Source organism: Onychomys torridus, chromosome 18, assembly GCF_903995425.1.
Source record: "Onychomys torridus chromosome 18, mOncTor1.1, whole genome shotgun sequence".
Taxonomy (NCBI): Eukaryota; Metazoa; Chordata; class Mammalia; order Rodentia; family Cricetidae; genus Onychomys; species Onychomys torridus.
The window spans coordinates 58,745,634-58,975,046 of NC_050460.1; the positions used below are offsets into that span (position 1 = coordinate 58,745,634).

The 229,413-nt window shown below is 46.9% G+C and overlaps 3 protein-coding genes across 11 annotated transcripts; 2 read left to right on the top strand and 1 right to left on the bottom strand.

The window, feature by feature from the left end:
- The first annotated feature begins 9,441 nt into the window (after positions 1-9,441).
- Positions 9,442-22,273, top strand: Pofut2 (protein O-fucosyltransferase 2). 4 transcript variants are annotated; one of them, XR_004943106.1, is made up of 10 exons: positions 9,442-9,592; positions 10,725-10,975; positions 12,521-12,665; positions 13,505-13,615; positions 16,786-16,852; positions 17,708-17,833; positions 19,379-19,559; positions 19,697-19,820; positions 20,316-20,466; positions 21,197-21,256. XR_004943106.1 is itself a non-coding variant. In XM_036168247.1 (9 exons), the coding sequence occupies exons 1-9, from the start codon at positions 9,462-9,464 to the stop codon at positions 21,348-21,350; spliced, it is 1,290 nt and encodes a 429-aa protein (XP_036024140.1). In that variant the 5' UTR covers positions 9,442-9,461; the 3' UTR covers positions 21,351-22,273. The 4 variants fall into 4 exon arrangements, 2 of the variants coding, with proteins under 2 accessions (XP_036024140.1, XP_036024142.1); XR_004943107.1 differs by lacking the exon at positions 21,197-21,256 and adding an exon at positions 20,575-21,190; XM_036168247.1 differs by lacking the exon at positions 20,316-20,466 and having other exon boundaries at positions 21,197-22,273.
- A 26,636-nt stretch (positions 22,274-48,909) lies between these two features.
- Positions 48,910-175,546, bottom strand: Adarb1 (adenosine deaminase RNA specific B1). Of its 6 annotated transcripts, none has more exons than XM_036167137.1 (11): positions 175,354-175,546; positions 115,195-115,383; positions 88,309-88,379; positions 83,950-84,884; positions 79,276-79,390; positions 76,174-76,342; positions 75,150-75,328; positions 74,055-74,223; positions 62,294-62,475; positions 50,460-50,638; positions 48,910-49,577 (listed from the first exon to the last, which is right to left on the bottom strand). In XM_036167137.1, the coding sequence occupies exons 3-11, from the start codon at positions 88,334-88,336 to the stop codon at positions 49,398-49,400; spliced, it is 2,136 nt and encodes a 711-aa protein (XP_036023030.1). In that variant the 5' UTR covers positions 88,337-88,379; positions 115,195-115,383; positions 175,354-175,546; the 3' UTR covers positions 48,910-49,397. The 6 variants fall into 6 exon arrangements, with proteins under 6 accessions (XP_036023030.1, XP_036023028.1, XP_036023031.1 ...); XM_036167135.1 differs by having other exon boundaries at positions 88,309-88,383; XM_036167138.1 differs by lacking the exon at positions 115,195-115,383 and having other exon boundaries at positions 88,309-88,383.
- LOC118569425 (protein transport protein sec31-like) lies at positions 174,170-175,742 on the top strand. The gene is made up of 3 exons (XM_036167170.1): positions 174,170-174,386; positions 174,633-174,748; positions 175,011-175,742. Exons 1-3 carry the CDS (start codon positions 174,170-174,172, stop codon positions 175,740-175,742), a joined length of 1,065 nt encoding a protein of 354 aa, XP_036023063.1.
- The last annotated feature ends 53,671 nt before the right edge of the window (positions 175,743-229,413 follow it).

Consider the following 229,413-nt stretch of genomic DNA (forward strand, 5'->3'; position numbering starts at 1 on the left):
CCTCTGCGAGGGCCCTGGGCAGCTGCATCGATAGCTCAGCCCTGGAGGAGCCACATCCTCTTGAACAGCAGGGACCAGAGCCGCTGGCTCAGTCTAGCACTCAGGGAAAGATTAAACTTGTTTTGTAGTTTCACATATCAGGGAAAGTTGAGTAAAGATGATAACAACAAAACAGAAACAGGAAAGCTCTCTGTCTATGTCAGGGGTGCCAAGAAAATCACCAGGGCTTCAACTGTTAGAGGGGTGCCAGGTTGTGAGGTTTTCCGTGTGACATACCTAACTCCTAGGAATAATCTCTGTTATGGAGACAACGTAACCATGACATGGGCAGATCCAGGATGAAAATATGAACCATGGCCAAAGACCTAAGTTAAGGGCAAGATGGAGCCCCTTCTGAAGACTCCATAGCATCTCGAAGCCAACATCCAAGTCGTCCCCAAAGGTCAGCACAGTACTAACAACTCCTGGGAAGACAGCTTCTGAAACGCCATAACTGGTTCTAGATGGGAGGAGAAGGTGGGAGGTCTGCAGGGAAGGCTTAAAGGGCAGAAGGGACTTGCTGTGCAATTGCTGTCCTGTGTTACCATGCAGGAGACCACAGAGGCCAGACACAGAACCCAGGGGACCCCACTGTGTGCTGAAGATGGCATGTGGTGGCACCATGAAATGGAGTCAGAAGGACAGGGAAGTGGAAGTGGATTTCCTGAGATGGCTGCTTCTTGATCCTAGAACTCATTTGAAGGAAAACCATCAGGAAGGCATGGGGGGTGGGTGTCTAAACAGGGCCAACAGGGGGAAGGGGAGGACCCAGGGGTCCTATAAAACACCCACGCCAAGGACTGTTTAATACACACCCAGCCTTAGATGTCTCCCATCCCGAATCTATGAAGTGGTTACTCTTCCCTTCTCTGTGAGTTGTCTTTTCCAGTTGTTTAGCTCTTTGTTCATGAGAGGCACTGTGGATGGGGTTGGGGATTTAGCTCATTGGTAGAGCTCTTGCCTAGCAAGCGCAAGGCCCTGGGTTAGGTCCTCAGCACCGACCAAAAAAAAAAGGCACTGTGGGGGTGGCGGAGCAAAGCTATGGCTCAGTGGGTAGGGTGCCTGCCTAGCATGCACAAAACCCTGGGTTCAATCTCTGGGTGTGGTGGCATGTCCCCGTAACCCCAGCACTTCAGAGTTGGGGTGGGAGGATCAGACATTCAAGGTCACCCTCAGCTACATAAGGAGTTGGAGGCCAGCTTGGGATACATGAGACACTATCTGAAGCAAACAAACAAGTTTTCCAATAAATGTTGTGACACTGGCTGTACTTGGAAAGAGAACATAAAACCCACTTCACACAGCCCCAAGAGTAAATGAAGGGCATTTCCTGGCCTGTGGGAATCTCTAAGACACATAACACACACACACACACACACACACAGACACACAGACACACACACACACACACACACACACACACACACACACACGTCTACATTCTGGGTGGGATGAAGCTCCTGCTGAGGCCCAAAGCTGGCCATGTTTAGGAGATCCAGGGAACACAGGGGCGTACCCATCCTTTCCATCGCTTACACTTGTGCTGGTCCAGAATCAGCAGAGGACATCAAGGCAGGACCATGTGGTACGGAGTGGTATCCGAGCCAACCCCTGCCGTGGGTCAGACTGCAGACAAGCTTATGGTTTCAAAACCAGGTGGACAGCTCACCTCTGGACACCAGTGCTTACAGACCCACCCTGCACCGTGAGCATCCACTGTATCAGTCCTGCGGCTCCTACAGAGGGCTCCACAGCATCTGCCCACAGACCAGACAAATACCGCATTTCTCCATCCGCAGTCTGTTTCATGTTCAGCTCCGTGAAGTAGGGAGGTTGTTGCTTAGAGGATACTAAGATCCTAGCTACACCCTGGACAATGGCAGAGTCCAGCCCTTCAGAGTTCCCAGCCATGCATGCATTCTAAGTTAGCTACAGCCTGTGAAAGTTTGAGTGTCGGTTCTGGAACTCTGGGGACAGTGGGGCATGGATGTCTTCCTATGTTTGTGTTCCCCTGTGCTAGTCTTCAAGCTACCTCTAACGCCCACCCCCTCCCTAGATCTTTTAGAGAGGAACTCAGCATGTCGCTGCAGGCTCTGCAGTTTTTGCTAGACCTGCTTGCAGCCCCCAGCCATGGAGCCCCTGGGTTGCATGCAACTGTGATCCTACAGTGGAACTGGAGGTTCCTTATGAATCAGAAAAGCTCTGCTGTGCCTCATTCTAAGGGAAGCCAGGCCTCCACCCAGCCTGCCTGTCTGCATCTCCCTACATTGCCATCGAGGGGGAGAAGACCGTCCTTGAGCCCGGTCCTCCAAGCACAGCAGCCAGCTTGTTTAAATAAGGCAACTTACGCACTTGGTGACATTTGCCAATGTTTGGAACCCAGAGATAGGCCCGTGGGGTGGATTCTCACAGCCCTGAGCAACTCCAGTCTTCCTCAGGAAAATGTTCTCTAGCCCACTAGCTCCTGGAGACTACCCACAGGAAGGCTAGATTTCCTCTGTGGGGAACATGGTCCCATAGCTTTCTCCAGCTGGCCTGAGGCAGAGGCCTTCAGGATAAGGGGGAGCCTCAAGTGCAGGGGAACCCCTGGGTCCATGGCATAACTGTTAATAATAGTCCAGCTCTTGAGGGCCTACCCTGAAGCATAGGATCTACATTCCATGCTGCACTTTGACCCCTCCCCCACTCCAAGGGAACCCCCATGCATGGTCACACCTTGAGCATCTGGTGGCATGGTTTCACAGGTACCTCCCCAGCTACACAGCACACTGGGCCATCTCTGAGGGCTCTCTTGGCAGGCAGTCCCAAGCTCCTTTGAGAAACCCTTCTGAGCATGGCTTGTAGCCATAGATACAAAACCCGGAACTCCCTGCCCTGCTAGTGACTCACAAAGCAGTCACCTCCCAGAACATTTCCAGCGACAAAGCCAGGATTTTATTACCCTGTAGTTATGATGAGTGAGGGGGTGGAATTCCACACGAAGGCCCCAAACCTCAACCCGTGGATCCTGGTAACTGACTTGATAAACAGAAAAAGCAGGGCTGGTATGTGCGTGTCTATGCCCCCAGACACCAGTTCCCAGCATCTGGACTCTTGGTCTGTGGCCAGCCCATCGCTCCCATCACCAAGCTCCCTTTACTGGCTGGGGGAAGCTTCCCTGTCTTCCATGGGCAGCAGCTCAACCTTTGACCTACTTCATAACTGTGGTGTGGTCTCTAAAAGTATTACAACGAAGTTCCTAAGATGCCTTCCCCACCCCTCTGCCCTTACCTTCTTGTGGTTGGCCCTGGGTGGCTACTAATTTGGCCCCTACTGCATACCTCTCATATAGTTCCTCTTGGGTGTCTGTGCACATGGCTTCAACATGGTAACAACTGCAGGGCTATCTCCAAGCACAGCAGGCAGGCAGCCTCTTTCTGTGGAGTCCCATGTCCCCACCTCCACCCCCACCCCTGCACTGTGGTATCCCAGCTTCCACAGGGGACTGTTCCAAAGGAGCATCTCATTGCTGCCGGGGGCAGCAAGCCCAGGACCTGTTCCTATGTATTCCCCACCTAGAGGCTCTGTTCACTCAGGGGTGGGGTAATGGGGTGCTTATACTGACCTTTGTGATGTCTGTGGGAGACAGATGAAGTCTGGAGTCCCAAGGGACGTGTGAAACTTTGGGCATTTCTAAGTGCGGCCCTGTGACCTACAAAATGTACTTGCCTAGGCTGAGGGCCAAGTGGGGCGTCCCTCCCTCTCTGGTGAGGCTCTTAGTCCTGTCGTTATGGGGAGCCTGAGAGGTCAGGCGCCAGCTGCATGAAGGACCAAGGTCTGCTCTTAGGTTCTCTGGGGACAAGGCTGGGTGGCCTGGACCCCTTTTATTGAGTTCTGGACTCAGCCCTGGTCTGACCACCCACTCTTTCCACTGTGCCGGAGGGGCCCACAAGTATTTCCCAACTCCCCTTGAATAGCAGCAGAAGCTTCTAGAGAAGAGCTCTCTTGCCCTCTTGTGGTTGCATCGCTGAGGTGAGGTACAGCAATATTTCAATGGGCTCCCCGCTCTCCAGGCATCAAGAAGACAGAGATAAAAGGAAGCTGTTTCCAGCTAGTCCTTCCTGGGGCAGTCTCTCTCTCTCTCTCTCTCTCTCTCTCTCTCTCTCTCTCTCTCTCTCTCTCTCTCATTTATTTTTTATGTATACAGTGTTCTGTTTGCATGTGTCCCTGCAGGCCAGAAGAGGAAGCCAGATCTCATTACAGATGGTTGTGAGCCACCCTGTGGTTGCTGGGAATTGAACTCAGGACCTCTAGAAGGACAGCCAGTGCTCTTAGACTCTGAGCCATCTCTCTAGTCCCCCTTTTTTTTCTTTCTTTTTTTTTTTTTTTGTTAGGTGGATTTCCTTTTGTTTGAGACAGGGTCTCATGTATCCCAGGCTGGCCTGTAATTCATTATACAGCCAAGGGTGATCTTGAACTTCTGATCCTCCTGCCTCAATCTCTAAAGCGCTAGGGTTACATACATGCTCCACCACACCCTGTCGTGTACAGCCCTGGGATGGAACCCAGACCTCAAGGGTGTTTGGTTGAGCTTTATCTCTAGTCCCCCCACAATGGGGGTAAGGACTAGGCACTAAACCATCAAGGTTCACATATGAAAATAGCTAGTTTGCGGAGTGAATGTGGATGCCCTTCCTCACCCAGCCTTCATCTAAGGCACTGAGCATGTGTGTGTGTGTGTGGGGGGGGGATACAAATGCAGAGAAGGAAACGGTACAAATGGGGCTGACAAACAGACAGGTGCTGTGTAAGTATCCTATAAAGGGTCATGGGCCATGTCTTGGAATTAATACTGCTGTGATCAAACACCATGACCAAAAGTAACTTGGGAGGAAAGGATTTATTTGGCTTACACCTCCATATCACTATTTATCACTGAAGGAAGTCAGGACAGGAACTCAAACAGGGCAGGAACCTGGAGGCAGGAGCTGATGCAGAGGCCATGGAGGGGTGCTGTTTACTGGCTTGTTCTCCATGGCTTGCTCAGCCTGCTTTCTTTTTTTGTTTTGTTTTTTGTTTTGTTTTGTTTTAAGACAGGCTTTCTCTGGGTAGCTTTGGAGCCTGTCCTGGAACTCACTCTGTAGACCAGGCTGACCTCAAACTCAGAGATCTGCCTGCCTCTGCCTCCTGAGTGCTGGGATTAAAGGTGTGTACCACCATCACCTGGCTCAGCTTGCTTCTTATAGAACCCAGGACCACTAGCCCAGGGATGGCACCACCTACAACGGGCTGGGCCCTACTCCATCAACCACTAAGTAATGAAACGCTCTACTAGCCAGCACAGGCAGAATGGCTCAGGGCTCTCTGAGGTCCTTCCTTGGCTCACTGGCCTGCCCCCAGCATCGGGATGATTTCTCCTTTCTTATAAGTTTTTTTGTTTTTCTGTTTCTAACCATGTCCCTAGCACAATCCTTTGCCCTGGGACACAGCAGTTTGCAATGGGGTGACCTCAGATTCATGGCCTGGGATTAAGCAAACTGAAAATGCTTTTTCTTTTCCTTATCTTTTTCAAAAGCCTAAGCGTGCCTTCTCTAAGACCCTAGGCTCCCTGCCCCCCCTTTCTCCAGCCCCCAACCCCCTTTCCAGCATGCAGCTGCTTGCCAATCTCCAGAGCAGACGGCACAGCTTCCTTTCTTCTTCTTCCCCATCTCCCTCCTCTGGGCAGCAGCCAAGATTTTAAGCTTACCTACCCTATTATTTTTCTCTCAAACCCCAATAAAAAACATTCTCAATCTTCTTCCAGGTCCATTTTAAAACTTGTATTCGAGAGACTAAGAACTCAAAAGGGGACCTCAGTTTCCCCTCAACACCTGGGCTTTGTGTCTTAATGAAAACTCAAATTTCTCAAGGGCATAATAATCCAGGGGGCACAATAATGAACTCCCCAAGGCCAGAGAGGCTGGGAGCACAAAGAATGAGAGGAAATGGAGGCACACACCAACATGGAGAGTCTCTACACACCTCCTCTGTTCTGGGAAGACACAGCACAGGGACATGGAGGACCCCTGAATGGGAAGGCAAGGCCAGGCCATCTGTCCCAGAATCATGGGACTTTGGAATGGACTCGGGCCTGCTGGTGGTGATGTAGGGCCCATGGCCACCAGGCTGTAGGCACAGGGCTATTTTTCACAAGGGGTCCCCAGAGCCACCTACTGTAAGGATGAAGAGTCCACTGTAAACGGGAACAAGTCTGTGGGACGGATCCCCACATCCCGCTTACCTACCATGCTCAGCCGGGCTCTGAGTCCTGGTCTGGGGGCACTTTTGTGGCTCTCAAGAAAGACTTGCTTCCATGTGGGTCATTCCCAACACACCAGTGCCAGGTGGCAGGAAAGTGCATCCCCCAGCACCCACTCAGATTATTAGAGCAGCTGTCTGCCCTCAGAATCAGCTGCCCCTCTGAAGTGAGCAGGCCCAGGCAGGGAAACCTTGATGTGGAGCTATTACTGGTAGCTGGGTATTTCCAGGTTCTTGGCCTCTGAGTCTAAGAATTGAAATAAAAGCCCACTTCAGTTTACAAAAATAACAAGAAAAGCATTAAAGCAAAATGACGTCTGTGCATTCAAATCCAGTTCAGGCCAGACGGGTCCTCTTAACGTCCTCACACAATGGGGAAACATAAAAGAATGAGTCTGTGTGGGGCTGATGGCTTCACAGTGTTTGATTCCATGACTATCATGGCAGGGGAGCTTGGCAGCAGGCTGGAGGGCATGGTGCGGGAGCAGTTGAAAGCTAGGCTCTCAAACCTCAAAGCCCGCCCCCAGTGACACGCCTTCTTCAACAAGGCCACACCTCCTAATCCTTCACAGTTCCACCAACTGTGGACCAAGGATTAAAATATAATGAACCCGTGGGGTCCATTCTCCTTCAAACCACCACAATTAGAAACTGTGGGAGGGGGTCGTCATTGAGAGAAACATCCCATCGTTCAGAGGGGGATGCATGTGTAGCCAGATGCCTGTGGAGGTCTGCGGTTGCTAGGTGCGTTGTATGGACAGTATATACAGGTAAAGGAGGTAGGCTGCCAAGTGCATTGTTACAAGAGATGGGGCGTGCATAACCCCAACAAAGCACCAAGTATTTACTGTCCTATGTTACCAAACTATTTCCTATGCTCGCCTGTCTCCGACCCGCTTTTGAAGCTGTGTGAACGAGTCTATCTATGGCAAATAATCTCCCCATAGTGCTTAAATGTCCTGTTTCTCAACCCATTGCACAAGGGTCTTGCATTCTGTCTGGGAGAGAACTACTAGTTCTTAAAGGGTTGACAAGAGGTAGCCCACCCACAGAGGAGGTACAGCTTGGGGTCCTACCACTAGCCTCAGCAATCTAGCAGTGTGAAGGGCCATGCTGGAGAGTCCTGGGGTGCCAGGAATCCCAGTCATGTGGGGCATTTACCCACCAACCCCACAGCTCCCCAGAGTTTTCTTGAGTGTGAGCAGCAGGGAATATTAGAAAGATTTAGATTGTGGAGATGAACAGATAGAAATAAAGGATAGGAGGGCCTGGAACCTATTCCAACAGGCCCTGTCTCTGCCCCAGGGTATTTATAAAGATGCCAAGGGGGTGGAGCAAAAGACCTCCTCCCCCAGCACAGCCAAGTGCAGACATCTCAGACACCTGCACTCAGGCCTGTGGTCCTAATCATCTTCTATGCAGACCTGCTGGGTAAAGCCACCAGGAACCAGAAAACGGGCTCCCACACAGTCAGGTCTATAACTGCTTTTCAACATAGTCTAAGGCAGAAGCTCATGGTAACTGGGGAGGCTGCCATGGCCTTTCACAAGGGTACACGTGTCCATGTTTCCTAGGTAAATGCAAGGATGGATGGATGGGTAGACTGCTGGTGTAGTCTTAGCTTCGTGAAAAAGCTGTAGGACGCCAGGCGCCTCCTTCTCCCTGTGTCCTGACCCAGAAGCACAGATGCCCCTGACCACTACGGACGGGCCAGCTGCAGCAGCTTTCTCTGCCAGCTTAGACCCAAGCTACAGAGCCCAAAACACGGAAAGAAACTTGCTCTGTTCCACAAGAACTCCACAGCCACACTCTCCCCCACCCCCAGGAAGCACCAGGGAGACCATCCTATACACCACCTTCTCTGCCTTGGGAGTTTGTGCTGCAGATTACTGAATGGATGACCCCACTGAATGCTCAGAACTCACCACTTGGCATTCCCTCTTGGGATGCTCTGGGGAATTTCCTCCCACCCCTGGACTACCTCCCCTACTACAGCTTTTAGGGCAACTCCAGCCAGGGTCAGCCAGGACAGAAACTGTCAAGCTGATTCCAGAGTGGAATGCCACTTTCCACTCTTATTAGCAGTATGTGGGAATCCGTTGTCCCACACTTCACAAGCTCATCATGTTGTCATCCCAGCATTTTAATATCACGTCTCCAAGCCCTATGGATAGGAGACAGCCTTCCCCGTGTCCATCCATCATATGTATACTTTTTTTTTTTGCATTGCATCACTTACATCTTCTTGAAGTACTCCTGATACTTTAAAGATCTTTCTACGACTGGACACAAGTCCTCTGTTAGGTAATTATTATATTCTGAATGCTTTCTCTCAGTTTCTGTCTTTTCATTTCCCTACTCCTGACTTTCAAAGACTAGGTTTTACTTTTTGATGAAGCTCAGCTTATCACCCTTGGTTCTAGATACTTCCACGGGGATGCAGCTTAAACATCAAAGCCACAGAGTCACTCAATGACCAACCAGGCATTTCCAGGAAAGCTCAGAGCTGTCACCTCACTGCGTCCATCATTCCTGGTCCTCTGACCCCAAAGCTGCTCCACGCGCCCAGCACTAGAGGGCTCCGCGGAATGGAGACCACCCTCAGGTCTGGCGTCCGTCTCCTTTCCTGGAGGCCAGTGCTCGGTCCTCCTTCTTGCTTCGGAAGATCGCTCACCTAGCGTCCTGCATAACCAGTGCCTATGGGCAGTTCTGCCCACACCCCGTTCTAAGGGACCGTACAACACTCAGCGACCAGAATGCCTGGCATCGTGCATCTCATAGATACCGGGTGAGACCCAGGCAAGCTCTCCCTGCTCTTGGACCATCCTGCGCACCGCACAATGCTGACCCTGCAACTCGGCCGCGGTGCAGCTCAGCGAACGCGGGAAGACGGCGGCCAAGGACGGCGCTGGCAGCCGCACTCCGCTGGGGCCCCGCCCCTCCCCAGACCTCACCCTCCCAGACACGCCCACATCCTACCCACCCACCCCAGGACGACGTGAGGCGCGTGCGCTTGGCGGGCCTTGCCGCGTTGCCGTAGCTACTGGAGACGCGCTCCGCGGGACAGACAGGCGCGCTTCCGGATCTGGGGGGGGGGGCTGGGGGCGGGGAAGTACGGTAGCCGGAAGTGCGTGGCCGCCGGGGCCATGGCGGCGCTCAGCGTCGTCTGCTTGCTGCTGGCAGTGGGATTCTGGCAGCCGATCTCGGCTTCAGGAGAGGAGTTCTGGCCTGGCCAGTCGGCGGCGGACATCCTGTCGGGGGCGGCGTCCCGCAGACGGTAAGCGTGGCCACGCCATGCCGGGCCGGGCATCTGGGACAGGGTCAGCAGTAGGGCGGGGGCAGCGGGGCCGGGCCTGCGCACGCAGACTGTGTAAGTGAAGCTCGTTTGGCGAAGGTCGCCCTGCCTTTGGTAAGGGTCTGAGCTGGCCGTCTGCTTCCGAGAGATCTCTACCAGAAGGTCCAGGAGCCTAGGTGGAGTCCGGCTCTGGTCACGCTGGCTGGCCCAGGGTCGGCTCAGGCGTCCTGCTCCGAGGCCCATCTTGAGCGCCAGCGGTAGGACAGAAGTTACTGTCGTCTTCCTCCGCGGCTGGTATTTCCCAAACTAGAGTAACCCAGGACGGGTCCGGTTCAAGCAAAGCCAGTGACGGTGTGCGTAAAGCCTGCCCGGTATTGAATCTTGCTTTGGCGAGGGTCTAAAGTTTTAGAACCTACATTGCTATTTGACTTTCTCAAGTGTCATTAATGTACTGGGGAGTTTTTCCACCGGCCAGCCAAGCCTGTGATTATCACAGTGGGCTTAATGCAAAAACACCTGGAGAACCCAGGTATGGCCAGACCCAAAATAGATTTTCAAAAATTAAAAGCATTACCTACCATCCTCTTCACTGTTTTTATGGTGAAGATGCTCATTCTTCACTTAAAATAATCTTTGATAACATAATGAGATTGTTGCTCTTTTCTAGTGAATGGATACTTCTAGCCTTAGCTTCCTCACAGGAGCTGTCAGTAGGTCTAATTCGTAAACCAGACATGTCCAACCTGTATCCACTGGCCACACACATATCAGGATAGCTATGAATGCAGCCCACCATATTTATTGATGACAACATCATGCCTCACTGTCAGAGGTTTGGCATCCCTGGATAAACACAGCCCTTTGTGGGCCTCAGTAATTGTTCAGAGTATGAAGGGGCCTTTGGACTAGACAGCCTGGAAATGGCTATGGTACTGATTCTCAGGCTTGGCCTCTGAGGTTCCACTGACATTGAGAATTGTCACACAGCGCTGTCTGCTGTTTGCACTCATGAGCTCTGCAGGTCATTGCCACATGGTAACTACCCTCTCTGCAAGCTGGGAATGGGTGCTCTGTGAAGGGTCCTCATAAAGCCTGTGTCTTGCTCCCTGTTCAGGTACCTTCTGTATGATGTCAACCCCCCAGAAGGCTTCAATCTCCGCAGGGATGTCTATATCCGGGTTGCATCCTTGCTGAAGACGCTGCTGAAGACTGAGGAGTGGGTGCTTGTCCTGCCCCCATGGGGCCGGCTGTACCACTGGCAAAGCCCTGACATCCATCAGGTCCGGATTCCCTGGTCCGAGTTTTTTGATCTTCCGAGTCTCAATAAAAACATCCCCGTCATTGAGTATGAGCAGTTCATTGCAGGTGAGGCCGGGCATCGAGCTGGGAGGCTTTCCTGATGTAGACGTCCGGCGTCCTGGCCCAGCCTGGCTGGCACTTTCCACTTAGCCCTGCTGTAGCGCTTGCTTCCGTGGTGTCTCCAGGGAAGCAGGGCTGAACAGCCATGGCAGGTGGGGTCAGAGTGCTAATGAGAAAGCAAAGGCCATCTTAGCTGAGAGATGCAAACCTGTGTGGATTGCACCACGCTGGTGAGGGATCTGTGAAGAGGCCTCCTGCTTGACTTCACCCTGCTTCCACTTGGTGAGAGGCATCAAGCTTTCCTGGGTGCAGAGGTGTTTAGAGTTGACTGTGGCTTTGGTGGGAAGACAGATCCTTTCTTCTGCTGCACTGGCTGGTACCAGTGGTGTACATCAGATCCTTCCTCCTCCATGACCTCTGCCCCCTGCTCAGAACTGCTGCCTCAGGAGGATGTATTTCCAGGACGTGGTTCTCTATCCAGATCTCATCACCACCAAACGTGCTCTGCATTGTAGTCAGTCCTGGGAACATGGGAACGCAAGTATTTTTTCTTTTTCATTCAGGCTGAAGATGCAAAGTCAGTAAATGAATGCTTAGAACATCCCTTTTCCTAGCCCAGCTCCCAAACTTGTTTGTGGGTCCTGGAAAACAAGAGCTGGGATTGGCTTTTTAGGGTGCCAGACTCACCTAAGATAGCCTGACCTTTGCCTGAGTCTCAGTCTCGGGTGCCCAGAGAAGCTGCCCAGGCCTCTCTGTGGGGCAAGGGCAGTGATTTCTCACTGTAGGAAAGGTATAGTCGGGGCCCCTGCCATTTAGTATGGCATCTAGAGGCATAGGGCTGATTCTCCTCGCTGCCACCAAACCTCCGTCCTTCCAGCTGGACTAGGCCTGGGGAAGCCCACGGAAGATGGTGCCTGTGCCGTGGGTGTGGGACTACCGGGATAAAGCTGTGCTAGGACCAGCCCAGCGCCTGATGCATGATTGGTGTGAGGGGAGCTGCTCATCTTGGGCCTCAGGTCCATCAGCCATATGCAGGCCTCATGCAGTGTGAACCTGAAGACATAGAGATTGATTTTTTTTTTTTTTTTTTGCCACTTGGCGTAACTGGGGTCATCTTCCAGACACCCTCTCTTTGATACTTTGGGTATGGCAGGTGGTTCTGGCGGTAGTAACAGGTAAGGGGAACACAAACCTTCCTGGGACTCCTCTCGCTGGGCATTAATGGTGAAGTAGACGGGATGATGGGACATGCTGGGGGTCTTGAGGCTGGGGACAAGTTTTGGAGGGGAACTTAACAGTGCAATGCAGCAACAGGAGAAGGGGTGAAGGTCGGCCTGCTCCAGTGTGTTAGGGGACAGTGGGGGAAAAGCAGGTGACAGAGAAGCCAAATAGACCTCAGTGCGTTCCCTTCTGTCCCCCCTAGGCCACATGCTCATGCCATTGATTCTGCTGGCCTCTTTGGAAATCCCGAAAGCCATCCATGTGTGGTGCACAGCTGTACATGCAACTGTGGTCCCTGTCATGTGGCATGTCCTCTGGGGTCTCTTTCAGAGTCTGGCGGGCCCTTTATCGACCAGGTGTATGTCCTGCAAGGTTACGCTGAGGGCTGGAAGGAGGGCACCTGGGAAGAGAAGGTGGATGAGCGGCCCTGCATCGACCCTCTGCTGTATTCACAGGACAAGCATGAGTATTACAGGTAGTGCCGTGGTCCAGGCCCCACATGGTTCACAGAGACTGTCCCAAGGGGCCGCCCCCGAGCCCTGGTACATTCTGGTGTAGCTCACCTCATAGGGTCTTTAAAGAGCCTCACTAAGACACTCTTACTTTCTTACTTTACTTTTTGTGGTCTGGGGATTGAACCTAGGATCCTGTGCATGCTAAGCGGGCCCTCCACCATTTGAGCTACATCTCTCCAGTTCTTCTGTGTTCAAAGATAGCTCTTGCCAGGCAGTGGTGGCAGAGGCAGGTGGATCTCTGTGAGTCTACAGAGCTAGTCTAGGACAGGCTCCAAGGCTACAGAGAAACCCTGTCTCGAAAAACCAAAAAATAAAGATAGCTCTCACTGTGTATCTCAGTGTGGCCTCTGACTTAAAATCTTCCCGTATTAGCCTCCGAAGCACAGCGTATAGTCATGTACCATGCCCAGCTACCCTCACCTTTTATGTACACTTGAGCTTGGCATGGGAATGGTGGTCTTAGCCCCAAAGCCCCGACTGTCACTTAGCACCCTCCATGTGTGATGTTCGAGAGTCCATTTGGAAGGGGAGTTATTTGGAGAACATGGCTGTCTGGCTGAGCCATGGCTTCTGTTACCTCCTCCTCCACTGCCCATCTCCCGTCAATGACTGGGAAATGTTGAGTTCTGTGGGTTTTCTCATAGTTCTTACAAGAACCTGGTTGTCCATAGTGCTCGCCTGAGAGCCGCAGAGCGAGGGGGTGGCGTCAGCAGGACTGTGCTCCTGCATGTGCGCGCCCCTCATCTGGTCCTGGGGGAGAGCACGCAGGCTGACAGACGGGCTGGGCTCTGTTTTCCAGAGGCTGGTTTTGGGGCTATGAGGAAACGCGGGGTCTGAATGTCTCCTGCCTGTCCGTCCAGGGCTCAGCTTCCATTGTAGCGCCTGTGCTTTTAAAGAACACGTCTGCTCGGTAAGTGCCCGGGCCCTCCACTGTGACGGCTCTGTACGTCACCATCCTGATACCTCACCCAGCCCTTCCCTGCCCTCCAGCGGTCTGTGGGGTGCCCACCTCCACAGCCATGGGACTAGGCTGCAGGAGACTGTGTGTTCTGGAAGAAGAACCCTAGAGAGAATCCAGCCCGGGGTTGTCTGCTGTGCTCTGGCCCTCTGGTGTGAGAATGGTCTGTACTCTGCTGAACTTCTTGCTCAGTAAAGCCACTTGGCCTTTACACTGTCATCCATCCCCTGTGCCCTGAGTGGCAGCTGTGGACGTGGGAGGCAGGACACACTCGTGGCTTCCCTTTGCAATTCCTCTTTGGGCAGCCATGAGGATCCTAGGCTGGCTGGGAGTGTGCACGGGTGTGTGTGTGTGTGTGTGTGTGTGTGTGTGTGTGTGTGTGTGTGTCCAGGTAGCATGAACAGTTGCGGGGATCCCGGCCGTGGCTGGAAGGTGGCGTCTTCTGGGCTTGAGCCGGGGCTTCGGAAGTCTTGCCTCATACTGTCTTAGTCCTTACTCTCCTGAGGGTTGGGGGTCATAAAGCACACCCTGTTTCTGGAATCAGGAGGTTGCAGTAGGTGAGGGCAGCTGCTCCTCCTCCCCTTGGTAACAGGCATAAGGAAGGGGTTTACCCAGGAATGGGGGGGGGGGCAGGCATGAGTCTGTGAGGAAGTGCCTGAGTGCCACATTCCAAGAACAGTCTTAAGCCCTGTCTGCCCCTTCAGTTCCTTCAGTGTCTCCAGCAGCTAGCTCTAAGCATAGTGCTAGTCAGGGCACTCTAGGCCTTAGGCTCCGTGTCCCCTCCAAGGTTTCTGGAGCCATTGGCCATGATTCTGCCCACAGAGTCCACTTGCTTAGCCTTGGCCTGGTCGGAGCGGCCAGCTGCCGTGGGCCTGGACACTGCAGCTTCCCTGCCACCGTTGAGCATGTTGTGACTGGCTCTGGTCCCATGCAGAAGCAGATGATGTGGTGGAGGGACCTGGCCCTCGTTTCATGGCTGCTGGGGTTCAGCATTAATGCTGTCTCAAGACCAGGCCTTAGTATTCCAGTGCCTGGATTTACAAACAAAACCCAACAGCCTGTTCCTGTGAGGTACATGATGGTAGGGTCAGTTTCTCCTCTCATGTTGAGGGCCTAGAATGGAGCTGAGTCTGGCAGGGACTGAGAATAGACGGGCTGTGATTCAGGAGCAGAGGGAGGGGTGCTGTGTGGGCAGAGGAGGTGAGACACCATCGCCCTCTTGGATCTTGGGGTGGGGATAGCTGCTAAGCAAGGTATGGAAAATACTAGCCAATTACATTATTAGGAAATCTACAAGTCCGGCCAGTGTCTGTTAAAAACTGAGGAGTTGGACTATAGAGAAGGCGAGGCGGCAGCACATTTGATCAGGATGAGACTGTCCACAGTAGCGACACTGCTTCTAAATCAGCAGGGAAATGAGCACAGGCAGCTTTGGGCAGAACAGGTATGCCCCACCCCCCGGTCTCCACCACAGGAGGCAAGTAGCTGACCAGCACTGCCCTGGGCAGGAGAATCAGGTCACACTGCAGAGGGCTTGGCTTAAGCTTGTAGATCACAGATCTGTGGCACAGCAAAGCCATCTATCCATCCTCTTCAGCAACACTGTCCGTCCTTACACCTGCCAGAGGCCTCCATGGCAACCCCAAGCCAACACCCTTCAGTGATGGACAGCTTAAAGGGATGTGCTCAAGCCCAAACACTGCTCAGCTAAGACCCTCTATGCTGCTCATTCAGCAACAAAGTATCATCAGGCTGTGAGACATTAGGCCCCATGTGTGCGGGGCTCAGTGCCAGGCATGTGCCAGGAGGTAGGCAGGAACGTATGTTGGGCATTGATGCTAACCAGGCCTCTTGGGAAGTCCCTGGGGATGTAGGGGGCCCAGTGCCCTTTTGACCAGTTTGTCTAATTGTACTTGTGACGGCACACATATCACTGTCTATTTTATGATCAGAGAACAGTGTTGTGTGGAAGTCAGAGGCAGCTACTGACTTTCCCATTTCGCTTTAGGAATGCCCTTCCGCCAGACTCCTCTTTGCACGTGTGGCTACGTCTTAAACACAGGTGGATGCCCTCTAGGCATTCTCCACATGGCTCCTTGTTCATGCCCTCACTTAGCTGAGCACCTTGGGCATTGTTGGGACGCATGGCCATCCCCACAGTTTTAGCCTCTGCACCAATCAAAGTGAGCTCATGGAATCAGCTCATCTGGGGGTTTGCTGGTTCTAGGTCTAAGTTGCTACAAACTGGAGCATTTTTGTAGAGAGTCCTTTGTGCACACATTGCTGAAGTAGAAATGTAGGCTTGTGCCCAGAACTGAAATGGCCGTGGTGGGTGCACTTTTCATGGGGGTCATCTGAGCCATTGGTATAAAGCTGCTGCCCATGCAAAGCCCCAGACTCTGTAACCTGGGAGAGTTAAGGAGAAAGAGTCTGTTGTCTGCTCGTTTCTGACTGGGGATCCTTTGAAATTAGTCTGTGAAGCCCCAAGTTTAATATTTTACCCTTATCTTTTCTGTAAAATTGATATGTTTGCACACAGGTAAATGCATCAGCCTATGTGGAAAGGCTTCTGGGTTTCTGCTCCACCCTGTGTCATCTCAGTGTCCTTAAGTCCTCTGGGTTCCACTGTGAGTTTCAGTTTCCATGTCCCCTTAGAGCTGAAATCTGTGGTGAGTGGAAAGGCTTTGGTGACAGGCAGGCTCACTTCCTCAGTCCCCGGTCCTGTCGGGAAGATGGCAGTGTGAGCTTGAGACATGGAAACCCCCAGCATGGCCCTCTTCCTTGAGTGAGGTGATTTCCTTTGTAACAGGAGTGAGTATGTCCTCGTGCCTTGTGGAACCCCCAGCCACGTGCCTTGCTCCCCTGCGTGATAGGTGACAGATCCTTGGCACACTCACCGGACTCTGGCAGCGTGTTCATTTAGTGCACTGCTGGGTTTTCTGCTAATGTCCTCTCCCCCGCTCACAGCGCTGCAAGGACTTGCTGGATACTCCCATTTAGGGTCTCCAACAGACTTTCACTGTTGGGGCCCAAGGCTTTCCCATTCTTGGAAAGTGCAAATATAAACATTTTAACTCTTAGACTGGTTGAAGCCTTTTTTTTTTTCCCTTATTTAAATGCAGGTCTGTGATGCTGGACCGAGCTGAAAACCTGCTTCATGACCACTATGGAGGCAGAGAGTACTGGGATGTGAGTACCTCACAGTGGCCTCTGCGTATGTTCATGTTTTGAAAACTTAACATTCAACAGCAACTTTCACCCTTGCTGACTGAAACCCTGGGCTGTGAAATCATGGCTGTGAAGCAGGGAACTGTCTGCTTTTACTGCAGAGCCTGCTGTGGTACTGAGTGATTCAAGGATGGGGTGAGCCTTGGGTGCTCTGCTGGACAATGCTCCATGCTGTAAACATAGCGGTCTTGCCGTGGGTAGCATGCAGCCCTTGACTTGTCCTTTCTGCACCTGTTTGTGGCTACACTTGTGCCATTTCTCACACTTTGTGCTGTGAGTCCCAACACCACGAACCATTTCTGCTTGGAGGGAACACTGGCTGACCTGAGCAGGTGTCAGGCTGGGAACAGCAACCCTGCCCCTAAAAGCATCTGGTTTGCAACAGAGACACGGTCATCCAGTTTGGTTCAGATTAGAAAAAATGAAGCATGAATCAGGCAAAATATAAAGCCAGGAGCTGGGCAGACACGGAGGCCATGAGGCTGCATGGCATTGCTGGCCAAGGGCAGATGGTGCAGGCCAGTCTTGCAGCCTAGACAGGCCTGGCTCTGGGGCTGCCTGGGGGAGGGGGCCCCTCCCTGAAGTGGCCCTACATGGGCCTGTCCCCATCTCTGTGGGTGACACCACTGCTGTGTGAGTGCTTAGGGATTAACTAGAGGCCCTGAGTTGGCACAGAAGGCCCCAGCTAGGAGGGTGGAGGAGCCTGGCCAGTGGCAGGCAGCCTGCGGAGAGGAGGGGCAGGTGCTGGATAGTGAAGTTGTGACTGCTCATTCATCCGAAGGCCTCGTGACACTCAGCTCAGCCCTGTTCGTGCAGACCCGGCGCAGCATGGTATTTGCAAAGCACTTGCGGGCTGTGGGAGACGAGTTCAGGAGCCAGCACCTCAACTCCACCGATGCCGCTGATAGGATGGCCCCGGAGGAAGACTGGACGCGGATGAAGGTAGCTGTGCTGCTCTTGGCTGGGAAGGAGCTAGGGATGGGCTCAGCTCTTAAGCTAGCATGTCTGTCCTCTGGCTATTTTATTCCAGACATGAGTGACACCCATTATCTGACCTTCAGGAGAGCTACGGGGCAAGCCCCTCTGAATCCTTGTCTTGGTGCAGAGTTATGGACAGGACTTACACAGATTCTCTTTATTGAAGTGGGAACATTATTGTTAACATAAAATAGGAGATATATGTGTGTGTGTGTGTGTGTATTTATTTATTTATTTATTTATTTATTTGTTTGTTTTGGGTAAAATCTGCAGATTCTTGCCAGCATGGTGGTACATACCTATGACCCCAGTCTTCAGAGGTGGAAGCAGGAAGGCGAGACTGGGCTAAGTAGAGAGACCTTGTCTCAAATAAAAATATTACAAAAAAAAAGGGAAAGAAGGAAGTGGCAGGGGGCACCCTAAGGAGAAGTAGGCATTGAAAGATGAGTCATCAGCATTGTCTGTGGCCTCCACACAGCAGAAAGGAAGCAGGCCAGCCCGCCTGTCCCAGAGCTCCTGTAGTTGGTTGGTTTTGCTCTCTTGGTGCTTTTGGGGGGGCCTGCCACCCAGCTCCCAATTAAATCGCACACTGAAGCTTATTCTTAATTATAAATGCCCGGCCTTAGCTTGGCTTGTTTGTAGCCAGTTTTTCTTAACTTTAAATGATCCCATTTGTCTTTTTGCCTCTGGGCTTTTTCCTTTTCTTACTTCTGTATATCTGACTTTCACTCTTACTCCGTGGCTGGCTGAGTGGCTGGCGGTGCGGCTCTGCAGCTGTGCGGCTCTGCAGCTGTGCGGCTCTGCAGCTGTGCGACTGGCCCCTAGCATCCTCTTCTTGTTTTCTTGTTCGTTCTTCTTTTCTTGTTCCTAGATCCTCATCTTCTTCTAGATTTCTCCTTTTATTCTCTCTGCCTGCCAGCCCCGCCTATCCTTTCTCCCGCCTCGCTATTAGCTGTTCAGCGCTTTATTAGACTATCAGATGTTTCAGACAGGCGAAGTAACACAGCTTCACAGTTAAACAAATGCAACAGAAAAGAATGCAACACATCTTAGCATCATTAGAAAAATGTTCCACAGCACAAACTTAACACGTCTTAAAATAATATTCTACAACAAGCTCCTTCAGTCCTTTGGTCCTGTGTTGCCCTTTCCTTGCTGTATGTGTCCTTTCCCCTCAACGCTGCGTTTCCTGTGTCATCTTTCCTTTTGACTGGCATGGTTGGCACCTCCTCTGTTTGGCCTGTGGGTGGTCTTGCCTAGAAGAAAGTATTAAATAGCTTTTTTTCCCCATTTTTTCCTGGTAGTTCATTTATGGTCTTTATTTGGCTCAAATAAAGCATTTGTGATGATTGATTCCTTCGTGGTCTTACCGAGACATCCATTTCCACCAGGAGATTCTGTGTGAGACTCAGGCTGGAGGGTTACTTTCGAGGACACGTTTGTCCCTTTGCTTCCCAAGACACCAGGCGAACTCTCCTCATCTTTTGCCCACATCCCTGCCTTTCGTAGGTCAAACTGGGCTCGGCGCTGGGCGGCCCCTACCTCGGAGTCCACCTGAGAAGAAAGGACTTCATCTGGGGCCACAGGGAGGACGTGCCCAGCCTGGAGGGGGCCGTGAAGAAGATCCGCAGCCTCATGAAGACTCACCGGCTGGACAAGGTGTTCGTGGCCACAGATGCCATCAGGAAGGGTAGGCAGTTCTCAGCCTATGCTTCGCTAGGCCTCTTACCGCCGGTTGGATGCTGGGCAGGTGTAGGCAGTCGTGATGACCCTCCGCAGTGCACCTGTTCATCGTGGGGGGTCAGCAGCCTCTCCTTTGCCTCGCAGAGCAGGAAGAACTGAGGAAGCTACTTCCAGAAATGGTGAGGTTTGAGCCCACTTGGGAAGAGCTGGAGCTGTACAAGGATGGGGGCGTGGCCATCATTGATCAGTGGATCTGCGCGCATGCCAGGTGCCTGTCCAGCTTGCCAGGGGGTGGGATGGAGGGGGGGTGTTGGCTCCTTTCAGAGTTCCTGTTGCCCCGGTACTTAGCAGTTGAGCAGGTAGCTGCGGCCATCCACCTTCTCTGGCCCCATTTTGCTTCATTCCTCTCTAAACTGTCACACCCAGCCCAGTGTCTCCTTGGCTCTGTGGGTCTGGACTCTTCAGGTCTTTCCCGCACACATGCTCCATGGAGTGTACCCAGACCTCTTCTGCTCCTGTCTGCCCGAGGGATGTACCCTGCCCAGGCTGCTTGGCCTCCTTGGCATGTTTGTGCTGCTGAAGCCACACAGGGCTGCCTGCAGCCAAAGGCCTCTGTCTCAGCACTCTGGGAGACCGTGAGGGCTGCTGGCCCTGCAGCCCTCCTCTGTACGTCAGCTGCGGGCCCCTCCGGGTGGGCCCAGGTTAGAATGCCCAAGTAGAATGGGAATCAAGGCAGAATGTGTGCCTTTCCTTGTGGCTCCAGATGCGGAGGTGCTCGGAGTGTGCACACTTAGTGCTAGAAGGCTAGGTGCCCATCTTGCCCTGCTGCTTTTCTCTCCGTGACCACTGCTTTTCTGCTGTGTACTGGCCTCTGCGGTTCCCGCTGACACCATCCCAGCACCAGGGGTAGGCAGGTGAGGGCCTCATTCTTGATCTCTGTGGGTCTGGCTGCTCTCCTGCAGGCATGATTTGTGCAGTGTGCATGATGGAGAGCCAGGCCATTCTGTCTCTTTCCCTATTAGTGCTCTCTGAGGAGGCTCTGAGCTTGCCCTTTCTCTCTGCCTGGGGTTCTTCCAAGGATCCACTAGACACAAGCTGTGTCTCAGGAACTGACTACAATTCCCAGCTCAGAAGGTGCTTCATACAGCTGATTGTCATCAGCACAGCGCACCCGATACTTGCCTCCACAGGTGGGGTGCACCTAAGGCCCCAGAGTTCCAGGATAGTCATGTAATGTAGCATTCTAGAACTTCTCTTGGATCAGTTGGTCACTAGGTGCCATCAGAGGACCAGGGTACAGGAGTCAGGGCTGGCGGCATCTCTTTGTCACCCCAGGAACCTGAAGGACCCTGGAAAAGGGGCTCCCTTAGCTATGACAGCTTGTATGTAGATAGTCCCTGCCACTGCCAGTGTATCAAGATGGACACAGAGTCCTTGGTGTTTGTTGTGTAGCAAGGTGGAGGTCTCTATCTGTAGTGGAGAGATGCATGGGTGTCTGCAAGGCGGAGTGGGTGCTGAAGCATGGGATGACCCATGCAGGCGCATGCATGTGTGTGTGTGTGTGTGTGTGTGTGTGTGTGTGTGTGTGTGTGTGTGACTAATAAATCCATTGCTGGTCCCAGGTAACCTCTCATTACTCTGCAGGTTTTTTATTGGCACCTCAGTCTCCACATTTTCTTTTCGGATTCATGAAGAGAGAGAGATTTTAGGGTTGGACCCCAAGACAACATACAACCGGTTTTGTGGAGACCAGGAGAAAGCCTGTGAGCAGCCCACACACTGGAAGATTGCATACTGAGGACCACCTATCCACCACCTGCCAGTCACTCGGTCACAGGGTCCCAGAGGCGGCCTCCACTTGGGTGGCAACACATCTAAAGCCTGTGTGTTCCTTTGTGTTCACGGGCCGACATCTACCTGTGTAGGCTCCGCCCCCTTCAGGATTCACAATTGTGTCTTCTTTCAGGACTTGAGAACCCGTGTCCCCATCACAGATGTCCCATGTGTGCTAGTCCAGAAATGTGAGGGACATTTGTCAGCCCTGACAGGCCTTTCAGCCACTTTCCCGAGCAAGTTGAGGATGGCCAGTGAGTGGCAAACACCCTCAGGTGTGGATGCTGGCACCTGAGATGTTGGTGTAACTGTCTACTGAGGTTGACTCACACATGTCCAGTGTGAGCAGATGCCAGATTTTGCCTCACCCTCCATCTGCCTGGTGCCCCAGCTAACTTCCTCCTGCGGTGGACAGCTTGGGCACCGTTCTCACCAGCACGCTGGGACCCTGAGGACAGCCCTTGAGTGCCAGTGACTCCCTCACCTCACATGGGTCCACAGGCTCGCTGCACCCAGCTGAGACCCAGAATTGAGAAGTGACAGAAATGACCTTCAAAAGGCCACATCTGAGACACACACTGCTTTGTGAAACCCTTTCCTAGGCCTCATGCTGCAGCATAGGAGGTGGGTCAGTACAGCCTTGACCAGGGCACCCTCGGGTCCTCGACCTGGTACTCATCAGTACACCCCCTCCCCCAGTGCTGTGCACTGAGCAGCCCCCCCTCGGCTACTGCCCAGGTCTCCTTCCCAAGCACTGAGGTAGACCCTGAGCACAGACAAGGTCTTGTGGCTCACTCGGCTGACCAGGTAGAATCACATATTTATTCTTTTCCATTTGTACTTCCAAGTGTATTAATAAAATACTTTTTCAAGAAAGCTATAATCACAGAAATAGTGCCTTTTAAGTACTTTGCTTCCTTAGGTCAGGAGCTGCACCATGTAGACTACAACTGTGCCTTTTGGGAGAATGAGGTCTTGCCCACCTGGCAGTGTGCAGTGTAGACCCTTGTTGGATCTGCAGAAGACAAACAAGCCAGGTGTGACAGGACAGAGCAGTGTGTCCTGGTACCTGGGGTTTGGATCTGGCCATGGGGACCTTGTCACTGTTCACCACAATCTGGTTCTCTTTATTGGACTGTTTGATAGGACTGTTGGGGGGAAGCATTCTCCAACTATAGAAAATCTGGAGATCCAATCTTCTGGACCCCAGGGAGGTGGCAGTACAGCCTTTGTGGGGTTCCTGCTGTCTGAAGGGGTGGCTGGTTCCTCTGCCGGGGCCTTCGTGGGGTTCCTGCTGTCTGAAGGGGTGGCTGGTTTGCCTTTGTGGGGTTCCTGCTGTCTGAAGGGGTGGCTGGTTCCTCTGCCAGGGCCTTTGTGGGGTTCCTGCTGTCTGAAGGGGTGGCTGGTTCCTCTGCTGGAAATAGGCAGCAACAAGGGACACCTGTCCCAGGACAGAGGCTCTTGCTCCACAGTGACAGCCAGTGACCAGAACCTAGGGGCACAAGCTGGGGCAATGGGATGATGTGCCAGGCCATCTCTGGAGGGTGGTGTAAGGACCAGGTACCATGTATCAAGGACATGCCATGCAGCTCTGATGGAGAGCAACTAAGAGGCTTGCATGAAACATGGCTGTGTCCGTTGATGTAAGCAAAGAACAATGGAATTGGTCACTCTCTGAGCCAGGGGACATGGCAGCATCTCTGGGCAAAGCTGGATAGCCTTGAGGTCCTGAAGCAGTCTACTGGCAGCCGGACTGGTTGCTGTGATAGTTGTCACAGGAGTAGTGGCCAGCCTGCAGCTCAGTTCTATACAAAGGTAGGTTGCAGTTCACCCTGAACTGGGACGGCCCTCAATGAGCAAATTCAACCGAAGCCCGGGGAGCTGGCTTTGTCCAGGAGAAGCCAGGCCACCGCTGGGAGCTGATAGGGTCATTTGGGTCAGTGTTGTTTTACTGGGGTTGGGGATGCTAACAATTGCAACTCTGGCATGAATTACAGCTGCTGCTTGTGCCAAGGGACGTGCCACAGCCCTCCTCTCCCCCTTCTGCCACACTGCCACGGTGCCCCTTTTGTCAGGGATTTCTTAACAGTGGGCAGGAGAGCCTGACCTCCACACTGGTACAGATGACCCTAACAAGGCAGGCATGGCTGGTGTCCTCGTCACCATCATCACATGGGCTGGACACACAGACATGTCCTGCTGGGCACTAGTCTGGGCTCAGCCCTCAAATTTTATGCAACTAACTTCCTGTGTGTATTTTTCGGTGAACCAGCTATGAGCTTACAACCCGCCCATCGTCCACTTTTGTCTGCTCTGATGTAGGAATATGAACAGCAGCCCCACTGGCCTGAGCTGTTACCTCTATCAGTCAGGTTAGGGGGTCCTTTGTGGACTCTGGCTTCTGAATCTGTACTGTGTCTGGAAGCCTTTGCCCTAAGATGCCTGTCACCTGATGGCAGTCTCCAGGCACTGACCACATAGCCAGCATTTGATGACCCAGGCCCTGCCATCTCAGAGTTCACTGCCAGGAGGGAAAATAAGGATCCTAGTGCACTGTATCCCACATGCAGCAGGGAGGCAAGGCTTCCTGCCCCAAATAAAAAGGGCAATGCTGAGGATGAGTTGGACCTTGGAGGCTGAGTTCTACTTATAAGTTACAATTTGGGAGAAAGACCAGTGGTCAGAAAGAACAACAGGACCATATGGTCTTTGGTGTCACCTGTAGCCACACTTGGGGTCTGCCCAGAACAGTAGGACATTGCAGAACAACGGAGGTACCCACAATGCACCGGTACCAGCAGTACCATGCAAGCAGGCATCACAGCATAAACCAGCCCACTTGGGGTCTCAGTGCAGAGACCATGCAGATGACAAGTGGCCATCCCTGGTGAAACCACAGGGCCATTTGTTCCGAGGCAGCAGCTAATTGGGACACCCGAGGCTATAAATCAGACACACCACTGCCCAGAGCATCTGGGACTGAGGCTCCATAGCCTCTGAGGAGTTGTGCTCAATCATTTTGAGCAGAGGTTTATTTAGCTCGCAGCTTTGGAAATGTCACTGTGCCAGCTCCATGGGGTCTTACCTTGGCTGCAATAGGAAGATCATGCTACCACACAGAGGCTGGGAGCTGGGAGGGACTGAGCTATGGCTCTTAGGCTCCTCTCAGAGGGTGACAGAGGCTCCTCCAGAGCCACATAACCCTTCTGTGAACAGCACTGAAACCAGAGGACCTCCCAGGTGGACCTAAGTCTAAATATTCCACCACTTCCCCTGGCACTGCCAACTTCACAGGAAAGAGCACTGGGAGTGAGTGCATACCCAGCCACAGCAAAAGCTAAATGTCACACTGTCCTCAGATCCACAACAGACAGCAAGCTAAGCCCTCCACAGAACCCCTGCCCTCATGGTTCTGGAAGGAGACATGTCAAGACCTTGGGGGGGTGGTGTCTTTGATCCACTTGGACTTGAGTTTTGTGCATGGTGACAGATATGGATCTATTTGTAATCTTTTACATATTGACATCCAGTTATGCCAGCACCATTTGTTGAAGATGCTTTCTTTTTTCCATTGTATAGTTTTGGCTTCTTTGTCAAAAATCAGGTGTTCATATGTGCGTGGATTAATGTCAGGGTCTTCAATTAGATTCCATTGGTCTGTATATCAGTTTTTTATACCAGTACCAGGCTGTTTTTATTACTATAGCTCTATAGTAGAGCTTGAGGTCAGGGATGGTGATGCCTCCAGAGGTTGCTTTATTATACAGGGTTCTTTTAGCTATCCTGGGTCTTTTGTTTTTCCATATGAAGTTGAGTGTTGTTCTTTCCAAGTCTGTGAAGAATTGTGTTGTTATTTTGATGGGGATTGCATTGAATCTGTAGATTGCTTTTGATAAGATCGCCATTTTTACTATGTTAATCCTACCTATCCATGAGCATAGGAGATCCTTCCATTTTCTGATATCTTCTTCAGTTTCTTTCTTTATAGATTTAAAGTTCTTATCCAAAAGGTCCTTCATTTGTTTAGTTAGTGTTATCCCAAGGTATTTTATATTATTTGTGGCTATTGTAAAGGGTGATGTTTCTCTGACTTTTATCATTTGTGTATAGGAGGGCTACTGATTTTTCTGAATTGATCTTGTATCCTGCCTCTTTACTGAAGGAGTTTATCAGCTGTAGGAGTTCCCTGGTAGAATTTTTGGGGTCACTTATGTATACTACCATATCATCTGCAAATAGTCAAAGTTTGACTTCTTCCTTTCCAATTTGTATCCCTTTGATCTCCTTTTGTTGTCTTATTGCTCTAGCTAGAACTTCAACATAAATCCAGTTACACTGAACTTGATAGAAGAGAGAGTAGGAAGTAGTCTTGAATGCATTGGCACCAGAGATCACTTCCTAAATATAACACCAGCAGCACAAACACTGAGAATAACAATTAATAAATAGAACCTCCTGAAACTGAGAAGCTTTTGTAGAGCAAAAGACACAATCAATAAGATAAAAAGACAACCTACAGAATGGGAAAAGATCTTCACCAACCCCACATCTGACAGAGGACTGATCTCCAAAGTATATAAAGAACTCAAGAAACTAGACATCAAAATTCTGAACAATCTAATTGAAAAATAGGCTAAAGAGCTAAACAGAGAATTCTCAAAAGAAGAATCCCAAATGGCTGAAAGACATTTAAAGAAGTGCTCAATATCCTTGGTCATCAGAGAAATGCAAATCAAAACGACTCTGAGATACCTTACACCTGTCAGAATGGCTATGATCAAATACACTAGTGACAGTCAATGTTGGAGAGGATGCGGAGCAAAGGGAACACTCCTCCACTGTTGGTAGGAATGCAAACTTGTACAAACACTGTGGAAACCAGTGTGGCGGTTTCTCAGAAAATTGGGAATCTATCTACCTCGAGACCCAGCCATACCACTCTTGGGCATAAACCCAAGGAATGCTCAGTCATACCACAAAGATACATGCTCAACTATGTTCATAGCAGCACTATGTGTAATAGCCAGAACCTAGAAACAATCTAGATGCCCGTCAACTGAATAATGGATTAAGAAAATGTGGTACATATACACAATGGAGTATTACTCAGCAGAGAAAAACAATGACAGCATGAAATTTGCAGGCAAATGGATGGAACTAGAAAATATCATCCTGAGTGAGGTAACCCAAACCCAGAAGGACAAACAAGGTATATACTCACTCATAAGTGGATACTAGATATAAAGCAAAGAACAATCAGACTGCAACCCACAGAACCAGGGAGGCTACACAGCAGGGGGACTCTAGGTTGACTGTGGCTGATCATAAGTTTTAGTTTTTACTCAATCACTGGGCAAGCTTTAGTGAAACATTTCACTATTAGGATAAGAATTTGTGCTGTATCAAGCTGATAATAGAAAAAATAAATTAATTTAAAAAAAACCTCAGAGGTTGTGTCCATCCTCTACTTGGGTCATCCATTCCTCATCAGGGGCTTATGTAGGGATCCTTGCTGCCTGCTTGTAAAGTAGGACTTGGCAGGGAAGGGACCATAGTGTACTCAGTCACAGAACCAAGACAAGCCCCGGAACAACAGGAAACCAATAGGGACTCTAGAGGGACAAACACACGTGACAGATGACAGATAAAAGCCTCAAACAAAAATTACACCTGGAACTGGAACTCCAGGATCATGGAACACAGTACCATCCCCTCAAGCAGTCCTTGGCTTGTAGCTGGCATCTTCTCGCTACCCCCACAGAGCCATCCCTTTGTCCAGCCTCCTTCATGAGGACATAGTCATGTTGGATTTGGCTTGCCCTGGTGACCTCAGTTTACCTTAGTCACCTCTGTAACAGCCCCATTTCCAAACAGATTCATGTTCAGATGTCCTGGGGGTTAAGGCTGAGTTCAGCAGTAGAGTTTGAAAAACCACTGAGCCCCAATCCCTCACATTGCCTACACAACACTCCGGACTCCAGAAGTCAGGGCTGACCCCAGATAGCTTACTCCATCTTGCCCTGGAGAACAGAGTAGCCAGTCCACTGGACCTGGAGCCTGCATGATGGGGAGAGTCATTGGTGTAGTTTGGTCAGGTCATGTACGGCAAGTCTGTGATAGGATATGTACCAAAGTGGAACAAAGAGATGTTTCTGAGACCTGCTGTCCAGGGCTGGGCTGGATAAGTAGGGCGGCTGCTCTCACTCCCCATCTACCCTCTGTGGGGTCCACTGGGAGGGCAGGTGTCTGTGGGGAAAGCTGAACAGGTTTGACCCTGGCTGGACTGAAGCCTGCTGCTCTCCAGAAGTAAGCCAAGGCAGTCTGAATTCAATGACCTGGTTGCTAGCTTCAGGGAGAAGTGGAGTGAGACAAAATGGGCAGGAAACACATTTGGGGACCGTATTGAATCACACCTTGGTTGGTTCCAGTACCATCTGTCTCTGCTGTGCGGCCATTACTTCTTGCTGCCACATCAGCTAACTAATGGAGGCTGGAGGCTGCAATAAATGGCCTGTGACAAATTCAACCCCTGGCTCTAAAGAAAGGCCTTTTCAGGACAAAGAAGGGCTCACTTATCTTGTAGATGGCTGACCTCATGCTCCACAGAGGGCAGGGCTGCAGGAAACATGGCACTATCAGCTCTCCCCACCTCAAAAGGAACACAAGAGCCCTGCAAACACTTGGGATCTGGGGGCAGCAGCACCTCCAATCCATCACTTCTAGAACTTTATTTTATTTTATTTTTATGTTTTTATTATTTGGGAATCTAACATCATGTGCCCCAATGGTACTCACCTCCTAATCTTCTCATGGCTGCCCCTTTCCTCTGTGACACTGCCCCCACTGCAAAAAAATCAAGTCCATTTTGTGTTGTCCATATATTCACTGGAGCATGGTCAAATTCCTAGTGGCTAGCCCCAAAAGTGAGGATGAGTCTTTCTCCACCTACATCCACACCAGAAGCCATCAGCTGAGAAAAGCCGTTTGGTGGACAGGGCTGGACAGGCTAGCTTTCCCGCACCCATGCCACTCCCTGCTCTGTGGTGCTGTGGCCCAGTGAGGGGCAGAGTCAGCTCTCCTGTGAGAGATGGGGCTAGCTCTCTGCACCCACGGACATTAACTTGGCTTCAGGTGGCAGTCCCGATCACAGGCATCTGCATGGGTTTGGGCAGTAACATGGGCTGCAGACATTGACAAGGCCCTTGGCTGTATCAGGACCACTGACCCACTCGTGGTCTTCAGTGGCTGCATGGACCATGAGCCTCAACATGGTGTCTGGTGGTTACACATGTCACGCACATCAGCATGGCTCCCCAAGGAAGCAAAGTCTGAGGACATCACCCGGGCATCGGGTACAGACTGCATATGTCCATATGGATCACAGGCTTCATCAAGGACTGGGGCAGCAACATGGACCACTAACACCAACATGGCTTCCGATGGTATCACAGACCATGGTGGTCTTTCAAGGGGGTCCAATCTAGAAGGAGAACCATTCCTCATCTTGGGCCTCCATCACTGCCCAGAGGATCCCAACGTCCAGGTTCGGGGGCTGTGTCTGCATAAGCTCCTGGCTGTTGTACACCATCCTTACTGGGCAGTGACAGCATGTAAACCCCACCTTCTCCCTCCCCTGTCACTGCCAACACGTCTCCAGTTCCCCCTCTCTCCCTAGTACAACACGCCACTCTGCTTTTCTCTTTCCCACCTCCCCAGCACATATTTGTTCATTTTATAGCGGCGCCTGCCTGCCTGCCCTGAGCTGTGGGGCCAGGGTGGCGCTTTGGTGGCTTCCAGCAGCCTCGGGGCACAGACACCTGCCTGTTCTTGAGAAAGGCAAGCAGGTTTGTAGAGGAAGCCCCAAACAAGGCCACGGACCTTCAGAAAAAGACACCCACATCCATCCTGTAGGAGTGGCAGGTTTGGGATGGGTCGGAGGGGGATGTACCACCCTCTCTGACCCTCCATGGCCTCAGTGAATGACAAGGATGAACAAACACACGCAGGTGGCTTTATTGCCTGAGTGGAGGGTAATGAGGCTGAGAGAGACAGAAATCTGGTGGAGATGCAGGCTGGGGAGCAGCAGATGCTTCTGTCATCAGGTCCAGGGCTGTGGAAGGTCCAGTCCAGGGACACAGCAGGAACTCTAACCAAGTCCCCAGGGGCACACAGCTATAGATCCAGATAGCTAAAAAGAGCGAGCCAGGCCACATGTCCTGTGTCATGAACATTGAGTAGGAAATGAACTGCAAAGGGTCTGGAAGTTCCAGTGACTAAACTGTGGAGTTGGGGATGCCATGGAGCTGGGGCTCCCCACAGGGACCTCCATACCTGGGAACCCCCAGGAGGGCCAGAAGGATTCCCTGCAGCAGGGACTATGAAAAAAGGCTCCACAAACAGGCAGGGTAGGTCCCTCATAGGATCCCGGGCTTTGCAAGTCCCCGAAGAGTGCCAGGGGACAAAGTCAATCTGTGTGTGGCAGACCTCTAGAGAACAGTGAATGGGGAAAACTTGGGGCACAGAAAAGGGACAGGTTACTTAGGGTGTGAACCCCACCTCTGGGCCGAGGGACGAAAAGAGAGAGACTTGCTTGCAATTCCCCTCTCCTTTGGTGCTAGACAAGCACTCTACCACTGAACTGAATCCCCTCTGGGAGAACTTCCAACCACAGGGCATTTTGAAGTAGAATAAAAAATGCTCCCATCTGCCCCTCCTCCCCAAATCAATAAATTCCCAAGTGGACTGCCTCAGGTCATGGCAGAAAAAACACAAATTTTGTGGAGGAATCCACTCTCATATGCCTTACAGAACCCACTTTTGTGAACCCAATTCCATCCAGATCAGGGGGCTGCATGTGTGGGACTCAGTAGAAGAACAGCACACCCACAGCACCGCAGAAAGTGAGTGATGGCAACAGACCTAAAGGGACCTTGATGGCCATGTTTACAGAAGTAACGGAGGGTACTGCAGCAGGCAACCCCTAGAATGGAAAATCTAATGGGACATGAGCAATTCAAATAATCAAACAGAAAATTCAGCACCTAAGGATAGCTGGTGAGCTGAGGATGCCACAGGGCACATCCCAGAAAGCCAAAGACAGAGAGGCAAGAGAGGCCAGAGCATGCAGGCCGATGCTATCTAATGAACTACTAGAGAGGACAGACTGTAGGAAAGTTCTGTTCAAGAGATGCTGGGTGGAAACTTTCTAGACACTACTCTTCATGTCCAGAAGGCTGAGGAATCCCAAGAAGTGAGATGTGACTCAGCCCTAGATGACGCAGGGAAGTAAGCTGGGGGGTGGGAGGGGAGAGGACAAAGGTGACCAGAGCCACAGAGAAGCAGACCAGTGACTTCTTGATACCACAGGGCAGGGCCCAGAGCATGGACGGTCTCCAGACCATTCTACCACGGCTGTAACTGTCAGCCTGGCTTTGTGTCTCCAGCATCACCATCCTTCATGGATAACAGCAGAGAGATTCCTCTAGACAGGGAACCCACAAGATGTTTACCAGGAGCAGACCTGATGGACTTAGGATGCAGGATAATCACGGAACTATGGTGAAAACAGCAGGGCTGAGTAGTGAATGGCACACACAGCACCCAGCCGTGAGCTTTCTCTTCCAGTCCACACTCATCTGTTTCCCGTGAGAAAAAGGAAACTTTTTAACTTGCCTGAGGTGTCTCAGGAGGTGGTTTTAGTTGAACTTTTTTTTCTTCCTCTTCTTCTTTTGAGAAAGGGTATTGCTATGTAGTCACGACTGGCCTGGTCTGGAACCCTGGAACTCCCTATGTAGACCAGGCAGGCTGGCCTCAAACTCACAGAACTCCACCTCTCTCTGCCTCCCGAGTGCAGGGATTAAAGATGTCTGCCACCATGCCTGGCTGGCTGATGAACTGTTGATGGTCTAAAAGTCTTGATTGCTTTGGAACTACCTATGGCACAACCCCGTGCTTGAGAGTTGCTTTAGAGGTCACTAGTTTTTGGAAAAGCATAGCAAAAATCATTAAAGATGTATATGTTCCGTGACCCAACGATCCTCTCCCTGGGACTTCAGCCTGGCTTGTATGCTAACTAAAAAAATTATACAGGGTATTGCCACTGCTCTTAATTGCCCACCATAACCAGATGGTGAGACCCTATCCCTGAAGACAACACTCATCTCGGATGCAAGGCATAGTGAGATCAACCTCTACTTATTGGCTATGAGGCCTGCTCCACAGGAGAGATGTCATGCCTGGTTCTGGGTCAAAAGCCTGTGACAAGAGAGATCTTACATTCTGGAGGAAAATCTCTTATTGCTATGTTAATCACTGTTATTGTTATGTTAAATGGTCGTACTATCAAACTGCTTTCTGAATACTTATGCCCATAGACTTGGGTTGCTTTCAGCTTTAGTCAGAAAGGTTTTTTTTGTTTTGTTTTGTTTTGTTTTTTAAATTTATTTATTTTTAATTTATTTGCATTGGTGCTTTGCCTGCATGTATGTCTGTGTGAGGGTGTCAGAGACAGTTGTGAGCTGCCATGTGGGAGCTGGGAATTGAACCCAGGTCCTCTAGGAAGAGCAGCCAATGCTCTTAACCGCTGAGCCCATCTCTCCAGCCCCCGTCAGAAAGGTTTCTAAAAAGAAGTAGCTAGTGCAGAGACTTCTATCTAGTCCAAGTGCCAAGTATGAGTAACTGAATGCCCATCTGTGTATAATGCACCGGTATTAAACTAGCCCGTCAAAGGCTGAGAGAGCACGGCTGAGGAGTGGGTGGAGCGTAAATGCCGACAGGTGAAGAGGCAAGTGAAATGAAGACCTCTGGACATGACTGGCTGCTGCGCACATCAACTCACAGCCGCCATGGCTACTGGCACAAGACGGAGCCAGTCAGACTTACAACACAAGTGGGGGCGGGGCCTTTAGCAGTTGATGGTTGCAGAAGGGGGTCGGAGAGCATCTCTCCTACAGGAATGTGGCTGCTGAGACGTTCCCGTGGCCCAGTGGCTGGACTCAGCCATGTACCCGAGGATAAAACTAACTGGACCCGGGGTTATTAACAACAACAATAACAATAACAAAATGGGGACCTGAAGTTGGGGGGATGACATGAAGGGCATCAGGAGGAGGAGTTGTAGGAAGGTCAGGGTGGATGGATATGATCAAAATGCATTGTATGAAATTCTCAAGGAATAAATAAGTATCATTGAAAAAATCTCAACTAGAAGGAAATCACCACAAAGAAGCTATTAACGTGTGATATTTAAAAACTGACCGCAGGGGCAATTATGGAAAGGTGTTTTGGCAAGCTACTGGACTTGTTCTTTTTTCTTTTTCAGACAGACTCATTCTATAGACACCAAGTTAGCCTCGAATTTGTGGTGATCCTCCTGCGGTAGCCTCCCAAGTGCTGGAGTTATGGGTGTGCAACACCACCACATCTATAGCTTAAATTACTGTGCTTCTCATCATAAGACAATAAGCAGTATTGGAAAGCATGATTAAAAGACTGAAATTGGGTTATAAAACAGCAGCCCCTTATTTTTAAAAGATACTTTATTAGTGTGTGTGTGTGTGTGTGTGTGTGTGTGTGTGTGTGTGTGTGTGACAGAGAGAGAGAGACAGAGACAGAGACAGAGAGAGACAGAGAGAGAATGTACTAGTACCCGTAGAGTCTAGACAAAGGCATCAGGTCCCTGGAGACAGAATTACAGGCGGTTCATGATGTAGGAGCTGGGACTAGGGTTTTTGCAAGAACATCTCCAGCCCTTGCTCCCTATTTTTAAGATTGTTGCAGGCACAAGGGTCCTTGCTGAATAACTCAAGCCATTTTTTAAAAAAAGACTAATCAACCCTGAAAAAAGAGGACAGTGTCTCAGGACTCAGATTTGAAACAAGTGGCAGAATAGACCGGAATAAAGAGAATGGAAACTCTCCATTGTTTCCAAAGGGGTCACAGTTTCCACCTGGTGCCCTAGATGGGGCAGACAGGGCCACAACCAACCAGCGCTCTATTTCTCAGTACCCTGGGCCTTCAAAAGCCTTCACTCTCGCCTCACTGGAAGATAGCCTCGAGTTGTCTACTATCTCCTTGTGATGAATCTACAATAAAACCCTCTCTTTACCAAAACCTGGGGTCCAGATACTGGTTTCCACATGTGCCAGGCAGTGGCCTTGCTTGGCATCATCATGAGGCACATGGAAAGGTATTTGGCTTGAAGGGGAATCATAGCACTATGATTCAATATGAGGTAAGTAGAAAGAGGACAGTGTTAGCCTTATGCCTGAAACCTGAGTGGAGACAGAAGGATCAGGGGTTCCAGGTTACCCTAGGCTACATAGCAACTTCAAGGCCAGCTTGGCTACAAAAGGCCCTATTTCAGTAATCCCCAAGCCAAAAGAACAGCCAAGAGATCTGCAGAGTTCCAGCTGGGAGATGTGGATGCTCAAGCTTGTTTTTTGTTTTTTTGTTTTTTTTTCCCAGCATTTCTGGCTTATTTTAAGAACCTTGCTGCTTTCTTGTAAATGCACTGGAGTTGTCACTGGCCAGGGTATACCAAGATGCAGGTAAACTGAAGGGGCCCATCCCTGGACTGGCCACCTTTCCCATGCAGTCAGAGGACACTGACCCCCACAGGGGCATTGACAAGATCATCATGCACAGGTGTGCATGGAGGTTAGACCTTCCCCCCGGACAAGAGAACAGAAGTGGGTTCTGGACAGGTGAGGGGCTGTGTCTCCTTTAAGCAGAGCGGAAAGGTGAATGGCTGCCAGCAACACCATTCCTAAAAGCACCTCAGGGAAGAGGCAGCACTCTGCTGCAGGGAGGCTTGTCCACCCCATTACCCTCACCGGCCATTAGTGAGAAGTGGGGCTCGACTGCACATTCAGGTTTCTGTAAATAACATGTGTCTGTTCTCAGCACTCCCCTGCCATGAACCCATGGAGGGTTGGCAGCATGCTGCAGTCACTGACTCTTCCCGTCAGCGCTGAGCTCTGCTGCTGCTGCTGCTGCTGCTGCTGCTGAGGGCTGGGTGTTCAAGTTCACTTCTGCCTCCTGACCTGCCATCCTCAAAAATGCCTGTTCCCAGAAATCAAGGGTCAGCTGGTGACAGGTCAGTGGTTTGAGAAGCGTCAGGGTTTTGTTTTTGTTTTTTTGAGACAAGGTTTCTCTGTGTAGTTTTGGTGCCTGTCCTGGATCTCGTTCTGTAGACCAGGCTGGGCTTGAACTCACAGAGATACACCTGCCTTTGCCTCCCAATTGCTGGGATTAAAGGTGTGCGCCACTCGGCAAGTCACATCAGGAGGTCACCTGGCCCCACGGGGCAGAGCTTTCTAGTGCCAAGGAAGGGGACAAACTGATGTCACAGCCCAGAGTAACACCTTGTAAGGGACTTCTCAGAGCCTCAGGCATTATGAAAGAACACAATGGGCTAGTCATAGTCTTCCCCCTCCCCCGCAAGCTCAGTGTTCCTGCTCCTTACAGATTCAGCAAGAGCCACACACTGAGGAGTCCCTGCCTGAAGTACCTTGAAAGAACTACATGAATTTTCACAACAGGGAAGGAGGAATGTGAGGACACAGGTGAGAGATATCTGGGAGCCTCTTGTGGAGGCTGAGATAGGACCTGGGCATCGACCCATGCAGGGGAGAGTCAGAGGTGAGGTGAGGGGTTGGTGACACTGGCTTGGGGACAGACCTGGCCTGCTGCCCCTAGGATGCACTTACCATCCAACATAGATTGAAGCGTGGGTCCCAAGGCCCTACCCAGGAACTCAGTCCTCCCCGGCACTAAAGATCTGCACCCCTGTATCAGATGGCTTTGTCCTGGGTTGTCGAGGGCTGGGGCTCGGGGTAGAGGATGGTGCGGGAAAGAGTTACAGAGAATGTGACTAGAGTGGTTCACACCCATCTAAACCTAACACCTTAACTGTCATCCAGGTGTATACCAACACGGACACCCTTTTACAGCAGCAGAGGCCACAGCACCCTCTGGCCACTGGCCACCTCCCAGCCACTGTTGTTGGTTGTTTTCTTACTCTTTGTCACTTTGGGGGCCCGCCACCTAGTTCCCAAATAAATCACACTTGGAGGCTTATTCTTAATTATGAATGCCTGGCCTTAGCTTGGCTTGCTTCTTGCCAGCTTTTCTTCTTTTTTTTTTCCTTTCTTTTTTTTTTCTCTTTAAGATTTATTTATTTATTATGTATACAGCATGTATGACTGCAGGCCAGAAGAGGGCACCAGATCTCATTACAGATGGTTGGGAGCCACCATGTGGGTGCTGAGAATTGAACTTAGGACCTCTATTAACCTCTGAGCCATCTCTCCAGCCCCGCCAGCTTTTCTTAACTTGAATTAACCCGTCTACCTTTTGCCTCTGGGCTCTCACCTTTCTCTATTTTTGTATGCCTTTCTTTCTCTGTTGCTGGTTGTGTAGCCGGGTGGCTGGTCCCTGGTGTCCTCCTCCTTCTCTTGCTCCTAGACCTCTCCTCTCCCAGATTTCTTCTTCTATTCATTCTCTCTGCCTGCCAGCCCCGCCGATCCTTTCTCCTGCCTTGCCATTGGCTGTTCAGTTCTTTATTAGACCATCAGGTGTTTTAGACAGACACAGGACCACAGCTTCACAGAGTTCAACAAATGCAGCATAAACAAAAGTAATACACCTTAAAATAATATTCTACAACAATCCACATCTGCACAAAGCTTGTCTGCCTATCTCCATGGTTCCCTAGCTTGGCTGTGCTGTGGACCACTTGGTCTGGGAGGTCAGGCACCCCTCCTGGATGTCTGGCCCAGAGTGCTGTTGAAGAGCCAGGGCTGCCAGGCGGTGGTGGTAGCACTCGGGAGGCAGAGCCAGGCGGATCTCTGTGAGTTCCAGGCCAGCCTGGTCTACAGAGCGAGATCCAGGACAGGCACCAAAACTACAAACAAAAACAAACAAGCAAACAAAAACGAGCCAGGGCTGCAGCTGGGGCAGCTGACTCCCTGAAGGGCAAACTTGACCAACGTGAAGTACCCAGGCTCCCTCCTGTCTCCCTCAGCTCCTCAGAGAGCCGTTTCTCCTTACAGCCTGTCCGGAGAGGACAGGTGGAGGGAAAGCTGAGGACAGGCCTGCTAAAGCCACTGTTACTAAGGTCTTCTGAGAAGGGACAATGATGGCATTGCACTGCAGGGAAAACTGCTGTATCATTCAAAACAACTTTGCAGTGAGGCCCTAGGAATGAGGCTCGCTACATGAACTATAAATAGGTAAAGTCCTTACTGAGCTATGATGACCCAAGCGTGATCCCCAAACCCACATTAAAGCAGGGGAAAAAACAACTCCTCAAAGTTGTCTTCTGACCCCCACATGTACATGCTGTGGTGTGTGTCCTGATCTCTCTCTCTCTCTCTCTCTCTCTCTCTCTCTCTCTCTCTCTCTCTCTCTCTCTCTCACACACACACACACACACACACACACACACTACAATTTGAAAAGTAGAAAAATGATTTTGTAAAAAAAAAAAACTTTACAAGATTTAGAGACAGAATTTAGGCTACTCATACCCTAGAGATGTTTTTAGTGTCTAGCTGCGGTGCCTGTCACCTGGGATGGTATCCATTCTATCTGGTGTACAATTGATGTCTATTAAAAGATTTACAAATGAGACTCTGTGCCAAGTGCACATACATGCTGAACTCCAAAGAGTTTATAATTAAGTATTGAGACATTATTAGAATCTTGAAATTTAAAAAAAACTAATTTAATTTTTCTTTTCTTTATCTTCAATAGGCCTTAAATAGGTAAAAAGAAGTAAGAATTGGGGGCTGGAGAAAAGTCTCAGTGGTTAAGAGCACTGGCTGCTCTTCCTGAGGTCCTGAGTTCAATTCCCAGCAACCACATGGTGGCTCCCAACCATCTGTAATGAGATCTGGTGCCCTCTTCTGGCCTGCAGACAGAACATTGTATATATAATAAATAAGTCTAAAAAAGACAGATTAAAAAAAAAAAGTAACAATTGATTTTAAAAAGTGCTAATAGCATAGCTTATGATTCCCAGGTTATCATTCCTTATCAGCCTAAGGATTATACTTTTGTTATAACTAAAGATATAAACAAGTTATGTGTTCTAAACCATCACCTACTTATAAATCATAGGACAAAAGATATATATGTTTTAAGCTGGTTATAACAAAAAGTTACTTACAGGATTTTCTAAGATCAAAATTTAGTACACAAGTCTTCTCTTCATAAAAATGTGTAGGAGCGTTTTGGCTACATGTGTGGTGGTATTGTGTTCCCCAAAATATTGTGCACACTAATAAACTTATCTGGGTCAGAGAACAGGATGGCCACAATATTAAACACAAGGATAGGCAGTGGTATCGCATGCCTTTAATCCTAGCATTCCAGAGGCAGAGATCTACCTGGATCTCTGTGTGTTCAAGGATACAGCCAAGCATGGTGACTCACGCCTTTAATCCCAGGAAGTGATGGCACAAAGCAGAAAGATATATAAGGAGTGGAGACCAGAAACTAGCAGCATTTGGCTGGTTAAGCTTTTAGGCTTTGAGCAGCACAATTCAGCTGAGATTCATTTGGATGAGGACTCAGAAGCTTGCAGTCTGAGGAAACAAGACCTGAGGAACTGGCAAGGTGAGGTAGCTGTGGCTTGTTCTGTGTCTCTGATCTTCCAGCATTCACCCCAATACCAGGCCTCAGGTTTGGTTTTATTAATAGGACCTTCTAAGATTCTTGCTACATACATGTGTGTATGTACACCACATATGAACCTGATATCTACATAGGCCAGAAGACGGTGTCTGATTCCCCTGGATGTGGGTGCTAGGAACTGAACCTGGGTCCTCTGCAGGAGCACAAGTGTCCCCAATTGCTGAGCCATCTCTTCAGCCTATCTACAATTTTTGTTGCTCAAATTTGGCAGAGAGATTATATTTTTTACACCACCTTTCTTCCTATGTAGCATCAGACCAGCACAGGTCATGTCATCTCCTCGCCACAGAGTAAGGAATCAATAAAATGCTGTCAGGGAAAAAGTGCAAGATCTGAACACCCTATCAAAATCAATCATGGAGGTTCTTGTACATGTTACTATCTGTCCACTAGGTGGAGCCGTTGCTCACCTTTCTCCCTGGATCTGCATTTGTGTTCTGCTCTTGGTCTTAGGAGGCCCAGGAATGTGGTTCCTCTTTTAAACTCATGCTCTTAGACTCCACACATCAATCAAGTGATAGACAACTAGGAGACAGTGTCCCAAAGCACTGGATAAGAAGGGGGACTGATGGGGGCCCAGGGTTTAGAATCTCAATAGGAGACTGCACCTTGGGAATGAAGAGGGCAGCCCTGGCCCCTAGAGACTTGTCTCCAGGTTTGGCAATATGGTCTCATGACTGACTGTTCACATGCAAGCTTTCTGGCCTTTGTTTCATCTGAAGTTCTAATATTGCTATGGGTAAGGCAGAAACAAACTGGGAATTCCATCTCTGAGTTTTGTTGCAAAACTAAATAAATTCACCTTTCCATATACATATATGTTGCTTTTGCTTGCTCTGGCCAGCACTACCATGCCATGTCCAGGGGTTGAAGTAACAGTTTCATGCCCTATTGTGTGCTTTGCCTCGTCATCCCGCCCTCTCTCCACGTCTGGGCTCCCACAGATCTTTTCGCTCTTTCTATAGCTTCACCTCTCCCGAAATATCATAGTTATGTAGCATGCAGCCTTTTGAGATCTGCCTGTCACGGCTCTCCCTCCCTCGCCTTCCCAGGGCTGGACAGCATGTGTCTCTTCAGCACTAATTCATGTCCTTTCCTGGATGCGCTGGTTTAGTCACCCATTTGTCTACTTTAGGGCTTGTTGGCTCCTTCAGTTTGGGCCAATTATAAATACAGCTGCTATTGCTACCAGGATCTACCATTGACACTGCTACCCAAAGCCAAGGAGACAGTAACTATGAGAGGAAGTCAATTCGAGGCCAGTGAGAGGACATGAGGAAAACCAACTTTCCCTCCCAAGTCTCCACCTGAGGGGCAATGCTCAGGTCTCTCCTTCCACCATGTGGGTTCCAGGGATCAAACTCGGGTCTGAAGTCATCCCCAAATCACGGTCTAGGACTGTCTCCTAGGGGTTTGATCGTTTCCCATTTTACACTTAGTAACTTTTGTGATGGGGTTATGGTATGTCTAGATTCAGTTTTATATGTAGGTGTCCAGTTGCTTCAGCAACTAAACAATCTTAGTAAATAAGAAACACAGCGTCAAATACAGAGGTAATAGCCTAAGAGATCAGAGAACTAGCAAAGAGCCTCGATTACCTTACCTTACCACCTGGCCACTGTTGCTTCCCCAGAGAGAGCTTCTTTCTATCTAACCTGTGTTTTTATTATCTTTCTGTTCTGTTTTCTCATTGGCTCTAAGCCCAGCCAGGTCTCTATGGTTGGTACTGGGATTAAAGGCATGTGTCACCACGCTTGGCTGAGTCCTTGACCACACAGAGACTCTGCCTGCCATGTGATCAGATTAAGGGTATGGGCTACCACTGCCTGACTTCTGTTTCTGGCTCGCTGACCTCTGATCTCCAGGCAACTTTATTTATAACATACAAATAAAATATCACATTTCAGCACAAATAAAGTATCACCACACTCCAGCTCTCCTCCTAGCTATGCAGTGGTTTTCCTTGGAGGACCCCCCTTCTCAAATTCTCGGGAGTTTCCAGGGTGGAGAGGCCCTGGATGTGAGGGACTGGCAGGGAAGGCGGGCACACAGCCACTCAGCATGTTTCTCTGCTCTTCAGATGCTGCTGTTTCTTTCATTGAGACAGGAAGAGACCACCACAAGTCAGCTCTGGCCCTTTAACCTGTTATCCAGCTAAAAGCATACATTAGACAGCCTTGTCATCAAACACCAGATCAGGCTCCAAGGCTGGATGTCCATGGTCCAGACCCTTAGGACTAATACTACCTATAATCAGTGGGGTTCAAGATGACCACAGAGATGGCAAAGTCAACAGAGTTGTTACTCTAGAACAAAAGTCACTGAGCCCCCTGGCTTCACCTGCTCATAGGGGACCTAAGATTTTGGAGGTCACGTGGCTGAACCATGCACGATGTGCTTCCCACTAGTTCCGATAACACCTTGACATGGGTTAGAGTAACAGTTGCTTAAGTTCTCTGTGGAAAGTTGAAGGCTGCTTTTGCAAAAACAAAAAACCACACACACACACACACACACACACACACACACACACACACACACGACTACTTAAAGCTATCTGATGGGTGAGTATGATAGAAAAAAAGGCACAATGTGTCTGTCCTCTGCTTTTGATTCAGGCCAGTCTCTATTCAGTTTTGCATGTAAACTTGTCACTTGAGTGCTCTGCTGAGGACTAACACACCATGAGCTTGTCCTGTTGCCGGTTAAAACGAATGTTTCTTCTGTCCTGCCACATACTTTCTTTGCAACTCCAGCATCCACAGTCCCTCTCCCTTATCCTAAGACCCAGACAAAAAAATGAAGCCAGAACGGTTCTGAAGATGATAAAGCCAGCTGTAACTCAGATTCCCAAGCAAAAGTGACTGCGTACAAGAAAGACATCTTTTGAAACCATGCCCATGGACGATTGCCAAAAACCCTAGTCCACTCCAGATGATCTGTTGAATGGAATGGCCTGATCACATCTCAGATCATTAGCCCTCTGCTCTCAATCTGAAGCTCCACCCCACTCCACCATTATTAATATTGCCTGTCTTGTTCATTATGTGGCTTGGTCTCATTTCTATAGTTTCCACATCACAAGGTCCCACTGTGTTCTATCAACTTCTTTCCAGTCCAGATCCTACCCAGTCATGAGTACAAATTCCACCCTGACCCCAGATAAGTAAGAGTTAGCTGCCTGGTCTTTATTCTGTCTTGTAGACAGTTCACTCTGATTGGGTAGCAAAGATTTCCACCTTGATTCTTTGACCAAAGCCCTTCTATGGTCCATCTTCCCTCTGAGAGACAGACATAGTACCGGTCCTTTCTCACTAAACTGTTCCAGTGCTCTGAAGTCCTGCTCTTCAAGAGCCTCACAATCTTTCGGCTACATTCCTGGGCAAAAGCCTGACATGGGCTCCCAGGCCATCGGGATGGCCAGGTGAGAGAGCCTGCTAAGGGGCTGGGAGCACTCTGTGGTCTCTCACGGTGGCTACCAGAGACAGTAAGTGCAAAGCTGAAAGTAACAACAAAAAACCACAACAGCAAAGTTCTAATATGGGGCTCTGATGATCATGAGTATCTGGGCCACCCTCCTTGTCACTAGACATCAGCTCTGTCTACAGCTTCCGTGGAAGCACAGATAGACAGGTAGTTCCAAAGAAATTCCCTTCCCTTCCGTTCACAGGAGGCAGGTGATGGGAGCTGCTAGGCATGTGCAGCATAGTCTCAAATAGGCTGCCCATCTGCTCAGAGAAAGATGAAGGGCTAAGTGACAGGGCTGAGGGTGCCCTGCCTGGCAGGTGACAATATTCAGCTGACAGCATTTCAGCTCTCTAACAGCGAAATACCAGGAAATCTGACATGTGCAAGGAAAAGACAGCTTTCAACTATATCATTTTAATGGTTTCCTGAAAAAAGAAAATTACTGCCCAGGATTAGTTTGAAGTGATGTTTAGAGGAAAGTTCTAGAATGTGCAACAACGCACTATAAGGAATGTTTTCCCTCTTGCAAAAGGCAAATCCATGTCTGGAATGGATTCCCTATCTCACTGGGACACCCAGGCACCCACATTAAGCTGATTCATTCAGGTGAAAACAAACAACAAACAAAAACAAGTTTGAAGGCTGCCCTCATCTGACTTTGCTTAAAAACATCCCATCTCCACGTAAGCTCCTGCATCCTCATTCTCTTGCTCAACTTCTCTGTTTTGTTTTTACTGAGGAGAAACTCATGTCCTGCACTTTAAGGAGATGGACGTGGAGGAACGACAGGATGTATTCACGGCAGAGGGTCTCTGGCTTCAGAAGATAAGGGCTGCAGCTCAGCAGACACTCAGCAATGACGCGCTGGTTCAGGGTGCGCTTTGGGGTCTTTAGAGCAGTAGGATTTGCTGGAAATCTACCTGTGGGGCGACCCCCCACCCACACTGGGGAGGTCCTGGGCAGGCTCAGGACTGGCTCACAGGCAGGGACTTTGGTCTTGTCCATTATCCCTCAACACTTACATTTCTCTTTTAAATGTCTGTTATAGCGACTCCACATCGTCCCAGCCCTCCCCTCCTGTGCAGCCCTGCTCTAGCACACACACCTCTCCTTGAGGCCCTCCCACGTCCTGACACCTCCCCCCAGGTTTCCAGCCTTTGGACCACTGCTCTGGCTCTCCCTGCATCTGGTTCTGACTTAGGAAACAGCTCCAGACATCTGTGAGGTATGAGTGACTAAGGTCTGCTGAGATCTGATTTAGGATGCATGTCACCCGACTCCACCCTCCACTTAGCAGAACAAGCTCTTGGCTGTCTTTCTGGAATGGATTTCTCATCTCAACAGAGAATTTGACCCCATATAATGTTCTTTTTCTCCTCAAAGCAGTGATCAATCATACTAATTTCCCTACTACAAAACAACTTCTTATGAATGAAAACTTAAATTTACTCTGGCCAAAGGTCTTGTTAATAATATCCTGGAGTTACGTGATTTCCACACATCAAAGATTTTAAAAAACACATGTAGTGAGGTGGTAACTTAATCTCAGTTACCCAGTACCTCCCAACGGGTTAATCAGGGCTTTCCACTGACATCCAAGGATCAGGAGGCCTCCTGTTCCACTGGGGCAGGGTTTAGCCTCAGTGATATTTGAGTTTTGTCATTGTGGCTATGCTAGAAAACTGAAGGAATTTTAAAAAATCATTGCAACAATCTTGACTGTATTCTGAATTTCTAAGTAATATTCCCCAAATCCAGTGGTTTAAACATTTAAAAGTTGTGAGAACGGTTTAATACTTCATCAGCTGTCAAGTCAATGAGGTTTTTATTCAAGTGTTTTAAAGAAAAGGATTAGAAACCACTTGGCTTGCAGAAGAATCTCACTCTGTCGTCCTGAGTCATGGTGTTTATGACACAACTTATCAAGGGACTGCCATTTATCCGTGAGTCTTTGTCACCCTGTTAAGCCTAGTATGTTCAGAAGGGGTCTGGGACACTGGGACCCCTTCACATTGATAAAATGATTTCTCTACACCAACACTTTAAATGTACTTTCATTGCAACTGTGCAGTTGCAGAGTTAGCACATTCTATTTAAGGCAAATGTCCTCCATGTAACCTAATCCTTCTTTTCACAGCAATGAACCAAGTTAGACCTATTTTCTGCCAGAAAAATAACTGACCTACTTTTCCAATAGAAACAAACGTGTTAGCAAGCTTTTCCAGGGATATTGAAAAAGAAAACCATGAGAAATGAATTATAGTAGACAGCCTGGAAGAGAAGCTACTGGAGACAATGAAGTCAGGACTTTAAACATGTGGCTCTTTTTATACTGAAAGAAAATGAGTCTTAATTTGAGACACCCTCATGAAACATGCAGGTGAGTGTTCAGGTTATGCACTGAGGTGAGAAAAGACTTGTGTCCTTTTCCTATGGCTCCTAGCTTGTTTGCTTGCACAGGCACGCTCTCTTCCCTCCAGTTTCCATGGCGCTGAGGGTGGGACTCAGGGCCTCTCCCATGTGAGTGAGGCGAGTGCTCTGACTAACTGTACCCCAGCCCTTCTCTTATTTGCTAGTATCACCATCAAATGGTCCCTCATACTTACAAAAAAGAAAGGTACGGGCTGCTATTGGAACACAGTCCAGGTTGTGTGAGGGGAATTCTGAGTACTTGTAAAATTCTAAGAAAACAAGACAGTCTTGAGACCTGTTTCTTCAAAAACATGGAATTGTTCTTGGAATGTTTTCATGCTCCTCCCAGGTGTAGCAGATAGAAGTGAGTTTACTTCAGATATTCATCACAACTGGCTATTGTTATTTGTTTAAATGTTTCTATGGAAAAACCTGTTTTTGCCACATGCAGTTTGTCCTTGTGATAACGGACAGCTTGAACTCATGAGAACGTTGCTTATGTGGCCATTCTTAACCCCCAGAGTACAAACTGATGATCTGAGTAAAGGTGGTTATTGCACGAGACTTTAGTCCGCCTCATTTTTAGGATCCATTCTCCCACGTTCAACTGCCAACTACAGTGGTAAACAGGTTGCTAAAAAGCTAAGTCAGGTAGCTATCACATCAGAATCGATATCTGCAATACTTTAAAGAACATTCAGTTCACTTACGGAAAATAAAAGACAGGAGCAGAGAAGCAAACTGCCTGAGACCCAGCCAAGTGGCCCTCTGACCCTGGGGAGGAGGCCATATAAAGGTAGCTGACATTTTCTAGGTCACACAGGTTAACAGTTAGTTGTTTTTGTCTTCATTTTGGCTTCCCTGTTTTCAGCCTGAGATAAACAATCAGAGGCAAACATGTTTAACTAAGCAAGTAAGTCAAACTCTCACCTGAACTGGTTTTACTACCTGATCAGTTCCAAAACAGAGAAGGGGGTCATGTCTCTAAATGTGCTGCTTTTAAGAGATATATGGTGCATATGACTCTTTAAAACATCTTTACATTAATTTTATATTGAATTGTAGAAATATCAACCAAATAGGTGTTTTCAATAGGAAACTAAAATCAAAGTCATTCCAAACTCCACAGCCGTAGTCCCTTCCTTACAGACTTAGCCACGTGTTCCCTTACCTGACACATGCACATTCCCTCAAGACCACCCTTGTAGGCAACTCTCCCTGAATCTGAATGCCCTTCCTTCCATAGCACCCTGTATACCGGAGCACAGGCCAAAATCTCTCCAGGAAGACAGAGAAGCCAGGAGCCAGGGACCGAGGGAGTCTCCAGGTGGATAAATGCACTGAGTGCTTGGTGCAATGTACAGGAGGTAACATGACCAGACACACTCAAGACCCACAGCTCTCAGGTGGCAGCCATCCATACCTTTCAAATTACGATCAAGGGGTTTCAACGCTAGACCTGCTGATTGAGGCAAGGACAAAAGGGACAAGGAAAATCTCCACAAGAAGTCATAGTGAAACGTCTTAGTCTTTATTAAGAACATCTCAGTCCTTTGTCTACATGTGACAACATCTCATGCTCAGTTCCGGCTGGGCTGGGTGTGAGAGGAAGCTCATGCAGGCTGTAACATGTGGTATATACATAAATATACACACAGAGAACACTGAGGATTGTATCTTAGCAACATGTTTCTTGGCTGGATTACATTCATGTAAAGTGTCCAAATTCTAAAATCAAATTAAAAGTATATAACTCAAAGCCTGGAAAAGCAAACAGCTTTTAGGGGCTTATCCCGTTAACATTCCGCAAACTGTGCTTTTAACCTACTGTGTTCCATTCAGAAGAATGGCCCATCAGTTCCTATGTACCATCAGCTCCTGCTGTGGCTACAGTTAAGTGCTTCTGAGGCTGGGCACTTGTCATTCAAACAGCAAACAGAAAGTACAGGCACTACCACAGAGACGTGAACATTTCCCCAGGAACTGAAAGAAAAGTGCACTGAGAGCCAGTTATGACTGGTCTGACCTATGTGACTAATTCGCTCATGGTCCCTGGCAGGTCAGAGGCTTCCCAATCCCCATTCCCTAATATCACATGAACTCAGTAGCCCCAGTGTAGAGCAGTTCACAGCTGCAGATTGGGTGTGACCACCTCTTCAGCCTTGGGGAGACTGTCACATGATAGATATGCCAAGAGACAAGGACACATACAAGCTGTACACACTGAACACACACACTCTGCCTTCTCATGATGTAGTCTGGGGCTGACAACATGGAGGAATCTTTGAAGAGGTTCTCTAATTTTGAGAACTTAAAGCTGCGAATTTCAGCTCATTTTCTTTCTCTCTCTGGACTCAAGTTACGACTGGACAGAGCTGACATTTCTGGAGTAAAGTATTTTGGAAGTGACAAGCTGCTCCTGCATTGTGTGTACTTACTCTTAGCACAGGGTGATGCAGCTCACCCCACATTCCTGACCCTCTGATGGTTGCCTACCCTTGGTGCACCTGTCTGAAACTAAAGGGGAGACGTAGGTTGAAAAAACAAGCAGCAACTACAGCCTGGAGGTAAGATGAGCTGGGCATAAAATAAATAGAAAACAATGCCTTATGAGATGATGGCTTGCACACTTAAACTGATTTCTAATTATTAAAAAAAAACCCTTCAAAATAGGGAGAATGGTCAAAGACTCAGATTCCGATTCAAAGTTGTAGCTCTTTGGTGTCCCTGGAGGGGGAGAGGTACTTCCTCTTGATACGATTAATGGATCAGGGTTAATGGTATGGGCACCACACTCACCCTGTGTACATCTAAGTGGAGAGGCCTGGCCCTACACAAACATGCTAGCCCATCTGAGACACCCTCATGACAATGACCTCTTAGTGAGTAGCTACAGCCCTGTCACAGCCGGGCCTGAATAGTCCTGAGGGGTATGTTTTGTGGAATTAATACTTCAGGTGTAACAAAGTACACAGAACAAAGAACCTCCTAACCTTTACCTGCTGAAGTATCCAAACCATTTCCATCATGTTCTTGGGTGTCAAGCTTTCTGCCAAGTGTGCAATGTCTACATCCTGGACATGACCTTCAGGAAGGGGCTCAAAGAGCTTAGTATCTTAAGTTAACATTTCTGTTTCCTTTCTCTCTGGTCACAGATGGGCTGTTTGAGCTGCCACAACCTGGGAGCAGGGGAAGGTGATGCATGCCTCACACTGCCTCCTTCTCACCACAGGATGCCCTACAGGCTGTCTTCCTCCCTCCTTCCAGGTCAAGTCTGGGCAGGCCAGGCCCCTGTGGCTTTAGGCATGCTATATGTTGTACCATTCACTTCCCAGTTGGGCACTCTTGTTATGTGACATGGAAAGCCAGATGTAAAGCATGGTTCTTAGTGTATATGGGATATACTTTTGCTATACTTCATAACAAAAACGTACTTAAAAACAAACACAAAACGCAACTAAGTCCATCTCCCCATCTCCACTAGAAAAAAACACATTTAAAAACAAGAGTAAGAACACACCAACATGGTGTTTTTCTTTCTGGAAAGTACAGGAGCCTGTGGGAAAGGTGCTGATACTATGACAACATGAGACCCTTTCTCTAAGGAACCCCAGTGCGTTTTATTCAAACAAGGCCCTGCCAGGGCACACAGGGCTCTGTGATCCTGACTGGGAGAGCTCACCTTTGTCAGGAGGGCAGGTGGTGAACTGGAGATGTCTGTAATAACACATGTCACTAGGGAGTTCTGGTAGGATCTTCATGCCATGAGGATCAAGCCCCACAGGATGAGAACCATGTGAGATACCCACAAGGACACAGACAGGGCTCCTGACACAGGGGGACACAAGCAGGTCTCATGTAAGTAACGACACACAGCCTCCTGAGGTCTGCTGGGCATCTGGTGGAGCCGACAGCGGTTATGCTTTCATTCTGGTTTTTCTCAGTGTGTCAAGGACACAAACACCTGGGTGAACGGCACAGTGCCTGCCATCCAGCTGTCAGTGCTCTGGATGCAGCTGTAGTGGATGTGTGCTGTGGGATGAGTCTGCATCTTCTCTGCTCATGGCCCTGAGGCTCTTCAGAGCAACCTGCTGGACCAGGCTGGCACAGAGCCCACAGCCACAGCCCCTCCTCCCTCTACTCCTCCCTAATCCTGAGTGGAAGCAACAAGGCACCTGGGGCAAGTCTGAGCACAGGAGGTCCAGGTGGTCCACTCCAGGGCCCTGGGGGCCACCCTGTGCCTAAAGGGTGCTGAGAAGCATCTTGGGGCTGAGCCCCAAGATGCCAATAGCACCCAGGCCTGCCTGTCGAGACACTAACGTCTGGTCTGCAGCGTTCCAGCCTCACACTGTCTCACCAGCTTCAACCTGAATGCTTTATTTTTTTCAGACATGTGTCTGATAAAGCTGGAAGGAATAACTTAATAATATGCCTTACCTGGCATGCTCCAAGAATGGTACCTACTTAAATAACTCTTTCCATCCTGTGAAGCTTTCTGAGTAGTCATGGTTCCAACCCACCAGATCCCATGGAAGGAGCAGAAGGCAGGCTGTGTGCTCTGTATGCATAGCAGCCCTATTGAGTTCTTCTAGGTCACAAAACCTACACAGTTAAAACCCCCGAATGATGACCAGCCAATGCAGGCTATGGACATATTTGATCTTCAGAAGCAAATGGAGTTCTCCACAATCTGAGCCTAACCAGGGGCATGGAAGTTTCTAGAGGCAGCAGATCCTAGGTCCTGACTCTGCAGGACACAGCATCCCTGCTGCAGGGCCAGTGTGTGCCAGGGTCACACCATATCATGCTGGGTCACCCCAGGAGAGTTGTTAACACCTACTGTGAGGACCTAACTGAAGGACCGGAGAGGAGCGGCCACGCATAGGTGTGAGTCTGGTGGTTCTCTCCCTACCTCTCTAGTCTCGTGCTCTTCCACAGAGAAACGCTTTTTTTTTTTTTGCAATTAAAATAATGTGGCATAAAAGTGACCTGACATAATTACTTCTTATTTTATAAATCTCATTTCTAGCTCTGAATAAATTATTTATTCAAGAATCTCACACAAAGTAATTTCTATTTTCCTATACTTAGGAAGCCCTACTCAGTAGAACTCAATGTCTAATGTAAACTGAGATATAAAGCGGTCACTGGGTAGCTCAAGAGGGGAAATGTGTGGCAAGGGGTGGTGATGGACCCCTGTGCCCCCATGCACCCCCACTGTGCACCTGATCCCCATTCACATGTGAGGTGCCCGGCACCCTACATCCCCATGCTGCCCTGTTGGGGTGAGAGCTGCTGGGGATGGTGCTTGATGTCCAGTGGTTCCCCCAGACTCCCCATGCCCTCCCCAAGGTGCACAGCTGTCCCAGTTCAGATGCAAGGCTCTGGAGGACGACCCTGCAGCCTCGCACTCTGGGCTCGACACCCGCCTGGCTCAGGGAGTGAAGGAGAACTGGTCCTGCTCTGTGGGCTTCTCCACCCAGGCGCCCAGCCCCGCCTTGATGAAGGCGGTGAACAGACGTGCCTTGGCAGCCTGGTACTCCTTCGCTGCCAGCTTGGACTCGTGGTATGTAGTGGGCTTAGTGATCTTGGTGCGCAGCAGGTGGAGGGGAACCTGTAGAAGGATACATGCACATGTAAAGCCACTACTGGAGCAGTAACAGAAGAGAGAGAAACCTAGGTAATGTTAAAAGATGATGCTCAGGACTGTGTTGTTTCGTGAAAAAGCAAACAGAAGAAGGTGCTCTCTTAGACAGAAGAGCACCCACAAGAGGCCAGCCTAAAGCTCAGTTTCATCTCTAAGCAGTGGCCTGCAGGTTGAGAGATGGCTGCAGGACCTGTGCCTCTGGGAAATCCAGGGCACACGTTCCATGTGTCCCCTGTAACCATTAAAAAGAACCCTGGGGTGGTGCATGCCTCGCCACATGGCAGAGACTGGAGGTGTCCTGCAAAGTCCTTGACTTACCATGACAACATGTCTTCCCCCATGAGGGTGGGAGAGTCTGTCTGAGCCCCACATCATTGCTCTAAGCTGCCCTCATAATAAAAAGACATATCCCTGACTTAGACAAGAATGAATGTTAGCCAGCCTTCTTAGGTGAAGTTTTACTTGGGGAAAAGGGCTCTACAGCTAAATTAAGTTTCTGACCCTTGGTGAAGGGAACAGAAGTCAGTATGGCAGCGCTCAGCAACTGCCCTTCCTTGTCGTGATTCTCAGCACGGTGGCGCCAGTAGTCTCCTCCCCCAGGGCCAGGACAGCAACTAAGACTCTGCAGGAGTGAGGGAGGAAGCTAGCTGTCTTTGAGGCAGCTCTCAGGCTTGTGGAGCCAGGGCCATACTTTTAAGCTAACAACAATCTGAAGAAATCAGAGTTTTCAAATGATCTTGTTAGGAAGTTGCAATGATGACATGATGATGAGAACCAGGAGGGATGGAGGGAATGGAGACGGACACGCTGGGGGAGGTAGGCCGACACCCGGTGAGGGCGCCTCAGTACCTTGCCGTGTACACGCATCCAGCGACAGTACAACGCGTGCTTACACAGGCGGGATGGGCGTCCTAACTCATCCTTCCCTGTTGTGGCGTTGATGACCTCTATGGCAGAGTCACCCACTGTCCAGTTGACACTGAAGTTGGGTGCCTTCCCTGGCTGTCGTGCCTCTGCATTGCTGATGCCTGGAACAGAGCAGACACAGAAGTGACATGAAGCCTGGGTTCCCACCAGGAAGGAGGAGGTAGCCAGCACAGCACACAGTTCAGAGCTGAGGATGCATGTTATACCAGGACAAGGCATATAGCTGCTACAAGGAGGAGGCTAAGCCTCCCAGGGTGCGGCTGTCTCTTGGTGACCTAGGAAAAACAGGGCTAGGAAGTCAGAATTGATACATAATATATACTTGTCTGTGGAAGGGCAAGACTACAGAGTCTGACAGATCTCCGAATCCACCGGATTTCCTACCAAGCATGTCTCAGCTCTTCCTGGGGACCAACAGAGCTAGAAACCTAGCAAGGGACAGATGGGCAAGCGGCCTCAGGTTCTACAAAGCAGAACTAGTGGGGCTGCTCAAAGACAGTACACAGCCTTGCCACTGAAATGCCATGTACCAGGCTACTCAGTTTACAGCACAGCACTCCAGGCACATACAGAAACCTAGTACTTAGCAAGTAAGCACAGGTGCACTCTCGTACTTAAATGATTTCACTGTAACCAATCACAGGTTTGCTTTGAAGAGTGAAAGGTTTAGAAAGAGATCTGGTAGGGTGGTGGTGGCACATGCCTTCATTCCCAGCACTCAGGAGACAAAGGCAGGAGAATTTCTGTGAGTATATGGCCAGCCTGGTCCAGAGTGAGTTCCAGGAGAGCCAGGGCTACAAGGAGAAACCTGTCTTGAAAAACCAAGAAAAAGAAAAAGAAAGAAAGAAAGAATGAGAGAAAGAGAAAAAGAGAAAGAGAGAAAGAGGAGAGAAAGAGACAAAGGGAGAGAGTCAGAAAGAGAGGGGGAGAGAGGGGGAGGGAGAGGGGAGAGGGAAGGAGGGAGATAGAGTGAGAGAGACAGAGAGAGACGGAGACACAGAGAGAGATCTGGCTAAGGAAACTGAACATACACATTTAAGTTTTACGCTGTGCCTTAAGATACAAGACATGCAGATGCTATGGCCCTTTTACAGCCGACTTCCCAGGACAGAGTGGCAGAGGGACAGAAGTGCAGAGGTAATCTACAGACTGCAGAGTATCCCTAAGCAGGAAAACTCACCACAGCATGCTTGTTCTTCAAGACTAAAGGCTTCTGGAGGACTGGAGGGAAAGGTTCCTAGCAAGTACAAGAGAGAGACAAAGCCCTGGACCAAACTTCTAGAGAAGAACTAGTGTCTGAGAAAAAAGTATCCATGACGGACTTAATCACAAAGAAGAAAATACCAGTGAACCAGACATGATGACAGAGCTACTCAGAATCACACACACACACACACACACACACACACACACACACACACACACACAGAGAGAGAGAGAGAGAGAGAGAGAGAGAGAACCAAATCTAGAATTCCTGAAAGAAATGGGGCATGGAAAAAATATATATGAAGAAATATGAATAAAATCTTTCCGCATTCTGTGAAACCAGCCAACTACAGAACTAAGACATTCAGCAAACTCCATGCATAAGAAATATGAAGAAACTACATCAAAGCATGTCACAATAAACTGCTCAACATCAGCACAGAGTGAAAAATCTTAAGCACAGTAAGAGAAGACAAACAGAGGAGCCAAGATGGGCTGGACCATGCAGATAAGAAGACAGGGCAACGGCCTTTGAGTTCTAAAAAAGCATAAAGCCCTACCATCCCAGAGAGATACACTAGCTCAGCAAAATCTATTTCTAAAGATGAAAGCAAAATACACTTTCAGACATACTGATGCTGAATAGTTACTTCATCTTCAGGAGACTCTTAAAAGGAAGGTAAGAGAGTTCTTTAAGTCAATGAGAAGATGACAGCAAGTGGGAATCCAGACCCACACAAAGGGAAACTCAGAGAGAGGTGGGGGTGGGGGAGAGGGAGGGAATCCTTCATTTAAATACCTTGAAAAGATAATAGAATTTTGAAATGAAAGTAATAATGTGGGATTTTTAGCACACAAAAAATTAAATTGTGATAATACCACAAAGGCTGGGGGAGGAGACATGGGAGCATCTATTGTAAGAGTCAGGGGGATGTCACTGAGTATGAAGTGGGATAGTATCACTTGAAGGCAGATTGTGGTACATTAAGGATATACATTATAAACCCTTTAAAATTATTAAATCCACAATACAAAAAGTAACAGCTAAAAAAGTAAAAGGGAGCTAAGATGTAATCATCAAACACAATCAAGATTATGGTAAGAAAAAATGGAAAGGGCAACAAAGAACATTAGGATTAAATAGAAAATAGGTAGCAAAAATGACAGTTAATAATAATGATAATAAAAGTAAATGGTTTAAAGACCTCAGCTAAAAGGAAGACATTACTGTGTTTAAAATAAAAAGACATTTATAAGATATACATACTAAGCTGGGCGGTGGTGGCGCACGCCTTTAATCCCAGCACTCAGGAGGCAGAGCCAGGCAGATCTCTGTGAGTTCGAGGCCAGCCTGGTCTACAGAGTGAGATCCAGGACAGACACCAAAACTACTCAGAGAAACCCTGTCTCAAAAAAACAAAAACAAAAAACAAACAAACAAACAAAAAACATATACATACTATCACCAATCAGAGGAAAGCTGAGGTCACAAATCAGATTGCAGAACAAAGGACATTTCTAGAGAATAAAGGTTATCTTACAATGATAAAGGAGATTGATTTATTAAAAGAAGTCAACAATCCTAAACTTCTATGTATTTATCACAGAGCTGAAAAATATATGAAGTAAACACTTAAATTAGGAGAAATAGACAATCTACAATTCTAGTGAAGAGAGAGTCAATATCCTCTCATGAACAGTCAAGTGGATCAGTAAGGACATGAAAGATATGAACAAGTCAGTCACCTTGGTCGAGTTGACATTTATAGATCACTCTACCTAAAAACAATGGAGATGCATTCTTTTCTGGTTCTCACAGAACATTTATAAAGACAGATTTTTAAAATATACTTATTATAGGGTGGCGGTGTTGCATTTAATCCCTGCACTCAGGAAGCAGAGGCAGTCTGATCTCTGAGTTTGAGGCCAGCCTGGACTACAGAGCCAAGTTCCAGGATAGCCAGAGAAACCCTGTCTGAAAAACCAGTATACATATTTATTTTGTACACCCATGTACAGAACAAAACAGACTATGGTGGTCAGAGGATAGCCTGTGGCAAACGGTTACTCTCCTTCTACCATTGTGCACCCAGGGAACCTAGCACAGGTTATCAGGCTGGACAGCAAGTGTCTTTAACCACTGAGCAATCTCACCAGCCCAATACAGAAAGAACATTACTGCACTGAAAAAGAAGTCTTAAGAAATTTAAAAGGACCTAGATTATAAAATGGAGGTCCATTTGAAATTGGTAACACAAACATTTTTGCAAACCCCTCTAATATTCTGAAAGTAAACAGCACACTTGCAAATAACCTATAGACAAGGAGTTTTGAAATAAGTGAAAATGAAAACACAACATAATGATATTTATAAATGCTATAAAAGCAGTTAAAAAAAAAGACCTCTGCTAGCATCTTGAAGAACTAGAGAAAGAGCAAGTAACACACTGTGTGCACATAAAAATGAAAATAATGAAGAAACAGAAGTAATTAAAATACAAAACGGAAAATAATAGGAGAAGATCAATGAAAGCAGAAGTTGTTTTTTAGAGATGATCAAAAGAATTGATACTGTTAGTTAGGCTGACCAGAAAAAGCCAATGTAAACCACTGTCTCAGGTTTCTACTTCTGTGATGGAACACCATGACCAAAGCAAGTCGGGGAGGCAAGGCTTTATCTGGCTCACTCTTCTACATCACTGTTCATCACTGAAGAAGGACAGGAACTCAAGCAGGGTGGGAACCTGGATGCAGAGGCCATGGAGAAGTGCTGCTTACTGGATAGCTCACCACGGCTTGTTCAGACTGCTTTCTGATAGAACCCAGGACCACTAGCCCAAGGATGGCTCACCCACAATGGGCTGGACCCTCCTCCATTAATCACTAATTAAGAAAATGCCTTACAGGCTTGCCTACAACCCTATTTTATGGAGGTATTTTCTTACTTCAGGATCCCTCCTCCCTGATGACTCTAGCATGTGTCAAGTTGACAAAAAACTAGCCAGTACAATCACCAACACGAGGATGGATACAATGCCACTAGAGACACCACAGAGATTACAATGGTAAGAATATCAGGGATATATTCACACCCACATTTCACAAATCAGATGAAATGCACAAATTTCTTGAAGATATAAACCACCAGGCTTACTCAAAGACAAAGAGTGAAGAAGTAACAGACATTCAATTTGTAATTTCCTGTGGCTGGAGAAAAGGCTCAGTGGTTGGGAGTACTGGCTGCTCTTCCAAAGGATCTGGGTTCAATTCCCAGCACCTACATGGCAGTTAACAACTGTCTGTAACTTCAGTCCAGGGGATCCAACACCCTCATACAGATATACATGCAGGCCAAATACCAATGCACATAAAATAAAAACAAATAAATCATTAATTTGTAATTTCCTCATAAAGAAACCGTCACAAAATGGCTTTACTTTGAATTCAACCAAATATTTAAGGAAACATTAATAGGAACCCTAAACAAACTGTTCCAGAAAAAAATTGGGAGAGAGCTGCATCTCAACTCATTTTATGACTGAGAAAGATATTAAAAGAAAACTATGGCTGGACGGTGGTGGCGCACACCTTTAATCCCAGCACTTGGGAGGCAGAGGCAGGTGGATTTCGGTCTATAGAGTGAGTTTCAGGACATCCAGAGCTGTTACACGAAGAAACCATGACTCAAAAAAAAAGAAAGAAAGAAAGAAAGAAAAGAAAACTACAGCAGCCTTGCAGCTCAATATGGTAATGTATCCCAGTGTGGTAATATATCCCAGTGTGGTAATGTATCCCAGTGTGGTAATGTAATCCCAATGTGATAATGTATCCCAGTGTGATAATGTAACCCCAGTGTGGTAATGTATCCCAGTGTGGCAATGTATCCCAGTGTGGTAATGTATCCCAGTGTGGTAATGTATCCCAGTGTGGTAATGTAATCCCAGTGTGGTAATGTATCCCAGTGTGATAATGTAACCCCAGTGTGGTAATGTATCCCAGTGTGGCAATGTATCCCAGTGTGGCAATGTATCCCAGTGTGGTAATGTATCCCAGTGTGGTAATGTATCCCAATGTGGTAATGTATCCCAGTGTGGTAATGTATCCCAGTGTGGTAATGTATCCCAGTGTGGTAATGTAATCCCAGTGTGGCAATGTATCCCAGTGTGATAATGTAACCCCAGTGTGGTAATGTATCCCAGTGTGGTAATGTATCCCAGTATGGTAATGTATTCCCAGCACTCAGGAGACTGAGGCAGGAGGATCAAGAGTTCTAGGTCAGGCTGAGCTTAACATAGTAAGACATGTCAACAAAGTAAAGGGTGAGATAGAAAAGCCAAGAAGAGGTGCCCTGACTGCTCTCTACAACTTTTCAAAACATGGAGTTTGGTCCCATGCTTGGCCACCCACGAAAAAGGGTGGTTAGACATCACAAGAATGGACACTGCTCAGAGGGAAAGTATCACAGATGCTACCATGTACAACTGGTTCAGTGCTACCCTGCCGCTGCCGCCAGCACTGCTGTCAGTGAACAAGGTGCAGGCAGGATTCTTGCCAAGAAGTATGTGTGCTGAGCCTACTGCACCGTAACAGCTAAGACAGCTTCCTGACGTGTGGAGGAAAAATGATCTTGTTCAAGGCTGCAGCCTTGTAGACAACTCAGCATCTTGGGCTATGTACTGAGTCACATCACTTCCTCTGAGAACAGCACCCTTTTCAGTGTCTCTGTGGATCCTTGCTTCTGATTCATCTTGGGATCTGCAACGGCTTCTTCCTGGGTTTGCTGCTGAGCTATCCAACCGCTGTGTGGAAAATGTCACGACAGTCCCTTTTCTGAAGGGAGGAGAATGAATGTCCACTTAGCTGCGATGTGTGGGAATCTCTGACTGTATGAAATTGGATTGTGTCATCGTCCTTTTCTACTGCACTGCTTCTGTGTGACAAAGACCACAACGAAGGACCAGTGCTGAGGGAATCCTATGCACTAGAGCTGGAATAGTCTACATTAAAGTTAAATGGTCAATTAACCAAGAAGTAAAACTCTGAACCCCACCCCCCACCTTATATTTTAACCTAAGTAAATTGCCATCTTGAACAAAAACAGAGCAAATAAGGCAAAAAGAAAATAGCTAGCTCAAGGTTCCAATCTAACCACATGCTTTATCTGAGCAGAAGGCTCAAAATGGTCACACCAGTACATTTCAAGTCCCCAGGGCTGACACATCATGAGGAGATGGACACCCATGAGCAACTTACCTCTCTGGGGCTGCAAAGTGAGAACTAGGGTAATGAGTTGATCATAGGCCACCGTGCAGAAACCAATAAAAACAGGAATGACTTGGCTGGTAATGAGAGTCCCCAGTTGTTGTAAATTAAGTGTGCTAAATAAGAACTTTTAACACAAAACTGCAGAGAAACTGTGAATTGGCCTAATAACAGATTCAACTTAAAAATCAGGAGAGCTGGCATTGAGAGTTTTTCTTATTTTCACTTCAAAGGCACATTCTAATAGGTTCTTCACATAATAGGGTGATAAGAAATGAATTCTACACATAACGATCAATACAGATATTAATGACTTCTATGGTTCATGTTTTAGAAATTATTATTAGTCCTTATTAGTAGATTAAGGGAAATGCACTTAAGTGGTTTGAAAGAAAATGGCCCCCAAAGGGAGTAGCACTATTAGGAGGTGAGGCTTTGTTGAAGTGGGTACAGTGGTGTTGGACGAAGTGTGTTATTATGGAGGTGGGCTTTAAGGTCTCATATGTGTCCAAACCACATCCAGCATCTCAGACCACTTCCTGTTGCCTGCAAGTCAAAATGTAGAACTCTCAGCTACTTCTCCAGCATCATGTGTGCCTGCACACCACCATGTTACACCAGATAATAATGGACTAAACCTCTGAAACTTTAAGCCACTTAATTAAATGTTTTCCTTTATAAGAGTTATCATGGTCATGGTGTCTCTTCACAACAATAGAAACCCTAACTAAGACAGCCCTAGTCTTTATTCTGTAAATAAGAAACTGAATATCCCATCCCTTCCTTCCAGGGGAACTGAAACAAGGGACTTTGTGTGGAAGACAAATGCTCTATCACTGAGCTACTTCCTTAGCCCAAGGCATGAACTTTAAGAGAAGCTGTGTACATGGTACCTGCCCATGATGTCCCAGAGAGCCAGTAGTCATGGGAAAAAGGGAGCCTCTGCATGTTTCAGGGCAGCCTGGTTGTCAGCTCCTGTCCAATAGGTTCCATGACTTTGATCCTCCACTAGCCAAGACCATTGTCCAAGGCTCATGGAGACACAAGAGGCAAGTCCAGTGGTAATAACTGTCCCTATGTGAGGGCTCTGGGGCTGGGTATAACAGACGGCTAGGATGCTCTATCAGTGTGTCCACCAACAACCAATTCCTTAAGCTGGAAGCAGTGTAGCTGTGGACTGTCACTCTTACTTTCTTTACAGAAAGTGGCTTGGTTGCTGCTTGTGAATGAACAGTTACTGCTCTCTGTGGTGGTATATGTGTTCCCTGAAATATTGTGCACCCTAATAAACTTATCTGGGGTCAGAGACAGAACAGCCACAATATTAAACATAGAGGTTGGGCAGTTGTAGCACACGCCTTTAATCCTAGCATTCCAGAGGCAGAAATCCATCTGTTCAAGGATATAGCCAAGCATGGTGACTCACGCCTTTAATCCCAGAAAGTGATGGTAGAAGGCAGAAAGATATATAAGGTGTGAGGACCAGAAACTAGCAGCATTTGGCTGGTTAAGCTTTTAGGCTTTGAGCAGCACAGTTCAGCTGACATCCATTTGGATGAGGACTCAGAAGCTTCCAGTCTGAGGAAACGATCAGCTGAAAAACTGGCAAGGTGAGGAAACTGTGGCTTGTTCTGCTTCTCTGATCTTCCAGCATTCACCCTGATAACTGGCCTTGGGTTTGATTTTATTAATAAGACTTTAAGATTCGTGATACAGCTCTCCTGCAGGGAGGAGTACATCTTCCCAAGGGATGGCAGTCCTACTGTCTCCCCCGAGCTCCTCACATACAGACTCCACTCCTGGAAATCATCGGTCTAGCCCCCTTGTTTGTCCATTCTGTGGCAATACTGCCCTGAAAACTAGCATTGAGGAAGCCCAGTCCACCCCACGCCACTCTAGAAGTCCGTCACCCAGCCCCAGAACCCTCACATAGGGTCAGTTATGACCACTGGACTTTCCTCTTATATCTCCATGAGCCTTGGACAACGGTCTTGGCCAGTGGAGGATCAAAGTCAGGGAACCTATTGGACAGGAGCTGACACCAGGCTGCCCTGAAACATGGAAGTGCTGGATATGCAGCCAACAGGAAAGAGCTGCTGAGAAAGCTAGAGAGGCTTCTGTGTCCAATCACTATGAAAGGAGGCTGGGGAGATGGCTCAGTAGGTAAAGTGCTTGTCCCACAAGCATGAGGGTAAGGACCTGAGTTCAGATCCCCAGAATTCACCTACAAAGCTGAGTGTGGCAGCACATGCCGGCAATACAAACCATCACTAATGGTATGTATGGCTTCATGCCAAAACCACAGTGCACCCTGCTCAGTAATATACTTTCATGGACAAATAAAACTCAATTCTTATTTCAAATGTGAAAGCATTAAAAACAAGCAAAATAAAACCAAAAAAGAAGCTAGCTGGTGCCAGACTTTTTTTAAACTTGATTTGTGAATTTTTAGGTCACCTTGTCTTGGTGAGATTAGTCATCCTGTGTTGTGTGTGTATTGATTTCTCTTCCTCTCCAAAGACATGACAATTCACTGGTACAATGGCCTTCGTTCTCACAGATGAAACTGGAGGAGGCAAGGTCTCCAAACACAACACCAACTATAACAAACACATGTGCTTTATACCACATCTGCTCAGCTCAGAAAGGGGCTGACAGAAATCATCTGATGTCCCAGCTATCCCTTTGTTCAAGTCACTTGTTAGATGTAGGATAACATCCTAGAGACCTGCAAAGGCTCTGCTATGATGGGGATTTCCTAAGAGTGTGACCTCACAAATTAAAGATGCTATCAAGTTCTCCGATTGCTTTTGTTTCTGGGAACACACACTATGTTATCTGTTTCCATCTTTAACTCTTCAGGGATCTGACTTTGCTATGGACTGTGGGAGCAGGAGTGTCTACCTAGCCTCTACTCGGCCCTGGGTCACCTTACTCCAGGCGTTCTAATCTGAAGGTGTCCTTACCAAAGCAAAGCAAAAGCAGCACACTGCACTGTTTCCAAAGTAAAACATTTCAAGCACTCTGGTGCTGTCCATGAGTCACACTCTGCTTCCCGAGACTGGGCAGTACCCCTGTACTTCTCATTCAGAAGGACCAGAAAAGGTACCTGGTCCATCCCAATCACTGGGCAAAAGAAGAAACTGAGGCACACAGGCTACCAATAAGGCAAAGTCAACAGAGGGTTGTGACCCAGGCTCCCTTTTGCCACCTGCAGAGTCAACCTTGATCAGCTGAATTGCAGGTGTGGTCTCTGGGAAGGTAGATAAGCCAAGGGCAGGGACTGCAAAAATGAAGGGTTATGAGAGCCCTTGGAGAGTACAGATAATATGGAGAGAAGGTAAACAACATTTTCTTCTACATATTTTGTACTCTCAAAAATATGTAGTACAATAATAACTTTATATTCTATCTGGCAGATATTTGTCATATATATATATGAGAATTTCATATACATAAAGCACATCTGACTTTTATAAATGAGGTCCACTTCAGATTTCAGTTTGATGGAATGTTGCTTAGACAGTCTATTCAGCTATTTTGGGGCATCTGTGCACCCTGTATCTCAAATTCACATTCTATGAATGAACACAAGACAGTGGCAACTAGGGATGAGTACTCACCACCTTTTGGATTTGGTTGGACTGTATTCTCTTGTACTTGTACAGAAGCTTGTACTGAGTGTGTTGAGGCCAAAGAGGTTAGGCCATTGGTCACATTCCCTCATAAGGGATTAATATTCTCACAGGAAGGACCCTGGTCAGTTCCTGGAGAACAAGTTTTTATAAACAGGGATCCTGAACATTTCTTTGTTCTCTGTCCCTCTTTCAAATGTGTGTGTGTGTGTGTGTGTGTGTGTGTGTGTGTGTGTGTGTGTGTGTGTGTGTATGTGTGTGAGAGGGGGGGGGGAGGAGGAGGAGGAGGAGCAGGAGGAGAGAGGAGACTGTGCTGTGGTTGTGTGTGTGCCTGTGGAGGACAGAAGAGACCTCAGGACTGCTGGAGCTGGAGTTATAGGAGGTAGTGAGTTACCATGTGGATGCTGGGAATTGAACTGAGTATTCTTACTGCTGAGCCATCTCTCCAGCCCCTGATGGGCTCTGCATGCATACTCTCTCTGTTGTGATGTCTTCCTGTCCTATTCGAGCTAGACACTGAACAAATGAGGCCCCCTGGTCTTGGACTTTCAGTCTACAAAACTGTGAGCTAAACAAATATCTCTTTATAAACCATCTATGCTCAAATACCTTGTTATAGCAACAGCAAATAAAGTAACCTTCCTCCAAATGTATCGCACTGAAAATTTCCTGACTCATGAGAAATTCATGTGCTGACAATACTAAAAGGGTCTCACTATTCCAAGTTCAACTTAACCTCAGGTTTTATGAGTTTAAAAAAAAAAAAAAGAATAAGAAAAAATGGATAGGGAACTGCAATATTTGATCCCAGATAACTTTCATCTTTTCCCTTCCCTGCTTCCTTCACATGTTCTGACAGACATGCTATCAAATAAAAATCCACACTGCTTTCTTGCAGTTAAAGACATGCTAGCAGCCAGGCACTGAGGCAAAGAACACATGCACCCCAAAAAGAAGCATTTTTTTAAAAAGTTTAGGATATGGTTTTAGTTTTGAGCTTACAGAAGTAAGTAAAATGTTATTTTTTCAAAAGAGTAAAAATACCTTAACTGTGTCCTTTTAAATAAGGGTGGGCTTAGAAGTTAGGACCTTTGAATTCAAAAGCTCCTGTTCACTCTACTGTTAGCCACTGATACTCTAAAAAAGAAAAGAAACCAGTAATAAAGGTGTAAAGGGCAGGAGAAGGCACCAGTGAAGGAGAGGCACGTGTGGTCAGCATAGCTGCCACACCTACCACAGTTCAGAGGGAGCTGGGTGGAGGGTGTCAGCAGCACTTGGTCAGCATCTGGGTGAGGATGGACGGTTGCCAAGGCCCACCCTGGTTGGTCTTGGGAAGACTGCCTCAGTCTTTGCCACTGGGGCAGGAATGAATACGAAGTACATGAGAAAGCACAGAGGTGTCAGGCTCCTGCAACTTCTGTAGTGAATACCAAGGTTCACAACTGTGGAAAGGCATTTATCTCATAGAAAGATTGCCTTAAAAGGCCCTGGAGACCAGGTCAAGAGGCCCAGAGACAAGGTCTTGTTCCCCTTTTAATGGCTTTGCTGCTTCCTGGCAGCCATATGCTGGCTCCAGGTGGGGTGATGTGTAGGACCCAGACACCGTGAGCTCAGGGCACTGAGTGAGGGAGGAGGTGATGTAAGGGTACTTGCCGCTGAGCAGGGGCTTGTTGAGGGTGTAGAGTGGCGGCAGGTCCTCTATGTTGGAGATCCGCTGGTACATGGCCCTGGAGAGGTGGTCCCCATGGTACAGGCTGCCCAAGATGATGCTGGAGAAGTAGATGGGTTCTACGAAAATGCTGAGCAGGGACCCCTGGATGCCCACCACGTTCCAGCTGCAAGGAGAAGGAAGCACATCTCGGTAGACACAGGTAAGGCACCACATATAGACATAGCAGAAAGACACATGGCTAAATGCTGTTGGGATTGTAAAAGGTGAAGACCGTGGTAGTGAAAATCAGCAGCTCAAATAAAAATTACCTTAGGCAGTGAAATAACTTTGGGTCATAGTTTTAGGGTTTCTATTGCTATGATAAAACACCACAACTAAAAGCACCTTAGGGAGAAAAAGGTTTATTTCATTTTAAAACTCTCAGGTCAGTCACACTCCATCACTGAGGGAAGTCAGGACAGGAACTCAAGGCAGGAACCTGGAAGCAGGAACTGAAGCATTAGTCATGGAGAAATACTGCTTACTGGCTTGCTCAGCCTGCTTCTTTCTTTTTTTGTTTTTTGAAACAGGGTTCCTCTGTGTAACAGCCCTGGCTGTCCTGGAACTTGCTTTGTAGACCAGCCTGGCCTCGACCTCACAGAGATCATCTACCTCTGCCTTCTGAGTGCTGGGATTAAAGGTGTGCCCACCGGGCCCTGCTCAGCCTGCTTTCTTACACCATCTAGGACCACCTGCCCAGGACTGGCACCATCCCCTTTGGGCTGGGCTCTCCCACATCAATCATTAATCAAAACAATGCCCTATGAGTTGCCTACAGGTCAATTTTATGGTAGCATTTTCTCAATTAAGATTTCCTCTTTGCAGATATGTCTAGGTTTGTTTCAAGTTGATAAAAACTAACTAGCATAGCTATTATGTTTTCCCATTACAATATGCTTTCTGGAGGTTATCTCTTAGAAGGTATTAAGAAGCCACATGTTCTTGTGAAAAACCTGAGGGAAATTATATATATTTTTCCTTCTAATAAAACAGCTGTTTGATCAGGGAACAAGGTGCCCTGATCCAGGGCTACAGTCTCATGTGGAGCTCCCCAGAGCCAGCTCCTCAGAGGATGGTGCCCCAGGGTGGGAGTGGAGGTGTGACAATTGTGGTTCATGCACTGGAGACAGAGACAGTACAATGAGCGGGCAGTTAGCACACCACTGATTGATGTCTGCAGCAGCAACACTCTGACACACCACTGGCTTACTATGTGCCTGTCCTCTTCACCCCACAGACAAGAACAGCTGAGCAACCTGGAAGCCACTGCATACCAAGCAACTTTTGTGTGTGTCACATGGCACTAAGCAGATGGGAGAGGACGGGAGAAGACACAGCCTAGGTGCCGAACAATGCCGCAGCAAAAAGGCAAACAATAAATGAAGACCCGTGAACTGAGGTACAACCAATGTGAGGCCAAGCACAGGCTTCTCTGAGAAAAGGAATAAGAGAGGCTATACACTTAGGAGGAGGTACCAACTGAAGGCTCCTGGAGCTGATCCTGAAGCTCAGCCCCAAAGAGAGGGGATGCAGGAGGATGGCATACTCCAGCCTCTGGGACAAGGGATTTGGGACAGGTGGAGGTAACTATGGAGGGACACGCCAGGCGAGAGGGTGGGGCTGATCCAAGTGGCCAGGAGCCACTAAGGGAAGGGTGAGACCCTAAGCAGGTTCTGGAGGACTGGAGGCATGGACGTCACTGAATCCTGTTTGACACAGGTGACACAGACACTGGCTGACTAGCACTGCATTTTAGAAAGGAAAGTCATCAGCGCAGGGAAGGGACTCACAGAGAGAAGGCACATGTGTCAGAACAAAGAGTCCAAGTAGGCCGTGAGTCAGGGAAACGGGCAGATGTGGGAAGAGGAGGACTCCTGACTGTAAGAGGGTGAAGGCCCAACCTCGAACGTACCCTAGACCTACTGTCGCTGGATGGGCACCGCATACCCAGGTGACACCTGCTGTACTTTGGCCTCTGACCTGCAAGGGAGCAGAAGGCAGATGGGTGCTCTGTGGGTCACAGCCAGGAAGCTGTGTGGAGGGCTCCACACAAGCAGCTGCTGAGCCTCACTTGCGTAGACCTGCTCTCATGTCAAGCTTTAGCCATCTGCCTCCAGCTGCTTAGGGCTGTTAGCTCTCCAACCTGGGTCTCCAACCCTGGCATCTCAAAGGGCTGAGGTGCCTATTAAACATCAAAGCAGACACTGGCTGCCAGGTTCTCCCAGCACCCCTCAGTCCTTACTTGTCATAGAGTCCCCTGGCTAACATACCTTGCCCACTATCTTAAACTTAAACAGAGACTGGGCTGGGCTGCCCTTCTCCCATCTTCTCTTCCCTATGCAGCCCAGCCATTTTGGCTGTGTGGTCCATTTTTGGCCGCCTTCTTTGGCCTCTTGCCCTCTTGGCCGCTGTTCCTCGTTCCCCTCTCCCTTTCTACTCTTCCCTCACCCCTCTCCTCACGGTGGCTCCATTCAGTTGGCTGGCTATGTTCAGTCTGGACCCTTCCAGATGCCTCTGGCTGTACTCTCCCTCATATCTACAATAAACCTCCACCATACCTAGGAGCAGTCATGTCCTCCTTTATTATTTTTTTTCCTTCACTCAAGGCTACACCTAGCATTACTTTCATCTCTCTCTTCCTGTCACAGCTTTAAAAATAGATTTAGGCTCTCAACCCTGCTGGCAAGAGGTGTGAGTAAGCCAGGCCCAGGTTGTGAGCATGGGAGAGCTGTCCTCATTACTTATCTGTAATTAGGGGGAGATGCCTGAGGCAGGTGGAGAGCTGGCCCTGAGGTCATAAGAGCTGCAGCTGGAGAGTGGCCCCTGCACCTTGCCTGGACAACACAATAGAGCTGGCCCTAAAAGTGTAGGAGTAGGAGAACTGACCCTGAGAATGTGAAAGCCAGATAACTGGCCCCACCACTCCTTGCTCTTCGCTGCAAAGGGTGAACTAGCCAGTGCAATGCTGGAGAGCCCACCCTGGTGGCAAAGACAGGGGAGAACTGGTGGGCTGGCCAACCCTGCAACTACTCAGGCCTAGAATCAGGGTTATATGTTGGCCCACCCCAACATCCACTCCATCTGTGATCTGCTGGAGCATGGGGGCACAGTTCTGTGGACCAAGGGCTGCAGGATCTCCATGACACAGGGGCAATGGGATGTCTAGGAAGAGTCCCAGTGAGGGTCCAGCGTCGATGGTGCAGCAGAGACCACAGGCCTTGAAACAGACCGACTATTCTTTTTGATAAACACCTATATGTAAAATATATGGGTGAAGGGGTTTACTGCATGACTCACTGTGTCACACTGCAGCTTCCATGATGAGATTTCCCCCTTCTTCCTTTTTCTGTTTTCTCTCTTTTCCCCCTCTTTTTCCTCTTAATTTTTATTTTGTTTGATTTTGAGGTGGGGAGGGAGATAGGTGGGGTTGGGAGGCAGGATGTGGAAAACAAAAATAAATAAAAAATAAATTAAAAAATAAAAAGAATAGACCTAGGCTCTGACTTCTATCTAACACCATAGCTGGACCAGGGTCAAGTGATGTCACCTTTGCCTTGCCATTGTACCCTGTCTGGAAGGAACAAGAGGTTTGGCCCTCAGTCTCGCCTGCAGCAGCTGGCACAGTCCTGGAAAGACATTGATTGGTCTAGTCCACTCCTTCCCAGGAACCCCCAAACAGGTCCCCCCAACGCAGCACGTGTCAAACAGGCCAGCTCTCTCTTACCAGCTCCCCTGGAGCCCGAGGCTCCTAGCTTCCTTGCTGCTGTCTGGAGGGCTGGACACACGTGTACCACCCACTGAGCTCCCTCACCAGCCCTTCACTTAACTTATACTTCTAGTCTCTGTGACCTCTCTCAGCCCCCACAAAGAAGGTCAACATGTTGAAAGGACAACTAAAATTCCTAGGATGGATTCTTCCTATCCTCTAAAAAGGAAATTAAAGCAGCCTTCCCCATCCTTAGAGAACATCTGAAATGATTCAGCTCTGGAAGCCCAAGGGCTCCTTTCTGATGCAGATGAGAAGCCTGCTGATTTAGACGACTTAAGCAGAACTCAGTCCCCTGGGCAGTAATGCTGCGATCTTGCAGAAACCAGCATCTGTTAGGACTCATTAATTCTAAGCACACTTCCTAGGAGATCCCAGGAGCTTCTAGAGCTCCAAGGCACTGGGTAGAAAACAGCTCCTCAGCCATCTCTACTCAAAGACAAGCTCCTGTCAATCAGTCTTACAGAGAATAGCCATGCCCACTTTCTCAGACTACAGACCACCATGCAAGGACATCCCAGATACAGCAAGATACCGCATGGCAAAGCATTCATCAAGTAATCTTCACACACACTATAACCACACACCTACAGATGCCTGCCCAGTTTCCACGTCCACCTGGGCCAGGGCACTAGATGAGGAGTCTCCCTGCTCAGGCCCCCGGAAGAGGACCCATTTGCCACCAGAAGACAGTAAGTACTCCTGCCTCTTGGCCTGGTCTGTGGCTTGTTTTTGTTTTCTTTTTTTCTTTCTTTTCTTTTTTTCCGGAGCTGAGTACTGAACCCAGGGCCTTCCTCTTGCTAGGCAAGTGCTCTACCACTGAGCTAAATCCCCAACCCCATTGTTTTTTGTTTTCTTTAGGTTATTCTTTGAGAATGGGCTAAACATTCACCTGATCTCTCCCACGTGAATCTGCTGCATAGCCTGAGCACCAAGGACAGGGACCAGAAGACACACAAGAGCACTACATTGATCCAACCATGGCCTTCTTCCACAGCCCTTGCTCAGACAAGCAGCCTGTTCAGGACAGCAGTTTGCTCAGTGGGTCCCCTTCTTCTCTGCTTCCATGTTACAATTAACCTTCAAAGAAAGCCACCTGTGCCCTTCAAAACAACCCTGCTCACAGTGTGGCTCTTCCAGGAGCTTCCGATGCCTCTGCAGAAGCCCCCTTCCCCATCCATAAAGCAGCCCTTGCTTACCTATCACTTATTCTGAGCAAGTGAATGTGCCAAAAGAGCCTGCTTTCTGTACTTAGGTCTGTATTTTCTTGCATCCTTGGGCAGCAGAGGCCAAAGACGGAGCAGTCCCAGGAAGATGCTCAGGCCTCTTCACAAGGCCTCTCATTGTTCTAAGGGCAACGCTTCTGGGGCTCTCCTCACTGTTGGGCTAGCTGGACACTATGGTGACCTCTAGTGCCTCCCCCCTATCCTCAGCCTATGCCAGCTTTCTACCTCTTTTGGAATGTGGCCTCTGCCCAGCACCCATCTCTCCAGATCTCCACAGTGGTGGATTCCCCTCACTCCCCAAACCCTTTGGACCAGGGCCTTTGTTCTGAAAAGTATCAAGGTCACTCCTAGTCCAGACTCTAACTTGATGTTGGTTGACAGTCAGAACTCTTCTTTTTCTTTCTTCAGACCTCCTTTCTTACTATATGGCTTTCATATTTACTGGTGTGGGAAAGTTAGGAATTGTAGTTAACTAAGAATCTATATAATCCAGACTACTATAAAACCGAGCAGAGATAGTAGTGAAGGGACAAGAAAGTCTGGCATACCTGTTTGTGGCCTCTGCCTACAAGGAAAGTGTAGAGTGCTGGGGAAATACTTATACTTTGGAAGGGAAACAAGGCAGGTTATGAACCAGCATTTTGCCTATCTGAAGTATGCCTGGAGGACTGGTATCCATGTTGGCTGATTAAACGGTATGGTGGTTTAAAAGAAAATGGCCCTTAAAGGGAGTATTACTATTAGGATATGTGGCCTTGTTGGAATAAGTGTGTCACTGTCAGGGTAGGCATTGAGGTCTCCAATGATCAAGCTACACCCAATGTCAGAGTTCACTTGTTATCTACAGGTCAAGATGTAGAACTCTCAGCTCCTTCTCCAGCACCGTATCTGCCTGCATGCCATGATGATAATGGACTAAACTTCTAAAAATGTAAGCCACCCCAATTAAATGTTTTCCTTTATAAGAGTTGCCATGATCATGGTGTCTCTTCACAGCAATAGAAACCTTAAGACAGAAGTTGGTACCAGCAGTTGGGTATCACTGTGAAAGGTCTGACTACGCTTTTGTTTGAGGAATTTGGACTTTGTTACTTTGGGTTTAGGAAAGCAGTGGAATGCTTTAAGAACTGCTTTATGGGTCATACTAGTAGGAGCATGGAAGATCTGAACTGTGGGAGCCTGGCTCAAGAGGTTTCAGAGGAGAATTTTAATATGTTGCCTAGAGATCATTCTTATGATATTTTAGTGAAGAAAGTGGCTGCATTTTGCTCTTATCTGAAGAGTCTGCCTGAGGCTAAAGTGAAGAGATCTGGATTAATTCTGTTGGCAGAGGAAATCTCAAAATAGCCTAGTACAGACTCACTAGTCCTGTGGTTATTAGTGTTAACTCTAATGAAGATCTATAATAAAATGGAGCAAGCTGAGAAAGGAAAAATACAAAATGTACAATTTGAGAAGAAAAGGAACACCAAGAAGTGGAACAGAGCTAAGTCATGTGTTCAAGGAGATAAACAGATTAAGAAATGGAATAAAGGGAATGGTGACCTTAGGGCAAGATCCCACACAGCTAAGTTTCCAATGTGTGAAAAGGATATCTTAGAGTCAGGGTTAGTGATGAACACCTTAATACCAGCACTCCAGAGGCAGAGGCAGGCAGATCTCTAAGTGTGAGGCCAGCCTGGTCTACGGAGCAAGTTCCAGAACAGTTAAGTTTAGGCAGTGAAGGAAACCAGTGAAAAAAGAAAGCTGATGATGTAACTGAACAAGGGGTCCATGTTTCAGTTCCAGTAAGTAGCAGAACTTGGCAGCTTCAGCTATGTGGCTCTGGCTTCAAGGATAGAAGAAAGGGGCTATGGAATATTCCTCCATGACTAAGGAAAGCTGCTGAGGCCAGGCATATGTCAGGGGTGTTCCTGAATGGAGGCCTAGAGAGGCCATTGCATGAAGCTGTGAACTTAAACCCTGAATTTCCTTGGAGATGCCAGAGCCATGAGATACTTGTCAAAGAAAGCTGCTAACAGGGAGTGAAAACAGCCTAAGAGATAAAAGTGTGTTGTAGTCAACAAAACTGAAAGGAGTTGGAGATCTGAAAAGTGTTTTGATATCAGACACGGAGATGCAGAGTTTGAAATTTGCCCAGTTGGTTTTCAGTGTTTCTTTGGTACAGTATTTCCTCACTATGCTCCCTTCCCTATGTTTTAGAACACTAATATTTATCCTGTGCCATTATATGTTGGAAGTATGTGATCTGATTATTGATTTTGATCTTTAGATTTTAAAATATATTTGTGACTATTATAGATGATAGGAACTTTTGGAGTTGGACTGAATGGATTTTTGTATTATATGGCTACACACCTTTGGGAGCCAGGGACTAAAATGTGATGGTTTGAAAACCAATGGCCCATGAAGGGAGTGGCACTATTAGGAGCTGTGGCCTTGTTGGAGGAGCTGTGGCCTTGTTGGAGTAAGTGTGGCCTTGCTTGAGTAGGTGTGACCTTGGTGTGTGTCACTGTGGGGTAGGCGTTGAGGTCTTTTATGCTTAAGCTACACACAGTATGACACTCAGTTCACTTCTTGTTGCCTGTGGATCAACATGTAGAACTTTCAGCTCCTTCTCCAGCACCATGTCTGCCTGCATGCTGCTATGTCCTGCCATGATGACAATAGACTAAACCTCTTAAACTGTAAGTAAATGAGCCACCCAAATTAAATGTCTCCCTTTTGAGACTTGATGGTCATGGTTTTTCTTCACAGCAATAGAAACCCTAACTAAGAAAGGCAGTGATGGGTGGGACTAGAGTTTAAAAGCTACTGAAAACAGACAAGCACCAGGTTAGGACCCAATTCTGCTAGCAACATCAGTGGACTAAGAATTCAGAAAAGCGCCAGGCATTGGTGGCGCATGCCTTTAATCCCAGCACTTGGGAGGCAGAGGCAGGTGGATCTCTGTGAGTTCGAGGCCAGCCTGGTCTACAAAAAGCTAGTTCCAGGAAAGGCGCAAAGCTACACAGAGAAACCCTGTTTCAAAAAAAAAAAAAAAAAAAAGAATTCAGAAAAGTAAAAACTTATTAGGAAGAACTTCCTTGCACAAAGCCAATATACAGAGGCTGGGAGAGGTGTTTCTTTTCCTAAATGCTCAATCCCAACTAAGTAAATAAATAAAAGGTAGCAAAATAAAAACAGAAGCATGGACCAAAGGACTAATAATAAATTTCCAGATCCCAATCTTAAAGAAATACAGATCTATGAATGAACCAGGAAGGAGTGGGGAGATGTATCTCTAAGTGTCCTTCATAAATGAAGGGGAATTTACGACTTTCTCAGAGATCACCCTGATAACAGAGGGCAGAGTCCATCACTGCTAGACCTTAGAAGAAACAGAAACACAGACAGGAGTCCTTCAGACTGAAGCATCAGAACAGTAGACATCAATAGAATAGAATCAACAGACTTAATAGTTCAGCTGGCTTGAATGAACACAGATTCTCCTGCTTCAGCCTTCTGAGTGCTGTGATTGGATATGCACTACCATACCTAGCTTATAATTTTGACTAACTGAATTTAAATAAATTATGACTATAGATCTATGTCAGTGGGTATAAAATATACAAAGACATAATCTGTGGTACTGACAAAGTATGAGGGAGTGGAGCTAGAAAGAAGAGTTTTCATATATATTTGAAGTTACATCATTATCAGTTTAAAGTAGAATGCTGTAATTTTAAGATGTTTTACACAATCAAAATTGTAACTGCAGGGATGGAGAAATGACTCAGCATTTAGGAGGAGGTTCTTCAAGAGCTTGAGTGTGGTTCCCAGCATCCACATCAAGAGGCTCACAATTGCCTGGAACTCCAGCTTCAGTGGTATTCAACACCTCTGGCCTTCACACATACACCTGCACAGCCTCCCACCACACACATGTCCACAATTTAAAAAAAAAAATCTAAAAAAACCTAATAATAGCCACAAAGGAAGATCTGTAGAAAATATACAAATGAAATGAGACTCCTCTGAGGACATTTTAAAAGAAAGATGGTAAGAGAGTAAACCATGGAGAAATAGAACTCTGCCACACAGAAATAGCAAGGTAAGCCTTCCTACCGAGAATACTTCAAATATTAGCAGACTAATCTCCCAGCCAAAGGCCAGGATTGACAAATGGATCAATAACGTAATACGGTGATTGTATATCAGGAGATTTACTTCAGATCTAAGGACACAGGTATGCTGAAAGTGAAAAGATGGGAAGAGGTATTTCATGCAAAAGATAACCAAACGAGTAGGAATAATTAGACAACACAGCTTAAAAAACCCAGAAGATACAAAAGACAGCATATGATGATAAAGGACTCAATTTACCAGCAAGATAACACATCTACGGGGCCAGCAAAGTGGCTCAGTGGGTAAGGGGACTAGTGAACTGAGTTTGATCCCTGGGACCCACATAGTGGAAGGAGAAAACCAACTTCTGCCAAGTAGTCCTCTGGCTTCCACACACCCCACCTGCTAAATAGATACACAAATATGTACAACAACAGCAGCAACAACCTATGAATATCAGACAGCAAGCCACAGAACTTCCGAATATATAAATTAAACCATGACAGATCTGAAGGAAGAAACAGACAGCAACACAAGGATGTTAGGAAATGTCAACACTCCATTCAACTATGCGCATATCAGATGGGAGAGCAAAATGGAAGCAAAAGACACAGAACACTGTAGACCCTTGGGTCTAACACAAACACAGAACACTCCACTGTAAGAACAGTAGACTACACATGCTTCCCAAGTGCATCTAGAACATTCACCAGGGCAGAGCATGCATCAGCCTCAAAACAAATTTTACAAAATTCAAGAAAATTAAATCATACAAATCTTTCCACTCACAATAGAGTAAGACTATGAATCAATATAAAAAATGAAAACTGAAAAATTAAACATAGAGAAACCAAATGTCATGCATGGTCTGCAGTCAACAAACCAAAGTTGCAAAGGAACTTAAATGCATAAAAATAAAAACAAAACATACAAAAGCAATGGGATTCAGCAAGTTCCTATGACATCTCCAGGAATCCTGGAAAGCCAAAACAATTTAGAATTAAAAAAAAAAAAAAAAAAAAAAGATTGAAGGGTCCTATTTTTTTATTTCAAAATAGTATAAAAGTGATGGTAACTGCCAGGCAGTGGTGGCACACGTCTTTAATCCCAGCACTCAGGAGGCACAGGCAGGCGGATCTCTGTGAGTTTGAGGCCAGCGTGGTCTACAGAGCGAGATTCAGGACAGGCTCCAAAACTACACAGAGAAACCCTGTCTCGGAAAAAAACAAAAGACAAAAGAAAAATTGCTGACACATACAGCATTGCGTAGGTCTCAAAGTGCAAGCTCACGCACGTGTGCACGCACACGCCCCCCCCCCCCCCCCCCCCCCCCCCCGCCCCATACACACACACAGGGGTGGGGCAGGGGTAGGAGAAGCACCTGAAGGCAGACTGGAAAAACACATAAAGAGCAAACATACTACAGCAGGCAGGGCACAGGTAGCCTACCACTAAAGCCTTGCAGGATTTGGAGATTCTGGGTTTTAGGTTTTCAGTTAGGTGTGCTCAATTGGTAGAGTCTACAGAAATACTTCAAAATTCAAAACCTCCAAAATCTTAAACACTCTCAGTCCTCTGGATTTTTTCTTTTCTTTTTTTCCTTTGGGTATGAGTGACTCAACCTCCACCAGTGCTTGGGGAGAATGATCTAAGGCATATGTATGACTAATCCAGCTCTAAGTCTTACAGCTCCTCTATGAAACTCACTTTAGAGAAAATCAATAAAAAGAGCTCACAGCAGTTGAAAAGACAGGGGGCTCATAAGCTAGGTTTCATGCCACACTGTGATGTGCCTCCCTAAGCCTCATCAGTACATATGATTGGGCACATGACCCATCTGATGTGAAGGGGAGGAAAAGACACACATGCACTATGTCTGTCAATTCCAAACCTTCTGGTGGGCCAGTCCAGAACTGCTTACCCTGGTGCCACAGAGGTGTGTCTGTAGAAAGAGGTTTAATTTTATAAGCATCTCTACTTTTGAATGCTTTCCATCACCTGCTGAAATACATAGGCTGAAACATGAAAACAGAATAGCCACTGGAACTTGTACTGGCATCTGAAGAAACGGATTTCTAAAATCTGACCTGGATCTAAGCTCCCGAGAGAAGCTGCTTCCCAGGCACGCGGCAGGTAACTAGAGCAGTTTGTTCATGGAACACTAGCCTTGGCCTGGGATGGCTCACTTTGTTCTAGTTGGTACAGATCAATTACCACAGGGTTAACTGATGGGCACAATGACCATGGGCACTATGTTCCTTGCTGTCAAGGAAATGCTTATGTGTTTTCCTCTGGGAGCAGATTGTGTAAAAGCCTTTAGAATGCCCAACATAATCAGTTTAACCCTGATACCTATGTGGAAAAAGACACACTAAAAGGCAAGATGAACGTTCTGAAGCAAGTGGTGTGGGAAAACCGGAGTGCCCTGTGTCATGGTCTCTCTTGTCCCCTTCAGGAAAGCCTAGAAGCAGCCGGGAGGAACCTTAGTCTTTAGAGAAGTCCTGGAGCACCTGAGCAGGGAATGGGTTATTTTGAAAACAGGGAGTCAGGAAAGGCTTATAAGAATCGCATGGGCATGGGGAGGGCAGGCCCCTGCGGCCTTACCGTGCTATCTTGTCACTGCAGGACATGGTGAGCAGCCGTTCCCCCTGCAGCACCCCGTCCCAGGTCTGGATGCTGGCGTTGGAGCGCACAGGGATTGTCCCTTCACCAGACTCTATTTTTGTTCTTAGCTGTCCCCTTGCTTTCCGATTTGGATGTCTATCAGCTGGTTCTAAAAGAAAGAGAGGGTTCAAAACCCAAGAGAATAAAACAGCTACCTTACTGGAAAGCACGTCTAATGGATTACAATTTAAAGTATAATTTATGGATATTTATGCAAACATTTATTCATTCCATACAAAATGTACATTCCAGTAAATACGTAAAACTGAACTGAAAAGACAATACAGACCAAATTTATGGACATGGAAAAAGGTGGTTTACATTTTGACTGAGGTGATTTCTATAATTAACAAGTGGAAACAAATGGAGAAAAATGCTAAGATTTGCTAATTCTCAGTAGGAGATACTTAGGTGCTTGTTATATATTAACTTTTGTATTTTTATCATTTCAAAATAGACAAACACAGGAATCAATCCATGGGAGTAGATGTGGATATTCCCAATGATTAGCAGTGAGTTATATGAACATGGTGACTTTAAATTTTTTATTATTTTTGAAAAGTAGTAATTTTTTACAGTGAGTATTTCTGTTTTTATAACCAAGGAAAATCCATTTGCAATTCATGGTGCTTAGGCCCGAGAGTAGGAACAGACACCCAGACTGTTATAAAAGCAGTCCTAGGCTGGCCTCCAAAGGACGGCACAGGCAGTACGAGGGGCCTTGGCTGTCTTTGTCCACCTGCTTCTGCAGCAGAGCCTCAAGCTTCAATCACACGCTCATCAGTCAGCACTCACTGTAAATACAGGGGTCACTTAGAGATTGTTTACTTAACCTCAATTAGCACCTTCTTTTTCGAATTAGCATTTTTCGTTCATTAAAATTTACTAACTAAATGATTAATTTGCAAGACAGAATCTGTACTCTTATCAAATCCATGCCTAAGGCTGAAATTTTAAAAAACAAAGAAAAAAGAAAAATAAGAACATTGATGTGGATGTGTTCTAACACTACATTATATTATTTTTCTTAAAAACCTGTCAGCTGGTGAGATTCTGGCGTCATACCCTCTAGCACTGGCTCATGGGGGGAGAATATTCTGGCGTCTCCACAGGGTGAGGTGCTGATGTACAGGTGGAACTGTACAGTATCCTTTAGCCGAAACCCACCCCGTTCTGACTTCTGAAAGATGGACTTTTTCTGGTCTTCTTTGTTACTGCAAGGGAAAAGTTACAAGAGTGACAATTAAGTGTGTGTGACCAACAGAGGTCGACAGCGGTTCAGAAGGACTTCAGAGGCCAGTGCTTTCAGTTAGGGAAGAGGTGAGTTTTCTGGAGACAGTATCTTGCTCTGTATACCAGGTTGGCCTCAAACCTGTAATTCTGCTGCCTCAGCTCCCCGACTGCTAGGATTTACAGTTGTGCACCACCATGTCTAGCTTGAACTAGAATCATTGTTATACATGTTTATAGTAATCCATAGGCCAGGTCCATTCAGTGATCAATATGTCATCAACTGTGAGTGACTATTTCTTCTCAGGTGAGATTGCAAGGCAGAAAGACCACATGGAAGAAATGGCATTGTCAAGAAGAGCAGTCCAGTACAAGGTCAGTTCTGACCATGCCCAGTTACTAAAATGAAAATGACCTTCTTTACCAGGCAGTTTAGGAAGGCATGTTTATTTTCATAATTCATGAGTCCAAAACCACCATCTTAAATATGGACTTTATGAGTATGTTTTAATTCTCAGTATGTGTTTTATGTAAGTATTCTTGCATGTGTAAGTGTGTGTGTGTGTGTGTGTGTGTGTGTGTGTGTGTGTGCACGCGCACACACACACATTTATGAGTTACTTTACTCTAGTTCATACTGAGCATCATGGGAGAGTGGGCCCGCTCGGACAGCATCACAGGACAACAAGGCTTGGCCTTAGTATTCCTCACACAGTTATAGTCCTGAGAACTCCTCAGTGCTTACACAAACAAGTAAAGGCGATTTCAATGCTTTCTGATAGAAAGTATTTTAAAATAGCTTCCTTCACTTGTTTATTCCTAAACTTACTTTAAATAAAGCTCAAGCTGTGCATAAAGAAACCTGAGCAGGGACCTTCGGGAGATTATCTCTGCATGGCAGTCATTTAGTGCGAGGCCACGGTCACTCATGTATTCACCGTTGATACATTTCGTCCCTGTTGAAACACTTATCACCTTGGCATCTTTGACGTCTGTACCTGAAAGACAGGAGAGTGACTGGCAACTAATGACACTGGCCTGTTTGACATGTGCTCTCAGTAACTGGACCACTCAGGGTCAGCTGAACACTTGAGCTTGTTTTCACATGTCTTCGTGTTTTCTGATTCCTACCTGAGAAACTTGAACTTGAAATAGCCTCTGCCCAAGGCTTTGTTCTGTACCATTCCAGAAGCCTTGCTTCCTCACCCTGCAGTCTACACCCTAAACTTCATGTGGTCACTTCCACTGGCATGCATGAGTGTTTGAACATTCACCTTGACTATAGGTAAGAAGTATTATACATAGTGCCTGGAATTAGCCTCTAAGAAAAATATTAAAGAGGCTAGGAGGGGTGACTTATAGGCTGAAGAGTACCAAGAAAGAAAATGGAATCAGCTTCCACATCTTCATTAGTAATTTTCACACTTAACCACACAGAGAGTGAAATCATACATAATGTGACCTTCCAGCAAGGGGAAATCATGATTAAAGCCTATGAAATACATCACTGACCCAGACATGCTACAAAGACCTGAATATGGAGGGGGATGTGTCTCAGGGGTAGAACATACACCTAGCACGGGTGAGGCCTCGAGATACACCCCTAGAATGACAATAGAAAACAAACCAACAAAACATCCAACAGCATCAACAAACCAATCCAGAGTACGGCCTTAGAGCAGACTCGGTGACTGAAATAGATATATGCTACATGTGAGGGTGAGTGTTAACTGTCAATTTGACAGATTCTAGAAATCACCCAGGAAATATGTCTCTGGGCACATCTGTAAGGGCTTATCTAGACAAGGTTTGCCTTTGGGCATACCTGAGAGATTTTCTTGATTAGATTGAGATGGGAAGACCCACCTACCTTGGGCAGCACCATTCCCTAAGCTGGGATCCCAGACTGTATAAAAAGGAGAAAGGGGAGCTGAACAAATCATTCATCTCTATTTCTTAACTGCAGATGCAATGTGATCAGCTGCCTCAAGCTCCTGCCAAGTGACTTCCCCACCTGCCATCCACATTCAGGCTTAGTCCCCCCCCCCCCCCCCCCCCCCCCCGGAAATGCCCTCACAGACACACCTGAGCATTTCTCAAATCAATCAAGTTGACAATCAAGATTAGCCATCTGAAGTCCACCCCTTGTCAACCTGACAATCAAACCTCTTAAAGCATTTCATCCTTGGTCTCCAAAAGGATGTTACTGAAAAATGCATCTAGTGTACCTCTAAGAATGTCATAATCTTAAAGTCCCAACACTGTTCAAATCTAAAGTCTACTGAGGCTCAAGGCAAAATCTTAGCTGTGAGTCCCTGTAAAAATTAAAGCACATTTTACATATTCCCAACACACAATGGCAATAAATTTCACATCGCAAACGGGAAGAACAGGGCAACTGGCAAACCATAGATGAGCTCTTTGCCACAATGTAACACAAATGTCCTACAGTCCAGTTTCCAGCACACTCTGGGTTCCCATCTGGAACCTTGCATCTGACTTCATTCTTAGTGGCTCTGGGTCTTCTGAGCTCCACAGAATCACCCATTAAGCTGAGCTTACACATTCTAGGGCTTCTTTGGCTCTAAATTTCTAAAATTCCTCCCATAAGTCACTTCCAAAAGGCTTTTCTGAACAATATAGTCTGTCAGTCACAGCAACAATCCTACTTGGTATCACAGATGGCACCAATTGTCATTTGTCATCCTGAGAGAACTAAAGGAGGGGATTTTTTAAATTTTGGCTGAGTTTCTGTGGTTTCAGTCCATTGTGGTGGGGAGCATGGAGCAGAGCAGTTCACATACGATGGTGACCAGGAAAGGGCGTGTTTATGAATGTGATTATGTGTGGGGGTTGTGGGTATGAGGGAGAGGGAGGGAAGAGAAAGAGAGAGAGAGACAGGGAGAGAGAGAGAGACAGAAAATGAAAATGAATATGCTTAGATTAATGGGCTTTCCCTATCCCTATTTTAAAACTCTTTCTGAACCACTGGCCCATGGGATGCTGCCAGACACATCTAGGCAGGTCTTCTGTCCTTGTTACTCTCTGAAAATGCCCTCATAGACACCTCTGAGTGTACTTTACCAACTTCCCAAGGATTTTCTGACTTCACAAGCGTTCCCCTCTGATGTGCCAGTAGTGACACTAATGAAGCAGAAAGGGTCTCAGCTTCAACAGAAGCCAGAGTCGGTAATATGCTGTTCCCAGAGCATGCCAGGCCACATGGTAATATAGTATGCTCTCTCCAAAACACAAGACAGGCTCAAAAGTAGAACATTTTGGGGGCTAGAGAGATGGCTTGGCAGTTAAGAGCACTTGCTACTCTTACAAAGGATCCAGGTTTAGTTCCCAGCACCCACACGACAACTAAAAACACCAAAAAAAAAAAAAAAAAAAAATCTGATGCCCTCTTCAGGCCACAGAGGGCACTGTATATATGTGGTACACATATACATATAAGCAAAACACACAGACACAATAAATCCCTTTTTAAAAGTTGAATATTTTAGGAGCCAGAGGCCCAGCACTTGGGAGGCAGAAGTAGGTGGATCTCTGTGAGTTCAAGGACAGTCTAGTTTACAAAGCAAGCTCTAGGACAGCCAGAGCTGTTACACAGAGAAAGCTTGTCTTAGAAAAAAAAAAAAAAGGTTGAATATTTTGGAGGAAAAGAGTTTTGTTTTATCTAAGTTTTCTATGGTGGTGGAAGACTGCTGGGAACCCTGACTGCTAAACATGTGTTCTATCTACTAAGCTATATTTTCAGCCCTAAGGAGGAAAAAGCCTTCTTGAGGACAATTCTTATACTTGTATATGGCAGATGCATAAAGACAGGAAGAAGAAAAGGCAATCTTCTGTTGGTGTCACAAGATCAAGAGCATTTATGCTTTCCAACCAGAAAGCAGACAGGCTGAACAGAGCGCCAGATGCTTACCTGTGGTCATCACTACTCCAGAAAGCACCTTTCTTCGTGCGTGGGGGGAGGAAAAGTTGTCTGTCAGGTCACTGAACTTACCCAGGACCAGGCGTGAGACAGCATCCGCCAATACCTGGATGAAGAGCAGAGACCACGTTTAGGGCCAGAGGACACCTGTGGTGGAACCAGTCTCTCTCAGTGTCAGCACATGCAGTCTACTACAAATGTGAACCTTACAGGCTCACTTCTACTCTGAAAACCCATACAGGCACATCAGCAAACAGGTGTGTGCGAGCATGGGGGGGGGTGGCAGGGAGAAAAGTCATCAGTGCCTTTACCTAGCCATGGATCCTGTGTGCTATAATACTAACTGTCTGGCAACATGGGTTCACTGCTGCAATTGTGGCATGACTGTTATGGGGGTAACCAACCACTTTACAATTGCATTGGAGGCCCACTCGACAGAAGGAAATTCAAGCCTGTTCCAAAGCCCATAGCTGGGGAGCTCATAGACTTAGAGAGGAAGCTACCATTGGTGTTTTGCTAAATGGACATGCTGTCAGACTGCCCTGTAAATACTTATGTTTATCCTCAAAGACCAGTGCTGCCCTTAGTCTTAGGGAAGCATGTCTTTGTGCAGCCTGCATCAGTGAGTGTAGAGACTGATAACAGGCAAAAGTGATGGGAATCTGTAACTGTTGAATGTTCAGCCCTAAACAGAACATCTATATTATCCCCTGTAAGGCTAAGGGAACACTGTGCAAAAGGGATAGGAAAAAAATGTAGGAGATGGAGGATGTGAAGAAGTGCCAAGAAACACCGTCTTCTAGACATGATGCGGCTTCTGCAACCACTCCCTTGCCTCAGGAAGAACATTAGCGGTTACCTGAACAAGGCCTGAATCAGGCTGGGTTCTATCAGCATTCTATTATGAGTGGATGAATGCATTAATTTCTTTTCTTATTGCTGTGATAAAATACCCTAGCATAGTGCAGCTTGAAGGAGAAAGGGTTTATTTAGCTCACAGGTTGCAGTCCATTGTGACAGGGAATTCACAGCAGCAGGAGCTTCAGGGGACTGGTCATCTTAGATTCACAGCAAGAGCAGAGAGCAAGGAACTAATGCATGCATTCTAGTGCTCAGTTTGCTTTTTCCATTCTTAGATAATCTAGGGATCCCTGCTGGGGGAAGGATGTCACCCACATCAGGTGGGTCTTCTCCCCCCATTAATTAATATAATCAAGATACTCTCCACCCCCGGTGCCCCAGGCTATCCTAATATAGACAATCCTTCATTAAGACTGCCTTCCCAGGTGATTCTAGAGTAAAGCCATAATATTGAGGGAGGAAGAGGCTGAGGCTCCAGCCCTCCCTAAAGAACTATAGGAAGTTAATGGTGTCTGGGGAAGAGGGAATCATTTTCCTAAGAGGTGTAGCTACTGTGTAAGTAAATAACCCCTTACCCATGCTCATGCAAGCAACCCCAATTAGATACAGTGGGTCGCACACAAAAGAAAAAAAAAAACATGTAAGTAGGAGGGGGGTGTGGTAGTTTGAAAGAAAATGGCCCCCAAAGGGAGTTGGCATTATTAGGAGATGTGGCCTTGTCAGAGGAAGTGTTATGTGTCACTGTGGGGTTGGGCTTTGAGGTCTCCTTTGCTCAAGCTACGTCCAGTGAGAGACCATTTCCTGGTGCCTGCATAGCAAGATGTAGCCAGCACCATGTCTGCCTGCACATCTCCATGCTCCCTGCCATCATGATAATGGACTAAACCTCTGAAACTGCAAGCTGCTACCTCAATGAAATGTTTTCCTTTATAAGACTTGTCATAGTCATGGTGTCTCTTCACAGCAATAGAAACCCTAACTAAGACAGAGGGCTTTTGGGGGGGTGGGGAGGGATAAGAGAAGATACTGGGAGGGAGGAAATGATCATAAAAATATATATGACATTGTGAAAGAATGAATTTTTCAAATGTACATTTTAAGAGGTTTAATTTCATAAAGGGGAGGCATAGCTCCAAGTGACTTCCCTGTAGAAATGTGAGTCCCTGACACCTGAGCCAGGTACCTATGGAATGTATACTGTGGGACACAGGCAACTGAAGAACACAAGTAGCTCCGACTCTCTGAAAAGAACTTATGGACCTTACCCTGTATGGCTGGGGCTGAATACAACGAAAGTATTAAGATTCTATATGCAGCTAGGTGTAATGGCCTACTCCTTTAATCCCAATTTGGGAGGCAAAGAAAGGCAGATTTTTATAAGTTCATGCCCAGCCTGGTCTCTATAGTGAGTTCCAGGACAGCCAGAGCTATACAGGAAGACTGTGCCTCAGGAAAAAAAAAAAAGAAAAAAAAAAAAGATCCTACATTCCAACTACTCAGCATCAATGACACACATAAGGGTGAGGGACCTGCTTTACAATTTGGCAACACCAGACTGTCAAGCCTGCTATAATTGAGTGCCAACACTGTCTGACTTTATAGCCCCACCCCACCCTTGAATATCAGAAAGGCAGATAGTCCTCAGGCCAGGGATGCTTGGCCCAAGCCCTTTAAGAGATATTTCAGGGAAAAAGCAAGAATTTACATCCATCCTGGAATGCAGGTCCTGAGTGTTCCCACCCTAGACCCCTGCATATAACCACTGAGATTGGTCCTGGAAGTCCACTCTGAAAAGACCTTACTGTCTTCATCCTCTGTAGTTCATAAATTTCTGAGCTATCCTGGGGCTTCAAAGAGGGCAATGCTGGTTGTACCACTGAGCAGAGATGTGAGGACACAGCTCTGTTGTTCCCAGACTCTAAGTGGTTCTAAACTAGAGGTCTAGAAATTGGTGTTTGACATCTCAGGATCCAGAGGGAAGCAGCATAAAGAGGCAAGGAGGGGCCCAGCTACCTCAACATGACTAGATCCTGACAAATGCCTCCCCGGGTCAGGAGCTCAGTCCTTTCTATACAAAGCCATTGAGGCAGCCACCCAAGAAGGCAGGGGCTAGCCAGGCATGATGGGGCACATGCCTTTAATCTCAGCACTCCCAGAGGCAGGCAGATCTCTGTAAGTTTGAGTCCAGCCTACTCGACATAGAGAGTTCCAGGACCACCAGGGCAACATAGGGATCCTGACTCAAAACAAACAAAACAACAACAAAAAGAAAACAGGACTGAGGCCACCTGTTCTCAGACCATCTATCTGCTATTCCTCTATGGGATCCATGGCATCTGATATAGTTTCAGTGGTCTGGCTACCACTGTCAACATTAAGGGAAGACAAGCCACATCAGATGTTATGTTAAAATTATGCCAAAAGGTTTTAGTAAATCTAAGCCTGGAAATAAAAGTCACTTGGGATCTAGTACCATTGGTTTGTAAATAACCAATAGACTAGTTGGTTATTCTTAGAGGGATGTTAACAAGGGACTAATTGAGAAACAAGCACATGTCACAGAAAGTCAGTAAAACATCAAGTCTGTTCCTCTAGATCGAGCTATACTTGGTTGCTTTGGGCAAAGTAGAACAAGTCTTCTTTTAAAACTAACATTTGGGTTTAATCCCAGCACTCGGGAGGCAGAGGCAGATGGATCTTGGTGAGTTCGAGGCCACCCTGGTCTACATAGCAAGTTTCAGGCCAGACAGGACTATACATTGAGACCTTTCCATTAAAAAAAAATAGTAAATTAAAACTAAGAACTATGGTTACCCCAACTCTAGCTGTATCACAAGTCAGTGAGAAAGGGCCACATCTGAGTCCCAGGAGAACGCAAGCCTTCCTATCACCACGTTTGCTAACTTTTAATTCACTAATTCTGGCCAATTGCTTCCACACTAAAGAGCGTTTTGACCAAAAGGAATTAAGATAGAAGACTGAAAAACAGATCAGTGAAATCTGGGATTCCGAGAACTCAGACACAGTCAACAATCTGGGATTTGATGAGAACTGAAGGTCTCTTTTTCTTCTTTCTCTTTCAGAGGCCCATCCTGAGCTACCCTAACATTTCCTTTCTTTACTGTGAGTTTTCTGTGAGGAGCACAAACTTGAATTGCCGTCCACATTCAAGTAGAACAGAGAGAAGCCCACACAAATGCCACATAGGAAATTTGGCTTATAGAGATTCCTAGCAACTGGCACTTTCTGGAGTGTTTATGAAAGGGCTCCTTCTTGCCACACCCCTGTTCTGCCTCATATGTCCCCTTACCGCTCAGGGCTAGTGCCCGACCACTCTGACTTCAACAGGGTCCTTCAGCTGTAGCCTGACCAGCAGTCCTTATTCTGGGCATGATTTCTCTGTGCAGTGTTTCAAGGGATGCCCCACTGAACAAAGGACAAAACTCCATCATTTGGGCTCCCTGCCACATTCCCAATAAAAGACTGCTGTGGGGTGAGGGTCCCTTTGGGGCAAAATTAAAAGGAAAGGCAATGGTAGTTGTGCTGGTGAGGGCCCAGAGGTGTTCCTGCTCTGCACTGTCATGAGCCTAGTAAGCATAAATCAGGAGATTAAGTCCAGATTCTCAGTGGCCAAGTAACCATGGGAACTGAAGCAAAGTCACTCCATAGTCAGATTTACCAGCAACTGCTCCTGCTGAGGGCTCAGTAACATAAGGAGTCCAAAGCAATTCTGAGGACTAAAGGTGGCTTAAAATGTCAGCAAGGGAAATGGCCACTCACTGGCAAGCACACGTTCTCCCTCACCTGTGGCAAGTGCAATTGAAGACCCTCACTGAGGACAGGCTGGCGAGATGGTGTTTGGTCCAAGTGCAAATTGAAGACAGTGGCCAAGGCAGACTGTGCAGCCCGGGCCTTGGCAAGTTTCTTGTTTCTCCCTGAGCCCTCAAAGAACTGGCCATCTACCACCACCGACATGACAAAGCTCTTGGCATGGCTCTCCCCGCTCTCAGAGAGGAAGTCATACTTCAGCCCTGGGCGCAGCTCATTCAAGATCATCACAGGATTCTTCCCACTGGGAGGTGGGAATGGAGGTGGGATGGGCAGAGGAGGCTGGGTGAGGCTGGCAGGCACTGGGGAGGCTGACAGGCTGACGTCTCCACTTGAGCTGAAGGAGTCATCCCCATTGGAGCCTACATAGAAGGGTGGCTCTGACTTGTCTGGAGTCTCGAAGCCATTGAAGAGTGTGTCGGGGAAGTCGGCCTGGTCAGATGTGAAGTCTGTGTTCACAGAGAGAGTCCTTCCCATGGCCAGGTGTGCCTCAGAGGCGTTGGGGAACTGGACAAAAGACCTCAAGGCCTTCTCAGCAGCATGGAGTTTTGCCTTTTTCTTTGTAGGGCCGGAGCCCTCAAAGATCTGCCCGTTCACCTCCACAGACATGACAAACAGAGGCGCGTGCACAGGTCCTGTCTGGGATAACAGCATGTACTGTAAGCCAGGTTTGATCTCATTCAGCTGCATCAGGGCGTTCTTGGGCAGAACGGGCCCTGGTGTTTTCCTTCGCTTCTTCAGGCGGTACTTGGAGTGGCCATTGCTGCCCTCCTCCAGGGGCCGCTTCCTGCTGGTGCTACCACCACCCCCGTTGGAGAGTGGAAGACCCTCGCCAGGCCCAGGTGTGCTGCTGTCCTTGGGGGGCATGTTGTCCAGATTGCGGTTTTCCTTAACATCAGTGCTGCTGGAACCTGTGGTGCCCAGAAAGAGTAACTTACAACGCCTTCGTTGCAGGATCTTGTAAATGCAAAATTTATAGATTCCTTTATCTCTTTGTAGCTGGGTAAGTGATGTGTGTGTGTATATTTTCTTCCTCAACACAAATGTGAGGAACTACACCTTGACCAAAGACCTAACTGTTCAGGGCTGGAATGCACTTTGAGATTTTTTTTTTTAAACTAACACCTATTGCCTCTTCTAGTTAGTTTATCATTTTCTTCTGCATTAGAAGATAAAATTTTTTAACTTATTTTCTCTACTAAAGACATCCTAAATCTTTCTAGCTTACCAAGATGTTAGATGTTAAGTTAATCCATAAAGACTCACACTAAGGCTAATGAACTGGCCTCTAAATCCACCAGCACACAGGCATTGATCTCCGCATGCTCTTCCTCTGCAAGGACACTGACTTTAACTGACACAGTTTTTAAACTGCAGCACTTCTCAGGAGAGGGGGTGCCATTTAGAAATGTCTCTTCACAACTTCTTTGGCTCTCGAGGTTCCAAACATCTAATCAACATGTGATTATATGGTTTAGTTTATGAATTGATCATAGAAAACTGCTTATATAATAAGGTAAAGTATTATGACTTCATAGAATTTATTTTTGAAGAATAATGTATAAATTTACGATTTCTTACTATATTTCAGTGCTATCTGCTTCAGAATCTTTAGTACATTTTATGCTAGAAAAATATGTAAGAATGAGATAGAGAACTGGAGCAGCAGGCAAGCTGTGTTCCCTAATTTCAAAACATGCCAGCAAACCCGACTTTCTAAAGCTGGCAGGCTTCCAGGATAACCTGGTGATCGTTTTTAAATGCACTTTACATGGCAACATAAAAGATGATTTTGATATTTAAGTGGTAAATAAATGTCAGGCATGGTGGTGCATACCTGTTATCCTATGACTCAGAAGGGAGCGAAGAGTTGGAGGACAAATGAGGCTACACACAGCCATGACCTTGTCTCAACCTCCCAACAAGCAAAAAGAAAACTTATTTTTTCAAAGTGGGTAGTGTGCAGTCCTCCCTTTAGGTTTATTAAGCTTTCCAAAACCAGAAAAACTAATTCCTCTTTTATCATTTGGTTTTGCAGTCCTGTGCAGTGTGCCTGTGCAGTAAGTAGGGCTGTGCAGTGTTTACGTAGATCTCCAACCACTAGCTCCTAAAATCCAAAGTACATCTTAATTGATGAAAATATTCCTCAATACGGTAGCTTTAGGGGTCTGTTTCCACTATGCAATACACCTACAGAGTTTCTGAAAACACTGGAAATGTCCCTTCCTCAGTGAGCGTGCGGGCAGGGTTAATGTGATGAACGTCTTGGTTGTTGCTGCCAGTCTCTGGAGTTAAGGGTCACAGATGCCCAGGGTCATCATTACTGAGCGGAGGCAGCGAAGACTACCAAAATAAACTCAGGCCATGGAAAATCTCATGTGTGCGGTGGGGGGAGGGGTCTCTCAACAGACACCTCTCCCCAGAATACTCCTGACACACACACCACTTCTCCCAGCTGACAAAGCTAATGGAATGGGCACTAAATTTTCATTTATAACATCCTCCAGCAAAAGACCGGTAGGTTACTCCTTTCGGTACTCGGGGAACAAAAGGTGAGAAGGTGGAGCAAAGACGGATAGAGAGATTAATAAAGGGAGAACATCACATACTGTATTCTGCTCACAGTTCAAGTTCAGCAGTCAACAGAATTACCAGCATAGAAACAAACATCATCAACAAGGCACTCTGGCACACATTTAGCCAAACATTAATGATGACGAACAGCCAAACACCCTCAGAACTAAGTTAACAGTTAAGATTATAAGAAAAAGAAATATACTTTCTGTGACAGTTGAAATCATTCTCAACTCGTACTCACTTCAGAAGAAAAGGTACCAATCACATGTTATCAAAAAATGCTCCTGAGCAAACAAAAATAAAACACTGCAATTAGAGCCCGAGCCTACTCTCTGCTGAAGCAGGCACTCTCTGCATGCCACACTGCTGCATTGAGAATATGAAGGGAATCACAGTAGGACTTTAACTGTTTTTAAAATCACAAGAGATACAGGCCTGACATTTAAGTTTGCACTAGACCCGAAAGGTTTTTTAACAGGAATATTATTCAGGAGGACCCTTCCTTAGTTAAATTACCCAAGGCCCAATGGTGATGGCCACAGCTGGAGACACACCCACAGTCCCCAGCCAGCAGGTAGTTCTGGGGACACCTTCACATGTTCCCTGGGGTAGGAGTTACTGGGTTGGCACAGCACTGGCAATACGGTCTGAAATGTAGAGTTTAAACCTGACAACACTGAGAGTGACGGGTGGATCTGCCAGCAAAACCACAGCTTAAAACAGCTCAAGAGCAGAACTGAGGAGAAGCGACCAGTGAGCTGTAAGCAGCTCGCATCAGCAGAGGCAAAAGCATGCCAGCTACACTACTCAAAATGGCACTGGGCAACTGCTTCATGCCAGCCAGTGGTCGTTCTCAGGGTAGAGGATGTCTGCTGCACAGCCCACCCCAGATCCTGCACAGCAGTCAGGTACAGACTCGCCTCACACAGTGCTATTAGGCTCTGGGTGTCCAAGAACTGCAGAGCAGCAACAGTCCTGCCACTGGGCTGAGCCAGAGAGAGCGTGCTGAGTCTGGTTCTCATGGTCATACCACCCCCGGGAAAATGTGGTTGTGCTGTGCAGCTGTATCTGTCTTCCTTTAGACAGACAGAACCTTAGATGGACAAGTGCCTTCTTCCAGGCACCTTCCCCTTTAGACCTGCTCCTCTCTGGGACTGAGGTGGGCAGAAGTGACTGGTAGCTCACAGAGAACAGCAAGGGAGGAAACGTCGGTGTGTCCCCATCCCCCCAGCCCTGTGGAAGATGGTGTGGAGAGCAGAAAGAGCCCCAGTGAGGGTTTGGGTCACATGAGCACCAATCGAGTTCCAGTCTTCAGAGACTAAGCTCATGTGGACTCCCTTCCCTCCAAGGCAGGAGCAGCGACTGTGTCTGAAGGGAGCTTTATGAACTCTTATCCCAGTATCTGAGTCAATCAAAAAGGTTTTCTTGAATTTATACTGGTGAAAGTTCAGAGCTTTATTTTAAGAACCACAACTTCACATGAAGCCACACAGCATTATGAGACCGGCACCTAGAGGCAAATTTCTGGAATAAAAAGGATGGTCCCATGATGATAATGAGGAATGAGAACCCTAGATAGGTGGCTGTAAGGAAAATGTCCACAGTAAATATTGATGCCTGTTATACAAAAACCCACCACTGCCAACAGCCCACATCTTAGAAACATCAAACTGGTCTTATTAATCAAATTTACAAAAGCACTAATATTTTAATGGGGCATGAACTACTTGGGCACTACATAATAGGCCTAGATCTTACTCATATTCTCTTCATCTTCTATATCCATGGTAAAATGCTTTTGAGGGTTTCTTGACTGGCGGAGACCACTTCTGTCTGAAAGACAGCAAGAAACAATGTTTAGTGTGTGATCCTAGCAAAATGAGGTATGGCCTCTTTGTGTGCTGATCAGCACCTCACTGCAATTAAAAAAAAATCATAAAAAGTATTGGGCTTGTCATTCAGGCAGGAATATTTTCAGTCTCTTTCGCTCCTCTCCTCTCAGCATACTCCAGGACACCTGACTTAGCTGCCTTATGTGGAGAGACAGTGGAAATGAGAAAGGGGTCACCAAAAAGGAAGCCTAGGGCTAGTATCCAGGAACTTCATGGTCTACTCCAGGAGCAAAGGGCCACTAAGGGTTCTGGACCAGGGACAAGGTGGTAATTCTACCCCATAAGAGCCTGCTGTCAACAGCTATCTCATAGCTGATCACAGACAAGCTCCAGCTGTTTGCCATCTAGCCAAGCTCCAGCTGTTTGCCATCTAGCCTCTCTCTGCCCTAGTAGGTCTATAAATGGTGATAAAGTGATGTCACATAATAAGACATCCTAAGTATTTTACCCACACTTCTATATATCCCAATAACACAACACAGGAAAGCAAAATGTGTACAGTAGCTTAATCTAATGCAATTTAATCTAACATGATTCCTTCACCACACACAACTACTACATTAGCAGGAGAAACCAAGAAAAGATCTAAAGAAAATTTTCAACAAATTCAATGTTTTTACCTTCCCAAATATTTCAAATTGGAAATAAGAGAAAAAAAGATTTGCAAATTTTGAAACCAATATTCCTTTGTAAACAAATTTGTTTTACCAATATCAATAAAGTAAATTCCTTACTTTTAGGAAAATGGTGATTAAATATGCCAGGTGGTACAAATTATCTTAGAGCACTTGTATGATGGAGTTCCTACACAGAATCATTTATTCAAGGTTTTCAAGGGTTTGAGAGATGGCTCAATGGTTACATGCACTGGATGATATTCAGAGAGCCTAGGTTTGATTCCTTGTACCTACATAGAAGCTCCAAACTGACTGTAACTCCAGTCCCAGGGGATATGATACATATCCTCTGTGGTCTCCACGGCACTACATGCACATGGTACACAGACATACATACACACTGGCAAAATACCCTCACATCTAAAATAAAAATAAAATAAATCTTAAAAAGAGAGTTTTCCAGGGAGCTATAAAGCATTACCCCTTTATATTAATTCATTATTTTAAGATATAGTTTGAGTATCTGTTATGCTTAAAGCAGCGCTGGGCACCATAAGAACCTAAATGAATCAGATAGATTTTGCAGTTGAGGAGTGCAAATGTTAGTACTGTCCAGACAGCTGACTATGCTAAGGAACATTTGCTGACAGCCACGGGTGTGAAAACAGTAGTTATCCGTTAGAGATACACGCTGAAGTATTTACAGATGAAATGATGTCCAGGACTTATTTCAAAGTAGTTTGTGTGGTTTGGAAAGAAGCAGAGAAATAGTCCTGGGCTGGTGACTCTGCAGGGGTGGACATGTGGGTCCACTATGCAATGGTGTGTATTTTATAGCGCTCTGCATTGTATGACTCAGCGTCCTCGCTACGCAGTTTTATTGTTAGCGTGTGAGTGGAGGTCGGAGGGTACTTTGCAGACTCGGTCCTTCCACCTTGATCCAGAAAGGACCTCAGGCCATCGGCTTGTGCAGCGAGCACCCTCACCTCCCGACCCGTCTCACCAGCCCAAACCACTGTGGAAAGTTTGAAGAGAAAGAGGGGACTTGGTGAAGTATCAAGTGTGGGAACACAGCAAGGGGGCAGGCACCTTTAGGAAGGAAGGGGTAAGCTCAGGAAACAGGGATGTAGTTGTTCATTCAGACAAGTTTGGGCCAGAGGTTGGACTCTGCAGAAAATAACAGGGCAGGGAACAGACACCTCTGAGAAACCCAGACTACGTGGTAAAATGGAAACTTGACAAAAAGCTCTTGTTTGCTTAGAGGAGGCAGAAGGCAGGCAGAGGGCACAGAGGCTTCTTTTTGCAATGATCAGTGGAACTGCAGAGATCTATAACTGTTCAAAGTACCAAGAATAAATGGCTGTTGACTGCTTAGTCAGGGGTGGAACATCTCCATCATCCGCAACATGCTCATGCGCGCGCGCGCACACACGCGCGCGCGCGCACACACACACACACACACACACACACACACGCACACAAACACATGCACACACACCACACACGCACACACACCACACACTGCAGGGAACATTACTGAAAAGGGGTAAGAGCTGGAGTCCAGTAGGAGCAGAGTGGAAAGCTAGCTCCAGGCCTGATATGGTTGTTATACTCTTGAACTCACAGCAGCTGTGATTACATGCACAAGGCAGGATGGGGGGTTCATGAGGGGTCTCCCCCTCCCCTAAGGATTTACAGGCAGTTAACAGTTGGTGGTTGAGGGAGAGACATTTTCTTCAGTGGTATAGCCACTGGTAAGGAATTCATGTTCCTGTAAACAATCCTAATGAAACTCTTTGAGTCACACACACACACAAAAAAAAAAAAAAAAAAAGTAGAAACAGAGCTAGTTGGGAAGAGGATGATCATCAGTGGGCATGGGAGGGGACAAGAAAGGATAATAGGAATATGCTCAAAATACAGTGTGTAGAAGATGCAGAAAATATACTTTACCTTTTCTTCCTGTTCTGTAATGTACAGTTGAGAGCCCCAGATTTCAGAATAAAAGAAGTAAGACAACCAGATCAGGTTAGACATGCTGTGTCCTAGAAGCCAAGGTGTTACCCAGAAGCTCTGAAATTTCCTTAAGCCTCATTAACCTGACTTGGAGTGGAAGAAGTTGGAAATTGCCTAAACCAAAGGGCAGAGACCAGAATAAAGCAAACAAAATCAACCAATCAAACAAGAAAACAAAGCCCTGATAAAAGTAGCTATCTCTGGTGAGAAGGAAAACCAAAAAACAACACTGTCTACTCGACCAAAGCTCATAAAAGAGCCCAGCCTGACCCCATCCATGTAGGGCTCTAAGTAGGAGCCTGGCGTTCCAGGCAGGGGTATAATGAGACAAGACCAAGATGGGAGTCACAAGATTCACTCCCATTAGGCTGAGACAACCTGCCAGCAAAAGGCCACCTAATGCTGCCACTGGAACCCCTAGAAGGGACAGCAAGAGGTCCCTATGCTAGCTGGTTTTATGTCAACTTGACACAAGCTAGAGTCATCAGAGAGGAGGAAGCTTCAAATCAGAAATGCCTCCGTAAGTTTGGGCTGTAAGAAGTCTGTAGGGCATTTTCTTAAATAGTGATTGATGGGGGAGGGTCCAGGCCATTGTGGGTGGGCTACCCCTGGGCTGGTGGTCCAGGGTTCTTTCTATAAGAAAGCAAGGGGAACAAGCCAGTAAGCAGCACTCCTCCATGGCCTCTGCATCAGCTCCTGCCTCCAAGTTTCTGCCCTGTTTGAGGTCCTGACCTCTCTGCTTTTGATGAGGAACTGTTATATGGAACTGTGAGTGAAATAAATCCTTTCCTCCCATGTTGCTTTTGATTCTGGTGTTTTATCACAACAATGGTTACTAAGACACTTTATTAGCAGTGAGGCCCAGCAGGGTGCTGGACTTGCCCCCTACTTGTAGTAAGGCACTGTCCCCTTCCTCTTACAGTTTGGAAGAGTCAGCTTAAGCAGAACGGGGCAAGATCCTGAGTCTCGTGGCATCACATGAACAGGTAGGTTCCAATTTAAAAACCACACAAAACACCTTTCACCCAGAGAATCAGGAGGACACTAATAGTGAGAATAGACAGTCCACAGATGCCAACACAGGGATGACAGGCATGCAGAGTGGTCAGGAAATGAAATTAATGCAGACTTCACCCCTGGGAAAAGAGGAATGGAGGAAGGCATAACAATCTCAGCCCTTTGGGTAGAGGCACAGCCAGATAAGCTAGGGCAGAGTCAGCAAGGGATAGACAGCAGAGCACAGGACAGAACAGAGCTCAGAACAGAGCTTCACAGATAAGCCTAGCAGCCTGGACAAGGGTGCAAGGGCAGCCAGCAGAAGGAGAACAATCCTTAACACAAAGGGGAGCCAGGAGAGGTGGAGGCTAAACAGGACCTTGGCACAGCCCCATACTGCATCCAAACACGATCTCAAAATGGGTCAGGGACTTAAATGCAAAACACAGAACCATAAGACTTGTGGGAAAACCTTAAGAGACACTACTTGGAATCTAGGGCCAGGCAGAACGGTCAGACCTGACAGTACAAATGCAAGCCAGGAAAGGGAAAGTTGATAAACTGAACTTTAGAAGTAAACTGCTCTCCTAGGCCCTGCTTAAGTACACATTAGGAGAAACGGACTGAAAACCACATACCCAGCAAGGAGGGTAGATAATAGGGTCAACAGTAAAACAAACATCCAATAAGAAAAGGGGCAAAAGTCAGAAAGAAACCATTTGCCACCAAGGTCACACGGGCGGGAATCAAGCACATGAAAACATGCCCACCATGCCTGGCCACGAGGACAATGTAGCTTACGAGAACTAAGCACTGTTGCACAATGAAGAGTACGTCTCAGCCCAGGTGCTCCGCAGACTAGAGAAACTACACCTGTCCTGCTGGCAAGCGCGGGGATGGAAAAGGCAGGAGACGGAAGGGAACATAAAGGACCAGGAGTGCAATAACTAAACATGAAACTGCCACATGACCCGGCAACTGCACCGTGGGCCTTCATCCCAGAGAAACAAAGGCCGTCATCCTCATAAGTACTGGTTCTCACACTGCACAGGGATCTACGTTATCTCAGAGGACAGTTTAATTCGAAGATGGGCAGCACACACACAATTAGTCTAACTTCACTCTTCACATGACTAACCAGTAGTCGGTGCGGGTGGGATCTGGCTTTACTCAGATGTCTGCTGCAGTGCCGGGTCCTAAGGCATAGGAGGGCGCAGCCTAGTGAGGGCCACCCAGCTTGTACAGTCTGCCTGATCGTCCTGCTCTCGCTGAAATCCTGTAAAGGACATGGAAAATGTCTCACAGTAGAAAATAATTGTGCTATGCCTGGTGGCAGGTGGGGGACCTGCGTGGTAAGAACAAGAGCTAGAAATCCCCCACAGAGCAGAAGCCAGCACCTACAAATGCCAACCCTTCAACCAAAGGTTATAAAACAAAGCAAAGTGAGATGCCAAAGTGCTTTATAGCATTTCATGTGGCTCTTTCTTACAGCCTGAAAAGAAGCTCTTGTGGTCTGAACTATGAACAAGAATTAAAACCCCATCAAAAATCCCAAAGGAAGAAAATTCCAGGAATGGGCTTTATTTGATAGCAACATTCAAAATAATTGCTTCATTTTCCAAGATGCCTCCCAGGGCAGGAAGAGGTAAGCTAACACTGAGAGGCAGCAAGTGTGAAGACCTTTTGCCTCCACATCAGAAGATCAGAGACCTGCATTTAACTCATTAATGGGGCCCCGGCTACCAATCTGACTTTGCTTCTTTAGCAGCACTAGTCCAAGCGATTCTAATGGCAGTGCAGGAAAAGCGAAGTTTAGAATCACTGTGCCACTCTGAACTAAAGCAGAAACCCGTGGGGAGCATCCCCGGCTGGGTACAAGAGCCCCTGCATCTGAAGGGCCTCAGCTCACAGACCGAGCATGGGATGAAAAGCCAAGCATTTGCAAAAACAATGCTTACTTAGCAAAGATGATGCTTTAACCAGGAACACCTGGTTTCCCTTGACACATGGGCCATTCATCTGCACTGTCCTTTCTCACTTAGCAAACAATACTGTGATTAAATTGGCAATATTTTATTTTTAAATTAGGTGGGGGTAAATGATTCTTGTTATGTATCTTTTTATAGACTCTTACGTTGCAAATCAAAAGCACAAAGACTTCTATTAACATCCCCATTAACCTCCCCACGGTGATGAGGCTGCAGGCCTTCCTCCTTCTCTCCCTTTAACAGAGATATTCTAGACTAAAAGAGGAAGAACATGACTACATGACTTGCTTATATCAAAGACATACCAGAACCGACCCTTTTCTACTGAGCTAGTAAAAATGTTATCTAAGTATACTAAAACATTTATAAAGATAACTGGCAAACAGGTGAGCTAGGGAACACTTCTATTGATAAAAAACACACTCTGCTGGGCAAGTATGAGGTCTCAAGTTTAGATCCCCAGCAATCACATAAAAAGCTGGGTGCAGCAGACAGTGTCCTAACTTCAGTGCTGGGAGAGTGGAGACAGGTAGATCCCTGGAGCTCCCTGGCAAGCTAGCCATGCCAAACTGATGAGTTCCAGGTTCAGTGCATGACCTTGTCTCCAAAAAATACAGTGAAGAGTAATAGAGGAAGATACTCACCATGAATCTTGCCTCTACATGCATGTGCACATATACACATGTATGTACCACATACAAAAGGTAAGTGGCAAATACACTCACTAATAATTATTATGGATTTAATCAACTTCTATTTTTCCTCAAGAAAATAACAGATTTTTAAGAATACCTTTACATGTTCTTTATGACTACTATTGGTTTTATCTTAAATAGCTATGAACAAACATTTAAAGCCAGAGTTCTGAAATATTTTTTTAAAGATTTATTTATTTATTATGTATACATCATATGTGACTGCAGGCCAGAAGAGGGCACCAGATCTCATTACAAATGGTTATGAGCCACCACGTGGTTGCTGGGAATTGAACTCAAGACCTCTGGAAGAGCAGTCAGTGCTCTTAACCTCTGAGCCATCTCTCCAGTCCCTAGTTCTGAAATATTACTTGTGTTTAGTCTTTACACAGGCAAGCAGTAAGCTCTAGGATAATTTTATAGCCACTGCAACAAAACAAAACACCTAAATGATGAGTTGATTATTTAAAATGGTCCTGAAATAAAAACATCTTATACCACCTAGAGGAAACTGAAATTCTCTAAGTTAATCAAGTGTGTCAGAAAACGCAAAGCATTTCATGGCTGGGATTTTGCTTTTGATACTACCTAGCAAAATAACACCACTAAGGTTTCCAAAAATATTCAACTGATGCTATTTTCAAGGAAGTACTTTTCTTTCTAGAAAACCACCCACGTATCCTGATGCTTGTTTAACTCCTGCAAAGTCTGTACATACTAAGGAGGAGAAGTCAGGTTGTGTCAGCAAATAAGAATTGGACATAGCACTTAAGCAAGTATGTTTTTACAGTATAATGCAAGTGGGGAAATTATACTTGGGATAGTCAGGCACAGCATTCATCACGCTAGGTAGAGTGTTAATAAGAGTAGCCCACGGAGCAGGAAAGGGCAGCAACAGAGAGCATCACCAGAGGCATCAGCTCAGGAGGCAACAGTGCAGGTTACTGACATCTAGAAAGGATAGAGACAAACAGTGAAGATAACAGAGAACAGGAACAGAAGTAACACTGCAGGGTGTGGGTCTAGTTCCCTCTACTTCACTAAAAACAAAGTATCATGCAATACTTACACACAGGGAGCAAGAGAGTCACTGGTGGGTCAGTCACATGCCAATTGCACATACAGTGCTCAGGTACTAGTGGGTAAAGCCTGGCAGAGGCAAGTACAGGGGAAGATGCTGAGAAAGGAGTGACCTGGTAAGAGCTGGGCTCTCCAAGGGACCTTGAGTAAAGTGCTCACTTACGTAGAAATTGTACCAACACAAATGTATATAAACTTGTGTTATCTTGGGGGTCCCACCTCTTAAGTGTAGCACATGTTTAAGGCAGAACATTTATAGCCCACCCAGGTGTTTTCCTTCTCATGCCATATCTTGCACAACCAGTTCTCTCAAAGTTGAGCTTAGATTTTTTCAGCCTCCTGCCTCTGCCCTTACAGTAGTCCGGGTAGTCTCTTTGTAAACCAGAGGCACCGCCACCAGGCTTAATCATCCCTGCATGCCCCACCATGGCCCACCTGAGCTTCTCCTCCTGGGCTCTGTTAACTGTGCTCTTGTTCCAGGCTGGAGGCACTCAGCTAGAATTAATGCATTCATCTTGAGTCACAATTGCCATGAAGACTCTGAGCAACCCTGACCTATTTTGCTGTATCATTCCCTACTCACAATCAGTGCCAGGAATGTGCTGGCACCTTATGTTTTAGCTGGAAACAAACCAGGTTCATTCCAGCAAGGATGAAAGCTATTTTGATGAATACTCAATAAATACCCTCTTTCTGCCCCAAGAAGTAGGAATACATCATTCTTCCTGCTCCCCTGACCATGCTTCCACCTGCCAGTCTCTAATCAACTACATCATCTGACATCCTGGATCTGTCTACCTGGTCTTGAAGTACCTCCCACCAATGGCTTCTGGGTTTTTCTGAAATACTGGGTTCCCTTAGAAGCCTAGATGTGAATTCTCCCAATCATGGTCTGCAGCACTCTCTTCCAGATTACTGCAGAGTTCCTGCCTCCTCTCTGGATAAGGCCAGGTCAAACACCTGCTCAGAGAGACTTCAGTCACTAACCCATCCAGGTGCTACTCTCATGCCTGGCACAGTGGGTCTATCACTTGTGGACTGTCTCCCTCCTTCCACAGCTGAAGCCCACACAGGTGAAGCAGCTTCATCTCCTGAAGTCTCTTCCAGTACCCATCCATGCCTGTCAGCCCATAAGAAGCATATCCCAGTGAAGACGGGCTGAGTGAGGGCTGAGCTCTGCCCCTCACGGCTCTGTCCACCTCCTTGCAATAGCTGTGCTAGATATGGAGGTACATTTCTAGCCCACACAGCCACAGTCATGATCCCCAACTCTTCACACTGTCATGTGACTGCTCCAGTTATTTCTTCAAAGTAACCCATAGTGTGCCAGGAGGGCCAAGGAACTCCTGGGATGTTTAGCTGCATATTGGATGGTGCTTGCTGTTTCTAGTATTGGCTAGTCACTAAAACGGCCACACACCATACTTTACCAAAAGAGAAAAACATGCACTTCCATCAATTATTACTATTTTGAAATTTTTGCTGAAATGTGCCAACTGGACAGCAATTTGTTCACTTGTGGACTAGCCACTGTGGCTAAGTAAACAGACATCTACTGTGCTGAGATACACATAACTGGGGCTGTGTGGCTGAGCACCAGCTGAGTTTACCAAGAATGTCAGGTAGCAGCAGAGTCAATGGTTCCCTACAGTCAGGACAAGTATGGGTAACCATGGTGAGGACTAGATTCCCCATGTTCCTCCAGTTCCTCTTTATTCAGCAAATCATCTATATGCATGACTTCCCTCCCCAGGAAATGCCACACAGGCTTGTTGTTAAGATGGAACTATAGGTACTGATGGCCTCAAAAGCCCAGAGCCAGCATCTTCTCTGGGTGACCCAGATCCTCACAGATAGCTGGCCTCATCTGCAGCACCTGCCCTGACAAGAGCCTATAAACCCCACGAAGTGCTCAGAGCTTTTGGTCTCTGGTTCTGCGGCACACAGTGAAGTATTTCCCAAGGAACACAAAGGTGGGTATCTAATCAGAGTGCCCAGATTCCTGATCACATCTATGCTCACAGAACCAAGGTGCCTTGGAGGACCACATCAGCCACGTCTGCTTCCTTTGCACTGAGTCTATACTTGAAAATGTATGGCTACAAACTGAGGTCCTTGATCGGGAAGGGTTTATAAGGTGAAAGAACCAATAGGAAAGGCAGTTGCTTGACACAATCAAGATTAAGCAGTGTGTTCCACTTTTACTTTTACTCACCTTTGCTGAGGGACATAAATTCTCTGCTCAGGTCCCTCTCCACCAGATACCAATAACAGCCTGAGTTATACAGGATGGCAGTTGGTGGTGATGCTGGAGAACAGTTGGGCTGAGTCTTGCTAAGGCCCTCTGACCTAGCTTGAGCAGTGACATACCTTCCTCACAGGGGCAGTGAAGGCCACACTGAGTGGGTCCTTGTCATTTGGCACCAGTATGGCCTGTATACAGTGCGTGTTCCTGTCAATTCTAAACAAATTCCAGAAAGAAGCCAGGCCAACATAGAGCCTACCATCATGCTTCTTCTTGTCCCTGGTCTGTGACTGTTCTTGGTGAGTCTGGAAACTGACAGTGATAGAATCCTGGACTATGGTCAGCAGGCACAGACTGGCTATGCCTGCCATATGACCTGAAGATCCCTAAAGTTGGGCTGTTTATCTCAGGAAAATTAAAATAACCCATAAATAAATACATTCAAGTCACAGCTCAACTTGTTTTTGGCTATCTTCCAGACACATATGTAACATGGAGCTTATATTTAAGAACATAATGACCAAAATGGGGTAATAAGCCAGAATTCCATCTATGAATTAAATGAGAAAATCAAACCCAGACCATTCTTTCTAGGAAGAACATTTACTATAACCAAATGATAAAACAGAGCATAAAATACTTAATATGTAGTTTAAAACCCTATAATAAATTAAAGCTATTTCCAGAAAAATCTTAGCAAGTATGAATATTGGATATATAAAATCTAGAATATTCTGCTTATATTTAATTAGCTTTTTTTCCCCCACTGGGACAACTAAATGGAGCAAAGCCACTGAAAATGTTTCTAAAACTGTATTTTCAATATTAACATTTATACTGGGAACTGGCATTGCTGAAATTTATCTTGGATCCAATTTCTCTAACATTCCAAATGTGATTCAGGACTTCAGCTGCTAGACTGGAATGTGCTGCTGCCACGGAATGCATCCTCTCTGAGAGGACCTCTTGCCCTGGCATCAAGGTCCTCACTTGTGCCATCAGCATAAATGCAATGAGATATACTCCATATCTGCCACAGCACATGCTAGAAAATCTGAGCTATCTACCCACAAGTGGTGCTGTGTGAAGGGGGTCAGTGGCAACTTTCTACACTTGAAGCCCTCTCATAGATGACATCACAGATTGTCTTCTACTGTCACTGAAGCCTAGAGAATGTCTTTCCTACCTGTACAAACAGCATTGCAGCTACAAGTCACAGAAACCACCTCCCTAGTCACACAACAAGTTCATATGGTCCATTCCAGAGCAAACCCCACCCCTGAGAGTTAGGACCAGCACTCATACTATTGAAGTGCTGTTCCTATATCTGTGCTGTGAGTGTCCAAACCTCTGATGCCAGCATTCAGAAGTTCCTGATGAGTACTTGTTAGACAGGTGGATAGATGTGCAGATGGGTCAGTACCACTCCATCCTACATCCCAACACTTGCCTTGTTCTTTCTTCATCTCTCAAAGAGCCCAGTGAACAGACTAGAGCTGAGACTAACTTCATGACAGAAGCTTGGGATCACCATGACCAGCTCTCCTCTTCACACCAAGCAGGGAAGACTGCTCTGAGTCTTAGGGTTATTTTCCAACAGTACTCAGAGAGTGCATGTCTCTACTGAACTAGAGCCTCATTTCCACAACATGCCTAACCCTATTCACCTCTCCACCCTAGAAACAAGGCAGAGGAGGGAAGCCCATGCTCAAAGCACCTGACAACAGTCTTCATACATGTGCAGAAGAAGTGGGAACAGACTAAAGATGCTCTCACATTTGGGACAAACAAAACACTCAATGGCAAATCAGAAGGACTGGGCACAGACATGGGACCTTACACATACAACGTGGTGGTGGTGGTGCTGGTGGTGGTGGTACTGGTGGTGGTGGTGCTGGTGGTGGTGGTGAACACAGTTAAGGAGCACTTCTGAATTTGAGCTTACTGCACCAGTCACCTTACATGGTAACTGGGGACTGACCCCTGAATAGGCTCTAATGTGCCTCACAGTCTGACTATGCCAAAGACTCCTTTCTCTCAGGCCTTGACAAGCATCATTTGCCTGGTCAGCACCAAGACTAGACAGCTCTCCTTCCCACAGGACTTTCTGCTGTGTTGGTGGATCCTCCAAAGCTGCACACAAGCTAACCAATGTTTGTTCTGTGGGGGGGGGGGGGGGGGGGGGGGGACAGGCACAGCAGACACTTGGGAAATGCAGGAGAGAGGGAAAAGTCACTGAAAGTGTATTGTTGTCACAGTTCAACAAGCAGCTTGCCACTACAGTTTCAACACAGAACTAAATTTTAAAAGGCATGCATTATCCCAGTCTTAGAAAAGCAGAATTCTTTACACATGCTCTGTAAGGTATTTCAAAAGCTCACACTTTCCATCTTAAAGATCTTTGATGTGATTGGATATACCATCGTAACAGCCTCCATTGTTTTAGAGGGGTTTTTGTTAGTTTCAAAGACATATTATAAACCACCAAGAGTAGGTGCCACTACACACAGTCACGCTGTTCAGTAACTGACAACGAGCTTATTTAGAAGCATGGCCAGGAGCAAAGTCCCATATGCACAGGCCTAGCTGCTACCATGTGATCCTCTGCTCTTTAAGATGCTAGCTTGAAGAAGGCAGCCTCACAGCAGAGCTTTTCCTGCAGCGGACACAGCTCCAGAAGACTTAAGGAGGGTGCCCTGAGCTGGGACTGCAGTGAGTCCAAAGAATGAGGTCAGAATAAGGCTTGGATGTCCCAACATTCTCCTAGCTGCTAGGTGGCTTGTGCTGAGGGTCTGCAGAACAAGTGGCATTTCTAAATTGGGATATTGGATCAATGCCTCCGTAGTTTTGCTTTGTGTTTCTGACTGGCATTATGACTTCCAACCTTTTAAAACTTAACTGAAGATACAAAGGCTAGCAGGATTGGACTCCTCCAAGATGAGAGTGAGTAGGTAATTAAATGGGCTTTTTTGAGCCTCTCTTTGTTCTATACACATAATAGTAAAAACATCATGTGCCCTCAAGGGCACAGGTACCACGCCTACAAGCATGTAGGGACCATGATGTGTTCCTAACCCCAACATTCTATTAAGTACGCCAGTCTTCGCTATACTGGGCATACTACAAAGATTGCTGGCTCTGAAATTAATTTCTTCTTCATCCTTTAAAAACTAGAGCTCATTTTATTTCCTGAAGAATTATCATTGCTAGCCACAGAGCTTGCCATGGTGACAGGTTATGCCCTAATCCTGTGGGGTGGTAGCACTGAGGAAATGTCTAGGGAAGCAGAGGCAGGGGCAGTGAGCCTTGCAGCACAGCCAGCTGTTTCAGGCTAGAAGACTGTTTCACTGGGACATTTCCTAGTATTTCTAATTATATGAAAGACAGTAACTATTGTGGAATATTTTCCCTCCAAAAGCTAATGGTTTGTAATTTTTATAGTAATAGACAACTTTTGAATCTTGTAAAAAAAAAAAAAACAAAAAAACAAAAAAACAAAACTATGGATTTTAATTTCTTAAAACATTGAGTGGAATTAAGTACTGAAATAAGCCAGGTGCTGATTATGGGGGATTTATCCTCTGCTTCTGCAGAAGGAAAATATTTCCACAGTGACAGCTACAGTCTTGCCCTCCTGGTAAAATAAGCAAATTTAGGGCAAAAAGGCACTAATGAAGAGCGGCAGCAAAAGGCATTCATTATGAATCATCTCTAGAGAAAAGTCTTGTAATGCTAAAGCCTCAAACTTCCACAGCCTCACAAACAGCTCTCCAAAAGCACCCTGCAGACGGGGGGGGGGGGGGGGGGGGGGGGGGCTGAAAGGACCTCTGCTCACACTTACAAACACATTTTCAAAGCTTCCTTTGTCAGCATGCACTACCAAATTCCACAAAGTATCAGCCAAAGAGAGGCATTAAAGTCAACGGTGAAGCCCAGAAGCTGCGGCACTAGCAAGGTTGAGCTACAAGGCAGCCCACCCCAGAAGACGCTCCTGTGTGGCATGCAAACTCCACCTATATGTCCGAGTAATTACCTTTCCTCTCAGAGCGCTTCTTGCGCCTCCTTTTATACCGACGCCCCACGATGCTGAAGAAGGTGCCTGTGGTCAAAGTCCCCAAGCCCGGCAATGCCATATGGACTGATGAGTGGCTGCCAGTCCCTGCTGGTCCCAAGCTCATTCTGCGTCCCTTGGTCACTCAGCAATAACACGGAGGATCATTCCAATGTGCAGAGCTGAGGCTGAGGCGACAGCCACCCCTGCCGGCAGGATACGAGTGACTGACTGCTCCTCTGTCTCAGGCTAATTCATCAAGCCTCAGAATTAGGCAGAACTGGGCTGAATGGGACCCAAACGCACAATGATTTCCTCACACACCACCCAGAAAGTGACATGTGACAGTTTAACCCCCCCCCCCCAATTCCAGCACAACGCACTGGGTAGAAAGGAGAGAAGTGCAGTAGCTACAGACCTTTCTGGGAAAACATTCTCCTGTAACAAACATCAAAGTTCTGTTGCAACAAAAATTCCTACAATTATGAATAAAAGCACCAATAAAGGAGTAGTCTGCTAAATAGAAGAGCAGGGGGAAAATGGGCTTCGGCAAAGCACAGTGCAGACAAGGTGAACAGGGAGGGGAGAGAAGTCATGAACACGACAGTGAATGGAGAGGCTGGCCCAACAAAGTCCCCTCGACAAGACCACCTCAACACACAGTCTCTCAAGTGTCCCCTCTCCGCTTCATTCATGTGTTTGGGACCAGTGCTGACTTGACTCCTTCAAGAGTGTAGAGCATGAGCACTGATGATGGGTGCTGAAGGACTGGGGAAGACACACACTAGCCCCTTTGTGTTTCCATCATGCTTAGCGGACTAACACACAGAGCCAGCCTAGCCAAGGACTCTGGTCAGCAAGAAATACGTGCAAATTTGTATACCTTCAATTACATACTTTGTTTTTTAATCCTTTAGATCAAATTCTACATGCTTCTTCTGTAAAGGGCCAGAAGTAAGATCTCATGGCTATATGTCTCTGCTTCACCTTTTTTGTTTTATTTTTATCTTTTAAAACTTTCTTAAAATCTGTAAGTAGGCCATGGGCAGCTGCTAATACTCCTTTAGGTTACTACTATCAACAAAACATCTTCTCTTGGTCTGCTATTCATTCTAACATGAGTGAGCTTATCACAGAATACCCAGACACATGTGGTTACAACTCCATTCAGACATCTCTGTTACTTTGCCAACTTTCAGTCACAAAAATCCATCTTTCCACATGTTCTTTCCATTCCGAAAGCATATTTATCAGAGAATAGAAACACTGTATCAGTAGTACATTGATTGAAGTGTTTTAAAAATCTAGGCAAGATATGTTGGTCTCACTGTACTGTTATCTCAAGTCTCCACCCTGCTACATCAGGCCAGGGATGGGTGCTACAGACAACAGGCCCAGGGAGGCAGCAGCTGTCCTGGAGATACCCCGATGCTGGCAGATAAGAACAGCTCATAAACATGCATGGTGAAGTCTTAGCTTATGCATGATCCGCACTCTCAACATAGCAGGCAAGAAAGCCTCAGAAGACACCTATAAGATGAGGGGAGGCTGGAAGTATCTGCTAAGAAAGGCAAGAACCGAGAGCCCTTGGGAAGGTGAGGCTGAGACTGTGGTGTCCTGTGGTGGCACAAAAGTGAGAATCACGGATGGCAAGCAGGGCCTGATTTGAAAGGGCTCTTCCAGCTGAAACAACACTTTAGAACTTGTCCTGAGAGCCACATGGAATCCGCATTTATATCCTACAGTGGAGTGGCAGGAGGGTAGGGTGAAAAGAGACGGCTGGTGGCCGTCACAGCTGTAAAGCAGAGAAAAGGAATGATGGAAGGCTGGCAGAGAAGAAGGGATGCAGGCTCTCAGGCCAGGCCCGAGATGGGCAGCAGATGAGAGGAGCATGCTTTCAGGGGAAGATCAGACACTGGAGGGCACAGAGCTCAGCTCCTGACAGGGAGCTGTAGTAATCAGCCCATGCAGGCAGAAGCCAGCACTGTTCCTGCTCCCTGGACTGCTGGGGATCAGACCAACAGGGGCTGCCACAGAGCTGATTCTCCCAAGCCTAGGTAGGATGGCAGAGCCCTCCTCACCACACTTTCCTTTCCTGATTAGGTCCTGCACAAACCACGTTAGCACACGTTTTAGTGTCAGTAACAGGGGAACCCAGCCTGGAACCCACTTACCTGGGCTCTGGCTTCAGCACAGCCTCTTCTGCCCCATGAAACTCTCACCTCTCAGGACTCTTACCCATCATTCTAGGGCTACTGTATCTCAGTATCTTCAGGGGATTGATCCAAGATACATGCCCCCATACCAGAATCTGTAGATGCTCAGGTCCCTGATATAAGTGGCACAGTATTTGCGTAACCTGTGCACTCATCTTCCCTCAGACTTTACGTCACCTCACAAATACTTTTCATACCTAGTACAATGAAAATATTATATGAATACTTGTCACACTCTATTGTTCAGAAATAGCAAGGAAAAGTCTATACATGTTCAGCCCAGATGCAATTTTCCCAAACATTTTTAATCCATGACTGGAGGTAGACACTCCATAGATATAAAGAGGGGTTATTAGTAGACAAGAGCAGTTAGAACCAAGCCTAATACCTACAAGCAATTATTCAGCCTTAATGCCTTTTATACTGTGTTTACACTCCCTGGGGCTGTTGGAGCCTTGGACACTTGGGAACAGAGGACAATCCTCCTCGGGGTACAAATAGTATATCTAAAGAAAGACTGGGTATGGGGGAAGCACCTTGAAGGCTGTCCCATGTATAGGAAGCAAAGAAATCTTTTCAGAGATTAGGGACTAGTTTTGGTAGCAACACTGACATGTCTCCAGTGTTAGTCCAAGAGGGCTGTGTGTCCAGCCTGCCACCTCACTAGGCCTCCTACCAGGCAGTTGGCATGAGTGGGAGGGGCTGCCAGGAATAAGACAGTATAAATGCCTAGAGGCACCACAGAGGGCCCAGGTGGTCTCGTAGGCGTGGACACCAGCACCAGAGTGCTCTAGACCTATCCCACAGCTCTAAGGAATAAGCCTGTGGGAATGATGCTATGAAGATTGATGGGAAAGTCCTCTTGTGCTGCTGCTATGTGTTTTACTGTGCCTCCAGGATACTTGACCTTGGGAGCAGATGACCTGTTTTGGAAAACATCTGGTCACACCATCTCCAACTTAGGTGGCAGGCCTTATAGTTTCTTGTCTCAAGTCACAGGGACAAAAGTCCTAGCTGTGGCCACTTGCCTGTGCTTGAATATCCACTGGACATCTAAAGCCACAGTCCAGATCAGGTGTACAGCTCTCGCCATGGAGTCAAAAGCAACTGCAGGGATGAACACCAGACCACAGAGAAGACGATCGCTTAAAAGGAAAGGAAGCGACCCTCGGTTACTGTAATAAGGAACCGGAAAGGGTCTTGGGCCCCACTCAGTTATACGGAGTCACTTGCTGTATTGACCAAGAGAGGCGTGACATCCAGGCAAGGGTGAGCAAAACCGGCGCTGTGTGCACTTCTCTTCACAGCAGCCATTTGGATCTCATCGGATAGTACAGACCAGTGCGCAATCTCCCCGTCCATAGCTGGTGTGTCTGAGGCCCTCCCGAGAGCTGGTGTGATTTTTGACTTTAGCACTTCAACAAGGCACACAGAATGAGAGCTCTCTGGTGGCACTGGTGTGGTTAGCACATGTTAATTAACATTGAGTCATCCCATAGTCTCCAGAGTAGAATACATGTCCTAACTCTGTACAAACCATTTTCTTCTTTGTTTGCCTTCCAATTCCTTCTATCTTTACGATTAGTTAAGAGGAATATAAAAACAGTAGTCTGACTCATGAAAAACAACAACAACAACAACAACAACAACAACAACAACAAAAAACAAACCAAAAAACTGCTGCAGAATGCAGTAATCTAGTGAGCCAGAAGTGGCTTCCTGACAATCATACAGGTTGGGTGTAAATTAAAAAAACACTTCAAGCTAGGTGTGCTGGTACACGCCTGTAATCCTGGCACTTGGGAGGCAGAAGCAGGCTGATCTCTGTGAATCTGAGGCCAGCTTGGTCTACAGAGCAAGTTCCAGGATAGCCAGGACTACACAGAGAAAACCTGTCCCAAAAAAACAAAAACAAAACAAAAGAATAAAGGTGGGGAGGAGAGTTTATTGAGTTATAAACTCTGAGTCAGTTATTCATTGGATATTTACATAAAACCAACATGTGAGAAAATGTAACATTCTTCAATATAATATTTGAAAAAAACATTTAAATTTGGTGTGTGTGTGTGTGTGTGTGTGTGTGTGTGTGTGTGTGTGTGTGTGTGTGTGTATGCCTGGTGCCAAAGGGAGTTGAAGGGAGATATTAAATACCCTGGATCTGGATGGTCTGAGCCACCCATATAGGTGCTGGGAACAGCACCGGCTCCTCTCTAACTACTCCATTCTCTAGCCCCTCTCCAATATAATATTAAAATACCTCAGAAGTATTTACTAATAAGAAGATCAGAGAAACACTCTCCTTATCTAACTCATATTTATTGGATTCCACTAAGCACAGGACGTCCTCGGTGCTCAAGAAACAACAGGAGACAAAACACATGGCTACTTTCCTGAAACCTATGTTCAAACAAGGACAAGAAGGATGCACAGGGAACATCAGACAAATGACACAGCATGCCCTGTGGGTAGTAGAGAGATACCTGGAGTGGTCAGCATGGGGTAAGGCTTCTCAACTCTGGTAAGACAGGAAGTAGGAAAATGAACCTCAGGCTGGTGAGGGAGTTGGCCATGAGCATCAAGCATGCATTTTCTGCAGGCAGTGCCCAGGGGCAACCAGGCACCAGCCTAACTGCCAAGCAGCTAACCAGAGATGAAAGAAGGGGTCCATGGGCTCAGCATGGGGACTTGCTAGGCTAGGTGGCAGCCACTCAATAGAGGGGACTGATATGGGACTGTTACCAAGAGTTTTCATCTGGTTCTGACCTTGTTTTAAGAATGATGGAGGCTGAGAGGGAGCAGTCAGGGGTAAGGCTTAATGCAGGGACATAAGTCACGACTCAGGGACAGCAGTTTAAGATGCAGGAAGCAAGCATCCCATGATGTTCAGAAGGACAGCCAAGGGCTTCCTGGATAGGAGTGTGGAATCCAAGAGAAGTACAAAAGAGAATAGAGAGGGAGACCTCAGGGCAAAGGAGTAGGATCTGGGTGTCTGTAGACCCACAGAGGGACACAGCTAGGCAGGGTCTCAGTCTGGAAATCAAGAGGAAAGTCAACACTGGAGATAAGGGGTTGGAATTCACCTACCGAGGTACACTGGATTACAAGTACAGAATGGCCTAGAGGAGCAAGGGCCAGGCAGGGTCTGAAGAAGCACTGTGGGAGGCTAGATGAGAGGAAGGATGAAGAGGTGAGATAGAGGTAGAGCAGGGAGTTACCCAAGGAACTCTGAGTACCTTAATGGCCCCCACCCATACTATCAGTCCCTATACATGTACCAGCTCATTTAAATATCACCAAATTTCAGTAAGGAGGCTTTGGAATGTCTGTAGAAGAGAAACCAGACATCCATCAATTGCTTTACAGCCATTCATGCCATGCTTGTTTAAGGAGTTGTACAGTCTACAATCTATAGCGGTGATTGCATCACCATGGTTGTAGCACATGCTAGAGCTAGTACTCCAACCAAAGGCTCCTCCACTTCCAATGGGCCAGGCTTATACACAAGTGCTCACTTATTTACTTCCTCGAATCGTCATCTGTTAATCACAGAAGGCAGCCCCGGGACAAATCCTGGGCTTACCTGGGAGTGCTCAGTACTGGCAGGCCTGCCTCAGCTTCAGTGGTTCTCAAGCTGTCGGGGCCAATGCCGCACTAGGAGCCTGCCAGCTGAGGTGCAGTCACAACCAACGTGCCAACCTTGGGGCTCCGGCTCTGTATGTAACAACACTGTCCAACTACATACAGCAAAACCACACTTGCTCTGAGGTTACCCTTTAATACACCACAATTCCTGAAACAATAAGCAGCAACAACACACCCCCCTTCTTTAGGGTAGTAAGTTTATACTTTTCATGTCGAAATAGAGGGAGTGTAACTCAAGTCTACCTGCTATGCCCCTGGCACTGACTCAACAACAGCTTTGCTCAGCGCACTGCTCTCAGCAGTGATCCTACAGCACCACCTGCTGTCCAGAAGAGACCGACCACGCAGGAGAGTAGCTCTGAGGCTGGGCCAGAGGACACCAAGTGGGTGCCGTTTGGAGCTGAAACTTGGACCTGGTCTGGGCGCTACACATGCTGGACATTATGGACATTTCCTTCAGACAGGGTATGCTGAGGCCAGGATGAACCAACCAGGATATCTATTAGGACAGAGGTTGACTGCAGAGGACAAGAGGAAGGTGTCCCTCCCTTGGCGACAGTGTGAGAGAAACTGCACATTTTTTTGGAATAGTTAAAAAATCTTTCTAAATCTCCTTAGACTTGTGTCCTACCAGGGGCACTTACACAGCCCCTGCCCTGCCCCATGTTGTCTGGTGCCCTTTCTACTTCATGCTGCTCCTACCTAGGTGTCCACCTCCTGCAGCCTGTCTGTTAAGTACCTACCCAGACTCCTGCACTAGGTTCCACTTCATGTTGCTGGCAAAGCCTTGCCAACTCTGTCCTATGGCTCACATCTCTGCTTCAGACCACCAGAAGGCACACATACTTGAGAGTCTCTGCTATGCTCTGCACCTGGCCCTGACCTTGTTCTTTGTACAGTCACTCTTTCTCTGTGTGGTCAACAAGCCTTGACCATCACTGGCCACAAAAGCCTGACAACTCTAGGGAGTCACAGAAAGACCACATAAAGTTTGCTTCAGGCTGAACACCAAGGAAGGGGGTGCAATGGTCACAGTGGGCATCTCCTTGGCCATGGCTGTTGTGGGTGAAGGAGGTATCAAGGGCCTTCAGTATTCTAAGTTTTGCTGGTTGTTTCTCAGGAGAAAGTTTTTCAGTGTCATACAGCCATGTGGTAAAGATTCACTGATGATCTCCCCCTGCCCGTGGACTCTGCTGGAACCAATCAGTACATTCAGACTCTCCTAAATCTGCAGACCCCTTCACATTCCAGCCCCAAGGATACTGCAGCTATTTAGTGAAGAGGAAATGACAGCCAGCTTCCAAGAGCCAGCTGCTGCCCAACTACACTAGAAGCTGAATCTTGACAGCCTCACTACACTTCCATGGACAATCTTGAAAGCTTAAGAGCCCTAGCGGACAGACTGTAAATCCAACCACTTAGAAACTTAGTGTTCTTTAAAAACAAATTGTACTCAGACAACTTAAAAACTTTTAAAATGAAAATAATCTCAGATCACTGACTCAATCATTCCATAACTACAAATACCATGCTCAGCCACATATAAGGCTGCACCCCCTTCCTCTTCAGCACATAGTAGCCCTGCCACCTGTCAAAAGGTCCCAAGAGCAGAATCCAGAGTGACCTGTGCCCTACATGCCTCCTCCCAGGTAGCATTGGCTCCCAATCAGAGGCCACACCATGGTCATATCCCTCCTTTCAGAGCAGCAGTCTGTGGTGGCCCAGGGCTCTCTGTTCCCAGGTAGGCCCCATGGTCCTACCCAACTCTCCCTGCAATCAGGCTCATCCACAGAGCAGGCACACTTGATGGTAAATGAATGAATGGACACAGAGTATAGAAAGGAATTTTTTTAGAACTGTGACTCCTAGATTGACAATTACCAAAAGCCAACAGTATACTCAAAAGTAGCAACTCTATATTTCTTCCCCGAATCCAGGGAGGGTGCCATTTTCTCAGCTCAGGCCCTCTAAGGAAAGAGCATTTAGGACAACACATTTCAAACAGAGGGTCCCTGCGCATTTTTGAGATCACAGTCATAGACTACAGAGCCTGTCTATGTATTGCCAGGGGATATAGCACAATAGAAAGCAGAGCCTGGCAACAGGGACCATAGCAGCATTTCCATAGAGAAGGTGGCAAGGCTATTCACCAGTCCATCTGTAGGCAGGTCGAGGAGGTTAGCCTCAGCTCCTTTTCAACATGGGGTGGGAGAACTGCACCCCTCCCGGCTCCAGCCCTATATAAGAGGACCTCTGTGGAACTTGCCATGGGTCAGCAACTGTCCTTGCTATATATGATTCCATGCTATAATGGGGTTTGGAGAGGAGTTGTGGGTACCTGGATCCTTAGGGCAGTGTTCAGCTTCATTCTAACTCTTATCTCCAAGTACCATGTGACAGCATGGGGCAACAGTTTCCATCATTTGATCACCCATGAAGGCCTACAGAGCTCTTAGGCCCCCTGGGGTCATGCCACACCTGTCACTGGCTTCCATCAGACTAGCACACCTATCACATTTTCCAGTGTGTCTAATAAACTCTGAGCTGTGGCCAAAAACTCATTAGGTCCAGAAGGCCTTTCTGGTTCCCTGTCTTCGTCTCCTGGAGCCCTGCACTGTCTGGTGGCTGCAGTGAGCCTGCCTCTTCCAGTCTTTCTTGTTAGGAAGTCAGTCAGTTTGCTCTTTCCTCTGATAGCCCAGGGTTCCCAGAATGACCTATTCTTTTCTCTGCCTGCAGTGGCTGTTGTTTTTATTCAGTTCCTGAGTCTGGTGAGATGACCTGCCGCTGTCTCTGCCTGGAATGGGTGGTGCCCCATGGTACTCATAGTCCCACAGCGGGTCCCAGGAGCAACAGGGACAGGTCCAGGATTTTGCTTGGGTGGCTGGTGGACACAGGAAGTCCAAGGAGATAGTATGGTTCCATCATGGGAAGCCTGGTAAGGACATATGGCTTGTGTTTGCTCCTAGTTACAGACAGAATGGCAAATAGGTGACTTTAAAACTCTGGGATGACAGGGACTTCTGGGAAACCAAGCTATCCTAGCTCCCCGTAAAGCAGCAGTGCAGACAGCAATAAATTTTCTGTCCTCCGCAGCTCTTCCTATCCGCTGTGGTACATGAAGGCCTCCTGCAAACGAGGGTGAATTAATAATGCTGGAAGAAAATGCACTATTCTCTTATGGAACTCTCACAACCAAGTTCATTCCTGTGCCCCCAAAGCATGGTTTCTTCCCACTAGTAAGCAAGTAACTAGCTCTTGAGCAGCCAGTGCGGCCCACTCATCCAGTGCGGCCCTCTCATCCAGTGCGGCCCTCTCATCCAGTGTGGCCCTCTCATCCAGTGCGGCCCTCTCATCCAGTGCAGTCCTCTCATCCAGTGTGACCTTTTCATCCAGGCGGCCCTCTCGTCCAGTGTGACCTCTCATCCAGTGGGGTCCTCTCGTCCAGTGTGACCCTCTCATCCAGTGCAGTCCTCTCGTCCAGTGTGACCTTCTCATCCAGGCGGCCCTCTCATCCAGTGTGGTCCTCTCATCCAGTGCAACCCTCTCATCCAGTGCAACACTCTCATCCAGTGCAGCCCTCTCATTCAGTGGAGTCCTCTCGTCCAGTGTGACCCTCTCATCCAGTGGGGTCCTCTCATCCAGTGTGGCCCTCTCATCCAGTGTGGCCCTCTCATCCAGTGTGGCTCTCTCATCCAGTGTGGCCCTCTTATCCAGTGCAGACCTCTCATCCAGCAGACCTCTCACTGTCTACATGAAGTATGTTAGTTCCAATGGCTGAGGGTTCTGTCCCCAGGACAGCCTCATTTCAGTCCTGGCCTCAAGTCCAGGCCTCTGGAACTTCTGACAGGCTAGTTCCAAGTCAGAGTTCTCACAACTCCTCCTCACTCAGAGAGGTTTCTAGAACTCAGAGAAATACTTTATTCACAGTTTCTTTTTTAATTTATTTTTACATGTATGAGTATCTTGTCTGCATATATGTCTATGCATCATGTGTGAGCCTGGTGCCTGCTGAGGCCAAAGAGGACATTGGATGCCCTAGAACTGGAGTTTATAGATACAAGCCACCATGTGAGTGCTGGGAATTGAACTCAAGTCCTCTGAAAGATCAGCCAGAGCTCTTTACCACTCAGCCATCTAACCAGCTCCCAGTTTCTTTAAAACAAATTACAATTATTTATTTGTGTGCATGTGTTTGTGTGTATATGGACGTGTGCACGCACACAACATACACACACACACACACAAACACGCACACGCACACGCATGCACGCACGCACACATGTGTATGTCAGAGGACTCCCGGTGCTCAAACTCAGATTGCACCACCTTATCAGCCTTTCAATTCCTATAAAGAATAATTTGAGGGAAATAATCAAGCAGCCCGTAAACAGGTTTCTAGGGCAAGATCTGAAGGGTCCAGTGCATAAGAGCTTTGTACCTTAGGGCTTTGGAGTGCACTCCTCCCGGCTCATGGATGAGTTTCCATTCACCTTCTAGGCTACAGCCCTGGCAGCTCCTGTACTAGTCCCTGGAGTCCTTCAAAATACCACTCCCTGGAGACGTTCCTGTTCTTGGCATGGGCCAGGTCCTCAGAAGAACTGTGGACCAGTACCACTCAGGCAGACAGTTGGAACAGTGACAGCAGGCAGTGGGAGTGGAACCCAGTAGTGGAAGCAGATGGCAGCAGTACAGGGGTTTGGTCATCAGTGGTGCAGGGCTTCCTGGGCTTCAGGAAATGAGAAGGACCCTCCCAAAACAGAGCTATGTGTTGTGCTGTGATGGCTAATCTTGGTTGTCAACTTGACTACATCTGAAATCAACTAAATACCAAGCAACTGAGCATGCCTGTGAGGGATTTTCTTGATTGGATCATTTGAAGTGGGAAGACCCACTCTCATTCTGGGCCACACCTGCTGATGGCAGCTCACATAAAAGGACATGGAAGGAGGCCACTTCGGCTTTCTACCTGCTTGTCCTCACCCTCACTGTTTATCTCTCCTGCTGCTGAGGCATTCCTTTGCTGGTATTAGAGCCCACTTTAGGACTCTTCAGCATACACTGAAGACCAGCACTGAGTTCTCTAGGAATCCTCTGGAACTCCAGCACCAGATTAAGACTGCTGGACATCCAGCCTCATGGACTGAACACCTACCAGATTCTTGGCCTTTCTGTGAGGAGACAGCAATTGTCTGACAAGCAAGACTACAGCCTATAAACCACTCTAAGAAATCCCTTTAATATACAGGGGTTTATTCTATAAGTTCTTCTAGAGACGCCTGACTAATACACACTCCAAAAGTTGTCTACAGTGAGATACGCCAAGACCTATTTGTGTTTTATACACAAGCACAATGCTGTTTGCATATCTTTACCATGTGTTTTCTTTTTTCTCCAACAACGCAACCCCTGCGGAAAGAACACAAGACTGCACTGCACTACCCTGAGACAGGGAACCCCAGTACTTGACACCCCTGCCAGAAGTAATCCACTTCTTACCAAGATAGCACAGCCTGCCAGTACTAGATGCAAAGCCCCCAGCACAGGGCCATGCCTGTCTGAGAAGGGTACCTGTTAGGAAATAGATGTGGTGAGCGGGAGAAGGACTATTTTAGCCAAAAGCTTACATATTTATTTTCTTCAAACCTGATGAAAACAACAAACACACCAAACTGCTGCCAGAATTAGCTCCCATCACCTGAATTAAAAGCAATATACAATTTCTACACTGATGCTAGCATTTAGTCACAAAGAACCAGTAGGAGGAGACACACTCCACAATGCTGATACTGTGTTATTCCAGCCTTTCGCTTTGCTTTCTCAGCACAGGCTTTGCCTAGCTCCTTGTGACCTGATTTTCTTGTATCTCTTTAAGAACAATTTATTTGTGCAAGGGATATAGATAACTCATCCTCTAGAGCATGCTTACATTATATAGGAATCTTGCTGTTTCACATACATGACAGAATTAATGCAATGCTTTAATTCTGCGGCATGTTAAAAATAGGTGGTCATTAGTTGAGCTCAAAGTAGCAGCATGAACATTTAGGTCTTTTCAGATCCACTTCAGCTCTGGGGTGCTCAGTGTCTCTCAGAAAACTCTGGTTACAGAGAAACTGACTTCCCATTGCTAATGGAGCTAAAAGATGGATCATCAGCAAAAATAAAGCTCTACCCCCTGTCACATCAATGGTGAAGGTAACTGTGATTTTGTTCTTCCCACCCCCTACCTGCCCATGCCCCCCCACCAAATCAGCATCAGATGTAAACAAACAAACAAACAAACAAACAAACCAGGATCTCCTTTAAAGTTCTCGGTTTCTCTCTAGAACATTTGTAGGCACAGAACTGACAGATGGGACATTTCTTTGCACAAATTCAAAACCCCGTGGTCAGAAGCAAGCCCACACTGCTGTTCCCCAAACACGCTGATCTCCAGGGGCTGCAAGCTGTTCTGCTTTGCTCACATATACACCTACTCCCTTGACCCAAACGGCCCAAGGCCCTCCAGTTGGCAGTGCAGGAGTGCTCAGTGGATGGGCCACACTGGAGCTGCCGCACAGGTGCAGAGTCTCAGGGCTGTTCCTCAACACCAGCCTGTATGTGAGGAAGCAGTGAAGCACCAACATGCTGTGGCTACAGGCACAGAGCACCCTCTGCGGACCACAGTCCTTCCATCTTTCCTTACCTCCACACCAAAAAGAAAGTTTTAGCTTTCTTCATGTGGCCATAAACTTCAGCACCCCAACAGAAACAGATGCTAACTTAACTGACAATCCAAAACTAAACACCAAAAGAATTCAAGAGAATACTAAGGAATGGTAAAAGGCCTTCATAAGACCTCGCCGAGTGCCAGGCACCAAGCACTGACTTTATCAACAGTGATGAAGTCAGAGTCAGCCCCAAGGACAGCTGAAGGGACATGAGGTCCAAAGATGGCTGTGGCCACAGAAAGACCAGAGTGAACTCAGGGTAGCAATCTGCTGGGAATTATTCAGTGAAATGCATTTCAAAGGCAAGCCAAAGGATTTAATGAAACTTTTTTTTTTAAAAAGACAGGGTTCTGCTATGTATCCCAGGCTAACCTTGAGCTCTTAATCTTCCTGCCTCAGCCTCCTGAGGGCTTGGAATTCAGGCCTCTGCCACCACACCTGGCACAAAAGTCATCTTCTATCAGATTTTATGAGATTTTAAAAGGATTTTACTTACCTTGAAATTTGTTTAGTTTTTATTTTGGCTCAAGTCCTGAGACAAAACTCCTTCAGGACAAGCAAAGTGAGATCACAGCTCAGTGGCGGCGGCGGCGGCACTAAAATAGCAAGTTTGATGCTGCACTGGGCTGGTGTGTGCCTTCAGCCACTCCTTGAGTCCTCCATGTCCAGCTTGACAAACTTCAATCTGAAGTAAAAGATTCAATGACTTGGTACTTATTTAACTCAAGGTTAAAGGCTTTCCACCAGTTTAGAAATGAACTCTAACAATATTCTTGTTTGTAGGCTGGCCTTGAACTTGAGATCTTGCATCCACCTCCCCAGAGCTTACAGGCATGTGTCACTGACTCAATACTCTGAATTTTAAAAGTCTTCTTCCTACATGCAAGCTTATGCCATTTTAAACATGTTCTTATGAATTTTTAAAGGGGATCCACAGTCACCAGTCAGGCCGTGGTTCACTTGCCCACCACAAGTCAGTGCACGTGTTACACCCACACTTAAATCTTGCTGGCCCAACAGAATACCCTAACAGAACACCAGGGTTAGAAAGGAAGGAGGTCTCAGGTAAAATCTGTCCTCTTTAAAATAAAATGCATACATCCATTATGTATGCAAATGTGTGTGAGAGTACAGACACAGGAATGCATGTGCCTTCATCTCTGCCCTGGTGGCCACCCTGCTTCTGCAGACTGACTGTGAAACAGTATCTGTAGCCCATTTCTCCTCGGTGTGTTTTCAACTAGTAAACTGTTAAGGGTACTTTACTACATAATAGACTCAGGCCCTTCCCCTACAGAGCTCCTCCTAGATATCTGGGGAGCTATGTTTGGAGGTGACTCGGCTTTTAAGCAGATCCTGTCTAGGAGCACAAATGAAGTGTGTGTTGTGCACTACAGTTCCTAACTCTCCCAAGAGTTGCCCACCACCAGGGCACTGCTATAGGTCCCCTGCGAGGGAAAGGGATGCAAAGATTGCCTACAAGTCTCCCTACTGCGTCCCCCACACTCATACCTCCAAAGTCAACAGCTTCCTCACGGATGCTTTACTGACCCAAGACTGGGGGTCACAGAGCCATCCAACCCAGCACAGAGGCATCTGGGCCACGTGCCCAGAACCGCTCCTTCTTCACCTCACCATGCCTGGGCACAAGATCCCAGTCATGATGACCATAAACACGGTGCTGTTTTATGTGCCATATATTTTAAGATACACTGTCAGGCACCAAGTGCTAGTAAAATAAAATTGTTACTTCAAATTATGTCAACACTAAACATGCAATATAATTTCACCTCCAAAACTTTTAAAAGTTAAGTAAAATTAACAAATCCCAAGAAAATTACAGACTTGCAAAGACTTCAGAAGAAACAGAATGCCTGACTAAACTATATATGTGAAAGCATCAGAAAACAACAAAGTCTTCATTCCTAGATGACTACTCCAGAAAGTTTAACATGCCTGTCAAGATAATGAGAAGGGAAAGGACTAGTCAGTCCCGTGCAAACAGTGTACAAGCTCTAAATAAGAGGTAAGCAAATTCAACCCAACGAGGTGAGTTAAGGTGTGGCTGCAGAGATGTGGGTCTGTGTAAAAGGCAGTTATAGTGATCTACCAAGTTAACCACATAGGAGAAACACGAGAGACACAATGATGCCACCGCCTAAAGTCTCCTCCCAGGCAGGTCAAACCATAAGCTCACAGGTGCATGCTTACATGGAAAACTGAGGATAAAAGCCAAGACAGAATTTCAAAGTGTAGCGCAGAAGGAATCTACCAGTGTGTGAGGGAGGGTGCCATCAAAAAGCAACATGGAGCAGACTGAGTGCCAATGTCCATCTAGTTTAAGCTGGTGATGGGTATGTGGTCATGTAGCCAGCTAAAATTATTCTTTTATACTAGTTCTTATGTACAGAAAACATAATAAACAAGTATTAGAAAAATGTCTCCAATAGCAACTGGTTCACAGAGCATTACCTAGGCTAGCCAATGGCCACTTGTTGGATACTGCCATCCGGTGACCACCTATAGCATAGAAAAGAATAGAGGACCCCACGTGCAGGTCAGGGATGGGGGATGTGAGCCAGCATGAAGGCAGCTGGAGACTCCATATTCCTCAGAAGGGAGAAGAGACACTGAGGAGGGAGACAGGACTGGGGTGCAGACAAGCGCATACACACACAGTAGGCAGAGTTGTGACTCTTAGGCCCATACAGTGCGTGTGTGTGTATGTGTGTGTGTGTGTGTGTGTGTGTGTGTGTGTGTGTATGTGTATGTGTGTGTGTGTGACTGAGAACAGGCAACCCTCAGGGTGGAGGAAGGGACAGATGCACTGACGGACACTCCCAGGGACCAGTGCTCCCGCCATTTCTGGAGCTCCTCTTGGTGGCTATTTGAAGTCTCAGAAGGCCCTTCTCTGACAAGCAGCTCCGGTCTCACCAAGCTGGAAGGTGACTTACACACTGATGCCAGGAGAGGCTGATACCAACAGCAATACAGTACAAATTGTATTAGCATGAATTTATCACTCTAGCACTTGATAGATTTGCTGTGCCAGTAATAATCATATTGATTAAATGAAACAATTACATTTCCTCTTAAAGTGGTATTTATCATTATAATTTAATCAGACTATGGAAGTAAGGGCTTTGCTCTGCCAAACACTAAATACTCTCATTTTCTACCTTGCAAAGCCATGAAACCAACACCGTGACATGAGCGAGGGGCTAAACAGTGAGCTCACTGGCAGAGCCACTGTGTTTCCAGATAGCTGTTACCCCAGGACTATAACAAGCTCAGCTGACAAGCAACAAAGATAGAATCACCAGGCCCTAGAAGGACATGTGACCAAGAAGCAACCTCCCTACTATGTGAGAATAGCTTCATGTGGAATGCTAACATGGTCCTGGGAACTGGCAGCCATCAGAGGAGGACTGAAGGTCCACAGGTCCAGAGAAGAGGGGTTGTCATCCATGGAGACAGAGAAGGGACACAGATGCTACCTCAGCTGACATGGGACTGTCCGGGTGCTATAAGAGGAAGGTTAAGGTAGAAGGCCCCCAAGCCAGATATAGGAGAGAGAGATCCTGTTTGTTTTCTGGAAGATCCACAGCCCAGTCAGCAGCAAGAACTGTGCCTGAAGGGTGTGAGCTAGAAGCTGGAAGTACTAGCTGGAAGTACCAGGAGACTCTGTCAGAGGACTCAGTGACTACACCCAGCAGAAAAGGAAGCCCAAAGTTGGCAACCACTCCTGGGATTGTGGTTCAAAAGGAACAGGTGGGATTTTCAATAAGCAATGTGAGAAAATCTAAAGGAAAGAGAAATTTTAGAAGCTTCATGGATTGCTTTAAAGTAGGAGGCCAGTGAACTACAGTCCATGGCCATTTGCATCTCACTAAGGACAGCACAGCACACCTAGCATGCAGCCCAGGACAAAGTCCCTGCTAGTTCATGCACATGGTAAAACCTAAGAATGACAATCCTTTATGGAGGGACCCTAGCAGCTGAGCTCGCTATTGCACCGAAGGATGTTCTGAAACAGGACAAAAGTATATTCTGTTCTAAGAGTTCATGCCAGTTTGGGTTTAATTTAACCTTTTTTTTTTCTCTGACATAGACAAAGTTTTAATTGGAATATAAGTTTGTATCACAGTCAAGAAATCTGATTCATCTCAGTTCTGAAGACCCAATTAAGCCAGCGTCCTTTTAATGACACTGGCATGGCCACTCAGACTCGGAGCATCGGCTGGTTTTCCCTTGATTCTCTATATTTTACTGAACATACCAAAGGAAAAGTATTTTGTCATTTGCTTTACCCACTACAGTAAACAAATTTCATGTTCTTAGCAAGTAGTGACCTATTTTCCTTATAACATCCTAAGAACAGACTATGAAAATAAAAGGGCTCACAGCATATACCAAGCTCCACCTACACAAGTCTCCTGGGAAATGCAGGGGCACTACATGGCCCACAAAGCCTGGCTGCCCAGCAGGGACAAACAAGGATCAGCAAAGGCTAGGGCAGATCTGGAAGTATCACCATCTTCCCTGAGTCTCAGGATCTCAATCGTGATAATACTGTTCACTTTTAAATATGTGCAGGGTTTGTTTAGTCAATTCTGCCTCTATGCCATTTTTTAACAACACCCTCACCCACCCAAACCCCTGTAGACAGGATCTCATACAGCCCTCACTGGCCTCAAACTTGGTATGCAGCCACAAATGACTTTAAATTTCTGATCTTTTTGCCTCCATATTTTGAGAACTGAGCTTACAGGTGAGTGCACCAAGCCTGGTTTATGTTGGACGCTTAAGTACTCTATCAATTGAACAGGCCCAGTCCTCATCTTGTATTTCTTAAGTGAATTAGTGAGCATTTTTGGAAATACTTTTATGACCTGAGAGAAAATACTATTTCAAGCTTCCAGCAATCTAATGCTCCATGTTGCAAATATTAAAAAGGGCTCATTAAACAAATGAGGTTTCCCCCTATCTGACTGTTTTATGATCAATTCGAGAGGAATCTAATGATCCTAATACCATGAATGAGCTCTGTATTTCCAGAGCTGGAGCCAGAGGAAAGAAAGACATGGAAAGAGATAAACAGAAAAACACACAGAGACAGACAGAGCCCAAGAAGCAAAAGGAACAAGCCAGCAAACCAGCGTGGGTGCTGGCCTCACGATGAGGCACAGAGTGGAGGTGGTGAGTGGGAGAGACACTGGCTGACAACTTTCTCCTCAGGTCCACCCTCTTGGGAGAACTGTCCACCCCTGGGCCAGATATATCCAAGCACACTAAAGGCATGGGGGCTCAGGCTCCACAAGGAGGGCCTCTGTCACAGTCAGGTGCCCACATCCTGGCCGACTTGGTTTGTCTAGGCCCTGGGAAGGAACAAATATCATCTTACTGGGTGGGCCTGGAGGACTTCCTACATTATTAATGAAGGGCTACTGGGGCTGAGGTTTTCCTAGTCACTAAAAGGGATTATCAGCTACATCATATTCACTGTAGCTTTTTCTTGCTTTTAGGGAATTATTTGTGTAACTTGAGAGGGAAGGTACTTTCACCCAGTTACAGCTGATGAACCAGCGAAGGCAAGAGACTGAAGTCAGGGTGGAGCACATGCAGACACACTGAGTAAGATTCCCGCTGCACCAACAGGATGTCACACACCCTCCTGATGCTGTGTCAGCACGAGTGACCCTAGGCCCCAGACGACACACTGCTTTTGGATGTGTCTGTGAGGATTTTCATAGATGTTGGCATGTGGACATCAGCAGACCGTCCTCTATGTGCCAAGCATCACCTGGAATGGATTGTTTTGTTTTGTTGGTTTTTGTTGTTGTTGCTGTTGTTGTTGTTTTGGTTTTCCGAGACAGGGTTTATCCTGTAGTTTTGGTGCCTGTCCTGGATCTTAGGCTGGCCTTGAACTCACAGAGATCCGCCTGGCTCTGCCTCCCAAGTGCTGGGATTAAAGGCATGTGCCATAACCACTTGGAATGGATTGTTTGTTTAAAAGAACAAATGAAATCCAGAGAGATGGCAAACCTGAGTTTGATCCCTGCAGCCCACAGAAAGGTGGTTGGAGAGAAAGGACTCTCCAAAGTTGTCCTCTGACCTCCACATGTGAGCCACAGTGCACGCGCGCACGCACACACATACACACACACACACATTCACACACACACACATTCACACACACACACTTCCCATCATACACGTGATGATAATGAGGAGAGGAAGCTACCATGGCTAAGAACTTCTATGAAGAAACTCAATAGACATACACAAGAAGGGGAGTAAAAAAGAAGAGTTAAACAAATAGAATTGCAAATTCAACGAGTTTTCTATAACAGAAAGAATAAAACAAAATCTGAGACCTATTTTTAGTCAAGTAGAGCAGGAAAAAAGGTGGTCAGAAATCCTGGTGGTGACCAGGAGGGCCAATAAACCAGTCTTGGGTAGATGGGTAGCAAAACAAGCAATAAACTGAAGGTCCAGTAAATTTAATCTCTGAACGTGAGGACTGTAATAAGAACAGCCACCAGCTTTACTTCCACATACCTACAACTTCACCTCCATATAACCATCTCCACATACCCACCAACTTTACTTTCCCCTCCCACCAACTTCACCTCCACATACCCAGAACATCACTTCATCTGCACACCAGCTTCATCTCCACACTCCCTCACCAACTTCACCTCCGAACACAACTTAACCTCCTCAATCCACAACTCCACCCCACAATCCGAAACTTCACCTCCACACACCGCAGCGTCACCTCCACACGCCACAACTTCACCTCCACACACCACAGCATCACCTCCACACGCCACAACTTCACCTCCACAAACCAAAGCATCACCTCCACACACCACAGCATCACCTCCACACACCACAACTTCTTGCCTATATACTCACAACTTGACCTTCAAATACCCCAAGGTTCCACCAACTTCTCTTAACAAGACTCAAGCCTATCAACTGATTCTCTTGACTAAAATCCTAAGAATGTGATCTGTTAATATAAGTAATGTTATACTTTTGAAGTATTTGGTAAATCAATATAAGAAATACCATTTTACATGTGCAACACTGTATCTAACATCTAAACATGGAGGTCAGCTGCCTACCCAGGAAAGCCCTATCATTCATTACATTACTACTGGAATGAATTCTCACATCTGCATCTTGCTCCTACAGGATGCAATGAAGTCTTTAATCACAGACCAGACAGGGCACAGAGGGCCAGAGAAAAGCTCACAGAAGGAGGACGTAAGAACTGTGTTTGCAGGAGGCTAGTCAAGCACTGAAACTGCCCTCCCACCAACCCAGCTACAGAGTCCAACCCCAGCCAAGCACCAAAGAATTCTTGATTTCCTCCTCTATAAAACAGAGTAGTAGCAGCACTCCTCCAGGGTTGTTGAGGGAATGTGCTCATGTGAAGAACACCCTGTGATATGGAAGGGCAAACAGGGTACTGTAGCTGTGTCTACCTACACCACCTGTCAAAACCTGATTGAGTAAGTATCCCAGAGACAAGCCGTCAGGTCCAGGGTCAAAGTAAGCCAGGCTCAGCTATACCGGGGGCTTCAACAAGCACTGCTGATGAAAGCAAAGCAGGTGTATACAAAATCACTCTAACCCCACAGATCAGACGCTATGTGACGAGATACCCCAGAAGATTCCACTGTACCTACAGTGCCAAACTTCAGGAGTACACTGACACTTGGCAAAAGAAAAAGCACAACTTCTTTGGAAAAACTCATCATTACCGGAAGCCACCAAGATTCACACAGACATTGTCAAAGGAGAACAGACTGTACTAGGAAGACAGGTATGAAGGAGAACAGCAGCAACCAGACATTCAAGGCAGAGCCTCAGCAGACATAAAATAATGGTTCATAGAAACAGGTGAAAATATGAAAACAGAATGACCAATTGGACTTGAGGGAGGAAAAAAAAACCCAACCTTCCAGAAATAAAAAATACAGTGACTATAATTAAAAGTTTGATGGACAGGTTTTAAAAACATATCAGACCTAAAGAGAAAAAAGTAAACAGAGGAGAATGGGAGGTATGATCTAGAATGCACTGTAGAAGTATACAGAAAACACAAGACATGGGGGGGGGGGTGGTCCTAAGGTCTAACAGAATATGTGCCTACCATCTTAGTCAGCTTTTTGTTACGATAACAAATACCTGGGGCTCTGTTTTGGAGGCTCTAGTTCCTGACTGACTGGCCTGAAGCAATGATGAGGCATCATTATCACAGGAGCACATGGCAGAGCAAAACCACTCACCTCACAGCAAGGATGCTAACAGAGGGCAAGGAAAGAATGAGCCTTCTATAATCCCCTCCTGGTGACCTAAGACATGACTGTAAGGTCCCACTTCCTAAAGGTACTATCACCTTCTCATAGCACTTTCCTTGGGACCAAAACTCCAGCACAGCATACCTCGGGTGTCGGGGGCACTCTCAATTCAAATTCTACAAGGCAGAGAAAACACAAGTAACTACAAACCTGGACCAGGAAAAGAGAGCTGAGACAAAGCAGTAAAAGCCATAAAGATACATCGGGGATTAGAGGGTATACAAGATTCTAAATATATGTAGCCAACACAATCTTTTCACAATGAGGACAAATAAAGGTGTTTCAGACAAACTGCTCTGGGACAATTTGCCATCAAAGAAAGTCTTAGGGGAGACACTGCAGAAGTAATGTGATCCTAGTGAGAATACATAGTATAGAAGACTGAAAAAGAAAGAAGCCATGTGTGGAGACACCAACAAATGGGAAAAAAAAAGTCTCATATAAGCCCTTCTGGCAAGTAAACAGGGCCATGTCCCAGTCTTCGTGAGGCCAGTGTAACCCTGCTCCAGATACCACAAATCAGTAGCCAGTGTCTCTTATGAACATAAACACAAGAGTCACCAGAAATTTTACTCCAGCAACACATAAAAGACAGAACATCACAGCAAGCTGGATGCATGCCCACCAGGAATACACAGTTAGCTTTAACATTCAGAAATAAATTAAGGAGGTGTGTTAGTGTGATATTTCTACTCAAGTATTCTTCAAGGGAGCCCTTAAAAATTCAAATTGGTGTTGACATAACTTTCTAACATACAATAAATCTGACAGTTTTCAAAAGGAAGGAAGAAAGAGGGAGGAAGAAGGAAGGAAAAAAGCACAGAAGATAAATAACAAGGTTGATATAAAGAAGACAATGCTTTTGTCAATAATAAAAATGAGGGCTAAGCATACACAAGCCTCCTCATATCCCTCCTCTGGGGGAGGACGACAAAGCTGAAAGGCACAGCAGAGTACCTGGGGGCTATCCTAGGAGACATTAAGTCATTATAACAGAGCTGAGGGGAGGCAGGAGCGAGACATCTGACTTTGGTCCCTGGAAGACCTCAGGATAGTTCTGTTATTCTATTCTAGCAGGTATTCTTGGTTAAAAGGTACTTCACCAGTGAGCTTCTGGGAGCTGTGAAAACTGTAGTCACAGAGTGGTGCACTTAACCCGGCTTAAAGAGTGGGAACACAGCTCAGTGACAGGGCATTCGGTGACAGTTCCAGCATCCACATGACTCTGAGTATCATCTCTAGTCTGTATGAAAAAGAAAGAAAATAAACTCCAAAGTTCCATACAACCAAAGCTCAAGACCTGTACACTGACATGCAGTATAGTACAAAGTGAGTCCAAGGGCATTGAGCATATCCCAAACCCAGGCTCTCTGTAGTGCAAACAATGAAACTTCAGAGCCTCTCTCTTAACACAACTAAAGTTAGCCAAGGGTAACCTATGAAGTGACTTTACACAAGTCTAATTCATTTCAAGAAGTATGGCTCACACGCAAAGCTAGCTGGGAAGCTCATGCAAAGGATGTCTGCTTATCAAAACCAGGTTTAATTTATCTAGACATCCACTACAATAACTAGCTTTTGTTTGGTTTTTTGAAACAGGGTTTCTCTGTATAACAGTGCTGGCTGACCTAGAACTCACTTTGTAGCCCAGGCTGGCCTTGAACTCAGAGATCTGCCTGCCTCTGCCTCCCAAGTGCTTGGATTAAAGGCATGCACCACCACCACCCAGTTATACCTAGCTTTTATAAATACAGACTTGCTTTTGCATAATTATTTCCATATTAGGTTTGCACAAGTTATTTTACAGTGCCTTTGAACCATAATTATTCAATAACTTCTCCATCTGGAAGACCACTTCCATCTTTTTTCCTATAAAACAGATGTTTATAATTTCTCCAACTTGCTAAGGTTGTGACATCTTATCTTCTGGGAATTGTGCTGACTAAGAAAGATGACACAGAATTCTACTTGTGATGATCCAGACAAGTATAACAAAACCACCCATCCATTTTCCAGTTTATGAAAAATACTCATACAATGAAAAATGACGTGTAAAGGCATACCGTGTCTTACATACAAGCTACTAATGAGCTCACTGAAACTAGCTTCATCTAGTTTCTTCCTGATCCCTCAACAACACTGAGCTGTTTCCACTAGAGAGCAAGATCAACCCTGTGGAAGGGCTGAGGTATGGAACCCTACATTCTCCAGGAGTGATCTAAAAGGTTTTTGATTCAAGTGTTGATGAAGTTTCCATTTCCTTCCCATTCAGTCCACCTGATGGTCACAATGTCAGAAAGCGTCCTTTATGGCATTAAGTGAACCATGGTAGGGCTGACAATTACAAAAGGAATGTAATGACAAACAAGAAAACTTGCCAAAGGCCTGAAAGCAGGAGCAGACAAGCAGGGTGACCTGACAGAGCAGACAGTGGCGTGAGACCACTGAGGGAAAGGGGTCTTCTCAAGCAGTCAGACGTGAGATGGATGCAGAAACCTTAAAAGTAGAAAGTCAAAGGATTCCCAAGGCAGATCTAACCATTGATACCAAGGTCTAAAAAAAGAAGTCAGTTGGGTGATGGGGGTGAGAAGAAATCAAAATGTCAGTGTGCAGGGATGGGAAGAGATTCCCCTGCAATAGAACAAGCTTGATATCCAATTTCTCATCTGCCACATCAGATGCTGGAAATAACAGAGAGTACTAAGTTCAGAGGGAAAGTGATACAAACTCTGAATTCCAGACCCAGTCAGAGGATCAATCAACTGTTAGAACACAATAATTACATGTTTGAACACTGGGTAAGAACTCAAGAAGCCTGTCAGTCATGATTCCACAAAGCAGCTGATTAAGGAGGGGCTCCAGCAAAACAAAAATAGAACCCAAGGAACAGACATCATAAGATAGAGCAGCCATGGCAACAGAAGCTGCCAGAAGCCGCATAGAAACCTAGAAGACAGAGTTTCCATGTGAACCTTCTTTGATTGGCAAGAGCTCTGTGCTTCAGAATTACACTTCATTCTATTTGGTTCTAAAGCAAAATATATTTACGTTATAATAATGCTGTAAATGTAGCTTTTCTTATAGTAAAATTTTTAGATTAAAAAAAAAAACCTGTAGAAAAAGCACAGAGAGCCTAAATATAGATGAGAAGCAGCCTACAAGTGTTTCAGACTTTGTCAATATAAATCTAAAACCATAACTCATAACAGTGGAGAGCTGGAGACTGACAACTGCCCACAGGATCCAACCACAGAAATACTAACCACAGTGACCATGAGGAAAACCTCAGAGAAAAACACAAACTACACTTGTGTACCACTGGGGCATGATGAGGACAGAAGGAGGAAACTTTCTGTGTGTGTGAATGTATGTGGGGGCACATGCATGAGGAGGTCAGTGGTCAACCTTGAGTGTTATTCCTCAGACACCATCAATCTTGGTTTTTTGAGACAGGGTCTCTCATTGACCTGGAACTCACTGATTAGGCTAAGCTGGCTAGTCAGGGAGTCCTAGGGTATCTGTCTAGATCTACATCACACTGGCTTTTTGTTTGGGTTTTTTGTTTTTGTTTGTTTGTTTGTTTGTTTTGAGACAGTCTCTCTTTGTAGCCCTGGCTGTCCTGGAACTTGCTCTGTAGACCAGGCTGGCCTCGAACTCAGAGATCCACCTGTCTCTGCCTCTGGAGTGCTAGGATTAAAGGTGTGTACTACCACCCCTCCCCCACAAGCTTCAAACTGCCTTTTAAAAATTGGTTCCTGGGGAACAAACCTTCTGTTAAAAATGTTTTAGATTTATGTATTTTATGTGTACAAGTGTTTTTTGTCTGCATGTATGTATATACACCATGTGCATGGCCTGATACCTGCAGAGGTCAGAAAAAGAGTATCAGATTCCATGGAACTGCAGTTACAGACAGTTGTAACCTACCATGTGGGTACTGGGAAACGAACCCAGGTCCTCTGCAAAAACAAGTAATCTAAACCACTCTCTCCAGTCCCATCAGATCTTAAACTTAATTTTTATAACTGTTTGTTACTGGAATGCTGTTGTGTAGCTGCTTCCTCAGGATTGACACATTCTTTCCCAAAAGGAAGAGAGGGCTCAGGAGGTCCATGAAATGATTAAGAAACTCGCAAGATTCCCATGTCCCGCTCCAGGGTTATATGAATAAGTAGCTTGTAGGGAGCAGACATCAGTGGTGTAGTTGCCTGGGAACTCCAATGAGGCAGCTTTCATGAGACATCACCCATGCTGCCGTGGGATTTTTTTGATGCTCTAGTCATCCATGTTTCTATGAGCGACCCCAATAAGCTAACTGACACACCAGGCTAGACTTGAGTGGTTTCTTTGGTCTATCATTGACTTATTTGGGGCAAAAAGAAACAGACTCTCCCAAAAAAGTCATATAACAAATGTGGATTTTACTACTTGCTAGTATCACTTTGGGTTTTTTTAATCACTAAATAGAGACTCATTAACAGAGAGGACTTGTTAAATAGCTTAGTGTGCAAACTGAGTACATGACCACTGCAAGGTATGGTTAAGTGGAAGGTTTTTATCGAAGATATGAGGGAGAGAACAGCCAGAGGTATCTTGAAGAGTCCAGAACAGAGAGAGAAAGTAGTAGACAGAACATGGCCAGCAGACTGGACCTTACCAGAAGAGGGGATGGGGAGAAAGAGAAGAAGACAAAGAGAGAAGAGGACCAGGAGAGAGAGGCAAAAGAGAGAGTGTAGCTGAAATAGCAGGGTTATAAGGACAATGAGAAGCTGGGGATAGGGACGCCCATGAGCTAGGCAAGTTTATGGTAGGGAAAAGGAGAGAAGAGCTAGGTACCTAACACACTGAGGGAGCCTGGGGTCCAGCATGTATACTAATAGTTCCACAGATAGCCATCTGTCACTTCTGACAGTGATAAGGGAACTGGATCCTTTGTTAGAGGGGAAGAGATGCCAAAATTTGAAGAGTAGAGTTTCCTTTGGACCTGACACTTAGCACACTCAGTACAACACAGCACAGAATAATGTGCTCTCATCCTTAAAGGATGGGACATATTGTGAGCAATGAATGGTTGGGTGGTATCATCATGGTGCAAACTCCACATCTACATCTAAGTCTAGATGGCCCAGTTCACCACACACTGAAGCTGCATGGTGTGTACATGTGGCAGTAGCTCCAAGAGCTGTGATGAACAAAATGAGACTAAATCAAGCACAAGAAAAAATGATGTAATCAAGAGATGCAGTAGAATGAGGCTGTTCCAGGCACAACATGGCATACTGCTTTCTAGTAAATTTTCTTTGTTTGGATGACAGAATACACTGTGAAATAGCAACAAGATATAGTTAAACAAATACATAAACTAAAACCACAGTCAATGATGTCCAACTGTATGTGCTGTACTTTCAGGCAGAATAGGTCTGCAGACACCCATACCACCACACACTTGAGTAACAAGTACATTACAGCATTACTACAACTACAAGGCAATAGAGATTTTTCAGCTCTCATATAATCTTAGGTTCTGCAATCATACATATATAGTCAGCCTCTGACCAAGAAGTTATTATGCCTGACTACATTTGAAATCAGAACTTTTCAAGAAGGATTTTTCACTGTATAAGAAAAAGGTAAAATGTAACAGTTCTATAAAGAAGGAACTTTCTACAGAACACATCATGGTGTAAAGAGCAAATGGATGTGATGGGGAAAATACCTTAAAAGAAACCAGTAATGCAGGAAGTTTTCCCTAAAAGACTCTGTAGTGGAGGCAAAGGGAGACACCCTGTGGGGCAGAGCTACTCTAAACACAGGTTGCAGGCCCTTCCCAGGCTGGCCAGATAGAGATCAAAGGTCTGGGGCAATCCTGACAACAGTAACACAGGAGAGAGCGCTCTGTAGGCTGTAAAGGGAAAGGGCCTATGGTAACAACTACAAGTTGTTTACATAGGCTAGCTGCAGTGACAGCAGGAGCTGGAGTTAAAAGGAAGATTGAGGGTTTAAAAGCAAAGCATGAAACAGTAAGAAGAATAAGAAGGCATGTAGCTAGGTATAAGATAAGCAGACTAGAGAGATTAGACACAGGGTGGGCTTAGAGCCAATGATGGCAAAGGAACAGCTGTAAGGCATTGCTATCCCTACTTACAGCCTCAATTCTAATGTAGCTAACTGTAGTAGACTAGACCAGAAGGAATGATGTCTTCTAACATGAAGCTTCCACCTAGAGGACCACCCCAGATCATCTTTAGATAAAAAGCTAAATATGAATCAAGAAGGACTGTACCTAGAGCTTGGTGATTGTGACAGAATAAATCTTATGCCATGAAAGAGCTGCAAGCTGTTCGTTCACATAAATGTGAGAACTAAGAAAGCTTAGTGTAATTAACAGCATTTGAGATACTTCAGGGTAAGAGTGTGGTTAACACTGGCCCACTGACTAACAGCTAGGAGTCAAGATGAGCAAGTAACTAACAAAAACACAAGTCAGAAGTGGACAGGGGTTTTCAATCATCTCCGACTAGGTAGACAGCACATGAACAGGGCATAATCATCTCCCTGGTTGGGCCAGGAGGACATGCACAAATTATGTGGGTCTGCCATTGGCTTGGTCCATGATAGCCCAGAGCAAAATAATCTCACAGTAGTTACCTGAGCCTATGTCTGGTTTCTGCCATATTCCCACAAACATCACAGACAAGAAGTTAAACCTTTTTCCCTCTCTTAGAAATACATCTTACTCTCAGTTTCCTTTATTTTTCTTTAAATTACTACTTTCCCTCAGTTTCTCACTTTTCTATAAATCTTAATAAAGCTTGCTCCTGTTCTGCATATGCACAGGAGAGTTGTCTTTAATTTTCACTAATAAGAGACAATGAACTTAGAGCCACTGTTGCAGGTTGATCTTTGATACTCTTCAGTGTCTCACATCTTAGGAACCTGGGTCAAGTGCAACTGAGCCCAAAGAGGGCTCAATAGGATAAGACAAGCTCAAATCAATAGATAATCCTGTCACTGACCCTGACAACTTTTCTCCAGGGGACAGTGACAGGTGAAGGAAATGATATCTTCTCCCACTGCCCCCTTTCATGAGGTGCTGAGGATAAAACAGAGCCCAAAGAACACCCCAGTTACTGATGGCATTTTAATTGGCATCTCCCCAAGGCACTTATATTCCTAGTCCCGCATGACCCAACCTCCCACAAGAATACCTCCCCTTGGAAGATGTTAACAAATTTACTCCTTCCTTTAAGGTCCCAGTGACCAAGGAAGAACAATCCTACCAAATTTCAACCTGGGGAATCAATAAGTTTATTGCTTACAAAGGGCATGGGTGATCCCAAAGCTGCCTTACTGAAAAGTCCCCATCCAGCATGGATGATGGTTTCCCAGAACCACAGATATAGAGTCTCCTGTTAATCTCCCCCAGACTAAATATTCTACCATCTCTTAAGCCTGTGAAGCTATGTGCAACTGCATACAAAGTATCAGGACTCTCTGGTGAAGGCCCAATGACTCTCTCCACCTCCTCCATCTCTGAAGGAACACCCACAGCCAGCAACAATGGAGATGGCCTCTTGCAAGCATGGCAGGCACAGCTGATCTAATGGAAGATGACAGCCTTTCTGCTCAAGGACAACACTCCAACAGTTCCTTAGGTAAAGAGGATGGTAAAGACGAAATGCGTTAATACACAAATGAGTATCTTTAAAGCTGCTAGCCTGGAAAGAAAAAATAACAAACCCCTTTTAAACGGTAAGTAGGTGTCTCTAATACTTAACGAGGCAGAGGCTATTAGGCTCACAATTATACACAATCACACAGTGGAACAGAGATGCAGGATCACTCTACTGGATTTTACAGCAGATGAATGCACTGCATGTTACAGATGAAAACAAAAAAACAAACAACTGAAAAATTATTGGTACATAATTAATAAAAATTTAAAAGACATCTAAATTACAAAATTTACACAGTAGACATGTGAAATTCAAAAGCCAAAGTGCAAAAGTGGAGACATGTACATCAAAGGAAGTAAGGAGCTTGCCTCCGGTTTGCTCACAACACAGGGCACAGGACAATATCTATAACCAGATGGTGAGTTCTAACTGGGCTTCTTACTCCAGCTTGTCTGGAGGGGATGAGTTTGGTGGACCAATCAACTAGGGGCAACACAATATGCCAATTACTGTGACCATCCAGTGCCAAGATGACTCCACCAAAGTTCAGGACTTTGCTGGCCCCATGCAGTGGAGAACCTAAACAAATATAGGACAGGCTCTTGGATCTTCACTAGAACTGAAGTGGAGTCACCTACCTTTGTTCACCAAGAGATGAGATCAAATACGATAAATGCCCTGCTTGTATGTCTCTGAGAAGAAGGAGCAGACTAATTCAAACACTGTGTCGTGTGGCTATTTCTAATCCAAACTCTGCCTGGATGGAGGAGGGGCTTATTAGACCAGGAACCTAAGGAAATGTAGGAAGCTCTGAGAGTTGTGAGAGAGGCAAGCCCTGTCCCCAGGGCTATGCAAATAGACTATTGCTAGGGAAAGAAGACTTCCATTGCATTTGTCTACAAGTGCCCACAGAGCTCTAGGAATAGTGGGTCTCACGGGGGCTTGTTGGTGATATCGTTGCCTTGGAGTCATCCAGACTCCTGCAAGTAACCCCTCACCCATGATTCACCAGGCTAGACTTGGTTGGAATTGTATTGTATTTTTTTTTTTTTTTTTTTGGTGTGTCATCAGTGCCTTATCTGCAGTGAGTAGACGTTTGTTCACGTCTCCACAGGAAAAGTCACACAACACAGCTTTCCATTAGACATTTGGTCATCCTAAGATTTCCTAGGCCTTTATAAGGCAAGGGGCCCACAGAGCCAGCTTGTGAGGAGATAAGTGAGCTTGGGAAATGTGCCCCCTTAACAGCACACTGCTTTTTTTTTTTTTTTTTTTTTTGGTCTCTGTTGAGCTGAATAAAAGCACACTGACTCATTCTCCCCAACAGCTAGCACATTGGTCTCAGCACAGGACGGAATGACCCTTATGCCCAGAACTTGAAGCTGGCCTGTTTTGAGAACCCAGCTCTCCAGCTTGCTGGCCTTGGGCCCATATTTTAACCCACAACCTCTGGAGCCTTCCTCCAGTGGGAGAAGAGTTATCTACGGTGCCTACCACAAGAGCTACATGGTGTGGGTAGATGACCTGTGTGTTGGTGTATATAACCCCTAATCAGAGCAAATGCTGAATAAACACTACTAACAAAAACAGGCTGCCAAGTACAAAGCCTAGATATATTCCTGATCTACCAGGTAGTTGAAGTTGAACAGTTTTACCTTTTGTTTTAGTTCAACCAAGCCTTAAAAATCACACTAGGGCTGGAGATATGGCTCAGCAGTTGAGAGCTCTAGTTGGTCTTCCAGGGGACCCCAATATGTGCCCCAGGTTCAGTTTCCAGCACCTACATGGTAGCTCAAAACCATCTATAACTCCAGTCCCAAGGGGTCTGATGCCCTCTTCTGGGCTCCCTGGGCACACAAGTGGTACATAGACTTGCATACAGACAAAATGACCATACACATAAGATTTTAAAAAATAACAATAACAACAATACACTGAGTCCAAACCTCAGCTCTTGTGCCTATTACAAACACAAAATCTGCCTGGGAGACAGACTGTTGTCTCACTGCTCCAATGCCCATGTGCTGTTGCCCAGACTTTAGGCCACAGACAGACATGCCTGATCACATAGTGTTCCCTGATTTAGGAAGAAATTGCTTTAGCAAATACTAAGGATACTTTAAATCAATTGAGTGTTAGCTTTCTATAGCATTCATGACAGGAGATTACTTACACAGTAGAAGCCAACTGGGACTTGCAAGCTGAAATCTAAGAAATGTAGGCAGTAACCAAGCTGTAACTGACCTTCCCACTTGCTGGGGAAAGGATCAGAAGGCTAAAGCTGGGCTAACTCATGAGAGCTCCTCAAACAGGGACATATATTGGGAACCCCATGGACAGAGCCTCTGTTAGACTCAACTATTGGGCAACTTGCTAGTTATTCCCGAAGAGAAGCTCCCAGACACTTCTTCAGCACCTTTTCAAAAGCAGACAAAGTTACAGGTAAAGATAAAAATTATCATTTTACAAATGATATTTTTAATAAAATACAAATTATTTTAAAATTTACTCACATATTTCATCCTCAAATAACCCGAGAGAAGAAGGTAGATTCCAAAGAAGAATGAAACATATAGGCACCCTCCTCCAACTGTGGCCTTCCTCCCACAGCCACAGGGCTACACACTGACCTCCTGGTTGCATTACCCACAAACACATGGTCCACAACTCACAATGCATTCTTTGTCCCCCTGAGGATACTCTTGGCCTTTGGGACCTTAACTTGGGATCATGACCTAACTTGACTAGGACTGGGTCACACGCGTCATACTAGGGTAATTATTAATTGTAGGCTCTTCACTATCAAACATGTTTAAGCAACATATCTATCTCATTGTCACTTACTTTGTGAGGCCTACTTGCCCAAACCAGAAACTTAATATCCATACTCAACAAGATGAGTGAAGAAAGGCTATATAGCAGTGTGAATGAGCTGCTGCAAAAGCAGGAACACAGATTTGCCTCCATCCCTCAATATTGAGCAGAAGAAACAAAAACAGAGATTTTTAGGGCAGTGGAACTATTCCCCATGACACAATAAAGATGGATACATGTCATCATGCATTGTCCAGCCTACAGAGTGTCTAATACCAAGAGAGGACTGCTGTAAATGCAGGTAGTGATGATGTGTCAGTAAAGTTCATCAACTTCAATAAACAGGAGGAAACAACTTTCTTTCAGTTCCCCCCATTAAGGTATCAGAGCATGTTTCTGACTCCACAATGTAGAGAGGATCTCTCCAGCAAGCAATCGACCACATCAGTCATGCCTACTAGTTCAGTTCTAACACAATCTATAGGGCAGACCACTAGATACCACAGATCCCTGGCTCAGTTCCTAAGATGGCCCCTTAGATGCCAGACTCAGCTTCCAAGTTGTTTTGCCCAATTTCCCAAGACTTCATCCTCTGTTGTGACTGTGTGCTTGGAAGGCACACAGAACACAGGGAAGACTTAATTACATAACTGGTTTATTAGGGGCTACATGCAGAGATGCAGTTAATAAGGGATGCTCTACTGCTCCCTCACCCTCTCCAGAAACCACTGCTAGAATCCTTCATACATTCCCAACTCTATCTTGAGGTTTTCTGGAGCCTTCCTAGCATAGACATGGCTTCGAGTAGTTTAGCAAGAATCCAGCAAGGCCCTCTGCTCCAGTGATTCAGTCTTCTTTACTTCAAGGAATAGGTTAGGATTCCCCTGACTCATGACCTTCAGAGGATGAAAATACATCAGAAAATGTATCTATGGTCTCTAAAGGCCAGGGAAAATGAGTCTGGGAAGGGAAACTAGTTTCTATGGCCTGCAATGGGGGAGGGAAGGAATAATGAACTGGGAAGTGGGGGGGGGGTATAGATAGAGAGATACAGACTATAATACCATGATACATATGATTACTATACATGATATATTACAATGTATATCATAATATGACATCTAGTACCTTCTGGTGGAATGTAGACAGTGAAGGAGACTCCATGTGTTAGGTACAGGGGGTATATAGAGACAGTTATATTTTGAATGTGAAATGTCTCCTATAGGCTAATGTAAAGTTTGAACACTTGGTCCACAGCTGGAAGCGCTGGTTGGAAGATTGTGGCACTTTTAGGAAGTGGAGTCTTACTGGAGGAAGTGAGTCACTGGAAGCAGGTTTCACAGCCCAGCCCCATTCTTGTTATTTCCCTTCTTCCTTTTGGGGATGCCGTGTAACCAGTCACCTCCCTATCTGCTGTGGGGTGATCCTCCTGTACACTGTGTAAATTATGCTCTGATTGGTTTAATAAAGAAGCTGCTGACCAAGAGCCAGGCAGGATAAGGTTAGGTGGAACAATCAAACTGAGGACTCAGATGAGGAGGGGTGGGGTCGAGAGATATGCAAGCCAGTTGCCCAAGAAGCAAGCTGCCAGAGGACCAGTAAAGCCCTGGACCATGAGGCAATATACAGATTAATAGAAATGGGTTAATTTAAATGTAAGAGCTAGTTAGTGATAAGCCTGAGCTATTCAATATAAGCTTCTGTGTGTTTATATGGGATGGGCAGTCAGGACAGAAAACTCCATCTCCATTTACACCTATCAATCAAGATGGACTGTACCCTCTTAAACAATAAACCAAAATAAACCTTTCCCTCTTTAAGTTGATTCTTGTCAGGTATTTGGTCACAGCAACAGGAAAAGAACCTAAGACAGGGATTCTCTGGACATTCTGTTTGATTTTTCAGTGAAAATAAAACTACTCTAAATAAATAAATTTTATAGAAAAGTTAAAAAAAAACAGACAAGGATGGGACTATAAAGATGACTCATGCTAAAATGCTTCCTGTGCAAACATGAGGACTTAAGTTTGATCACCAAGAACATATATAAAGAACCAGGCACAATGCTACCTTCAATCCCAGCACTGGAGAGGAGACAGAAGGACCCCTGGGTCCACTCTAGCTGAATAGGCAAGCTTCACGTTCAGGGAGAGACTCTGCCTCAAAACATAAGGTGGAAGTGATTAAGGAAGACAGCTGATATCTATCTCTGTACAAGCAGACACACACACACACACACACACACACACACACACACACACACACCCCTGTGCAAACAACCACCAAAACAAAACCCAGAGAGGTGAAGCTATAGGCCAAGATCAGGGTCTGGTGTACCCTGGCAGGGCCAGCAACAGCTTATTGGAGGTTTTGGGGGTCAGGACTTGGCCTGAGTGGAAGTAAATAGAGAAGTTTGCTTTGCAGCACTTCACTGAACTGCAAGCTAAAGCCTGTGCACTTTCCTATGTGTGTGACAATTCCCAGCAATGGAGGTAAGCCAGCAATTGTTTCAAATCACTGCTGATGGGAAACGTAAAGATGGGAAAGCAAGAACAGACGGAGCCCCAGACACAGAGTCATTGTCTCGGGAGGAATAGGAGGTAGAGCTAAGCATTCTAATGACCGAGGCACACACTCACGGAGCACCTATACTCAAGAGACAAACACAGAGGGGGGGTGCACATGAGAGGGAGGAGGTAGATGCTCATGGACCTGTAAGAATAGGGACTGGGAGAGGCAGTGTTAAGTGATTTAAGGAAGCAGCATGGGAATCTTTCTTTTCACAACACAGCCCGTGAGATTTGATTTACTGTTAATCTCTTAAATAAGAAGAAACAACAGCAACAATGACCTAGTCAGGACAAAATTAATCTTGACAGCAATAGTGACTAAAACACTAGATACCAACAGTTCTTTAAATACTGGAGCCTCCAAGGGGATTGGCGTGTGCTTAAGGAAGTTAGGATTCTTCCTCCAACTGCCGTCATGAAGAATATAATCCCCAAGAATTAAAATTTTCTGTCAGTAGCAGTTATTTGGTTCAACTGCCAGGAAGAATAAGTAAACAAACAAGAGAGAAAGTGAGCAAATCCTGTCAAGGTTGCCACCAGCAGGTCCTCACAGGCACCACACCCAGCCCTCTCTGGAACCTGCCTGAGGCCTGGAAAACACCATGATCCTTTGCCTTGGTGTGTGCTGCTTTCCAAACTAGCTGGAAACAAGGAAATCAGAATTCCATCACAGGATAAGCAGTAACGACTTCAGGCTTGTTTCCTGGGGCCACTGGCCAGTCAAACTGCCGTTCAGCTGACGCCAGCTTCTCATTCAGACTGTACAACCAGGAAGCCAACAGCACACAGGAAGGAATCTTACATTTTCTTTTCAAAGTTTGGAAGTGAAAATACACGTAAAACAAACTAGCTTGAGCTTTTCTTTCCACATCGGCTCACAAAGCAGAAGTTAGGCTAATGAAGGAAGTCCGAGCTTTCTGAGAGAGGGCATGGGCTGCAGACACATGCTCACAGGGACTTCTGACTGAAATAGAGCTTTCTGTGGAATGTCTATGAGAACAGGGAAGGAGGGAGGCAACCTCCTCACAGGGAGCTGAACACATCAACAGAACTGTCTATGGTGAATTACAAAGGGAAATTTCAGGAGCAAATTGTTGCTTAAAGCCAGTTTGCGGTGGCTTTTCTGCTAACTACAACTTAATCAACTAAGAAGCACGTCAATCACTGGTCTTAATCCCAAACCTGGGAAAACCAAAATGTACTAACAGCTCAAAAATGGTATTTGCCTTCTTGCCAGGAGGGTAGGCCACACCCTAATAGGTCTCTATCTAAAGGAGCCACAATGTACTAGGTGTGCAAGCCACAGACCAGCTTCTGGGAGACACGTAAGCTTCTGGGGGACACGTAACGATGAGTACTTCAGACAGGTGTGGTGGCACATGCCTGTAACCTCAGCATTTGGAAGGCAGAGAATGAAGGATCACTGTAAGTTTTAGGCACCTGAATGAGTGAATTCCAGGTCATCCTGAGCTACAGAGTGAGACTCTATCTCAAAAAAGAAGGGGGAAAGGTGAATATTACAATATTACAATACTGCTAAAATCTAGGAACAAAAAAGGCAGTTTTACCAGGTGGTGGTGGCCCACACCTATAATCCCAGCACTCAGGAGGCAGAGGCAGGTAGATCTCTGTGAGTTCGAGGCCAGCCTGGTCTGCAAAGCGAGTTCCAGGACAGCCTCCAAAAGCTACAGAGAGAAACCCTGTCTCGAAAAACCAAAAAAAAAAAAAAAAAAAAAGAAGGCAGTTTTTACAAATAACAACAAATGTTGAGAATGTGGGATAAGAGAAATCCTTATCTAAGAGTATAAACTAATGTAGCCAATATGGAAATCAGTATGGGGATTTCTCAAAAAAGAAACCTAAAAGTAGAATTACAATATGACCTAGATATGCCACTTCTGGGTATGTACCCAAAGGCCTCTAACCAACACGTCCAAGAGATACTTGGACTTCAGTGATTACTAGGACTAATCACCACAGCTAAATCATGAAGTCAGCCTAGATGTCCGTCAACAGAGAAGTGTTTAAATGTCACGTAGACACATTGGAGTTTTAGCTGTAAAGAAAAACAAAATTTCCAGGAAAATGAATGGACTCGGTATTATTAAGTAACCCAAACTTAGAAAGACAAATACCACATGTATTGGAGCTGAAGCAATGGCTCAGAGGTTAAAAGCACTTACTGTCCTTGCAGAAGACCCAGGTTCAGTTCCCAGGACTGACACAGTGGCTCACAACCATCCATAACTCCAGTTCCAGGGGATTTGACAACTCTTCTGACCTCCACAGGCACCAGGCACACATGCTGTGTACATACATACACACAGACAAAACACTCACACACATAAGAAAGCAGTGCACGTGTTCTCTCATATGTAAATCCTAGCCTCATGTGTACACGAAGGTGTGAGTATGGGTATAGATCACAAGACTAGAAAGGGGACCATGAGACAGTAAAAGGTTTTAAGGGGGTGGGGAAAGGGGAACAGGATCCACATGCCATAAAAGGAAAAGGGGGGCTGGTAGTGGAAAGCTAAAATAGGAAAGAACAGAGGGATAAGGCAGAGAAATAAGTACTCTGCAAAGCAGGAAATTGTTTATGACACATAAATGAAAGAATTCATGACAAATTAGCAATGATCAGGAAATATGAGTGTACACAGACATAGTCATACCAAGACACAGCAGTGCAGACAAGAGGTTCATGCATGCACTCCAGCACTCGGGCACATGATCTAGCCCCAGCACTCTTACAGAAGGAGCTTCGGCAAATGACTCGGCCTTCTTGCTCCTAGTTCAAACAAGAGCAGAACCTGAGCAATGCCAACTTCCCTGCCATCTTTACAGGGCATGTACAGGTCTCTAAAATTCTGGTGGCTTGAAGAGGACCACAACCACCCAGCCTTCCCAGATGCAACAGTGCCTTTCAAACTGATTCTACACCTAAGCTATGAACATTACAAAGTCTATAATGACAGAGGCACCCTAAAGAAAAGTAACAGAGTAGAAACTTTGACTCTTAACTCCAAGTTTAAGAATGAGGCATAGGAGCCGGGGCAAAGGAGAAACAACTCAGAGTCATCCAGGGTAGAGTGAACAGTAAGCAAGGAAGGCGTGGAAACATCTGGCAGCTTGTATGTGCTGCTGCTAGGTGAGAATTTGGTTCCCAAATGTCCACTACTCACACAATTGGTACCCACATGCTAAGTCATCCAGGGACAGTTACTGTTGCTCTGGTTAGAGTCCATTTCAAAGCATACTTACAGAAAACTCCTAAGTAAACCTCATGAGCATCCACACTTTCTTCTAACCAGAAAAGAACCTGTCCCCTCCTCTTTATTCACAAATCACTTTAGTAAAGTATCTACATCATTTGATGATGCCCTCACTGGTGAATTAGCAAAATACGTGCTTCAGAACACTTGTCAGCCAGACATGTGAGGGATGGTGTCCTAGTGAAGTTCCTGAGTCCTTTTCCCATATGTATGTATTAGTTACTTTTCTCTTTGTTCTGATAAAAGCAACTTAAGGAAGGAAGCATTTACTTTGGCTCATAATTTGTGAAGGCAAAGAAGGCCTAGAGGCAAGAACAGCTCTAGCTGTGGCAGCAGGAATGTGAAGTGGCTGGTTGCACTGTCTGTAGTCAGAAAATACATGGAGATATACTGGTTCTTAGCTGTCTTTCTTTTTCCCATCTTAATATGAGATCCCAGGCCACGGGATGGTGCTAAACACATTCAGTGTGGCTCTTCTCTTCTCAGTTAAACTTCTTTAGGAATACATTACTAGACACTCCCAAAGGTGTAACTCTTAGGTGATTCCAAATCCAGCTCACTTGGCAATGAAGACAGATCCTTAACAGCATATTTACATGTCTTTTGTCTATTTTCCTCTAGGATTCTGATCTTCTGCCATTCAATTTAAAAAACAGGCAAAAGTTTCTGATGCAACATCCTTAATGTACTCAAATTCATTCATCTTTCATTTTGTTAACCCTAAATTGAGTTATACTTTTGAAAAGGCTTTCTTTCCTATTTGCCAACATTTTCATGTAACTTTTTTTAAAAACTTTTTTAAAAAATACTTCACTCTCTGAACCATTCTGAGATTCTGGTATGCAGTATAAGAAATAAATCTATGGGGCTGGAGAGATGGCTCAGTGGTTAAGAGCACCAACTGCTCTACCAGAGGCCCTGAGTTCAATTCCCAGCAACCACATGGTGGCTCACAAACACTTATAATGAGATCTGGTGCCCTCTTGTGGCCTGCAGGAACACATGCAGGCAGAATACTGTATACATAATAAATAAATCTTAAAAAAAAAAAAAAAAAAGAAAGAAAGAAAGAAATCTATGGTGGGTGCTCATGTCAAGAGCATTAATGAAAATGGCCATCCTTGGCCCAGCAAGATGAGGTATCCGTTATTATCTGTTAGATTTCCACCTGCATTTGGAATTACAATGAACTTGTTTAATTCACCTGTCCATGAACGCACCAACATCACACTTTAGGCAGGCTTCTCTTGACAGAGATAGAGCTTGACAAATGTGTCATTAGTTTTTACCACGGTACATTCACACAATACAGGATGGCTATGGTAGAGCCATTCACACTGCTGGATGTGCTACCTAATGTGGAAGTGATTTTCGGCATGTGGTGTGTGGTGACACTGGTAGGGCTGTCATCTATTCTGAGCTCCTTTTCTCTGAGCTTTTTAGGTATTTGTGTCTGTTTAGCTTTCTACTCAATTTTAGAATCAACTGCATGAACCACCTCTCCACTCTGCTGAAAAAACCAAAACTGACTCTTTTCGTATTTGTACTGGTGCTACATTAAGTTTAGAAACTGACTTAGAGCCTAGGGAGGTAACTCAGTTGGAAAAGTGCTTGTCTAGCATGACTGAAGCCCTCGCATTACAGAATGGTGGTGAACGTCTATAACCCCAGCACTTTGGAGGCAGAAGATCAGGAGTTCAAGGTCATCCTTGGTTACACAGCGTGAGCCCTTATCACAAAAAAGAAGCACTTTTGCTGCAATAGACATACCTTGGGTCTGGTTGGTTTCTATGTGATGTTTTTATTTGCAAGTTCTTGATATAAAAGTTTATTATTATTATTGTTGTTGTTGTTTTGTGTTTTGACACAGAGTTTCTCTGTGTAGCTCTGGCTGTCCTGGAACTTGCTCTACAGAGCAGGCAGGCCTCAAACTCAAAGATTCTCCTGCCTCTGCCTCCAGAGTGGGATTAAAAGTATACGCCACCAGCACCCAGCAAAAGTAATAATTTTTAAAACAAAAAATTACTTAGTCAATATGGACTTAGAACTGACATTTTGATGATGCTGAAATACTTTAACCAGGAACAGGGTGGCTTCTGCATCGTCCCTCACACCTTAGATTTTAAACAGTTTTTGTTCTAGGAGCTTTGCTTTTATTACTCGCTTTGTGGATGCAGCTATCTCTTACACAACATCTCACAGCCGGCTCATTTTGGCATGAAAATATTATTGGTGTTTGAATATTAATTTTGTACTCTTGTCTTGGGAAATCCTTTTATCAGCTGAGTTATTTTTATCGTGGTTCCCTAGCCATCTGATACAGCAGCCACCAGCCAGGCTGGGCAGAGGGAAGGGCAGGGTTCCAGCGGAAAGGTCTGCTGTAGGGTTTTTGGGTAGTCTGCCAACAAAGACACACTGCCTTCCTCTCTTCATCATTTACGGCTTTGTTTTCTCTTGACCTTGACCCATCTTGCCTGGCCGGTTGGTACATCAGGACCTCTTTGTCATCACTAATGAATCTGTGTCCGTGTGCTTGGTGCTGTTCCTTCCTGGCTCAGGTTCTTTGGATCTGCCCACTTCTCTACTTTTGGGGAAGTGGGGTTGGTGAAGACTAAGTCAAAAGAAGAAACAAATTACCCGCCCACAGCCTATCTTCCCTTCTGTCTCATAATCCCTCTTTACCTTTCTGCCTCTCAAGTATATTCAAGCACCTCTAGTGACAACTTCTTCACAGAAAACAAACAAACCCCAAGCTTCCATCTGAGCTGGGTGGTGGTGCTGTGCACCTTTAATCCCAGCACTCAGGCAGGTGGATCTCTGAGTTCAAGGCCAGCCTGGTCTATAGGAGTTCCAGGATGGCCAGGGCTACAACAATAGAGAAACTGTCTCAAAAAACAAAAACAAAACAAAACAAAACAAATAACGCTACCATATGACACATGTTAAATTGCTGGTGTTTATGAGTCCTGAAAACGACACATACTTAGACTTCTAGATATCTTCATTAGAATTTAAAATAAAGAAAGAAAACACACTTTCCCCCATCATTACTTCAGCATTCTGATACTCAGGCCTATCGTACCATTGGTTCCATGTATCATCTCCATTAATACACAATTCCTTTTAGCTGCGTATGCCTCCAGACAGACTGATGTCTGTCATACATAACACAAAGCTTTGTGGTTGTAAAGTAGGCCAAACTTGTTCAGAGTGGCTGGGAAATTGCTTTTGATAATTTGTTGATTAGTCTCTAAGTCATTCATCATTAGGACAGTGAGAGAGGGAAACAAGCATGCATAGGCCTACAACTCCCAGTGCCCTTGGGTTTGTAAGTAACACACTATCTGTGCACGTATGGCAGCACTGGGTCTGTGTACTTCCTCCCACCTGCTTCAATAATCCCTGATGAACACTTACACCCAGAGTCAGTGGCAGGCCGCACTCACACTCACCACTAGTGTGGGTTGCAGTGTTGAATACAACCTCAACCGACAGGGAACACAGAGAGCTTTGTTAGGGATCATAAAAAGGCTTTAAACTCAGCAGGCAACACAGGCAAGCAGAGAAAGGAACCTATAAACCCCCGCCCCCCATGGAATTTAATAAGCCTGTTCCAGGGTACAATTGCAATAAAGAGAAATAAAAAATTAATACTGCTATGGAAAAGAAAACAGCTTTGAAAGGCTTAAAGTCTATTGATAACTCTGACAAGTGAGAAACAAATAGTCCTGACCCATGAAATGACACTTCACAGAAGAATTTCTCCACCAGATTGCTGATAGGCCTCTACAGTCACATCATAGAACAAGATGACAGTATCACTATCAAAATAGACGGAAAGAGCAAAGAGCTGATTTCAGCCAAAATTCTTAGGCATGGGCATACTGTAAAAAGAAATGCACACAGTAAGCTCAAACTCAAAGGTTTCCTGGCACTTCTGCAGATAAGTGAATCACATTTCCAGTCCACTGTCTGCCCACAAGCTCCAATCCATTTTCATAAAGAAAGCCAGCTCTTGATAAGAGGTACATACAAAGAGAAATATACTCAATACCTCATTCACTCCTTCCTTATTTGCAGTTTGATTTTGCATGGTTTCATTACCTAATGTCAACCACAGTATCTCCATATTCAGAAGTCTAGTTAATTGTGAGCATTTCTGAGTAACACAAATCTCATGTTGTGTGGCTTTACCCCACCTAGGAGATGAATCATCCCCATGTCTAGTATATATAGAGATGCCATCTTCCTGCTAAACACTCAGTAGCCATCTTGGTTATCAGACAGACTGTTATAGTGCCACAGTTCAAGTGACACCGACTAGCCCAACATTCTATCACTTGCCATATCACTCACCTCACCTCTTTGCATCAAGTAGGCTCTGTCTCATCTCACACCACCACTATGAGAGAAGGTGCTGTACAATAAGATGTCCTAAGAGTCAGCATGGCAGCTTTGATGGTATAATGTAATTGTTCAATGTAACGCTGTTAATTTGTACTGGGCCTGATTTATTAGTTAAATGTTATCACAGGTGTGTATGGTTAGGAGAAACATAGTACCAACAAGGTTCAGTAGTATTCACAGTTTCAGGCACCCATGGGATCTCAGAACACATCCCCAGTGGGTGAGGGAGGACATAGTCTATACTTGTATTAAACAAATTTAATAGAGAGCATAAAGATATAATTTTAGAAGGCTTTTATCTTTCCAGTGATCAAAATAATTCAATATTTCCTTGGGACTAGCTCTTATGGGTTGCCTCATTTAAATGCAATTAATTAATTGTGATCTGAGAACCTCCATGACTGAGCAGAAGAGATGGGGCCCATCAGGAGCAGCTGAGGAAAACAGAAAGCAGGTCTTTCATTGCTCTTATCATTCTCAAAAGGCTAAAATGAAACTCAAGTCCTTCTAAGACATAAGCCGAACAGCCAAACATTAAAATGCAGAGGATCAATGATGCATCGAAGACTAACAGGAAGGCCACTTAGGAAGGAAAGCCAAATATCCAGCAAGCTTCACTCACCACCCTAGCCCTGCTACAAGAAGCTTCCTCAACTCAATCTACAATGCTGCACTCAGAATGTTAGGACTTCATTTGGGAAAAACAGACTTTCTATTCATATCACTGAAGCTTAGATCCCCTGGCAGACAGAAGTCATCCCCAAAGACCTGCAGGAGCATGTGGAGACAGCACCTTGTGTGAGGCCCCTGGATAGACTAAAGGTAAGCTCAACAGGACAACAGGAAGCATCTATAGCCCTGGTGTCTAACCATGAGATGCTGGACAAAGTTCCCATTCCCCAAAGTTCCCCTTGCCACTCCTGAAATGTCCCTGGCTTAGAGTCCTTCACACTATCCTTGCAATACCTTGTGTAATGGTTAGTTTAAATGTCAACACAATCTAGGATCACTTGGAAGAGTCTCAAGGAAGTTAGATCATGCTGGCCTGTGAGCATGTCTGGAGGGGACTGTCTTGATTATGTTAATTGATGAGGGAAAGCACATCAAAAGTGGGCAACCCCGTTTCCTGGGTTGGGGTTATAGGCTGTGTAAGAGAGGAGAAAGTGAGCTGGGTACTAAGCATACTTGCATTCATTCTCTTTCTGACTTTTGACTTCGATGTGACCAACAGCTTTAAGTTCCTGCCATTTTGATTTCCTTGCTCGGATGGACTGTAACCTAGAACTGTGAGCTCTCTTATACTAGTTTTATCTGTATTTTATCATAGTAACAGAAAATGAAACTAGGATACTTTGTCCCATTCTTCCATAACAGACCCATCAACTTTGCCAAAGGTCACTATCAATACTAATGGCAGCAGCTCTAAAATCTCTGAGAATCCTCTCCTTGTGGGTTTTCTTGGTTCTCCCATGCCCATTCCTCATTACTGATCTCCAAGCTATGAAGGGCCTATCTCTACTCATGAGCTGATTTCCTGGGTTTTTCCTGGAGTCAAAGTCTATCCTAGGATGGGAAGTCATCCACTGACTGTACTTGGGCAACCGTCTCCCCTGATGGTCCTACTCCTGTATAGGATTTCTATAAACCAGTCCCAAAGACCTAAGGCCCACATGGTCAGGTTTTAGTGACAGAAATGATATCCCATGTTATCACTGACAATGACAGAAATGGTACCAATGTTCTATATTAGTTACTTTTGTGTTATTGTGACCAAAGTACCTGGCATAAACAAAGGATGAAAGATTTTGTTTGGTTCACAGTTTCAGAAGATTTCAGGAAGACATGGCAAAGCTGCTCAGTTCTTTGTGGTGAAAACATGCGGCAGAGGCTGTTCACAACACAGCAGACCAGGACAGGGGCTAACTATAAACTTCAAAGGCCCACCATCAGTGACCCAACTTCTACCATTTAGGCCCCACTTCTCAAAGTCTCCAGAATTTCCCAAAATAACACCACCAGCAGTGGACCAAGGGTTCAAAACATAAGTCTGCAGGAGATATTTCATATTCAAACTTCAACAACCTCTCAAAGATAGCCACGATATTCAGAGCTTTCCAAGGCTACTCAAGGCCATCCATGGCCACCCAAGGATACCTATGACTTCCCAATGCTATCTAAGGATACCTATGACTGCCCAATACCATCCAAGACACCCAAGGTCACCCAAGGCCATCCAAAGATAGCCAAGACTGCCCAAGGCCATATATATAGATATAGATATCCAAGACTTTCCAAAGCTACTCATGATATAAGACTCATAATCTATACATCCAAAGGTACCCAAGACCAATAAAAATACCAAGGCCACTCAATACCATCCAATATTATTCAGGGTTGTCCAAAGCCAGCAGCTCAAAAAGAAAAGAGAATGGAAGCTCACATGGAAGATGACAGTAATGGTCCCAAATGAAGGAACTGTTCTCACTTTTGGAAAATGCAAAAAACTGTACAAGCTAGTAAACACATCACTCCCAGGAGGACCTTGCAAGCAAAGCCTCTGGGGCTTCACATAATAAGTCATATTTTCTAGTTCATTGCATGTATTCATGTGCTCCTTGAGAATGTGCTTACCACTACCATTCAGTATTCAAGATCTAAAGATATACTGTTTAGGGTAACAAACCTACAAAGAAAAATCAACAATATAGAAATCAGGATGAGATGCTCTTCATTTGAGGCAAAAAATACAGACACAAAAGGAACATTTAAAGAATTATTAGTGTTTTCTTAAACACATTTTGTGTGAAATATTTCATATTTAGAACCACTTTAAATTGAGCAAAACATGAAGTATCCACACAGCTCACACCCATGTTCTTCTATAATGTATCTAATAATATTATACTTCTTACAACTAATAAATCAATATTAACTAATATTAGCTGAAAACCATACTTAAGTCAGATTTCCTCAGACATTCCTTCAGGTCCTCCTCCTATCCAAAGACCTGACATATGTCCTCCTGTCTCTTCGGGTTCCTCCTGACTGTGAGTCTCTCAGACTAAGGAATCAAGTATTTCTTTGGTTTTTGACCCTCAACTGGAATGTGCCCTATGTTTTCTTGGGGGTGAAAAGGGTTGTCAGAAGGAAGACCAAGGGCTATTTCATGACATCATCCAACTACATACTGCCACCCCAACCCATCACTGTGGTACTGCCCTGGACCACCAGGTGGATGTATATTTTCCAAGGTTCTCTCTATGTAGACCTTCATTTCCCCTTCAACCTTGTGGCCTTAAGAAGAAAGCAGCCCTACCCCACCATGTCCAGGCAGCCATGAGCTCTGTATACCCCTTCCCTTTTCAGGACACAAACACAGCAGAATCTGTGGTTCTCCTGGAAAGGGAGCTCTTTTCTTCGTTTATTTACCAACCACTGATTTATGTTCATGTAGACTCATGGATGTCTACTTTATACTGTGGGCTATCACCCAATACCACTTTTGTTGCTGAAACTGCTCCAGCAGTGGTCACTGGCATCTCCTCCAGGTTGCCTCAATCTTCCCATCACTGTGGGGCTGCTGTATCTGAGTGCTTCTTCACTTTCTGCCTCCAGCAGATGCCAAAGGCTCACCTTGAGCATCTCCTGTCTAGTCCTGGCCCCTGTAATTTCTCCAGGAAGCTCGTGTTCCTTACATCTTATATGTACTTTGTATGGAGCATGTTTAAGTACATTACCTCTTCTGACAATAGCCCTCAAATATGCTGAGAAAATGGCTTTTCAACTGGATGTGACCACATAAGCCTATAAGCAGAGCTGGCTGCACAGATGGGGAAAAAGGAAATCTAAACCATGAGTAAATAATTTCCAGTAATTTTTTTAATTCTTAAATTCTGTACTGATAACAAGTAGATATTAATCAAAATAAGGAAGATAATACTTAAAATTCTTATTGGCAATTAAAAAAAAAGTCCAAATAGCTCACTGTAGCATAAGCCCACATCTGCCAAAACATGCTCACCACTGTACTTGCATCTATTCCCAGTGAACAGCCAGGGGGGAAAAAAAAGGCCTGCCTGCATCCCTGGTACTCGATGTGATGAATGACTGTGGTTCTGATACAGAATGATGCCTGGAAAGTCACATGCTCTGCTTGAAGAGAAAATGGAAATATGCACCAAATTTCCAAAAGCAAAAGGATGGCTGATGGCAGCAAACAGGTGTTCTCCAAACACTAAACAGGGTAAGTAACATACCATTTCAAAAGCATTAGGAAAGTGTTTTAGCTGCAACATGGGAATACTATGGAAGCCTGCATCATGTTAAGGCTTTAATACAAAAGTTCTTCACATGCTCCAAGGGCAAGATTTCAACAGTGCACCCTAGTCTGCAAAGACTAGGTCCTGGGCATCCTCTGAGCATTCCTTTGAAGATCATGGAGCTACAAAAGAGAGGACTGGGCAGGGACCATAAACAGGCAGTTACAAGCCATAGAGCAGCAAGGGAGCCAGTATGTACACAGGGCAAGACAGCTTAGGAGGTCCAGTGGGCAAGTGGGTGGGGTAGGGCTAGGCTCTCTCCTATCACATAGACCCTGCATGCCCTGTCTAGGCTGACCATAAACAGCACAACTGCAAGTCCTCACTGGACAGGACCCAGAACAGACTCCCAGTTCCTTGATTAGAATCTCCAAGCAGCACCGGCACATACCAGCACCATAGAGCAGTGTGGAGCATGTGACCATGGTGGCTGAGCCTGACTTGGCATTACTGCTGCTGACTCTACTGATACTGCTGGAGAAGACCTGCTCTGGGCCTAAGGCCACCATGCCTACCCTCATCCTGACCCCTAGTGGCCCCTGATTGGCTGAGAAAACACTGCCCAGCATTGGGCTCCATACTTGCAGTAGCTTCCTCCCTGTACCTAGCTCTCTCAAACTGCTTGCTGTGCTGGCTCTGAGGCTCATGGTTAACTAGGGCCTATAGCCTAGGCATGCCCATCTTAGGGATAGCATGTAAGCAGCTGACAATACAAAAACCTACCGAAATGATCAGAAAAGAGGATCTCACTAGAGAGGTTGAAGTCTCCAGATCCTAGGACCAACACCAAGAGAGAAGAGAAAAGGCAGCTTCCTGGTGAGCTAGACTAGAGCACTGTTTAGGAACTTAGATGACTGCAACTCTACCCTCGGACTCAAGACATGCCCTTCCCTTTTATCTTTCACTCTTTAAACTTACAAAGTCACAAAATGATGGGTTGCTATTGGAACCTCAGTGTCTTGGCAGAGAAGTATGGGCAGTCTGGCAACCTCCTAGGTCACCCTTGTAGCCAGTGCTGTAGAGTTCTCTCAAGAACCAAAGAGTTTTGGGGACCTGACTTGGGGACAAAGATTGACCAACCACCTGGCTCAAGGGCAGCTGGATCAGCTCCACACTACATCAGTCAGCAGGTCTATCATGTGTGCTCCAATACTCAACATGAGCCTGAAGCTACCATTCCAACCTGTTCCCACATGACCTTCAGGAGCTACCTTTGGCATCTGTGTAGGCCAAACAGCTTTTATAAGTTAAAGGTAAACTTTGAAATGTAGCTTTTAAAATCTTTAATAGCAAAGACTAAAAAGGCAAATCAAGTATTTGAAAAGGAAATACAGGCTAGAGAAACAGCTCAGTAGATAAAAACACTCAACTGTTCTTACAGAGGACCTGAGTTCGGTTCCCAGCATCTATGTCAGACAGCCCACAACAGCCTGTAACTCCAGCTTCAGAAGATGCAGTGCCCTCTTCTGGACTCCATGGATATCTGGACTCACAAGTATATAACACACACACACACACACACACACTTATTCTTTAAAAAAAGACTAGAAGCTTACTTGCACTATGTTTACAAAAATGTTACATTATTTTATGCATGCTTTTATCTTTGCAAATTCACATTTAGACTATTTTGTGTATAAGTCAGTATCTCTAGACCGGGCAACAGACTACGCCTCAAACAGATTGTGGAACTTAAACTGATGCAACAGCCTTCTGGCAGCATCAGGTTCACATCCTACGGAGACACTTGAGGACTTGGGTACTGTGACCATCACAGCTCAAGGCAGGCAGGTCAGGAGGCATTCTCAGCAATACCAGGTATGATGGTTAACACACACACACACACACACACACACACACACACACACATACACACACACACAGAGATTTAGGTACCTTAATTGATCTGCATCTAATAGAAATGGCATCGTGTTTTTTAAAAGGCTCCCAATGTGCCTAAACTTTAAAAAATAAAATAAAAACAAAAACACTGGGGGCTAGGGAGTCAGCTCAGTAGGTAATGTTGCTTGCCACCAAACCTGACACCTGAGTTCAATTCCCAGGGCCCCCAGTGACTCCCTTAAATTGTCCTCTGATTTCTGAACATACATGCCCATGCACTCACCCACCCTATCCCCGCAAACATACACAAACATAAATTTAAAAATGTTTTAATAGACTCACACTAAACATAAAAATACAACTAATTGTAACTTATTAGATATAATCAAATAAGGCTGCTGTCCCACTGGAAATCACATTTTCCAGTTACCAACCCTACACTGCTATGAGGAGCAATGCTGAACCTATAACCATGAGCATTCCTGAATGGGAAGGCAGGAGTGAACATGTCTGTCAGGTCACCACCCACAATCATGAGGATCCGTCACCTATCAGTTAGTGCTCCACTCCACCCCACCCCACCTCACCCCACCCCACCCCACCCTACCCCACCCCACCCCACCAGAGGCTGGTAAAGCAGCTACTGAGCCATTATCTTCTTAGGGGAAATATGCACGGATAGCAAGGGTATTTCTGCTCTACAGGGAACATGTAGTTGGCCTGAAAACCTCAAGTGCTAATTCTAAGATAGAGGCAGTGAGGGTCAGAGAGAAGCTAGGCCAGCACCTGGCCTACACTGGTAAAGCCTTTACCCTAGAGAGAAACTTGAACTGAGCTTGGGACAGAAGACTGGGGAGGCACTCAAGTATGCTGACAGATGAGACATAAACAATACCACCATAATGGCAGCTTCTGACTCCTTAGCATATCCAGTTCACCAGGCCCTGCCTCAAACACACTGCCCATTAATCTAATCACCACAGAAATGAGGGACTAACATCTTGCTTTACACTTTGAGAAACTGAAACCCAGCAGGTTAACAATCACACAGTAAGGTGAGGATTCTACCAAGCAGTCGGGTTCTAGGACCCACTTCCCATGGCGGAGAGCAGGACCCAAGCAGATGGAGAGAGCTGTATGAGGAGGCCACAGGCTGCAGTGGACATGGGGAGGGTAGTCTGAAGAACTGGCAGATGGAAGCCAAGTCCAACACACCTTGGAGCTAATGAGTTTTTTTATTCCAGAGGTACCAGGATGACTCTGAGGACTATAGGCAAAGGTCTAGAACAGTGATCTCTGACAACTGTGAGCAAAGTACCAATAGCATGGAAGAACGTTGGGGCTCAGTCAGGAGACTTCTGTGGAAGCAAATGAGAGATGTGGGTTAGCCTGCCAACTACTCTGCAGCAGTGTGTCCTGGAGAAGTGCACATCTTGGTAAGGAGGCTGCAGAGACAGTGAGCACACAGAATGATAAAAGGAAGCAGAAATCCTGGGGCATGAGCCAGATCTCTAGCAACCAAGTGGGCATTGGTGGCAAGCGCTGTGAAAATGAAGCACCGGTTGCAGATGTTATGTGCCTGGAAAAGCAGGCAAGAAGAGATCCCAGCAGGCCACCAGGAGCCAACATGGAGCTTGAGAAAGGAGGGCACTAGTGACCAGCGTGGCCCAGCATCCAATGGTAGCACTTCTCAGCTGCCAAAGTGGAAGTCGTGGCCCTCTGAGCTGTGGTCCAAGTGACACACAACTTCACAGGCATATCTCTGGTCCTCACTAGCACCAACCCTCCTGTCACAGAAACTCCACAGGTGGTGCCACAGCGACCTTTCCAAATACAGCTCTGAATTTATCCTGCCCCAAGGGAGAGAGGTTTTCCTCTTGAAAAAGACCCAAGTCACCCCCTATCATGTCACCAGGGTTGTGGGTATCCCTGACTAGTGCTCAGGCTGGGAAGGTGCAGTCCTCAGATGAGTCTGACCCCTCTCCACTGCATGACAGTGCCCAGAGGAGCTGGTTTCTCAGCTTGCCGTTGTTCCCACTAACTGAGGACAGCACCATGGCCCCTTCTCTTAAGCGCATTGGGGGCAGGTCTCTCAGCTCTTGTCTAGAGGGCAATGAAGAAAGCCCAAGGAACCTTCGCTCAGCGCTAGCTTGCAGCAGATCATCCTACATAGAAACTAAACTTGAAGAGCAAAGGAGAGGAGACTCCTCCCGAGTCTCCAGAGAGGCCCCATCCCTTCTCTGAGCTCTTCTCAGTTTTCCCCTGGTACCATCACTGCTAAGGAGGCTAAGACAAAAGCAAAGCAACTCCAGATGCCTTTCCTCCCCTTGGGTTCCCAAAATGCTTTTGCTCTCCTCATGAAGATGACACTCTTTCCTGCTTCCCTCTGGTCTGCTTCCCAATCATGCTATTGAAAGACTAGCCATTACCAGACCAAGGACCCAAGCTGGAGATGAAAAACCACACTTGGATGCACCAGAGTAGAGCTGGCAGAATGGTGTCCTGGCCCCAGGATGCTCTCCTGTCAGTAATGGGACCCAGGGGCTGAGAAAACAGATTTAGAATAGCCAAAACGCATCACTGGGGCATGAGTGGAGGGTGAAAAAGGAAGGCAGCTGACTAGGAGGCTGCGAGGAGTTCAGGACGGGAGCAGGAGCACCCAAGAGAGAAAAGTAGAGGAGCCTGGAGCACACAGAAGACTAAGCCAAGAAGCCACTAGGCTGACACAGGTCAAAAGCAGGGCCTACTGAGATACTTTGACTAACACAACCATCGGCTGGCAACCTTGACAAATGTTAGGTTGTTAAGGATTAGAAGAGCTACTTCAGAGTTAGGGGAGATTGAAACCTGAGCCAGGGAGGTAGACATCGTAAGTAAGTCAGGAGAGATGCTTACTACCAGCATGAGGGGACAGAAGCTTGCCTCCGTACAGGACAGGAAGTCTCTTCTCTTAGATAACCCTTGTCCTGTTCCAAGGTCTTATTTTCCTCCTTCTTCACAGTGGTTATCTTTCACCATTTGTGGAATTGCTTGAGATACATCTACATCACGAGCTATTTCCACACCAACAAGGACTTTTTCTCTACCCCACTTGTCAACCCAGACGAGCTGGCTGTGAAAAAATGGCTGGAGGGGAGAACCAGGTAAACTCAAAGCCCACCAGGCCCTTCACTGTCTAGGGGACCAGGGATCTGGTATGTCAAAGGAGCCGAGGCAGCAGTGGTTTCCAGGGTTCCAGACTGCACCACACCAAGCCCCCATTCCTCTGGTAAGGAGCTCTGAGACCAGACATTGCAGCTCTTCTAGGCCAGCAGTGGAAGGGCCTCTTCTGCAGAGGCCTGGCCAAAAGGCAGAAGACAGATAACAAGAATGCCTGTGCATGTGCAACAACAGATTTCACAAGTTCCAGAAATTTCTAACACCTGAATCTTTACCCAAATAGGACAATCCTATTTCCAGAAACACAGAGGCAGGATTGAAACACCATTGTACAAGCAAGGAGTAACAACATAATCAGAGGACTGAGCACCCACCAGTGCCTGTATCTTGTGCTATCTCCAGGATGAGATGGATGCTTCAGGAAGCCTGCAGGAGGAGCCATAAGCAGATTTGGGTGGTCATATCTGATACCAGAAAGGAGGCCTGACACCTCACATGGGTCTTTAAGGGTTCTCCTAGCCTTGAGAGTTGACTGGAAATACAGAGGGAAGCCCAGAACAACAGGCAAACTGTGGAGCACCCTGGTACACACTAGCCAAGGTCTGGCTCCCAGCCGAGGACAAGTGACTAAGTGAAACCCAGGCAGCACGGGCAGTGGTGGGGCTGCTTCCTTCCTCAGAGACTGCCTACTTGGTAGCTGATTTTAGAGCCTTTGGTTTCCTGGTTATCATTGTTCCAATTGTGTCAGCTTTGGGGTGTGATCTGAGACACTAAAACTATTCCGATCCACTGGCAACTAACAGAGCACCTATCGGCTGCAGAAGTGAGATTAAGCTTTCTTTAACTTCAGAACACTAGGAATAATAGCAATTTGGACATCTTTAGGGTCTAGGCTCTATGTTCAAGAAAATAAGGAAAGAGGGCCCGGGTATATGGCTCAGTCAGTAAAGTGCTTGTCATGCCAAGTAAGAGAACCTGAATTCAATCGCCACCAACCACAAGGGAGCTGGGGTGGTGGTGTCTGTAATCCCAGTTCAGGGTAGATGTGGAAACCTGTCTTCAACGAGCCTAGCAGAATCAGAAAGTTCCAAATTCAGTGAGATATCCTGTTCAGAAAATAAGGTGGAAGGCCAGTGAGGTGGCTCAGCAGGTAAAGGAAACTACCTTGTAAAAAGCCTGAGTTGAGCCGGGAGGTGGTGGCACACGCCTTTAATCCCAGCACTCGGGAGGCAGAGGCAGGCAGATCTCTGTGAGTTCGAGGCCAGCCTGGTCTCCAAAGCGAGTTCCAGGAAAGGCGCAAAGTCACACAGAGAAACCCTCTCTCAAAAAAACAAACAAACAAACAAAAGCCTGAGTTGAATCCCCAGAACTCTGAAAAGTTGTCCTCTGACCTCTACATGCCTGCCACAGCACAGGTGACTATGTGCTTGCACTTGCTCTCTCCAATATGCGAACACATACACAAGAGCACCTACACACAAATGGAGAGGGAGGAAAGAGGGAGGGAGGGAGGGAGGGAAGGAGGGAAGAAGGGAAGGAGGGAAGGAGGGAAGGAGGGAAAGAATAGTAATAAAATTTTAAAATAGGTAGAAAGTGATTGAAAAAGACACTCAATAATTACCTCTGGTCTTCATATATTCACATATATATGCACACATACATATACACCACCAAAAAAAGAATTAAAAAAGTATAGAATGTACAACTCTTGTTTTACAGGAATGGAGACGTTTATAACTAAAATAATTTCTTAAATAATTATTCAGGTAAAGGGTTACATTCAAGCATGATGCTAAAAACAGCTTCAGTGACCATGTCCTGGGATTTGGAACAGTCCCTAGTTTTAGGCACTGCTTCAATATTTATAGGAAGCTGTGTTTTTCCTGTGTCATGTGCTATTAGTATCAGGCATAACCAGGTGACTTACGGGGGTAAATACATCATGTCCCTCTTTAATAATCTAATAGAACAAAGCAATAGAGGAAGTTTTACTTTAGATAAGGGCTCCTAAGTTCTGATTTTTAAAGGTAACATTCAGACCAGGTATAGTGGCATATATAGGTAATGCCAGCATTTACAAGGCTAAAGCAGAAAGATCGAGAGTTCAAGACCAGCCAGGCTACAAAACAAGGCATCCTCTCAAGAGAAGAGAAGAGAAGAAGAGAAGAGAAGAGAAGAGAAGAGAAGAGAAGAGAAGAGAAGAGAAGAGAAGAGAAAAGAGAAGAGAAGAGGAACTAGGGAGAGGGAAAGGTGTAGTGAGTAGCTGTTCCAGCTTTGACCTCGAAGCACTGGCCCTACTGTGGCAACAAGTAACTGCCATACCTGCCTATGACCTGCCCCAGGGGCATGGCCGAGAAGAGACTCCTTAAGACCTGAGATGCGTACATGCTTGATCTCTTAGCTCCTCGTGGTCCTGAGGCTGGATTGCAGACCAAGTCAGAGTTCTCTAGAGAACTGCGCTGGACTGCACCTCATCTCTCCCAGTCCCTGTAATCGACCACTTATTGGTTGTAATCTACCCCTGAAATAAACCTCTTTTAATTACCAGATAAACTACGTGAAATTGCCTAGTTAATTACTGCTACAGAAAAGGGAAGGGAGGAGAGAGGAGAGAGGAAAAAGAGAAGGGAAGGGAAGGGAAGGGAGGGAGGGAGGGAGGGAGGGAGGGAGGGAGGAAAAGGCAGAGGAGGGTGACAAGATGAAATAACAGTGATCAACTCCCAGACTAAGACTTGCTCTCATAATTGTTACCTTTAAGGACTAAATTCCAAGGTATAACTGTACTAAAAATAGAAACCTTGTATACTCCCCAAACATGTTCTTCTTATGTTCACATTTTAAGTCCATCAAACCAACCAGTTACGATATTGTAGAAAGATGAGAAAGGTCAGTCACCACACACATGAAAGGATGCTGTCCACTCCAGCAGAGCACCAGGAAAGATGCCACTGTAAGGATCAAGGGAAGAGAATTAGGCTGTATGGGATCTCAGCACAGGCCTGCTGCATTCCAGGCCTCTCGCCATTGGTCACAGTAACTACAGGCCTTCCCTATCACACTCTCTGCTCCTCTGAACCTTCCTCCAAGAAATCTGAGAAGGAAGCTGATCTCTAGAGTCTTGTGAATTGTTCCAAATAAATAAAGTAGAGCCATTTTCTTATTAAAATAAAATAATGATGTTTAAACTAAAGACGAATTAATTTGCAAAGGATTAGAACAGAGAAACCCAACCCAGTATGCAGAATGATGAGCAGATGGTCCTCCAGGGTCTCCTGGCTTACATCCAAATGCTCAACCCATCACCATCCAAGTACCATCTGGGTTCACCAGTGCCGCCTCCTCACAAAGCTCACCACTCAGAGTATCCACCTTCTCACCCACAGCTCATCAGGGTACCCAGCATGCTAAACATACTGTGAATGAGTAGATGACCAGGCTCCCAGTCCTCAGAGCCACCAAGACACATTCACCAGAGGAAACTCAAGTCAGAGGCCCACACCATCTCCTGCCCTCTCTAGGATTGACTGACATAGACCAGGCCTGCCATTTGCTCACTCAGTGGTGACAATTAATGCTGTAAAAAGTACTATTTCACCAAGTTTCCAATTACTGTACTCTTATAGTCCTTCAAGCATTAACCTTTTCTAATGTAAAATCACAATTCAATTCTTTGCCTTTTAACCATAAGAATTTAGTAAAAGCAGAAACAATCATACAAGTGGGTAAGCTGAATGTCAACTAACATCAAAGCAGGGAATTTCAAAATTCAACCAGTGGAAGAAATCAAGTTGACTTCAAATAATACCAGGGGCAAAATTAAGTAGAAGTCTACATAAGGAGAAAATTGCCAGGGACAATTTTCTATAGATGTGGCAGCGAAATGACAGATGCTTCATGAGGACAAGGCTGGCTGGTTTTTGTATGTACTACTATACATACTTCCAACTCCAAAATGTGCCATAACAGGAACACAGTAGGAATTCAAAAAATTCTGTTCAATGACAGGGTAGACAAACAAATGGAGCAAGACCTACTTTGTGCTAAAGATGAAAGGCTGGGTGAATGTAAGCCAATGGCACCCTCCACATTTAAGCAGAGCTGCTATCACAACCCATGTTGTGCAACCAACAAAGTACCACAGAGCAGTCATAGCCACATGCTCAGGACACAAGAACTACTTAAAGATGAACATGGCAGGTATTCAAGCCAAGAGTAAAGACCCCATGGTGACACAGGTCAGCACCAGCCACCTTAAGAGGTAGACACACTGACCTAATAGCAAAGAGTTATTTCAGGGGATGGTCACATGAGAACACTAACAGGAAAGCTATCACCTGCTTCCCAACAATGCCACACTTGCAGCAGTCTGTCAACCAGCTGACAGCACATGGATAGGCTGAGATAAAATATAGACTAGCAAAACCGGCAAATGCTCCAAATCAGGCTTTTTCACCTACCTTTAAAGCTAAGTGCTAAATATTTACACAACTAGGTGTACTGTGCAGTCAAAAAACAGGAAAAGCTCAGGGGCTGGAAGTGGGAAGTTTCCTCTTGAAGATGGTAGTAAATAGAAAATGTGCGTTTGCAGTGTGTTAGAAGTAGGTTTCCCTCAGAGTGCAGGATGTCAAGAAGCCCACCATGAACTTTTCTGTATTTAGAAATTGCAGAGGGAAACCATGACCATCTCAGCAGATGCAGAGGATGTAGATAGTAAGTTCTACTGCTGCTCATGACAAAGATGACTCTTAAGAGTCCTCAGCAAACTGGGGAAAGACAGTAACTTGCCACAGATAATATGTACAGAACATCTACAATGACCCCCCCCCCCCATTTAATGGCAGCATGAGGGGACTTGGGTGAGAGGTAAGAGTCAAAGAAGCAGCCTGCTCATCATCACTATGAGCCATCTATGCAGTACAAGCCACAGTGTATCCAAGACTCTAGACAATTAATAATGATACAACTAGGCATTAGATATCATAATGCCATAAGTAGACCATGTGTTCACAATATGATGCTTTATGTAAACACCATGAGATATAATTGCAAGCTGTGGCTATAATCACATACAAAATCCACACAATAACAAGCCTTGGAGGATAACTGATGAGACTTCTGCTGTGATGATGCTTGACCTGCCGGCATGAGGCAGACCACTCAAAAATGGAGGCCAACATATTAAGCCAACCTCAAGCTACAAAAAATTAACTTCATATGAATCAGCTAAATGTGAAAGGCAAAACAACTACTAGAAGAAAATGAGTAATAATACAGAGAAGATGTTCTTAGATGAGATATAATATCCCAAAAGACATAAAGGAAAAGACCAACACATTTAACTACATAAAAAAAATATTCTTTTTGGGGAAGAAAGGAAGGCGGGAGGGAGGGAGGGAGGGAGGGAGGGAGGGAGGGAAGGAAGGAAGGAAGGAAGGAAGGAAGGAAGGAAGGAAGGAAGGAAGGAAGGAAGGAAGGAAGGAAAGCAAAGCCTAAGATCAAGGAAGGCAGGAGGCTAATGTAGGAAACACTCATTCCACATCAAGAAGCAAATACTCAATAGCACCTCTAGTATTTCGGTCAGCTGAGGGCTCACTTTTTCCTGAGGTTGGAGAGAAGCACTTCTGCCCTGAGAACCAGTTCCAACTCATGTGTGGAGGGACATCTGCAAAGTACTGTACACTGCAGCTAAAGAGGCATCCAGGATTTCCAGGAGGAATGAAGATGTCTTACTGAAAGTGACCTGAGTCTCTCTCAGCAGCAAAGGAATACAAACTGTGTAGACAAAGAGGCAGAGGCTGGCTTCCCCTTTGCAACTTAGATCACCATTACTCCAGGTGTGTTCTCCCTGTGCATTCTTTCTAAACTTTTTATTTTGAAATTTTAGATTTACACGAAGATTAAAAATAAACATAGAAAGGGTTCCCATACACCCTTCACTTCACCTCTCCTGAAACTCTAAGCATAGGTATTCAAGCTGTGAGCACTGGGAAAGACTGGGTAGGAAACTGCCAAACTGGGAAATGAACTCTGGTGTGGGACCATTAGCTACATTAGACTTTACTGACAGGTGGCAGCTTCCCACTAACCCTGTCTCTCCAGGATCCCACCCAACACTCTACCTTGTATCTCACTATTGTGGCTTCTCTATGCCCTCTAAGCAAAGCCAGGGTCCCCAGCCTTCCTTTTCTCCTCAACTGGATACTCTGTAAGAGCACAGCCTGAGCACTGATAGGTGACCCTTGAGGGAGCGGTCTGAGTTCTTTCCTGATTAGATACTGAACCTGTTTGTGCAGGGACACTAGAGGACCGCATGAGGTAGGCAAGCCCATTGCAGGTCAGGTCACCCCTGGTGAGGCGCTATCTGTTGCCTTCTCCACTCTTAAGTTACTATTTTCCCCTTTTTAATAAATAAACAACTTGGGGTAAAGATGCTCTGTTTCAAGGCAAATAACCCCTTTCTCCTCAACTTTTTCCCACTAAGCTTAGCACCAATCTCTGGAACTTCTAGCACTATGACCCCAATGTTCGCCCACCATGGCTTCTAGGCCCTTGTTCCTTCCACACTCCCTGGCATTCGTCCATGAGGAAGAGCTGTTCATTCTCCCATGTTTAACATGCTTATCTGCTCAGCTGTCTGGATCAGTGGAGAGTGGCCTGTACTTTATTCTATCAACTAATTAATCATGATTCCCTTTCTTTGTTCACAGGGGGCTCCTTCAGGTTGGCTCCTGAGCTATTCCACTCTTCCAGGCACCAACACACATCTCAGAGATGTCTTTTGAGAGCAACAGCACAGGGTATGTGGGTGCATTCACTGATACTAAAAGACATTACTTCTGGGCCTTCCCAGAGGACCTGGGTGAGATCACATACACCTGCATTGCCCTGTACTATTAAAGCCCACCCAATTCCAATGCAACCCCCCATTCCAGCCCTTCCTGCCCTTATCTGAAACATTCTATAGCAAGGGAAATCCTGGCTTCTGTTATCCACTATGATCTGCCCATCTTCGAAATCATATACACAGTACAGCCTCACACATTTAGCTCTTGACCCTTGTGAAACAAATCTATCAGGACAGAACAGCATTTAATTTGGTTCTTCTAGCTTTACCCTTGAATCTAGTCAATACACTGTTTTCTCTCACTTGCTCTACTTAGGTCTCTACTTGCATCCTATATAGGGTCACCATGTATCCTAATTACCTACTTCAGTGGTACATGAAGTATCTGTATCTCCAAGGGCCAGGCTGTATCAGTATACTGTATACTGATATACAGTATAAGGTATACTGTAACAATGTAGTGACACCTTTCCCTTCTTTTCTATTACTTCTACATCCTGCTGTGACCACACTCTTCCATTCCCACCTCTTCCTGTACAAGCTTCTAGCCAGCAGGTGTTCCAATATGAAGGAAATACGCCAAACATTCGTACTCAGCACGTCCTGGAAATTTCTGCAAGACAGTCCACAGAGATTATCCTGTTCTTCAAGCCTCTCATGCATATGACTATCTAGGTCATTCTACACATGTTTTCATATTATTGGATATGTGTCTTGAGGGAGATTACTAGAAGTGAAGCTAGGTCAAAGGTAAGCACCTATGTGTTTTTATAGGCTGAATGTGGATTTTATTAAGGGATTCCATGGCTTGAAGGGTACAGTTGATTTTCTCTTCTGATGAGTGGGTAAAACACACACACACACACACACACACACACACACACACACACACACACTACTAAGGCTATGACGTAAGACTGCCATCTTGAGAAATCCACATAGCTTCTGCTCAACATTATGGTCAAGATAATTCAGATAATTCATCCTGGAAACAACCAAGGGTTTAAACAGTGTAGAGAACTCCTCAGTAAAAGGCAATGGTTGTAAGCCTAGCCTTTAACAGCTGAGCCATTTCTCCAGCCCAGTAGAAGGTAATGGAAAACCAATCCACCTGACACAAATAGGAAACACCCACACAAAGACATTTTACTAATGTCTGAAGTAGCGTCATTTGTAATAGTTACAAAGTGGCAGCAGCCTAAAGCACATCTCTGGTAAGGGATAACTGGGATGCATTACATCCACACAACAAAAGAGCAGACTACTACTGCAAGCCTGCAGGGTGGGTGAGTCTCGGATGCATGTAAATGAACTATACCCTGCATAGAAGCCTGCCTAGGATGAAGGGTTGGCAAAAGGGAATCATCTAGAGACTGCATGCAGACGGCCTATGGCAGGGGCTGTGTCTTAATTAAGGTTTCTATGCTTTGAAGAAACACTATAACCAAAAAACAAGTTGGGGAGCAAAGGGCTTATTGAGCTTACATTTCCACATCACTGTTCATCACCACAAGAAATCAGGACAGGAACTCAAGCAGGGCAGGAACCTGGAGGCAGGAACTGATGCAGAGGCCATGGAGGAGTGCTGCTTACTGGCTTGCTCCCCATGGCTTGCTCACCCTGCTTTCTTATAGAACCCAGAACCACCAGCCCAGGGAGATCATCACCCACAATGGGTCAGGCCCTTTCCCAATGACCACTAACTGAGAAAATACCTTATAGCTGGATCTTATGGAGACATTTTCTCAACTGATTTGCCTTTGTCTCTGATGACTAGAGACAAGTTGACACAAAGCCAGCCAATACAAGCTACAATGAAAATAACTGAAAACAGACATGAAGGACACGCTAGGAAATGGGAAAGCTCCAAAACTGGACTATGGTGATATTGCCACAACCCAGACCTGCAAGAAAATCCTTGAACTAAAATAAGCAATTTTATTTTCTGCCTCATCTTCCCAGAGCACTCTGAAAATGAACCTTCAAACATAACTGGATCCTATTTGCATTATGCATTGCTTCCTTCTGCAGTCAATAAGATCAAGAAAATTCCTGGATCAATTCTTGGATAGACTGTGACAAGGTGCAGGGCTGACCTTATGTCTGCACAGTGCTGCCCTGTTCTGCCTTCACACACAGCTAGCTTAGTCCAGTGAATCTCAGTGCTCAAAAGTGCTGCTGAAAAAAAGGAAAACCTTGCTCTGCTCCAGCCAGGGTCTTTAGGGATAAACAATCCTAAACCCAATAAGAGTGTGCCCTTCATGCCCATCCAATGTGTATCTACAGCTGATCAACACAGGGAAAACTTCAGGCAAGCAGAATGGGAACTACATACTAGGCATGCACAAGAGGCAGACATCTGGCAGTGCCCTGCAGGTTACACAGCACCAGCTTTTTCTGTGGAAATATAATCATTGTCCTTATACATTTTCACTAGAGGGGATAAAATTAAAGAACAGAAAGATTTTCTGTGAAATGATCAAATATGTCACTCAGTCATCTGCATGTGGGCGATAATCATCTACTATGAAGTACCAAGAAATACACAGGGGGGAAATCCCGAGAGTAGAAATCAATGTCTCTGTTCCTGGTAGCTCTATGGCATAAGTGCCAAAGGACAGCTGGTTAGCAGAATCCAGACAGAGGTTTTCCTCGGAGCACTTCCAAAAGCCAACTGAGATGTTTTGCAAGCCAATTCTTTTCATGGAGTTTCAGCAATGGTGAAACCTAGGTTGAACTCTGTGATCCCAAGTGTAGCTCTGAAAGCCTAATGATTCATTCCTCTGAATTCCACGTCTTATGAACAAAGATACTGCAGCTTCATTCCCAAACCAGTTTCTAGCTGAAGCAGTTACTTACCATTCACTGATTATGCCACTATCTTCTTGGAACTGGAAATTTAAACAACAACAAAAAACTTACTGCATGAGTCTCTGCAAAAGTTTGGATAGCATTTAATGAAAATAAATTTTCAATGCATTAAAAGGAAAACAATCCCCTGGGGTATTCCACAAAAGAACACTATGTTACATGGGGGAAAAATAATAATAAACCCAAATACAAAATGATAATAAATTCAGTTCCAGAATAACAATTGGTTGTATTGTTATTTGGGGTGGATATTTCCCCAGAAAGAAATCAATCTGTATTCATGGAGACTACAAAACATGCATTTGATGTAAGTAATTTTCCTCCTATCTAGAACAGTATGGACATGAACAATCAGGTCATTGCACCTTGAACTGTGGCCCAAGTACATGAGTCTCTTAGGGCCTTTACCTTCAAACAGATTGGTTTCAGGCCATTTGTACTCAGGCCTAGAACATGTGTAAAATAGCACTAAGGGCTTTTTTCCCATTCTTGTGTGAGGTGTTGGTTTTGGGGGCAGGGTATCATGTCAGGGGCCACCCAGGTAATGAGTGCTCCCTCTGAGGCAGCACACAGAATCCCTTCTGCTCTCATGCAGCCAGGATACATATAGGTGATAGGCTCTGCCAATCTAACACCCCTACAAGATTCTACCTCAAGAGAGAAAGATCTGAGGAAGCAGGTGCCTGGTACAGAAAAAGAGACAAAGCTTAAGAGGCGTCAGATTGGAAAGGCTCTGAGGTCAGGCTCCCTAACAACCTCGAATAAATCCCTTTTCTCAATAAAACCAACTCACCCAAAGTAGGCTAGCCATCATGAGGTTAGTGTAATTGAGTTGTACTTTTTAACAACAACAACAAAGCCTGTGTTTATATGTATTGCCCATAAGCAAAGGCATAGGAAACCTGTTGACTTTCAGACTTGTTTTCTATCCCAAATGGTAGATGTGTTAACAACTTTATAATGTTAGGAGAAGGGGCAATTAAATCTTAATTGATACCTTTATCAGTCACAATGAACTACAAACCCAAAGAACTACTAGTTTCAAGACAATAGACAACCTAGTCCCTCTGAACCAAATGAAGTGCAAAAGGCTTTACTAACTCTGGCCCTCTGAAGTCTTGCGTTTCCTCACAAAACCAGAGTCCCTTATTTCACCTCCTTCAATCCTGCCCCAAACCTGTTCAACTCTTCAAACCCCTCTTCCCTTACCACACCCTCTCAACAGTCATTGACCCAAGGGATTGCTGTGTACCAAGTGTGAGCCTTGTATGGACCTTAGCAGCCAGGACATGAGGGGCATGGTATGTACTATTAACTACACCTGCACAGGAATTCTGCAATCAATAGTTGCTGGACAACCAATGAACCTTAGAAGCCACCACTTTAGCACCTTCATGTCACATTCAAGGAAGCTGGGGCAGATTCAGAACCAAGCTGGGATTACTCCTGACAAGTCCCTAAATTCTGGAGCACTCTCCTGCTTGGTTCTCAACCAAGCAGCTGATAAGCTACACTTTCTCTAATTTTAATTCCTGTAAGCCTCCACAGTTGAATCACATAGATTTTTCATTCTGTCTGGCTGCTTTTTTCTGAAACCTCCCAGAGCATCCGACTTTCAAATGCTGTTATCACTTAAGGGAATGCATTTCAACCACATGCCGCCCAAGAGTGTAAGATGATGATGTTGAGGCACAGCTTTTTTTTTTTTCAGGATGTGAGCACCCTGTTTTCAACAGATTAATTTACTATATTGTACTTTGTGATTTTATAACAATTTTGAATGTTTTGTAAATGTTTCTATTCTACAAAGAAAAGCAAGGAAGTCTGGAGATAACACAGACATATGGGCATAAATACATGACTGATTCAGCAAGTACAGTAGGGTGTGGGGGGCAGTGTGTAAGGCAGAAAAGCATACGTTTGCAGAGGCAGACAACTTCCTCAATTCAGGCTCTATCACTTACCACCTACAGAAAGAATAAGAAAAAGTCACTCTCTCATTCAGCAAGGATTTAAAAGTACCTGCCATCTGACAGCCACTGTTCTGGGCCTCAGGACATAGAGAGCAACAGTCCTGCCTTCCAGGGGCTTCCGTTCCTGCCAGGTAGTTGTGTATGGATGAAAGGAGGGGATATATACATATGAATGTGTGCAAAACTATGTAAGGATTGGCTAGAGACTAAGGGCAGACTGGAGGTAGGAGACAGAAGGGACTGCTGGGAGCACCTGAGATGGAACAGGTGCAGGGTTTCAAGCAGGAGAGTGACATGATGTGCCTTATATTAAGCGCTCATACTTGGCTGCTAGTCAAGAACAAACGGAAAGGACACATAGTGGAAAAAGGGAGATTGGGCAGGCAGCCACTCAGGTAAGCCCTAAGAGCAAGTTCCCAGCAATGAAAAGGGTGGTGGCCATCCCACGTAACAGTGTCCTCTCAAGATCAGCATGAGGATCAAACAAGATTAACCATGCATGACACAGTAAGAGCTTAGTAATTGTTAGCTAAATAATATCCAACTCTCCCAAGAAGTCACCGACCCTTTCTACCTAAGTTTCATGATTGATCTGAAAAATATCAGCCATGGGATCTCCCACAAGGGACAGCTGTAAGGACTAACTGACCCAAGCGCAAGTGAGCATACTTGTTCTACCAATTTAAAACTTAGAAAGTCTGTGACTTACAGACAACGTGTGATGTATCTCAAAGACTAAGCAAGTACAAACAAATACTACACAACATATACTAGTGGGTAATCTGATATAAAATGTCCGTCCTTGAAGACTCTTCTGGTCCTCAGTATCACCACTCAGAGTTGCAAGAGTTTCCCTAACAGTTCCCTGACCTACCATGGCTGACAACAAATAAGACCCATCTCAGAATAGAATAGAGAATGCTACACAAAGTCAAGAAATGCCTAGTGAGAGGGCTCAAAGGGTGAAGGCACTTGCCACACAACCTTGATGACCTGAGTTCAATACAGAGAACCCATGATGAAATGAGATAACCAGCTCCCAAATTCATCCTCATCTCTACCGATGTGCGTGGCATTCAGAGGCGCGCGCGCGCGCACACACACAAATACTAATCATAAAGATAAATAAAACAAATTTAAAACATAGAGGGAATGAGAATTTCCTGAGAAACCATTGATAGTTAATGGCTTCTGGGGCAGGAAAAGACAAGTTTGTTTTCTTAAGGGTGGCCCTAGTAGGTCAACCACACTCCAGTGAATAGCCCCATACCTACCAAAATATGATCAGCACAAATTGAACTCAGTAGATTATTTAATGGGGGTAGGCAAGATGTTTGAAGGGTTTTGGATAGGGAGATAGGGAGTATCTGGAAGAAGCCAGACGGAAGAGTTGGGGTGGATATGATCAAAATATATATGAGGCAGGCATGATGGTTGTGCTGGCTAGCTAGCTTTATGTCAACTTGACACAGACTAGAGTCATCAGAAAGGAAGTAGCCTCACCTGAGAAACGCCTCCAGAAGATCTGGATGTAGGAAAGCCAGTAGGGCATTTTCTTAATGAGTGATTGATGGGAGAGGGCCCAGGCCATTGCAGGTCATGAAAGCCCTAGACTGGTGGTCCTGGGTTCTATAAAAAAAAGCAGGCTGAGCAAGCCATAGGGAACAGGCCAGTAAGCAGCACCCCTCCATGGCCTCTTCATCAGCTCCTGTCCTGTTTGAGATCTTGTCCTGACTTCCTTTGATTATGAATAGTGATATGGAAGTGTAAAATAAATAAACCCTTTCCTCCTCAAGTTACTTTTAGTCATGATGTTTTATTACAGCAATAGTAACCCTAACTAGCATGTGGTGCATGCCTTTAATCCCAGCACTCAGGAGGCTGAGGCAGGTATATCTCTGTGAGTTCAAGGCCAGCCGAACTACATAGTGAGACCCTGTCTCAAAAACAAAGAAACAAAAAATAAATAAACACATGAAATCTCAAAAAATAATAATAAAAACATTTTTAAAGGGTGGAGGAGGACCAAGAAGGCTGACCAGACAAACCCAGCTGAGCTCCCACACAGGCTATCAGAGTGACCTATGCCATGCATAGGCACCAGAGAAAGGAGACAGTGGCTACAAGACATGGTTGGAGCTTCTGGACAGCTCAGCATGTGGCAGCTCATGGGAAGCTGAACAAGAACTCACCCACATGCTACAAAGTGCCACAGGGTCAAAGCTTCTATGTGTAGTACCCTTCCAGAATACACTTGGAACTTCTTCATAGGTTATATGTTTGTGTGCTTCCAAATAACCTTTATAATAAAATGTGAATGTGAATAAAATGGTTCCTTTCTGGGAGCCACTCTGAAGAGGGGCTGTGAGAACCCTGACTTGTCACTGGTCAAGCAGAAGTTCCAGAGGTCAAGACAAAAACCTGGGCCTGAAGTGGAGGTCATCTTAAAGACAGAGCCCTTAGTCTAGGGATCTATCATGCTCCAGGCAGACAGTATCCAATTGGACAGGATCAGAGGACACTGCCGATGTCCAGTGCAAAGCTGATTGCTTGCACAGTGAAATCTCACCACCCTCTGAGGGTGATGTCATGAGGGGATAGCAGGAAAAACTGAGTCTGAGTTGGTGTTTTCTGCTTCCTCTCTCCTCTTCCTGAGCCCAATCCCATACCCACCACCAAGAAAAGCTTCCTATAGTCTCTCTTTCCCCAACTCTACAACTCTGACCCTGCATTTTGGGAAAGCTTTAACCCTACTTTAAAAACCTGCACTGCTTACACCACCTATCCTTACATGTCCCTCCAGCCCCACCTTCAAATCTCCAACTAGACAATGATATGGTCCTTTCCACTGAGTGATAACAGTATGTGACTAGACAACATAACTCTCTCTACAGCTCTACCAAGCAGGTGTTCCACAACTATCTTTTCATCATACCTTCACAGGAAAGGTCCTCTTGCCCTTCATGGCCCCACTCTCCTCCAGCTTTCCAAATAATGACAAAACTCATATTGCATGTGGACTGCAGTCACACATCTTTCTAGCAAGTCACAGATACAATAACTTCAAAGGACAACATCTGTTGTGCCTTACTTACTCTCCTTCCCTGAAATGTAAGCTCTCCTTCCTGTCCCTGACGTCTTCCACAGCCATACACATAAAGCAGGTTCCTAGCAAAGCCTGCCTGAACATGGAAGTCCCTGCTTCTCGGGTAACAACAGTGAGTTCTGCTCTGTGTGGGGAAAGCTTCTGAGCATCACACTGAAAATAAGGGTACTTCTAACCTCATACCATTAAGTAGCCAAACGGCCAAAAGAGTACAAGTCAAGCTCATGCAAGCAAGGCATGTCATCAAACTCCTAAAGGGAATTGTGTTAAACAGGATGAACATCAATGTAAATGTTGGCACCCTTCAAAGCCACCTTCCTCTGGGGTTAGGGGACATTCCAAATGCAAGCAGGTGCTTCTTTTAGAGCTTTCAGATGTCAGGTCCTCTCACCAGGGCTACACATCTGGAAAACAAGGATGTTAGCTCTCCTTACTCTGAGGACACTTTAAAGACAAGGAAACTTTTTAATAAAGAAAAATTCCATTTCATATAAACCTCTCCACAAAAAGCCCACGGGGCATGTTTGCTTGTGAGAACAGTATTCTAAGTCATATACCATTCTCCTAATCCAGGCTAGCATGTCTTCCAAATACTTTTTTTGTTTTGTTTTGTTTTGTTTTGTTTCAAGACAGGGTTTCTCTATGTAGTTTTGGTGCCTGTCCTGGATCTGGCTCTGTAGACCAGGTTGGCCTCGAACTCACAGAGATCTGCCTGGCTCTGCCTCCCAAGTTCTGGGATTAAAGGCATACACTACCACTGCCTGGCCCCAAATACTTTTGAATGAACTGAAGATGCCTAGATGTAATAGCTGCCCCACTGCTGAGACTGAACATCCTCTCTCCTTCAGCCCCTGGAACTTTTTCAAGGACTTGCTTCCTGTAATGTTCATTCCAATCAGGTTAAGAACATGCTACCATCATCATCTAAAACAAGATATACAGGAGCCTAGACCATTGCATTTTAAATTCCATCAGTCTGCTCTCCTTTAAACAGAACTTCCTTGGAGAGTCATCTACATCTAATGCTCCCAATGTCCCTCCCCCCAACTGCTATAAAACCCTACCAAAGTCACTGATGGCTTGTCTCTCATCAAATCCAAGGAAATATTTTCCCAGACCCCTAAGACTGAAAAGTACCTACCTGATCACTGGATTCCTGGCCACTGGACCTTCCTGCTTGCCTTCTTCTTCAGTAGCCCCCACTTCAATAGCACAGTCCAGTGTCCCCTCCCCTGTGGACCCCTTGCCAAGAGTTCCTACCTGGACCTACCTCTGTTCTTTTGCATCCATATTCACTGTCCAGCCTATGATACAAAAGAGCAGCTATACTAAAAAAAAAACACCTAAATTTGCATACCTGGCCCAACCTTTTCCTGAGCCTGTCCTTGAATTTCCATTTCTACACAAATGTCTCATTCAGATGACTAATCATAAAAACAATAAGCTAAGCAAACTCTCTTAAATACTGCTAGTCAGGTACTATTTCAGGCTTTCTTCATTAGCTCAGCATATTGACTCAACAACCATTTGAAACAGTTGCTTTCTTTTTTTTTTTCTTCTCTCTCTTTCTGTTGTTTTCTTTCTCTTTCCTTCCTTCCTTCCTTCCTTCCTTCCTTCCTTCCTTCCTTCCTCCCTCCCTCCCTCCCTCCCTCCCTTCCTTTCTTTCTGTTGTTGTTATTGTTGTTGAGACAGTATCTCACTATGTAGTCTTGTTTGGCCCTGAACTGCCTCTTTCATGTTGGGATTAAAGGTATATACAACCAGGCCTGGTCAAGATACAAATTCTATTCTCCCTGAACTAAGGATGAAAAACCGAAGCACAGAAAAATTAAATAGTTAAGTGGTGGCACACTGACCTCCAGGCTCGTGTGTGGTATGATTGCTGAGCAAGATCTTAGGCTTCATTTTCCAAATCTCAAGTCCTAATCCCTACCCTAAACACACAACCTCCCCAGGCCTCCTACTCTACCAACATGGCACTACCCCAAGCTAAAAGTCAGAAGACTCAGCTCTAAACAACAGCATCTTTTTATGAAGGCACAAAAGCACTGTAATGGTCTTTGCTCAAAGTCAGTCCTTTCAATTAGTATAAATGAATGTGAAGTGGTAAGAAAGTGTTGCCATCCTCTCACTGGCACATCTTCCTCAGTCAGGAATATAAAAAACAATGGTGCACCTCACAGACAAAGCATTTTACACAGTGGTGAACCCACCTCTCCCTCTTGCTGGGGCCCGAACCTGGTGATCAGTCGGGCTTCTACCCAGGGCCTCCTCACTGGTCTCCACTGTCACTCTTGCCTGCAGCAATGGAGTGGGTGTGTGTGTGTGTGTGAATGCAACATGCTATAGAGGATCTGTCTGTGCTGCTGACCGTGTGACCTTGAACAAGCACCTCACAGTTTCCTGCTTTGGTAGCCCCATCTATATAACACAGGGATAACAGCAAGAAGCTGGAAAAACTGCAGCAGGTAGAGGTGCTTGCTCACAGAACTGACAACCTGAGAAGCTGTCCTCTGATTTCTATATTGTACACACACACACACACACACACACACACACACACATAAATAAAATAAATGAATAAAAACATTGAACAGTAATAATGTTCACCTTTTGGGCTGTGAGTTGGTTGAGCCTACATACACGAAGTATCTGGAACAGCCTGGCACATGACAAGCTCCTAAAAATCCACAAGCCAGAATGATTCTTTTGAAAGATAAACGAGATCACGTCCTTCCCTATCATGTTCAAAACTCTCTAAAAGGGAAAGGGGGAGGGGGAAAGCAGGCAGGCCTTCCGTCCTAAGACCTCCCATCACTCTGGGATTAAAATTTAAATCCCTAACCACAGCCTCTACACTCCAGCAAGAAGCAGCTCTCCCCACCTCTCCAGCCTCATTTCCTGCCACTCTCCCTCCCTTTCTGACCACAGTGGCTCCCTGATGTTAACAACACATGTCAAGGCCTTTACCCCAGAGTCCCCCTGCCTGGAAGGCTGCATCAGGCTGTGGCCAAACACATCCCCACATTCCTTGGACACCTATTCTGTCTCCTTCCCCCTACCCCGTCTTCCTTTGCCCTTCAGGGTACACAGACATTAGAGCTAGTCTTGTTTACCACTCCACTGTTCCCATAATGAGAACAACAGGTGAGCAAAACTAGCCTCATCAGGTTCACTTGGACAGTAACCTGGAACACAGGTACCACCGATGAGAAAGAAACAGCAATGGCAAAAAATAAAAATAAAAATAAATTAAAAAAAGAAAAGAAAAAAAAAAGAAAGAAAGAAACAGCATCGGGTTTAAAAAAATCACTGATCTAGAGCCAACAGCTTCCACTCCATTCTTCAACATAAATCCCAGGCACCTTCAAGCTACTTTTATTCACTTCCTACTTCATCTGAGCTCAACCCATCATGCCTAGCACCAAAGTCACGGGCATACATATTTCTAGAGCACCACATGAGGATAAACACTGGAAAGAACAACAGGCAGTATTATCAAATTGTTTAAAAGAAAGCAACAACAACTTGATATTAATGATCCTAACTGCAGTGGAAGGCAAGGTAAAGATCTCTGCTGGCCTGGTTACTGCACCTTCTTCATCCACTCCTTGAGAAAGATAGTCAGTCACTAAGGGATTAGGAAGAAATCTTTTTTTTTTTTTTTTTTTTAATTTATTTACGTGTATTGGTGGCTTTTCCTGCATGTTTCTGTGTGAGGGTGTCAGATCTTGGAGTTATAGACAGTTGTTAGCTGCCATGTGGGTGCTGGGAATTGAACCTGAATCCCTTGGAAGAGCAGTTAGTGCTGTTAACCACTGAACCATTTCTCCAGCCCCAAGGAAGAAATCTTAATTAATCTAGCGCAATGGTTCTCAACCTGTGGGTCATAACCCCTTCAGGGGTCAACCCTTTTACAGGAGGTCACATATTAGATATCCTGCATATCATATATTTCCATTACAATTCATAACAATAGCAAAATTACAGTTATGAAGTAGCAACAAAAATAATTTTATATTGGGGGGTCATTACAATATGAGGGTTGCAGGATTAGAAAGGTTGAGAACCACTGATTTAGTGGATAATTTTTAAGTGAAATTGTTGCTAGTTATTTATCCTACTTAATATACTATAAACATATTAAATAAAGGGTGTTAAGCCTAACCATTTCCCTCACACCAAACTGTGGACTTTGGAGACTCTTGTGTTAGAAAGTGACACAGAAAACCATCAAGTTTTCCAGTAAAATTGAACCTCTCCAAGCTTTCATACTAAGTTTAATCATTTCTCTAACATTTGTATAACTTCACTGACGACCGTCTCCAAAGGTCGCTTCTAGATAACCTCCTAGTTATTTAAACAATATTCTCGGGTCCTATATATTTACATGGCTAGTCACAGCACTCAAGGCAATAAAATCCAGTTCTTAAATACAACTTACTGATAAAGGAATTTGGGATTAAAAAATTATAAGCAGGTCTTCCTTGTGCCCGTATATAAGTAAGAATCCTGCTGTTACACTGTTAATGGAAACTTTAGAACACTGTTATTTCAAAAGTTGACACAGGACCATAATTCCAGATACTGGGGAGCCTAAGACAGACAGGAGGACTGAAAATCTGAGGCTTATCTGGGCTACACAGAGAATGAGTTTAAGGCTAGCCTGGGAAACTTAGTGAGACCATTTCTCAAGGCTGAGATATACCTCAGTGGTAAACACTTGCCTCGCATGTGCCAGGCTCTTGGTTCACTCCCCAGTACCAGAAAAAAAAAGATATTAAAAATTATGTATGTATAATTTCATATATAATATGTAGTTATTATATACCTGAGCAGTGGGGTACAGAGCAGAATGAGGTTGAGCCTATTCTGTGTGTCTTTTGGATATATTATGTACACATGAATTGCTTGCCTTCCTGAATGTATTATATGTATACTTAAGTTTTTAAACCTAAAAGGTAAAGTTTTACACTTTTGCAAATATTATAATTTTATCTCAAAATGTTAATACTATTAAAGTGATTAATAAGGCAAACTGTCAGTGGGTTTTTGTACTATGCCTGCAGAGTTCAGCACTGTGACTCCAGAGAGAAGATCTAGCACATGACCAGTTGGAAACTGTTCATTCACAGGACAAGATGGGTTTAAATGATTTTTTTTTTATTCCAAAAATTCTAAAGCAGTCTAAACGCTTTGTGGCATATAAACTCACAAAGAAGTGGATTTGCCTATGAGCCAAGATGTGTTTTCTGGATGATGCTATTTCTTGGTAGCTAATCTTCCTGCCTTGGCCTACCAGCAATGATTGGATGAACACATCATGGAAGATATACGTCATTAATTTCTCTCTTCACCATTGTCCTTGCAGAAAGGTCTCCTTGGATCCTTCCAGCCGGAGCTTCACAGCTGACGCAAAAGTAACTGAATGTGCCCAGTTTCTGAAACCCCTTGACATCTTACAGGCATGGAGAATGCATTCCTTTCCAAGCCTGTGAATTCCACCTCTCCACCACTGTGGGATCACAGCACCCAGCCCAGTGTGTCTCATCCAATATTTATCAAGTGCCTGTTGTGGGGTGCCCATGCTGTGAACCTGCCCCTTGGAGGAACCTGTACCAAGGGACCATTAATTCTCTCATTCCAAAAAGAGCTGTACCAACCAACCTTCTGCCTTTTTCTTCTGTTTTTCTCTCCAGGGAACCCTCTCAAGCAAAAAGGGTAAAGAAGTTTCATCCCCGGGAAAGGAAGAAACAGCTGGCTTTTACAGCTTAGAAACTGCTCTCAAGACAGTTTTGGAAGACACAGCTTCCTTTCAAAGGTACAAAGAGGATTATTACATTATTTCTATTCTCAGTAAAAACTACTGTTTGGTCATCTTAATTACAGCATCTAACAGTGAAAAAGCAAGTTTGCTATCAGGCCACTTTTCATTATACTTCCACAAATGGAATGCAATAATGGTTTTCAAAGGAAGGAAAAAGATGCCCTCATCAGAAGTAACAACCCAAACCCGCTAACTGAAAACATGAACGTCCAAACAGACACAGCGGTGCGGATACTCCCCTCATAAATACCGAACGGAATACATTTCTGGTCGCCGACAGGCAATTCCTGTGCCACTACAATCTAGCGTCCACAGCCCCATCTGACACCTTCTCTAGCACAGTCACCATACAGTGATTTTCCTACTACCTATGCCAGCGCGTCAAAATTCACCTCCAGCCCCTAATGTCCCAGATGACTCCCACAGCAGCAGACGCCAGGCAATGGGGCACTGGAAACTTCGTCACCCAGGCGCACGGCGCCCTGTGTGGAGCTCTGAGCCCTCGGGAGGACACGGACCACCAAAAAGCAGCCTCCCTTACCCGGGTCACGGTGTCCACTCCCTGGGAGCGCAGTGTCTCCTTTGCAGGGCACAAGGTGCTCTCCACAGGGCACAGCCTCCCCTATGTGGGTACAGGGTTAGGGTCTCCCTCCTCAGAGCACAGAGTACCATCTGCAGGTGACAAGGTTCCCTCCCTGTGACGCATTCTCACCTCAGTGGGGCAATCGGTCCCCCTCCTCTCGGCACAGTCTCCCCTCTGCCAAGCACATGGTCCCTTCTGCATAGCACCAACTCCCCATCCCCTAGTACATCTTCCCCTCCTCGGAGCACGGGGTTCCCACCCCAGGGGTTCAGCCTCCCTTCTGCTCCGCACAGGTCCCCCTCTGGACCAGAGGACACAGGATGCACTCTCTGGACGCAGCCTCTCCCCTGCCAAGCACATGGTCCCTTCTGCAGGACACAGGGTCCCCATCCCCGGACGAAGCTTCAGAGTGACACAAGGTGTCTCCTCCCTTCTGCATGGGCACAGGTCCCCTCTCTAGGATGCAAGGTCTCCATCCCCGGGCGCAGCTTTCCCCCTGCAGGGCACAGGGTCCCCATTCCCGGGCGCAGCCTCCCGTCTGCTGGGCAAACGTCCCCTCCCGGAGTACAGGATCCCCTCCCCGGAGCTCAGGTCCCCTCCGCTGGGCACATGGTTCACCTCCGCGGGCGCAGCCTCCTCTCGGATGGGCACAGGTCCCCTCCCTGGAGTAGAGGGTCCCCTCCGCGGGCACAGCCTCCTGTCCGGGAGGCGCACTCTCGGCTCACCGCGGCGCAGCGCATCCCACGCGGACGCGGCGCCTCCAGGAGCGGACAAGCCGTCTTGGGCGCAGCCTCCTCCCGCAGCGCAGCGCAGCGCATCCGAGAGGACGCGGCCCGCCCTCCCCGCACCGCCCGGGATGCGCCAGCAACCCCGCAGCCCGCCGCGGGGACCCCGGGGCCGGGGTCTATAGGGTCTGGGGTCGGTGGTCAGGTCCGCACCCGCCGGCGCTGCGCGGCCTCAGCCACCTGCCCCGCGCTTACATAAACGCGGCCGCCCGCGTCCCCGCCGCCTTACCCTCAGGTCACGCTGCGCCCGCGGGCTGCCGGCGTCCGGCTCTCGGCGCAGCGGCGGGCTCCGCTGGCCCCGCGGCCCCGGCCAGGAGCCCCCCGTCGCCGCCGCCTTCAGCCTCAGCCACCTCAGCCTCAGCCGCTGCCTCAGCCTCTGCCTCAGCTTCAGCGCCGGCGGCTCCGCCCCCTCTGCTCGCCCCGCCCCAGCCGCCGCAGCCGCGCGCGCGCGCGCATGCAGGGGTGGAGTCAGCGCCCGACGCCGACGTGCGCGCGCCGGTGCCTGGGGGTGTGGGGCGGGGCGGGGGCGGGGACGGGGCGGGGACGGGGCGGGGGCGGGGCGGGGGCGGGGCGGAACCGGTGTCCCAGCTTACCCACGGCAGGAACCGCGAGGGTTAGCGGTTAGAACCCCAAACAGATCTTGGGTCGCTAGGGAGACTCGAAGGGGAAGGGAGCCTCGGTCACGCACTGAGAAGATCGACGGGGGCGGGATTCTAGAACCCGCACGGGGGAGACCCGAGAGAGCCGGGGCCCCAGATGGGAGCTGAGTGGACAGGTCGGGGGCGGAGGGCGGGTAAGGACCAAGAACCCTAGAGATTCTGAAGAAGCTGGGACCTGGGCAGGGAGCCTCGGAGGAGGATCGTCCTCTGAGAAGAGCCACTGAAGCGCGGCAGTGACCGCCCCCCGCCTGAAGACCCACTGCATCGAGCGCGTGGGTACCACGGAATCCTGCAGGAATCATCTCCTGGGCCTTCCTCTGCTTTTGAGAGATGGCCCTGGCCACACCCCCCTCCGTAGACGTTGAAAATAAGTAAGCAGAGGACCAGGGGCATGATTTTGTGAAGCAATGTGTCTAGTGTTGGTCACTGGGAGAGTGTAAGGAACTAGTAGGAATGGTAGTAGGTTTTTAACTTAGACCCCCCCCACCCCAGGGGTCAAGTTCAGGCTCTGCCACTTCTTAGACATACCAGACGTCTCATTTACTCGGCTCGGCCTGTTTCCTCATTTGTTTAAAAAAATTAAAATATAAATAAATAAATAATAAATAAATAAATAACAAATAATAAATAAAGAGAGGACTAGTAAAAAATGAGCGCAGGAAAAGCGCTGCTAGGATGTAGTCCTCATTCCGTATGGCCTCTCAGGTGATGACCTCACCCTAAGGTGCTATGCCAGAATGGGACCTGGAGAGGTCCAGAATCTGGAGCATAAACTGACCGCAGGAGTAGTGCTGCAGCGGGTCAACGTCTGCTCCCATCACTTGGTGTAACAGAAGAGCCTGTCCCTCGGACCAGCCCTCCAATGAGTTCTTCAGCAGTCCTAAAGGCACTGGGCAGTCTCTACAGGATTACTTGAGGGCAAGTAAGTAGAAACCATCATTCTTGGAATGCTTACTAGGACCTCAACCTTAACATGCAAATTTGTGCATAAGGACAGTGTGTCTGTTTCTGGGTATCAAGCTATCCCAGAACTTAATCAGCGGTCATGGTTGGTAAGTCTGGCAAACAGCAGCTTATGCTGTGTTCAGCAGGTTTGGTTCATATCTGCTTCATGGGTGATCTCACCCCCATAGGCCTACCCACTGTTAGTAAGCTGGCTCATGTTGGTTGCTTCTTATAATGGCTGTGGTCTACCTGCAAGAGAGCAAGTTGCAGCACACAGGGCCTTCCCAGCCACTGCACACATCAGTTTTCCCGTAACTCACTGACTAAATTGTAGATGCTGGGCTGACACATAAACATGAGAGCCAGAGATGTGAACAAAGGAAATGCGTTCAATCAGAGGCCATCACTTTGACAGACCTTTGGTTCGTTGTGGACTGTTGTAGGAAAAACAGACCTATGCCAGTCTCATCCAGGAGTAGCTAGGATAGTCTGTTTCTCTGCTGTGTGCACTGCCAAAAAACTAGCTTGAAGTGAGGATAACAGGGCACATAAACAGAGGCAAGAACATGGCATTCTGATGGCCTCTCGGGTGTCTAGTGGTATCCTATGCATGGGTGGGTCAACTGATTAGGAAGACATCTTCACTTTCATATTCTAGAAGTAGATCATGTCAGGATGCCTGACAAAGAGCATACCTGGGAAATGGTCCAGTGTAAGGAGCATGTATGTTGGGCCTGAACGGTGCAAACCCATTATGCCACAGAGCTATGAGACTGGACAGATTGTTCACTTTCCATCAATAGGAGAGATGTGTATCCACCTAATAACCTGGCCCATCACTGGTGACCAGAAAGACTTGATGGTGGAGTCTTAGGAAGCATAGTGGATACAGATGTGAGTTATGGGATCCCGGAAATACAGTCTATTGAAAGACACAGGAGGCCTGTGGCATTTGAGCTGCTCCTTTAGCATGAGTGAAGATGAAGGTGCCCAAGGTAGAGGAAAGAGTATTTTTCACCCCAGGAATTAGAACTGCTGTCAATATTCCTGTGGCATCATCTTAATTGGCCCCCTTAGATCCTACACCCTCAACTACCAGGAAGAGAAATATATTGAGTGATTAAGCTGCAGGGGATAAACAGATCTGTGGGCTGCTTTTGTCCACTTCGCAACCTAAGAAATAATTTTACAATTAGCATTGTAATGGGGAGTGGAAATATGCCACAGGCTTATGTGGTCTACAAGGCTTAAAATATTCTCCATCTGTCCCTTTACATAAAAAAAAAAAAAAAAAAAAAAAAAAAAAAAAAAAAAGCCAAGTAGGAACTACCTTTCTAGCTGGGAGTTAGATCAGCCACCATCACACCATCGAAGTATGTGGTGCTTCTAGGGAAGAGAGCAGGCAAAGGCAGCAGCAGTAGTAAGGAATGCTGGCTGATGAGTACCAGCTTCAGTGCTAACACAGGGTCCCAGGTTAGATGCAGAGAGCTTAGATCAGACGGAACTAGAAAGAGTTGTTTTGGGAAGTAGATCTCAGTAACACTAAGACGGATAGATTGATGCCACGGCCTGAGGGGGAGGAGCAGAACTCACGGAGGACTGCCAGCTGGTGCTGGAGGAGATGCAGGTGGAAGACAGACTCCAAGGTCCTTCTGGGCTCCCTTGAGTGTGCAAGTCTGTCAGGTGCTCAAATAACACTGTCAGGAAGGCAGGCAGCAGCACACAAGGGGGCAGAATCAGAATGAGGCCATCCATTTAAGACCCAAGGAAGTGGAAGAGGTCACTTAAAGAGAGCGGAGAGAGGAGAAAAGAGCAGCTAGTACAAAGGAGGACCCCAGAGGCAGGAGCCAATAGAAGAAAAGATGAAAGCCCACTGGACTTGAAAACAGGAGGGCATAGTGACCTTGAAGACTCAGCAGTGTATTGGGGACACTATCAACTACAAAGGAAGAACTTCAAATCTCATGGCCCATTTTCTTAAGTTGTATTTTCGTGGTGCTGGAGATCAAACTCTGGCTCCCATGGAGCACTACCACTGACTCACACTCTGACCTCAAAACTTAAGAAGATGGCCAAGTATAGACTAACTTCACTGATAAAATCCAAAATGATTACAGAACCAGAGAAGAGTTACAGAATGATTACAGAACTCGGCAAACTAAACTCCAGTCACAAATAAAGTAACAACGTCATGTCCAAGTTACATTTTTTCCCCAAGAATGTGACTTTGTGTTAACACTTTTGCATTTACTAATCACATCAAAACATTGGTCAGCATTGTATAATAATCTCAGTAGCTGTAGAAATGGATTTTGAGAAGTCACCTTTGGTGGATCAGGCCTGTAATCCTAGCACTAAGCAGGCTGAGGCAGGAGGATCACTGTAAGGCTGAGGATAGCTTGGGCTACAGAATGAAACCCTTTCTCAAGAAGGAAAAAAAGGTAATAAAAGGCTTCTAATAAAATCTAGCATCATTTCTGTTTGGAGAACTTGTAAATGGAGGCAGAGCTTTTCTGTCCTGACCACCTGGTTTCAAATAAACACACAAAAGCGTATATTACAAAATGCTTGGCTGATAGCTCAGACTTATTACTAACTAGTGCTTACATTTAAATTAACTCATTTCTACTAGTCAGTGTATTGCCACGTGCCTCGTGGCTTTACCGGTCCTCTGGCATCTTGCTTCTTGGGCAGCTCACTGGCGTCTCTCCTGACTCCATCCTTCTTCATCCCAGTCCTCAGTTTGATTGTCCCACCTAACTTTATCCTGCTTGCTATAGGCCAAACAGCTTTATTAGTAAACAATGCGAGTGATATATATTCACAGAGCACAGAAGGGTCATCTCACAGCAAGAACTACTCTTTGAAAATTAAGAATAGAAGAGAGGTATGAGGAAGGCTATATTAGGATTCTCTAAAGCAGCGATTCTCAGCCTGTGGGTCACAACTTCAAATGACCCTTTGACATTTGACGTTTGACCTAAGATCATTGGGAAACACACAAATTTACATTATAATTCATAACAACAGCAAAATTACAGTCATGAAGTAGCAACAAAAATAATTTTATGATTGGGGGTCACCACAACATAAGGAACTGTATTAAAAGGTCGCAGCATTAGGAAGGCTGAGAATCACTGCCCTAAAGGAACAAACTGGTAGAATAAATATATATTATTGTCTGGGTTTGCTTTCTGTTTTTTATGATAAACACCATGACCAAAAGCAACTTAGGAGAAGAAAGGGTTTATTTCAGCTTATACTGCCAGGTGTACAGTCCATCATTAAGGGAAATCAGGGCAGGAACCGAAGCAGAAACCATGATGGAATGCTGTCTACTGGCTTGCTCTGTGCTTCTGTAAGCTTCCTTTTTTATACAGCCCAGGACCCCTGCCTAGGGATGGTACCTCTGACAGTGGGCTGGGCCTTCCTTCATCAACCAGCAATTGTGATAGTGCCCCACAGCCATGCTCACAGGCCAATCTGGTTGTGACAATTCTATGGAGACTCCCTCTGTCCAAGTAATTCTAGATTGTGTTAAGATGAACAAAAAACAAGAGAGTTACAAAGACCATTTATTAGATAGACTTACTACACACTGGGTAGTCCAGCAATGACTGGTTGCACACTGGAGAGTCTGAGAACCTGATAGATGCTCAGTCCATGAGGCTGTATGCCTCAGAGGTCTCAGTTTGGCACTGAAGAAGGCCTGAAGGGTTCCTGGAGAGCCGAAGATCACAATAGAAGACAGAAGAGGCTGGGCTCTGGTAAAAGCAAAGGATAGCCACAGCAACCTCTCCAGGAGCCATGGTAATCAGGCAAAAAAGCAACAGCTTTCCCCTCTGACTTCCTTATATCTGGGCTGCCATTAGAAGGTGCCCACACTTGAGAAAGATCTTCCTCCCTCGAATCCTTCCAAGAAATACCCTTACACACCCACTCAGAGGAATACCTCACACTTGATTCCCATCCAAACTGACAACCGAGATGAACCATCACCAAAGCTGCCTATGAAAACACCTGAAACAAACTCAAAATGCCAAGACTATTCTCTGAAGTAGACGCAAGATAGGAATGTTATTCTTCCCCAAACCGCAACTCCCAGAGTCTGGTCAACCCAGCAAGACAGACATGGAATGAAATAGGTAAAGGAAGAAGTGGACATGGTTTCATATGCAGGTGAAATAATGAAAAGACAAGATCACAAAGTTTAAAGCTGGCATGCACCACCCCCAAATGGTTTTCTATGAATCACAGCAAGTATGTAATGTAAGATTTAATTTTAGGAGGCTAGAGAGATGGCTTAGTGGCTAAGAGCACCTGTTGCTCTTGCAAAGGACCCAGGTATGAGTCCCTGCACCCACATGGTGGGTCACAGACATTTGTTACTCCAGGTCCAGGGAATCCAGTACCCTCTTCTGACTTTCACATGCATGTGATGAACACACATACATGCAGGCAAAATACACATAAAATCAATAAATCTAGCCAGGCAGGGGTGGCACACACCTTTAATTCCAGCACTCAGGAGACAGAGGCAGGTGGATCTCTGAGTTTGGGGCCAGCCTGGTCTACAGAGTGAGTTTCAGGACAGCCAGGGCTACACAGAGAAACCCTGTTTGAAAAAAAAAAATTAAATCTAATTTTTAAAGTCTAATTCACTTATGTGTCTGTCTCTGTGTGGATATGCACACCTGAGTGCAGTGCCTGAATAAGGAAGTTGTGAGTGACCTAGGTGGATGCTAGCAACTGAACTTCAGTCCACTGTAAGAGCAGCAATTGCTTTTATCCACTGAGCCATCCTTCCAGCCCCACCCCCAGCAAATAGATATTCACAAAAACATCACTTTATAGTAACTACAAAAGTATGACTTAAGAATAAACCTAAAGAGTATGTGAGCTTTGAGAAGAAAAAGCATTTTTTAAAAATCGATGAAAGAGCAACTGAATGTATATCCATACATTGTGTTAATAGCAGATGTCATTATCAGAGTCACTGGGATACTTTTAAGTTTTCTACCATGGGTTCCATGTAGCTTGACCAGTTCTAAGATACATAATGGGAGGCTGAGGATCTAGAATAGCCAAGGCACTTCTAAAGAAGAAAATAAGGCCAAGGATTTGCACTTCCATTAGCATGGTGTGCTGCTCAGGTACCGTAAAGACCTTCATGCAGAAGTGGATGAAGTGACCAAAGAAAACAGGCACATACATATGTTGATAGATGACAAGGTGTTAGAGGCCCAAAAGATGACCAATAAGTGATGCTAGGACATTTGTCCACTCGAGGGGAAGTGGAATTAGAAACAAACTTTATATTATGAATAAGAACCAGTTCCAGGTGATATATAAATTTGCATTTCTCTATTACCGGTGAGGCTGGACAACTTTACATACATTTCCTTTTGTAAAGTTTTTATATTGTACCCATTTGGCTTTTTATTATATTTATAGGTTTTTGTTGTTGTTGTTTTACATTCCTGCCAGAGTAAAACACACTGCCTTGCAAACTAAAGGACTATCACTGTAAGGAACCTGCATCTCCAAACAGTAACTATAAGAGAACTGACCTAACAGACACCACAGATTCTTTGTAGGGTAAACTGAGTAAAGTAAGTAGTTTAAAACAGTGATGGTGCCGTTGTTGAATTAGATGCAAACTTTGGCTTTTTACACAACATTAAAATAAAGGACTTGAACCAGACAGGAAGATTTTAGGTCTGTTTGTTGTTTATTTGTCTGTTTGTTTTTTAGGACAGGGTCTCACTTTGTAGACCTGACTGGCCTGGAACTCACTATGTAGAAAAGGCTGGCCTTGAACTCATGGAGACTGGCCTGCGTTTGATTCCTGAGTACTGGGATTAAAGGCATGCACCACCACCCTGGCCTTTTTTTTGTTATTTTAATAACCATGTTAACAGTCTTTCTTGAGACACAAACTAGCTAGCAACTGAAGAGGGCAGTGAGAAGCTGTGCTGCCTCTTTACCTCCTCTAAGAGCTGTTCTCAAGTCGGCCTGAGGGACAGTAGATTCTCAGTTGGTGTGTAAAGCCTATTGGGACACACACCTCAGTATGTGCAAGGTCCCTATCAGTGGTTTTTAACCTAGAACTTCAGGGTTCAACCAACTGTCCTATGCAAACCACATTGTACATACACAGGCTACAGATGGTGCTATAGGAAATGTAGTCTGTGTACTGTTTGTACATTCTTATTGAGACATAATATACAGACTAATATGCATGTGTTGACAAATTAACCTGAAGTGTACACACCTGTGAAAACTGCCCATGGCAAGGAGCATAAATGACCGCCACTCCAGGATCCAGTATGTACTTACAAGCACTCCCGCCTCTGTGTCCCCAAAATAACCTTGCCCTGATTTCTACCCCATGGATTATTGATGCCCTTTTTACCCTTACATGAGTGGAACCACATCATAAATGCTCTTTGGTGCCTTGCTTCTTGCACTTAATCCTGTGCAAGCTACCTTCCCTAGTACAATACCTTCTTGTTACCATGTAGCCACATCACATTAGTTTCCACAATGTATTCAGCTGCTACCAGGAGCCTTCATCTGCCGTCTCCTTTTGCTGTTACATCTAATCCTTCTATGAATGCTCCCATCCATGCCTCCAGACATACATTCTCATGCTCCAGCTTTGAAACACAAGCGGCAGGGACCCTCTCTGCTCTCTTAGACAGTGCCAATTTCCCACGTTTTCTACCAGCAAAAAAGCAGACTTCTGGTCACTGTTTGTTGCACTGTGACCTGCCTGTGGTCTATTGCGGTTACTTCTCTGACAGCTGAGCAGGTTGATGGGCTAACTCTCCACGTGTGAATGCTTCTTGGTGAAGGGCTATGAGGTTGGTTTTTCCCCATACTCCATTCTTGTCTGTCTGGACACAGCCGCTTGCCAGTTGTGTTATAAATATCTTCTCTCACTCTCTGGCTTGCTTTTTCATAATCTTAATGGCCTCTGATAAATAGGCGTTCTTAATTTCAATGTGATCCAATTTATCTGTCTTTTTCCTTGTGGTTAGTGTCTTTTGTGTCTTGGCTTGGAAATCTCAGCTACTTGTGTGATCATAAAGAGAGGCTACTATGAGCTTCTTGATGTGTCCTTACCATCTTCAACTTTCTAGCAAAAGTGCAACTTTTTCTCTGGCTGTGTGAGGTAGAAGTTCAGATTCAGCCTGTTTCAATTTCGTGTCCAGTTAGCCCATCATTTACTGCACTGGTACCTTCATAGTAAATCAAGGGCCCATGTGTGGTGGTGGTTGCAGTGCCATCCCTCCCCCCAAGGCTACTTTTCTTGGATATGGTCACCTGTCTGTCTCTGTACCATTACTAGCCTCCTTAAATACTGAGGCTTATAGTAAATGTTTTGACCACAGCGTCACCATCCAGGGGTTTTGTTGTTGTTGTTTGTTTGTTTGTTTTAACATTTGGCTTGTTTCGAGATGGAGCCTAACTATCTATCACTGTTTGGCCTGGAAGTTGCTTTAGACTGAGCTGGCTTTGAACTTGTGCCAATCTGCCACCCTTACCCAGGACTGGAATCATATCCCCAACAGTGTGCCCAGCCCCACAGGGTTGGGTTTGTTTTTGTTTTTTTTAATGATCTTTCAGGTTCATTAAAATGCCTGCTAAAATTTTTATTAAAATTACACTGACATCACCAGGCCTGATGGTTAGGAAGCTGAGGCAGGAGGATTGCAATCAAGGCCTGTCTAAGATAGTTTGAGGCCAGCATGAGCAACTTAGACCATATATCAAAATTTAAAATTAGGGTCCAGGAGAGATGGCTCAGTGGTTAAGAGTACTGGCTACTCTTACAGAGGACTGGGGTTCCATTCCCAACACCTACACGGAGGCTCACAACCATCAGATCCATTCTCAAGGGATCTGACACCCTCTTTTCACCTACACGAGTACCAAGCATGCATGGGGTACACAGATATACATGCAGGTAAAGCACTCACACACATAGGTGAATCTTTAAACAATGTGTTTTAATTACATATTAGGAAGCCAGAGTGATGGTTCAGCACTGAACAACATTGGCTACTGTTCCAGCGGACCCGGGTTCCAACCCCAGCACCCACATGGTGGATCACAGCCCTCTGTAATTACAGTCCCAGAGGCTCTGACATGCCTCTGCAGAACCAGGGCATGCTTGAGTCTCCAGGTCCAACCTCTAGTGCTGCTCCCCCAAAAAATCACTTCTTAGTTATATGTCAATTTGTAAAGGATGACTATTCTCAGACTGTTAAAGGTGCCAAGTCATGTTTATCTCTTTCCTTTCCTTTCCTTTCCTTTATTTTACTTTACTTTACTTTCTTTTTTTGAGACAGGGTTTCTCTGTGTAGCTTTGCGCCTTTCCTGGATCTTGCTCTGTAAACCAAGCTAGCCTCAAACTCACAAAGATCCACCTACCTCTGCCTCCTGAGTGCTGGGATTAAAGGCGTGTGCCACCACCACCCCGCTCATGCTTATCTCTACAATTATTTAAATCTTCTTCAGTTGCTCTCACAAATTTCTGTGGAGATATTCTATATATGTAAGAAATAAAAACTAATGATCTGCTAGGCAGTGGTGGTGCATACCTTTAATCCCAGAACTTGGAAGAGGCAGGCAGATCTCTGAGTTCACAGCCTGGTCTACCATGTGAGTTCCAGGACAGCTAGAGCTACATGGAGAAACTCTACCTTAAAAAAGATAATGATCCTTTTTCAAAAGTGCCTTAAGTCTATTCAGGTCCAGCTATTGCTGAAGTTCAAATGTTAAGCCAACCTTGTGTTCAGGAATAAGCCAACTTGGAAATAGCCTTAGAGATAGCCTAGAATTCCAGTGAAGAACCTCTCTGCTTGGCTACCCGCCCAGAATCTTGCTTCATGGGCTACTGTGGAGGTATGAGAATGATGGAAAATCCTTGGAGCTGCAACTGGACCTGCAGACTGGCTGCCAAGCACTGCCTGCCCATTTGCTGTATCCCAATGATGCTATGGCTAGGCCTAGGAGAGGGCTGTTAAGCCCCATTTTCCAAGAAGTCATTGCAGGCAGCTCTGGATGTGGGGAAAATAGGTCACTCACTCACTGGACATGAGTCTTTCCTCGGGTTTCAGATTTCTTATCAGAGAAGTTACAATCGTCTCAAAGGGAAGTCATCTATTTTAAACAAAGTAGATTAAAAATAAAATCTAAACATCAAACCAGACTTCTAAATGAAAGTCATTCTTTCAACCTCAACTGAGTCCCAGAGGCCCTTCTCACCTGTGGTGGGATGTGTTAGTCAGTGTTTAAAAGACCCGGATCTAAAGGGAGAAATATCTCCACCTGTCCAATGCCGACCACCATGGGCACATGCAATAGAGTCAATAATCAGAATTTCAGCAAGACTATGCAGGGGAGGGTACCACTTGATTCGCTGTCACATCACAGGTGGGAGTGAGGGAGAGCCCCCAGAAATCCCCATGGCAAGGAGAAGACAGCCAGGCCTGCCTGGGAGAGGATTTGGAGAGCCACAGCAGCACAGCATGTGCAGGCCCAGGAGCAGGGCCAGCTTCCCTCTAGCTCGCTGGTTCCAGGGCCACATTCCAGAGAGATGAGAGCATTTACAGTCTGTGCATATCTGTTGGAGTCCCATACATACATACATCAGCCCACCTATTTTTGCTTTCAAGAATTCCACTTCTATTTTTGGTGGAATATAAAATCTTTGACTATTTCCCAAAATGGAAAAACAGATTTCCTTCCTTGACTGTCTGGTAAGTAATATCTTCGTTGCATTCGGTCTGTGCTGTGACAGGGAGCTCTGTGAACCTCTGTGAACCCATCTCCCAAGTGGCAGCTGCCTGGGTACACCATACAGATGGCTTTCTCAAGCCCTGCTTGCCAGTATCCCATAGGTGGACTTGAATAAGGGTATCAGGTGTGCCCTCTACTCCGCAAAGGCAGCCCCTCCGCGAGGATCCAGACCTCCAACCTACCACATGCTGGGCGGGTAGGTGGGTGTTAGCGGAGAAAGGAAGGAAGGAGGAAGACGTGAGGGGAGAAGGAGTACCCCCGCCTTGTATGGGCTGCAGGCTATGAGGTAGACACCGGAGGGGAGAGGAGTTCTTGTAATGAAGTTCATAATCAGAACTTCAGCAAGATTCAAGAGTGTGGGAGGTAGGGCTGTCCTGGTTCAGCCATCATCACCTTAGGGCTGGAGATGAGGGGGAGCCAGGAATAGGTGGTTCAAACCCCATGCTGCTAAAAGAGGAAATGCCCAGCGGCATGTCAATGTCACGTTCTATGAGACAAGAGGGCTTGAGCTCTACAAGGAGACCTGTTCCTAGAGAGCAGCGGGGCTCAGCTATAGACGCTCTCTCCCCACAGTTCATTTACCAGAAAAGCCGGCTCCTCCATCCAATCCTGTTTCCCAACGATACCCAGCCCTGCCCACCCCATTGCCAGACCCTCTTCTCACCAATCACTAATTTGTTTCATTAACATACAATTTGCATACAGTAAACACAGGAGTCTTAAAGTCAGCTGGGGAAGGTCTGACAAAGAGAAACTGGAATCAGAACCCCACTCTAGAGCTAGAGCAGCTGTTACCCCAGAAAACTCCATTCAAGTCAGGCCTCCAGCCAAGGGAAGCCATCCTTCGGCTTTCTCACGGCCCTCGGTCTATTCCTGGACTCCCCATTCTGTCTCATTGATCTGTTTCTCTTCATGGAAATACTACACGGCCTTGAGTCCTATATCCTCACACAAATGAAACTGCTAAATCTTCTAGGCCTGTCAGGGCTGTCCCGAGGCCTTTCTATTTCATTAGCTCTTGTTCCAGTGGGCAGTGTCCTGCTGGGATTTTGATTGGGACAATTGGGCCTGTAGCCTTTTCAGGAAGACTAAACTTGACACTGCTACTTCTGAGTCTTCCAGTCCATGATCTGGTATATTTCTGTCTCAGTCTCTTCGTGGTTACTATAACGTGGGTTTTTGTTGTTGTTTGTTTGTTTGTTTGTTTGTTTTTAATGCAGATGTCTCCTATGAGACACAGGAAGGCTCTTCCTATCCTTAATTTCTTAAGAGGTTCCCCCACCCCTCATAAACACTTACTGAATTTTATAGCTTGTTTTCTTCTGCCTTTGGAATGATGTCAGGATGTTTCTGCTTTGTTCTATTAAAATACTGAATCAAGGCGACTGATGTTCAAATGTTACACCAACCTTGCATTTCAGGAAGAAGCCCCGAGACAACCCAGAATCACAGTCAGGATCTTTCTCTGCTTGGCTACCCGCCCACCCAGAGCCTCACTTCATGGGCTACCATGGAGAGGCACAATGGGAGAACGCAGTGGAGTGACTGACAGATAGAAATGAGCACACCTCGGTTCAGGAGCCCGGAGGTCTCAGATCAGTGTGGCTACAGACCTGGTGACTGTCTGTTCTCAGATTCGCAGACAGATTTCCTGCTCTGCCCTTGTGCGGTAGAAAGGAGATGTGTGGATCTCTCTGGTCACTTCTATAGAGCTACTAACCCCAATCATGACAGCTCCATCCTCAAGTTCAAATCTCCTTCCCAGATGCCAGTTTCCTAATTCTACCACCTCGGGGATTAAGATTGCAACATATGAATGTTGGAAGACCGTGGACAGAAATACCACAGCACTCCCCAACGACTTAGATTGCCTTTACTTTTTCTTGGCTGTGTTTCTCAGTTTTCAGGGTGTAGTCCAGTACCAACTACCAGTGTGGCACAGAGGGACAGTTTGACCCTTCAGTTACATAGGAGAAAAGCCAAAAAAGGTCACTGAGCATCACACACATGAATCTTGGCCAGGATTCATGGCTGTTACTCTGTGAGAGCCTCAGAGATAGACAGGGAGCCATAACAAAGGCTGCAGAGTGTTCCAGCCTTTGAAGCTCTGTGCATCTTTTAGTGAAGTTTAACCTGGGGAGCCTATGCATTTGTTGGTATCGTAAATGATAACCTTAAAACTCTTTTGTTTTTGTTTTGTTTTGTTTTGTTTTGTTTTGTTTGAGACAGGGTTTCTCTGTGTTTTGGTGCCTCTCCTGGATCTTACTCTGTAGACCAGGCTGGCCTTGAATTGGCAGAGATCCACCTGGCTCAGCCTCCCGAGTGCTGGGATTAAAGGCGTGCGCCACCACCACCAGGCAAAATTCATTTCTAATTGTTTCTTTTGGGGGGTTAGAGACGGTTTCTCTGTATAACTTTGGAGCCTTTCCTGGAACTCACTCTGTAGCCCAGGCTGGCCTTGAACTCACAGAGATCCTCCTGCCTCTGCTTCCCGAGCGCTGGGATTAAAGGCGTGGCCCACCACTGCCCGGCTCTAATTGTTTCTTGCTAGTGGATAGAAAAGGAAGTGATTCTGCATATCGAATTTACACTTTTTTCTTTTACTATTTTTGAGTCCATCTCATAAAGCCCATGCTGCCCTCAAACTCCCTATGTAGCCGAGGATGATCTTGAACCCTTGACCTTCCAGCCTCCATCCCCTGAGTGCTGGGATGACAAACCTGTGCCACCACACCCAACCTGGCCTCTGTTCTTCAGCTTTGCTGCATTCACTCACTTTTATGGTCCTAGAGAAACCGGAGTAGTGCATTTCTGGAATTATTTGGCATTAGCGTCCACAGTCCTATTGACACAGACTCTCCTCTTCTCCAGTACCAGTGTGGTTGCTTGTTTTCTTGCCTTATTGCCCTCACTAGGACCTATACTGCAGGGCCACAGAGCGAAGGACAGAGTTAATGGAAAGTGACAGAAGAAGATGGGCTTGGACGTCCCAGGAAGTCACACAGGCCATGGCACTTCAAGACTTGGGTCCCAGAGCTGTAGGAGGGCCTGCTTGCCACAGCCCACGAGTCAAGTGTTCTGTTCCAGAGCGTTGAGCACCAGCTAGATGAAGAATGACTTCTTCTGATGTTCACCTCGTCCTCTGAGTATTAACGTAAGAGGACATCTCCCTGGTGAAGGCTCATTTCAATATCTCTTTTGTCTCTTTTTGGTTTTACCTTTCCTTTACATTTCCTTCTTGTTCTTTGCCCCAGGTTTCTATGAGTTCCTCATGTGTCATGTGTGTCACAGATATTTTCTCCTGGTGTTTTAGTTGTTACTTTTTTATTGTTTTGGACAGGCTCTCCCTACATAGCCTTGGCTGTCCTGGAACTCACTATTGTAGACCAAGCTGGCCTCCAACTTTCACAGAAATCTACCTGCCTCTGACCCTTTTGCCCCATGCCCAGTGCTGGTATTAAAGGCCTGGCTACTTATGGCTTTCTTAACTGTTCAAAAGGTTTTGCGCACTGTTCCCTGCATCTAGGAAAGGCGGCCACCGTCTCCCAACACTGATGTGAGTTCATATCTCCTGTTAGCTTCTCTGTCCACCGGAGGCTGATTCCCAGGTGTGAGGGGAATGGGCCAATCTCATCTCCTCCTCAAGGATGCCCGCAGTACACCTCAAGGACACCAAGACCAGATTTGCCCCAGAGATGTGCAACATCTCCTTTGTCCTAGGCAGATTCTAGCGTCCTTGGCCTGTTTCTGGATTTCTTCTCTATCTCAGGTCCATCTGTCCCCTCCTGTACCCCAAGGCCAAGGTCATCTCTGGAAGAACCTCTGGGGCTGGCACCCTTTTCAGACTTTGCCATGGTTTTCTGGCTTTCTAGGAGATTCTCACAGTTATGTCCATGAGTCGTGGCAAAGATCCGTGTATGTGATGCTCAGTGGCCTTTTAAGCTTCTCTCAATTGCTTTTTCTTTGGTCGTTTCTCAGGGAGTTGGTGCTGGACCACACCCAGCTCACCCCTGTGAATGGGAAACATTCCTAGGCAAGCCCAGGAGTGATGTTTTGCCTCCTTACTGCTTTGTCTGTGTCTCTTGTCACTGTTCGCCTGCACAATGAGTATACTTTCCTCCTGTGGGGAACAGCCAAGTCTCTTCCAAAGCAGGAGCCACCTCTCTAAGGGCTTTTAGCGAGAAGGGGAGGGGAAGGCTTCAGTCTGCAAATTACAGCCCCGTGTGCCTTAATATGCCCTGAAAATACCTCCCATTTGCATCTCCTGCCAGCCAGTGTTTAAGAGACTTTTTTACTTGAGGATTCCTGGGGCAGCGGCAGCATGTTGCTGAGAGCACCTTCCCCAGTTTCCTCACTCTGCTCCGGCTCCAAGCCACCTTCCAGGAAGAGAGGAAACCGGAAAGGGCAGGAAGCGAGATTAACGCTGACAAATGAAGCAGCCTCTGCCCTGTGTGTCAGCCCTTGGGTTTTGTCTTCCTTTTCATAATAAAGGTTTTCATGACTTTTTTTTTTTTTTTCCTCGTGGCTAATTTGAGATTCCGGTTATTTAAGGAGCCAGAGATGGAAGCCAGATGACTCAGCCCCGCAATGGGGAGGGATTTCCTTAAAAGACCTCTCAGTTTGTGGGAGCGTGGACCAGCACGACTGTTCACAACTTGCTCCTCACGCCTGGAGCTGCCGTTCAGACACCAGACCACGTGGCAGAGAGCTCAGTCTAAAAATACTGTGCCTGCCCATCACAACGGCTCCTGCTCACCAGAACAGACAGAAGCCACAGCGTGCCTTCGTCTGCTGGAGGGAGCCCAGGGCTCTCTGAGCAGCTGGGTGCAGTGGCCGCTACAGCTGGCTGCACATCCTCTGGACACGCTGCCGAGCATGACGCTGTCCAGGTCTGTCCTTGCAGCTTGTCACCTGCAGCCAGATGACCCACTTATGCTCCTGGCATGCTTGTCAGAGGGGCTCTTTGGTCCTTTGGGACCTGTGCACCCTGCAGACAGACTGAGCTTTATAGTCAGTCTGTGCGTTCTATCGCTGGCCTATAAGGACTCTGGACGCTGCTGAGTGATCACCTTCTGCATTTGGTGATGACATTCCCATGGGTAGTCCTGAGACTGGGCCTGAGGATGCCACGATCAGAGAGGAAATTCCCCTGCCCAACCTTCACAGTCACTAGGCTGGTGATCATCACAGACCCGGCCCCCATGGTGCTCACCTCAGACTGGTCACTGCACACGGATGGGCTCCAGGACAAAATGTCTGAGTAACTCTTCTATCTGATTCGAGACCTGCGCTGTACACAAGAAAAGCCACTGGGTGTGATGTTCAGGGTCTATAAGGGTCTATAGAGCCTCCTGCCCTGTGGCCTCTGTGCCAGTGTGGCCTTAGCCTCCAGGAGAGAGCCCACTTCAGGGGCAGCAGGTGAGAATTAGGGAGGTGTCTCCCCCCCCCCCCCCCCGTCCCTGCAGCGATTCACTTCACCTGAGTTCTCAGACGCTGACAACCCCCCCCCCCCGCCCGCCGCCCCCAAGGCCCCAGGATCAGATTCCACTCTGCTGCCCTACACCAGCTCTGTTATCTGAGGGTGTCGCTAGCGGGTGTACATGGACAGCATGGCTCTGAGTGGCTTCATGCAGAAAGTGTCCTGTTTTATCTTCGAAAGGTCGTGTGGCTGGGCGCAGTATCCTTAGGTCACACCCGCATCCCTCTCGGTGGTGTGGAGCCCCTGTGTTCCAGGAAGAATCTAAGGTTGGCCTATATCTGTGTTCCTTCCCTGAACTGCAGCCTGTGAACTCCTCAGGAGTCACTTGCCTGTCCCCAGCTCTCAGCAATGGCTGTCCTTCCTTATCAGATTCCAGGTCTCCAAAGCCATCATTGTATAGTTTATCTTTGGGTTATTTTCGGTCATTTCAAAAGGATTAAGAATGATCCTTGCTATCAGAGTTGTCAGTGAAATCAGATCATCTCATTTCCATATTCTCTGTCACAGAGCAATCTCCTTGGGCCCCAAAGTCTCTGAAGACAGAGGACATGAGTGGACTAGTTTCCTCAGAGGGTGAGAAACTGTCCTTCTCTGACCTAATGCAGAGCACGGCCTTGATGTGCTACGTCAGCATGGATTCAATGGCTCCTGGTTGGTGGCTTGCCTGTGGCTCTGCACGGACCCTCAGGAGGGAGCTTCATACCCTGATGTCTTAGCTGCCAGCTAAGACGATGTCTGCCTTATTGCGGCCCAGCCCAACCTCCCAGCAAAACAGCCCTAATGACAAAAGAAAGAGATGAGCATTCTTTCCAATGCATGGGGCATATGAATGTTTGTCAGGTAAATGAATGAATGGGCTGTCTGATTCCCACGCCTGGGTTTGTTCCTACACAATTTCCATCTCCTTGCCGCGGGATTCAAAGCTGCCACACTGGACACACAGAGTTTTGCGGGGCTCTGCCTCTGTGCCCACTCCTCACTCCTGTCTGGCATGCTTACCTAGTACCCCTGCTTGACTCCCTGTCCCTGCCGGAGACCAGCCCAGGCACACCTTGCCTCCCCTCCCCCCACTAACCTACACTGTAGGGCTGCTGCCTGGCCATTTTCAGTGAGGGGCAGGTAGAATGTTGTCACCTGAGACAGGCTGGCCTGAGATTACATCATTCCCTCAGTGGTCAGCTGATCCCCTTTAGTGTCTGCCTAGAGATGAACTCAGCTGGCCACATGGTCTGCATCTGGCCCCAGAAGGCCGAGGGAGAAAGACATGAGCAATAAGTTTCTACCCTGGCTGTCCTCTGCATTCTCCATGAAGCTGTATGAGGAGCACCTCGTCACCAGGCTGGATTTCACCAGGAGTCCACCTAGGCTCCCCTCCCATCTTTGAAGCTCTTGGACTGCCCGTCAGGACTCTAGACATTTTGGTGTGTGCAGAGGCGGGAGGGGTGGGGCCATCTTTTTTTTTTTTTTTTCTTCTTTTTATGCTGGCGTGATCAGATACTGGACCACCTGGGAATTGAACCCCGGTCCTCTAGGAACATCAGTCAGTGCTCTTAATCACTGAGCCATCTCTCTTCCCCTGGGGCAGGGCATCTTTTTTTGTTGTTTCTTTAGTTATAAAGAATTTAGTTTTCTGAATATGTTATTGTCAAATCAAACATTGACCAGCATAGATGAAAGTGACAGTGTCCCCTCCCCCAAGACTTCCTCCATTCAAAGCCCCTAGAGAGTTCAGAAGCGAATGCCCAGCCATAAGCGAGTCACTTCTCTCTCCAATAGCAATGATAATCACACACACACTACTCTCCACCCTGCCTTTACAATTCATAATGCACTCACTCAACAAATGAGCACTGACTTGGCTAGCCTAAGACAGTGGCCCCACCTCCAGGAAGGCTGATGGTAATATAGTGCATCTGGGGAATGAAGTACACCCTTGCCCTTGTAGAGCGTGTGGGAAACCTGACTGGAAGATGGAGGTGGACGGCTCCTCTGATAAGTAGAAATGGGGACCCCACGGTCTTCACACCCTATTAGCAAGAACGCCTTCCCCAACCCTAGCTGGGAGTTGCTACAGCCTCTTCCAGCCCTGCACCTTGGGCAGGGACTCCAATGATGCCCACGGGGCTGTGGGACAGACATAATAAGAGGTTGGACTCTAAGTATGCTTCCCAGGGAGAGCTGAGGAGACACACAGTGAGCTAGCAAGGACAAGGCAGGGAGAGGTTCTGGGAAAGAAGGAGAAGCAGCCATTCACCTTACACTTGTGCCTTTTGAGGGCCCCAAAGCCAGCCAGATGGGAGGTCTGTGGGCGGCCAGCTGTCCTGGTTGTTTCCATTGTCAATCCTGTGGTCTAGGTAACGGCTTAGACATTACCTGGGATAGTTTGGTAGGCATCAGACTGAGTGAATCAGTTCTCCTTCAAGGGCATGGGCCTGCCCAATCAACTGAGGCCTGAGTTCTATGGGCCACACTGAAAGGGAGGGTACACCCTCTCTTCTTCAAGATGACAAACCCAGCAAAAGCTAACCACCTGGCAGCTTGTTTTGTTTGAGATGGGGTTGGGAAGGAGTTTGCTACATAGCCCAAGCTGGTCTTGAGACAGAGATCCTCTCGCCTCAGTCTCCATATCCATAGATGTTGCAGAGCTGAGTGGGGCTTGGGGTGGTATGTGCACAGGTGCATCAATGCCTGCAGAGACCAGAAGATGGCATCAGTTCTCCTGGAGCTGGAGCTACAGACAGTTGTGAACCTCCTGATGTGGGTGCTAGGAACTGAACGTGGGTCCTCTGGAAGAGCGGAAAGTGCTCTTAACCACTGAACCATTTTTCCAGCCCTTCTTGAAAGTTTTTAAAAATATATCCGCTTCAGCCAAGGGGATATGCTTGCTTCAAAGCCCCTGGACGTGGCCCTGTCTGGAAGCTCCTGGGAAAGCTGCGTGAGTATGTTGCAGTTGCTTAAAGCCTTGGTCCATTACCATCCCAGGCTTCAGAGCCAAGTTGGCATTGGAAGGACCTTTGTGAGTTTAGTAGTCTCTAGAGGCCTTCGGTTTCCTTCTAGGCTTCTCCTTTCTCAGAACTGTACCTTGTCAATCATCTTCCCACCAGGAGGACCAGGCAGTGTCCAGCCCAAGGCGTTGTTTGCCCACAGCTTGGGATGCTGTTCAAGGGCTGGGTCTCAGAAGAGCAGTGGTTATCGAGGGATGAATGACATGCGCTACTGTCTTCAAGTGATGTCTGGCATAGACTAAGTGGAGCCAATGGCTTGGAGAACGTTTGAAGAGAACTAACTCCTGGTTATATGCAATTAATCAACCACATAGCTTCTCAGAGCTCAGGTTGCATCCCACATAATGACACCCGAGTTACATTCACTCTGCTGGAGGCCACGGTAAGAACTTCCCGTGGCTTCACTCATTCATTCAGCCCTCAAAATTGCCCCCAGAAGTTAGCAGTACGGCAGTTGTTCTTACTAGCAAGAAGGTTTACAGCCAAAGAGGAGTCATGTAGCCATGGACGGTTGGGCCAGGGCCAGCCCCACATCCAGGATACCAGCAGATACACATAAACCACAGCCGGGCTATTCTCCATACACCGAAAGCGTGACTGATCTCCCTGAAGCCTCACACACACACACACACACACACACACACACACACACACACACACTTGCTGTGGGGGTCCCCTCCCACCATGCACAGAAGTGGGTTTGAACAGCACTGGGAAAGCAAAGACAGAGAGAGGTGTGAACATGTGAGAAAACTGCCCCCTGGCCGGAAGCTCCAAGAACAAAAGACACAAATCACAATGGAAGGAAGCAGACAAAGCAACAAGATGGAGTAGCAAGCAGGGGGTGGAGGGGAGCCGAGGGTGAAGATTCGCAACAAGTGTGGGAAACAGGGGCTTAATGTCTTGGCTAGCTTCGAGAGCAATCACGTCCCCGATACTGTAAATAAACATATTAAGAAGCAAAAACAGAGGAACAAATACTAAAAAGACTGTCGTTCGCAGTGGGAAGCTGAGGACACTGGCAGCCTTGTCACTTGTTCCCTCCGAGTGTCTATGAGGAGCCTTAAAATACCTACGATTTACAATTTACCCCGAGACTGTAATCTGAGACACACACCCAAAATACATCTTCAGCGCTGTTTTCACGGCGTTTTATAACAGCCAAAGTCTGAAGACCTAAACAGCCAATAACAAAATGTTGCTTAAGAACAGGGCATTCTGTGCAGCTAGTGAAAGAAAGATTCGGGAGATCGACACTCGCTGACTTGAAAACTGCTAACAGCATAAAGGCCGTGTGAAGCCATGTGCAGTGAGAGGCGCCATCCACTAAGTGAGTGTGTACACACAGCCCAGGATGCCTGCTTGGGGCCCCTCATGAACTTAGGAGGCAGGGTAGTCATTTTCTCTTCTTCTTTTTTTTTTTCATATTTTGTTTTCCTATAATAAATATGTAAAGCATATGCCAAAAGGATAATTTTTTTTTTTCTGCAGTAGGAGCAGAATTACATCCCACATCTTAGCTCAACCATTACATTAGGATAGCTGGACCATGCAGAGTCTCGCCCCATTGCAGCGCATCACTCTGCTGCAGCGAGGGAGGGGGTTATGGAGGAGTCAGCTGTCCATTCTGGGCTCTTTGCTGAACACATCTGACTCGAGTCGGAGCTGGTCACTCAACCTCTCTGAGCCTTTGCCATGTACTCAGACATCTCAGGACAGAATGTTCTGTAACCACAGTGGCAGGTCAGAATGGGAGCTCTGGCACAGGCACCCCATCCTGATCCCAGGATGGACAAAAACATGGCACATCGGAGCAGCGCTTGACCAGAGCTGCACACATCCGTGGCTGCTGGGAAAGCAGCTATAATGACATGGTGTTGTTTGGAACAAAAACCATGCCAAAGCCCAGTGTCCGGGAATAACACTTCCTGAGCAGTTCTGGCCACGGAACAGAAACGGCGCCCAGCGCTGTTTTAGGACAGAGGGGTGAGAGGCAATCCCGACTTACTGGGTGTGTTAGGGAAGGGTGTTAAAACAAATAGACACAAACAATGTGTGATGGCTGGAGCCCAGAGGAATATGCTCACTGCAGATGGGAATCAATGCTGAGGCAGGGACCCAGGCACTGGAGGGTTGGTCATTTCTGCCCACAAGTGACTGGGGCTGCCTCCTGCTGCCGTCTGCTGCCAGGGGCAGAGTGGGGGCTGCGAGCCCTTCCGGAGCCAGCAGCTCTCCTACTCAAGGTTTGCTGGCTGATCCCTGGGCATAGCCCACAGCTGGCTCAAGGCGAACAGGCCCTTCTGACCGACTGACCGACCTATGGGCATCAGTGAACCTTCACAGCGCTCCACATAGCCAGCACTTCAGGCGCCACTGTAGCTTCCAGAACAGCATGATTCTCCTCTTGGCAATGACACAGGGTCTAAGTTCACCCAGTGGCTGCCACAGCCTCACACCACCACCCACGTGAGGACACAAGGTATTTCTGAATCCATATCCCTGACATTCATCAGTCACCTTTGCCTTTCCAAGAGCGTGGATAGATAGTATTATTTCATGAGCATCTAGAGAAACTTGGCAGAATATGAGGGAATTAAACCTTGGACTCTCCGAAGCGGAGCCGGGCACTCCACCCCATGAAGGTCAAACAGAGAATGTTCCAGAAGGCGTCAACAACAACTGCAGCTGTGCCAGCCTTCAACACCCCTTAACTGGAGGACCCCAATCAACTAGCCAATCAAAACATTTTTGGTTTAGGGTTCTGCCTGGCCCATGATGCCCTCTGAAACAACTGCCCCTTATGCCCCTATTCAGATGCTGTGGGCTTGCCCGCCCTCCCCCTTGACGGCCCTGACTGCAAACCAAAGTCTGGTTCTGCCAAAATCCAATTTGGGAAACGAGTTTATCAGGCTTGCTTACAAAGCACGGGTAAGGGGTTACTTACCGGAGCGTGGGGGACCCCCAAAGCAGCTGCACCACCAGGATCCCCAGCACGGAAGACTTCTCCACAGCTGCAGAGAGAGAGTCAGGTGTTTCACCCCCACGCTCCTCCCAGTTAACTTTCACTAACCCCTACGTCCAGTTCGTAGGAGGCCCCAGGCAATTAGGGCAGAATTGCACACAAAGCCTGGGATGAGTGCTTGAGCCAGCAGGAACTCAGATGGGGGTCCAATGAACCGCACTCCCTGCCGCCTCTGTGGAGGGAACATCACACCGTCAACAGGTGCTTGTAATGGCCATGTGTGCAAACATACAAAGGCGCTTTATAGCCGACACCGTCAGCGCTGCCCTGACCCAGTGTGCCATCCTGCAATTCTGTTTCTCAGCAACATGCCATTTCTTTGACCCCCGCATGTTTTATTCTGATTTTAAAAAATCACTCATTGAATGTATTCATGTGTCCTTCTAAACCACAATTAATGTAAATGCCATAAGAATATTTTTACTTTACAAAAAGAGAGTTGATGGAAACATTATATACCTTTCAATGGCTTTTTTTTTTAAAGAAAACTTCCTGTTTTCTTCCAGTGTGTTCTTTTATATTTTTAAACTTTTTGATCTCTATGCAACTTTATTCTGACCATATTCATTTTCCTAAGTTATTTTGTAATCGAATACTGTATTTTCTGTTTATACCAAAATGATGTGAAAGTTACCTCGACCTAGAAGCCCATAGACTAATGTCCACCAGATGGCCTGGTGCCTCTGCTCTCAGCAGAACACACCCAAGTCCTGCCCATTTGGTTATGCCAAGGCCTGAAAATGGATACCAGAGGCGAGAAGGCTAGACTTCATGCCCTCTGTATCTGGAATGACAGGCTTTCACAGGAAGGAGAAGATAAAGTCTCTCCATTCAAAGTGCCTGCCAACCTGGAGGACATTTGGTAGGAAATCCTGATCATTTAAAAAGAAATTCATAGCCAGGCGGTGGTGGCGCTCACCTGTAACCCCAGCACTAAGGAGGCAGAGGCAGGTGGATCTTTGTGAGTTCGAGGCCAGCCTGGTCTACAGAGCTAGTCCAAGGACAGGCTCCAAAGCTACAGCGAAACCCTGTCTCGAAAAAATAAAAATAAAAAATAAAAATTCATGGTGTTGATACAGTGCTTGTCTGACAAGTGAGTCTGGATCCCAGAACCCACACAGAAAAGCTAGGCATGGCTGTGAGTGCTATAATCCCAGTCCTAGAGAGCCAGAAACAGGTGAATCCCTGAGTCTCCTTGGCCATGGTCCAGGCCAGTGCAATACCTGAGGAATAATACCTGAACTTGTCCTCTGACTTCCATGTGTACATGCGTACGTGTACAAGTATGCCTACATACACGTCTACTTGTACTCACATGAACACACATAACACACTGACACATTCAGCTTGCAAGCATGGCCATCGCCTTGTTAGTTGATTATTTCCACTCAACACACTTTCGGTATGGAGAGCCCTTATTAAGTTTTCAAAACTCCAGCTGCTGAATATGGAATTCTCCTTGCTAATGATTTCTTGCAAATGGATTCATCCTGTACACTCGGGATTCTATTTCAGGTGTTTACTTTCTTCTGCTAGTGAATGCCAGAGTGGATAATCCCTGTAATCCCAGCCCTCAGGGCACCGAGGCAGGAGGGTTGCAAGATCCAGGCCAGTCTGGGATGCATAAAAAGGCCCTGTCTCAAAAGACAGACAACAGCAGCAAAGAAAAAGATAATGAGTGCCCAAAGACCACATCTGGATTTGGGAACGCCATGCCTTAGATCTGGTGTAGCTCACAGTCAAATCCACAGGCTTAGGACCTGAAAAACACTGAAATGCCTTCTGCAGGAAATTCTAACATTAACCATCCAACCTCACGTTGGCCTAAGAAATGTAATCTCCGATGAAGACAAAAACAACTCCCAAATTCTATTTTGTTATGCTCCTCTGGGAATGGAATTAAGCAATCACAAAATGGAAGTGGCTTTTTGCTACAGTTTCTGGCTACCAGTCTTAACCACTGTAACTTTTGGATATATAATTCTAAAAACCATCATAAAAGGGATGTAAGTGCACTGGCAATATTTCTCACCTCCCCCATCATTTTTATGTACCAAACATCCATTTTAAGAATAGCTTCCATAATATTTGTTCGAGTTTAAATTTTCTTTTCTTTTTTTGGGGGGGAGGGAGGGGGTGGGTTCGAGGTAGGGTTTCTTTGTGTGTTTTGGTGGCTGTCCTAGAACTAGCTCTGTAGACCAGGCTGACCTCAAACTCACAGAGATCTGCCTGCCTCTGCCTCCCAAGTGCTGGGATTAAAGGCATGCATCATCACTGCCCAACTTGAGTTTAAATTTTTAATGATTAGTTTTTTCATTAATTTGTGTAATATTGTGTTCAATGTTTGAGCAGGATCTGCTTGAGCAGTGCTCTGTGAGTGGCATGGGGTCTGGCCACTCCATCCCCTTCACCACTCACTGGTTTTCAGTTCTCGCCTCTCACAGTCAAGCCTATAATGAAGTGTGCTTAGCTATTTTCCATTTTTTTTAAGTCACCCCTGTCCCCATCTACTTTCACCCAAAACTTCTGCTAGTTTCGTTGTGACTTTTCTATGGTCATAAACTTACCACATTTTTATAAACTGGTTTCAGTCACTTTTGTTCTGGCCTTAGAGCCAAATGCACTCAAAGTTTCATGGGGGGAGCTATTGACAACTTAAAGTTCAATGCTGAGTTGGATGGAGGGACCCTTCAGCTCTTAGTAATGATAATACCCCCTGGAGTTTTTGCCTGGAGTGTTCATTGCCTTCTGCTGCAGTGGCATCTTAGCTGGGTATAAAACTGACTTTCACACCCTCCCTTACAGGAGTTTTAAGTTCACTACAAAACTAAATGGGAATTTGAGAATTTTCCCACATATTTCCTGTCCCACAGGTTAGCTACTACCAGTACCCTTCACCCCAGTGGCCCAGTACAGTCCACCAGCTTGCTAGAAGTCACCTTGGGTACTGTGTGGCTGTTGTTGGTTTTTTGTTTTGTTTTCTTTCTTTCTTTCTTTCTTTCTTTCTTTCTTTCTTTCTTTCTTTCTTTCTTTCTTTCTTTCTTTCTTTCTTTCTTCTCCTTTGGCTCTCTGAGGGCCTGCCACCCAGCTCCCAAATTAATACACAGAATCTGATTCTTTGCTATGAATGTCCAGTCTGGCCTTAGCTTGGTTTGTTTCTAGCCAACTTTTCTTAACTTAAACTATCCCATCTAACTTTTGCCTCTGTGCTTTTTCCTTTCTATATCCCTTTCTTTACTTCTTACTCTGTGGTTTGCTGTATAGCTTGGTGGCTGGCCCCTAGAGTCCTCCTCTCCTTCTCTTTTTGCCCCCTCCCCCAATCTTCTCTTCCCAGATTTCTTCTCTTTTTTATTCTCTTCCTGCCAGCCCCGCCTATCCTTTCTCCTGCCTAGGCATTGGCCGTTTGGCTCTTTATTGGACCAATCAGGTGTTTTAGACAGCCGAAGTAACACAGCTTCACAGAGTTAAACAAATGCAACATAAAAGAATGAAACACATCTTTGCATCATTAATCAAATGTTCCACAGCGTAAACAAATGTAATACATCTTCAACTAGTATTCCACAACATGTGCCCTGCAAGTTTGGGCTGAGGTTGAATGTGCCACCATTGCACTGTCACACGGCATTTTCATTAAATAATAAGTGCTCTGAACTTCCTGAGCTCCCATCCTCACCCCCACCCCCAGGCCCTGGGAAGCCATTTCTAAAGTGTTGGAATCAGGCAACATCATGCAGCCTTTTTAGACTGTCCCTTCACTCCATCATACATACCTATGTTTCCTCTATGTCTTTTCATGGGCTGAATGTGTCCCTACAAACCCAGATACTCAAATCTTTACCCCAAAGTGCTGGAGTTGGGAGTTAGGTGATGAGTGTTTAGGGAGGTGATGTGTCCAAAGGGTGAAGTCCAGGGGGTGGAGGCAATATAATCTGAATATCCAAGTCATAGGGTTGCATTGGAAACAGTTCCCACAAGACACAGAACCTGCAGGTTCCTTCCTTGGTCTTGGACTTTCAGCCTCTAGTACTGTAAGAAATACAACATTGTTGCTTGCAAGTCCCTCCTTGTGAGATATTATGTTATAGCAGCACAAGCCTACATATATCTTGATAGCTCATTGAATTTCAGTGCTGAATAGCATTCCATTGTATGGATATGCCATAGACCTGGGTCACTTCCGGATTTTGGCAATTACAAATGTTCAATAAACACTGATACAGGGGGCACTTGTGTGGACACAAAGTTTTAGTTCCTCTGGGTCGCTGCTAAGGAACAGGAGTGCAGAGTTGGGTGGTAGACAGAGATTTAGCTCTGTAAAAACAACAAACCCAAGCTATCTTCCATGGTGGGGTCACTTCCATTCCCACCAGTAATAAAGAAGAGCGCCTGCTGAGCCGCGCCCTGCCTGCACGTGGCATTGGCCTTGTCCCTTGTTGAGGCCATCCTAGCAGGGATACAATGTTTTGCTTTGATTTGCGTTTCCCTGATGGCATTCGACATCAAGCATCTCTCCATGCACCACTGGACTCTGGTCTACGTTCTCCGATGACATTCTTTTACCAGCCTTTGAGTTCCGGTCTTTGTTTTCCTTCTGAGTGTTAAAAGAGTTCTTCTCGTGTTTTGGATAACAATCTTTGATCAGATTATTTCTTTTAGAAATACCTTCTCTCATTCTTGGCTCATCTTTTCATTCTCCTGGCCTGCACCCCACCCGTACCCCACCCCACCCCACTTCTGTTTGCTTTTGTGTTTTACTGAAGAACAGCTTACTGAGTGAACTGATCGAGTGAGTAGTGAGCTGGGCAGTGACCTCTGAACTGTCATCATTCTAACAGTCCTCACGGAGCACACAACCCCACGGGCCACCTCGTGTTTGGTGGTTTTACGTCTTTTTGTCTGAGTCAGCGGTTCCCTCAGAGATAATGTGGGGAAGGGCTTATCCCGCGTGTCTCCTCACGTTCTTCTCATGCCTGGTTCTTCCAGTGCCATTTGTGGAAAAGGTGTCTTCCCCGTGTGTTGCCTGTGTGCCTTCCTCAGAGATCCGCCAGCTCTAACTGCGGGGATCTATTTCTGAGCTTGCTATTCTGTCCCACTGATCTATGTATCTGTTCTCTCCACAACCCCCCCCACACACTGTCCTGATGACTGTAGCGCCACAGTAAGCCACGAAGGTGGGAAGTGTGGGTCCCCCGACTTTGTTCTTTTCACAAGCTGTCAGTAACAGACACAGCCCTGTAAAGCCACAACTCGTCTTGGTGTAGAACATTCCATCTTCCTGGGAGGATCCTTCTACCACTCCCAGATGACCCCCAGCCTCAGAAAGAAACATCTATCTTGAGTTTTCCTCATGTGCTGTTTCCTGTCTGACTCCCTTCCTATGAACTGCACCCTGTGACGGCCCACGGCCATGTCTCCTGCTTCAGTGTTCAGTGGGACCCCAGGCTTCACAATACACATTCTTGCTCACATGGTCTGGCTAGAGTCAAGGTCGTCAGAGTTCATGGACAATGTAGGACCTCTAGGCCATGTGATCATTCCCCTCTTACTGCAGCCATATACATGTATCATGCCTACATGTGTGGAAAATCCCACAATGCACTGCTAGAATTTTCATTTTCGAGCTGGATATTATAGTGGCCCACGCCTTTAATCCCAGCATTTGGAAGGCAGAGACAGGCAGATCTCTGTGAGTTCAAGACCAGCCTGGTCTACATAGCAAGTTCCAGGCCACCCAGGGTTACATACTGAGACTCTGTCTCAAAAAAAAAAGAAAAAAATTAGAATACAAAAAGGTTTTATTTTCAAAGGCTCCTGACGTGTAAGCTGAAGGAAGAAACCATCTTTTTGTGGCCTCTGCTGGTGTCCCGTGCACTCTCCCCTGTGTGAGAGACATTTTCTCCTCCTCGGGGTTTTCCGCACATTCCCACCATGCAGGTTGACTGTGGACAAGTCCTGCTGCCTGTCTCGTAAATAGCTTCCTTCCTCTCTGTTCTGGAAGGTCAGGAAGGTCATGGGAAGGCGGGGGCTTCCTCTCTCTCAGCATCTTCAAGATGCCAGCCTGCTGCCTCGGGGGGGGGGGGGGGGCCCCAGTCGGTGGATTATCGCCCAGGCCCCAGGGAGCTGAGTTTGCCCGGATACTGGAGTTTTGCACCATTGAGGTTTGAAGCTTTGACTGTGGTGAACTTTGGCTGGCTGGTTTTCTTCACATTTACTCTGGGGGTTTTCTGAACTTAAACCTAAACGTAAAAGACTGGGGATTTTCAGCTGCTGTCTCTCTCCCAGTTCCCCAGTCTAGTCCAGTGGATGCTGGGTCCTGTAATATTTCTATGGCCCAGAGCACTGCGTGTTCTGGATCTTTCTCTACCCTGACCAGCAACACTCAGAAAAGTGACAATGGTCAGATAGTGGCATCCAGATTCGGCTGCTCTCGCTGTGGGACCAGGACCAATCCAGAGCCACCTTCTCCCCGCTTAACCCCCGGGGCCCAGCCAACCCCTCCAAATGCAAACAGCCAGTGCCTATGGTAGGAGGGTGTGGTGATGTGATCTAAGAAATAAAGCTTGCCTGAACATCTGAGGACAGGAGCCAGCCACAGAGTTAGCCACAGAGGTCAGGCAGTGGTGGCACATACCTTTAATCCTAGCACTCAGGAGGCAGAGGCAGAGATTCATCTGGAGCTCTATAAATTCAAGGCCACCCTGGGCTACACGAGAGTAATCCAGTCTAAATGAGAAACAGCCAGGCAGTGGTGGCACACACGTTTAATTCCAGGACTTGGGATCACACACCTTTAATCCCAGCACTAGGAAGGTTGAGAGAGGAAGTGATATGGCTGGGCAGAGAAAGGACTATAAGGCAGGAGGAGACAGGAATTTGCTCTCTTGCAGAGGCACTGTCAGGCTGAGGAGTTGCTGAGGTAAGAGGTGGTAGCTGTGGCTTGCTCTGCTTCTCTGATCCTTCAGCTTTCACCCTGATAATCTGGCTCCGGGTTTTTATTATAAGACCATTTGGAATTCGTGCAGCAGGAGGCCTGCTGAGGAGCCACCAAGACCTAATACACAGACATGGCAGAGCTTGGCCTCTGCTCCTAAGAAAGTCACAACATACACTCACAATGTCATGGGCAGTCTCTGGAGATTGAGGAGGCATCTGGTGGTGACCCATTGTCCAGCCCTGTGGGAAGTCTGTCTCCCTGGGAGAGAATGAAGCTGTCCTGTTGACTTCCACTCTCCCGACTGTCTCACCTCAGCACTTCCGCTTGCCCCAGAGCCCTCGATCCACCATCAATATTCCAGGTTTCTGCCTGGATGTTGCAGCATTGGAAGCATGGGCTCCACCAAACCCAGTACCAACCCTCAGCACCTTTGCTGTATCACTGTCCCTCTGCTTAGTGTGACATCTCATCCTCTCCCCCACACCGAAAAAATCCCATTGCAGGTCCAGCCGGTTGACTACTTCTTGGGCAGCAGCCCCTGCAAAACCAGTCCTTGGAAGCTATGGGTTTAAGCAGAGTGGTGTAGCTGTCCTCTCCAGGTGGATGCGACCATGGACTTCTTGGAGCAGAGCAGCGGTGATCACCCCCATGTGACCCCAGGAGACAGCATGTATTAAAATTCCCTTGTGGAAGGAAGAGGGAGGCTCACCACTGGGGCTCATGTCCTTCAGCAGATCTTCACAGGGCCCTTCCTCTCCTCTGATAACAATCACCATATAAGAGTAGACAATGGACTGGCGTGGGACCACATCCCTTGTGTATCTAGCTGCCTGAGTCCCTCTGCTCCCGTAAATAACCCCAATAAACTCTTGGGCTCACCAAGCTGGGACTCAAATGGAATTCTGTCTTTAGTGCATCAGTGCCCTCTCTGTCTGGGTGAGCAGTCAGGTCTTTACAACTTCTCCAAAGAGTCATGCAGCAAGCAAGAATCATGCCTTCCCACATGTCATTCAGTGATGCACATCCCACCTACAGAACAGCCTGCCCTTCATCACACATGCCACCCTGCTCCGTGTCAGTGCCCCACAGCAGACGCCCACCTCGGCTGCTGTGGCATCCTGCGCTATTTCTGGGCGACGTGATGGTGTGAGGACTCTTGGGGCTGTGGGAACCAGGCAGCAGCAGCCAACTGAGTTCAGACTCTCTGGGAGCCTGGCGACTGTGTTCCTTCGGCTTTCTTTTTCTTCAAGTGTGTATCTGGGGAAGGGGTGTGAGCAAACAGCAGCTTCTCACCCGAAAGCCACAGCATTTCCAGAAGGAAGGTGGCCTCGTCACCGGGTAGGTCATGGCACGGAGCTCCCAGCATTTCTGAGATTCCAAACTAAGTGTGGCCAGAGATGATTGCCCCATGACTTATGATTTTGTTATTTTTCCTTTTTCTTCCCAAAATGGCCCAGAAGAGCAGACAAATGAAAACAAAACAAAACAAAAAACCCTCCAAGCTTTAAGTCTGAGCTGGCTTTGATTTGTTGTCTGTGGGCAGGGTAGCAAAGCCCAAGGGATGCTGTTAAGGTGGCAAGTGGGGAATTTGTCGCCTCACATAAATTCAAACACAAGAGTAACTCGGTTAAACTGTAAAATGTGACTCCGTCTCCAGGCAGGAAATAAACATCTGCAGAGCCAAAACCCATTCTCCACCCAGCTGCCACACTCAACTTTCAAAACAGGGGCCCTGTGCTGCCTGGATCAAGAGAGCTCTCACACAAGTGAAGGTCGGGGTACTCTGCAGACGCCCTGGCTTCTGGCTGGCTACACCTAATCTCCCCTAGCACCTCTATGCTCCTGAGGCGCTGGTGCTCCCAGAGCAGGTGCCCACCTGCCCCAAGCTGCCTGGTGTCCTGCCTGTGCCATCTGCTACTTCCCTTCTGTGTTTAGCTATAGAAATGCTTTATTGCTGTTACATAAACCATGACTCCTGGGAGACCGTGGCCCTGGATGGTCCAGATGCTGCTGCAGACCAGGTCAGGGTCCACAGGCTACCAAGACTAACCAGTGACCCTGCTGGAACTGTCCCTGCCCAGTGACCCAGACAGCTGGGGTAAGAGCAAGATAGAAATCTCTCGGACCTGAAGAATGCCTTTTCACGCCATGTAAGTTAGGCTCTGCCCTGGGTATCTTGGTGTTAGATGGGCTGGCCTGAGCTGGTCTTGTCCTAGGTTGTGTTAGTTAGTTCTCTGATGACTGGTGACTGAACCCAAGGCTCTACTACTGATCCAAGCCCCTTTCCATTCTCATTTTTGAGACAAGGTCTCACTAAATTGACCAGGCAGGCTTTGAACTCACTCTATAGCCCAGACAGGCCTTGAACCTATGATGCTTCTGCCTTGCCTCCCGTAACCCATCAGGCTGGGTTCCTGAACATTTCCGTATGTGTTCTGTAGCAACATTTTCTTTGTGGGGTGAGGAAGAAGGAAGCCAGATGTTGACATCAGTATCTTCCTCAGGTTGAGACAGGTTCTCTCATTGTGGGCTTTGCTGTTTAGGCTGGATGGCCAATCAGCCTAAGGAGTCTTCCTGTCTCTGCCTCTCCATCGCTGGGGCTATAGGCACACACCACCATACCCAGCTTCCTTGGGACCTGGGGATCAACCCCAGATCTTCATGCTGTATAAAGCACTTTACTGAACCATCTTTTCGGCCCCTTTTCTCTCCCTCTCCTTGATTTTGAAGTTCTGCATCTCATAGGACTTAGCCTGTGAGAAGAGGGCACCAGTCTGTCTCCTGACTAATGAACAAAGCAGACCAGGCAGAAATGGATCCCTGCTCTCCCCCACCCCCATCCCACCATGGTCAAATTTATTAGCCACTCAAGAGCCTCTAGGTTTTATGCATAATCCAAAAAGCCCTTTTACATTCTGAAGTTTCAAAGAATGTTCTGGGTTTTAGAAAATGCTTTTGAGCTTCCATTTTTAGCTATGAAGTATTTGAGCGGCTGGAATCATTCTGCTGTGTGTGATGTCGCCGTCGCTTGCTGCTGTGTGTGATGGCACTGTGGCTCACTGTTCCCTTCTGTGTAGCTTCCCAGATGTTCCCACTTGTATCAGGTGTGAGGGGTCTCCTAAGACCCACCCTACTCTGTGTCCCCTGCCCTCCTCCCCCGCTTTCTGCTCTGTCTGCCTCTCTGGCTCTCCATTGGCCATCATGCTGGGATCCTGGTGGTTGTGACACATTCTAGATGCTCTTTTGAGTCACCCTCACCCCCTCAAGCTGCTCCGTGAACTCACTTCCCAGTAGTTTTCCCTTGGTCCCTGCTCTAGAGTAGCTGCCCTTGTTTGCCATCAGGGTAATTCAGTGCCTCAGTTTCCAGACAGTGAAGTCTACACATCTGCTTTCCCCCTTTGAATGCTTTGAGTCCCAGGTGCACAGGGACTCCAGACCCTAGTCCCAGGGTCCTCAGTGAGGATGATTCTGCCTTCCCATCTCCTGCCCAACCCGAGCTCCCCTGAACCATGCATGCGGACTCCAGACTCCAGTCTCCTTGAATTCATACGGCTCTGCTCTCCCCGTCCTGCCCTCCCTGAGGTCCCTGAGTAAGGGTGGCTCTACCCTCCCCTCTCCCACCCTCCCCTCTCCCTTCTCCTTGCTGTCCAATCCCCTGCCTACCACAGCTCCTGGGCTGGGGCATTACTTTTGCATTTTAAGGATCAAGCTGTTTACATTCTCTTTCTTCTCAAGCAGAACAGACCACAGGCTGGCTGGCTTCAGGTCTGGGCTGTGGGCAGTACTGGAGGCCCAAGCATGATGCCAAGTTCTGTGGCCAGGAGGAGATGAAATGCAGCCACCATACTGCGCAGGCTGCTGGCGTTTGTAACTGGAGTGAGGTCAGGACCTAGACACTCTACGCAGTCACTTCTGACATGAGGCCGTGTCTACAGGTTGAGACAGACCACAGACACGTTGACTGACATGCCTGAGACCAACCCCTGCTGAATGTCAAGAGCAGAGCTCACTTCACACTCTGTGTGAGCTTGCCAAGGCTGCACCAACCCTACACCTCTACCAGAGGTTTTGTTTAGCTCACAGGCCAAAAGTGTTATTTAACCTCCAGCTTCTCCAATCAGCACAGAAAATGGATTTACAACCAAACGAGGAGGAGAAGCCTGGCTCAGGCTCCTTCCGCCGCGCTTTAGTACAGACTGTGGCCTCCCTTCCCTTCCCAATCCCTGAGCAAGAGACTAGTCTAGAGTGGGTCTCAACCTTCCTAACGCTGTGGCCCTTTCTTACACTTCTTCATGTTGTGGTGACCCCCCCACACCATAAAATGATTTTTGATGCTACTTCATAACTGTAATTTTGCTACTGTTATAAATCGTAATGTAAATATTTGACATGGGACTCTTATGGGGGTCACAACCCACAGGCTTTTGACCTTTCATGCTTTATTAGAATCTGTAAAGCCTCCTGAGATAGGGCATGCATCCTTAGCAAGTGAGCCCTGTCCCCTCAGACTGTAGTGGAGCCTTCCCTTGACCCAAGTTGGCTTTCAGCTTGGGTGTGGAATGGTTACTCTGCCTCTTTTTATTATTTATTTGTAAAAAATGTAATATAATTCATCATTTCTCCCTTCCTTTCCCTCCTTCTAAACCCTCCCAGGTATACCTCCTTGCTCTCTTTCAAATCCATTGCCTATTTTTCATTAATTGTGATTGCATGCATATATGTATATGTACATTCAATGTATTCCCAAATACAACCTGCTCAGTCTGAATAATGTCACTTACATGTATGTTTTCAGGGCTGACTATCTGGCATTGGGTAACCAATTGGTGTACTCTTCCCCGAGGAAGACTATTTCTCCCACTCTAGGCATTCCTTAGACGCCCGTAGTTTTTGAATAGGGTTGAGGACTCATGGTCATCCCCCTGTCTATTTTGGCACACCTATTGTTGTTGTCCTTGCTCAGCTCATGTTTAGACAGCCATGTTGGTGGGTTTTATGGATGTAGCTTCTGAGATTACTAGGAAACACAGTCTCACAGTCAATTTCTTGATCCTCTGGCTCTTGAATCACTCTGTCCCCTCTTCCGCAATGTTCCCTGAGCCTTAGGTTGTATTATAGATGTATCTCTCCATTGGTGATGTTCCATCTCTTAACACAGTGACAACAGAAGCTTTAATCGTTCAAGCCATAGTAGCAGGGACTATATTAGCTCATTTGGGGATGTTTTATTAGCATATATTAATTGTAGAAAATAACAATTTTCATTGTGACATCTACACACACACACACACACACACACACACACACACACACACATCGCCCACTCTGCACATATCCATCCCTCTCCTGCCCCCTTCTCCCAGTGGCCCCTTTCTTATTGAATATCCCCCCTCCACTTTCATGTGTTTATTTTTAGTCTTAGGTTCCACATGTGACATAAGAGATGAGATGTTTGTCTTCACCAGTCTGGATTATTTCACTTAGCACGATGACTTCTGGTTCGGTCTGTTTTCCCTGCAAGTGCTACGACTTCGTTCTCCTTCATGACTGACTAATACTCCACTGTGTGTGCATACATTTTCCTGGTCATCCCTCCATGGTGGGCAGTTAGGCTGGTTCCATAGTGTGGCTGTTGTGAATGGCGCCATGATAAGCACAGGTGTTCTGAGGTTTTCCTTTACTGAATGCTGACTTTGTTTTTCTGAGGAAGGGCCCCAGGAGCAGTATAGCTGGGCTGTCTAATAGTTCTATTTTTGGAGAACTTCCTTGCAGATTTCTGTAGTGGCTGCATCCTTTACACGTCCCAAAGCAGTGTGCAGGGCTCTCTTTCTCTCCACCTCTAATCAGTATTGCTGTTCTTACTTTTCTGAACAGCAGCCATTTTGATGGGTGAGGTCAACTTGCTGAGTGGTTTTAATTTGCATTTCCCTGGTGGCTAAGGATGAAAGCTTTTCGGTGCATTTATTAGCTATTGGTATTTCTTCTTTTAAGCATGGTCTGTTCAATTCATTTGCCCATCTATTGATTATATTATTTGATCACTTGGCATTTACTTTTTTTCTTTAGTTCCTTACTAACTTATTTTTGGTTCAGCTCTTAGGAATCAGTGTCTGTGATGGGTGCCAGGTCAAGAAATGCTGAGCTTATGGGCGGTGGTGGCACACGCCTTTAATCCCAGCACTTGGGAAACAGAGCCAGGCGGATCTCTATGAGTTCGAGGACAGCCTGGGCTACCAAGTGAGTTCCAGGAAAGGCACAAAGCAACACAGAGAAACCCTGTCTCGAAAAACCAAAAAAAAAAAAAGAAAGAAAGAAATGCTGAACTTATCGAATGGAAGGCCTGAGGCAAGCTGTCAACCAATGTGGTAGACAGGTGCATGACAGATGGGCAGTGCAAGGTCCAGAGTGCGGTACCCGGGAGTCACACATAAAACATGCCAGAGTAAAGGGCTGAGGGTCCCCTGAGGAGAGGGTTGTGAGATGGAGTTTCAGCACCCTGGGGGCGCTCTCAGATGAGCCAGCTGTCCTGCAAGCCTCCCCAGAAGTCCTTTCTGCTGCACAGCTACAGAGTCTGTTTTCTCTTCCTCAGACATCCAAAGATGTCCTTGGCTGCCTGTCTTTCTGCTACCTTCCAGGGCACCACTGGAAGCCACCAGACTGTAAGTATTCAGCAGCGGTTCCCCGGGGTGGGGAGACAAGACCCCGAGTGGACAACTCACAGAAGAAGCCTGAAGCAGGCTTGTTTGGACTCAGCAGAATCTGGCTTCTCCTGGCCAGAGACACGGGGCTCCCACACAGCTTCTTTTTCGAGGACAGATCAGGATTGCTTGCATTTTCCAGTGGTGGTGGGAGGGGGACTGCCACTCTTGCTTTTAGTCATGACTGCTCCGGGGCTGGCATGGGGTCAAGGGACACAACTCTATCATAAAGTTGGCCCCTCTTAAAAACCCAAATACTATCAAACGTCACATTCCTGAAGCTAAAAATAAGCACAAAACCCGACATTTCCTAAGACACGAAGGTCTTGGCCAAGAACTCTGTGGCTCCAAGTCTCTCTATGAAGGGGTTGTCAGACAGCTATGCAGGGAGGCTGTGGCTGCAAGTCGCTTCCGACTACCCTGTCCCCGTCTTAACATCTCCACGGGGCAGTGGTGCTCCGCACACACAGGCAGCACTGGTTTGGACTTGTACCAGGACATCCAGTATCCCCCAGGCCTTGTGAAGCCAGGCCTCTCTGGGTAAGGGGACCCCTAAACCTCCCATGGCCTGAGAACAGAACAGGGGCTTCCGTTCCTCTGGCAAAGCTGAACACTGAGAAACCTCGGTGCTGATTATCTGTGCCCTGGCCCAAGTACGGGCAAGGTGTGGGGAACAGGATGGGATGCTTGGGCATGCCCTCTTGGACTGGGGGGGTCAATGACAGGGGCCTACTCCTCCATCCTGGGATGGGGTGTTTCTCCTTGAACACAGCTGGCTTAGGCCCTGGGGCTGGGAGGAATGAGCTTCCTGTCTCAGCACTCAGGCTCCAAGACACTAGGACTATTGCCTCGCCTTGCCAATGTCTGTCACCTGGGGCCCTACCAACCCTCCTCCAGCTACCTCCTCTATGTGGCCACAGAGGGATGGACAATTGGGGAACATAGAGGAAGGATGCTCTATGAGGTCACCCTAAAGCTGAGGAACTGAGCCCAGGCATGCACTTCTGTAGCCTTGCCCATTCCCACCCATCTCCCATCAGGAGGAGCAGGACCCTCACAAGTATAAGTGGCACTAGTACTGTCCCAGACATCAGTCCCCATCTGACTAATGGGGAACACCCAGGGAGGGACTGGCCTTGTCTACACAGGGCAACACGGTCTCCACTCACTGTCCCCAGGACAGACAGATGGGGCCCATGTGGTGAAGGACTGGCTTGCAGGTAGAGGGAGAGAGAGTGAGCAGGTGCTCAGAGAGGCAGCGTCCTGCTGACCACGTAGGACACACAGTTGGTCACTGTGCCTGGGCTGTCCCTCTGTGGCCCAAGCGGCCCCATTTCCAAGCCCTCCGTCTGTCCCCTTGGGCAGGCATCTTCTCAGCACAGCAGGGAAAGGACGGCACTGTCTGATGCTCCCGCAGAGCTCCCGCCACAGAGGAGAGTGCGTCCTTGGAGCTGCTGTCTGCTATAAATACACATCTGAGTCAGAAAAATCAAATGCCTCCAGCCGGGCAGCCAGTCTGCCCAGCAGCTCCATGGCGTGGGGTCCAAGCCCTCCCCGACCAGCCCAGAGCGGCCTACTTTTCAAGCCACGAACACTGAACAAAGGCAGGTTGGATGGGCAGGAAGGAGACAAACGCACCCCCCTACCGAAAGTTGCTGTAACCTCATTGGAGGATTGCTAGGGTGGACGCCCTGCTCCTATTGGCTGAGGTGGGCTGGTTCCAGGGACCTTGTAGACTAGGAATAGTCTCTCTCCATTCCTTCAGGCTTAACAGAGGTCCTGACATCTGCCCTCTGACCTCTGAGGTGACCACTCAGTATGCTTTCAGGATTTTCTTAGACTTCTAGCAAAATTTCTTGATGTCTGGGGAAGCTTCGGTCAGAGGCCATGCACTAGGGCCGCATGGGAGGCTGCTTCCTGTCCACTGCAGGGCCTGCTTGGGGTCCCCGTGGGGTTGGCTGGTGCCTACTGAGGCTGTCCCTCTGGTCTCTGGTGGCAGCAGCTGTCCAAGCACAGGACTTCTTCATCTTTACACAAGCCTCTCTCCTCCCCATGGGTCAGGGGAACCAGCTTCAGGGATTACATCAGATGGGTATCACGATAGGGCTGTGGTGCCACAAGGCCCCTGACTCAGTGACTTCATGCAGGTCACACAGGTCGACTCTCAGAAGATAACCATGGAAGAACAAGGAGAGGAACACGGGAGCAGAAAGGGATTCTTGTGATATGGGACACGCTTTGCAACTGAGAAGCAGGGCCTGAATTCAACCCTCCTAGGAATGACTAGACCCTGACATTTGTGCCCTGACCAGGACATCACCCATTTAGATGGCTCCGGGGTCAGTAAAGCTGTTCCAAATGGAGCCCTCAGGGTCTGACACTGTCCAGTTTGGAGGGAAGACAAGACCACAGAGCAGCCTTGCCAAGTTGGCAGTGCCAAGGAAGGCAGGTTGGTTGGGCCAGGGGACCACTGGCTAGACAGGGAGCCGAGCTTGCCAGCCTGTTGCCATCAAAACAGGGTCCTGTCATGGTGAGTTGAAGCAGACTACACAGGCTGTGCCGGGGAGGCAATCTGCTCCCGTCTGGGAGATGTGGGGTTCATCCTTGTGAAGCTGACGCAGGGCTAAGTCCCAGCAAGGGCCGTTATGGTGAGGACAGCACTAAAGACTCCTTTGTCCTTTGTCCTCAGCACCCCTTGTCACATTAGTTCCAGCTCTTGAGCTGTCAAGAGCTTCATTAGCCTTACACAAAACTCCCCGGAGGTGGGGAGCCGGGCCAGGCTTTCAGAAGAGGAGCCTGGCTGGAGATGTACTCTGATGAGGACCAGATAGACCCAGCCAGGCCTCCACAGGTCCCAGAAGCATGTCCCCATCTTGCCACTGCCATTTGTGTGTGTGTGTGTGTGCGTGTGTGTGTGCACACACACACACACGCACACACACACACACACACACACACACACACCCTCCTGAGCCCTCTCTGCAGGGCATGGCCTGATGTCCCCCAAGAAATGGGCCCAAACCCAGCCACTGCATTCTGCACACTTGCTAAAATTCTGCCTGACAAAACATGGACCATGACGCAAACCCTGCTCCATCATCTCAGTCACATTGGGATAAATCAGTGACACGGTGGTCCTTGACCCAGCCAGAGCTGCACGAGCCCCTCAACACTGCCCCCGTGCTCTGGAATTCAGGGAGAATCAGTAATGTCCTCTTCATTTCCTTCCAAAGACACTGGAGTATGAGGCAGGAGGGTGGCAGCGTGACCTGGCTCCTGGGGAGGAGAGCGGTCCTCGGAACACAGAGTGTGCCAGCCTGGGATCGCCCCATGTCTGAGTGACTAATGGCTCACTCACCATTTCTGTGCTGGTCTTATAGCCATCCAGAAGCAGGATGGTACTCCAGTCTAACTGACCACTCTGCAAGTAATGCCCCTCTCTTTAGTGGTCTGGAATACAGAGATGATGCCTGTCAGGTGAGATGCATCATGGGACTATGAATTAGCATCCAAGTATTGAGGCTGACCATAAAATAGAGTTAAAAGGAGCGCAGAGGCCCTGTGTCCATCCTGGAAATGCCTTGGTTAGGGAAACAAGCATTCCATCCATTTGAGCCATTTTATTCTTTGTTTTTCTTTTATTACCTCTGAAACACTCCTGGAACCAACCCAGGGTTGACTAGAAAGGTGCTGAGCACCTGGCCTTGGGCCTGGAGACAGGAAGCTTTCCACGAGCTTACCACACAATATGCCACCTCAGAGGGGCAGCCAAGCACGGTCGGGCTGCTGACATTTCCCCAAGTGCCAGGAACTGCTCTTCTTGGATCTTTGATTTTTGTCTCACCTACCACACTTTGGTGTCTGTCATCTCTCTCACAGCATGGCTCTCTTCATCCCAGCCTTTCCTATGGGACCTCCTGGAATGTCCTGAGTACCCTAACTGTCCGTGAGGACACCATGTTGCCACAACTTTTGCATTGTCTGGTTTATCAGTGGCGCTCCTAATGGGTGCCACTCTGGAGTCTCACTGTGCGCCTCCCTGGTGACCAGCGATGCCAGGCCACTTCCGGTGCTCAGTGTGTGTTTAAGTCTTCCCCAGTTTTGAGTCACGTCTCTTCTAATCCTTTGTACAATTATTGTTTTGGTGTCCTGTGGTGTCCCCTCTGATGAGCCCATAGACTCAGGGAAAGGGCGATGCCACTCACCTGGGTGTCATTGGCAAGGACCCTAAGAGGGTTCGGACGGCTTGCTTACATGCCCCTCCTCTACCCAGTCTGAGAAAGGGAGGATGGAGGCTCTGATGGGCCAGGTGACACCTGCACCCTCCATGGGGTCTACAATGGGGACGGTCCCCAAATAGACATTCAGCAGAGGAAAGACATGAAGACCACCATAGCATTCACCGTTGCTTTCCTAACATCTCAGAATATGGAAGTCACCGACTTCACAGAGCTGTGTAAAACAGATACCACCGGTATGCATGTGAGGAGGCACTCAGGGCCCCTGAAGGACATACATGGCCTGTCAAGAGAGGACACACAGGGTACAAAATAACACAGCAGGGCCGCAGTGAAGAGGTGGAGGAGTAGGGTAAACCCTAGCACAGTGGTTGCTACTATTAGGGAAAAAAAAAATTTAAAGATTTATTTATTTATTATGTATATAGTGTTCTGTCTGCATGTGTGCCTGCATGCCAGAAGAGGGTGCTGGATCTCATGACAGATGGTTGGGAGCCACCATGTGGTCTCTGGGAACTGAACTCAGAACCTCTGGAAGAACAGCCAGTGCTCTTAACCGCGGAGCCATCTCTCCAGCCTCTGTTATGAATTGTAATGACTGATATGGAGGGTGTCTGATATGTGACCCCTTGTGAAAGGGTCATTAGACTCTCCCAAGGGGGGTCATGGCCCACAGGTTGAGAACCAGCACAAGCAGGACGGTAGCTAGGAAGTTGGGAAGATGGTGAATTTTGCTGTCTTTAGCAGACAGACATTTACTCACATTCAGTCCGCAATGAGGAAGAGCAGCACATTGTTGATGGACAGGTTGGAGGTGCCCCAGCCTCCTCGACTGTACAGGCACTGTAGGGATGAGGTTTCTTCCCAAAGAGGCAGCCTGCCCTCAGCACCAGTCCACTCACTGCCCAGATGCCCTCCACACACAGGCGCTGGGCTTGTACCTATGGTGCATCACAGACAGCTCAGAGCGCCTCCTCAACACTGGGGCCTGCCTCACTACAACACCGTGACCCTTTCTTTGACTCTGGCTGTCCCTCCTTCGGCCATGGCAGCTACTTCATCACTGCCCTCCACCACTTTCCTAGTTTCTTTTCTTCTTGCTCTGACAAAGTATCCCGAGGAAAGCAACTTGAGGAAGAAGAGTTTATTTATATTTATTTATTTATCACAATTCCAGGTTTGAACCCACCACACGGGGAAAGTCACGGAAGCAGGAACAACAATGACAAATGCATGCCTGTGCTCAGCAAGCTGTCTCCGTGTATATAGTCCAGGAACTCCATCCAGGAAATGGCCCTGCCCATAACTGGGCCTTCCAACGTCAGTTAATGTAATCAAGCAAATCCCTTGTAGGCACTCCTAGGTGCCCATCTCCCAAGGAATTCTGGAGTCTTACAAGTTGACAACTAACTCTAACCATCACATCTCCCCCACTTGTCAATCTGACACCTATGGTGGTTTGGAAGAAAATGGTCCCCAAAGGGAGTGGCACTATTGGGAGGTGTGGCCTTGTTGGAGGAAGTGTGTCACTGTGGAGGTGGGCTTTGAGGTCTCATATATGCTTATATGTCTTATATATATATGCATATATGTCTCAGTTAACTTCCTGTTGCCTTTAGATCGAGGTGTAGAATTCTCCAGCACTACGTCTGTCTGCATGCTGCCATACTCCCAGTCACCATACCCCCAGCCATGATGATAATGGACTAAACCTCTGAAACTATAAGCCCACCACCCCAATGTTTTCCTTTATAAGAGTTGCCATGGCCATGGTGAGTCTTCACAGCAATAGAAGCCCTCACTAAGACAACACCCAAACACATCACTTTTAAGCTATAACTAACCTACTACTCCTTATAAGTTCATAAGTTATAATGTATTCAGTATACTTTCAAAGGTCCCTAGAGTCTTTAACAATTTCAATACTTTAAAAATTCAAATTCTCCTGTGCGTTCATATAAAAATAAAATCAAGTTACCTCCTTTCAACATATAGCACAGAGTAAATGATACTATTCCCAAAGGGAAGAATGAGGATATAGCGGGAACCATTAAACTCTTTAATTTCATCACTGGAGAGGAGAGACTGGTGGACCTCTGAGTTCAAGTTCTACAGAGCAAGTTCAAGACCAGCCAGGACTACATAGTAAGACGAGAGAGAGAGAGAGAGAGAGAGAGAGAGAGAGAGAGAGAGAGAGAGAGAGAGAGAGAGAGAATGAGAACAGATAGACCAAAGTAAGACCAAACTACAGCAGGGCAAACATCAAATTCTGCAGCTTCACATCTGGCATCTGGATATTGTAATATAATCAGCTGGACTCCTGGGCTATAAAATGTTTAGGTAGCCCCACCTTCAGCCCTCCAGCCCTGCTGTACTGAGCACACACTGCTCTTTCTGGACCAGCTCTATCCTATTCCTGTGGCTCTCCTCAGTGCATGTCTCATGGTCCTAGCCTTGCCAATACCCTAGGACCCCACTGCAACCTAGGCTTTACCTTTACAGCTTCATACAACAGCCTCTCTGGGCCTCTTTGCGTGGACTCCACAACCCTGTCACACATTGGCCTCAGTTGCTCCCCATGACCACCTCAATATTCCACCTTTCGTGCCTCCAAAATGATTACCACGTAGATGATGCTACAAGCTCTGCTACCATCTCAAGACGGAGGTTGCCCTGCGCCCCTCCCCACAAGCTCCGTCAGCTTGTACGTGCCGACCCTAGGGAAACACTTTCCTCGGCAGTTTCTTTTGAAGGACAGGGAACCTTTCAGCTTAGGTTTTTTTTCCCCTTTAAATAAATTTGGAGCTAAACAGGATGGAGCCTGTGGTGGGTGAGGTTTCCTACGGTGCCAGCACAGCACAGGAGACGTCTCTGTAATGGTGCTGATCTCTAACAATCACAGCTGCTTTCTCAGCACCAGCCTGAATCTTCTTCTCTCCTGAAATTTCCTCTGCTAAACAAATCAATCCATTACTTTTAAATTCAACTTCACTCAGGTTCTCCAGACACAGGCAGAATGAAGCCACGATTTTGGCCCCACATATCTCGGAATGTTCAGTTCCTGATGGAGTCCTTGACCAGTCCTGAAACCTCCTGAGCCAGGCTTCCTCTATCTGTGCTCCTTTTAACTGTCTTCCAAGCTCCCGTCAGAATGGCCCGCTCAGCTCCGCCCACGGCATTCAACAGCTTTCCTTACCCAAGTTCCAAACTCTTCCACATTCTAGTCACAAAACAGTCCTATGCCATAAAAGCCATTCAGTCCAGTTTATCACAATGGGCCCACATCTCAGTGCCAATTTCTGCCTCAGTTTCTTTCCCTGTTGCTGTGATAAAATACCCTGACAAAGGCAGCTTAAGGGGAAAAGGGTGTAACTCATAGTTCCAGGTTACGGTTCATCAACTGGTCATATTATATCCTATCTTAGTTAGGGTTTCTATTGCTGTGAAGAGACACCTTGACCACAGCAACTCTTATAAAGGAAAACTTTTAATTGGGGTGGCCTGCTTACAGTTTCAGAGGTTCAGTCCATTATCAACATGGCAGGGAGCATGGCAGTGTGCAGGCAGACATGGTGCTGGAGCTGAGAGTCCTACATCCTGATCAGAAGCCAACAGGAAGTGGACTGAGCCACCAGGCAGCATCTTGAGTGTAGGAAGCCTCAAAGCCCGCCCCCACAATGACACACTTCCTCCAACAAGGCCATACCTACTCCAGTAAAGTCATACCTCCTAATAGTGCTACTCCTTATGAGCTTATGGGGGCCAATTACATTCAAACTACCACACATCTATAACTAGTAAGAGACAGTAATGGAAAATGCATGCTATTACTCAGCTCACATTCTCTATCCAGTCCAGGATCTCCTACCAGGGAATGGCCCCACCCACAGCTAAGATGGGTCTTCACAATCAATTAGCATAATAATGACAATCCTCCACAGATATGCCCAGAGGCTTAGCTCCCAAATTATTCTAGATTCACTCGCAGGTCCCCCTCAGTTGCAAAGTGGCTATGTCCCCTCTGATAGCTTCTCTCTGATAGCTAGGCTGGGGATATGGCTCAGTGGCAGTTCTTGCCTAGCGGGTGTGGGACTTTGGACTCACTCTCCACTGAGAGGGTGAGTGACAGCAAGAGGGGAAAGAAGAGAAGAGGAAGGGAAGAGGGAGGGGGATAGGTGGGGGAAAGAGAGAAGGCAGTCCCGCAGTGAAATGTGACATCTGTCACACTCACCTGGGGTCTGCCACCTAAGGGGTACAGTCATCCCCAAACCTAGCTGGCATGCTGGAGCTGGAAGCTGCCAGGTCACCTGCTGGCACCTAGTGATTCATGGGAAAATCAAAGCTCCAAAGCCATATGGATCTCCTGAGATGTTTCCTGATGAATAATTCACTCCTGGACAGGCTCAGCACTTGCATTTAAGTCTGACTTCTTCTAGCCTCATGCCCAGCAAGCAAATGGAAAGGACTATCTAATTTGACAGAGAACATGTGTTGGCACCAGGGTGCCAGCCCCCTGCACCAGGTCACTCAGCTTCTTCCTGGACAGGGCACCTGGGGAAGGGGTTACCCCTACAAGGCACCAGGCCTGAGCCTTGCTGGGGCTTAGGCAGGCTCCCTGGATAGCTGGCCTAGTGACCTCTGGAATGGGGACTGGGAATGGCAGAGGCAAGGGGAGCCTTGGAGCTGAGTCCCCTTAGTGCTGTGTGAGAGACAGAGCTGTGCTGGGGACACCCACCCAGACTAGCTTCATACTACAGTATGCAGTCACAGGGCAATAACCACAAACCAGACCCCATTCCAGGAAGGTCCAGAAACAGACCTGCCCCACCCTTTGACACCATCCCAATGTGTTTCCATAGGTGCCCTGGGGATGAGCTCCAATACCACGTGACTTCCCCTGGCTCTTCCTCTCAATCATCACTGTGGGATCCCTTCTCAGCTCGACAGGGTCTCTAAGTCCAGGTCAGCATGACTTGGTGAGGGCAGACTGGGCTGTGACCCATGAAACAGGCCTGCGGTGCCTTCAGTAAGACTGAGGCACTCACGTGATCAGAATCTTGGGGGTCTACCGAGGCAGGTGCTGTCAGGCAAGAATGGTCCTGCTTTCCACTTCTAATCCTCCACCAAATGAAGTCTCCTCTCTCTCTTTTCTCCATCCCCTTTCTTTGTCCTTGGTACTATCTGGCCCCACAACCCCTCCAGTGCCACCAACAGTATCTCTGCAGCTGGCCACCACACCGGGACAGCTGCTAGCTTCCAGAAGTCTTGGCCCTGGGGAGTTGGAATGGAGTGGGCTGCAGGCCTGGCTGAACCAGGGATGCTGCATTTGCAAAGGGCCGCTTGATTGCAGAGACCTGCTGGTCCTGTCCAGCTGTCACTTGGATTTGAAGTGTGCCCCAGGGGTGGGGTTGGGGGTAGTGCTCATGATCATCCCAGCACTCAGAAGGCTGAGGCAAGGGCCTGAGAGAGGGCATGGTGACCTGGTGGCAGAAGCACCTGAGCCTGAAAGCCCAAGATCCACCCACCTCCGAGTCCCATAGAAATCTGAACGTGGCAGTTCATATCTGCTGTCCCAGGACTCCCATAGCAAGGTGGGAAGCTGAGATGGCAGAATCACCCAAAAGCTTGTGGGCTAGCCTGGAGAACATAGCAGAAACAAGAGGGTGGAGGGTGAGAATTTACTCCTTAAAGTTGTTTTCTGACCTCCACACATGCACAATGGTACATCCATGCCCCAAGACACACACACACACACACACACACACACACACACACACACACACACACACAAATATTTTTAAAACAGAAAGCTAAAGCTGGATCAGTCCAAGTTCAGGGTTAGCCTGGGGTACATGGAGAAGCCACTTCAAAAAAGCAAAAGCATCCCTCAAAAGGCCCTTTCGTGAAGACTTGGTTGACAGTGTGTAATTACTATTGGAAGGTGGTGTGAGTGGGCTCCTGGGAGGAAGTGAAGTCACTGGGAACATGTCACTGAGGATTTTGGTACCCTTGCCCTTCTGGCCTCTCTCTTTGCTTCCCATCTGCCACGAGTTAAGCGAGACTTTCCACTCCCACGCTGCTTTCATTGTGGTGTACTGAACCGTGGGCCCAAAGCAACAGGGCCGAGCGACCAGGAAACCATGAGCCCAAGTAAACCTTTTCTCTTAGCAAGCTGATTGTCTCAGGCATTTTGTCACAAGACTGACATAGGCAGTATCTAGAAGAGACAGAAAATGGGCTGGTGTTGGTGGTGCTCAGTCTCAATTGTTTGGGTATGCTGAGGGGGCATTTCCAGAGAGAGCCATCTGAAGCGCAAGTGACCCAACGTGAGTGGCACTGTCCCGTACTGGCTGGGTGGGGGGGGGCATGGATAGGGCAAAAGGCAGAAAAGGAGAAAAGTGTGGTAGGCAGGTATTCTCACCTCTGCCCTGCTGGCCTCCATGGTGTAAGCCTCTACATGCTGCCTCACCCTCCCCTCCACGATGCACTGCACCCTCTGCAGCAGCAGGCAAGTCCTCTCAGGCTGCTCGTGCCAGGTGTTGTCATGGCACCAGAGAGGCTGACTGGCACAGTGGTTGCTCAGGGTGGGAGAAGGAAGAAGGGGAATGTGACAGGGGCTGCCACTGAATCCTGGAACTTCCATTTCAGAGGATGAGAACTGTGGAACTAGCATGTGTCAGCTGTCCGCAGCACTGCTCTGTCTGTAACAGCCAGGGTCCACTGATATGAGCAGTTCCTTACTCTTCAAATTCTGTAGCAGACAAGATTAAAACAATGGAAACTTTGACTAATGGGACACACCCACGCCGGCCATGCCTCTGTGTTCCACGGCCCAGGGGAGGGTACTGGTGCCAGTGTTGGGAGCAGTTGACCACACACCCCAGGAGGAAGGGGCCCCGAACACTGTGCTATCCACTACAGCTCTTGGAGAGGCCTGGCCCGGCACATCCCAGGGATACCCTTGAGCCAAGTGCCCCGGCATCTTGCCAGGACAACACAGACTCTGGCCGGCTCCCAACAGCTCCTGAGCCCTCCAAGGCCCCATCTACCCCAGCTGCCATCGATTCTGGACAGTGTTTATGGTGTAGTGAGATGGATTCACCCTCTGGGGCAGCCTGCAGGGATTTAATGAGCAGACATCAGACTCAAGAAGGATGTAGGGAGGGCTGGGGACTAGATAAGCACCCAGCCCTTCCTCTAGGTGATAGGGTTGATTCAACAGCTATAATGGGGACCAGCCTCAGCCAGCTGTGCCCCCTCAGCAGACACGTAGGCTGTCCTACCAAGCTTGGGGCCAAAGACTAGAGTTTGTGTATAGAGCAGTAGCTGGCCTGACCCTTAGCTCAGTATCTACTGTGATTGACTGCTTAAAGTCTGGGCATATGGTGGTGTAGACAGCCTATAGGCCACCCACTGTCTCTGGACCTCCACTCTCAGGAGATGGGCCAATACACCACCTATGAGTGTCCATTCAGACCTTTGAAGGGGCCTGGGACAGCACTGTTGGAATCCAGGAAACCCAGAATCCTAAACCTAGGCTAGCCTAGAACCTGTTTGTTTGTTTGTTTTTTCCTGGCTAGTGGGCCATCCATGTGGCTATTGAATGGGATGATCTCAGAGCCTGTCAGTTCCCATGCCCTGGCCCCTGCCGCCATGCCTATTCTCATAGGCAGGGACCACACGGGGCTGCCCCATCCAGGTGGGGCTCAGCTAAGCCACCAGTGTCTAAGCCTCTCCTCCACCTTGGTCTCCACCAGCTGGCAGGGCCTAGGCTCCCACAGGAGCTTCTCCCCACCATGAGACGGCTCCCTGGCCTGTCTACACTATTATGTCTCTACATGAAACACCCAGGGCCACCACCCATCTAGGAAATGAAGTGAACATCATGGGATTGGGCATGGTGTCGGGGTCCCAGGTTTTCACATTGACTCAGCTTCTTAGGATTCTCAGGCAGTAGTCCAGCTAGGCTGTAGGAGACAGAAGGAGCCACCTAACGGGATGGACCCTCTACCCTGGCCACTCACAGACCAGTCCCACTGTGTCCAGGGGAGTCTGGGACCCATGTTGGAGTCACTGAAAACCCTAGGTCAGAAAAACTGTGTGACACTGGGTTTCAGTTCATACAAAAGCCTCAGCTGAGATGCAGCAGAAATCAACAGTCAATTAGTGTCTGCCCTCTATCTGTGGACTGATGTCTTTTCCAGTGTATCCCATCAATAGGATTGTATTTGTGTAGCCTGGGGAGTCTGGCTTCTTCCACTTAGAAAGGCTGCAGTCCCAGCACATGGGAACTGAGGCAGGAGGATCATAAGAACAAGGCCAGCCTGGGCTACCCACCAAGACAAAAGGAATGGAGGATATCTCACTCGGTTAAGGAGATCTCACACGTAGGCAGGGAGCATCTCTCGCGCCTGGTGGATTGCTCCACTATGCAGGGCACAGCTGACTTTGGAGCCCAGGCTGTGAGATCATTCTGCTCTTCGCCCGTCCTCACATGTTCCCAGCCAACCTCTTGGCATTCCAGGTGGGAGATGGTGTCTCCTTTAGCAAACAGTCATTGGCAATGGGACCACAGGCCTCTGGGGCTAGTTCTGACTGACGCGTTTGGGCCTGGCTGTTGACTGACGTGAGCTAACAGCTCTGGGGAGGTTTCTATACTGTGTTGAGAACTTGCTTTCAGTTGTCCCCCCCCCCCATATTAATGATCAGGGTAAGCAGTCTGGGCAAGTCAAAAGCCAAGCTTCCCTGTGTGTAAACATGAAGTCAATCCCCACGAAGCCTCCACCGGAAGTACTCTGAGGTAACCACAGGCTAACTGGGCAGAGTGATGTGGGCCTCAAAGGCCCGGGGGGACTTCAGAGGAAAGGGCTGTGACTGCCTAGTGACATATGCCACGCTCTTCTCCTGACACCCTGCAGCATGGGGACGCTCCCACCCACAGCCTCCCTTCTGCCAGGCCAGAATTCTGCTTCTACAGGCACTGGTGCTCATCTGCCCACTTGCAGGGCCTGGCTGGGCTTGGCCCCTCCTCTGAAGATTTTGGGTAGGTATAGGTCCCTGAGAACCTGCATGGAGCATGGTGGGGAGGTACCCAACTGACTAACACTAGCTGACCTCAGCTGTGCAGCCCAGGGCACTGAGCTCCTAGGTTATTACAGCACAGACTGAAGTCGGTACGCTGCAGCCCTGAGATTTCTCCGGAATGGGTGGAGGAACTTGAGTGTCTGGCTCAGACGAGACCTATATGCAACCCTCCTCTGGGACATGTGGTGACAGAATCTGAGCTTGCTCTACACGGGGTGAATGAAGGACACATGGGCGGAGGCGGCAGCGAGGAAGGCGCCCAGCTGGAACGTTCTGCGGCCATCTAAGCCACCTCAACTTGATCTTTCTGGGGCCTTATGTAAGCACCCCTCACTGGTCTGAATGATCCCACTTCATTTGGGATCCTGAGCTTTGGACATGAGTGCTGCTGGCTGTGGATGCAGTTGCACAAGGTTGATGCAGTCTCCTGCCTGGCCATCCTGTTCTGCCCAGTAGTAAGTGATTCAGTGACTCTGAGCCTAGTGCCCCTTCCTCCTCGCAGGAGCTAAGGCACGGGGCTTCCAAGGACAGCGTGTCAGCCTATGTTTAGCTCCAGGCAGGGGGTGGGATGCTCTTGGGCCCTGCTGAATCTCCTGACAGCCTCCAACACACCATGCCTGCTAGCAGGGATAGCCTCACCGGAGCATCTTTCTCACGGGGTTTTTGCTCACTGTCAACTCCCATTCAAGGGCACTCAGAGCCCGTTCTACCTGCCCTGTGGAATGGAAGCCCAGCAGCCCAGCACATCTGGGTATCTATGACCCTAGGGCCCCCAAGGCCAGCCCGGGCTCCTAGACTGTATTAAAAAGAAGCTATATATATTCAGAGATGCAAGAGGTACCAGGGCCGCTCACAGCCTCCTCCAAGGTGTGTTAAAAATGGAATTGCAGCGGCACCTCACCAACAAAGCTGACAATGCAGACTAAAAATAACAGGTGTGTCTCCTAGAGGCGCTAGAGTCAGGCTTGTGCTGGCACCCCTCACCCCTCCCGTGCTGCAAAAGGCTAGGGCTGCAGAGACTGGCCCTGGATCATCTCAGGTCTCACAGGCTACTAGAGACTGCATGAAACCCTGTCTCGTGGCCAGAGGCTGCAGGTACGACACACCCACACCCCTACTTCATGTCCAGTGCTGCTGGAATGGGCTTAGTGCAGGCAGCAAGAGGCCCCTTCTGGGGATTTTTTTCTGCCTCAATCCGGAGCCCCTGCGGGAAACTTCTCCATGTGTACGTGGATATTCTTGTCCAGTGAAAGAGGCAAGCAGGTGAAGGAGGGAATGGTAGGAGGAGACATCACCCCTAAGTGTCCTCTGAGCATGCTGACCCTCCGGGGGCCTCTTTATCTCCTCACCCTGTGGTCATACAAGGGTCTCCACATACTCGTGGCTCCTTGAGGCTCCTGGAAGGTGTGACTGGGCAAAAGACCAGGAGGCCCAGAGCAGGGGTTGTGGGTTCAGGGTCAGCCCTGCTCCCACCTTCCACCATGACGCTGCTGCCCCTCAGGGACATGCAGCTGGGGACACCATGTCTAGCCAACCTCACCCTCTGTAGAACTTTCCCCCGGGATTCTTGCTCAGCCTCAAAACGGGAACTTGAGTTTGGACCCTTCACTCAGCTTCTCCGTGGGGATGCCCTTCCACAGAGCAAGACTCAACTCCTGTTCCCCATCCCTTACCTGCCAGGGGCTGCAAGCCTCAACAGACACAGACCAGGAACCACAAGCTGCTTGTTGGGTCAGCTGGTCATGGGCAAAGCAGAGGGAAAGAAATCAAACCCAGAATCGCTGTGCACAGTGGTTTCCCCAAGTCTCTGCAGCCAGCTGAAGTTCATAAGCCAATCAACTTTTCTGCAGAAAATTCTAAGAACCCTTCTGTGCTTCTGAGTTATTACTCTTCTCTACGAGCATGCTCCCAGTGGGGGTGAGCCAGAGAGGAGGCCACAGAACCTTCTCTAGGGTGGGGTCCCTTACTCCCCACATAAGAGCCTGGCTTGGAGGAAGTTTCCCTTTGGCTAGCTGTTTCTAGGGCGGGGCCCATGGTCCCAATGCATTGCCCAGGCCTCTACTGGAGCCTGCTGGTTTCATGGTATCCCTCGAGGTTTTGCTAAGTGCTCAGGCTGAAGCAGTAATTAAGGGGTAGTCGTTCCAGGGGTCACAAGACACCCCTGTTTGCCCTTTCTTCTGAGCCTTGGAAAACAGTCTGGCTTCTAGCCCCTACCATGAAAGCCTAGCAGAACCTGAGGCCCTGGTGTGCAGACAGCAGTGTGCAGGATGCTGTTTCCTGGGGCCTCTACATGCAAAGCTACCTCCCACATGCTGGATGCCCAGCCAGTCCCATCACTCAGCCGAGTCCAGAGTATGGTCCCAACATCATCTTGTTTTTTCCCTTTGTGAGATGGACTGCTTACATTGGGTGTTTCCAGAAAATGAATTGTGATCTGGCTTCTTAGAACTGTGTCTGCCCACGCAGGCTCTGCTGGGCCAGCCTGAATCCCAGAGAGCTGTACTACCGATGAGGAAGCACAGGCTTCTCCAGCTCCACTCCCAGGCTAGAATCTGGAAAATCTCCTCAGAGGGCAGATCACTGCAAAGCTTCAGTGTGCCCTAACTGGCTGCAGAACCTTAGGCTGGCCCTAAGCAAACACACATGTGGCCCAGGAGGTTAGGTTCAAGGAGACAGGCAAGCCAGGCATGATGGCACAGACCTGTAACCCAGCACTTGGGAGGCTGAGGTAAGAGGGTGAGTGAGACCCTGTCAAAAAAGAACAAACCCATCCTATACACACTCAGAGGCAAATCACACACACACACACACTCACCAGACACTCCCGCGCTGTCTCACACTTGCAATCAAGGGCAGGCCCCCATCTCAGCACCAGAGCACATTCGTAGAAATATTGAACAGAAATGTCATTTTTGATGAAGTCTACCCCTTAGGACTCCTGCTTATAAGCACACACAACCTTCTTATAGCTGGTGTTCTCATGCATGGCAGCCGCTCCCAAACAGTTTTTATCCTTCTGGGAGCTCTCCTCATCCCTCACAGTCCATGGCCATCAAAGAGCTGTGACTGGTGACAAGCAGGCAGGGAATTGGGGGGGGGGGGGCAGGAGGCAGGGTTACTACATACTGCTGAATAAGGAAGCAGGTTTAGCTAACCTCAGTAGGAGCAGACTCTATAGGAGAGCAGTCTTCAGGCTGTAAATATCTGCGGGGAGAAAGCTACAGTGGACATTTTCTGCACACAGACCAGAGGAAGGCTTCACCATGTCTCTGAGCTTCTCACACTGAAGGTTTTGCCACTGCCATAGGTTGGAGACACAGGAGTCTGTCATGGTTTAAATGAGAACAGCCCCCATAGGCTCAGATATTTTAATGTTTGGCTCCCAATTGGTGGACTGTTTAGGAAGGTTTAGGAGGTGTGGCCTTGTTGGAGGAGTGTGTCACTGGAGTGGGCCTTAAGATTTCAAAAGTCCACACAAAAGGCCCAGTCGTTCCCCACCCCTGTGTGTCTGTCTCTCTGTCTCTGTCTCTTCCTGTCTCTCTCTGCCTCGTGCTTGTGGGTCAAGATGTAAGCAATCAGCTACTGCTCCAGCACCATGCCTGCATGCTGCCATACTCCCTGCCATGATGGCCATGAAACTCACTCTCTGAAACTGTAAGCAAGCCCCCAATTAAATACTTTCTATTATAAGTTGCCTTGGTCATGGTGTCTCTTCACAGCAAATTACAGTAGTGACTAAGACAGGGTCCTTGACATAGCCATGCTCATGTCAAAAACACATACTCATTCAGGACTTCACTCATACCCTCCTACCTGGCACCAACTAGAATCATGGTACTGCCCCAAACAGACATCCTTCAAAATGGTGAGTGAACTGCCCCATAAGTTCTAAGGCCAGTATGTTCAGCTCAGGTGCTTGCCAGACACCCAGGTAGTATCTGCTGAAGGCCCAATGGGCTGGCAGGCTGCATGCAGGATGGTTCCCTCCCAAGGCTAGCAGGAAGGCCTCACCCCGCCATCTGCCCCCAGTGCTGCCCTAGACTCCAGCCTGGAGCTTCACAACCTCATCTTAAAAGTGGCAGTTGCACATGCCTGCCATTGGTCACAGACACATTTGGCCAAATGGAGACCTCCATTTGCATGGGGGCAGGTATCAGTAGGATGGGGAGCTATCTTGGAGGACACCTACACCCAGCTTTGACCACCGCTGGGGTCCTAAGGCCTTGTTCCAGTAGACCAAGGAAGGGAGCCTCTACCTCCTTGATCAGCCACTCAGAGACTTAACCCTTGGCCAGAGGCTGTGACCCTCAGGAATGGGGCCAGGGAAACACCTGCGTCCTCTCCCTTGGCCCTTAGGAAGGAAGGATGGAGAAAAACACCTGTATCCTCATGGCAGAGCTACTCACTGAGGA

Coding starts and splice junctions, on each gene's coding strand:
- Pofut2 (XM_036168247.1), top strand. CDS start 9,462: ATGGCGGCGCTCAGCGTCGTCTGCTTGCTGCTGGCAGTGGGATTCTGG. Junction 10,976..12,520: donor GTATGAGCAGTTCATTGCAG/GTGAGGCCGGGC, acceptor GGTCTCTTTCAG/AGTCTGGCGGGCCCTTTATC. Junction 19,821..21,196: donor TGGATCTGCGCGCATGCCAG/GTGCCTGTCCAG, acceptor ATTACTCTGCAG/GTTTTTTATTGGCACCTCAG.
- Adarb1 (XM_036167133.1), bottom strand. CDS start 102,257: ATGAGCTTGGGACCAGCAGGGACTGGCAGCCACTCATCAGTCCATATG. Junction 84,885..88,308: donor AGAAGATGAAGAGAATATGA/GTAAGATCTAGG, acceptor TGGGCACCACAG/GTTCCAGCAGCACTGATGTT. Junction 49,578..50,459: donor GGATGCGTGTACACGGCAAG/GTACTGAGGCGC, acceptor ATCCTTCTACAG/GTTCCCCTCCACCTGCTGCG.
- LOC118569425 (XM_036167170.1), top strand. CDS start 174,170: ATGACTCCCACAGCAGCAGACGCCAGGCAATGGGGCACTGGAAACTTC. Junction 174,387..174,632: donor GCACAGCCTCCCCTATGTGG/GTACAGGGTTAG, acceptor TGCTCCGCACAG/GTCCCCCTCTGGACCAGAGG. Junction 174,749..175,010: donor TCCCCGGACGAAGCTTCAGA/GTGACACAAGGT, acceptor TCCCTGGAGTAG/AGGGTCCCCTCCGCGGGCAC.